Source organism: Punica granatum, chromosome 2 (genome assembly GCF_007655135.1).
Source record: "Punica granatum isolate Tunisia-2019 chromosome 2, ASM765513v2, whole genome shotgun sequence".
NCBI classification, from domain to species: Eukaryota; Viridiplantae; Streptophyta; class Magnoliopsida; order Myrtales; family Lythraceae; genus Punica; species Punica granatum.
The window spans coordinates 1,342,225-1,624,581 of record NC_045128.1 but is presented as its reverse complement, the minus strand read 5'-3'; the positions used below and the strand labels follow the sequence as shown (position 1 = coordinate 1,624,581).

Sequence of the window (282,357 nt, the reverse complement as noted above, 5' to 3'; positions counted from 1 at the left end):
ACGCCGGCCCATATCAGGCAAACAAGCTTAAAAGAAAAACAGTCACGTAGGCCCAATTCAATGAAAGCAGCCGTCCATCAAACTCTTGAACGTGACTATTTCTTATTTATCGGTGTGCGTCTGTGCTCACTACTTACCTTAATCTTGTTAGCCATCAAATTGAGGAACTCGGCAAACTCTATCATTCCATTACCATCTGCATCGACTTCACTGATAATCTCCCGCAACTCTTTTTCTGATGGGCACTTATCCAATGAGCTAATCGCCGTTGCCAGCTCCTCCAGGGAGATGCAACCTCAAACAATGACGAGTATGCATGATAACTTCAAAACCGTAATGCTAGAGCTTGCATGTATATAAGATGCATGTAACTGAAGTTGAATTACGAAAACCCGAACTCTAGGAGTTTACTTACTGTCTCCATCTTTTTCGAATACAGTGAAAGCTTCTTTGAACGCCACAATCTGCTCATCACTAAGCTCTTCAGCCATGGCTTACTTTATGTAGAGTTCTAAGCCTTTGACAAGGATAGATGAAAGACAGAACAAAGAACAGACAGACTCCTCTTAAAATTTAGGGAGGGAGAGAGTGCGTGTCTTCGTTTGTTGAGTTGAGGATAGCTCAAGCTTAGCTCGGCTTATGGAGAAAACCAATGTTACCGTTGGAGTCCGTATTGTTATAGCATTGATGATATATATTTTTTTTTTTTGTGTCTTTAAACTGCCTGATGCGTCCCTCACCCAAAACTTCCTAAGGAGAGATCTATAAAATATGGTGGATTGCAATACAGCGAGTCGTTTTGCTTCTAACATGTGCACTTGACGGCCTAACAAATAGACCATTATGTGGCTGCAACTTTGAGTCCAGTGTAGTCACTCCTCTGCTTCCAGGTTCTAATCTGCGATAACATTTCAGGTTTGTCCTGGTAGGAACAATGTAAGGTCTAGGTTTTTCACCGGTTTTCCTCATGATTCGGCCTGTATTATTTTCTCCACTTCTTTCTTTTGGCTTTCGCTCTAAACTTCACTAAACTTTACTTTCACACGGTTCATGCCCAACCAAAAGGTCTTCGCTCAAATTTGCCTCCCGGAGAATCGGCTCAGCTCAAACCTTCTGGAAGTTCAGGTAGAACAACCTGCAAATATTCACCATCAGCTTTGAAACCTAAATTGATCCCCATACTCTCGTATAAGCCAATTAATTCTGACAAATCAATGCATCTTGGGCCTGAACCTGATACATGCTGGTTCAAGTAATGAGCTCATATACTCCTGCCCCGATCCAGAGCACTTGCTTGTCTTGGTCTCGGGTGCACTTGTATGATGTTCTTTTACCAATTTCAAATGATCCAAAGAATGCGGCTGCTTCCTTTAAATTTTGATCATGTAATTCTTCCCCAGAGACTCCAGATGGCTTTAAATCAGCCTGTTTGGAAACATCATGCGCTTGACTAGAGAGCCGGTCAGCCACGTTGCGGTTCTGATGACCTTGGTGAACACGCCCCACTGGTGACAGGTCAGACAATCCCACGTTTGCAAGGCATTCCACCATCTAACTGGATCAGAAGCTTCTTCTGTTGGATGTCCTCGAACATGTTCTTCTGTCAGGTCTACTTACTCACATCGAGAGTAACTTGATCACAAGCTTGCCTTTACCAATGGGAGTGACCGGTGTCCCTGAGAAAAAAGAATGAGCAATTCACTTCAACTGGATTACTGTTCTACCTTGCCATACTCGATGCATTGACCCGACATCCTTGTCCCTCGAGAAAAGCCTGTCAGTGAGGAGTTGATCTGAGCTCTTCGAGCAAACAATGTCCCTGACAATGATCTCAAGCCATGGAATGATGACGTTAACTTGGAATGAATACTCCAACGACCACCTCTAAAGTTGCTTGTTGTACAAGAAAGTAGTCGTATGGAAAAAAAACCATGATGACCAGGGATATGAAGATTGTTATACTTCGATTGGGCACATAAAAGAATGAGAGTTTACATCCATAAATACTTCAAAGACGAAGCTGGAGATGCTTTCTGTGATTGCTTTCCCTTCCCTTTTCAGTAGCATTAATCAAGACACTTCAATATCATCAAGCAGACATAATCAAGTTGAAGAAGTCATCGTAGTTCACTTGTCCGTCCCCATCTAAGTCAGCCACTTTGATCATCTGCTCTACTTCATCCGTCAGCTTTCTCCCAGACTTATCATCACGTGCTCGACTGAATGGCAAAAAAAACACAAATCCGAATGAAGAGGATGTTCATATAATAACGAAATATCGAAGTTCCGGCATTAATCATGCAAATGCAAAAATCTACTAGTTCAAGTATATAAATTGGCAGTCGCAGGTCCATAACAGAGTAGGACAGTGTATTGCTCAAGAATCCATTTGATATATGCGAAGATCGTTGCTTATGCAATTATTTAGATAGGTGCTAAATACATCCTCCTAGAAAGAGAAAAGATAAAATCGGAACGTTCATTATATGTATATACCTCATAAGCAGAAATAAGTCTATACTGGTCCTTGCAAAAAACTTTGAAGGCCACTTTAAGTTCCTCCTCTCCCTAAGTCTTCTATACATTTGAAACCAAAGCAACCAATTAAGTAAGGTAAACTTGTTAAAATTATTATTCACGGATCAATATCCGGAAACAAATTCTGTCAACCAAACTCTTGCACAGGACTAGTTCTTATCTTAACTTAATGTTGCTAGCCATCAAATTAAGGAACTCAGCGAACTCGATCGTTCCATTACCAAACTTTTGGTCCGCGTTTCTGATACAACCGTGACTGATACTTCCTTACCTTTCAGTCTGATCTCTTATGTAACACCATTAGAAGGTGTTTGGCGGATTACCAGTAACCTTTTTTTGTGGCAATATAGATTTCCTCAAGAAAGATTTCTGTTATGTTTTTGATTTGTCTGATTTTTCAATTTGGGAATTTGTCGGGAGTGGCTTTGTGATCGGCGAGCCTCGTGATGAGGCAATATAAGCTATTCCAATTCAAAACATGAGCTTGATAATCTCATTCAATGAGAGCTATTTCAATGAATTTGAGTTTAAAAAAAAAGCATTTTTCCGATGAATTCATACAGAACTAGGATTTGTGTTCTGTTTGGTTTTCAAATTTGGACTATTTTGATATGATTGCTTTTGTAATTGTGCGGTGATGAATTATATGAAAGAAAAACTCACAAATCAGAATGCAGTCTGCAGTCAGTGAGGACAACTCATGACCTCTGTCCGGTCCGGATGAGCCCCAGCCTGTTGGATGGGGGGTCGCGAGCTTATTAGCAATCCAGCAGTCCCAGAAAGACTATCTGGGTCTAAGGTAGTAAAAATTTCCAACATTCACTCCTTCCGACTCTCCGCTATGTCGTATAGACTGATATTGAGAACCGATGATGAAATTACAAATCATATTTTATTCAAATGTTTCATCGATTACATAAAGAATCCGATAGGCCAATCAAATAAATGTAATTACATGAAGAATCTGATAAATCAATCAAGAAAATGTACCTCTAACTATTCAAAAAATAAATAAAAAAAGAATGTATGCTGCATGGACATGAATGTTGCCGCTTTTTAGTTCTTGGACATGAACTTCTTCCTCAGTACCTTCAGGTAGCTGAATATCGGCGTCTCAGGAACTGGAATGAACTTAACGATGAATCCGATTGGCCAAGATACGGCCCCTATGCTGATGCACACTCCCCACTGGCCCCATGTCAACCTCTCCGTGTCAGCAAACCTCTTGAGGAATTCCACCATCACAGCTTGCAGAACAATAGTGATGAATATGATCCCTACGAATAGCTTATTCCGGTGGATGCCCTCAAACACGTTCTTCTTCTCGAGCTTCCTCGCGTTGAACTCGTTAAACACCTGGCAGAGCACGAACGCGTTGAATATCAAGGTCCGGTTTACCTCGTTGGAGACGTTGAAGATCGACTCGCCCCTGAATTGGAGGGTCAGGAGGACTGCCATTTGGTAGGCTGCTTGGGCTGCTATGTTCCGCCACATGATGTTTGTTATCAGCGGCGCGGTCCGGCCAACTGGTGGCTTCTCCATCAGCTCCCTAGTAGGACGCTCTGTGGCCAGGGCCAGAGCACCCAGAGTATCCATGATCAGGTTCACCCACAGCAGCTGAACCGCGGTCAGTGGGACATCGCCTGAGGAAACCGCTGCGATGAAGTTGACCACGAGGGCAGCTACATTTACGGTGAGCTGGAATTGTATGAACTTCTGGATGTTGTTGTACACGCATCTTCCCCACCTAAGGACCGTTGCCACGGAGCCAAAATTATCATCCAATATGATGATGTCCGAGCTCTCCTTGGCCACCTCAGTGCCTTGAATTCCCATGGAAAGCCCGATGTCGGCTTCTTTCAGTGCTGGCGCATCGTTTGTTCCATCGCCTGTGACCGCCACCACGTGGCCCTTCTGCTTCAAGCATTGCACCATGAGAAGTTTATCGAAAGGGGATGATCTCGCCATCACCCGGATCTTTTCAACCTTCGCTAGCCTCTCCTCCGGGGTATAGTTCCGGAACTCAACCCCTTCTACAACGGCTCCAGTAGACTCATCCTCACCAAGGCTGAGTATCCCGCACTCTGTCGCTATGGCCTTAGCTGTGAAGACATTGTCACCAGTAATCATCTTGATGGTAACTCCAGCTTGGTGGCAAGCCTCAACAGCTCCCTTCACCCCAGGACGGCACGGATCCTTAATTCCAATGAGTCCAAGTAATGTCAATTCATCTTCTTCCAGCCGTGTCTGTGAGGTTTCTTTGTGAGCAAAGGCGATGCACCTTAGGCTCATCGCAGCCATGCCTTGAATGACATTCTCGATCTTCATCATCCCCTCACCATCCAAATCCCTCAAAACTCCTGATGCATCGTAGTAGCTCGAACACATTGCCAGGACCATCTCTGCCGCTCCTTTCCAGTGAATATGAATGGAACCATCGGCGTTGCTTCGCAGCAGGACCCCGCTCCGCTTCTTCTGTGAATTGAATGCCTCAACTTGGAGAATTGTATTTTTCTTCTTCTCCTCTTCCATGTCCATGTTCAGCTCCAGGACTGCCCAGGACAGTATCGCCTTCTCGGTCGGACTGCCTGAGAACTCGAACTCTGATCCAGAAGAAGCCCGAAACACGCTGCCTGTTGTGTTCAAAGCAACTCCTTCCCGGATCGATTCGAGAACCCTTTTAGAAACTGAGGAGGACCCAGTATCAGTGACAGAATCTTCCCCGACCCAGAACTTTGTAACCTTCATCTGGTTCAGAGTGAGGGTGCCGGTTTTATCGGTGCAGATGGTTGTCGCGGACCCCATGGTCTCACAAGCAGAGAGCTTCCTCACCATTGCCTGATCAGACATCATCCTCTTCATAGAATAAGCCAGCGTGAGCGTGACTGCCAATGGTAGGCCTTCTGGGATAGCCACCACGATGATAGTCACTGCTGCTGCGACAATCCCTACCACGGCATTCACTATGTCATCAGCTGTGGAAACTCCTCTTACAAACTCTGGGTTCCCATTTTCGTCTTTCGTAGTTCCTGTGAAATACCGAGCCAAGAGGACAACGAGCACTAGGAAAGCAACCGCAAGGCCAACTTTTCCAATTGACGATGTGAGCTTGTTAAGCCGAACCTGTTGTTATATTTATGAGAATCATCAGTACATATTTTAGCATATCTGGTAATGTAAAATCAAGACCCGTAAATATGGTTGATGATGAAAATAAAATTTTTTCTTTGTTTCCGTTAATTACCTGCAACGGAGTCTGCTCAGTCTCGTCGCGATTGATTGAGCTCATCATCTCGCCCCACATTGTGTTCATCCCCACGGACGTGACAATCATCCTTGCATAGCCATCAGCTACCTTCGTACCCGAGACAAGGAATGGATTTGAGCTCTGGTTAACCTCCACATGATCACTCTCCCCTGTCATGCTCGATTCGTCCACCCGCAACGAATGGCCATCCAAGAACAACCCATCTGCCGGAACCTGATCTCCGATTTTCAAGCAAACTACGTCACCAACAACAATATCAAATATCGAGACCTGCTGGCGCCGAGAATTCCTGATGACCTCGATCTGGATATTGCCGCTGACCCTTGAGAGCTTCTCAAACTGTCTGCTCTGTCTAAAGTTGCTGAGGGAAGATACCGCAATGACAAGAAATACAGCCACGAAGATACTTCCTCCATCGTACCACCTGTTGGAGACGTAACCGAAATATTAGTCTAAAAATTAATAATTGAAGAATAAGGCCGTTTCATGCTGGATATATGATTCAGTATCATCATATTAAGATAATAGCTGCATTCTTTTATTTAGATTAAATAGAGCAGTTCATATATATTACCCGTCGCTGATTCCGTGCTCTTTGATCCCAAATCCGAGGGATAGGGCTGCACAGCCTAGGAGGATTAGTATCGTGAGATCCTTGAACGCTTCCACAACAAAATATAAGAGGCCTTTAGCGGGTGGCTTCTTGTAAGTGTTAGAGCCGAATGCTCTCTGTCTCCGAGAAACATCCTCGGGGTCACTGGAGATTCCGGCAGAAAGATCGGTTTCAAGAGCCGAGGCCACGGCTTCAACCCCACCGAGTTTATGAATCCGGTCAAGGTCTTTTTCCTTCACGAGACTGTTGAGCTCCGCCAGGTCGATGCTGAAGGTGCTGTTAGGGCTGTTGCTGTCTATGATTAGGGCGGTGAAGGAGGGGGATTTAACAGGGACGGCCTTTGAGTGGGGATGTTTGCATTGGACCTGGAAGGCTCTCGAGCAGTAGATCTGCAAAAAAGCCTGTTGCCATTTCGCGCCATACTTGCTCACTGAGCCGGGCATGCTCAGGGAAATATTGAACTGACCATAGTCCAGATCGAGGATTGTTGTCATGCTCGGTAACAAATGGACACAATATTGACTCACTGACAAGGTTCGACAAGAATCGCGAGTGCTTTTAAAGGGTTCTAATACCTCGGAATTGTATGAAAGTTGGCAATATGGAATGTAGAATATGACTCTGCCTCCCAATGGTGCATTATATAAATAGAGAGACGTATAAGCACCAATCGCTTTGAGCCGTGTCCCCATCACTGTCGGTTTGCGCGTGTCTTCATCCGGAAGAATTTCCAAAGGTATATTGAAATTCAATTTTCAGGTGAATCATGAATACAAAATAAAATATATTTAGAAGGAGGAAAAAAAAAAAAAGGAAAGAAATAGAGGCGCGGTTTTTGGAGTTTGACCTGAGGAAGGCAAGAGAGATGCCTTTTGGCGCGTATTCCAACCCAATAATTTGATTGTTTTATGCGGCGGGTTTCCATTGTAAGTTCGAAGTATTTGCCTGGTCCCCGCCGGAAGGGGTGATGAAGAAGTAATGAATTTGGGTAATTTCTCCGACGTCAATTCAATTCGACCCGTGAAGGTTTATCTTTTAGTAGTTCACCCGCGTTGACGAAGAAGAACCATTGCATCGCAAGTAAATCTCTTTTTTTTTCCATTTAATTATCTATATCTAAATCTATATCACGTAAAACGAAACCTACGTTTTGTTGAGTGACTTTTGAATTGACAACCAATAAAAATACAATAAATAGTGGAATGTTATGATGCCACTTCATTATAGATTTCCAGGAGTCTACCTCTTCAACCTACTGTTAACTTACATAAATTTTTTGAATTCTATTTTTATTATTTAAACCAATTTTCGAATATGAAAAAAAATTTGAAAATGTGTAAAGGTTGTTGTATCTATTGAGGAGTAAAATGAGATAAATTACACATCAGAAAAGAAAATAAAATTCATGGGTTAATATATGGCTTGTATTCTACCAATTATTAACTTTAGATTTTAAGTTGATATAGGTTCATGTCCGTATAAACCTATGTAAATTCAATATGAAAGAGAGAGATGTATCATTCAATTCTGCCGAAAAGAAAAGTATCCTCCAACTATCTTTTTTTAGATTTGGTTCAACAAAAAAATAATTCAGATTTGGATTTATTCTTGTCCTTTTTTTTCTCTTTCCTTTCCCACTTCTTTTAGGTGGCATTTGATTCGCCGGAATGGATTTGAGGGGATTAAAATTGAAAAAGCGGAGGAAATTTAAAATGATTAGAATTGAAATTCTCTTATTCAATACTTTTGTTTGGTCGAGTCTCGGAATTAGCACAAAATAGAATCAAATGCAATATAAAAAGACTAAAATGCCCTTTCTATGTAAAAACTGAGTTAATTGGGGAGAGTTGCAATTATCCAATTTTACGGAATTGGAGTGCCTCAAGAGTTTCGATTCCGACCCCATTTGCACCGAGGAACATGGGAATGGGAACCAGTCGGTCCAGAATGGCAATTCTGATTGAGTTGAATCAACACATGCCCTTAGTTCTAAGAAGGGAAAAAGAAACTATTGTCGGCCATTTACACTTCTTCTCAATCTCAAATCTCACCTCTTTACGATTCTAATCATTTTGACCCTCAATTAATCTTCTCGTCATTCATAATCTACATGAAATCAAATAATATCCATAAGATAATTCTCTGTCGTTTGCCAATATGCTATTGCGGAGAAGATTGTTCGATCAATATGAAAAATACATTACAAATGCCAATAAGAAATTTATAGAGAAATAACTTCTTAATTACTTATTGAAAATAGGCATATTTAAAAATATTCAATAATGCAATCATCATGAACAAACATATCTCGGAGCATGAAAGATTGCCAAAAAAAAAGAGCAATTTTCAAATGTTTTAGTTATTTCACATTTTGCTTATTGTACTGAGACAGATTCAATTATCACTTTGATTTTTATCATCTATATATATTTATATATTTATTTAATAATAAGTAAAATTATATTATATTGCTTAGATAGTACGTCCACTAAGGCCATAATAGAAGGACGCTCTGCACCCGGTATGTTCCGGGTCCTAGATCCACCCCAGGACTTAACTTGATGTCCCGTGAGATGCATAGAGAAGAGGAGTTACGTACGTCCAATACAATGTAACACAAATTGTTAATCCTGATAGGTTGTTATGTTGATTAATAGGCTCGAACCGGACCTTTATTCCTCAATCTGTCAGTGAAGAATACAACATTCAAGTGCGAATCTAGCACTTGCAGACGACCCATGGAATCCCAGATTAAGGGGGCAGAAAGGAATCTCGAGGAAGGCGGACACCAGGGTGAACTGAAATTTCGAGGTTGACGAAATAACAAGAAATTTACTAAAAGATATCGACTGTAGTGCGAGTATTTTGCACGACTTTTCTTGACTCGGACTGTTCGATTTCAAAAAAAGTATCGTAAAATTCTCATTTTGGGAAGTTATCGGTGTTTTTACCTGAACGTTGTCGAAGCTGTTTCCGAGAAGACATGGGTCTTCCCAAGGACTAACTGTGTCTCTCATGGGTCTTTACATTGAAGACCGATCGATAGTCAAGTCATTACATTAGACTGCTGGTAGAGTGGTTCAACGCAAGAAAATTCTGCGGTCTCGTCATATCTTAACTAAAGACTACGGTGAAGTCCCTATCGACCCGCATAACCGAAAACTAGAGGAGACTGGTGATTTCCCAACTTATTGGTTCAACCTTTTACACACATTGTCTTTGTGTCAGTTGGTTTCCTTGGAGATCAAGTTTGTATTTTTTGAAGGGATTACCGTAATCGATCAGCGCTTGCCGTATGCTCTTGCTCGGCATTTTCCGTCTTGTTATAGCATCGATTTCTTTTGTTTGTGCTTAAACTGCCTGATGAGTCCCTCACCCAAAACTTCCTAAGGAAATAGATCTATAAAATTTGGTGAACTGAAGTATAGCGAATTGTCGTGCTCCTAACAATTAGACCACTATGTGTCTGCAACTTAGGGTCCAATCTAGTCACTCCTCTGCTTCCGGGTTCCAGTCTACAATAAACGTTCCGGGTTTTTCCGACAATAAAGTCTACAATTTAAAACAACCTGCAAACATTCACAACCAGCTTCAAAAAAAAAAAAAAAAACCCCTGTGACCTAAATTGGATAACATTCTTATCCAATTTCAAATGATCCAAAGAATGCAGCTGCTTTCTTCAATTTCTGATCATGTAGTTCTCCTCTAGAGACTTAGGTTGTGTTTGATAACTCAAATTAAATGCTGAAATTTTAAATTCAGCACTTAATTGAGTTCAATTGTTTGATAACACAAACATAAAAATTGACTTGACTTAATCATCAAGCAAATGGGAACCTCCTTTTTTTTTTTCTACTGAATCGCTTAGCCATCCATATAGTTTTGAAGATTTTCAGCGGTGCCCCTGTATTTTCGGTAATTTGCAAAGTGGTCCATTTTTGGCTCAGACAGAAAGAAAGCTAGAGAGAGAGAGAGAGAGAGAGAGAGAGAGAGAGAGAGTCAGGGGGAGGTGAGTCGGGCGACCAGGGGGAGAAGGGCGGTGGTGGCCTCGATCTCGGCCAGAACCACACGAAATAAGCAATACCTCTCTTCTCTCGCCAAGAGTGAGAGGAGGTAGATCGGAAGGGTTGCCGAAAGAAGAGAGGCGGACACGATTCCGGACGGTGGTGGCCGGAATTGGGGCCACCACCGCCCCTCTCCTTCCTCTATGTTTCATATAATCTAACTTTTTCTTTTTCAATTTTTGCCCAAAAAAAATATTGAGGCAAAAGTGGAAAAAAAAGAAGATGGAAAGTTTTGTAGTCATTATGTAATTAGAATCCCAAATAATATAAAGTTTTCGACATGTATCCAATCAAACAAAATTAACTTAATTGGAAAAGTACTTATTTCATTTAGCACTTAAATTTCAGCACTTAAGTCCAAACAAACACAACCTTAGAGACTTTGGATAGCTGTATATCAGTCTATTTAGAACCGTTATGTACACTCTACGAGAGAGCCAGTTGGCCAAGATGCGGTCCTGAACACAATCCGCAGACCCCACTGCTGCGGGTTAGACGATCCATGTCCGCAAACATCTTTAGGCATTCCATCATCACAAGGAAGAGCTGCTTCTGTTGGATTCCCTCTAACATGTTTTTCTCCCTCATGTAAAAAGACATCTTCTCTTCTTGCTCAAATCCAGAGTCATTAAAAACAAGCTTGCTCATCACCATGTTCGTTCAAATGGGTGTGACCAGCGTCTTCCGTAACAAGTAACCCATTTCCCCGTGGAAAACGAATTGAGTTTTCCCTGCAATTCACTTCCACTGGATTACCGTTCTACCCTTCCATACTCGACCATTGACTTGACATCCCCTGTCCCTCTAGGAAAAGCCCGTCAGTTTGAGAACATGATCAGAGCTCTTCAAGCCAACAGTGTCCCCTGACAATGATCTCAAGCTCTGGAATGACGATGTCAGCTTGGAAATGGAGATACTCTGGACAAACTCTCAAGTTGCTTGTTGTACGGGAAAGTAATCGCAGAAGAAGCCACGATGCCCAGGATATGAAGATTGTTATACTTCCAACTTTCAAACCATCTTTTCTGGGCCTTGTCCTTCTCAATTCTGAAACCAGACAAGGAGGCGCAGACTGAAACGATGAGAGTCTTTACATCCATAAAAGCTTCACAAATGAAGTAGGAGACGCCTCTCCTGACGCTCATATTGAGAGCAAGGACAATTAATGCAATCCCACCAACGGCTTGAAGCAGGAATATATCTTTGTGTTTGACAATCTCACTAGGCAAGCCATATTGATTCCGAAGGCAGCCCCATGCCATCGGTTTACGTCATCAGGCCCAAAAAAAAGGCCAACTCCCACATCTATTTGGATTTGCTGTGGACATTGGTTCGGAGATTGACCAACTGGTTGCTGCAAATAGATCTGCCTAGAAACATGAATTTCTTCTTTGGGACTGCCTTCGGTTCTGCTTTCCAGATCAAATTTCGGAGAGCATTTCATCACAACTGCTGGATAAGATTAGATCTACTCTCATGTTAACAATCATGATTCAAGGAAATTAATCCTATGTTCCCCCACAAAATCTACAACCAGCAACATCAGAATACTCCATTATCAGGAAAATGATATGGGACCAACATCATGAACTGTCCCGCAATATTTCTTTTCGGAAACATAAATATCGAGGACATGGAAATTTCTTGCATAGAAATGAAAGAATGATAACAATCGGTCAGAGACCACCAAAAGAAAAAAGAAATATCTGCTTCTCCTGTTAAGAAAAGATGATCAAGACTCTTTGATGTCATCCAGCGGACATCATCAGCTTGAAGAAGTCATCGTAGTTCACTTGGCCGTCCCCATCTAAGTCTGCCTCTCTGATCATCTGCTCCACTTCTTCATCCGTCAGCTTCTCTCCTAGACTTATCATGACGTTCCTCAACTGCATGGCAGAAAAAAAAAGAAATTATGATGAGAAACAAGGCTCGTATAATATACAACGAAATATGAAAGTTCTGTTATATTAACCAACCGAGTATATAAATTGGCAGTTGCTGGCTGTCATAGAGTAGGGCAGTGAAATGTTTGAGAATCTATTTGATATATGTGAAGATAGTCGATTATGTGATTATCTAAATACACGCTAGCCAACCTAACAAAGAAAATCATGTGGTACCTCACAAGCAGAAATGTATCCATTCTGGTCCTTGTCGAAAACTTTGAAGGCCTCTTTGAGTTCCTCCTCTGCCTCAGTCTCCTATATATACATTCAAAACCAAACCACCAAAATAACAAGAAAAATCTTTATTATTACTCATAGATCGATCCGTTTCCGGAAGCAAATGTTATCCCAAGCAAACTCACGCACATGATGAATTAATTCTTATTTATTTGGTGTGTGTTGTGTATGTACATATATACCTTGATGTTGTTAGCCATCAAATTGAGAAACTCAGCGAACTCTATCGTTCCATTACCATCTGCATCGACTTCGCTGATAATCTCCCGCAGCTCCTTTTCTGATGGGCACTGATCCAATGAGCTAATAACCGTTGCCAGCTCCTCCAGGGAAATGCAACCTGAAACAATTACGAGTTTGCATGGTACATATCTCCAAAAAGGGTAATGCTAGAGCTTGCATATATATAAAGATGCATGCAACTGAAGTTGAATTACGAAAACACAAACTCTAGGAGTTAACTTACCGTCTCCATCTTTGTCGAATAGAGTGAAAGCTTCTTTGAACTCCACAATCTGCTCATCACTCAACTCTTCAGCCATGGCTAACTGTATGTAGAGTTCTAAGCCTTTGACAAGGGCAGATGAAAGACAGAACAAAGAACAGACAAACCTTTCTTAATATTTGTGTGAGAGAGAGAGAGAGAGTGTATGTGTGCGTTGATTTGTTGAGTTGAGGATAGCTCAAGCTTAGCTGGGCTCATGGAGAAAACCAACAATGTACATAATATAATAAATTGTCCCAACACAGTCAAACATCCAAGCTAATGACTAGATTTATTTTGTTTTCCATGCATGTTATTCGCAGAGTAAGCATGACCTAAAGTGACCAATCAACTTCTAACACGATTTTGTTCTCATGCATGCATGTACATCATGTTTGTGTTAATATTGTAAATTAATTATTCTTGAAATATATATATATATATGTGTGTGTGTGTGTGTGTATACATGGTTAACATTCATTGTGTTATTGCAAATACTCCTTTCAACTTTTGGGTCAGGAGCAATGTCCCCTCCAAAATTTATTAAAGTCATACCAATTAGCCTTCCTAATTGATGACCCCTTGTGCGTTGATCTAATTCACTCAAAATGTAGAGCATTGGTTTACTGCAAATACCCCCTTGTGCCTTAATTTAATAAACCTTTTCTAATTGATCGACTGAACTAAACGTGTATTTCACTCATGCATGGACAAATTTTGGGTACGCATCGCATTGTGCATGCGATCAAGACAGATACTAAGAGAGAAATGACTGTTTGGAGATGTCACTATCCATATACAAGTTTAACATGATTATATGAACCCATTGATCAACAATCGGGCAACTAACTAGTCAGGATAAAACTGAAAGTTTCCTTATTGGCAATGACGTCTTAAGATTTCATGCTTTTGGTTTTGGGGTCCATGTGGATACATTAAAAGTTGTGTGCAACATATTCAAAAGGAAGGAATCTCTACTAATCAATTGAGGTAGTAGAAGAAAACTGGAACATTATATGATTAAACTAAGCCAATAGACAGCTGTAAGTTTTTGATGTTAATTGCTAATATATTGGGGGACAAGCCAGAGAGAGTGTTCAAACAAAAACTGATCTAGGAAGTTGTGTTTGCTGCGTTTTTCACGAACATGTTTTCCATAAGACGGCGTGTTCCTTGCATGAATTGTCCCGAGACAAGTCCAGCTTTCATTTCAATTAAGCTAGGGCTTCCATATGTATCCTCTCCATACATTTTTCTTCTTATGAAAATCGTGCGTGATGAATAACAATAAGGCGAAATCTAGTTCACAAACTGCATTTCATGTGAATAAATTTTACTAGTAGAATTTGAAGTACAATATAACCACTTTGTTTAAGAGCAAAATCGATGTACACTTTAATCGATTTTTTTAATTAAAAAAAAGGTTTGCGGATATAACTTTATGGCATGCGAGGTTTCTTGGAGCAAATTTAACAGAGAAACGACATAATATTGTAAATATGCATAGAACTTTAGAAGAAAGTGGGAAAAACGAAATTTGCCCACATGAAAAATGTGGAAAATCCAATTTTATGGAAAGAGTCCTATTCCACTCCAAATTTTTCACGAGACCAGTCCCCCCAACATTCGGGTCCTTTGCCGGCAGTATATCTGGCGGTATCACTGGTGAAGGCACTGGTGAATGCACATCATCGGGCGGCTCCGATGGCAGAAGCTGTGTCCGGCCCCGGTGGTGGTGATGACAGTGACGGAACTTCAGACACCGGAGGGGAGGGTATTGGTGGGCCTAGAGAACCCCAGCCCGGGTGATATGGTGATGGACTCTATCCGGGAAAACCAGGAACTGGATCAGATGGATCATGCACCGCAAAAAAACCATCTCGTCACAAGACTAATTAGTTGCTCTGAAACATCATCGACCGATCATCGTATTCCTTAACAGATTGGCATTAGGAGAGTTCATCGGATTATTGGATGAGACTACAGACACCCGAGCCATCCTCTTCTCTTCTATGAACAGAAGACTGAAAATATTGACATATTATACGACTCGGTTTTTCGAGCTAATAGAAAAAGGCGACCCGCCATTTACATTAAGTAGTGCACCTGCCAAATTTGGCGGTCAGGGACAGCTGTACTGTCTCTCAATTTTCGTTCAAGAAACTTAATAAGAGAAACTACACGTAGTGCAGTATCGCAAATCACCTCCTCATGAGTAAAAACTTCTAGATTCGGTTCGCGCGAGAGAGGATTAACATCTTCGTTTCTTTTTCTTTTTCTTTTGGTATATGGGCCGGAAGAAAAGGCCGAGTTGGGTTGACATGTGGGCTCTACCAACAGCAGCAACGTACTGCACAAATGGAATCCGACATGACTTATTCCAATGATATATTATATATATCCCACACCAATTTTCCATGGAAAAATTGGGGTTCCCGTTTGACCAGAAGTGGACTTCCATGTGTCAACCACCGTGTCCGTCGCCCAGCAGCACCACACTTGACGCTCCTCTTGCCACGGTGCTCTACACGCTCCTCTCTCACGAGGAAAAAGATGGAAAAGAAGAAGAAGAAGAAGAAGAAGATATAATTATATATTATGAAAAAATGCTATGCAAAGGGGAAAAGCAAAAAGAGCCAATAAGAGATTGATGTTTAAATTTGAATATTTTTCGGCTATAGAGGCGGCTAATGAACCCAATACAAAGATAAGAAATTAAATGAAATAAAGGGAAATATAATTTTCATCAATGAGAATTAAACTCAATCCTTCTTAATTTCAAATCGACGTCTTGATCACTACACTAATACCCATTCTTTCACTAAATTTGAATTTTATGCATTCGAATCAGATCATACTTTCATATTCCATATGTATCTTGCCATGGATAGAGGGTGCTTTCCTAATAGAGGTATTTGGTGCGTGATGTAATTAATTACACGGCTATCGGTCGCGGGCATCTTGTACAATTTTATGAGGTATCAATAAAAGAGCACTACTTGGCCCCAAAAAAAAAAGAGCACTACTCGTGGAGCAAAAAGAAAATTCACGACAAAAAACTTGATATATAGTACTATTCGTCAAAAGATTACCAAAATTACACGACTAACAATGCTATACGAAGTAATTATTTCATATACCTTAGCCTACTGTGTCGTCATTATATCAACAATTAAGAATCACGTAAAGATGTTTCATCGTCATTGTAGAAATGGAGCAGTTGATTCGAAACAAGAATTTGCTCCAACTGAGGATGGACAAAAACCAGAACAAGCGCGCGTGAGGTTTGGGGACGGTGGGAAATCGTAAAAACCAGAACAGAGAAATCCCATAAAGACAAATGTGAAGGAAGAAAAGAAAAAGAAAGAGAAAATGGAAAATGGAGGAAGAAAAGCCACAGAAAGAAAGAGGGAAACCAAAAGAGAACCAGCTTTCACTCATCTCTTGCCCCCCCACACTACCAAAGGGGAAACGACTGCTTTTTTTTTTTTTTTTTTTTTTTTTTCCCAAGGGAGCTCTCCATTGAGATTAAGCAGAGAAGAGAAAGAGCCCCTCTCCTTCTCTGTCTCTCCCTCTCTCTCTCTACCCTTCACTTGTACAGAAACAGATCTCTCTTTTATCTGGTGTAAAGTTTCGATCTTTTGTGAGTTCGTCTGCAATGAGTGTTTTGGAGAATTGTGGGTACTCCTCAAAATTTCGGCTTTCGTGATGGGTGTTTGTCCCTGAAATCCCCTTCCCTGTTTCTTGCCTTTCCCTTTTTGGGTTCGAAAATTTGGGATTTTAAGGCTGTCTGGATGATGGAAATGGGAGCTGCTGAGGTCTCTGAAGCCTCCCCGCTGGCGAGGCTGCAGTCGATGGGAGTGTCGGACACACGCGGGAAGCACCGCGTGCAAGCCGAGCTGAAGCGGCTCGAGCAGGAAGCTCGATCCTTGGAGGTTGGTTTATGGTTTTTAGTTACAGTTCTAATCAATTTTGTGCTCTGCTTTGGTTTGTCTTCTTGAGATTACTTGATGCAAAGCTTATTTGGTGATTAGCATGTTGTCTTTCGATGCAATTTCGAGTTCTTTTACTGGAAGAGTATGATCTTTAACCCCGTCTTGGCATATGTTTGATGTTCTGATCGAGAGAGAGCGAGAGGGGGGGAGTCTTAATCATGGTGGCTAAGCTGATTTGCCTCTTTCTTTTCATCGGTGCATTGAGTCATAGCTAACCTGATTAGATCACTGGGTAGGCTGGTACCTGTGCTGTTGCTTCAAAAGTTAAAGGTCGTGTTAGTAGTCACTGATCACCTGGGCCCTTTATCGAATTTGGCCATTCAATATGCAATATGAGATTTGGGAACTGCACGTTTTTCAAGGATTAGTCATGTACGATTGTTATCTAAATTGCCTGACATAGTAACTGGCAAGATGGACTGATCAACTTGAGCAATTAGGGGTAGGTGTCTCTGAGTTGTTCTAGTCTTCAATAACAAGCGTTTACCCTTGATATTTGTAGACTTTTCCATTAAGGTGATACGCTTGTCCTTCCAGAGTCCCCTTTTATCAGCAGATGGAAGGCTTGGACACTCCCATCATAAATGGCCACGTTAAATATCTCGATTTCCCTTGGTTGGTTACTGTTTCTGGTACTTGAGTTGGATTCTTTAGTTGCTAAGTACTAAACATGGCGCATATATTCATGTCCTTTTGAACCGAGGAGAGTTTATTCCCTTGCAACTTGACTTTTGATTAAATAGATAGGCACTCTGGCTTCACGACATTTGTTTTGGGTTGTTATAGATTTTTGTCCATATAATAAATCCATTTGCTACATTAATTTGGCTGGATAACTTAATCCATGTGAGACTATTTAGTATGTCAAGGTAAGCACTATTGCTGGATGATGACAATTTGATTTGATTATGTCTGAACCATTTCCATTTCTTTCTTTCCCTTCTGAGAGGAACTTTGTGTGAGAATATTTGACAGTTTTTGATTGTCTGCATGAAATCTCAATATGGTGATCCATGCATGCTGTGCAAGACAAAATCTGAATGAGGAAGGGGATCTGATACATCTTCCTGTTTCAGAAAACATTGTTCTGTTCAATGTGTATAAATAGATCTCATGGGCCATCTTTGTTGTAACGTTGTGATCTTATATATGGACTCTTGGACGTAGGATCCGCGGATCATGATATATCTCTATTGTAACCAGAAATCAACTCTTTCTGAAACATCATAAAGTTTATAGACAGTTCAATGAAGTGCTGAATTGGTGAACATTACTTAAGTAAGGTCATGTTTGGTGCAAAATAATGGAAACATCTTTGAATCCATTCGATTTCTATTTCGTGCTTTGGTACCAAACATAGCCTAAGCATTTTATTTGTGGTGTTGATTATGCAAAAAAAAAAAAAAAGGTTCCCGAAACAAAGGGCAGATACTTTTTTATGTATCTCTAGCATTTAGGTGCAAGTCTCGAATGTTTATATTCATCAAATGTATTGACTTTCTTCAGCTATTGTTTCAACTACTTTTTTCTTTTACCGACTTGGAAAAATTCTCGATGCTTTTCACGTGTCGACAAGACATTACAACTTAGCTAATTGTTATCTGCAGGAAGAGCTAGATCAACTCGAAAAGATGGATGCGGCCTCAGTCTCATGTAAAGAGTAAGACATTACAACTTGTCTATGTTTATTCATGCGAAATTTCCTATACAATCATCTCATGACTAATTCATTCTCTCTTTAACCATGGTAGAATGCTCAATAACGTTGAAACGATACCAGATCCGCTACTCTCAGCGTAATACTCTCCTTCCCTGACACTCCCACGTTTCTTTTATCAAGAATCTGCAAATGTCCCTGAATTGCGCGGTTCTTTTTCTACAGGACTGTCGGCCCTCTTAATCCGATGTGGGACCGATGGTTTGAGGGCCCACAAGAGGCACAAGGTTGCAGCTGCTTGATAATGTGATAGAGGAGGAGGCCCTTGCTAATTCTGGACAGCCAATACATAAGAAGAGGATTGAACTAACAAGATTATGCTACGACGGAGAAACCCTCTGTGATGGCAATTGTGTAGTGCGACGAATTTTGGAGTGGATTATTATTCGAAATGTTTAATCAATCGCTTGCTTGCTATTTCTTCGAGAGTGACTTTGCAGAACAGCCTCCTCAAAAGAGCATGTATTTCATATAAATATGATCGCACACAAAAGGTACGAAATGAAATGAGAAGATAATATGCAGATTTGACGGATGACTTAACTCCTCATGAGACACAAGTTACATCACGAAATCTTTATCCGTTCCGAAAGTAATACATGAAAGATAAAGGAAAAAGTGTGAGTTTGGCAAAGCAGTAATTTGGTTTTCTCATCCAATCACGAGGGTGCCTTCCCGGTCACACGTTGCGCAATCCACCCAAGACCATTGTATAGCCCTTCTCCTGTTAGGGCACAACAAGCTTGTATGTGCCAGTCATGGTTCTTGATGCTGTGGAGGGAGAGGGCATCGGTGATCTCCGCTGGGGTCATAGCGTCCTTCAAGTCCTGCTTATTTGCATAGACAAGCACTACCGATTGCTGCAGATCATCGTGCCCGAGCAACCTGAATATCTCATCTTTCATTATGGAAATCCTAGCCCGATCAGTGCTGTCTATGACAACAATGATGGCATGTGTTCCCCTATAGTAAGTTGCCCATGATGTCCTCAACCTTTCTTGCCCGCCGAGGTCCCAAACCTGATACAGCAAAGGTGGAGGAATTAGACCAACTATACATTGCCCAGAAAGAATGCTATGAATTAAGCATAACAAACACGAGAGCAACAACAATCACACTCTTGCAGCACCCACATTTTCATAACAACTGCTAGCAGCAAAGGAGGAATATGCTTACTCAGTATCTACGCCTCGTGTGTGGGAAAATATAGCAAAACGGCTAAAGTAAAACGTTTAAGCATGAACCTATACAACAAACCAAATAAACTAATATCTTGTGTATAAAATACTGGAATCACAGAAAACTTGTTCCAATTTTAATTCCGTGGACCAAGATATAAAGCACTCTAGGTAAAAAATTTGCAGTTAACCATGTTATATTTCTGGCCCAAAAAAAAAATGTTATACTTACAGCTGTAGCACTAAAATGCATTTTTCCGAAAGCTACTGCATCGTAATCTGACACAATTGCGCAGATGAAAATATTAAATAGTGCATTCGAGATTTTGACTAAACAGCTATCAGGTGAAAATCTTCCCAAGCTTCATCTAATTAAGAGCATTGTTGTGCAATACAAAATGAAATACAGCGCAAAGCATATATATTTTTACGTTGTATCCCACAAAAATCCTGCATATTGTACATGAGCTGGTGACTGTTTCCAAGCTAAATCCACTTTATGACAAATCTTCCAATATATTAACAAACCAATGCATTCATTACATACAAACACATATATACTCAACAGAAAGCAATTTAGCTCCAGCTGTTGATGCCTCTAAAGGTATTAGGTGATTACTCGTATTGACTGCACTTAAGACTATTGCAGCTAAACGTCTTTATTGAACCACCACCTAATAACTACTCCAACACAACTAATCAACATAACAGAACATGTCACCAGAAGAGAGTTTAATAGGCCGCACCTCGAACCGAATGTTTTTGTACACGACCTCTTCTACGTTGCTGCCGACAGTCGGGTGGGTAGTGACCACCTCCCCGAGATGCAACTTGTAAAGGGTAGTGGTCTTCCCAGCATTATCTAACCCCACAACCACGATCTTGTACTCCTTCGCAGGAAACAGCATGAACCAGAACCTCGATACAAACGCCCCCATCGCTCAATTAAACAATCAGAACGTCCAAACCCTAACAATATACCAACAAGATAACAGGGGAAATTGGTCAAATTGCGAACCGATCAGCAAGAACCCAGCAGAGCAACTAATCTGCTAATCAAATCCTTGAATATGGGTTCACTAAACCGACAAAATCCTAAAACTTAGAATCTTTTTCACCGGAAGAGAGAGAGAGAGAGAGGAGGAACCTGATTGATGCAGGTGACGAAATCACACGAGAACGAGAAGCTGCAACTGGATGATGATTACTCGGCGGGTAGAGATTGCGAGAGAGGATCGTTTCTGTTGGAGCTGGAGCTTCTGCTAATTCGGGCCTTCAGTGATTGAGGATCGATCAAGGGGGGAGAGAGAGATTGTATGGCGTTTCTCTGTGTTTCTTTTTCTTATTGGGGAAGAAGACGGAAGAATAAAGGGAAGCAACAGGAGACGAGTGGTGGGATGAGACCGGATCGTGGACGCCACGTAGGAACTCACCGGGCCCACCTGCAGTCTGACGTGGACCTCCCGGCCTGCCATCCTGTATTCAATTAATTAGTAATACAAACTGAAGCCTTAGCACAGTAACACAAGTTGTCGAAACCTAGTACTCCGTTTGGTTTCAAAGTCGCGATTTAAAATTTTAACTTTAACTTTAACTCAATACACTACACAACAAAATATATTTTTCCAAAGTCAAATTGATGGGCCCCATATATTATTAAATATACAATCACATACACTACCCAATACACTACACAACAAAACTGATGGGGTCCACAGGCCCTATATTTTTTTGTCTTTTTCCATAATCAAAATCAAAGTTACAAATTCAAAATTTTAATTCTGAAATCAAACGCACTGTAGATGTCTTGAGATTTATATGCCATTTATTTCGATTTATTATTTCTTATGTTTGTAATGTGGGAGGGACTCTCCTTAAGATTGGAAAAACAATATATTGTATGGACTGTGTCTATGGTCCTTGGTCTATTGATTTTTCAGAGTTTATACACTAAAAAAAGTTGTCGTGAAATACATTTCAGAAGACTATCCAATGTGACTATTTTATGTTAGTTTGCTGAAGAAGCGACCAATACAAGAATCAGATTAGTTAAATGAATTTTTGTTTTTAGTACATCGAAGAACGAATTTTCGCATGATAAGACACCTTACTTGGAAGTTGAAAGACATGCTGTCTCATTAAAAAGAAAAAATTATTTGATAATTGAAATTTCAACTTCAAACTTTCTATTTTTCTTGGAAGGGAAAAGATCCTACTCGCCATAAAAGCATGAAACACGGGTATAGAAAACTTGATGGGCAACCAAAAAATGGTAAGACTTGGCCAGAGGAAACATGAGAAAATGTTTTTCCGGAAAGGAATTGATTAGGGGTGGGCAGTTAGAAGAAACATATGGAGAAGAGACATCCCACACGAATATCCTTTTATGGGCCCAAATTTAGCATGCTTTATTTTTTTTTTTTCCATTTCAGAAAACCATTTCTCAAGAACCCAAAATCTCTCGCAAAAATCTTGGTTAATAAAAGTCAAACCAAACAATCTAAAAATAAACAACATTTCTACGTCCCAAAATAACACCTCACATTGACACAAATTAGAACCTCCACCGCTTCATGTTCATAAAGATAAATACAAAAGAATCTCATAGTTGAAAGGAAGACATACTTGCGTAAAAAAAAAGGCATACATCAATCGGTGTCATCTCATATCTTTCTTAAGACTAAAAACGAAACATACTTTGGTAATTAAAAATTGGAGAACATATTTTTTAGGTTTCCACGGAAAACATAAAAGTGATAAAACTGAAAACATTTTTCTAAAATAACGTTGGCATACCAAACAGTGACTGGATTCTGTTTTTGTCCGTCAGACATCACTTTGGCACTTTTTCGGGTCGGACGAGACGACATCTCCGAAGCTTACAGCTCTCTCCCTCTCTCTCTCTCTCTCTCTCTGTCTCTCTTCGTGATATCCGCCCGCCTCCAGAAGGCTCCCTCGTTTCGACCTCCATTAAAATCTTCTTCATTTCTTCACTTCACTTCCCCCCACCCCCATCAAGAACAAAGCTCTCCCAATCCCAATTTCCTCCGCCGCCGGAAGCCGCCGACATGTCCCAGTCCCTCCACCTCCTCTCCCGCTCCCCCCACCTCTCCTTCCCCTCCCTCTCCTCCTCCCCCAAGCCATCCCTCTCCGCCTCCCCCCGCCGAATCCCCGCCCCCTCCAGCTACCCCGGCAGCGGCGCCCTCTCCATTAGAGCCTCGATCTCCGACTCCCCCAACCCCCATGTCCTCGTATCCGACAATGGAACCGGATCCGCCAGGGCAGCTCCTGCCGCGGCCGACTCTGCGGCGTCTGCTGCGATCGAGGTCGACGCCGTCACGGAGGCGGAGCTGAAGGAGAACGGGTTCCGGAGCACGAGGCGGACTAAGCTGGTGTGCACCATCGGGCCCACCACTTGCGGGTCGGAGCAGCTGGAGGCGCTGGCCGTCGGGGGGATGAACGTCGCCAGGATCAACATGTGCCACGGGACCCGCGAGTGGCACAAGCGCGTCATCGAGCGCGTGAGGAAGCTGAACGAGGAGAAGGGCTATGCCGTAGCCATCATGATGGACACTGAGGGCAGCGAGATTCACATGGGAGATCTCGGCGGCGCTTCCTCTGTTAAAGCCGAGGTAAAAGCTTTGGCCTTTTGCCCGAAATTTTCTGTCTTTTTGGTTCGGAGAAGTTCATGTATTTCAATTTCTAGCTCAATCCTCGTTTTCCCGCGAACTGCTTTTAGCTGATTAATGGATTTGGGGATTTTGCAAACAGCTCAGGGGATCTTATTAAGAGCAGTTAATAATTCTGTCGATGTATAGAGTTGGAATGTTCTTGTTTCTCGAAAATTGGTAGCATAGTGCAGTATGTGCCTTATCTTATGGAAGTCGAAGTTTTCAACTAGTTTGCTCATTTCGTTCAGGATGGTGAGATATGGACTTTCAGTGTCAGAGCTTTTGATTCGACTCTCCCAGAACGGACCATCAGTGTGAATTATGATGGTTTTGCCGAAGGTAGAAACATAGGAATCTTGTCCTTGGATATACTTTATTTATTCGAGAAAACCTATAACGGTTATTTTGGTCTTGATATTTGTGTTTTTGGGAACGTGTGATGTATCAAAGATGTGAAAGTGGGGGATGACCTCCTGGTAGATGGCGGGATGGTGAGGTTTGAAGTGATCGAGAAGATCGGTCCAGATGTTAAATGCCGCTGTACAGACCCAGGATTGTTGCTTCCACGGGCTAACTTGACTTTCTGGAGGAATGGGAGTCTTGTTCGGGAACGAAATGCTATGCTCCCCACAATTTCTTCTAAGGTTCATTTGCCGTCTCTGCATTACATTCCTTCTTTCTGTGTTTACTGGTTAGCCGTACTAGTCTTCACATACCAGCTCCAGCTGTTCATGATTGGTCTTATCGAGTTCTTGATTTCAAATGAGAATTGAGGTACATGTTCATCTTATGGGAAAACATCGGCATTGGTGGTGAGATTGGGTGGTTGATTACAACGATATGCCTGGAACTTGATAAGCTAAAAGAGAAATTGCTATTGAAAGTATGAGGATGTGTAGGGGTTCTTATTGGAGCTCGGGGTGTTCGGCATGTCGGCAGGCTGTTGCGAGTTTTTCGTAAATACAAAGAATTACTTGCTGAAAGAAAAGGAAAATGTATTAAGATATCCGGATCAATGGTGAGTGAATGAGGTGCCCTCAAGGATTTGTTAATGCGGACTCCAAATATTAATGAAGAATTGTCTATACAGTAAAATTTTTGACGGCACTATCCAATGAGGGCAACAAAAGACTTATTGCCTATGCTCCGTTGTTTTGTTTAGGATTGGTTGGATATCGATTTTGGCATTGCTGAGAAGGTTGATTTTATTGCGATATCTTTCGTCAAGTCCGCTGAAGTCATAAATCATCTCAAAAGTTACATTGCAGCGCGAACTCCTCATGGGTAGGAAAATTAAATCCAAGTTCAGTTCTGTCAGTTAATTATGTTGTGGTACCCAACCTGTAGATTTACATTATAATTGGTTATGCAGAGATATTTCTGTCATAGCAAAGATAGAGAGCATTGACTCGTTGAAGAACTTGGAAGAAATCGTTCAAGCCTCAGATGGAGCAATGGTTGCCCGGGGAGATCTTGGTGCTCAGATTCCACTTGAACAGGTCCCATCCGCTCAACAGAAGATAGTTCAGGTCTGCAGACAGCTGAACAAGCCAGTGATCGTTGCCTCTCAGCTGCTGGAGTCCATGATTGAGTATCCCACTCCGACTAGAGCTGAAGTAGCTGACGTTTCCGAAGCTGTAAGGCAGAGGGCTGATGCTCTGATGCTCTCTGGTGAGTCTGCAATGGGTCAGTACCCGGACAAGGCACTGACAGTGTTGAGGAGCGTCAGTCTGAGGATTGAGAAATGGTGGAGGGAAGAGAAGCGCCATGAGGCTATGGAACTCCCGCCTGTAGGATCTTCTTTCTCAGACAGTATTTCTGAGGAAATTTGCATCTCTGCTGCAAAAATGGGTGAGTCTAGATCTTTTGCACGTTGCTTTATATTGCAGGGGATTTTTTCCAGGGATGTGTGGCAAATTCAGTCTTACTGACATTTTTTGCTCTCAACTTGTTTTGTCCATTACATACTCGGGGTTTTCGCATAACTGCACATTAGGAGGTCGAAAGACATAGATATGCTTCTTCAGTAGCTTATATAAGCTTTTCCATGCATCGATGCAGTTAGGCCAGTTTTGGCAATGAGGAAATGTTTTCTACTCTTCCATTACAAGACTCAGTCCAGCATGTTCCTTTAGTGCAACTCAATTAGTTCTTTTCATTTAAGTTTGAGAAAATTTATAAGTTGGAACATTTTCGAAATTCCGCCAAACCAAGCTAAACAAAACAGGACTAGTTTCCGTGTAACGTTTGAGATGCTAACACAGAAAATCTTTTTCCGGCAGCAAATATTGGTGTTATTTGCTACCATCTTGACTCTTATCAAGGCTATGTTCCGTTCATGTCCTGCACATTATTGATCTTGCTTTTTGGTGCCCCATCCTCTTGAATCTTGCAGCCAATAACCTAGGAGTGGATGCACTGTTTGTCTACACAAATTCAGGCCACATGGCATCTCTCCTGTCTCGGTGCCGACCTGACTGCCCGATCTTCGCCTTCACGACATCTCCCTCAGTAAGGAGACGCCTCAACCTTCAGTGGGGCCTGATCCCATTCCGCCTGAGCTTCTCTGATGACATGGAGAGCAACCTGAACAAGACCTTCTCTCTCCTCAAGGCCAGAGGCATGGTCAAGTCGGGCGACCTCGTGATCGCCGTATCAGATATGTTGCAGTCAATTCAGGTCATGAATGTTCCGTGAGGAAAGACAAGGGCTGCATGGTGTTTCAGGTATCATACATTGGAAATTCACGAGGTTACCTTAATTTATGCAACTTTCGATATTCAATGCCACTGTTCACCAGCTGGGTCATAACAGTGAGAAACTATTCGAGGAGTATGATGTAACATCATGATCGGGTTTGGAGGGACTCGGTGTTTCTACATCTGTGATGTTAGATAGAGGTCGAGGTCTCTGCAAATCCACACCTAAGTGGGAGCTGTACCGGTTTTCTTCTCTCCCCTTCGTTATTATTAGTCCTTTTGTTCAATGCATAATGTAGACCCTTAAACTGAACAATAAATTTTCTGGTTATAACAAAGCGATCGTATTTGCTTCTTTGAAGCTACAATATTTCGCACTATGAACATCGATAACCAAGGAAATGAGTTGTGATGATCATTTATCTATTTTTCAGCCGAACCATACCCAATATGGTTTTGATGCGTTGCAATGATTTATTTGCCTCTTGCAATCTGGATGCGGGATGTCGGTCTTACATTGATAGAGGGTGCATCATGCAATTCTTCCATATATCAGAGGCAATCCTAGGATATGCATGAACATGCCCGAGTCCCGAGCATGCCCAAAATCATCTCTTGTCGATTTGCAATCAAGGTTCTTTTCGGGAAAGATTCAAGAGTGCATTAGCATGAAGGCACAGTCGGATGCGTTACGAGGTAGGCTGAATCGATCACAATCATCTCGATTTCTTCAGAATATGGAGGCCCAGAAAGTCTATGGTAGGGCCCAAGGTTGGGACCTGTCAATTATATTCTGGGCCCACAATGACGTCCAATTTGACAAGTTCAAGTGAGATTATCATCCGAATTTTTGCTCAGTTAAAAAACGAAACATGTGATGTATTAGTGTTCATGGCATTATCAGTACAGCAGCAATGTATGTAGGCCCACTCTTCTCATTAGTGTGGACTGCTTCAGCCCGATAAATTAACCATCCATCATTTCCTTTCATCAGATGGTCATTCATAACAATTTGGTGCCTTACCCTACTAACACGTCCGGGGACCACAACCACTCCACTCCGGTGCACGGTACGAAAATCGAAACTCGAAAGTCCCAACTCTTGAACAGCATGCCTTTCAACATCGTCACTGTAGAACGGATCGTTAGTATGTACGTACTAGAAAAGTATTGACATCGATCTGATTTCCTGTGCAATTCTTACGTATTTTCAAACCGGATCAATCTGCCCGCACGATTGTATTAACCATAACTCTCCTGCACACTTGATTACGAGGAGCTAATTCAGATATAAGTGTCTTGGCCCTCGGGCTTTTCTTATGATTATGTGATTATCGATCGTGCTATTGAAATTGACGGATATGATTAATTTTCTCTTTCTCCTATGAGCTAGATTATCTAGGACCCCACCACACCATTCGCTTATACCCTACCATTTTGAGCACTCCCAAACTTTATGTCCCCATCGACCATCATTTCATGTTCATAAACAAGAACGATGGAACTTTTTGCTGTCGAGGCGCCAACTTTAAAGCTTTTGGCATAATAGATAAGACGAAATAGGTAAAATCCCCTCAAACATGTCGGAGCGCCTTTCAAATGGCCTCTCTCGCACGAATTGCGTCCGCAAAATCAATCCAAAGCATACCGTAAAGTGCAATGTTTGCTTGCCGATGGATTTATATGTCGTTTTAGAAAGGATGCTGCCGGAAACAATTTAAATCGACACAATAAAAATTAACAACCTCTCACCGTATGTTTGTGCGTCAAAATGAGTTTCCTCTCTGAAATACAAGTAACACATTGGGTTAAAAAGTGTACGTACATTTAGGTAAACTACTTGTAATTTCTCAAGTAAATAACTTGATCACAAGGAACTTGCTTTTTTACTTACATAATTTACTTAAACATATATAAAATAAATTACTTGAAATATTTTCATAAATTATGTTACGGGTTAATTGTACCGGTGGTCCAAAAGGTTTCATGAATTTTTCATGTTGGTCCAAAATATTTTTTTGGTAACTTGCTGGTACATTAAATTTTAAAACCGTTTCGATATTGTACATTCCGTCATTTGTGTTTGACGCCGTTTCTACTCAAAACTTTTTAAAATTGCAAAACGACCCAAAATTTTATAATTTTTCAAAATGTACCCTACATTCTCTCTCTCTTCCTTCTCGACTTTCTCTCTCTTCTGCAAGTTCTCTCTCTCTCTTCATCCTCCTTGGTCGCACCGCCGTTGACTCCGACTCCGACTTCGATCTCATTGCGGAGCTCCTCGTCCTAATCATCAGCAGCAGCTCCTTCCTCCACGCTCGTTGCATTGTTCTTCTCCCTCGCCTCCCTCGCTTCACACGAGCCGTTCTCAACAAGCAGCGGATCGAGTTGAATCCTCACCAGGACGAGCTGGCTCGGCGGGGAGAGCTTTGACTGGGGTGAATGGCATCAGAAGTAGTCCAAATCCACCTCGAACACAGTCAAGGTCGAGTCAGCAGCCCTCATCTTGCCCAGCAAGACCTTCTCGCAATCCTCCCCGAAATCGAGGAACCCATCGATCGGGAGCAACTCCCACTCATCAAGATCCATGTTTTCCGGTGCAGAGGTGATCAAGGGTAATGATTAAGCAGTTGGGTCAGCAGGGGAGGGCAAATATAGGGCCGGAAAGGTTGAAACTTGGGGGCAGATCGGGACTTGAACGGGAGAAGAGGAGGAAGAGAGCGAGAGAGAACTTGCAGAAGAGAGAAAAAGTCGAGAAGGAAGAGAGAGAGAATGTGGGGTATATTTTGAAAAATTATAAAACTTTGAGTCGTTTTGCAATTTTAAAAAGTTTGGTGTAGAAACGACGTCAAACACAGATGACGTGATGTACTATATTGAAATGGTTTTGAAACTTAATATACCAATTAGTTACCAAAAAAATATTTTAAATCAACCTAAAACATTCATCAAACCCTTTGGATGATTGGTGCAATTAACCCTTATGTTACGCACAGGCATTGTAACTAAAATGTAATGTAGAATTTTCAATAAATCCTTGATAAAACTAGATTGTTGTTTTATTTCAAGGTAATTAAGCCTTTCAATCTAGTCTTTTTTAGGAAAAATCTCCACTAATCTAGAAAAATTAGCTTTACATGATGAAGAAGATTGCATAATATATTTTAAGAATTTATGAATGAAAAAGGAAACCCCTCAAATGTAGCTTTGGGGAAGATAAAGGAGGACAAATAAAGAATGTATGATTCCTGCGAATTGGGTTTTGCAAGATTAAGATGAAAGGACTAAAGTAATTAATGAAGGTAGGCCCTAATTAATTATGCCATTCTTGAAGTTTGCCCCTTAAAAAACAAAGGGGGAATTCTTAAAGTTTGCGAACTTTGCAAAAGTCGAATTAAAAAAGCAAATCATATATCTCATCTCACCTCATATATATTAAATCAAAAGGCATTCGAGTCACCAAAAGAAAAATTACAATCACCATGTCCCCAAAAAGCTCTCTCAAAAGAGGCAAAGAATGATGAATTTCAAAGAGGAATCAATTACTCATCCTAAGAGACATTATCAAAAGACTATATAAGCTGGCACCGAAATGAAACACCATCCACAGTATCATATATATATATATATATATATATTGCACACGAACCGAGCATGCTGATTCACCTTATATATTGGTTTTAAGTGAAAAGGATATTGGACTGGGATCGGATTGTAATCCTCGCGATTTTGATTGATGCAAGTTCCAAACTCGGTATCGGGTAAAACATTTATTCAAATGAGTACTTTACATAGTATTATTCTCGAAATGGAGCCATAGGACCGGTCAAGACGGAAGAGTAATGAGGATTGGGATATATATTCTGAATTTTAGAATTTTATGAGTAAATGGTCAACTCATCAACATTATTTAAAATTTAAAAAGAAAATGGAATTTCAAGGAAATAGACAAGTAATGGGATATCATATATGAAATTTAGCATAACAAGACATCGTAGAATAAAAGAATAAAAAAATATTTACAAATTCATAGGCCAATGACATGGTACCATCGGTTCACGGTTGATGAAAAATGTCACCATGGTGTGATGGTTTGAAAGTGAAATTCAACAGAATCATAATTAATTATGTATATTTCGTGCTACCAATTTTAGATTTTTTGGTTGGATCAGTAATTATGTTTTGAGGTGAAACTACAAAGTGTTATCGACGAAGTGTTACCGAGATATTGATTGAAACTAACTCCCGCCTATGCGTTGGTTTGTCAATTACTCCCTTTTTTTTTCTTTTTTTTTCTTTTTTTGCGGTAGTATAGGGGGGCAGTGCCCATTACAAGAGTAAAATAACTACGAGTTAACAAGTCAAGGTATCAAAGGCTCAATAATATCGCAAAATATTAGCGGACCAAAACCGAGTGGAGGGCACTGACAAAAGTGAGTCCATATAGGCAACTGGAGTGCATTCCAAGACTAGCCAATTGCTCCCCGCGAATTTTTTTGGATATAAACTCTAATATTCGAGAGTTTAATTAAATTCCGACTAATTCATAATAGTTTTAACACATCGAACAGGTAAGGCACTGCCAAGTAAGCTCACAACAGGACAAAATGTGGTCCGACATGGCATGATCCGAGTCAGCTGCGAGAAGACGTCTCGTCTCCCTCCTATAAAAAGCGCTCCATCCATTTTCACGGATTTCCTGCACAGACAGACTTCACTCTCAAAAGTGGAAACAGAGAATAACTCTGAGCAGAAAATTTATCTTCTTTAAAAAAAAAAAAAGACATCCTAAAGCAGAAGATAAGCCCTTCATTTCCTCGCCGGCGACGGTAATTGGCCAGCGGAACGATAATTCAGGCGAAACTCTGCTCCCTCTGCACACGCAATGTCCGCATCTCTGATCATCGCCGTCACGCCTCCCTCGATAACCCCTAAGCTAAAGCAATCTCCTCTCTCCCTCCCTCACTCTTCCCCTCTCTCTCTCTCTCCCCGTAGATTGCCTATAAAGTTAATTCAATCTTAATTCCCTGAGCAAGTAGAGCAATTTGATGCGAGAATTGCAATCGACGCAACTACATTTGCTTGATTTATGAAGATTTTTGCTTTGATCGGCCGTTGGGAAGAGGAAATGGTCGTGAATCTGTTGGCGAGGAGAGACTGACATGACGTCCACTGTAATTTTCATGCAATTCCGGCTTTGAGTGCTCCATCTCTGCGTGGTCATGGCGTTAAGGAGGGATTGTGTTTTTGCTCGTGCATGCGAGCGGTAGAGCCTGTGGGTTTTGAGGTACAATCCAATCGGCAGTGGTAATGGATTCGAACTGACGGCTAAGTTCTTCGTTAGAAAGTGTGAAGGATCGAGAGAAGAGAGGCGTTTGATCTCCTCTGTCATGCCTCCGATGAAGATCCAGCCGATCGGCTTCGATCCTCGGTCACGGCAAGAGCCATTCCGAGCTAACTCGGCGAAACCTGCTCCGAAGTCGCGGCTCAAGAGGCTCTTCGACCGGCCGTTCCCGAGCGTCCTCAGGATATCATCCGCCGCAGAGAAGCCTGTGGTCGACACGCAGATCAGCACAGACGGTGAAATATTCGAGCCGAGCTCGGTCTGCTTGGCTAAGATGGTCCAGAACTTCATCGAGGACAGCAACGAGAAGCAGTCAGCGGCCAAGTGCGTCCGCAACCGCTGCAATTGCTTCAACGGGAACGGGAACGACAGCTCGGACGACGAGTTCGACGGCTTCGGCGAACCGGCTGGCCTCGGGTCTTCCGGAGATGCCTGCGATGCTCTCAAGGTGAGGAGAGGAGGTGTGGGTCGGTTTGCATTTTTTTTTTTCTGGGTGAAATTTTGTCGTCTGGTTGTTCTGTTCAGATTAAATTTGAAAATCTGAAGGCTCCTCTGAATCGGAGCTTTCCTTTTCCATGGCATTAGGGATTGGTTCCATGTGCAACTGTCGCGGAGAGGAACCTGCTAGCAGACACTGCAACCATCGTCGAGAAAAACAAAAGCCTGAAGAGGAAGGACGATCTGAGGAAGATCGTCACTGAGAGTCTCTCATCCCTCGGCTATGATTCCTCCATCTGCAAATCCAAATGGGACAAATCTTCCTCTTTCCCTGCCGGTACTCCCTCCCTCTCTGTCTCCCTTCTCCATTGTAGAGTTCTTCCAGACTCGACTCAATCAACTGAACTTGCTATTGGTGATGAACTGTTGATTCCCAGGCGAGTACGAGTACATAGACGTGATCGTGCAGGGCGAGCGGTTGCTGATCGACGTCGACTTCCGGTCGGAGTTCGAGATTGCGAGGTCGACGGGGGCATACAGAGCGATCCTCCAGTCGCTGCCGTACATATTCGTTGGCAAAGCCGATCGCCTCTCTCAGATAGTGAGGATCGTGTCGGAGGCGGCGAAGCAGAACTTGAAGAAGAAGGGGATGCACATCCCCCCGTGGAGGAAGGCCGAGTACATGCAGGCCAAATGGCTCTCTTCCTACACCAGAGCCGCCGCCGCCACGGCTTTTGTGGGCGTTTCGGAGCCCCGGTCCGCCGAGACCCGGCCTGGGGAGGACTCGTCGGAGGGTGATGGAGGGGATTTCGAGCTGATTTTCGGGAAGGAGACGCCCACGGTTTCGCCGTCTGAGCCCGGCGACGGCAAGAGGAATTCGCCGGAGTGGGTCGACGTGGCAATTGTGGTGCAGACGTGGCAGCCGCCGGCGGTGAAGCCGAAGGGTGTCGAGAAGGGGGCCAGGGTAGTCCCCGGGTTAGCGTCGCTTCTTCGGGAGAGGCCCTGACAACAAATTTTGCAATATTTGTTTAAAAACTTTCTTTTTTTCCTCCTTTTACCGCGAAGATAATATATCATAATAATATATATAAAAAATTCAAAATAGTGATGTCGATAACTATATGCACATATAATATGAGAAAATGTCGGGAAATTGTAAATTTTCTTTTTATAATCCCTTTTGGCAGTAAATTTTTCATTTCACTCTTACATTTTCGTTCGTGTCCCATTAGCCCATGGATAACATGTTTTAATTCACAAAATCCAAATCCCAACTTTCGGAATCGACTCATTGAGATGGCTTCCTCTTTATAAACCCGACTCACTCGATAATCTACGATGGAGTCAATCAAAGTCATTGGTAAGTATCAGAACTGAACATAATACGTGAAGCCAATCAAAGCCGTAGGTAAGTATTAGAAGTGAACATAATTCACCATAATTAATTGTTTTAATTGTTCAAATTCACTAAGTCTGCCAAATAATGTCCCCTTAATTTAGAGGATTGTAATAGGAGCATCTAGAATATATATATATATACATTATACATATATATTAGTTTATTCAACTCGTGCATTGCGCGGATTTCATGAAAAAAAATTATAAAGTTTAAACATGATAATAATAATTGATTTGAATTTAAAGCCTATATTAGCATGTAAAAAGTTATGCAGTAAATTCAAATTTATAATAAAAGAATATATATTAAATATATGAAGGAATTCATGTAGTAGATACATCATTCAAACTATCAAATTAATTTCTAAGAAAAATTGATCTAAAATTTGAATACTTTTAGATAAGATCGTTAGTTTTATTTTATGAAAGAATAAGAATCTAGAATCTATTAAAACTTTTAAATTTTATTATTTGCTTGTATGTCTTCATTATAACTGATATTCCATGTATTAAATTTTATAAATTTGCACATTTTTGGATAAAATGATCTAGTCACTTGGATTTGAGTTTTACTTAATTAAGCTTTCATGAGATTAGCTGTAATGCCTAAATTTTTTCAAAATTAATTTTAAATTTATACAGGTATACCTAATTACTTATTTCTTAAAATGATGAATATATTTATTTGTTAACGATATGATAATAAGTGATTGAAATATTTTTCATATATTTTTTAATATTTTCTTTATAATATATATAGTATATTACATATGAATTAGTAAGGATTTAGCCAATTTACCATAATATTATTTTGACATTTTATTTTCTATTCATATTTAATGTATTGATTATAACTTTATATATATATATATATATATATAGTTGTTGCCGCAAATTACATAAAAATAAATAAAAATCAGAGCCCCTAGGAATCTCTTCGTGAAATACTGAGTATATTATTGTACAATAAATTTATGGTGGGCAAATGATCTATCTGGGGAAAGAGGACCATCACATTTAGTTTATAATTATTTATATTTTTTTTGTGAAATATTTACTTTAATTTTGATATTGATTTTGATATTATTATTATTATTCATAAAGTTTATTTTGGGCTGCAGAGGAGCAGGTTTCTGAAAAGAGAACAAAGCCAAAGCACTTGTGGCCTTTTCCTCTTTATTAATTGATGAACATTTGGATTTGTTTTCTCCTCTTTTTAGGATGCCTACCTCTTCTCAATTTACAATTTTCAATGTGTCTCTCTAACTACTGACTTGGTCCAATTATACAGATCGATTGACGATGATTCTCTAAGGAGATATATTTATCGCTCTTCTAGAATTCACATAAATCCAATCTTTGCTCGATCAGGTCAACTGACGGGATCAAATTTCTCTAAACACTTTGAGTTTAGATTCGATTCATTAAAACGAGTGTAGATATGAGGATACTTTTACTCATCCACGTTAATTCCTACATGGGCCTCTCAAACTAATAGATCAGTTCATTAGTCAACTCCCAACGTAATTGAAGGTTTAAATTGTAAAGGAAAGGCAAGGCATCCTCTTTACTAGGCTTTTATAAAATTTTCAAGTTTCTAGTTATTAAAGTAAGGTATCACATATATGCTTACCTTGTTATCTAAGAGAGGGGCATATGAAATTTGGTCGTGTTTCGGATTAACTCGTGTGATCTTCTAAGTTCCATGACTTTCTCTACTACATCGAGTAGACTATAAACGGCATCATTCCATATGTTGTTGGTAGATCACGTAGACATCTTCATTCTACTCGTAAATATATATAGATGTGATAGAATAAACACACACACACATACATATATATATATATATATATATATGTGATATAAATGCATAACGTACCTAATGACTTTCGAAAAGCGGGTAAAAGAGAGGTGTCCTGATCCAGATTGATGAAGTGGGTATGGGAATTGGTCTCAAGAAATCTCAAAGGCCAAACGCGAACGTTTGTCATGTGGGGCCTACTCATTTTTTTCCTTGTTCTGATCATATTCGTCCCTTGTGGGGTTGCCTTGATTTAATAATGAGTTCCTCCTTTTCTTGCACAAAGCGAATAATTAAAGCCATTTATTTTAATTTCACGGAAGTTTGAGAGAATGATATAAATTAATATAGTACATTTCATGAAAGCCACCTCTCACCCACTCTTGTCTCTCTCTTGCTTCTCTCTCTAATAATGTGAGTGTGTGAAGTCTTTTGGAGTTTGGGAAAAGAGAAACAATAGTGAAATTGTAGGGGGGAAATGGAACATTAGAGAAAGAGAGAAGTAGACGAGACAATCCAATCTCATTAATTCACATCATTTAGCGTTTATTTTTCTTAAATAAAATTTTATATTCAAATTTTATAAATAAAAAAATTAATTATTTGGAGAATTTCATCTTATAGTGGATCGAGTATATTCAAATTTACATTAGTCGGAGTCTATTGAATTTTTTAATACAAGATGGTAAATATCGAAAGAAAATAGACGATAAGTCTACCATGGTCGTACTGTTGGCATATTCTTGTTTGCTGCATGATTGAGTTAGTCTTCGGAGTGTTAAGATTAGGATTGGTATGGGGACCAAATACATTATAAGTTTTACCTGCATAGTGCAATACGTGATGAATCGATCAACAAATAGCATTGGATACATCTAACCTTGAAAGTTAGTTCTCAACAAAGCATCTAGAAACCGAGTTCCGTATGCATGTGGGCGGTCCAAAACCTAGCTATGTTAAAATCCGAGGAACCTGCCCTCAGGAGTGTCATTTCAGTTATAATGCCGGGGTGTATTGTCCTAAGAACATCGTATAGGACCGCTAGGATGTGCCTGCACGAGCAGGACACACCAAGTTGAATAGCCAGGGAAACAAGGGACCCAAAGATATGTAACATTTGCCATTGCCTTCCTAACTATTCATCTCGGCATGTCCCACAATATCGACTTATTGCACTCCCACACAGTACATCAGAAATAAAGGAACTATTACAAACAAGTATACGGCTGACCATAGTTACATATTGACAGATATTATTATTTACTGATACAGTAAATATTATCAAACGACATGCTTGCTTGTTACATTAATATTGTCCACATTGGGAATTAAGGGCCAATTTTCTGATAAACTGTAAGAGGAACTTATGGTCACACATTGAATACTATAAATTTTCTCTTTATTTTTCCCTTCTATCGAAAAAAAAAAGTCCCTTGAGAAACTCTGGCGAACTCCCCCTGCAATCAAACTGATCGTAATATATATATATATATATATATATAATAATTGGTGATTTATTGATGGGCCTATATGTATCGGTGATGGGGCCTAGCATGAGACCCATTAGGCTAATTAATTAGATTTTCTGTAAGGTTTTGGACAAGAATGGGATGATAGGAAATTCCACGACAGTCCATTTAAAGAACCATTCATGGCTCTTTCGATCGGGTACGATTTGATTAATGCGGGGCGCACTCCCAATGGCCCGATGGTCCCGAGAGGCTTGGATGGATGGTATACATCACATGAAGTTATGACGAGTTTTGGTTGGAGTGGGTGTCCGGACCTGAGGATTTGAGCTCGACTTCACGACAATCAATTCCTAGTACCTATCGATTCCCTAGCTCCTTGAGGCTGACCTTTTTACCCCCTTAATATGGTATACGACTTAATTTGTCACGTCCCATGAACATTCGGGTCTGTCTCTCCCCGTTTGGAATGCTAATATATAATCCACTTCATTCGCTGCTCACCACATTTTCCACATTGAAAATTTCATATTAATTAGCAACTTAGTAAATGAAATTCATATAAATTTGAAAGGATTATTGTGAGTATCCATTCCCTCTAATGACACCAAATTGAAGCAGGACAATAATACATATACATATACATATACATATATATATATATATATATATAATGAAACGCATCCAAGGAATAAACTATTTATATAGATTGTAAATTAGGATTAAGATCAATATAATTATTGTGTATAAATCTCATAAAGTAGTTAAAATATAACTAGGTTCACATGAGTGCTAGCTACCTGCTAAATTATAAATGTGTGGGCGATGGTGGGAAGCTAATTTCCCAACTACCATGAAAGCAGATAGGAGCCCTCTTGAGTTAATTGGTCCGTTAGGCATCCAAATCAGAAGAGCATAAGAAAGCACAAATATAGTTAGTTAATTAATTAATTAATTAACACATAAGTGTATTTAATATTATATGTACACATATATAATAATATTGGTGTAGATCACTAGGAGGGAATATTCATTAGGTGACAATGGTCGGATCCATAAAGATAAAAATATGACTGGAATAAACACATAAAGAAAACATAAGCTTTATCTTAAAGCATTTTTGATTGCCATACTTTGGATTCATCGTCGAACCGTGGTTTTGGCTGATCGAAGCCGGAAAGTATTTATACCATTGGTGGATTTGTATATGCCACCCAGAGGAACTACACCAAATGAAGAGGATCGCAGACTCACACTTCAAAATCACAATTATTTCTTTGCGATTACATTTTAACTAGTGATTGAATTAAATGTCGCGTGGCACTTGAGGATCAAAAGAAAAAATAGATATCCTTTGAGTCGATTGTTGTTGGCAACTGTGTAGGACAAGTTTAAGCTAAAATATAAGCCCAAGTTGATTTCGAGAATACTATTCGAGTCCACTAGTTGATTAGCTGCGATTACATAACTAAAACATTATTTTACCAAATAATTAAACGTCATGTCTCCATCAAAGGAACTATATATCATTTAGGGAAAATTAAAATATCCGCAAGAAATTGCATGATTGTGCTTATTAAAAAGAAAATTGCATGATTGTTAGGGAGACTATTGATCATTTTTTTTTGTACAATATGTTGATCACTTTAGGGTGCCCAATTTAATGAAACTAGGTGCGGGCCAGCGCTAATTAACGAAATTTTATTTAATTGATATTTATGAAGAAATATTTTAATTTATGCGGAGAACTTCTTTTTCTTAAGAAGAATGTTAGAAATATTTATTCATGAATTGATGAAATCTTTTACTTTTTCAAAAAAATATTTAATGTTTATTTGCTATTCTAGAGTTTTTTTTTCCTATTTTTCAGTATAACTATTAAGAATAGTCATAACGTCATTAATGTTATTAAATGTTCTGAGCAGTTGAACAGACTATTAAATATGAGCTGAGATATTCAAAGAAAGGCATCGTGACCTTCCTTGTATCGCTCTCCAGGTTTTACAATTATATTAGGTGTAGCACCATAACTTGCTCGAAGACATGAAAAATTAATGAAATGTAATTTATTAACATTTATGGGGAACTTTTTTATTTATTGAGAGAATTCATTTTTAAAGATTGTTTTAATATTTATTCACGAATGAAGAAATTTTTATTATAATGGATGATATATAATGTTCATGCGCAAATCGATTTCTTTGATCTTAATTTTTAGTGTGAAAGTTAAGAATCATCATCACTTCTTTAATGATATCAAATTCTCCTAACAAAAAAAAAAGACAATTAACTACAAAATGAGATCTTCAAAGGGTAGTATTGCAACGCATGTCAGTTTAAGTCCGTTCCCACTTATAATAATGTAGAATTGTGGCTGAAACCTCAACTTAACGTTAGAGGTATGTTGTATTGAATTATATAGTGCCTATACATGATATGTTTAAGGAAAACAATAAATACAATTAATTACATGATTATAATACGGTATCTATATAAGGAATTCTAGGATTTCAATCGGTATTTCCTCTATTACTCCCCCGCAAGCTTGACGAGGACTCCTCCACGTGAAGCTTGGACCGAATAATAGAAAAGCGTGCAGAAGATAACCCTTTGGTAAGATCGTCAGCAAGCTGATCATCGGAATCGATAAACTGAATATGAAGTTGGCCGCGCATAAAACGTTCTCGAACAAAGTGATAATCTATCTCTATATGCTTTGTTCGGGCATGGAAGACAGGATTCGCCGTTAGATAAATGGCGGAGATATTATCACACCAAAGGGTCGGAGTTTGGTGATGGGAAAAACCCAACTCCTGAAGCAGCAACTGGAGCCAAATTATCTCTGCAGTGGCATTAGCAAGGCTTTTATATTCAGACTCTGTGCTGGAGCGAACCACCGTCCGTTGTTTCTTTGAGCTCCAAGAAATCAGATTAGATCCAAGGAAAATAATGAAGCCACTAACAAACCGCCGATCATCGGGATTCCCGGCCCAGTCAGCATCAGAGTAACCATGAAGCGCTATAATAGATCCCGGTCGAAGATGAAGCCCATAAGTGATAGTACCTTTGAGGTACCGAAGAATCCTCTTTACTACAAGCCAGTGAGTCATAGAGGGATTATGCATGAATTGGCAGACCTGGTTAACAGCATAAGCAATGTCTGGTCTAGTGAGAGACAAATATTGTAGACTGCCAACGACACTGCGGTAGAGGAAGGGATCTTCAAATGGGTGACCATCGTGAAGAGACAGTCGAGAGCCAACAGCAACCGGTGAACTGATGGGCTTGCAATCAGGCATGGATGTCCGAACAAGGATGTCATGAATATACTTGGACTGTGTAAGATAGAGTCCTGTAGAGTCGGACCTGGCTTCTATGCCTAAGAAGAAGTGAAGTGGACCGAGATCTTTCATAGCAAATTCTTTATGCAACGCTGCCAAGATAGACTGAAAAGGAGATCCCGGAGTCCCGGTTAAGATGATGTCATCAACATAAACTAGGAGGAATATAACATAAGTGGAATGCCGGAGGATGAAGAGAGAAGAATCAGCCTTCGAATCACGAGATTCGAGCTTAAAAAGGAAGTTGCTCAGACATTGGAACAATGCACACGGAGCTTGCTTAAGGCCATAAAGAGAGCGTTTGAGACGACATACATGATGTGGCCAAGAGGGGTCAATGAACCCCGGAGGTTGCGACATATAGACTTCTTCGGAAAGGTGCCCGTGAAGAAAGGCGTTCTTCACATCAAGTTGTCGAACAGGCCATTGCAAGGAGATGGCAATGGAAAGAATAGTGCGAATATTGACAGGTTTGATTACTGGACTGAAAGTCTCCTCGTAATCAACATCTTCTCTTTGATTAAAGCCCTTAGCCACCAAGCGTGCTTTATAGCGATCGATCGTTCCATCTGCCTTTTATTTGATCCGATACACCCACTTGCAACCAACGACATTCTGAGTAGAGGACGGTGGAACTAAATCCCAAGTGTTATTTAGAAGCAAGGCTTGATACTCCTCCTGCATGGCAGCTTGCCATTGAGAATACTTGCATGCCTGAGCAAAGGAACGCGGTTCCTGCAAAGTAGAAGAGACAGAGAAGGCTGTAGGATGGCGTGAGATAACAAAGCGTGGAGGAGGCAGAGATCCATCCTTAGCCCTTGTCACCATGCCGTGAGTGTTTTGAGTTGTAGGCAGAACAAGAGGAGCCCGCTCAGTCTCATTTGAATCAGTAGCAGCCAAAGCATCCTCAACAGAGTCAACAAGACCTGTGGATTGAGCAATGACCTCAGGTGCAACATCTGTCAAGGTGTTGGATGTAGATGGAAGGCTATGCAAGACAGCAGGTGGAACAGGAATCTGTGTAGTCTCAAAAGGTACTGAAAAGGTATTACTGATATTGGAGGATAATGTACCAGTAGCAGTAGCAGAGTCCGAGGATAGCCGTCCAAGTTCCACTGAGATAGGTGCACTAGTTCGGAACGGGAAGGATTGCTCATCAAAGACAACCTGAGGAGATATGAAGATACGACCAGTGACAGGATTGAGACATCGATATCCTTGGTAATGTGAGGGATAACCAAGACACAAGGTTAAGAGCGAGGTTCCAACTTGTGACGATTATAAGGACGCAAATAGGGAAAACAAAGACATCTAAATACTCGTAGATGGCCAAAATTAGGCGGGTGACCAAACAAAATTTCATAGGGAGATTTGAACTGCAAGGATTTGGTCGGCAACCGATTGATCAGATAGACAGTTGTTTCAAAGGCATAGTCCCAGTATTTGGAAGGAAGAGAAGAATGAAAGAGAAGAGAAAGGTCCATATCTACTATGTGACAATGTTTACGTTCTGCTGAGGTATATGAGGACACGAAATACGATGAAAAATTCCATTACTTTGTAATTCTGCTTGAAAAGCAGTAGATAAGAATTCTTTGGCACCGTCCGACTGGAAATATTTGATTTTATGTCCATAAAGATTTTATACTTGAAGACGAAAGGCACGAAAAATTTGGAAGACGTCAGACTAAGCTTTCATGATATAAAACCAAGAAAATTTACTATAATCGTCAAGAAAATGAATATAGTAAACATTCCTCATATGAGAAGAGATTGGTGCTGGTCCCCAGATGTCTGTGTGAACAAGTTCAAACAAGGAATTGCTCTTATGCATAGTAGGAGGAAAAGAACAATTTATTAATTTGCCTTGTTGACACGCAGAACAAATCAATCCAACATGATCATTATTTAATTGTAAGGAAAAACCTAGAGCTTGACGGACAATTGGAAAAGACGGGTGACCAAGACGTTGATGCCATAAACTACTTGAGGTAGAAGCAGAGAGAAGGGCCTGAGGATGATTGGTGGGCCTGTCTCTTGAGTGGAAGCAATAGAGTCCATCCTTAACCGGACCTCGCAAAAGCTCCTGGCGGGTTCGTTGATCCTTAACAATGAAACAGTCAGGGTGAAGTTCAAAGAAGCATGTATTATCTCGAGCAAACTTAGAGATAGATATGAGGTTTTTGGATATATTAGGTGCATATAAAATATGGTTTAAGTGTAGAGGACGAGAGGAGAGTTTGATAGTGGAAGAACCAGAGGCAAGTACGGGAAGAGATTTACCATCCCCAACATAAATGTGATCGGAATTCAGTGTCTCATCATGAATGTTTAGGTTGGCAAGGTCAGAGGTGACATGATGAGTAGCACCCGAGTCCATGTACCAGTCGAGGTCATGAATTCCCTGAGAAGAAGCTTCAACAAGATTAGCTTGAACATCAGAAAAGTAACGGAACTGACAAAACGGGGCAATATGACCCGGTCTGTTGCAATTTTAGCATAGAACCGATGAAGAAACTGGGCTGTGAGGAGATGTTAGATTGGATTGGGCTCGAAATGGGCCGGATCGAGAAGGCCCAAAAGGTGTGAAGGCTCCTGGTTGAGAGAAAGTGCCGGGCCGATGGTTTCGAGGATCTCAGGTTGATTCATATCGGGTCGGGTTGAAATTTCGACTCGTACCTCTGCCATATCTTCCCTGTCTTGCAGGAAAATTAGGGTTAGGGCTATGCATTCCCTTTCTCGAGCTCTGAAAGCCAGACGCCCCCCGAGACCCTCCTCGCCCATTCCAGTAGCCACTGGAGAAGGACCCGCCGCCACCGCCGCTGCCAGAGAATCCTGAGCTATAGCCACCGTAGCTGCTACCATCATTCCAGGTTCCTCTGCCGCTGCATTTTCCTTTGTTCTTTCCTTTTTCTCGATCTCCATTCCTCCCTCGACCGTTTGTGTAATTTGCTTCGGTGGGAAGCGGTCCAAGGATGCCAGAAAGAGGAGCTGAGACTGACTGCTCATGTATGGCCGTATAGGAACGGCATTCTTCATGCCCCATGAGAAGTGAGGTGAGCTCGTCGATACCCATGGTTATCATCGTGTCAGATTTGGCTAGGATAAGGGGCTCCCATTCTGGCCCTAGACCAGTGTATATACGTCGGTTAATCTCTGCTGGAGTCTTACGTTTTTCGATTTGGGCGAAATTAAGGACTTTTTGCTTGACTTTATTGATGAGTCGCAACATCGATTGAGAGCCCTTGCGAAGATCACGCCACTGCTGCTCCAGGAGGTCCTCTTGAGCTGTTGTCTGGTTGAGGAAAGCAGTTTCCAGGGAACGCCAAGCTTCGTGGGATGTCTTGGCAGAGAGTATGGTGACGCCGATGTCTTCAGTTACTGCGAGCATGATGCAGGTCAGTGCAAACCTGTCTCTAGACACCCAGTGTTGATGCTCTGGATTTTGCGAGATACTGCCGTCTTGTCCTTTGACAGTTTTGCTGGGTTTTGGTACTTGACCCTCGGCGTAGGAAAGGAGGCCATAGGTCTCTAGTAAAGGACTCATAATACCCTTCCAGAACATGTAGTTCTGACCATTCAGTTTAACTTGAATAGTAGGAATAGAGGAGGGAAGGTTTAGAGAGGAGGGAAGGTTTAGAATTGAGGTAGAGTCAGCCATAATTGGTTTAAAGATCAGAAGAAAGTTGGGAAGAGGGAGAGAGGAGATAGATTGATCAAGAAGTAGGTTGACTGGATCGAGATCGAGTGTATAGATTACTCGATCGTTGGCTCTGATACCATATAATAATGTAGAATTGTGGCTGAAACCTCAACTTAACTTTAGAGGTATGTTGTATTGAATTATATAGTGCCTATACATGATATGTTTAAGGAAAACAATAAATACAATTAATTACATGATTATAATACGGTATCTATATAAGGAATTCTAGGATTTCAATCGGTATTTCCTCTATTACCACTCACACACACAGATCTATATATATACACATGAAACTTGAGCCATTTCATGTGATGTTGGGTAGAGTACGACTCAAATTTCGTATTCTTGCAATTATGATTCATTTTCGTTTATTTTTTATAAATTCATTTTACTAATAATATATTTTATTCAACTTTCGAAGAATAAACGAACGAAAATAATAAATGCGTTCACATTGTTATGTCGTTCTATTAAGCAAATAAATTTATTGATGATGAAGTAAATAATACAATACTAAATGTGTTGCTTAATGATTAAGTAAATAATAATATTATAAAATAATATATTAATATATATGTTTACTTAACAATGAAATAAATAACATTAATATGTATGTTTATTTTTTATAAGTTTTACAACAAATTAATCTTCATAAATTTCTTTGTAATTGATTGGTAGCATACTCGATCAAGTAAGTGATTTTCTCGCGTACTACAAATCCTATTTTATCCCTTATGGGCAAGTGTTTGGATCTATTATGATATCGGGGAGAGAGCGTATTGAATATTGTATTTGTGCGACTGTGATTCGTTTTCGTTTATTTATTAATATATTTTAATCAATGTATTTAAATTATAATATATATTATTTTCAACTTTCGATGAATAAACAAATAAAAGAAATAAATGTCATTCACATTGCTATTTTTGTTTTAATATGCAAATTAAAATTTTTTATTTCACAATATATAAATAATAATTTCCCCCTAAATTTTCTTATAAAAATATGTACATTAGTTAACGAGAAAGTAAATAATAAAAATATAAAATAATATAATGATATATGTGTTTACTTAATTGTGAAGTAAACAATATTAATATATACGTTCTTTTTTCTCAAAATCTTACCGTATAAAATAATATATTATATTCGACTTTCGATGAATAAAGAAATGAAGAAATAAATGAATTCGCATTGTTATTTTGTTTTATTATGAGAATTAATTTTTTATTTTACAATATATAATTAATAATTTTCTCCTAATTTTTTTATATAAATATATATACATTACTTAACTAGGAAATAAATAATAAAATATAAAATAATATAGTAATATATGTATTTACTTAATTGTGAAGTAAAATATATTAATATATATGTTCTTTTTTCTAAAAATGTTACCATTTAAATTAATAAATTTGAATTAATTTCGTCGCATTTACTTAATTTATAGTTAAGTGAAGTATAGATTTTAAATTACAAAGTGGAGTAGAATTTATATTATTTAAAATAAATTTATCTATAAAATGGACTGTTCTATAAATTGGTACTTTAAAATATATCTGAGTTGGATACGTATTTTATCCTACAAAATACACCCGTCAATATGCATGAAATTACTATCATGCAACTAACTATATGTTCATATGTGGGCAGTCCAATATTTTTTTAATATATATAATTTCTACCATTTTACACCTTTATATATAGATCTCATAATCACATGTTCTTCATTTTTTCGTGTTTTATTGTTAAGAGAGTTTCTTTTTTATCCATTATCATTACTATTTTTTTCCTGACAGCACAATTTTCTCTCACATGCCATGAATAACGTTGTTCCTTCTACATAAAGATTTATGGAGAGAATCTCTACAAGTTTGGAATAAACTACGATCGTATACAAGAAAGTCATGCAATTCAAAGAACTATTTCAATATGTCAACATTAAATATTTTACTATCTATAATTAGAGGGTATTGAATATTGATGACCGTGCGTAGCACGCCATCTCCCTGGTGTGTATATATATAAATATATAATTGATTCCTAAAGCAATAAATTATTTATTATTAATGGAATAAAATTATTAAAATTATTTATTGAAAAGGGTTGATTTAATCATGTGAAGCCTCTTTATCAATAGTCAAAATATGACATACTAACAAATACGATCAAAATTAGTGTAGAAACAAATATGTATTTAAAACCAAATTATTATATGAAATTATGGTAATATAGAAAATAAAATTTAAATATTTAAAATCACAATGTTGTAAAATTTTATACTTAAAATATATGTAATCAAATTTGTATGAATATCTAAAAAATTTGTCTCATTTACAAACTATTAAACAAATAAACAATACATACTAATAGAGACCGTTAATTATAGAAATTTATCGATCCATTCAAAATGAATCCAATTTTAATAATTTATTATTGTATGAAATATGAAATTAATCATTGAAAAAATTCTTGAGAAGCAATTTATCTTCCAACAATTAGAATAATTGATATAAAAAGCATATATAAACGTGTTAAAATGAATATATACAACACAAATGATATAATAAATAATAAAAATAATAATTGTTCATACATAAAATTTTTAAAAGAATTATGCTTCTATAAAAAATTATTACATAGCATTATGAATATAAGTTCATTAAGTAACCTAGAAATAAAATTTAAAAATAAGGAAAAGGGCGAAATAAGATTTTATTCCAATTATGAAACTGAATGAATGTGAAAAATCTATTTTAATAATGATCTTATATATATGATGCGTATTTCATTAAAAAAAATATATGATGCGCATTAATTCAGACAACTAGTTTCAAATGATTATTATTATAAAAATAATTACATTTAAATAAATTATTAAAGATTATTGTTTGCAAATTAAAACTAATAATTAAAAATTATAATCATTATATATTATAAGAAAATTGGAGTTTTAAATTGTAAATAATTACAATAAGAAATTATATAGATATATACGAGAACTAACCCTGTGCAAAGTATACGATAGCAAAACTAGTATTCTTTCTGTAAATATACATATATAGCTGAGTTAGAAGCTACATTATTAATATTTCCATAATATGTCCTCTATACTAGTTGCACTGTGTGTATAATCGTTTTGGTATCGGTTTTGTGTCGTTAATTATGCTATCCTTTTCATTTCGATATTTGTTTCGTGTTAATTTTCGAACAATTTAAACCGAAAAGTGATCAAGAGATTCAGTTTCGATTTCATAATGGAGCTAAATGTGCCCCTTTATTAGCTAATCGAATTTCAATTATATTTTATTAAATTCACGAGCCTCTTTTATAACAAAAAAATATATGCACAAATTATCTACATATAGACACCATTCCATATTTTACCACTACTAGTTATATATATATATCTCTCTCTCTCTCTCTCTCTCTCTCTCTCTCTCTCTGTATATATATATATATATATATTAAAGCAAGATCATGGTGGGCCTAGCCAGATAGCTTCAGAACGCTCCGTTTATGAGTGAAATTTTCTCGATTTTTTTTATCTTTTTCTAAAAAGATAAAATTTTGACTTTTTCAAAATATATAGATTTAGATTTGTGGGACTGTTCATTATTTTCTCAATTTTTTGAGTTTTTTTTCTTTTTATTTTAAATTTGTAAAAAAAATAAAATATAGATTTGTGGGACCAGTCGTTATTTTCTTGGATTTTCTTAAATTCTTTTAGAAAACGAATTTTAGTTTTATTTTTAAAATCTAAAGATTCAGATTTTTGAGATTAATTATTATTTTGAGCTTTTTTATAAACTAAATTTAAATTTTTTAAAACATATAGATATAGATTTTTTTTTTGTAGATATGACGATTTGGTTTATATGGTAACAAAATATAACTTAATTTAAATTAATTTTACTTTTCTCTCAATTCAACAATACAATCATTAGTTTTTATCTTTTTCTTAAAATTCTCTCTCATACTTTTCTTATCTATTATTTAAATTATTTTTTAATATTAAATTTTATCAACTATTCAATATCTTTTTCTCAATTTCAGTATTTATTCATCAATTCATCAATACAATAATTACTTTATTTTATTCTACTTCAAATTCTCTCGTGTACTTTTTCCAACTACTTTTGTCTTCATCTCCTCAAATCAAACTTAATTTCGTTACCAAATACAATGATCCATGTGTTATATATTTGTTCTTCAAAAAGCAAATTAGGTCCTTTTTTATATAAATAAAGATATGATGTACTATCTATATATATTTTATTATGTATGATACGCCATAAATAGTTTATGTACCACACTTAAACCGTGACCGATCACTCTAAAAAGTATTGCTACCATTATATTTTTTTAATTTTTTGCATGCACGTAGTTTATTTTAGATACGTCCACAGTTGGATCTTTTCATGTAAGTTTTTCAACTTTTTGTTTTTCTCACACATAAAGTTTTGTAGAATTTTAGGGCTCTTCAATTTTGTCTATGTGGTTTAAGTGTTAAATTTTGATAATGTTGAAGATAAAAATTCCTCATGCCATGGTTGGAACTTTTCTTTTCAATATTTTATGCATAATCTTGACAAAATTGCATTTTTCAAGAGTTATATCGAGTTCTCTTCTTTTATATAATTTTTTCCCTATCTTATTCGTGAAATTAAATTATCGTTATTCTTATATGTATGATAATATACTATTATTGATTGTAAATTACTATTTTTAATTTATAGCACATTTTTTACATAATAAAATTAGCGAAAAACGACCATGTTCAATCCCGTGCACGGACTCTACGACTAGCACTACATAACATGAGAAAAAAATTACTTTTTAATTTCTTTCTCTAGATTTCATCTTCAATTACACTTTATAAAAATAATAAAAGAAATGAATTGAACAGAATGTAATGCAGTGGTGCACGTTTTTACTTAGTAACTAAGAAGTTCCATATTCCATACTCAGTGGACTACCCGTGCTCTTTATTAATTATTAGTATTTTTATTTTATTGTCTTGGGCCAATGTGTCTTTCTTGTAATTCAAAAAATAATAATAATATAAGAAATGCTACTCTGCCTTAATATTTAAACACATATCCCTTACTTAACCAACCCCACAAGAAAAAAGATCGAAGGAAGCATCTTTATGACTATATAATAATATGAGGAGTTGATGTCTTTCATTGGTGTACTGTATTCTAGGTTTGCTGTATATTGACTTGGAGAGAAAGAATACATAGGCAAGTCGTTTTCTCTCATTCTTTGAGGTGAACCATCAGATCATTAGATTCCAACTATAGACGGGCTCGATTTGATGACAATCTCTTATCGATCAATATTTCTCTCTAGCTCAAACCATAAAAACTTCACTAGCTAGTTTAGATAAGTATTTTCTCACCAATATTGCCATCCACTTGAAGTTCGGTTTACAACCGATACGGACAAAGCGGCATCTCGATCTTGGTTTCGGTACAACCCTGACAGTCACTGCAAACCTGCTCCAGAAATGTACATTTCGTGAACATTATTAAAAAAATATGCCTGACCTTTTTCCTATCCTTGACTTGATGACCATGTTACTGATCAATCTTTGTCTCCGGCTCAAACCGTAAACCTCACTAGTTTTAGTAAGTACTTTGTCATCGGTACCATCATCCATGAGAAGTTCGATTTAGAGATCCATCGTCCATGAGATGTACAAAGCAGCATCTCTTGGATTCGTTACAACCACGACAGTCACCGCAAACCTCCTCCACAAATGTTCATTTGTATTATTTCCATCGAAGTGTCTTTATACAGGACTACCATATTAAGTAGGTGGTACTGAGTTGCCTATTGGATTGCTTAATCGGAAAGAGCAGATCTAATAGGGATCCATCAGACCCATGAATAGAAGGGCTGCTGATAACACTGAGATATTGTATCGTGAACAAGGGACTTCAATGTTAAAATGATCAAGATTGTCCATCCTCGTGACTTACGGAGTCGCTTCTGTTATTTTGTTGTCGAAAAGATGAGAAAAACAGAATCGTCTTTATTCATAGTCATCGATCTTCTGTTATTACAATGCGATTCAGCATATAATGGGAAAGAAAGCTACACCCGGAGAGATCGAACAACATGAAAGAAACAGTACAGCCACATCAATGGAGGGTGCAAAAGAACTCGATCAATGTAGCATCTTCAAAACCACCTGCTAATGGTACAACAAAAGCCAAATTCTTCAAAGGCACAAACTAGTGATCCTCAAAATCTTCTGGTTCGAGTTATCATAGCTTTTCCTTGCCATCAGCAGCACGGAGGGAACCGAGCTGAACAGGCGCTTGAGTGCCCACCACCTTGGATGACCCATAGACTGAGAGATCGAAGCCCTCAGCCTTCTCCTTCTCGATCTGCTCCTTTATCCAGAAGTAGGTGAACCTCAGCCCATCCTGCAAATGGAATAAATCAACGAAAAAAGAGAAATCAATGTACAACATCATGAGTGTTGAGTTTCGAAGAGTAATGAGTTTTTGTTCATACCCTCAATTTCATTGAGGGGGCCCATCCAAGCTTCTCCTTGATGAGGGTGTTGTCAGAATTCCGACCACGCACACCTTCTGGACCAGGAATGTGGTGGATAGGAAGGTTCTTGTCCTCAAAGCTCAGGACTATCTCAGCCATCCCGTTCATGCTGACCATCTCATCACTTCCAATATTCACCGGCTCTCTGAAGTCGGATTTTGTCAGTCTGAACAATATAACAGGTTTATCAGGTCAAGGAATCACTGCAAACTCCCTAGAAGATACCAATTGTCAACCGAGTGCTCTTTACATAAATAGTAGCCTTACCTGAGGACACCCTCAACACATTCATCAATGAAAGTGAACGAACGGGTTTGCAGCCCATCGCCCCACATCTCGAACTTATCGGTCGAAGTGATGGCTTTTCTGCAGAAAGCAGCCGGGGCCTTCTCCCTGCCACCTGCAATGGAAGTTATAAGTGGTAAGAGAACTAAAATATACAAGGAGCTGTTAGCCTGTTACCAGTCGTGTAAAAGACATCCTATGATGGACACCTACCCTTCCATGTACCGAAGGGTCCGTAGATGTTGTGGAACCGTCCAATACGGCACTCAATCCCAAAGTCCTTCGTGTAGTGCTTGCACAGCTCCTCAGTCGCGAGCTTCTCCAACCCATAAGCATCTTGAGGCTGTATTGTGTAGGTATAATCAATTATTGCTTTAACAGACAATTCAGAAATACGGATAAAATGGGTTGATAGACTAAAAACACTCCAGTACAAACCTCTGCAGGCCATGCGTCGGACTCCTTCAGGCTAACATTGGTCTCCAACTGCTTGAATTCAGGGTAAATGCAAGCACTTGAAGCATAGAAGAACCTGTTTCCAAGAAGAAAAAAATCATATTAATACCATCCGGCAATAAATATGTATTGCGCATCCATTGAGAAGGCTTAAGCTTCCAAATCAGACCTCTTGACACCATTGATCCTAGCAGCCTCGAGCATGTTGAAGCTGATCATCGTGTTGTTATAGAAGATAACAGAGTGGTTCGACTGAATGAATCCCATGCCTCCCATGTCAGCTGCAAGGTTGAACACGTGGTCGACGCCAGAGGTGACCTTCAGGCAGTTATCCATAACCCTAAGGTCCACGAGGTGGAACTCATGGCAGAACATGTCCTCTGTCATGTGCTCATTCTTCTTCCAGTCCGAGGCAATGATGTAGTGGCCCTCACTCTTGAGTCTACGGGCGATATGGGACCCAATGAAGCCTCCAGCACCAGTGATGGAGATGCGGAGCTTCTCTGAAGGCCAGTAAGGCTCCCTCTCGAGCTGTGCGTAGGTGTACTCACCATAGATGCTCTCACCACCAGCGCTTCCCATTCTACACGTAACTCACATAAGGAAAATGAGCTTTCTATCAACAAAAACAGTACCGAAAAGACCACGAACAGTTATCATTGGTTTTCTGTTGACAGACTGCACGAATAAGGTAATCCGAGAGAGAGAGTTGCTGGTAAAGCCAAAATCTTTCTCAATTCTTTTCTGTTCTTTGTAACTGCCAAACGGAGGTTGTCCACCAGAACAACGAAATGAATATGCTTGAATGAACTTGAACCAACCGACAAATACGAAGAGAGGCAACTCCATTGCAAGAAACTTCTTAAAAAGATATCTTGTGTTGTGGTAAAGACACAGATAAGGGAATTCCAATCGTGGCAACAGAATCGAGAAGGTAACAGTCTTTACGGGACAAATCAATTAATTGGATTGTAACCGACGAAACAACTGGACAAGCAAACAGATTCCAGATGCTTTCGAGAATCCGTTCAGCACAGAATCTGACCACAAATGGCTATTCAACAGTGAAATCAAACAGCAGCTGATTAGCAGAACCATGAAAAGCACCAAATGGACAAACTTTAATCCAAAACACTGACCCTTTGGTCCTGTGAAACAGAGCAACCATTTAGATTGCCAACTCAGACATAATTTAATTAGAAAAACAGGACCAACCCAGCAGGGTTCCTCCGGGCATCACAATCTTATCAAGATTCCATGACAACCCGCAATGTATTACGAACATAGACATGAAGAAGCAGCGAAAAAACACAGCAGAACGAGCTCAAGAACAACAGAACATGGCCACCCAGAACCTCGTTTGGGACAGGGACGAGATTGAGACGTACCTTCTGGGTTTTTGGGACAAGTTTGGATCAGCACACGAGAAAAGGAGAGGAGAGAATCTGTCTTAGCGATGTCTTCTCTTCTCCGCAGACCCGTGAGCCCAGTTCGCTCACTGCTATTTATAGAGTGGCGGACTAGCAGAGATTTCCATCTTTGCTGTGGGGAAAATTGCACATGCACCGCTGTACTTAAGATCATTCCAAAGTGGCCTCTGAACTTATGTCTTTAGCAATCCGGTCCTTTGCACTTCAAGTTTTTGTCCGAGTTGACCCTTATTGATTGGAAAAAATTACAACATTCATACGGCACATAAGTATTTTACAATATCAAATACAGCACATATTCTAAAGTGTCACATGCCGAAGCATTATATATATACGTGTTTCTCTCTCTCTCTCTCTCTCTGTATATTCAAATAGAAAAAGAAATAGAAAAGGGCCAAAGTGTATAATAAGCAAACATTAATTCAAACAATAGATTTTTTTCCCTTTTTGTGTGCAATCTAGTATTGTAAGCCCAACAAGTGACGACCAATTCAGCCCGAGATGTGTCGGTCCACTAAGGATAAAACTATTACAGTCATGAATCTTTTCCATTTAAAAGATCCTAAAATAGAATATTTTTTCTTCGTAACCTACCAGCTAGAGATATATATATTGCCCAAGTTGATGGTATGTTATTTAAGAAGTTAATGCGTTCGCTAATGCCAATTATGAAAGTTCATCATAGTGAAATGTGCTCATTATTGTCACATTTTTAATAATAAATAAAAAAAGAGATTAAAAAGTAGCACATATTTGTTGACGATTTGTTTACCCTTAATCTTATATTGAATTTCAAGTAAGGTTCCTCAGGGGGTAAAGGAGGTATTTGCACCTAGGGTCACAAACTCCTTTTAAATTCTTAATTGATGTATGAAATTGCATAGGGTAACAAATAAACATATAAGCTATCGAGCAATCCGATAAGAATATTCTTTGAAACTTATAAATTCATCTACAGAATGTATCTTACTCAATAACAAAAAGGATAAATATTGAAGACTTCAAACTGGGAGTTGAATCAAATCTTACGCTACGAGTGAACTCAGAGGAGCGAAATATTCGTGGCGATGATTGAATTTCGAGGAAGGTTCCTTACTTGTTGAATCGAGTGCTCAACCTTATTATAGTACACATATCGTACCGATGATCAATGTATAATCGACACGTAATGTATGCATTTGCAAAAGCTATGACAGGTGACCTTGCCCAATGGAAGATGCCAATGAATGATGCTTCGAACATCAACATCATGTGCATGAATGTAGAGAGAGGGGTTTTTTTAACCACTTCTCGGTGATAAGCTTTGAGTGGAATAGCACACGAGATAGAAGATAAGATATATAGAGGACACTTGCATTTTATTAAATTAAATAAGATGCAAGAAACAAAGAATATGAATTAAATGAATGAATATAAGCAAATTCGTGATAAGCAGCCTCCGCTCTCTTCCCCCCTTCGATGGCAGTCCTTTTCTTAAACGCAGCCATGTTAGGTACGGGAGAGCGAAATCATAGATTTTTTAAAATATTTTTTAATTGGAGTGCGAGCAATGAATCTCGAAAACTATAAATGGTTTAAAAAATAGAAAATAACACCGTATATTCATATTTTTTTATAATTGTCTCAGTTTTATCTTATTTCTTTTTTCGGTTATAATAGGAGGCTCATGACCTAGTATAAGGAAATGAAAAGAAAATCTAAATAAATTGACACAAATAATTCCACTGATGAGAATCGAACCTGGAACCTCTAAGTTACCAAGTGAGGGTGTTAGCCACTGCACTACACCCTCTTTTTCAATTTTATCTTATTTTATTAAAAATTTCGGGGCATCTCAAGATTTTCACTTTTGTTACAAATTTGTCATACTGTCAATTTTTTCTGTCCAAAATTGACCAAAAATGCATGTTTTTTCCGGGCCTATGTTACTATAAAAGAAAATGTGCCACATAAAATTTTCAATCAATGAAAAATAAATGGCATAATAGATTTGGAGCAAAAGTCAAATGTTGAGGTGTCTAGAAAATATTTAAAAGATAGAATAAAATTGAGAAAGTATCTATACATTGTGATATATGCTATTATTTACTCTAAAAAGAATTCGCCCTTTAACTTTCGATAAGATGTGGCATAAAAAGAAAGGGTTAATAACAAAAAAAAACAAACAAACGTTTCACATTTTAACAATTCTGACACGACCTTTTTTCCTTAATGAAAAAATAAGTAAACTTTTGATTTAATAACAATTATAGCATGGCGCAAATTTTCCGTTAATTTGAACGGAATTGAAGTTATAGAGGGCACAAAGTTCCCCTGATTCTGGAGGGTGGGGGCCTCAATTTCGGCCACCACCCTTCGATTGAGGTCGCCAGCGCCCTCTCCCCTAATTAGGGTCGACGGCGCCCTCTGTGGCTTCGATTCCGTCAAAATTAAAGGAAAATTTGACGCCGTGTTAAAATTATTATCAAATCGAAAGTTTATGTATTTTTAAGATAAGGAAAAAAGTTCGTGTTATAATTGTTAAAATGTAAAAATTTTATATTTTTTTATTAATCTTAAAAAAATCGACAAGATATATGCTTTTATTTCTCACATGTCGCAGCTTGACTCGGTGGATACAACAAATCTCTCTCTCTTTTTTTTCGTCTTTGATCTTTGGGCAAGTCCTCTTTCCTTTACCCTTTTCTTTTTTTGTTGCATATAGGCTTGTGTAGTGAATATAGGGTCGAAAATGTATGTATGGTATAAATAAATAAATTACTTTTATTTCTTTAATAAATTACTTATGTTGTGTTTGATAATGGAGTAGAGTTTGATTTCATGGAATAAAGAAAAAAAGTAATTGAAATTTTTTTATTAAAATTGAAGAAGAAGATAAAAAAATAATGATTGTATTGTTGAATTGAAATAAAAGTAATTAATAGTTGGGAGAATTTAGTATTAAAAAATTAATTGTAATAGTAGATGAGAAAAATGTATGAGAGAATTTATTATTAAATTGAAAAAAAAATATAAAAAGTAATAATTGTGTCGTTAAATTGATGAAATATAAAGTAAAATTAAGTAAAATTAAATTTAAATTCGTTTCTAAACAGATGATTAATCTCGAACAATTAACTTACATTTTGAGTTATAAGTAAATTGTATGAAAATTTTCAAGTAAATACATGCACCTGAAATGCATGTATCAGAATTTTCTTAAATGACATTATAATCTTAATTTTATTTTCAATTATGCAAGCCAGATAATTTTGTGGTCCCTATACCTATAAAATATATGTATCTTTCATAAGAAAAACCCCATATGCGTCTGACCACTTTTCCCACGTGGGCATCTCCAAGGAATCACCTTAATTTAATTTTCTAATGATAACAATAATAATAATAATAATAATAATAATTATTAATTAATTAATTAATCTCATCTTTCATTTGGCAGATTATTGGTCTAATGGGCCCGGCCCCATGTTACAACTTGGGAACAGAACACGACCACGCCCCCACGTGGGACCAGAGATCATGTGACTGAGAGAGAGAGAAACATAGATTAGATCCGCGAATCAGGTGACAGGGTGTATGATATTCTCTGGTAGATCACTCACAGCCGATAATTTTATGCAAAGATTGTCCCCTACGTGGTCCCTCCCGTGTTGGGAAGGATCATCGGATTTTGTCGTTTTCATCAAGACAAGGAATCTCCCTCAGATTTTCAATTTTTTTTTCCAATTATTTGCCAATGAATATTTAATAACCTGGTAAAAAAGATGATTGGCAGTGGTACATGTGATAGCTGGCTAGGTAGGTGATAAGTTATATTCTGTATATATTTGAAATTTCAAAGTTCGGATAAGAAAAATAACATGTCGGCTTCAATAAGACGAGATCCATGGCTGTTTCCATGCTTAATTTTGCTAATGTTGTTGGGGTTTGTGAGTTACTCTCCTCAGTTCCTTTTCGATTTCTTTTTCTATGATCATTTCATAAGAAAAAAGATAGGATGCTGAGTCTATAAATTATTATTATTATTATTATTATTTTGGTTTCATATGAGGAGACGTCCATCTCATCCAAAAATTATTCTTAATCTAATACTTATAAATTACAAGAAAAGACTTAGACGAATTCATCACGGGTGCTGATAGGATGAAAAGATACGTCAATTTTTGAAGTCTTTCTTCTTCTCTTTTGTATTATAGATATAGATATAAGATTGAGCTAATTAGTAGAACCAAAAAAAAAACAAAAAGATAATGTTAATAATTATATGTTGCATCTTATTCAAGATCTAAGGGATCAAGATGCCATGGACCTACCAATCCCTTTTTTATTTTAATTATTAGCTTGTAGAATGCCATTTTACCACGTGTGTGTGTGTGTGTTTTTTTTAAATATCATTAAAAAAGACCGTCCGTGACCAATAATTCGATCTAGTAATGTATTTGAATTGATCTATCTGACATGCGTGGGCCACAGCCTCCATGGAAAACGAAGCTGAAGCCTGTTATTTTTTTGGGCCTTTTGGAACTGTTCTCAGCCCACGAATTCTAATCCGACGTGAGTAGTTATTGCGAAGATGAAAATCTCTCGTCTGCCGCGTGCAGACTCTACGTCCCTTGTGAAATATCGGGTGATTTCGGCTTCGTGGTTAGGCCGATGAACCCAATTTTTCTATGTCACCAGATTACATCATCTGATGTTGATAATTTTCACCTTTCTCCTCAAATATTTGATGACCCACGAGCAATTCAACCGCCCAAAAGAGAAATTAAAACTTGTCGGGGGGTATGGATTGGGCCAGTCTGGGCAACGCTGACTTAGTCCGAGCCCTGGTTTCGATACATATCGATATCCAAAATGGATTTGTTTGCCCATAATATCGTTACGCAAAATACCGAGAATCTCCCATATACGGTAATATCTAATACTTCTAATATGTAAAGGCATGTATATCCATTTCCTCTATCTACACACATATAGTCCTCCAAAAGCTCGATCATGACTTGGATGTCAGGAGAGGAAAGTTGGTATAACAATCCACGTCGCACCCCTTTTATAGTTTGGTTGGAGCTTCCTCGTGAGGATTGTCATCAACACCTCACTTGTGGATTGAATGCGATCAAAGGCTCATTTTCATGTTTGTAACAAAAACTATAGTTTCAGACAGTTTGACAGATCCATGGGAACGAAGAGAATATATCATTGATCAGACGAGGACATATATTTTGCAGTACTGGCCAATAATTGGAAAAAGGTGGAAATAGATAGGAGAGAATTTGATCTTGCACAGAACTTATTTGTTGAAAGAGGGAGGATTAGGGTTGAAGCAGAAGAAAGAATTAATACGAAGGTGAAATGGACATAAAACCATTAGTCAAAATAAACTATAAAAAGCGAAAATAGTGTATAGCGCAGTGGCACGTGCTTTCGTAAATTATAGGTTCGATACTCAGTGAAATTACACGTGCTCATTTATTAGTTATTAGAATTTTTATCTCATTGTATTACTCTACGGACATCCCTTGTAATCCGAAAAAAAAAATGTAAAGTCTCCTAAAAAATCTCCAACAAAATTGTAAATATTTTTATTTGTAAATTCTCCACAAAATTTTTATCTCATTTCATCAAATTAATGTCGCTATCAATTTTGTGTAGAATATTAATTATTTAAATTTTCAATCATGATAATTTTACAAATCCAATTTTACATGTAATTGATGGCCCATTAAAACATTTAAGTTGCGGAAACGATTTATTATTTTGTAATAGATATAAATTTTAAAATTTAAAGCATCTTCTACAATTTTAAAGCTAGAAATTAAAAATGCTTTTTACAAACTAAAAAATTTTAATCAATCACCTTAATTTTGATTAAAATAATTTATTTAGTTAATTTACTAATTTCATTTACAAAATATATGAACTAATGCTCCTTTAAGTGAAAAAAGTATTGTTTTCATGCTAATAAAGTAGTTAATAGATTACAAAATGTAATATATTTAAAAACTCAATAAGTAATAAAATATATCAGGTGGGCCATGGAGATTATTTAGATGAAGCACCGACACTCCTCATTATAAAATTTTACACTTGGACTGACAACCATTTGCCAATCAATATTTAATATAGGGTAAATTGCACTGGTGATTCAAAAAATTTTATAAATGTTTCAATATGGTATAAATAATTTTTTTTGCTATTTAATGATATAAGATATTTCAAAATTGTTTCAGTATAGTACAAATCGTCATCTCGCCATTAACGCCGTCAAGCCATCCTTTACAAGACTGTAAATTTTGCACCATCATGTAACTTACGTAAAATATTTTGTACTATTAAATTACAACTTCAAAACATTTTGCACCATCATGTAACGTCTCACAAAAACCGGTTTTGCACAATCAGCGTCGACTTGACAGCGTCAATGGCGAGATGACGGTTTGTACTATACCGAAATAACTTTGAAACATTTTGTACCATCAAATAGCAAAAAAAACTTTTTGTACCATATTAAAACATTTGTAAAACTTTTTGGACCATTAGTATAATTTACCCTTTAATATATGAATTTATTGATTTTAACAATAATCATAATTGTCAACAATAATTTTTTTTCTTACGATAAAGCTATCTCATGTGGTCGAATGAGAAGTCGCTCAATGATGAGCTGAGGGTTTGGAAATTCAAGTTGCATTATTTATTTGCTTACAAGTTGTAGATTCTGAAAGTTATATTTATTTGCATTATTTATGTATGCATGATATCTAAGCATTGTTTAGTTTGATTCCACTTTTGTAATTGGCGCACTTCTATTGTTGTGTATATTATTAAAATTTACTATCAATTTCTTGTCGATTTGACCAAAAAAATTTCAACTTGTCAACATTCTTATGATCTTTTTATAGCAGAAAAACTTTTACAATTTCATATTACAAAGATTTTTAATTACAAAATATAATCTAAATAGTCTACTTTCATTTGTTTAATATTTTAGTATTGATTTCTATTTATTTTTATTCTCTTACTCTCTATCCTTTCCACAGAAATCTACAGAAAATCTTATATCAAGCTTCAGTAAGATAATACTTTAATTTAGAGAATATTGGAATTATCTTTTAACATCATTATTATTGTTTCATCTACAACTATGACAATTTTTTCATTAGGTGATATGTCTTATTTGCTATTTTTTAACGATTTATTTAATTTGAAATTTATAGAATGACAATGAGCTATCTACTTAATTTTACCTAAACATTTCAATCCAAATTATTTATGTAGAATAATCCTTGCATAACATGGAATCGGAAACTAATTATTATATATAGATAGATTGACGCACATATAAGTTAAATGCAATTATTATACCTTGAATACAATTTTTTTTTTATTTACAAGAGAGGCCCATGAAACTAATATAAGAAAATAGAAAGCCTAACAAAGAGATACGATTAGTCCGTCTTTAAAAAATCAAACCCAAAACCTTTACGCGAGTTCCTGTGCCACGATATTGCATTCCTTATTGATACACATGAACACTAGCAACCAAAAAGAGACGTGGAATTCAATTTCTTCAAACCCTAATGATATGTTTACTCAGATAAATGATGAATAATCAAGATTTGGTAACATCAAAGGATGCAACCTTTGGCACGTGAACTGGGAATCCGTCGATCTTATCCATCCAAGGGTTCTTCTCTTTGATCGGATTGATGGTCCTTAGCGCCTTCCACACCGCACTATTACACTTAACTCCTGACCCAAAAGCAATCTGCCACATCCGATCGTCTCGTTTGATCCTGCCTTCAGCTTCGAAGTAAGGTAGTTCATACCAAAGGGAACTACTCGATGTGTTCCCGAACATATACGGGGTCATCCTGGAAAGTTTTATGTGCCAGTGGATGAGTTTAAGGTTCTTCTCAAGCTCATCCAAGACCGCCCTCCCACTGGCATGGACACAAAAGTGCTCGAGAGCGAGCTTGAAATTGGGAATATATGGCTTTATCTTCAGATTTTTCTTGCAACTAGCGTTGAGAAGAAGAGGATTTTCTCAGACATCGGGAGGACGAGTGGACCTCGGGTTGTGATGTTCGTCTTCAGGGCTTCTCCAGACATCACCATAAGGTCTTTTGAGAGGGTAACGCCGATCTTCTTGTCCTCATCCTCTTGCTGGAAAAAGCATCGGTAGGATTTGTCATTTGCACCCTTGTGGGTGCCGCACGGTGTGGATGAGCTGGTACTTGGAGCGGCAATGTTCTGAGCACCGGTTCGAGAGGAGGATGGCAGCTCTGCCGATTCTGAAGAGGCAGTTCGTAGAGCATCGACCTGTCCAGTATAGCTGTTGAGGTTGAGATTCTCAACTAGGGCAAAGGAGTTGGGATTTCCCTGTTGATCATTCGTTAAAGCAATATATTAAAAAAAATTAAACACTACAAAAATTTGCTATTCTCTAAGGGAAAGTTCCGTTTGACATCGATTTTCGATGCATTTCAAAGGAACAAATTTTTCCTTGGAAAAATACTCATCCTAAATTTTTATTACGAATTTTTTTGAGAAATTTCTTGCAATTCGTTTAGCATGAACTTTAACCTTCCCTATGGATGACAAATCTCCTTATTAACCCAGCTATATGTTCTTGTTGATCATAAGTGGCATCTTAATGTAAAATGCTTTTCTAAAATTAATTAAAATTTTAATTTGTTATTTTGTAAATATTTTATTCTTTTAATCTTTCTAGAGAATTTTGAAACCGAAGAATTATTTTTATTATTTTTATTTTTTCAAGGAAAATTTCATCGGAAATCTCCTAGGGAAATAATTTTTTTTTCTACCAAAGATAATTTTATTTTCCAGCTAAAAATTTTCTCGAAAAATTCCATTGAAAATTTTCTCAAAAAACTCCGTCAGAAATATCCCTAAAAAATGCCAACTTTTCTTGCAGTGAAAATTAAAACTTATCTTATTGGAGAATATTTCTTTTAAGTATTAATTAGAAAACAAACATTAATACTTGCAGCTACGTTGATGGTTTTCGAACAACCATGATGATGCCTAATCAACAAGTTTGGAATGACACGTGCAAAAACTTGTGCATCAACATATTGAACGGATAACTAAATTATACCAGTAAGAGTTGTTTGGCAAGGTCAATGGAGATTAGCCCAGCGCTGCATCCCATCCCACCAAGGTTGTAGCTTAGGATGTTGCTCCTCAGCTTGTAGTGATTCACAACATTGCGTATAAAGATGGCATCGGGTTGAACAAGCTACAATTCACCACCAAGATCCCGATGTCCTTGGCCTTCACTCTGGTCTTAGAGAGGAGCTCGTCCATGGCCCCGAAAATGAATGTCTCGGCTTCCTTTCCTGGCCTCAGCCATGCACATGTTTGGAGGGTTGCAGTGCAATGACTCGGGAATGTATGTCTCCTACCCCAGACCTGATCGCTCAAGAATCTTCCTCATGAAGTCTAGGTTCTCCTCGGTGAATATGCCTGTAAGCTTGGCACGCCTTAGCATCACCTCTCTCATGCACTTCAAGGCTGCCTCGGGCTTGTAGCACGACGAGAATTCCATGAGTAAACTCTCCTTGGCCGGGTCATGAAGTAAACCGTGGCTAGGAAAACCACTAGGGCCGAGCAAAGTCCAGCCGTCACAAGGTTGAACTGAAGATTGCTTGGGAGGTTGATCATCGAGAGTCAGGGTGGCCAGGTGGACCAAGGCTGCACCCAAAAGTGGCACAAGCAACAGGTACGTGGCGGTCGAGGTCAGGTAGTGGTAACCCAGCTTCCCATACTTGAACCAGACCGACAGGAGGAAGTTCGGGAATTGACTCAGCAAAGAGGGCCCTGCAGGTACCGCATTCCATGCCTTCATTTCCTCAGCCATTTTGAAGAACTACTACGACCGAATCCTGATTCTCCAATTTCTTGCAGTGACAGGACTATCAGACCTAGTTGATACCAATATATAAAGGTCCCTATCTATGGTGGGACTTTTACTACACGGCCCAATCGGTTTTCTCACATTCTCTCTCAAGTGCGGAAGTGTAAGAACCGGACAAACCAAACCCGAAACTGTTGGGGTTTTTTTAGGGGGATTCTCAGGCGCAATCACATTTTTTGTACAATAACTTTTTGAAGTTGGATTGCAATTATTGATGAATAGATAAATAATCTATTGGTCATCTGAAGGTCAATAGACCTTTCCGATTTTTGAAGATGATAGGCTATTTAGACATTTTTATAGTTACAACGAAAGCTCATAAGCCTAGTGCAATTATATAAAATTCTAATAACTAATAAATGGATATGGGTAATCTCATAACAAGAATCAAATCCGATCTCTTGATTAATAGACAAGAGCATGCGCCACCGCTACGCTACACGCTCTTTCTCTGCTATTTAGACCTATTTTACAAGGCTTAGACGGGGAGGAAGTTAACATGTATAAATTAGAGATCAGAGGCGAAGGCTTTAGTAGAGGGAATGAGTAAAGCCACTGGAATTAAAATAGAGATGTTGGAGAAAGAACCGTGGCTTCTATCCTTTGCGGACCAACGTTCACGTCATTCATTTCACTAACACTAGGCATCACGGGAGAACTCGTACTGTTGTTATGAGGTATTATATGTTTGATCAGTTAGTTTTTAAATCATATTTCGAAGTGACTATATATATAATTTTTTTTGTACATATAGAAAAAGGAGGATGAGAAGTCCCTAAATAATCTTTTGATGAAATTACCGACTTGGGCTCAAAACAAGAGTGAGGATTTTTATCCATTTTGGATCAAAAAGTGAATGAGGTTGTTTAGAACTAGCATGCATATAATCCTTCATGTATTTGAATAAACAGATCTTTCCATTCAGGGAGATGTACGTCGTTCGTTTACCTATGACCATATATCAGACGATACGTGTAAAAAATTTTGATCATCTTTAAGGCTGGCATATGTATATATGATAACTAGTAGGGTTGTAGTGGAATGCACGGGAAAACTAATAAATAAAATCATGCACATTATATATGTGATGGAAAATATATATTATTTGCTTCATAATTAAATTATACTTCAATTTAATACAATTATTATAAAACATATGAAAGACATATTTTTCGACCAACTCTTATTATGTCATTATATTGATGCATCTTATCATAATATTGTGAGTTTATTCAAATTCCATAAGTAATAATCTCTATTTAAATACTTTATATATCGGCCTATAAGATTGAATTAAGAACAATTAAATTAAATAATAGTATATTATTATATATATTATGTTGTGTGAAACACGACCGCCCATCGGTCGGCCGCTTCGATAGATAGGAGGATACACATGAGATGTCGGCCCCAAGAATATTTCATGGAGATTAAAATCTACGGTCTCCACATGCTCACTCCAGGCCTTTCATCGTTTTTTATTCCCTTTGGGCCCATAGATGAAGAAGCCCATCTCAGTTTTCCCGCATTATCGTCTTACCCGTAGGGCCCACTTATTAGGCCTCGGCCCACTACTGCAAGATATTAAATGTCAATTTCAGTTTATAAATTTGTGCTTATGTTCATTACCGTGTTATCCGATTATTTTCCATTTTTTATGATATATATTTAAGATATTAATTTATTACTTAGTGTAATCTATATCTATATCTGTATCCATATTATTATAAGGACAGAAAAAAAAAACATTTTCGGTCAACTTTCGCTTTTCGAAAAAATTCCCTTAAATATAATACTAATTAATAATAATCATATGATTAAGAACAGAATTGTAATTTTCTCTCAGTAAATACCCACATTTTCCTATATTCTCTCTTCCACTCTTTCTGTTCCTCACTTCTTTCTCTCCCTTTCTCGTCCTACACGTTCATCCATCCATTTCAATTTTTTTTTGCACTTTTTTGTTTTCAATTTTTATATTTTATATATAATAAAGCTCATATAAAACTTTAAGAATTACAAAAACTCAACTGATGTGCTAAAATTGATATAAAACTTTTAATCTACTGACATGGTAAAGATGAAATTTGTAGTTCAATTTTTGCTAAAGATTTTGTAAATTTGTGAAGATTTACGGGATGCAAATTGAAAATCAAATGTACCGGTTATTTATTGGACGTTCTTTCTATATTATAAAATTCTAAGAATCATAGAAACTCAACCAACATACTAGAATTCATATAAAACTTTTAATCTACTGACATGGTAGAGAAGAAATTCGTAGTTCAATTTGAGATTAATTAGTCAACTTAACTTGATCTATAGCCGATTTATACCGACTTACTTGCATAAAATAAATTCATAAGGAATTAAAATTTTTATTCTCAATTCTCAAATAAAGTGAACACTAAAAATAGTAAGAAGAAGAAAAAGTTCTTCCTTTCGGTCAAAATGTTAGGGTGGTTTTGAGTTGTGTGGCTTGTTTGAGAAGGGGAAATCTAGGAGATAGTGAATTTCATCAATTTTCAACTCAAAAATAAAATTTATCATTTGTTGGTCATATATTTTGCATTATAGTAGGTCAAGCGAAGAGACGACGAAACTTTGTTGAACTTTTTATTTTTCTTTCTTCTTTTTTCTTGAACTTATTTAATTATTTGTCTTTTGATCCATCGCCCTCGTCTAAATCAAGCAGTGGATACCAACAAAGTAGCAATTGAGAAATGTGAACTGGGGCCGAAAACTGGCGCACTATCATATTTGTTTTGTTTCTTTGGTCATTATACAGTTGATGTATTATGGTTGAACGGTGCTGTGAGCCATGTGATGTGTGGGTGCATTCTTGCACTCAATCCCCTACTTATTGCACAAGAATCTATTCATTCACGTTATTCGACACATAGGTGCCCGGTTGATATTGATAGAATTAAATTCATCTACTTGTTAATATTCTCACCTACGACATCTCCTCTTCCTTTTACAGGGCAGGCATATCTTAACCAATTGCAAATGCAATCTTCTAACATCGCCCCTGGCCCTGCTATCATTTTAATGATTCAGTTTGACATATGGACGAAGTGTGTGCTACAATTCCATGACATACTGGGTGCCTGCAGACATCTCGAAATTTCGATTTTAAGTCGGCGTCGTCTTTTTGTCCCAAATAATTCTGAGTTTTGGTGAGACAATCAATCTTACGATTATGTTATAATTAATTTTGTCTTAATTAGAGTGAGATTACACATGGAAATTACAAATCAAGAAGAATTCTCAACAATCTGAGCTAACTGCTTATTGTGGCTTTCCCTTTCCTTTGGCCGACCACCTAACACCAAACAATGACAAGAAAAACATAGTATACAATACACAAGAAATTAACAACTTCAATCGCTCTCGATTGAGTCTGTCGTATTAGCATAATTATATAAGATCGAGTGATGCGTTTATACAATCTCGGGTTGCCATCGAGAAAAATATGAATACAGAAGACAATTCACGAAACGTGCTAAGATTTCCTTGACGAGTCTTACGGTGAACGCTCACATGCTTCATCTCGGGTTAGTTTTATCTTATGTATGGAGGGTTGTGTCATGAAAGTTGGACGTTCCAGTTTTCACTTTCTATGATCATGATGTCTTGTATCCGCCTCTTGTCCCGACCAAACCACGTGAAATGCAATCCGCATTAATGATAGCGTGGACATCAGAAGTCTAAAGGGCACATGTCTCTTAAACACCCTAACTACTGACTCGACATGAAGTTAACCAACAAATATAAATATAACGCCAAGTTTGGTCTTCGGCCCCGTACTATACGTAAAAGCTAAGTAAGATACAATGCATGCCAAGCTAACTTTATTTGGAACATCAAATTTTCAGGAAATTTCTGCATTAACGTATCGGAAAATAGATATAACGTTTGAATCGTTTTGCCTTCAGCTTATTATTCGATTTTCATGCTTACCAAGGCTCTCGAACAGGTCTCCCAATCCGAGTATAATTGCCATGTACTAGTTAGCTAGCCAAGCTCGTGCATATGCTTAGTTAAAAGAATGTGTGTCGAGGAATGTTAAACATGTAATAGAAATAGAGTGACAATGGTAATGCGTAATTCATATTTTTACTAAAATCAAAATTAACACTGCAAACCAAAAGAATGATAATGTGGGACTCAATTTCTTCACACACCTAATTAATTTAATTATTCAATATGTTGAATCAGATAAATTATATGAATGATGATCATTTAGAACCATTGATGGATGCAACATTTGGCACTGGAACTGGGAACCCATCGATCTCATCCATCCAAGGGTTCTTCTCCTTGGCCGGATTGATGGTCCTCAGCGCCTCCCAAACTGCACTGTTACACTTAAATCCAGACCCGAATGCAATCTGCCACGTCCGGTCACCTTTCATAATCCTTCCCTTAGCCTCGGAATAAGCCAGTTCATACCATAGGGAACTGCTCGATGTGTTCCCGAACCTATAGAGGGTCATCCTCGAAGGTTCCATGTGCCAGTCAGTGAGCTCGAGGTTCTTCTCAAGCTCATCCAAAACCGCCCTCCCACCGGCATGGATACAGAAGTGCTCAAATGCGAGCTTGAAATCGGGAATGTAAGGCTTTATCTTCATCTTGAAGACTTTCCTTGCAACTAGCGTCGCAAAAAAGAGGAGTTGCTCGGACATTGGGAGGACTAGCGGCCCCAAGGTCGTGATATTGGTCTTCAGGGCTTCTCCTGCCACTGCCATGAGGTCCTTTGAAAGGGCGACACCAATCCTTTTGGTTTCATCCTCTTGTTGGAAGACGCAGCTGTAGCATTTGTCGTCAGCGCCCTTGTGGGTGCGCACGGTATGGATGAGCTGGTACTTGGAGTGGCGGCGATCTGAGGAGCGGTTCGAGAGAAGAATGGCAGCACCGCCCATTCTGAAGAGGCAATTCGAAACAAGCATCGACCGCTCGTTTCCAAAGTACCAGTTGAGAGTGATGTTCTCCATGCTCACGACAAGGGCATAGGAGTTGGGTTGAACCTGCAGTTAAATTTAAGGTTCATAAGGAATTACATTAACATTTTATAAATTTTTCCAACGTTTCAGGAAATAAACATCAATACTTAATATGTAACTAGTTTGGCCTCCAAAATTTTACTCAAATCAAGGGCATAAGTTTTTCTCGGTAATCAAGGGCACAAGTTAATCAAACCTTTTTAATTTAATGTAAAATAGTAATTACAGTTAAGTTTATCTGCAGACTAAATAGCTTCTTTTTTTTTTGGCGGAAGAAGAGTAAATAGTAAAAAATACAAGATAATTATTTTATATGCTACAGAAAATTAGGATTTTGTCTTAATAGTGAAGTCAAGTACATGTCTTTTTCTTCAATTATATGCTCATAAATGCCAAAGTGATACTCCAACATTAATGTCAAAAAAATTTTGGTAGCTTCCTAATTCATTCAATTTTATTGTAATTTATCTTTTCAATTTTTTTTAAAAAAGTTTCACGTGCATTCTTTTCATTTTGTAAGTATTAAACTTCAAACCTTATGGTTGCAGATAAAGAGTGTACCACAGTAAGACAAAGAGTATACCACAGTCTAATATGGTTTATTTTTTGTCTGACGGTCAATTTAGTTGGGAAGTAGCTAATTAATGCGTAGCTGAAATCGAGCATGATATCATAAATATACTGTGACCAGAACAGTAAGAGGGAATTCAGTTATTAATGGCGTGCCACCTATGTTTATCTTTCTGGTCCGTCCAATCAATTTTCCCAACTGTCTTCAATATCTTCCCAACAATGGAGAGTTAACTTGTTTGGTTTGTAAATGTGAAAATCACAATTTTAATTTAATTTTACTCACAATAAAATAAAATAGCTTATACAAAGTCAATGAATGGATTCCATTGATATAATTTTTTTCACAACAAAACAAAATAACTCATACAAAGTCAAATGATAGACTCCATTTATACCATCCTTTTTCAAAATTAAAATCTAATTTTAAAGTACTACTTTAAAACCAAACGCAATATTAGTTCTCTCATAATGAGTTTGCACCTTTGACATACTGGAAACAACCCGGGCATTCCTCGAATGTACATTTTCCGAACAAGTGGATGGTATTCGAACAACCATGATCATGCTTAATTGAACAAATCTGAAATGATGTACATGCATAATTGACTAGTTTAACGATCTTGTTTTTTAAAAAAGTAAACTTATTAATTACCTGTAAAAGCTGTTTCGCAAGATCGATGGAGATAAGCCCAGCGCTGCATCCCATCCCGCCGAGGTTGTAGCTGAGAATGTTGCCTCTGAGCTTGTAGTGATTTACGATCATGGCGGAAAGTGATGGCGTCGGGTTGAACAGGCTACAGTTCACCACCAAGATCCCTATGTCCTTGGCCTTGACTCCGGTCTTAGCGAGGAGCTGGTCAATTGCCCCGAACATGACCACCTCGGCCTCCTTCCTGGCCTCGGCCATGCACGGGTTAGGTGGGACACGAAGCACCGCCTCGGGGAGGTAGGTGTCCTGCCCCAGCCCCGACCGCTCAACGATCTTCCTCTGGAACCCTAGGTTGTGCTCGGTGAACGTGCCGGTGAGCTCGGACCGCTCCATGAACATCTCCCTCGTGCACTTCCTGGCTGGCTCGGGCTTGTAGCACGAGAAGTCCACGAGGTAAACAGTCCTCGGCCGGGTCATGAAGTAAACCGTGGCTAGGAACACCATCAGGGCCGAGCAAAGCACCACGGTCACGAGGTTGAACCGGAGGTTGTTCCACAGGTTGATCAAGTCGTCCAAGGTCAGGGTCGACAGGTGGGCCGAGGCTACCCCGAGAAGCGGCACGAGCAGTAGGTACATGGCGTTTGAGATGAGGTAGTGGTAGCCCAGCTTCACATACTTGAGCCGGACCGAGAGGAGGAAGTTCGGGAGCTTGTTCTTGCCATCGCGTCTTTCGGGCCGGGATCGACCAACTGAAATGGACCCTGCAGATTCCTCATTCCGTGCCACCTTCTTCTCCTCGGCCATGACGAAACGGGCCGTGCTACTTCCCCGATAATTGTAGCTAGGACTGTGAGAGACCAGGCTAGCTAGCTAATACAAGTAAATGAATGTCTCCGGTGGGGCTATTTTACTATGAGCGCCAATCGGTTGCTCACACTGACTCAAGCGTAGAGCATGTGAGAACCGAACTAACCGAACTGACAGAATCCAATTTCTGTGACTGGTTATTTACACCTCCTTACAAGGCTGAAATCATGGGGGGGGGTGTTAATATATATATATATATATATATATATATAAAGAAGAGGTAAAACGTGAGAGTTTAATTCGTAATATGGGAGATGAAGAAGGAAAAGTCAATTAGGAATTTAAAGGGTGTGGTGAAGAGAGGAAAGACAGGGAGAGTTGGCGGATACAACTACCCCCCAACGAACATTTATTGAATTTCCTCATGAGCTAGCCGTTCGATCCCGGGGCATTGAATTCGTTCTTCTCGCCAACCTGCAGGAATAGTTGTACACATAAAGCTTGATTACGTACGTGTATATATATATATATATACACTAGTGAATCTACACATGCATTGCATGTGAAAAGTTTCTCGATGGTAAGACGTAATACTTATAAAATGCTAGAAAACATATAAAAAAAATTAAATTTCATTTGAAAAATATATAATTAATTGATAATCTTATTGGTTGGTTTAAAGATATCAAATCAATAAATATTAATTACTTAATATCATATTTATAATTTTTATTTATATAAAACATAATTGACATTATCAAAAATTATAAATAATTAATTCAATTTTTTTAAGTAAAATTAAGTCTATTTATCTTAAAAAAATTAAGCCTAATATAAGAAGTGAAAGTATAATCTTTTAATATTGCACAATACCAAAATATATATATATATATATTGGATATTTGAAGTAGTTAATCAAAATAAAAGAAAAAAAATTCAAGTCTAATGTTTAATAAAAAAGAAATTGTAATAAATATTCAATTAAGTATATTAGTAATTTAATATTCTTGTTGTATTACACATATAATAAATTTTAAAATAAGCAGAAAAAAAGCAATAAATTAATTAATATAAAAAAAAGTAAGCAAAAAGCATGGTTAAAATCATTATAATTAAGAGCATAAGAAGTGAACACTTTTTTTTAAAAAAAAAGAGAAAAGCAAAATAACAAAAAAGGATCGTCTAATTGCTTATAATTCTAATTCTTTGTAAAAAGAATTATCTCGATAGCAATGAATATTTTCTTTTGCATGTAAATCACATATTTTAATTTTTGCTAAATATTCATTCGGGGTAAGTACAAAAAAAGATAAAAACATTCGAATTATTTTCTCTTTCTGACCAAAACATTTATTTTGTATAAACAGGATGTCACATTTGTTAATATTCAAAACGGGCCTTTTTAGTATTTAGAATATTTTCAAGTTTCAAAAGTTAGACCTAAAATCTATAAATTGTAAAAAATTAGAATAATTATATACTTACACATAGATAGCAAATTTACGGGATCAAAGAATGAAAGAAAAAGGCAGATCCAGCCAGTGGTGGTTCGTCGAAGGGCACCACGCAGTAACCACCTATGCAGTAACCACCTATTGTTCTCTGTGCAGAGGCACTCGCCTGTTCGCCTCCTTCCCCCCAAATTTTGATTCTTTAAATAAATTAATATATATCATGATTCAAATTTTTTTGAAATTACTGTTATTCATTTTCTCTAAATCAGAAAATTTAAGTTATTATTACTCCTTCAAGGATCTCGCGAACTTGAGGTAGTGGTGGCGAGGGGTGACCTTCACTGTCCCCCTCTCTCCCGATTTGTTTTCTTATTTTAAAAGAATTTTGAATTAGTTTATCATATCCAAATTTTAGAAATAGAACAAATTTAATTGAAAATAATGGAAAATAGAAAATTTAACAGAAAGCATAAAATTAGCCTCATATTATACAATTTTGAAAGTTCGAGCTTAGATTTCTTAGACCTTTCAATTTTGGCTACACATAGAAAAGCAGGCAAAATACATGCTTTCTTCTGAAATTTATACTTTCTTTTCATAAAATTCTTTAATTATGTTATATTACTCTGTGCAAATAATATGGAGAAATAAGCAAAATTTTATTAAATATATCACAACAATATAATTAAACTTCATTGAACTGAAATTAGAATGTCAATTCAATGGAGAGCTCAGAGTTTCAAAATTTAGCTTATATGACATTTCTTTTCGCTTGCTTTCCAACTTATGTATATATGTTGGTTACCTATTCTGGGATCACAATGGGAATGAGTTATTTGGATCCACTAGGTTACATCATATGCATATAAAATTATTCATGTGACTCAATTTGCCATACCGCGTATTTATAACTCTGGCGTGTGAGAATTGAATAAGTAGATTCATCTTTCATGCAAGAGATGTGTTGTTGACCAACAACCATAAATATGAGAGGGTGCGTGTCAAAATGTTGAGTTTTTAAATATATGCATGTACACATATGGATAAATACATGTAGGTCAACTGTATTGTTTGCACTTTGAATACCAAAGATAACAGAATATATCTTCTACTCCACCATGGACGGATGAACAAACCAACATTGTGAAGCAAATCAAGTTTCAAATTAAAACTCTGCCTTGTTTACACTTGGCAGACCCATCTGCAAAAAAGATTGTTGAAACAGACGCCTCTGAAGAAGAATACGGAAGAATCTTGAAACAATCCAAAAATGGACATGAACAGGTTGTTCAGTTCACATCAAAACATTGGAACCCAACCCAGAAGAATTACTCAACCATAAAAAAAGAAATTCTTTCTGTGGTTCTTTGCATTTCTAAATTTCAATCTGATCTTTTAAATCAAAGGTTTTTACTTCGGATTGATTGTAAATCTGCAAAGGAGGTTCTTCAAAAAGATGTTCAAAACATTGCATCAAAACAGATTTTTGCCCGATGGCAAGCTATCTTGAGTGTATTTGATTTTGACATCGAATTCATAAAAGGTGAGACTAACAGTCTCCCTGATTTCCTGACAAGAAAATTCCTGCAGGTACCACCATGAGCATGAGGACTCGTTCCTCTAAAAAAGAGGCCTCGGCCTCAAAACAAATGGCTCCCAACCAGTCGATAAAAACAAAAGAGGAGAAATCCTCAAAACAAGTGGCTTCTAGCCAACCCTCCATTGGTCAGATCACTGTTGATAGCCAGATTAAAACCTATCGACAGACTTTCCAACAGGAGATCGATAAGCAGGGCTGCATGCAAACCCTGCAAGGTAAAATTCCTAAACCCAAAAAGGAGACTCAAACTCTTGAAAAACAGAGTTCTTCTCCTCATAATCTCGATAATGATACGGTAGTCCAGCAATGGATTACAGTATTAAAAGATAAACCAGAACTAGCACAAGCGCTATCTGGGATATCTCCTCCTCTGCTGGAGACTGGTAAGGGAGAGAGCTCTAGGCAAATTGTCAAAAGAGCAGAAAAAGTCTCACAACATTTTTCGATAAGGAAACCAGCTCTTCAAAAACAGCTCCATGGTTTCCAAAATCATTATTTCAAACTGTTTTGATTATGGAAGAAGGTTTTTACCATGAAAATCCATTCTTCGCAGCATCAAAATTGTTTCCCGAAAACTGGTATTTCCAGCCAATGGATATTTCAAAAACCCGGGAATACTATGAGAAAATTTTGAGTGATACAGGTTCAGTTGAGTTTAAACACCACCTTGCCCCTAGCTCCTCAAACACCATATCCCACTCTACAGCCAAAATCCTTAGAGTGATCCACCCGAGAGAATGGAATGAGGGAAAACCATACCAAATCCATAAATTCCAAGCCAGATTCTCGTCCGATCTCCCCCATAATGCCATGTATTCCTACTGGGATTACCAGCAAGCCTGGTACAATGCATTTTTGTACCAAAACCATGAGTTCAGACACACCTGGCTAATCTTTTCCATTCCAAGTCACCAGCCATATTCCCCTTTTGGTTTGCCCACTGGTGGTCTATCTGGGGTCCAATTTCAGACATACTGCCTCCCATAATTCATGAAGCATACATCATGTTTGCTTTCAGATTCAAACCTCAAGGGAATCAAACCATTATATATTCTTTAAACAATTCCACGTCCTCTGATTGGCACGTCAACACTTCAAACCAAGCCTATGATATGGAATTCACAATGGAGGCACATTGGAATCAGATCAAATTGACATGCGGTGATCTCACCCAAAAGGAAAAAAGAACGATATAAAACCTAAATAATACGTTCAATCAAATGAATGATGAACAGTCATTTGAAAACATTGATGGATGGAAACTAGGGAGTGTGCGGGTCCAGATACCTTTTTTTTTACGATACTTGGACTCTGTTATGTAGGAGACACGTTTCAAGATTTTAGAACCGAACCCTACCATGTTGGAATCTGGAATTGGAATCTACTCAGAACCTGAATTATACTACAGGTTCCAGGTACCTTATTGGAACCTGTAATTTATTTTTTCTCTTCAAGTACAATAAACAAAATAAATAACTAAAATTGAAAAGACCTCATTCACAATTATATAAAACAAATAAATGTCAACATAGATTAATCGGATCACATCCATTCACAAAACTAAATGATTATGTAGCTCTTTTAGGATTATATAATAAACAAAGCAAATATGCAACTAAAAGATTATGTAACTATTTAACAAAAAAAAAAGAATGATATAGTTCTTCTTATTAGAAAAAGCAAATAAGCTCTCCTTAGGATTTTGTAGCTTATAGAGAATTATGTAAATATAAATTATTATTTTTTTGAAAAAATATAGGTCCCGGGTATTAGTTCCGTGGGTATCTTGTATGTTGGAATCCGAACTGGAACCTATTTTCACTTGTTTCTTAAATTACTACCCGGATCCTACCCTATTTTTAATTGGAGTTACCTGAACCCTACCCTAATGGGTAGTTTCCAACCGGTTCTGGGTATACCTGGTATCCATGCACACCCCTAATATAAACCTGTGGGACATGAATTATATTGGGAATCCATCAATTTCATCCATCAAGGGTTCTTTTTCTGGGCCGAATTGATGGTCCCTAGTGCCTTCCACACCGCACTGTTACACTTAAATCCTGATCCGAACGCAATCTGCCACACCCCGTCACCTCTCTTGATCCTGCCCTTAGCCTAGGAGAAGGACAGTTCGTACCAACGAGAACTGCTGGATATGTTCCCGAACCTATAAAGGGTCATCCTGGAAGGTTCCATGTGTCTGTCAGTCAGTTCAAGGTTCTTCTCAGTCTCGTCCAAGACTGCCCTCCCACCAGCATGGATACAAAAGTGCTCGAACGCAAGCTTGAAATCAGGAATGTATGGCTTTTTCTTCATCTTGAAGACTTTCCTTGCAACCAACGTCACAAAGAAGAGGAGTTGCTCGGACACTGGGAGGACTAGCGACCCCAAGGTCGTGATGTTGGTCTTCAGAGCTTCTGCTGCCACCGCCATGAGATCTCTTGAGAAGGCAATGCCGATCTTCTTGGTCTCATCCTCTTGTTGGAAAACGCATCTATAGGATTTGTCATCAACGCCCTTGTGGGTACGCAAGGTGTGGATTAGTTGGTATTTCGAGCAGCAGGGATCGGTTTGAGAGGAGGATGGCAGCCCCGTCTACTCTGAAGAGGCAGTTCGATACAAGCATCGATTGCTCGTTTCCACTGTAGGCGATTGATGTTCTCCATGCTCACAACTAGGGCATAGGAGTTGGGATTAACCTGTTGAGATTATAAGAATTGATCGAGGGACCAAATTGAAATATTATTTTTCTTTCGGTGAGTATATTGAAATATTATTAAATCCAAACTTATTCTGTTGGATAGTTTTTTTTTTCAATTATATTAATTAGGAAACAAATATTAATACTTCTAGCTGCTCTTTTTTCGGTTCAAAGGAAGCTCATGAGACTAAAAAACGGATGTGTAAAAAGAAGATAAAGAAACACGAAAAATTTCACTAATGAGATGAAACTAAAAAGAGTATATATAAGGAAAAAAAAAAGGTAAAAAAATACAAAAAATTTCACTAATGAAAATCGAAAAAAAAAAAAAAAAAAACTTCTTCGACTCAGATCGAGGTCACTGCACCTAACCCATTTATCCATACTTGTAGCTAGCCACTTTATTTGGGTGGAAATACTTGTAGCTACTTTGACATACAAACCCATTTTTTTTTCCCGGTGAAATGATATATACACTTCTACACAAAGAAAAGGCATATATAGTAATTAATCAGTCGTTAATAAACCTGAGGAAGCCTTACGATCTCATCTAAAAGAAGTATATAGCAATTGAGGGGAAAAAAATTAAAAAAGAGTTAAGCGCAGTGGAGCACGTTCTTGTCTGATAACCAAGAGGTTTCAAGTTTGATACTAGTAGGAAGTCCGTGGGATTTCTTTGTTACCCAAAAAAATTAAAGAAAAAAGGGGTTTAATTTAATAGTTCATATTCTCGCTTTCGGACTAAAAGATTTCGAGTTTAATTATCACCGGTAATAATTAGGACTTTGTCTACCTCTTTATTTCTTGTTTTCGTATCTCATTATTAATTTATGGACCTTTTTAGGAAATGAAAAGGCGAAATCAATGTACACTTTCCAAACAAGTGGATGGTTTGGGAACAACCATGATGAAAGTTTGAAATGATGCATGTGCATGCACGTGTAATTCTACTAAGTATCGAACTTGCAATCTTAACGTTAACAGGCGAGAGCGTGCGTCATTACACTACAACATCTTCTGATAGCACTTTTTTTTTTTTAAATGTTATTTTGATAAGTTTTTGTAAAATGTTAATATTATGAATACGAATAAGCACATTACCAGTAAAAGTTGTTTGGCAAGGTCAATGGAGATCAGCCCTGCGCTGCATCCCATCCCACCGAGGTTGTAGCTCAGGATGTTGCTCCTGAGTTTGTACTGATTTACAATCATCGAGGATAAAGATGGCGTCGGGCTGAACGTGTCCTGCTGAACGTGCAAGAATTCATCACCAAGATTCCGATGTCCTTGGCCTTGACTCCAGTCTCGCAAGAAGCTCATCGATGGCCTCGAGCACGACTGCCTCGGCTTCCATCCTGGCATCGGCCATGCACGGGCTAGGTGAGATGCGGAGCAATGACTCAGGAACATATGTTTCCTGCCCCAGACCTGACCGCTCAAGAACCTTCCTCGTGAATTCTAGGTTTTCCAGAGTGTATAGGCCACAAAGCTTGAACCCCTCCATGATTGTCTCCCTCGTGCACTTCCTGGCTGGCTTGGGCTTGGGCTTGGAGCACGAGAAGTCCACGAGGTAAACAGTCTCTTGGCCAGGTCATGAAGTAAGCCGTGACTAGGAACACCATGAGGGCCAAGCAAAGCACCACGGTCACGAGGTTGAACCGGAGGTTTTCCCACAGGTTGATCAAGTCGTCCAAGGTCAGGGTCGACAGGTGGGCCGAGGCTACCCCGAGAAGCGGCACGAGCAGTAGGTACATGGCGTTTGAGATGTGGTAGTGGTAGCCCAGCTTCACATACTTGAGACGGACCGAGAGGAGGAAGTTCGGGAGCTTGTTCTTGCTGTCAGCTATTTTGGGCTGGGATTGACTTACCGAAACGGACCCTGCAGATACCGCATCCCGTGCCTTCTGTTCCTCGGTCATTTCAAAAACGCTAAATACAACTGAACCTTGTCACATCTAGTTGATACAAATAAATAAATGTCTATATATGGTGGGACTTTTAGCACACACGCCAATCGGCTGCTCAGAATGTCTCAAGCGAGGAGCATATGTGAGAACTGAACCTTACTAAACCCGAAAAAGTTGAGTTTCTGAAGATGATAGCTATGCTAATTAGACCTCTTTGCAAGGTAGAAATGTGGAGGGAGATGACATGTAGAAGATGACAGAGACAAAAAGGCTTTGGTGGAGGGAATGGACGGAAGTCATTAGAATTTAAAAAGGATAATAGAGAGGGAAACGGAGCATTCAATTTTTTGCAACTAGGAAAATTGTATATAAAGTTTGATCGATGTTCACTTAATTCATCCACACACACTATAAGCACGAGGTATTATCTGTTTCAGTTAGCTTTCAGATTACAATCCGAAATCACTACATAAATATGTACTTTTGTTTGTGTGTGTATATATATATATATATATATATATATATAAATAACATAGAGAGAGAAAAAGAGAAGTCACTACATAATCTTTTGGTGAAAAAGCCGATTTCAGAATTGCAACGTGAATGAGGTTTCTGTAGAACAATCAGCTGGTTATTTGCATGCAAAATTGCTCATTTAATTAAAGTTGCCATCCCGCTTGTTTATAACTGTGGCCTTGTGGGAGTTGAATTAGTTTTATGGACCAATGACCATATATCAGAGGGTAGGGGTACATGTCGAAATTTGAACATTTCCGAGGTTTGCATATGTATTGATAAAATATACATGTAGGGAGCTACCAAATCCATGCAGCTAGCAAACTGCATTCCTTGTAGATTGATTTTATTTATGACATAGGAACTCGAAATTAAAAATAAAAAAAATGCATTTTGTTGATCGTAAATTTGTAATTCAAGTCAATGCCTGAATGCGTATTAATTAATTTTCATCAATAACCTGAAAACATTTCGTAATCTCTCTTTTGAAAAAGGATACACGAAGGCCAACTCATGTATTTAGTGTCCGTGAAGACAAAGGAACAGTTCCTTCTTCTTTGAACAATGTAATTAATCCTTGGTACTGCCAGATAAGGGAAAATGTGATCAGAAGCCGAGTGTAAGTAGCATACGTAGCATGTGTTTTAATCACTAGCATATCATGAACAATACTCGTCCAGATGCGACAAGTAAGTGAAATATATGAGAAACGTTGATACCGAATCTCAAATTTATTATGATGCTAAGTTTGATATTCAATAACCTTCGGCAATTTTGATTTATGATCTTGCTTGCCCAGTAGCCCTCAAAATTGCCAAAGCAATTGTGATTCACGTTTCCTTCTTTCATACTATTTAACATATTAATAGTAAGAGCTCAGATAGATTTTGACTCCTCTGCGGCTGAATCATGTCCGGCTTTCCGTTGCACATGTATGTCTACTTAAAATGCATTTTCCCCCAGTTGGTAACCCGATGAATTAAAATGCGTAATTATCTGCCTTACACTGGTTTCCTGGTCGCGTTACCAACTGCCCTCTCCTCTTTTCCGAAACCTCGCATTCTTAAGTAAACATAGCCGCTAGTACAAAACACGAAAACTGATAACTGGAACATAGATATCAACCGAAGTTTGAAAAGGGAACAGAACCGCGTTAATTTATCCTATGAAACTCAGAGACGGACGGACCCAGCGAAAGGACAGGGTCCCCCTTTCGTACGACCCGAAACCGGTCCAGCGCTAATGAGCAGTTGACCTAGCTGGGCAAGAGCTGGATTGTTACTATTAATAACCCGTGTGCAGAGAGACAAGTTCACCAAGTTGCTGGCCAGGCCCAAGTTGCAGGTCCGGGATCATTCACAACCGTTAATTGATATGTGGATTCGACGTGGGGGACCCATAACATCTACTACTGATACTCACTGGGATTTACATTGCTATTCGATCGAATAGTCAATGGCCTCCAGCCTTTAATCGACCGGTCAACTTTGTCCTCCCAATAGAAACAGATGAGGAAAGACTATCCGTTCAAAAGCCATTTGAGCCATGTTTTCAGGGAACTATCAGTGTGAACGACCATATATTGTATGTAGCATCGTTTACGGATGGGACACAAGAAGGTCCGCATCTGATCGGGACTTTTACGGAACAATGATGGATTGACAGATGCAGAGAATGAAATTGGCACGAATCTATTGGTAGTACAAGGTTTAAGTTCATTGTGAAGAAACCTTAACCATATTCTCCATAAAATCTTCCACAGGCACCACCATGTCCACACTTCTGTGCATTAATTTTGTTGGTGGGAAGTGAAGCAGTTCGGAGTTTCTGATGCGATCCCAGGACGAGAACAGAAGAGCTCATGAACCCAACTCGATTATATGTTCTCCTATCATTCCGGAACCACCAATCAAGCGATCCAAGGCGGGACACCAATGACCCAAAACCTCAGTCTATGAAATGTTACCATTTATTTACCATGGTTGGCATCAAAATATTCGTAGCAGTCATGTATTCTTTCTAGGAATGGAAACATATAGATGACTCCATAGACTTGTCGCGAATTGCTTAGAAGCGTTTCAGCACCCCATGCCATTTCAAGGAGTAAAACACAAGCTATCTATTGCTTTGTACTAGATCATCTGAGTGAAGTACAAACGGAACGTACAGTATAAAAAGGTTCCCATTCACTTACATTCCGGAATTTCTCTTACGAGCCATCTCTCGGGCCATCTCCCTCAGTTCTTCCGGTGATGGAGGCCTCTCAGCCTTAGGGGGGTACACGATATAAGATTTCTGCAGGATGAAGGAAAGCATCAATCAAATCTTAACAAGCACCAAAAAAACACAAACGAGACTTCCCTTTTTTTCTTTTTCTTTTTTTTGTCTAACCTTTTCATCCTACCTAGGGCATGATCAATATAATAACCGTGCAGGACCATCAAAACCTTGTGTTCGGACCAATTAAACAATGATGAGAAAGCCATAATGCAATTCCTAGAGATCATGCATCTTACAAGAAGAACTGGAAGGTTACATCAAAAAAAAAAAAAAAAGAAGAGGAAAAGCATGAAAATTTATTGAACAAGCCTAATATATGCCAACACGATACCGACTTGGATCACCATCCCAAAATCTAATGCAAAAGTTGCAGTTCCATTTATCAACTACACTTTCCAACTACTCTGGAATTCTGAACATAATCCGACATTCTACCGACAACCTTGATCTCACAATTACAAGTTCCTGAGCAGATCAAGTTCACAAAGGACTGAACATTTCAGCTCATTTCTATGCATTTACTCAAGTCAACGCGACCTAATATACGTAACGTAAAGGCAGGTGATGACATGGAGAACGATTGCAATCTGCAATATGCTAAGACGACCCGAATCGCCACCCCTGAAAGCCATAGTGATAGCTGCAATTCCGAACACAATTCGAGATTCTGTGACAATCACATAATTACCGGTTCTCCAAACAGAACAATTCAGTTCAACTCTATGTCCTCACGGAGTTAAAAGCAAAAATCAATTTGGGCAAGAACTAAACCAATTCCAACGCAATCAAAAAGTTTCTCCTTTGGAGCATCACACAGCTCAAAAACTCAAAGAGTGTTTAGCTTTCTGGCGTAATTAAGCAGAACAATAGTAGAAGGAAGGGGAGAGAGAGAGTGAGTACATTGCCCATTAATTTCTGGAGGTTCTTGGAGTTGTTGGCGAAGACATACATGAGGACGACAGGAACGGTGACGTACAGCCCGAACTTGGCGATCTCCAGAACCCCCTTCGAAGTTCCCACCGACGACATCTTCCCAAAGCCCTAGACTTAGACCAGATCAGATCGGAAAATCCCGTCTCCCCTCCGCCGTTCAAGCTAAAACTCTCTCTCTAAAGATCAGAGAGGGAGGCGGAGAAGAGAGAGAGAGAGAGAGAGAGGAGGGTGACGTGGGGGAGTTTCCAACGTAGACTGAAATGGGCTGGGCCTTGCCCACAAACTTGTATGGGCTTCTGCCTCCATCTCACCAAAATTGGGCTAGGCCCATTAGAAAAATCGGGTCGGTTATTATCTTTCTGGGTGACGAGTGACAAGGGAGAAAGAACAGCTTATGAATTACTATACCAAACATGACCGAGTACACGGATGAAGGAATTGTCGGAAAACCCAAGACTGAGATCGGACTTCAGATGGCAAAATCATGTAGTGGGCCGCCTTAATTCGGAGGTCATCATTCTAAAACTGTATCGTAAGATACCCGTTTTAATCTTAATTATAAGCTCATAAGTGTATATCGGGGGAACAGAAAGGAATCACCTATGTATAATATGGCCACCATTTGTGTAGCGACTACATTTGATTTCGTTTTCGTTCCCTCTTATCAAACACAAGTACTATTATAGGGAATTAAACAGCTTATCGACATATATATATATATATATATATATATATATATACACCATATATTTTTATATATGACAAATTTCTTCAATTTTTAATATTTTAAAAATGTCATTATATTATTGTGACTTTTAACCGCATATTTTCACTATATAAATATATATAAACCGACTCTTTCTATTCATTGCTCATTTTCAATACTTTATTGCTATGCATCTCTCAATCAAGTTAGCGTTCGTCACATGTATGTTTGTTCTATTACTATTTCATAATGATTTATAGTTTCAAAATTTCATTGCACCATATATTCGTTTTCAATATCTGTAGTTCTAACAGGTTCATACATTTTTTGTTTCATCGCTATGAATCAAGTGGTTATTTTTAAAATTTCTTGTTTTCCCAATTTTTTTCCAAAAAGTACTCGTATCCTTCGTAAATTTCTACGATTTTTTTTCATACATTTTACTTCCACACTTTTGGTGTGCTTTGTTAGTATGACTTTTTCTCACTCACTTTCAATTCTCTATTCATCGCTCATTCTCAACATTCGTTGCCTCACATGTTTGATCATATATTGCCTCAGCCGAGTTAAACTTTATACATTTCTTCTAAACTACAACCATTTCCAAAATATTTATCCAACTTTTTTTTCCTTTTTTTTCCATTGGTAAATTGATAATATTATTATTCTACCATTTACTCAAATAATACAAAGACTACTAAACATCACATCTTTTCAATAGTATGGCATATTTTCATTCGTTTTAATAAAAAAAAAGTAACTTTTACGTATTCTTTTTCATGGCCTTTCGACTTTAAGGCACCATTTAATACTTATTCACAACTACATAATATGTTCTTTTTCATAATTATTTCACGCTGACAAATGAATCAAACGTGAAATAACTTTTCCATTCAACGATCACGTTTCCTCTCTCCCATTTTCCATGTACATTTGTATTTTTTTATTTTCTCTTTCGATTTTTAATTACTTTTCCTTTTAATTATTCTTATTCTTTGACTTTACTGATCGTTGGAAAAAAAAATTCCGTATTTTCTTTCTTCGACCATAATCCTTTTTTTTTTAGTTTCAAAAATCAACTTATACCTACTCTTTCTTATGACCTTTCGATTTCAACTTACCATTTCATACTTTTTTACTGTAATAATTACCTAACATGTTCTTTTTCCATAATTATTAACTGTGACGAACATATCAAATATGAAATAACGTCTCTATTCAACACTCACAGTTCCTCTCTCATGTCTCCTATTACATTTGTATTGATGGATTTTCAAAATTTATTTTAAGAATTTTTAAATTTGTTTATAGATGGATATTTTTTGATGAGTTATTGACATATATCTTGTGATGAAAAATTTTATATTTTTGACAAATTTTTCAAAATTTATATTAATTTATTTTAAAAAATTATTTAGGACATTATGTCATCGATAATTTGTTTTTAAATTTCCAATCAAATTTTTTATGGGATTCTATGGACACAAAAAGGGTGTAGTTGGGAGAATAACAAAGAAAGAAAGAGAATAAAGAGTTTCACAGAAAAAGATACCATATCATTAATTTTTTTTTGTATTTAATTATGTTTTCTCTTATCTTAAGTTTCTTCTATTCTCCCTATTCTTATTCTCTTCTCTCTTTTTCTTTGTCCATAGACATCAACTACCGTTTTATCCATTGTCACAGTAGTGCCTGCCACCATCACTTGCAAACAATTTTGAATAAGCTTAAAGTTCTCATACTATCAACGTCCTCCTTCATGAGTTCTAAGTACATTTTTGTTCCTGTTCCTCAAGGGTACGTTTGTAGAAAGGGAGAAACAAGTTGCTTCCAATATAAATTTAATGTCGATTATCAATACAATTTATCAGTTTACAACTGAAATTAAATTTACTCTTGTACCTTAGGTGGGATCTAAAATGTATTGTTTGTTTTTAAATTTTATTTATTAAGTATAAATTATAATATATAATATGAATTACTAAAATAAATTTATATATACATAAATTGGGGTATGATCAATATCCTTCCAATTTTCTTTCTTTAAAATTTAAATCCAGCCCTTAAGGTCGATCGATTTGGGTCGGATTTTTCTGAATTTTCGAGTTGTGAGTGTCATTGCAAGAGTATACGTGAAAATAATAGTTCTATTAATTATTTTATAAACTTTTATTAAAAATTTAAATTCATTTCTCTATTTTTTTCTATAGGATATTCTATTGAAATGAAAGATTAAGTCAGAAAAATATATCAATTGGAAAAATTTTGTTTAAATAAATTATTTTTAAATTGCATTAATTTCATTTTTTCAAATCATTTCCAATATTTTAATTGTACTTATAAAATTTTGATTATTCATAAACTAGATTTTGCACCAGAGCTATGAGCAGTGTAAAAAAAGAATAACATAGCTTAAAACGTCTCCTCTGTATTTTTATCATTATATACCATGTGTAATTCTACATACTTGAGCTATTATTAAAAAAATTAAGACATTATGATGATAATTTAAAAAATAATTTTTTTTTAGTGAAAGAAAAGAAAAATAACTTAGTTGAGATAGAGATGGAGTGAGGGTTGAAGAAAAATAAGTAAAAGGTAGAGTGGAAGATTACCATATGTGAATTTAAGAAGAAGCGAGATAAGACATATGAGTTTAAAATTCGAGCAGTTTTATAGTTTTATTCTCGCCTTCAGTTTTACTTTTCTTCAATAGAGTAAAAATAATGGGGATAATTTCGTAAAATTGTATAAAAATCAATACATATATTTAGACATAGGGATTCATCATTAGTATGTTAATTTGGTATGTACATTTTTATGTTACATATATGTAAATACTATTATTAATATATATACACATATATGTTTCCATTGAATTTAATATTATTTATTTATTTTATTATAAAAACTAAATGAAATATTTTTTATGAATATTATTAGTTTCCTTAAATAATTTTTATTTTAAAATTTAATATTTAGATACCCATGGAGTCCACTTGGTAGATTTTCATGTGTCATGTCTACAATGTTAGTGTCATGATAAAAAAAAATCCGTTAAAATTGACAGAAAAGTGAAGGTACGCTAAATGTTATAAAAAAACTCATAATTTGTAATTTCTTCAATTAGAAAGTTGGTATAAAAGGATAAATTTTTACTTTTTTTTTCATCAACCCTAATAGATATTATTAATTATTATTTTTTTATTTTATTATAAATTAAAGTAAGAACATATTTTTTTACTAAAAATGATCACAAATCCATTCAAAAATATATACTATTAATTTACTTATAATTTATATTTTTTAAAAGTGTTTTCTTATATATTTTGTTATTCGAGTATTATGTATTTTAACATTATCAAAGAAGGTTTCATGTGGAATGTGGGGGTAAATTCACTAGTGCATATATAAATATATATGTATAGACAATGTGATGTTGACTGCAAATCTAAATAGACTCTTTGAGGTGATCCAACATGGCAATTTGGATCTTTTGTTGGTGTCTTTTCATTGGCCCGCATGCTCACCGTCCTCCAATCATTGAAATCAAAATAATCAGGCCTATGAAAATTTAGAATATTATTATAAAGTTACAAAATTAAATAAAAATATAAAATAAAATGCCAAGTTGTTGATTCGGAGAGAGATTTTCACAGCAGCTGCAATTTTCTAAATGCATGACACTGACGCGCCAGTTAGCTCCAAATACAACTGTTCGTTCCCACCGCCTCACAATAATAAGTAATACCCTACCACGTTTATACTTGCATGGACTGATGCATGCATATACTAGTACGGAGATTAAATTGTCTAATCTTTCACTGCTGTTTTGAACCAAGCTATATATATATATATATATATATATATATATATCTAAGCATAGATAATTGGCCACTTGCGGATAGTTAATTTAGAATCATCGAGATTCGAGGCCGGGCGATTTGTCATTGTGTTAGGATTATTTGACTGCTAAATTCATCTCTAGTCACCGATCTTGAACGCTATCATATAGTTCAGGATGAATAACAGTTACCCTGATTTGTTTTCCTTTTTAGGGTGAATTAGGGGGCGTAGCCTAGTTGCATAGTTACTCTGATTTTAGTCATGTCACATAGATCAAATTGTCTTATTTACATATATATATACTAGTATGATGGCTTGTGTTACGGACGGTCATTAATGATATTATTATGAAAAATTTTTATTGTGGCATTTAAGCTAATATAGGATAGTTAACGGGAAAAAATTATGTAAGATTACTCATTTTAGACAATTAATGTTTTGTAGTTTGTGAAAATTAAATTGAAGCAATGAATGAAGTTAGTAATCATTCTCTTTGAATAATGTCAGAGTTAACATGTGCTTGATAAGCAGCAAAAAACAACACAGTTTGTAGTTTATGGAAAATAATTTGAAATTTATATATTACTTAACTTTCAACTAAGTAAATGTGACAAAATCAATTAAAGCTTATTATTACTTATATAAAAAATATAAAAAAAAATAGAGGTATGAGTAGTATAGAATCCGTATGTACCCATACTACCATAAATCCTAAAGAATATGTTATAACAGATCCAAACATTTGCCCAGAAAGGGTAGACTGTGGTACGTAGTACGAGAGAAAATCACATGCTTGATCGAGTACGTTATCAATCAATCACTCGCTTAAGCAACGTATTTATTGTTGTACTTTATAATTTTATTATATACTTTATCGTTAATAATTTATTTACCTAATATGACGAAATTACAATGTGAACGCACTTATTATTTTCGTTCGTTTATTTATTGAAAGTCAAATATGATATATTATAAGTAAAATGAATTTACAAAAAATATAATAAAAAATAAACGAAAACAAATCACAGTCGTGAAAATACGAAATTCGAATCGTACTCTCCCCACCGTACTCCGAAAATAGTCAAATTTGTATATCATATATATATATATATATATATCATGAAATTTGATCCATCTTAAATAATGCTTGTTATTGGGCACACTAGGTACAGGCCTGTGTGGTACTCAAGTATATGAGAAGTAGACTCACCATACTAGGTACAGGCATGTGTTATACTATAATTAATTTCATGATTAGAAGTAGACTCACCATACTACGCAGATTACACACATCATTTAATTTATCAAAAAACCTTTTGATGTTAATCTCAGTTTTGACAAAAAAAAAATTTAATTCTTCGAGCAAACGAAAAGCAGATCAAGCATCAGATGCGGATTTCAAAAAAAGGGGGTCATGCCGCAATTTTAATTTTCCAGCTTTTATATATTATATTATGATAATTACCAAATGTAATCTAATTGAGTGTGGGACCAGACAAAATGGAGATCGAGAAAAAGAGATGATATTTGGTAGGTGCTTTATCACCGGACTTGATTCAAAGTGAATGATGTTTCCTCGTGTTTTTGCTTAGAATTGAATTAAAAATTGAAATCGGGACAGATAATATTCTCTTTTTTTATATATATAATTATCTCCTATGTTCTTACAGAAGTGACAAGATGTGCATCAACTGTACAGGATCCCGATCCAAAAGATATGACCATTTCATCTCCCAAAAGTCATCAAAACTCAAAAGCCATAAAGTAGGAGGGAAAAAAAAAAAGCAAAGGAAAAGAAATGAAAAAGAAGTTGAGGAAGCTCACTTTTTTAATTGACTAATTAGTTATGTGTTAGGTGATCCAACCAAGCGACCAAGAGTCATCTTTTGTCCGTGTAACATTAGTTAAAATTAAATACCTATGTGTAGCAAACCTCATCAAAATAACTAGAAACGGTTCCATACTGCTTATCGAGAAATTACTAGTCTATATAATCACTCGATTTCATTCTCGAACTGAATAATTTCTCATCATGCATTTCCAGATCATATCAAACCACAAAATTGCTCAAGATTGAGATGTATACAACACTCTGGGATCAATTGTCGTTTCGAAGGGGGGGAAAAAATTATAGCACCTTAAAAGCCGTTTCACATGTAATAATCACATAAAATAAATGGACATATATTCATAAAAAAATTATACTGATTAATTCATTATACGCTTCTAACTATTGTATTAAGAATATACATTTTCTTTTTTACATCATTGCGTTCTCAGTATATTAGCAGAGATTAACATTGGGATTTCGATATATCATGATCACAAAGTACTTTTAATACGTTTTGAATTTCTACACTGCAAGTAAAGTCTATTCACTAGAAAGAGATTTTGCCAAATTTGTCCCATGAGATAATGTAAATCTATTAATTGTAGTAAAAGAGTGATGGTGACCTGTTTTAGGAAACTTGGGGTTGAAATGTATAATTTCATCTCTACAAACAGAGAGCATACCATTTTTTTTGTTTTTGTTTTTTGGGTAATAAGCAATACCAGAAGTTAATTAGCTGTAATATTGGCTGAGGGCACTGAAGTTTCGAGGAGGCACGTAATTTCTTACGAGGCTCCTCAGTTTGACCCAAAATCAAGTTGCAAATAATTTTCAGAGAAGTTATAATAATTAAGGGAAAAAAAGGAAGAAAATGAGAAGGACTGGACACATGAAAAATGTGTACGTTTGGATGTTGTAACGTAAGTTGGTGCTGGCCAGTTAACACCTTTTGGCATAGTGCTTATTGACAAAAAAAAGAAAGAAAGAAAGAAAGAACAACTGGGGACAACCTTGTTGAACAGTAAAAGAAATAAAAATTAGAAAGAACATGACAACATCCCATGATTCCCGCTTATTTAATTGTGGACATGGTCGACCAACTTTGTCGATCCGGAGAGAAATCTCAAATTAATGATCGAACTGTACAACCATGTCATCGGATATTCTATGTACATGTCCATTCTACAATTTGAAACTTTCAAAAATATCTTATCGACTTATACTTGATCCTCATCATCTTCGGAGAATATTTTAGATAATTAACTCCTTTTGATTATATATATATATATATATATTAAAAAAAGAACTACCGAGACGGTAAAATTAAAATTTTTCCTACCGAAAAAAATTTAAAATCTTTCCGTTCCGAAATTTCCTCTATCTTCGTTTCCGTTCCAAATTTGGCATCATAATCACCAATAGTTATAGTTTATCTTCTTCTTTTTTTTTCCGTTTAATTTGGCGGCAAGGATCGTTTTGTAATTATAGATTTTGGCATCACTGTCTTAATGGACTATATGTTGGCGGTAGCTTTCAATGTCTGTCTTTTCTACAATATTGCAATATATAATTATATAATAATGATTTGCCTATCAGTATGTGTCCTCAATTAATAATGATTTGCAATTTTTGATCCTGGGAATTAAAAAATATTGCTGATATTGCAAAAACAGAGGGCTTGCACGACGATGAAGGAAAATGAAAATCTCAAATGTACATAGCAAAATATACCTCCCAAATGCTAGAAACTTCTCAAATGAAAGTAAAATGAGTGGTCTCGTTAATTTTTGTTAACCGTAATCTCATCAATACATGCAAGCTATAGCCATTTGAAAAATTATTATCCTTTTCGGCGTGTTACATTATGAAAAAAGTTTACGAAATTTACATTCCAACATTTCCTTCTTCTTTTTTTCCCCCTAAACGAGGAAGCAAAGCTGATCTGAAATTCGGCCGGTGGAGAGACAAGACTGATGATCTGGTGATAGAACAAAATGGCAGATTCCATAAATTCAAATTGAAGTAATTACTCGAATATTCTAAAATTAGTGAGTGATTTCACTTTAATTGGGAAACAAATTAGTTTTGGGAAAAAAAACGTAAAAACAAAAAACAAAAAGGATTAGTACGATGAGTCAAAGCTGCGCAAGCAAGCAACCAACGCGCATATTTTCCTTTTATTCTGCACCCCCTAGAAGACAACTAGACGACAAAACAGCCATTTTTTTGTAGGGGCAATCTGGGAATTTCGAGTTTGCGAGCTTTGATATATAAAGCATTCCCCTCTCAACATTTGCACAGATGTGATCAACATGTCCGGCAGGAGCAGCCCTAGGCAACTGTAGTTTTCCACCGGCGCCGCCGCTGCCCTCCTATATGGAGGCCGCCTCTGCCCCACCACCACCACCTCTGCCTCCACCTGCCGCCGCCATCATCAGTACCACCACACTGATGGGCAAGTACCGGCTGGGCCGCCTCCTCGGGCGGGGGAGCTTTGCCAAGGTCTACCGGGCGACTTCCTTAGCGGACGGCTCCGATGTGGCGATAAAGATCATTGACAAGACGAAGCCGATTACGAAAGTGATGGAGCCTCACATCATGAGGGAGGTGGCCGTGATGAAGAGGCTCCGGTCCCACCCCAACATCCTCGAGATCCACGAGGTGATGGCCACGAAGACGAGGATCTTCCTGGTGATGGAGCTCGCATCGGGCGGCGAGCTCTACTCGAAGATCCGCCGCCGCGGGCGGCTCCCTGAGGGTCTCGCCCGCCGCTACTTCCAGCAGCTCGTGGGTGCCCTTCGGTTCTGTCACGAGAATGGGGTGGCACACAGGGACATAAAGCCACAGAACCTGCTCCTCGATCAATCGGGTGCTCTAAAAGTCTCAGACTTTGGCCTCTCCGCCCTGCCTGAGCAGTTGACGAACGACGGGCTGCTCCACACCGCGTGCGGGACTCCCTCGTACACAGCCCCTGAGGTTCTCGAGCGGAAGGGATATGACGGGCCCAAGGCCGATGCCTGGTCCTGCGGGGTCATCTTGTTTCTGCTGCTCGCCGGATACCTCCCCTTTGAAGACTCGAACCTCGCGGCCCTTTACAAGAAGACTAATGCGCGGGATTATCATTTCCCGGAATGGTTTTCGAAGCCAGCTAAGACTTTGACTTACCGGCTCCTCGATCCAAACCCGAACACAAGGATGAGCCTGGAAGCTCTTGTTGGGACAGCCTGGTTCAAGAGATCGCTCAGCCCATCGAATCCTCAATGCAGAATTCCGAGTTGTCCTCCCTCGCCATTAGGTTCATTCCAGAAACAATGCGAGTTTGATGCTGTGTCAACCATGAACGCTTTCGATATCATTTCCCTTTCATCAGGGCTCGATCTCTCAGGTCTTTTCGAGACGACAAACCAAAAGCTTGGCAAGAGATTCACGTCAAGCGCTACTTTCGAGGCTATATCAGAGAAGATGAAGGAGATTGGAGGAAAATTAGGATACAGCGTAGAGAAAGGGAAGGGCGGCAGCATCGGTCTGGGGAAGGGGACGGTGTCACTCATGGTGGAGGTGGCAGAGATCACGGAGTCGCTCTTCATGGTGGAAGTGAAGGTGGTTGGTGGCAGCGAGGCCAATTTCGAGGAGGCTCACTGGGGAGGGTGGAAGGATGGGCTTCACGAGATCGTCCTGTCATGGCACAACGATGTGGCTTGAAGTTGAAGGCAACTAATTGCTAGATATCCGCTCTTATATATCAAGGGGGGGTGATGGCGGCGGCGGCGGCGGCGGCGGCGGCGGCGGCAGCAGCAGTGGCAGCGGTGGGCGGCAGTGGTGGATGTGGCCATCGAAGGCAGCCAGTGCCGGTAGCAGTGGTGGTGCTGGGAAAATTGATAAGTAGGACTAATTCTGGATGAAACAAACCTATCATCTTCCCTTGTACATGACAGTTTTATTTTTATTAATTTTGGTCAATGAATTGATGAAATTATTTGTACCTAATATTAGTTCAATCAATAACAGTTTGTATATCTCTCAATGCACATCCTCGCAACATGTTCAATCAGGTCCTTCAATATTCTCGGTGAATTCACATCATCAGGATGCACAAGCAAGTTACGGACCCTGATTGCTAGCTTCAAACACGCATGTTCACCAAGAGTTCCATGAGAGGTCAAACCCACAGACCGAGTTAACTTACGTTAATTATGGAACTTTCTGCTCCTTTAATTCGTTAAGTCGCGATGATTATTCTTCAGACGACATGAAATTATTTCCAGCATTCTTGGATCTTCTAATGATGGGGATCTCGGGCACTGGAGGATTCACCATAGAGAAGGATGTTTACGCCGCTACCTGATCAGGTGCAGTATTTCTTGAACCACACACCGACATTGAGGAAGCTCTCGAAATCAGAGTGAGGACTGCAAGAAAGTAGATATTACACAGGATCAGAGTCGGATTAGGTAATCTCGAATATATGAGCAAAAAAGTTCCGAAATAAACAAGTGAAGTCGTACTTCTTGATGCTGTGAACATCATTAGGGAACACAATGATTTTACAGTCGACGCCGTTTTCCTTCAATGCTCGAGCATACTGATGCTCATTTGCAAGAGAGTAAACTCATCAGTTTGATAACCGAGGTAAGATAATTTGCAAAGCAAAGGAAAAGAACCTTACCTGTAGTCCATTGGTAGCTGGAACTCGAAGATCCTGAGCTCCGAGGAGGAAGAGAGTCGGTGTCTTGACCTGCAAAGACCGAGACAATGAAAGTTTGTTACGTCAGTTCCTTAACTCTGGACTTCAACGTAATGACATTACTTCATTTATTTATTTATTTTTTGGCGAATAGCGGCATCACCTTGGAGATGTGAGAAATCGGAGACTTGCTGTGGAAAAGAGACAGGTGCTCCATAGAAGGGGCTTCAGTGTAATTATCCTTCCATGCCGAGCCATATGATATCACATAGCACCAATCCGGGATGTCAGTAGTGCCGATCATTAGTGCGAGGTTACATACTGGATTCCTTGCTGCTGCAGCAGCAAATCTATCGGGGGCCTGCAGCATATTAAGATCTTCCCGTCGTATCTCTCTTTATTTCCATAAATTTTTGTTTTTAATAATTCTTCATAAGAATCTTCAATTTAGCTACCTGGCCAATCAGATGGGTGGTTAAGAATCCACCATGGGAAATGCCAATAACAGCCATCTTAGACGGGCTGGCAAGTCCCAAGTCAATCACATGATCTATGGCCACGATTACATCGTTCACATCCTATGAACAAGAAACACAATGTCCACAGTTAGAGCGTAGAATCTGCTGATTGAAGTTGGAAGACAAGGATGATGAACAGCAGGCACCTGAGAACCGACTTTCCCTGGAAGAGATTGCAATGCTTCCTCACCAAATCCTAATGAACCCCTGCCATTAAGCAATACAGAATCCATCATGATTAAGGTTTGGTTTCTCGAGCCAAAAAACAAAATATTTTGGTTTGGTACAGATAATGAAAAGGGGCAGGAGCCTCCGAAGAACCACAAAGATCCCATCTGTCCTATCAACTAAATGGACATTACTGCGATTCTACCTGTAGTTTACGATCAGCAAGTTAAATCCAAGTGAAGAAAGGAAAGCTGACGTCTTCGTAAAGCTCGTCACAGAGACGGAATGTGGACCCCCATGAAGGATTACTATCAAAGGATTGGAGGCCTTTGAAGACACAAAAATAGCTTCGTAAGGTTGGGAGGAACCTGACAGTTGATAATCATACGCAATGATCATTTAAATACCCGAGCACAACAATAGGACTTCAATCATTTTCTAAAGAATGGTTAGAACCCAAGACAAGGACAGAGTAAGATTGTTCAAGAAAATCCTATTTTTCTCATTCGCAAATGATTTCTAAAATGACCCGTTTCTTGGTCTCCTATAAACGCGTAGATCTCACCTTTTGTTTTACAATCAGAAACATCCTTAACTGGTATCTTCACGATGCTGCACTGAAGAGTTGAAAGTGACTTCTCAACCTGCCCAAAAATTTCAAACAAATGAATAAGAAAGCCAGCAAAATCCTCCAAAGGCATCAAGATGTGCATAAACCAACCGTTTCAGAGCATTTGGAGATCGGACTCGGAATATCCAACCAATTCCAGGAATCTCTTCCGATTGATTTCTGGACAAGATGCCCGTACTTGATTTGGGGAACATCTACTGGACTGCTAGACACTGTCAGCAAGGAAAAGGAAAATAAAAAACGTTAGAAAATACAAATGAACGCTAATTTTCTGACCAGATCATACGGCAAAATGAAATCATTAAATCACCAGCAAGGATATTGTCCCCATCCAGTGCAAGAAAACTCCACGATGAGATTGAGTCGGTCGGGCTGACACGGGACACAGTCCCACTACCCAGAAATAGAGATGCTGCTTATCAATTAGAAGATCGAAAGTATACATATAACCAGTATTTAAGAACAACATATATATATATATATATATATATACATACAAATGTGATTTAGTTACCTTAGCACATTGATTGCAAGTATCACATCAACGCTGTGCCATGTGGACATTAAGATCATAGTCCGACCATCAGAAAGCCATGGATGAGTAAGAAGATCTATGCAGTACAGCCCAGGAAAGGATCCTTCCTCTGAGTTCATGATAACAGGAATCTACACTAGAGAAACATAGATTATGACAAAGTGATAAAACTCAGGTTGAGAATGAAGGATTGAAGAGCTATATGAGAGCGTGGGATAGGATCAGAGTAAGTTGAACAGACAACGGATTGAATAAAAGAGAACTACCACACAAAAAATTGTCGCAGATGACTTCAATTTCACATCTCTGGGCCAATCTAATCTATAGAGCGAATTGGTCGCCCAGTGAACCCCAGAATCTGCAGCACTCTTGCAAGATATGAACACAAGGTACTTCCCATCGGGACTGTAAAGTATGCAAGAAGTTAGAATTTCACTTATGAACGTGACAACTAAGCACGGCCTGTTAACATAATCGTGTATTGATATGCATGTGAGTAGGAGAAAAGGACAAAATACCTAAATCGAGGATAGAACGAACTGCTTATGCTTGAAGTCAGGTTATATATGGGGAAATCTTCATCCCTGGCATATCATTCAAAGACCCCATGACTGATATTCGCATCGCAGAATAGTGAAGCAGGGCAAAAGAAAGTAACAAAGCAATAACAAATCGAGTACTCACTTGAATTCGACTTCATTAGTTTCACAAGAGAAAGGGGACTTGACTGAGTATAGTGAACAAGGCCTAGCCTGGTAGTACTTCATACCGAGCTTTCTTCTATTGGCAGGCCACCCAACATAAACCAGATACTCAACTCCTTCTGCTTTTGGGGCCCACACAACTTGGCCAGCACTTAAGGATTTCGAAATCCTTTTAACATCTCGTACCTCACCACTGAAAGAAAGAGAGGAAGTCAAGTAAAAATCTCCTACTTCTGAAGCTCTTTACAGATTATTGAACTAACTTTAGATTTTTCGTTATCCGACCTTTCAAGGTTAATCACAAAGATCCCAGGTTTCCTTTTCCCCGCATAGGTTTCACCCCAATCATCTTCAAACTCCCCCTGACCTTTCCAGCTGCTGCAGTCCTTCTCATTTGACCCACCTTTACTATATCCGGAGCTAGTGAATATGGGCTTCATGGCAGCCGGTACTTCAGCTACATAGGCAATATTAGTCTCTTCTGAGTTCCAAGAGATGCCCTCAAACCTGCAATTGAGATATTTTTAGCTCAAATAAGTGTGTCCAACTTGAAAATATGTCAAAGGATCTAATCGATCAATTTACTTAAAATCCATCTTTCAAGTTTGAGATTAGTTGATTTGCCTTATGCATAATCTCTTTTGGAAGGGCATCTAAATTCATACGGGTCCAGCATACCACGGACAAACGCTTAAACCAACCTAGTAACTAAATATCCCACACTCGATGAGCATATATGACTAAATTCGATTAGATTACCATCCATCAGTGTACACAGAACCATGGACAGATTGGGGGATTTGGAACTCCTTCTCAAGTTGACCCTGCCCCCAGATTTCCAATTTCGTGGGGGAATTGTTCTCAGGATTTCGAACCACAAGAAGCTTCAAACCCGAGGGTGAAGGAACGATCGTGGAAACCCCAGTCATCTCTACGGGAAACAGGGACCAATGGAAGGTCACAGAAGCAGTATTCCCTTTTGAAATATGAGCAGATACAATGAACTTCCTCATCTTGTCCGTGAGGAGATTCGGTTGGCTAACCAGAAACATTCCCTGTGATCCTGCTATGAACACAGAGTGATAAGACAATAAACTCAGTTTTCATCGACAAACGACAATTGAAATGGAAATGTCGTCTCAGGGAAGGAGACATACCATTCTCAGACTTGACTGTCCAAGCCTTATCAATGTCACAGATGTTGATGAAGTCTTGAAGCAGCTTAGACTGGGAAACGTATTCGTCTTCCATCGCCATGTCTACACCGAGAGGTGTGTCCATAGCAAACGAAACTGACAGTTCTCTATTAAAATTTTAAAGAACAGTGACAGTCAACATGAAAGGCATCAGATGCTAAAGAACCAGCACAAAGAATTCGATTGAACAGAAAATGAGAACATAGGATTATAACCCAAAAACAAACACGTATGTATAAGCGTATATCAATATGCGAAGAGATTATAACGCCCATTGGAGCTTGTAATCCATGAGAACCTATCCAACTGATTCCCAATACAAGAAGGGTAAACAGTAACCCAAGCACTGGCTACTGAAGAAGAACAGAGCAGATTGATTGAAGCATTAAGAAGCAAACTTTCGAATAAACTTAAGGAATGGCCCATTAGCGAGAACAGGCAGAGGAAGCTGACAGCTGAAAGGATTGACGAGCAGAGCGTAAACTAGCAGTAGAAGTACAGAACAGAACTGTAAGCTCACCACCGGAGTCAGCTGGCAGAGTCAACGGGCGAGAGAGTGGCTGCTGTTACAGTGAAATGCTTCTATGGGAATAATACATTGGAGGAGGAGAGGGTCAATCAATGGGTGTCCATCCGGTTCAACCCAAACCGAACCAAACCACGGCGTCGCAGTTTGGTTCGGTATAAAACCAGAAGGATAGACAGCCATTGGGAGGGAACAATAGAAAGGCGGGAGTTGATGAATTCGACTATCGTCATCAAATTGTGTCGGACATTCAGCCGATTTTGTTTGGCTCTGCTCTGTTTTTGGGTGCCTGAGGGACGGTTTGCTAAGGATTTCAACTTGAACCGAAACTACTCTAAATTTTCGAAATAGAAAGTTTGCAAAGCACAACTGAAATAGTAAATTATCCAAAAAAATCATTATAACCTGGTAAACTGCAATCGATATGAAACCAAATTTCATCGGTATCCTTGGACAAAAGATTTTCCAAAACCGTGGATCCCGATTTTTTGTTAGTATTCCACACCCTATGCTACGGCTTGTTATGCGAAATATGAAATCATTCTTGAATTAAGACTCGTGAAAAAAAAAAGAAAGGAAAATGTCACGACATATGAAGCCTGACCAATTTTTGGAACTTTTTTATAGTTGAATCATTCAACTTCATTGATCAAATATAAATTTACATGAAATAATCGCAGACCCAACTGCAAGGAACAAACAAGAGAAGCATATCCTAAGATCTTTAAACCCTCGGGAGCTCGAACTTAAACCGTTTACTGCGGCTTTTCATGTACAGTATTTCTTGAACCACACTCCTATGTTGAGAAAGCTCTCGAAATCAGATTGTGGTCTGCAAGAAAGCAGAATGGCATCGGTTCAGGGTTGAATAATATTGTCTCGAGCAAGTAACAAGAGAGTTTAGAAAGAATTGAACAAAAACTCACTTGTCGATGCTGTGAACGTCGCTCGGGAACACAATGATCTTGCAATCAACGCCCCTTTCCTTCAATGCCCGAGCATACTGCCACACATTTCAAACGGTAAGCCCCTCTGTTATATAATGAAAATAAGATGTACGTTTTCTAAGCAAAGAGAATCTCACTTGTAGTCCATTGGACACTGGAACACGCAGATCCTGAGCTCCTAGTAGGAAAAGAGTCGGTGTTTTCACCTGCAAAGATTGAACCATCGAGAAGTGTTATATCTAAAAGGTTTCCTCAGTTCAATACTCTGTTCTTCTAGAGGTTGGCAAAGAAAACATAACCGGGACCAAACCAATAAATCTGGTTTGGTTAGGTTCAATTTTTCAGGAAATACCCATTTCAGTTCAGCCTCGGTCCTTGACAAAAAACTAAACAGCACTGTGCTTATGGGTCAGCGATATATCCCCAAAAACAAATCACCAGAACCTTGTTCTATACAGAGTCTAAGGGCCATATAACCAGAACCAAACTGAATAAAACCAGAGCCCAGACGTACAAAGCTGTTTCTTTTCACTTTGCTATTGAGGTAAATTAGATTCCAGTTTTTGGACTGGATGAGAAATCCAGTTTTATCGTCAGTTCAATCCAAAAGATGTAGAAACCAACAATGTCCTACCTATCACCTGTATAATCCGAGTAACAGCATTACCTTGGAGATGTGTGAAATGGGAGACTTGCTGTGGAAGAGAGACAGGTGCTCCGCAGAAGGAGCTTCCGTATAGTTTTCCTTCCAAGAGGGTCCACAGGATTCCACATAGCACCAATCAGGGATATCGGTGGTACCAGTCATCAGTGCAAGGTTACAGACAGGATTTCGTGCAGCAGCAGCAGCAAATCGATCAGGGGCCTGCAGCATTTAAGATTTCACTTATCATTTCTTCTTCAATAGACCTTAGCAGATTAGATATAGTTGGCTTTGGACAGCTGTTCACATTTTTCTCAATCCTTTTTATTTCTTTAAAATTTAAAAAAAAAAAAAGAGGAAAAAGAATGGTTTGAACAGCATATTGCTGAAAAATTTTATTTGTAAACATGCCTTGTAGTGTTTCCCCCCCTTTTTTTTTTAATTGAAGGCTACAAAAAACTGGAAGACCTCTCAACAGCCATTAGACACTTCGTATAACCTAATAATATCAACAGGCAATCCTTTTCATCCTTCTATTTTCTTAGAATGACATGAATCAAATGAACCAACAATTGACCCCAGAGAATGAATAAATGAATGATAAATGGATAGATGAATGAATGAATAAATAGTACGCAGAAACTTGGTAACCGACTCTGAATATTTTCCTTAATCTATGATGTGTTTCGATATAAATCATTTACCTGGCCAATCAAATGGGTGGTTAAGAATCCACCATGGGAACCACCGAGAACAGCTATCTTAGATGGGTTTGTCAGTCCGGAGTGAATCAGATGATCTATGGCAGCGATTACATCATTCACATCCTAGAAGCAAGAAAAATGATATCCTCTGTTAGATTGTGGAACTGATAGGCGAAGTTAGATGATGAGAAAGATGAACAACAGGCACCTGTGAACCAATTCTGCCAAGAAGAGATTGCAATGCTTCCTCACCAAAGCCTAACGAACCTCTGCAATTAAGCCATGATGTCAAAATAAGCTCAATCGAGTATAAAATATTTCACAGGGGAAAGAAACTAAATGAAAAATTGAGGTTTTGTTCTGCGAACAAAAGAACAGGAGCTGTCAAAAAACCAGAACTCGTCTTTGCCATCAAGTGAATAGACATCGTTATGATCCTACCTGTAGTTCACAATTAGCAAGTTGAACCCTAGGGAAGAGAGGAACGCCGATGACTTTGTAAAGCTTGCTAATGAGACAGAATGTGGGCCTCCATGAAGGATTACTATCAAGGGATTAGTTGCTTCTGAAGACACGAAAATAGCTTCATATGGTTTGGTAGCACCTGACAGTGGTCAATCACACTCAAATGATGTGAGTACCCAACTCCTGTCAATATTATAATTATTAACCTGCGGAACTTCAAATATTAAACAGCTCAAACCAACAACTTTCTCATCTCCATTTTTTTTTTTTAAATGATCTGGTTCTTTGCTAAGAGCTACATCAGCCAACTTTTCTTTTTCTTTTGATAGGCAACATCCGAGCTAAATGCACTTGCAGCCTTAATCAATAAGAGGCAAAAAAGCCTATATCTTACCTTTGGTTCTACAGTCAGAAACATCCTTCACTGGAATTTTCATGATATTGAATTGAAGAGTTGAGAGGGACTTTTTCACCTGCCAAGAGAATTCGATGCAACATGAAAATTACGATCCTCGGATTTAAGAAAACAGCAAAGTGCATGTACTGACCTTCTCGGAGCATTTGAAGATAGGGCTGGAAATATCCCACCATCTCCAGGAATCACCTCCTATAGAATTCTCAATAAGAAGACCGTAATTGATCTGGGGAACATCTACTGGACTGCTAGTCACTGCCAGCAAAAACGAACAATATCTTGGAAACCCGTATCTTATCCTCCAACTAGATTATATTGGCAAAATGAAAACACTAATCACCAGCAAGGATATTGTCCCTGTCCAACGCAAGAATACTCCATGAAGAGTTTGACTTAACTGGGCTCACACGTGATACATTCCCACTGTGCAGAAACAAACACTTTATTGAAAGATTTAAAAAGAATAAAATAAAAGTATAATGTCTTAGAAACTTCACAACAGAAGTTCGATAGGAAGGATATCTAGCTACCTCAACACATCGACTGTGAGTATCACTTCAATACTGCCCCATATGGAAGTCAACACCATTGTGCGACCATCAGAAAGCCATGGATTCTTAAGAAGGCTTAAGCAGTATAGACCGGGAAAGGATCCTTCTTCTGAATTCATGATAATGGGAATCTGCACAAAAGATATTGATGTAGTTACAGGAGTTGAAGCTTGATTGAATGAAGTGACAGATTTAATCTCAAGGAAAAACTCTCACTAGACGATTTGCGTCGGAAAATTAAGGGTTCAAGGACCACAACAGAACGGCATATGACACATGCTTGCATGCATGTGGGGTAGGAAGCTCACCACATCGTAAAGTGTCTCTGAAGAATTCAACTTTCCATCAATGAGCCAATGTATTCTATGAAGTGAATTTGTCGCCGAGTGAGCCCCAGAATCCACTGAGCTCTTACAAGATAAGAACAGAAGATACTTTCCGTCGGGACTGACAAGTAAGCAAACAATTAGAATTTCACTTACAAATGTAAAATTTAACTCAATGTGAATTGAAACCGTGCACATAATGCACATTCACGAGTACCATTTACTTTTGGGACCTTGGACAAGTTTTCTACCCAAAACTTATATAATTCATTCACTAGTAAATATATATATATATATATATATATCATTAGAGGCGCCAAGAAGTTGCAGAAAATAGCACATATCAAAACTTTATTTCTATCATGCCATAAAAAACCAGATGATATATACTTTGACGGACACAAATCATATATATTTGAAAAGCATAAGAAGAGAAAGTACCTAAACCGTGGATGGCAGGCACTGCTTATGCTTGGAGTCAGGTTACACAAAGGAAAATCTTCGGCCACGTTGTTTCTGGCAAATCATCAAAAGTCTAATCACCCACATATTCCCACTTATTGCTATGAAAGGGACAAGCTTAAAGTACTTACTTAGATTCAACTTCATTAGCTTCACAATGGAAAGGGGACCTGCCTGAGTATAATGCACAAGGCCTATTGTAGCAGTACTTTATACCAAGTTTTCTTTTATCGGCTGACCACCCAACAAAAACCAAATATTGATGAATTCCTTCTATTTCTGGGGCCCACACAACTTGGCCAACACTTAAAGACTTCGAAATCCCTCCAAGAGTTCGCACTTCGCCACTGAATGTTAGAAAGAAGTCCAAATAAATGATTTTACTCTATTGCTGAAGCTCTTTTGTATTATCGAACTAATCATCAAAGTTTGCAATGTAGACTACTTAACCTTTCGAGGTTAATGACAAAGATCCCAGGTTGTCTTTTTCCCGCGTAGGTTTCACCCCATTCCTCTTCAAACTCCCCCTGACCTTTCCAGCTGCTGCAGTCCTTTTCATTTGAGCCACCTTTCTTATACCCATTACTATTGAAGGTGGGCTTTGGGGGAGCAGGCACTTCAGCAACATAGGCAATAAGATTCTCTTCTGAGTTCCAAGATATACCCTCAAACCTAATCAGTTAAAATGCTTTTAGTCCTAATTAATGTTACATGGCAATGCACCAAATGAACCGCTTCAACTATAAAGAATTTTATTGAGCACAAAGTTGCAACAGCAGCAGCAGCAGTAATAATATTAGCATTGACAGTGTCAGAAATCAGTTTGCCCCCGCAAAGATATCATTCACTGTAAATGATAATAGACATGTAACACAAACAAATATGTTCCATTCGTGTGTGAATGATGTCTTAAGAGACCTCGCAAATAATCATACAATTTGAAGACTAATTTCTTTTCTATAAGAAGTGCACCACCATTTCATTCTTTATATACACCGCAAACTTTAATAAGTGATACTGATGGAAAGCATCAACTAATCTGAACATAGACACAATTCCAGAATTCCACAAGCAACCAAGAAATAAATATCCACTGCTCAATGGATATATATGATTAGATGATCAGATTACCATCCATCAGTGTAGACAGAACCATGAACAGACTGGGCGATTTGGAACTCATTTTCAAGCTGGCAGTGACTCCAGATCTCAAATTGCGTGGGACATTCATTATCGGCGTTTCGAACCACGAGGAGCTTTGAACCCGAGGGAGAAGGAACAATTGTGGATACACCTGTCATCTCCACAGGAAAAGGGGACCACTGAAACGTTGGGGCTTCAGTACGCTCTTTCGAAATATGAGCAGATATGATAAATTTCTTCCTCTTGTTTGCAAGAAGATTCGGTTGGCTGACTGAAAACATTCCCATCGATCCTTTTCCTAACACAAGTTGACAACATACCGAGGTCGATTTCCAGTAATTAACGGGGATCAACACGGGAACTAGTACATAAAAATAAGAAGCCGCAACCATACCATTTTCAGATTTGAAAGTCCAAGCCCGTTCGATATTGCATATGCTAACGAAGTCCTGAAGCAATTTCGACTGAGCAGCATATTCTTCTTCCATTGCCATGTCCACACCAAAAGGTGCCTCCTTTGGATAACCAGCCCCGTGAGAATCCATAGAAAATGAAACCAGCAGCCTTCTACTGCAGCCAACACCAAATGACAGTAAACATAATCAGATGATCAATGGCTAAATTTCTAAAATGGCACCGACCTTTAAAAACAAAACCAGTGGTGTTCCGGTGAAAGATGTTTATCGAGCTTAATATCATTACTAAAAGAACGTCATTGCTCCTCAAAAGCTCAAACAAACAGGAAGGCAGAGGACACAATTCATGAACTGCCACTGATCGCAAAGAACTAAAGAAGAACAATTCAAGGCAGATTGAAGCATGCAGACGCCAAAGAACAAACTTGAGAATGACCCAATTATAAAAACATGGAAAGGAAGCAGACCAGGTAAGAGATTGACGGTTGAAGCAGTAGAGCACAGTACTGTTAGCTCACAAGTCGGATAGAGGGAGAGAAAGATTACTGTGGGGAGAGAGAAATGCGTCGAGGGTGAGGAGGAAATATAAAACGGAAGGAGACAGGTCGAATTTGGAATTGGAGCGGGTTCTTCACGCAGCCATTGGAGAAGGTGGAGCTGCTGCAGAAGTGGTGGAGCAGTGTCGCCATCTTTGGTCATGGATTCCTTCGCCATTTTTGTTCAGCTCAGCCAGCGGCAGCTACATTCTGCTAATTGGGCCTCACTGGGACGGGCCCATGAAGATAAAATTATTGGATAAGAGCCCAATTTTTCTCCTCCGTCCAATGCCTTCGGTGAATTTGCAGAAACGCCCCCATTGACAAGCATCTTTCGAAAAGAACCCCCAGTGGTAATACATTTTTTTGTAGTAAATCTCCGTGGTGATTTTCCATCGAAACGCTTGGAAACTAGCAGGGGTGGAGCCAATATTTTTATCCAGGGGGGGCAAACTTATACTTTTGAGACAAAATTTTAAAAATTTAAAGTTCTAGGGGGGCAAAGTACTAATTTTACATTAAAAAAACACATATTTTTAGAATAAAATTTAAAAATTTCAAAGTTCAGGGGGGCAATTGCCCCCCTGCTCCTTCATTGGCTCCGCCCCTGGAAACTAGTCGAGTTTGCCACGATTCAACACCCCCCAGCACAAGTAGATCCATGGATGATTCTCTCGAGCAAAGTTTAAAAATTCAGATTGAATGGGGTGGCAGAAAGTATTGAAACAGACAAAACATATTAACAAAGAAGATGAAACTAGAAAATAGAGATCATTTCTTCTTTTTTAACTGTAGTTTCTTTAATAAAGTTGGAGATATGGTATTATAGGAATCTGGTATTCAAAGGGATGTTGGAGGATGGAATGAACAGCTCAATAGGGCAATTCGTTGTCTTAAGGGCAAATTAAGCCGAGTCATTCTTCTTAGACTAGTCTGAAATGCTTTAATTTTATTTTACATGGAAGGCGTGAAATATTAAGATCCATGGGAGTGGGTGAGAGTCATATTGAGAAAATATGGGGATTCATTCATTGCAAATTTTGCTTGGTATTCAAGGTCTCCACAAGAAGAAGATATCCAATTTTTTTATTTTGTTAGATTTTCGAAGTAGTGTTGGTTGTAAAAATATTGAGTTGTATAAGCCCAATATATTATCGGATTTTGTACATATCATTAAATATTAATGTAGAACCGCATTGAGCTTGTCCAAAAAAAAATTTATTGAACTTCTTATCACACGGAGTATATAATGTGAAATCTGATTCAAATTTATGTTAGACTTGTGTGAGAATGCAGACTCGTATTTCTATTACATGCCATGGGGGTATCAGGAAAATTAAATTTTAGGGGAAATTTTATAAATGATAATAGTTGAGGTGATGTTTGGCAATAAAACTGCACCAGGCGACGGGAAACGGACTGCGTTAACTTTAAGCCTCTGTTTTACACACGTGGCTTGTTTCCATTGGACTTTCTTCCAGGTAAAATGACCACCCTGTGACATGAACGTGATCCTGAGCAAGGCGGGTTCTAAAAGCTCAACCGTTGCCTGGTCGGCTCAAGCGGATAAAGTGAACGGAAGATGGCGGTCTCTGTTCTCTCTGCAAGTTCAGTCCCAAAGCTCTGCTCCAATGCAAAACCAGTTGACATCAGGTCTGGGATCTTAAACTCGAGTACCCGAACACGGGTCTTCTTCTTCCAACCGCACGAGGAGGTTTTGAGCTGTAGGAGCCGGAGAAGAGACTCTACCAGATTGAACATGGGACTGTCTGAGATCGAGCCCGACCTCAACGAGGACCCAAGAGACCGTTGGGCCACCAACAGTGTTCACCCCGTAAGTCGTATGTAATGAATGTGTGAGCATGAGTTCATTGAAATTTATCGAATTTGAATTGAAGAGTTGCGGTGATGTGCTGCTCTTTTGATGGATTTTTCATGCGGGGATGTGTTACTTGCAGGATGATTTCGATTATGGGAAGTATGATGGGCACCATACGTACTACGAAGGAGAAGAAGAGAAAGGTTAGCTTCGACATGTAGGAAAGAAATGAAATCGGAATAGGATAGTTCAAACTCGTCACAAATAAGATGTTCAGCAAAAATCCGCCGCTGCCTTTGCTTATTCCGGTGGAAAGGACTGATGCTGCTAGATGGATCAATTCGGAGAACTACATCTGATGCCACCTTTTGGTGTCGGGAAATGGATTTATCGGTGCTGTGATCCTAACTGGTTCGTTTGATTCAGGAACCTTCTGGGGAGCAATTGCAGATGATATCAAGGCAGTCGAGGCCCCGACCGGTTTTCAAGGTAAGAATATAAAGTACATGACGTCCTACTACCTTAATTTCATTCTGCGATTAGAGGTTATCTGCAAATTGTGACTCACTCCCGACCGCAGGGATTATTTCGTGGCTCTTCCTTCCAGCAGTTGCTGTGGCAATGTACTTCAATGCTCCGGTAAGTAAACTCAATCCTCGAGCTCAAGCAAAATCGCTCTGGTGCTTTGTTCAGCTTACAGCTTAGACGATGAGCTTTCTCCTCTTGCATGCAGACGGAGTACTTGTACATCGGAGCAGCTTTATTTACGGTGGTCTTCTGCATAATCGAGATGGACAAGCCCGACAAGCCCCATAACTTCGAGCCTCAAATATACAACATGGAACCGGGGGCTCGGGACAAGCTCATAGCCGACTACAACACCATGGATATCTGGGATTTCAACGAGAAGTACGGAGACCTATGGGACTTCACGGTGAAAAAGGATGATATAACCAAGAGATAGCTTCTCTATGAGACATGAGCCATATATTACCTTCATCATTCAAACCCTTTTCTTGCTTGTTTAGTAAATATTTATACTCCGAATAATGAAAAGATAACTGTTCGAGAAAGCTGCATGAGTTGATAAGAGCCGGTCCAGTAATTCGACTCGACCGGAAACGAAAAGGTTTGATTCAGGTGGATCTGAACTGAATCAAGTGCCTCAAGCAAAGGTTCACCTGGTCATTTTCCTGACTTACCACCGAGACAAATGCTATCACCATCAGTATTCACATTTTCAGGATCGAGATGTGGCCACAAAGGGATGTTAATTGAAAAAATGAGCACAACATTCTTTTCTTCTGTAAATATGTAAATGGTGTCGCGTTAAAAAGGCACTTTCCAGGGAAACAAATAAATAGCCATCTCTGTTATCACTTTAATGACCACACTAGTAGCTTTTGCTGCAACACTTTCGCACATACAAAATACATCTTCGTGAATCTACAACGAATAAAACAATATAACTGTACTTTAAGTACAATGACAACGAAGAGGAATCGAGACACCTGGTGGTTTCCTCTTCTCCCGAATCATCGCCTCTCTGATCAATGGAACCTTCTGATGGACCTTTCTCCATATGTGGTTCACTGCACCATCAGGTGGGATTGGTCCAATACCACCCCAATGACCATTATCGTATTCGAAAACTTCCTGAATCTCAGCAATCTTCTTACGGAACTGATCCTTCTGCTTGTCCGAGAAACTCCTGAGATGGCTCAATAGCCACTTGGGTTTCAAAGCATCGGAAAAAGAAATAAAGACAGAGAATTCCGAGTAGTCCAACATCCCTTCGAATGGAAGTTCGATGTTGTCACTCACGATAACGGGTATACAGAGGCTCTCAATGGCATCAAAGAGTCGGCATGAAGTAGGGGTGTCCCCAGCTGGGTGTAAGCAGAATTCAGACGTTCTCATTCCTTTGATCGACTGTTCTCTCCCAGTGGCATTTGGGAAGCCTTCTTCCATGACAACGCCGGGCTCATTCGCCAACAGGTCCCACAGTTTTTCTCGAATAACACCTCCCTGCAGAAATAGTAAATCCTTATGCATCACATTCTATGACATAGTATTGGTCAATATATATATATATATGAACTCTCTTTTTGAGGATAAAATTTTCACGTAGATAAAACTGTGAAACATGTGCAGTGACAATGAGGGAAAAGAGAACCAGAACAGACACTGCATAGTTTAAAGAAGCAATTCTATAATATGCAGATTTCCATATCAAGAACTTCAACATCAACAGAAATTTCAAATGCATGCTCGTTTTGCCTCTACCAAATTAGCCTGCGAAACCCTACAAATAATTTTATGACATCTCTTTAGGTCTAGTTGCTCACCCGATGTCGATGTTTAGCCCCTTTAAAATAGAGAAGGGTCTGGCGTCTCTGATTTTTGGATGGATGTAGTCTGGGGAGCAAATAAGTGTAAGGTACAATAACATCCTTGAGGAGCGAAACTTGAGTGTGCTGTATCATGTCTGATGAGTTTCCATTCAAAGACTTTGAGTCGAGCCTAAACCATCCACCAAAATCTACAACCAAGAGAACAGCTGGGGCTATCTCCTCCCTTACATGCCACATTGCAACTGGATCTGCAAGATTATGGTTCAAGATACTTAAACATGGCTTGAGAAGCTAAATTTTACAACCAAATCTTCTAATGCATAACTTACTATTGATAATCCACATGAATTACTTGGAAGGTAAGGGCGTAAATAGTTTTGTTTGGAAAGCATATTTACGTCATTGCCAATATTTTCAAGTACGTTTTTTAAATTACTGAAAGACAAACTTATTCTCAAGGAATAGCACACAAAGTGTGGATCTAATATAAGAAACCTAGATAACAACTCCTGCCAGTTGATGGAGCAATTTTTATGTAAAAAAATTCACTCTTCAAAGCAAAATCACGCTGAATATCAAATATAACAAAATAGGAGGGAATTCTGACAATAAAATTATGCAAACTCAAAAACTATGGAAATTCACAACAGGACTAGGCTCATCAACCAAAGAGATAAAACATACCAGTGAGAACAAAGACGTGATCTCGTCCACCAGACTTCTTCCATGCCTCAGAATTTCTCACTAAATCAAGTACCTCTCTCTGCCTCTTGTAATCCTCATTGCCCTCCTTCTTCCTGAACTTCACTTTGTCCTTCCCCAACTGCATCTCTGCACTCAGTGTTGCAAAGAAAGGCACGAAAATAACATCTGCCTCCTCTGCCGTGAAAACCCTTTTCGCAAAAGAATTTGTCCTCAATTCTTGAGGTGTCATCAAATCACCCAATATCCAATACTCAGCACTGTACTGCTTGACCAAAGGGCTCTCGGGGTACGGCGGGAACTTGGTGGGTTTGGGCGAATTCATCTTCCCAAATCCATGGTCTGGATCACTGGCAGCACGTGAATCGACATAAGATGATGACCAGTACTCTTCGAGGAGGCCATAGTTAAGGGACCTCGGCAGTTCAGCGAGGTAGACTCTGATAAACTCGTTGGGTTCCTTAGAGGTGCTTCGGGAAAGAAGGGGAGAAGGATGGGATTGAGGAGGGGACTTCAGGAAGAAAAGAATGGTTACGGTAAAGACTAGCAAAGTGAAAGTGAGAAATGCGGAGTGAACTGAGCAAAGTTTTGGTAGGGTGGAAGGAACAATGGAGGAGTTAGGGTTCTTCAGAGGCATTCCTTGTTCCTCTTCAGCAAAATCTTCTCTTTCGGATCTTCCTATGCTCACTTCATGCTAACCGGGCAGTGAAGAACTCAGAATTCAAACCCAGCAAGAGCAAGAGGCCAAAACGAATGATTGAATTCAAGAAAAGGGAAAAAAAATCACTTCTTGGATCAACTGATGCCCACAATATCATCAATCATTCCTCGGAGAGAAGCCAAAATCGTTGCTTTCCTTCGGTTCTCAGGATATAGCGCATTGTAAAAGATGCCACATACGAGCAGATGAACCAGAAGTAAGCGTTCAATTGACAAGGCCAATCGATCCGTACCCGAAGCACAGCTGCAGCTCAACTTCGGCGGCAGCGAGCTGCGGCGGCCGCTGGAGACTGCGGAGGGGGGGAATTGCCGAGTATCAGCATGTCGCGAAGCATTGCAGAGAATCGGACATGAACGAGAATGACGTCGAGAGATTGACGAAGGTGAAGTTTGACAGTGCGAATGTGATCTGATCTCTCATTCTCTCCGACTGTCCCCGTTCTGATTTAGGAAAAATAACAATTTGCCCCCCTAAAAAGCCACGTCCGAGCCATTTTGCACCACCAAGTTTGTATAATTACAATTATTTACCCAATATTTTTTATTTTGCATCATTTCGACCCTTGAGTACTGATAAGTGATATCACATGGTGTATCAACCCGTGCACTATGAAGTTATAACTTCAGTCTTACTTTGGCTAGAGAGAATTATTATTTCCTTTTTTCTTTTCCCAGGAAACTCGTGAGTAAAACAATGACAGTATTGCACTTATATTACAATTTTTTGTTGATTGCGACCCGCTAGAAGAAGAATGTTTGATTTGTGATTATAATCGTATAACTTATAATAAAGATCGAATGGGCATTGTAACTGTCGAGAACTATGATATGTCTCACCATGTTACCTATTATCATCGTCCCTCTTACAAATTAAGCCAGCTAGTTTTTCAGCAATATGTAACCATTCGAAAAAGCTAATAACGTGCCATTTGTCCCGTAAATGGTACTGAAATATGAAACGTGAAAAGTCTCCATTCTGATATTTTAAGATAAGTTCTTTTAGTCTCTTCTCTTCTAGGTTTACACCATTTGATATTCTGGAGTTTAATGAGCTCCAATTAATTCAGATTCGAGTCGAGTCATCCAAATTGGGGTAAATCTCTCCCAATTATGAATTCTCCATTTACAAAATTCGAATCCAAACTTACTTGAAGGGAAAAAGGTACCGAAGTACCTAAACTAATCCATGCCGGTTAAGTTGTTTCATTTTATGTTGTATGTAGCAGTCATCTTATTATCGTCGGACCTGAGAATTGATTAACGGATCAGCTATAGCGAAGACATTAATTTTGGGAAATTGATGAGAAGATAAAACTATATTTTCTTTTGCTTTTTCAGTGCTCAGTGTTCGCCAACAATCTGAATGACTAATCCAATTTCAAGACCTATTGCAGGTCGAAGTTCTCTTGATCGTGAAGTTTTTTAATTTACACATAAGATTTGAATTCAAGACCTTATTTAAGGAAAACAAACGTCTAAATCATCAAAATCGACCTACGTTTGGTTTATATATATTCTTCGAGTTCCAATCTTAAATGTCAAGCAAGCATCGGGCCGCATCACCGATTTGAGATCGGGTGATTTCCTAATCCGATAGTCGGTGGAGGAAAACAATATGATTACTGGCTGGCTGATTGTATATTAGAGGGTTCACATGCTGCATAGGTGCAATCAACCATCCATCCTTCTTCTTCTTCTTCATCATCATCATCATCATAGACCTCACTTCAGCTCCTTCAGGTTAGCTTTTCCTAGTGTATACATATTTATGGACGAATAGATGGATTCTTTTTTTCTAGTATTTTGAATGTTACCTCGGATTATCGGTAAAAATATATAAATTCCTGCAATTTGACACATAAAAATTCGACTCTTCCACCCTTGGTCAAACTATTAATTAATTAATTAGGAGGAAGTGGTCTTAGTGCAGTGGACAAAACACCAACTCTAGATCAATAAGTCTTGTGTTCAAACTCACCAGTTGAAACGTATGTGTCCATATATTTCGTTTAATTTCCTAGGGCCTCCCTTATATAACAAAAAAAACTATTAGCTAATTAGGTCATATTTGGTAAATATGAATAGAAAGGAACAGAATGGAATCAATCATGCAAACTGTACCACCTTATATGGTTGATTCTATTTCATTCCATGCATCGTTCCCAAACATGCACTTATGACTTATATGAGAGAAGGCTTGGGAATGAATAGATTATACGAAATTCAAGAACAGCCTTCTCGATCGCATCTCTTTTACTTATAAAAGAGGAGGTGGTCTTGCAATTTTCATGAGTTTTCATATGATCCACTTCGAACCTCCATTTCAAGTTTAAGTTGGGCTAAAAGGTCTGTCCGAGTCCGATGTAGACAAATATAATGTTTATTCTCATTCCTAACTCATTCGACTTCATTATTTAAAAAAGGCCTCTACCATTCCGTCAGCTCCTTGAACTTTTCGAAAAATATTTTTCGGATCCCAAAACTGGTCAAAAAAATTTGCTCTAGTCCTTTTCAAATAAACTGTAGGTTAAGTCAGGTTGATCTTAAAAAAAAATGTCATTGTGTAATTTCATTATAGTATTGGTCATAAATAAAGACATAAAGAAAAACTCAATCACTTAAAAATATGTATAAATTTGCTAAAAATTACTCATATAAAATAACATAATTTGTATTATAAATAACTTCATATAGTAATATGGCTACTTATAAGTGATTCGAGTTAAAATCTTGAAACTAGAGTAAATTGAATTGTAATTTATACTGGGGCCACCAATAACTTATTTTAGTTAATTATATGACAAATATATAAAATTATGAAAACCCTAAAATAGTTAATTGTCTGTTCATTTAAAACAGACAACAGTATTATCCTTGCAGCAATACAAAAATTATATCGTAGATTAAAAAGTGATTTTCTTGACACGCCTATAGGTATTAGATACGGAATGATTTTCTTGGTTTCTGCAAGTTAATTAATGGTTGATGTAACATAGCTCTTCTTTTTTAATCTCACCCTATATTCTTTTTTTGTTATTATTACGTGGAGTTTATTCTCCTCGAACCCTTGAACACCCCTCAAGTCCATAAATTCTTATAACTTCATGTGCAAGCACATGTTTGAATGGCCTCACCAAGTGCTACTCTTGCAAGGGGGATTTGAATTTACCATCATGTGAACTATTCATAAAGTGTACGCACGTCCTAACTACTTACGCTAATTTTTGTGGGTTAATCTCACCCTATATTCATTTTGGTGATATTGTGAATGTCACTTGCTCATAATTTGAAAAGGAGTATCGTGTAATGTTTTGAGATGTCCATTGTGGTGACATTTTCTGTTGATTATGCGATTTGCTCTGTTGTTAAGGGAATGGGAGAGAGGGAGATTCTTTGATACAAGTACTTTTTGAGCTGAAAATGCTATGTTTGTCAGAATCATACTTTTCCCTTTTAATCTGTCATACTTTTGCATGGAGTTGATGAACATGAAAGCAAGGCAAAGCCTCTCTCATGCTTCTTGGTACAAACCTATTTAATTCAGCATGTTTTCTTATGCAATTCTAGCAAGAGTCATGCCCCGCCATCATGCTAGCAACTGAAAAATTCATGATTTCCGTATAACTTCGGGTGCGCATGTAATGTTCAATCAGACTAATTCCATTTCAAAATGGATGTCTATGTATGTATGTACTTCAGATCACTTGCAAGGCAATGGACACCAAGAACGTGCAAGTGATGGATGATTTCGGTAATCCACAAGCTGTCCCCTCGATCATGGGCGTCCAAGGCGTGCTGTCCTCACCCTCTCTGCCTTTGTCCTCCATGACGCCGACTTCTGGCGCCTGGCCCACATACACTCTTCCGACAGGGTCGCCGGGTCGATGGCCATCCTCGAAGGGTTACTTCCAATTGCAATCACACCAAGCCCCTCAACTTGCAGAATATCCATGTAGGTAATAACGGTCGGGAGTTTGCCCAAGTGTAGCCCCATAGACAAGACTAATTAGTCTTCCTTTTTCTTGTCGAGTCAGGTGTTCGGAGTGTTCGGAGTGCTTAATGAGATGGTCAAGACCGCGTTGGAGATGACCGAGTGCATCGTGGACTTTGAGCAAGACAGCAGGGATGTTCCCCAACTGCTCACGGTCATTGATATATCCGTAGGTGTTTAATTAATTATCATAGTATTGTAACGACGATCCTCGATCGTCTGCTCCCACTGGGATTATCCTGCCCTTTTACTTAGCTTTTCATTTCCTTGGTCTAATAAATAAAAATAAAGACGTGGCAGAAATGAATTAAACTGTTTTCTCATCGTATTCATCGGGCAGTGGACCTACATGTAAGATACAAAAGCCTTAAAAATTCAACATTTTGGCACGCAGCCTCTGTTATATGGTTAATTGGTCAAGAGTACACCCCTTGCATTGAAAAGAAAAAAAAATGATCTATTTATTAAAGCCCCACACTGACAAAGTTTAACCGCGGGTTGGCAACTTTAATAATTAGATGAACGATCGTGCATCCAATAGCCTAAGCGTTCTACAAATACCTCATGTTCCAAACCCTTCTATTCAAAAAAATTGTGTATTGATGACTTCTCTGCCCTCTTTTATATGTGGATACGGGATTATGCGTTATGACTTTGGATTGTCATAAGTGTAATCTCGTCATTGTGTACTCAAACTCGAAAAATCACAAATAATTAACAGACTGATCACCGTACTAAGAGCCATATGAGACATCTATATCACAGGGGGTTGTCGATTTAAAAACGTTGGAAGGTGGATGCTTTGATATGGGGACCGTGGCAATATATTATTTTCTGCCTAGCTAACTAATTCCTTGCGGTTCATGGTCACCGTAACGACACAACCTGCAACACGAGACAATAGGAAATTAAACATGGTCCTGTATCCTGATGCAGACATATATTTAATATAGCATTTTATTATATTTATATTTGAAAATTCGTCAGTATTTCAAGTGAAATTGATAAATATAATAATCTTTTACTCTCTACGAAACTATTTAACTCTGTGTGTGTGTGGGGTGGGGGGGGGGGGGGGGGGGGGGGGGGGGGGGGGGGGGGGGGGGTGTGTGGATTGATGGGGGAAACAAAGATAAAGATAAAGGTTTGCGATATGTCAAAAGAACCCTCTCTACCTTTTCATAATTACAGTTTGGAAATCTTTAATCACAGGTTTGCTGAATAAAACATGTATCAGCTGGTATTTGATTATCAAGTGCAATATTCTTTTGATCTGTCCTCTATAAATTAAGTGAAATATCGCACATAGAGTCGATCAGCTGAAATGTTCCGTCCTCTATGAACTTAATTGATTTGCTTGTGTGCGGTAAGGGGAGAGGGGTTGTCACTGAACACTTTTGGGACCAATGCATTTATAAGTACAAGGACATGATTAATCGCATAGAGGCTGAATTATTGATGGGTCAAATTTCGGTTGGTTTGATAGCTAGCCAAATTATCCAAAAGAAGGAAACGTGAATCACAGTTGCTTTGGCAATTAAGGGCCAATGGGCAAGCAAACTATTTAGTTACAGATTGCTCTTCATTTTACTTCGACCCCATTCACGTTTCGCTTTGGCAATTAATTAAGGGCAACTGGGCAAAGAATCAAAGTAGCCAAATCGACTATGATTCACATACCAGTTTGGTCAATTCATTGGTCCCTGAATCCGGGAAAAGAAGTCGATATTGAAGTGATGAAGTCATGACATGTTCCGTCAAGCATCTATCTTATGCAGGCAGAGGTCAGTTGATCAATTTTGTTCTTTTTAGCATAGAAAATTATTGGTGCTTGTACTTCATATTGCCTAAAAGAGCTATTAGACTTGTGCACCAAAAGCGTAGAGAATTTTTCTGGAAGGGACTTGAACAACATACCAGGGGAGGCAAAGTCAAGTGGAAGTTAGTATGTCTTCTCAAAAGTGAGGGTGGGCTTGGCATAAAAGATCTAGCTATTTAGAACAATGTTTGTGTCCTTAAAAATATGTGGTCTATTCTTGTTAAGGCCGGATCCATTTGGATTACTTGGGTGCGTAGATATCTATTACGAAGAAGAAACTTATGGTCATTGAAAGTTCCTAGTGATTGTTCATGGAATTGGGAAAAATTGCTAGAACTAAGACCTATGCTCTTGTCTTATGTCAATTGTCGAAGTGGTTCAGGTGCAAATGAATATTTTTTATTTGAACCCTAGCTGCCTGTAGGACCTTTGATTAAGTACTGTGAAAGGAGAACTGAGTGTTTTCCAAGTATAGGACAACATGCCACAGTTAGTGTAGTGTTGTCTGATAGTAGTTGGGTTGGGCCAAGAAGTGCAGATACCCATGTTACCTCCATTCAAGCTTTGGCTGCTCAAGTGAAACTTGTTGCGCGCAAGATTATCAGAATCGCGATTCTACCTAAAATCGGTTGAGCGTCGTAAAATCGTGAATCGTAACATTCTACCTGTAATTAAAAAAGCAGCATATATATATATATGTATCATACTTTCCTCAGCAGAAAAAATCAATCATTGTTCATTCAAATGAAAGCCACAAACCAACAATAAGTCATAAAAGTATAAGACATCGTTATGAATTATCGAAATTTAAGGTTCAAATCATAACTCAAACTCCCAAAATAAAAAGTTAACAACATAAGTCCCATGAAATTGCATTTTGTACATTTTAGATGATACACAAAAGTCTGACATTACAAGAGAAACTTATTTCCGAAATTAATTATTCATCCCACGGATTGTTCATCACACAAGCCAAACATGTTCCATTATTGCTTCAACATTTCTCGTGCAGCGAAGGATCAGAGATGACTTGGGACTCTAATTCAGGCCTTAGATACTGACCCAGCAACTCATCTTACTGTTCATACCGAGCAGTCATGCGGAACCCCCACTTGTCCTCTAAGCTGTCTGCAGAGTTTAAGGTCCATGAGAAAGATGGAGTGCACGAGCATCGGGCGGAGAAGTTGCTTGACCCATAGAAGTGCCTGAAATCATGATCAGAATGCTGTGGCTTCCCATCACCTGTTGGGCTCAGGACCAATGGATTGGGCCAGTTGGCTTGCTTTTGCCCGACTGTGGGCTGAACCTAGAATTGCAGCATCGGCCCAATTCTGCGATTTCGCGATTCTTGGCCCGATTCGCAACCGATCCTACCTTCCCGATTCTTCATGTGGAATCGAAATCGGTGCCCCCCATTCGAATAATAGAATCGTAGAATCGATTCTACGATTCGAATCGTGATTCTGACAACCATTATTGCACAAGATGTTGTGGTTTGGACACCTCACGAATCTGGACAATACTTTGCTTCCAACGCTTAGGACTGCCTTAGGCCAAGAGGACACAAAGTGGAATGGGCAGGAGCAATTTGGTTTGATGGGCATACGCCTAGATCATCTTTCTTTAGTTGATTATGTGTGCTCGATAGATTAAGCACTAAGGACGGATTGGTGAAGTGAAAAGTTGATGTTGCAACTACAAAGTATGAGTTTTGCAGTAGTTATTTGGAGTCTCGCGATCACCTATTCTTTACCCGCCCCGTTACACAAGCAATGTGGAGAAGTCTACTAGCTCGAATTGGAGTATAGAAACCTCACCTCGATTGGCATTCAAAGTTGCAATGGATGTCAGCCATCAAAGGCAAGCAACTTGACACAATATATTTGAACCTTCTCTGGACGCATTATATATATTGGATACGACGTGAATGAAATGCAAGAATCTACAAGAAGATTGCCATATGTCTATTTCAACTTTCGTAAAACAAGTTGTTGTTCAGGGTGAAAGAGCGAGTTTTGGTTCTTCCTAACATTTCTTCGAAGCTTGTACATTCTGTCTATGCTAAATCTTTAGCTAACTGAATGTAGGTAGGGGAGAGTGAGTTATACTGTATTCCTTTGGGGATGTGTTGTTGTTTGTTTGATGGACTGCTTGGGTGAGTGGTCTCAATATTGTAAATATTTTTGGTATTAAATGAAGTTTTACCACTTACCAAAAAAAAAAAAAAGCTTTACCGATCAATTCTTTCGCAGTACCCTCAAAGCGGGCTTGGAGCCATGCAATAATCGAATTTGTATACTACAGGGTAATTCTTTGATCCAAATGGATGTCAGAGGAGAGCCTAATGGACATGGAAGCAATGCGAGGGAACATGTCCTCCGACAGCGATTCCGGATCTTGAGCGTAGTCTATCTCTGAGAGTCGAGTCCAGGGGCAGCTATATATTTCTGCACATGTAGGATGAATTTCGCAGTTGTTTTGAAGGCTAGACATAGGTAGAAGCCTTCCCAGAATAAGAAGACAAGGCCAAGGGCTGAGACAACGTTTCTGGGCAAAAGGATATGGCAAATTGTCAAGGGTGGTCACAGCTTGCTGATATCTTTTGCTAGCTAAGTATGTTTTTGGCTATACAAGGAGCCATATAACACTCTCTAATCCGAATGTCGATAATCGGGGAAGTACATCGATATCTTGCTTATATGACTCGATGTGTTTTGGCCAGAAAGAAAAAGATAGATATTTTGTATAGGGATGGCCGTCTTCCTTTTCCCCATTGAAAAGAAATGTTAGCCTTCAACCCAAAGAAAGGAAAAAAAAAAAAATCTGTCGACGCTTTGTCAATAGTCGCCATGTCATTTACCTTCTTTGGTAGCTAATCTAATTTGGCACATCTGTAGACATTGTGATATTGAGTTCACTTGATATTTATAAAAAACCAGATACAGTCACACTCATTATACATAATATATATACAAATATTATTGGGGACTCAACCTTCTACTGTCTTGAGATATTGGAAGGACCACCATATCTCATCTTGATAAATAATTATATATATATATATATATTTGAAAACAAAGTGAGAATCGAATTCTTATGTCGTCACATCATTAAAAATAAAAAAAATTGAGCTCTCTCAAGTTGCTACATCATTAATTTACATTAAGAAAATTATTGTATTCTTATAAATGAAGAAAAAAATTTATACTAAGGAAATTTTTATATTCTTATTAAGGAAATTTAATTAATTAATTATGTAGTAAATATATAAATTTTATATAAAAGGCACAATCAAATACATATAAGGGAATAAAATATGACATAAGACATGTAGAAATATATACAATTAAACAAAATATGTAATAGAATATATAGATTATACAAATACGTCTCTCAATATTTAGAGTATGATATAAAATAGCTCAATAAGGGTATTGCAATAATTTTCATTGCTATATATATAATATAAAAAATAATATAGTTGCGCTTCAATTAAATATATATAGATTATAATGGTTGGTATATATAGATTAAATATATCATATATATAATTGTTATTTTTGACAAATTTAACTTTTGTATTTATATATAGTCCTCTGCCAAGTCGAATATCGGTTAAAGGAGAACAATACTTTATATATAATTTCAGATCTCTTTTTTTTTTCCTTTCTTCTCCAAATTGTTCTTTTTCATTGTTGATATTTTGACTCATAGAAAGAATTTTTTAATTGCAAATTTCAAACTAATTGCTATGATATTTTGATTGTTTTAATAATCTTCCTCGAAATTTTCTTTTTTTCTGGATTGAACTTTGATTTGCTGAATAAACTTTATTCCGGATTGATCGTTTCGATATTTATCGTTTTGACATGATCTTTATTCAAGGTACATTATGGACATCGATTCTGTAACGGTAAGACTTTTTTTATTTATATACATTGAATATTTATTATTATTATTTCATAATTTAATAAAAAATCTTTTCTCCATTAATTTTTAGTAGTTTTATTTATTCTTATTCTCTAGCTACAGTATGCAGGAAGGCCTCAGAAGTTCCCGGTTTATGGGCAAATAAGAATTAACGAAAAGCGTCAGCATCTTCGAACAGCAGAATCCATTGTAGGGCTCACGAGCTAGGACGCCTTTAAGCATCCACCATGGATGCTCTAATATGTAGATACATTTACGAAAACCCTGCAATTTAACAGAGTGATCATTTCAACAGCAAATTTTCAAGTAGACAAGCAGTAACCATCAAATTTCACTGCACTTGCTACACATTGGACCTTCTTCCTTGGGTAAACCTGCAGATTTAACCCAACAAACCGTGAAACCAAAAGAAAACAACCCGTGTCCCTGATCGTTCTTGCCCACTGCTCCCTCCATGTACCATGTCCTCCTCATACCTTTTCACGCAAATTAACAGTCTGCAGCTGTGAGATGAACAGTACCAACTCCGAATCAAGAGGGAAATAGTCATACACTTGAACTGGATGTTCAACCGAAAACAGAGAAACATGACCAAGTTCTTTTATCTAACCTTAGAAAGAAAAGAATAAAAATAAGAAGAGCCCAATACTTTCAATTTCAAAGCATTAACACCCAAAATATTTAATGTACAGAATGCTAAGGAATCCATACACAGACCAAAAGGAAGCAACTCTATGCTCTTCTGATCATCTATAGTGTCCTCTCATTGAAAATGTTGGCCACAAATTCATGTAGTTCACGTTTCCATCGAATAGCCCCATCGAGGAGAAACTTTATGGAACCGAAGTATTATTATTATTATCATTATTATAGGAAAATAACAAAAGGAAACGCTAAGTGCAAAATTGATATTGATAATCGCACGAATCTTTCATTACTAAGTCCACTATCAAGTTGTAATTAATATTTTTGGATTATATTTTGTATAATATTTGTTGTTTTAAAATTTAACTTATAGTCTTTTCTTTTCCAAGCCTAAATGAGCCAAACTCAAGCCTAAACCCGACTCGCGCTCGATCTCAAGTCTGAGCCGAGCTTGACCTCGACTTTTTTACTGAACTTGGCTCATTGACCAAGCTTTATAAGAGCTGAGCCCAAGTCTTTGATTTGTCTGATGAGCCGAGTTCAAACTCGGACTTTTAAGCTCTATCAAGTTCAAGCCCAAGCTTGAGCCTAAGAAAAGTTTAACAAGTCCAAGCTTGAACCTTGTATATTTGGGCTCGACTCGACTCGTTTACACCCCTAGGCGATAGCCATCGGCCTGGAATCGAGGGGCGGTGGCCCCTGTGTCTCCATTTTTTTTTTTTAACGCATTGAAAGGTGACTGCTTCAACTGACAATTGCCGGTCACCCAACTAGAGGCCAAATTGGTATCAGTCTGACATGAGGCCATGCTAAGAGACAGAAAGGGCCGTATGAGACATCTACATCGCGAGGGTTTTGATCCGGACCATATAGCAAGATATTATCTGCCGAATTAAGTTCCTTGTGGTTCTTATGGTTGCCGTAACAGCACGATCTGCAAAAACGAGACATGAGATCATGCTAGACTCTCCGCAAATAATTCAGGAGCGTATCATTGCATAATAGAGAAGATGCGCCATGAAAAATGTACGTGCACACACACACATATATATATCGAAGAGAGCATAAAATTAGCCATTAACATTCCCTTGCCAATGGTCTCAGCAGAAATATATCACGTCTGTTTATAAGTGAGTGATGGAAAAGGCAGAAAGGGCCATATGAGACATCTACATCACGGGGGTTTTCGATCCGGACATGCTGTGTGAGGTGGATCAGTTGATGGGGACCATATAGCAGGACATTATCTGCCGAATTAAGTTCTTTGTGGTTCTTATGGCTGCCGTTACAGCACGATCTGCAAAAACGAGATGAGATGAAAACATGTATCGTCCTGAACTATATGTACCGTAGCTCCATAGGTACATATACCAGCTGTATAACGTAACGTCTTATCATATTTAAATACGACTATTCCTGACATGAATTAGTTCAAACGGTTTGGTGTTTATTTCCCTTGAATAAGGTCTCGAATTCGAGTCTTGTTTCGCTACGAAAAAATAGCTGTCCGTGTGAGGATATAGAATCACCTATACTCATCCCAAAGCCCACCATGCTCCTCGCGGAGCTCTTTTCGGCGGACGATCCTCACATTGATTTTTTGGATTTCGAACCCGTGACCTGCAGGGCTTTTCCGGGCTCTAATACCATTTTGCCAGGAAAAGCAATAAAGAATTTATGTTGTGAGAGTTTTATCCAATTCGTGGACCGATCCTGCTCGAATTGGGTTAGTCGGAACCCGATGAGCTTCTAGATATCATGATACATATCGAAAAAAATACGACTATGTTTCAGTATTTCATGAGAAATGAATTATTAAATTATTTTTAAAAAAAACTCTATTTAACTCTTTATTATTTAAAAAGATTATAAGAAAAATATAGTGCAGAAAGAAGGTCGGGGAAGTCAAAGCACTCTCCACCTTTTCATGATTACAGACTGTTTGTGTATGTAATCAAAGTTTTGTTGAATGAAATAAACATGTGGCAGGTATGCAATTATCATGTGCGCTATTCTTTTTAATCACTCGTGTCTTGCAAATGGATATATATGTATATACACACAACTTGTTCATATGATATTCGTGCTGCATTGTCGAGGTGGCCAGCTATAATGAAGTCCGTTCGATCCGGAATTTACGTGTCAAAATTAACTATCCAACGGCCAACTTCCTTCCTCAACAACTCTTGTAATGTTGCCTGGTAGGTGGATTTTCTCTTTCTATTTTCGCCGAGGAGTTTGAGCTATAATTAGCTTTCCCTCCGTAATAATAAATAATTAATAAGAGTGTTTAGCGTGCTGATCATGCCCAATTTTCTCGTTGTTAATGAAACTTGTATGTGCTCAGAACTCGGACTTCTGAATCATTTCAAGATTTTATAATTGGGCACTCATCCATTTGATATTCACAATCTTTTTTAACTAATAATGGGAATCCGGCAAGTACATGGAATTATTTTATTTTATTTTTTGTTTGATATTAATGTATATTTTTTAATTTGTATATACGAGGATCCATCTGTCTGATCCCGAGAAAATTAATTTGTTTTATGAGTAACATGACGGTTTTCCATTCTTTTATATATATATATATATATATATATATATATAGGTGTGATTAGCCACAGTTCAATTATCATCAAACCGCATAACTATAATTATAGTTGTCCTTGAAAATTAAAACTTAGTATTAGTTTAACTAATAGAATAGACCGATTTCAACGGGGGACCTCACTGCGACACTCACTTTTAACTAATATGAAGAGATTCGAGATTCGACTATCATTACCCTGTAATCCTTTATTTTGTGTTTTCCTACCATTCATGAGGCAACCGGCTCGGAGTCATAGTCCAGTACAAGATCGTGTGATTTACGGATACGTTCAGGTATTTGCGGCATCACATATAATTAGCATGTATGTAACGATGTTTATATATTGTCCCAACTCCCAAGCGCTACTGAAACAGAACAACGTTAATTTCAGGGTGCGTACGTACGCATACGATGAACGACGGAGCCGAGGGAGTGTCGAAGTGTCCAAGCCTTTGGTCCCCCCTGCAGCGCACTGTCTCCCTCGCGATCTATCTTCCCCAAAACCCAACAGCCAGAGAATGAGAAAAGCTGTCGCATTTTCTATCCCCATCCATTCTTCTTCTTCTTCTTCTTCTTCTTCTTCATCACTTTGTGTGATGCAACAAAACTCTGCTTGACTTCCACAGAAAGAGCGAGGGAGGGAGGGAGAGAGAGAGAGAGAGATAGAGATGTTGCTGGGTCAGCTGCAGAGCTGCCAGCAGTTGATTTTGCCACCTCGAGTTCCGACCCTTACCCGCCATTCTTCTTCTTCTTCGCCTAACGGGTAATCCTGATTGAATTCCTTACTCTCTTTTAGCGCTTCTCCTTTATGTTCGATGAAATGCTTCATTTGTTGTTGATTCATTTTGGTTTCTTTCCTGGCTTTTCCTGCATTTAAAAATCTCTTGCTTATGAGTATTGGAGGCGAGTGAGCTAAATACTCGTAAATGCTGGTGCTTGTGTAAAATTTCTGACGAAAAATTTGATGACTTTTTTTTTATTTTACCGAGTTTATTAATTGATGCAATTTTCTTGTCTGAGGCTGTCTCAAACTTGTAAGGATGACTGACGAAGTTTTCAGTCTTTTCTGTTCCACCTTTTTATGCTTCCTTCGGAAATTGTTCACAACTTATGTACGATTCATCGAAAAGATTGAAACTTTACAGGAGATACATCCGATTCCGATGTTTTTGGACCAATCCTGCAATCCGAGCATGCAACAATCCTGCGGGTGACAGGGCAGGTATATTCCCCAGCTTGCTAAGACTGAGAAATGGTGAATTGCAGTGCTTATAGGAAAACTCTATGAAATAGTACTCTCAAAGTGATCTCTTCAAGTTCCTGAAGTTCCATGGTCTAGTTCTACTTGTATTTCTCTTCTGTAGAGAGCTTATACAATAAAACTGTGTCAGCGGCTCTAGGTTGGTCAAGATCGAGAAATGAATAAGCCAACATTGTATTAAGCGAATCGTTATGAAAGTTACTAATGTTTATCAAGGTCCTCCGTAGTAATGTTTTGTGATAGGTGTGCTTTGTCTTCTAAATGCTTAAGTTACCGTATCTACTTCCTTGTTGACTTAATGCTGATTTGATCTACTCTCAGAGAAATGGGAGGGCAGCTCTGAGAGAACAGAGCAGCTATGCTCTAGAAGATGTGACAGTAACTCGGACAGTTTGGGTGCAAAACTTCTGAACACTGGCCAGAATAGGAATCTTCAGGTGAGTGTAAAAGGACTTCAGTAGTGAACTGAAACCTGCAAGATGGATACCACAATACGTCATAATGAGATAATACTTCTTACAAAAGGAGAGAGGGGGGGGGGGGGGGGGGGGGGGGGGGGGGGGGGGGGGGGGGGGTGGGGGGGGTGTGGTTGGGGAGGGGCGGGGAGGGGGGGGAATCCTTAAAAACAGTGTGAATTTGTGATGATTTCTTGTCATCTAAGGCTTTACAATAACCCATTCATATGCAGGGCCACAGCATCAAGTTCGTGACGAGTCCTGTGATGTTATATGCCTTTCTCAGGATGGTCCAGTCGAATCCTGCTAACACACTGATAAAGATAATTCAACATTTGGTACCTCGTGTGGTTCAGAATTTAGGGGCAGCAACAATACCGTTCGCCTGCATGTCTAATTCCTTAAATAAACCAAAACCGCTCAATTTGGATGTATCTTTGCCTTCACTCCAAGATATTCAGTGGAACTTCGCACGGCTTATCTATTTATTCAACATCCAACTCGAGAGAAACATTGCCACGTAGGTGAAGTTTGTGATTGTTTTCATCCTATAATATGTTCATCCAGAAATCATCAATTCTCGTTGTTTGGAAGTCCGCTGTAAATGCTACAAAACGAGTCTCTATCTTTCTGCATATATTACAAGTTTCAATATTAGTTCCACCTCTCCCCAGTTTTGGTTATGCCATACCTATGGCATTTACATCTTTCAAATTTATTACTTGAATAACTGAAGTGTTTACAGTAAATGCTTTCAGGTTCCTCATAGTGCTCCTTGCAGCATGCTTCTCGTTTGTTCTCATCGGTGGTTTTCTATTCTTTAAGTTCCGGTAAGATACTTGACTTTCTTAATTGTTGTTTTATGAATTCTGTGCTTCTATGAAAGTGGAAATATTGCAGTTGAAAACTACAGCCAAATGTAATAATGGGTTTGGGTTCTAATTATCTTGCATTTCGATTAACAGGGGAAGTAAAGACTCACTTGAGGATTGCTTTTGGGAGGCATGGGCATGTCTGTGTTCTTCCTCCTCTCATTTAAGAGTGAGATGACATATTTGCTTTTGTCCTGCAAGTTTTTGGAAGATTTTCTGAGGAGTTCTTTTTGTTTTTGGGACCACCTTCTGAGGATTTCTGATGAAATGCAGCAAAGAACACGTGTTGAAAGGGTCATCGGCTTCACACTTGCTATATGGGGAATACTGTTTTATTCTCGCCTTCTTAGCACTATGACTGAGCAATTCAGGGTAATCTCCTCAAACCTTAAAATAATGAATAGTAACTGTAGGATTGTTTGGTTGATTCACATACATTTCTGTTTACATAGAACAATGTGCAAAAGATAAGAGAAGGGGCACAAATCCAAGTCCTAGAGTCGGATCATATAATAGTCTGCGGAGTAAACAGTCATCTTGGCTTCATCCTAAAGCAGCTGAATAAGTACCACGAGTTTGCTGTACGCTTAGGCACTGCCAAAGCTAGGTAAATTCCTTTCTACTCAGGTTCTTTATCATTTTAATGATTGGCTTCAAATGATTTTGTTACAAATCATTTTGCAGGAGGCAGAGGATTCTTCTTATGTCTGACCTTCCGAGGAAGCAGATGGATAAGATTGCTGATAATATTGCAAAGGATCTCAGCCACATTGATGTCCTTACTAAGAGGTTCGAGTCATTCAGTTATTTAGATGTACTCTCTCTCACACTTATTCACAAAAGCTCTTGATTCCACCATGTTACTAACAAAATTCTTGTTAGATAGTTATGGTTTCCAATTTTGCTTTTCTTCTTCTAACATTTCCAGGGATTATCAAGATTGCACTCTTTAGCATCTTGTCTTATTTTCTTCTTACATGCAGTTGCAGTCTTAGCTTAACGAAATCATTCGAAAGAGCTGCAGCAAACAGGGCAAGAGCCATAATAATATTGCCAGCACAGGGAGAGCGGTGAGAGCTTAATTGCAAATTACGAACTGCATTATAATCCCTTGATAAATAACAAAAATCTATTAATCTGTTCCTCTATTTTCATGGAGTTTGGATTCTTGATGATAGGTATGAAGTTGATACAGATGCATTCTTATCAGTTCTAGCTCTTCAACCGATTCCAAAGATGGAATCGGTGCCCACTATTGTGGAGGTGCTGTGACGGAAATTCCTTTAAGTTCTATTCTGGTCTTCTTCAATTAACTGAAATTAACTGTACATATTTGTTGTCCATATTGTTCGATTGAACTCCTTTATCTTTAATATGTGCAGGTCTCAAATTCCAATACTTGTGACCTTTTGAAGTCAATCTCAGGGTTGAAGGTTGAGCCTGTGGAAAGTGTTGCGTCAAAGTTATTCGTCCAGTGCTCTCGACAAAAGGGGCTCATAAAGATCTACAGGCACTTGCTGAATTACCAAAGTACATAAAAAATCTCCTTCAACATGTCTATGTATATATTTCAAGGGTTTCTATTTTTCCCTAACTCTTTCCTGGATCAGTTAAGTTTTAGGATTCAATTCAAATTGATATGCGCCGGACATGAAAAGAAAAAAAATATTCTGGTCCCCGGAACTTGCATGTTTTGTTTGATGATTATGAAGTTTATCTATGATAGCTGACTCTGAAAGAAAGTTCATTCTGGTTAAAATAAATTTAACACTAAAAAGATTTAAACCACATGAGATGTGCTTTCTCGGAATAAGCAAAGGCCTCCTTTACCTTTCTGAGATTCTTTGTTTCTCTGAACTGAGATTATCGTTACACTGACTATGTTAGGCATATACTCGTTGCAGAAAATGTATTTAATCTTTGCAGTTTTCCCAATCTGACTGGTATAAAGTATCGGCAATTAAGACGAGGATTTCAAGAGGTTATCTCAACTACCCAAGTGTTATATAATTCAAATGAGTACTTCTGGCTATTTAATTAATTCCTATTTGTTTTCTGTTGGCTATTTATTTGTTGCAGGCTGTTGTATGTGGTCTCTATAGGAATGGGAAGATACAATTTCACCCAAGTGACCACGAGATTCTCCGGCATGATGACAAAGTAAGTTCTGATAACTTGACTCTGCATAGCATTAATTTTCTCTAAGTATCGATGGACCAGTGTTTTTAGCACCATATTCTTTGTTTCTAGATGCAATTATTTTTGGAATAATCTTTCTCACTTTCTGAGCTGCAGGTTTTGTTCATTGCACCCATTCATGGGAAAAGGAAGCTGCCAATCGCATCCCCAAATACCATCAAAGAAGGAAGCAATTCCTTTTGGGTTCTTGACTCTCTTGAAGAAAATAATGAGAAGCCAACTGCCGCGGATTTAAGAAAGATGCGACTTGAAAATATAGTCAAGCGATCGAAAAAAAGGGGCTCAAAGGTAGATCTTTCCATTAGAATTTATTTCGTTAGAATATAGTAATAAGCTCTACATTTCAGCCATATCAGCAGGTTATAGTAGGTTACATTTTTTTTTTCCCCCTTCACAGTGGGGAGGTGTCTGCATCTTTTTTTTTTTTGGGTGAAATGTGTCTACATCTTTATCAAACTAAAGAAGGGTGTTTGCTTCCATCTTCTCTTTAGCTTCTTGACTGTTTGAACTTCTACCAACACAGGCATCTGATTGGAACTCGGGACCAAAAGAATGGGTACTTTTGCTTGGTTGGCGCTCTGATGTTCCAGAAATGATTGCAGAATATGACAATTATCTTGGACCGGGTAGTGTAGTGGTATGCTGCAGTGTTCTTAAATATCTTCTCGCTACATCTACTCTCTAGTTCGACAAATTTTTACTAGCTTGCAGGCTTTTTCTTGTGTTTCTATATTGATCATATAATACGAATCTACGAGGTTTTAGTGGTACTTAATAGACCAGATTTCACCGTTGGCAGGAGATACTATCGGATGTTCCTATAGATGAGAGGAGCAAGGCAAGCAACCTTTCTGTGCAGGGAAAACTTAAGAATGTTAGGGTTTCCCACAGGGTATGTAATCCTCTTTTGGTTCATTCAGTTGAAAGGTCTTCTCATTTCACCTCTTACCTTAACTTCTAATTATTTTACAACCAGATAGGGAATCCAATGAACTACGATATCTTGAAGGAAACTATAGCAGAGATAAAGAGCTCTTTCAAGAATAAGGAAGATGTTCCCCTGTCAATCGCTGTAATTCCTGACAGAGAATGGCTTCTTGGAGGTGAACATGCACATACATCTTTGGTTTTTGCACGATGCTCTAGTTTTTCGTATATTTTGTTTATTTTTCCAATCAGGGTTAGCTGTGTTCTCTGTTTTCAGATCCATCGAGGGCAGACAAGCATTCTGCATATTCTCTTCTCCTTGCTGAGAGCATTTGTAACCGACTCGGAGTGAAGGTATTCTTGTATTTTGTATAGAACATTTCCAACCAGTTTCAGTGTATTGAAGTTTATTTTAGAAATTAAAAGATGGCATAACAACAAGTTATTCGTTGCAGGCACAAAATCTAGTTGCAGAGATAGTAGACTCAAAACTGGGCAAGCAAGTAAGTCTTCTGCACATTTATGTTGAGGTGATCTGGTTGATCATGTTTTTTCGTACGATAATTGTCTTGACAGTGTTGACTGGTGCAGATTACAAGAATCAAACCATCCCTCACTTACATAGCAGCAGAGGAAGTAATGAGCCTTGTGACGGCTCAAGGTAGAGTATTTATCAGCATTTCTTTCATTTGGGGGGGAAGAAAAAAAAGAATGATTCTTACCAAGTAGTTTTATCACAGTTGCTGAGAATAGCGAGCTAAATGGAGTTTGGAAGGACATTCTCGATGCAGAGGGTGACGAAATATATTTGAAGGTAAATGCTTCTTTTTGGATATAAATCTAGTCCGATTGTATGCAATACCATGTGTTGTCTCAGAAGGAATTGCATTACAGCCTTTGATTATCTGAATCAAAAAGTGCCTCTTGTTCTGATAGCTGAGAAACTTTCGAATTGTCTGCATAAATCTTTATCTTGCTCTGCATCTTGTTGATAGGATATTAGCCTCTACATGAAGAAGGGGGAGAACCCATCATTCTATGAGCTTTCCGAAAGGGCATACCTGAGACGAGAAGTCGCAATCGGTTATGTGAAAAACAACCAGAAGGTATGGTTTCTATGTCCTGTAAACCTAATCACGGCCATTGATTTCTAGGAGTTCCATCTTTTAGCTGTGATTCACTGTTATGATTGATCTGTTTTGTTGAATCTCTCGCGTAAAACTACCTATGTTGGAACTCTTAACTGGTTTCAAACTTTTTGGTTGCAGTTCATTAACCCCATTCCAAAGGCGGAGCCTCTGTCCCTAGAAATGACGGATTCATTAATTGTAATATCAGAACTCGAAGGAGAACAACCGATCATCGTGTAAATTGTAGCCTCAATCGATTTATTCTACGTACATTCTTCTCCTTGTCTGTCTCTTTTCTGTTCTTTTGAGCAATGCAGTGGGCTATGGCTGCATTCTTTTACAGAGCAGCCATGCCACATTTCTGTCATTGATAAGATATAAAACACTACGCCGCGGTTTGTCCGTTCTCTCGGAGAGAACTGCCAACTTCCGGTTCTGGCAAATAATGTACTCGCATCATTTTGAGATGTGCATGGAGTTTGCCATGCTAGTTATCCAATAGCAGTGTAGCTTTTTCTTGATACGTGGACAGACTCTCAATTTGTCGACGGTTCATTGATTCTAATTCTATCACTTCAAAAAAAAGACTGTAGGAACAATCATGGTTTTTTATTTTTCCCGAACCCTCAAACAGTCATATAAATTCATTTCTCCCAATGTGCTCATATTACTTGGTAAACATTTTCTATTCCATCGTATTATAAAAACTTTCGGCTCTGTCGACTCCGAAAGGCAATTCTTTACCTTGATCCTCTGTAATTGGAAAACCGAGAAAGATGGTTTCTCTTACGTATGGAGATTTCTATACGCCAATGTGTCAATGTTCAAAACAAAGAAGATACATTACATGTTAGTGCTTGGATAGGACATGATAAAAAGTAAAATTGGGTGCAACTGTAGAAGGTGAAAAGGATTGAGGGCCAATTTGTAATTTTCTACTTATCAAGTCCTGCGGACGTAATAAAAGAAGAAATTAAATTAAAGAAGGCGATAAGACCGGAGCTCCGGCGAGTCCTTAGCATGTTTGAAGCTGAGAGACCAGCGACGGAACGGCCTGGCTGGATTTTGTCTACTAAACCTCTTCCCTCCGAGACATCGACCCAGAGAAGGAGAGAGATGGCATTGATCCATTTCTTCCTCCTATTCCTTTCCGTATTCCCTACTAGCCTTGCGGATGGAGTCACGCCTGAGGAAGCAAGGGAGCTCCGGGACGAGGTAATTGGTCTGGTGCTTCGGAATTGATTTGAGTGGTCCGTCAAAATTCATCAGCCGTATTCATCGAGTGATTAGTGTATATGCCAATCGAGAATGTTCAGTTTCATCGGTACTGCGCTGTGCATTGGTGCTTACCCGTGGAATTTCTTCGGAAAAAGATTCAATTTCTGATGAAGGAACTACCATGAGCTAAAAAAGTTCTTATATTTTCGTTTTTTCGTGGAGTGCAACTCCAAACAATATACTGCTTAATGCATTTGGGAGCTGAAAACCCAATCGCACAGTAATGTGCTTGGACAGTTGATTGTTCTACGAAAAGTGCCACTCAGCTCTCACACTCTGCGAATTCGGTGTGATGGGAGAGACTTCAGTTCGTTGCAATTATGATTTGAAGTAGGAATTGCATATCTATGTAATTGTAATCAGTGGGAAAAACTGTTGTTCAATAAGATTACATGGCACGTTGGATATGTATTGTTTTGAGTCAGGTCACAATAAGAGTGAGATTATTGGTTTGCACTTCATGAAGTGCACTAACCATTCTTGGGTTGGTTATGTTCATCAACCCTTTGAGTTTGCGTATGCATTGTTTTGACTATCAGCTATACTATGTCTCTCATTTTTAGCTTAATGCATATCTTGTAGGTTCGTGAAATGTTCTACCATGCTTTTGATGGATACATGGAGCATGCTTTTCCTCATGATGAATTAAGGCCTATGTCGTGCACAGGAGAGGACACACTTGGTAGTTACGCTTTGACTCTGGTAAGGGCGAAGTTCTTTTTATCCTTTTTGTTCTTGTCTATCATAGTTCATCAATTTTTTAAGTGAGCATCATTTTTTATCAACTTAGATCGACTCTTTGGACACATTGGCTTTACTTGGCGATCGTGAACATTTTGCTGCTTCCGTTGAATGGATTGGTAAAAATCTGCACTTTGATATAGTGAGTATTACCTTTTCTTTGTGTTGTAAATGCAAAAGAGTTCTGAATGTCTATTTTGGAACTTCCTATACTTGTATCTCGAAACCATATTTTAGAAGTTGATAAAACTATCCTGTTGGTTATTGAGAACTTATGTGTAGAACTAAAATGTGGTGCCTCGTGTGTCTGGCATGCAGAACAAGACAGTGTCTGTATTTGAGACAACAATCAGAATCCTTGGAGGTTTGCTGTCTGCACATCTGATTGCAAGTGATTATGCCACGGTATAACTGTGTTTGACCTCTGCATTTTCCTAGCATGTTCTTTCATCTCAACATTGCTTATAAAGGCCATTTTTTGATGCATGATTTTTTTTTTTAACTATTCTACTCTTTTACCTTCATAGGTTCTAATATCCAATTCTGCTTATGAAGTTGTAGGTGTGACTAGGTGCAGAACTTAGTTTTTGCGTCTTCACTCCTTCCCTTGTTCCATCTCCAAATTATAGATGCAAATACACACACACACACTCAATCATGCACACCGAATATACTGTTTTTGTTCGTAAACAGAGGCTTGCTTTTCGTGTCAGAGTGTTAAAAGCCTCACAATTTTACCTTTGATTCGCTTTTCTTAATTAGTTAACATATAGGTTTTTATTGTAAAGAATTTCAGGAAAGTTAGGAACAATGAAGCAAATTTAGGAGAATATCTCCTGCTATAATGTTTTCATTGCTGCTCTTTTATTGCGCCATGAATTGGAGATTGACATCATGATGTGTTTGTTATTCCTAGGGTATGAGAATACCTACCTATGATGATCAGTTACTTCATTTGGCTGAGGATCTTGCACGAAGACTGCTGCCCGCATTTGAAACACCTACAGGTACAAGCTATTGAATGATCTTCTTGTTCTGTAAGTCAATAGTTGTAGGATGATAAAAAGCTTGTCTTTTTTTCACCCTATGTTCATTTTGGTAATATTGTGAATATTACTGTGCTCGAACTGCAAAATTTTACCTAGATTTTTCTCATTATTTGAAAAGGAGAATCATGTTGAAATGTCCATTGCGGTGATATTTTCTGTTGATTATGCAATTTGCTTATTGGTAAGGGAGTGAGAGGAGGAGATTTTTGATATATGTAGATGTGCTCTCTCACTTTTTAAGCTGAAAATGCTATGTTGTCAGAACTGTACATTTTTTTTTTCCTTTGATGAATATCAAAGCCACTTTATGATGGACAACTCCTTATACATATGTATGTATATATATATATATATATGTATGTATGTATGGGAAACTCCTTTTTTTTATTATTTTAACTTTTATCTAATGTATAATATGATGATTCTTTTACAGGAATTCCTTTTGGATCTGTGAACCTTTTGCATGGGGTTGATGAACATGAAAGCAAGGCAAAGCCTCTCTTGTGCTAAGTACAAATCTATTTATATCAGCACGACTCTTCTGCAATTCTGGCTTGCTTCTTTCTTCTTCTTTTTTTTTTTATGTAGAAAGAGTCATGCTCTGCCTTTTCTGTTTTCCTTTGGAGGAATGGGGACTCATATTGAGTACCTTGCCACTTTTATGCCATGTTCTAACTTTAAACTATGCTGTATCTTTTAATGCGTGGAGAGAATGGGCTGTCTTTTCTTATCTGATTTTTTGATGTGGAATACTAGTCAAATAACAGCTCTCAATTTTCAGATCACATCAACAGCTGGTGGTGGGACATTGACCTTGGAGTTTGGGATTCTGAGCCGCTTGACAAATGATCCAAGTAATTATTTTCTTATGTTCTGATTGAACCTGGGGAAATGCAGTTCCTATTTGGACGGCCCATATGTTGAACCTGTGGTGTTATTAGCTTTTAGAGATATAGTTTATGCAAATTCCTCTTGCTTTTTTGATTCTCATGGTATGAATGTCATGAATTGGTAGTTTTTGAGCAAGTGACGAAGAATGCTGTCCATGGGCTGTGGGCACGCCGATCAAGGCTTAATTTAGTTGGTGCTCATATTAATGTATTTACTGGTGAATGGACTCAGAAGGTAATGCTTATCATTATTGTATTGCATAACGACTTGTACAAGTAGTAGCAAGTTTTACAAAGCATTTTATGATGTTATAAAGGATCAAGTTTGGACATCGAAAGTGGAAGTTTTCCAATAAGTTATCTGTAGTGTACACATGTGCTTTCTTTTGTTAAAGAATAAAAGAAATTACACTAATAGTTTCTTTTAGTTAATTGCTGCAGTACTTAAAAGCATATTAATGTCTTCTCAAGCAAGGTTCATGTCTCATCTAGCTTACCATAAAATTTTCTTTCTCTTGATGCTTTGCAGGATGCGGGAATAGGGACGAGCATTGACTCATTTTATGAGTATCTCTTGAAGGTTAGTTTACATCTATTGAATGGTGAAATTAAGTGGTCAGTTTAAGTCACCAGTATGGTAACTGATTATCCAAGGATCAGGATCAATTCAAACGGTGGGCAAGCAATGATTGATGGACCTGCAAGTAATGTCAATTTAATTGATCATAGAAGATGTCATGTACTTATTAGTAATCTGTCTTTTAAAATATGTCTGCACCAATAAAATGCTCTTTTCCTCAATACCTTTTCTTCCAACTTGGGAATCATTGAAGTTACACGTGGATCATGTGCCATCTCTGTCAATTTACTGGTAGGTTTTAGTGGATGTGCTTCGGTTTTTTCCCCCCTTGCTGTTTTTTATTTATTCTGCTTGCTTATTTGTTTAGAGCAATCATTTCAGGCCTATCTTTTATTCGGAGAGGAAGAGTATCTGTACATCTTTCGAGAAGCTTATGCTGCTGCCATGCACTATCTCTTCAATGATCCTTGGTAAAGAAAAGCCCGTGGCTATAATGTGCCACTATGTAAATATACGTTCCTTTCCCCTTTCTTCGTTCTGTTTATTTTCAAGTATTGCATATTAAAGTATACAGAGACAGAGATGACCTGTTCAACACTTGTAGGTATGTGGAGGTAAACATGGATTCTGCTGCCATAGTCTGGCCATTGTTTAATAGTTTGCAGGCTTTCTGGCCCGGCCTTCAGGTAAGATGTAATCTGTATTACTTTGACATCTTAGTACCTCTGCATCATGAAATGACTTGTAATTCTGAGTTCTGAAATACCACTTGTTGACTGGTTTATATACGAATGCGTGGTAATATATTTATTACCTAACACTAAGGAAAACATTTCTTCGTATGTTTTGAAGGTCCTGGCAGGGGATCTGGATCCTGCCATTCGAACTCAAGCTGCCTTCTTCAGCGTCTGGAAAAAATACGGGTTTACCCCTGAGGGTTTTAACCTTGCCACTCTCAATGTTCAGGTATGAAAATATTCAATTTGTATTATTTTATTAGCATTAGTGCCTCTTGCAATTAATCAACATCCACGAACCAAACTGCATCAATCAAGTTGTCTAGTTTTGCCTTTAGATTTGCACTAGTCTTTCTTTGCATTGTTTTTTTTCCCAACCTCTCCTGTATTTATGTAGTTTATTGCACATCTTTTTCCAACGACAATTTATGTATGCTTGGGTTTTCAGCATGGGCAAAGGAGTTACCCACTGCGTCCCGAGCTAATCGAGAGTACGTATTGGCTCTACAAGGCTACTCGAGATCCCAGGTGCTCAACTTTAAATGCAACTGAGATATTTGTTTGGCGATCATTTACTCTCTTGGGATCTGAATTTTCAGTACCTACTCTATTCAAACTGGAGCTCAAGTGTCTCTTTCTAGGTATCTCGATGCTGGACGAGACATGGTTGCTAGCTTGCAGTATGGGGCCCGCTGCCCTTGTGGGTACTGCCACATCTCGGATGTCGAGACTCACAATCAAGAAGATCACATGGAGAGCTTCTTCCTAGCAGAAACTGTAAAATACCAAATTGCATGGGATACCATCCTTTCATAGAATGATTTCATTTTCAGATCATTCTTGTACTTAAATCTTCAATTCATTAGGTAAAATATTTGTGGCTTCTGTTCGATTTGGCCGCTGGTCCTGATAACCTCATTGAAAATGGTCCATACAAGTAAGTTTGACTTAGATTTTGCATTTCTGCAAATTCAGCAATAGCAAATTTGATTCTATAGTCACATAGTCCTTATTTCTTTTCTATTTTTTTTCCATTTTCTTTTTTCGTGAATCTTCTCGAGTATAGGTACATATTCAGCACTGAAGGACATTTGTTGCCGATGACCCCACAAATATCCCTGGCACGAGAACACTGCTCATATTTGGGGGCTTACTGCAGAAGTGATGACTTCAGATGGGAATCCCGTAAATCTGGCATTTCTCCTCATACTGAGCGAAGTAATGGGACTTATAAATTCTACAGAGCGCAGCCGCTCATAAATTACCCCTCTGGGATATCTTCGCATGATTCTTCACCCGTTTCAGGGATTAAGGTCAGTCTTTGGTTACTTGTCTCGTCATATTCTGAACTGAAATGGACATTGAACTGGCAGAATTATGGTTTCAAAGCAAGAATTGCCCAGTTAAGTAGGTTTGGGTTCATGTATGTTTTCCCTGGGGACTGGCCCGAGCAGTAGTCAAGTCCTAGTATGAACAACCTGACGGTCTGGTTGGATTTCTAGAATGGGGATTCGTAAGAGCGTGAAAGCAGCACGTGCCTCCTACTTTTGTTTGTGCCTTGCTTTGTGCTTCTACTGTCATTCGATTTTGATAAAGCTTTTATTATATCGAGCAGGGCCTTTGCCCAGGACTAACACAAGGGCAGAGATTCGGCTTGTCATATTTTTCTGATTCAACTGAAGAAGCAGAGTACTCAGGCAAGGGAGAAGCTAATCCGGACCTGAGCCATTCTACAGTGGTGGTTTTGAGACACGATACTGAAGATAATGAACCATCTGTCGATCCCTCTGTCCTGGAATCAAGTGATAAACAACCAGACAGCTATTTGCCCCAAAGATGACGAAAGATCAGTCAGTGACAGTCGGTGGAAATATTCATCCAGTGGCCCAATAGGGGGACCAAATGCAACCTCTGGAGTTGGCTCCGAGATGCTAACTCGGATGAGGTCGGATGGACCAGGGGATTGTTGCTTAGGATTTTCCGTGCTTTATAGAGAGATTCAGGCAACATGGATATTAGTCTCGACGGGGCGAGGGACGACGGAAGATACGGCCCGTGAACGTGTTTCTTGGCCATCTTGCCCTCGTTAGTTATATGTGCCTGTCTGGATATTAAAGATTTTTCGCTGTATTATTTTCGATTATTTATGAAATAGTATTATATTGTTGTCTTTGGAGAAGGTCTTCTGTGGGGGTAGGATCACATGAAGCTTTGATCATTAGGACAGCTCAAGCGATCGCCTCAGCCATATATTTGTTTCCAATATCTATTTTTCCTTATTTCTCGTCTGTTTGAAAAATAATGAATGATCAACTAATTCAATTATTAGGGTCTGCCCAAGCCATCGGTCTAACATACTAGATGAACAACGTGTCCGATTATCTATCTGCATGTGACGGGTCGAGTGCACATTAACGAACTGTCGACACATGGAGTGCAATGTACGATCATCGCCCCCTAATCAGATATCAATATATACACACACATATATATAAAACAAGGGATTTACTTGTATCTTGTGTAGCTATGTGGTCGAATTATAGTCTCTCTTGGGAAATCACATTGTCGTTTTAATTATACAAATATTATATTTACTTTAATTATGTAAATATTAAAGATATCACCTTTCTTATTAAGAGAAATGAATATTTCGTTATTAGTCTTACAAGGAAAGCAGTGAAAGAATTTCTTAAATTATAAAAATTGAAGCAACAAAAATATATTAATAACATTCTTTTGATAGTATACATAACCGTCCAAAATACCACCTTTATATATATGAAATATATAATAGAATTTAATGATGACACACAATCTTGCATTATAGAAATACATATATATTTTGATACGATGAAATATGCATTGTAATTTTTATTTAGCAGCTATATATATACATATGTATATAGTTGCTTGATATATTATATGAACGTGTATACATATAGTTGAAGACATATATTGCACATACAAAGTTAATAGAATATATTGAAGCTATATAAATAGACGCCGTTTACAAGGAACCTTTACCATCATATCTCTGTTTGTAAAGACATGTTGGTTTTTGCAGACTTTATAGGTACATTGTGTTGCATATGCATTCACTATCAATACCGATCAATTTGATTGTTTCAAAAATGTTTTCATTAGGTTTTCTCTTTATTTACTTTATTATGATATTTTCGTAAAAAATATATATATGTGCATATGTGTATTATTTTCTTTTGGTTGATATATATTTGTTCACATATTTTCCTTAAATTTCATCTTTTCACACATTTATATGAGAATTTTTTATTTTCTTTTGATTTATATATTTGCTCACATATTTTAATTCAATTCTATTCTTTTCACATATGTCTCATATTTCACTTTTTTTAATGAGTTTTTAATTCGTGTATATATTCATAGCATTTTTCTGTACCAAAATAATTAAGAGATTATTTAACTAGTACTTAATGAATTCCTTTCTTATTTCCTAAAAGATCACGAAAGTAATTTCCAAACACAACTTGTGAGACATCGAAAGACATATCCCATTATTTACTGGACAAATTAGATGGCTTTCCTTCTCAGCAAGGAGCCGAAAATCTCTTGACCCAAAAAAAAAAAGGAGCCGAATGACTTTGTCAATTAAAAATTGCTCCAAAAGAAGAATTGCAATGTCCCAGAAATCTTTTATTGGCTCCATAACTAAATTTTCTCTATTTTCGGGTCAAATAAAATTTTCTTTGTGTTCTTCTTTCACTAGTTCAGGGAACTTGTCTAGTCATCATGATCAGTCGCGCTAGCTAGCAATGTACGAATTCAACCATTTCTTGACCTAAAAAGACGCCCGGAGGAGAAGCGGAAGAATTCAACGATTTCAGCATAAAAGAAGGGATTTTGGCAATCGATCGAGTTCAGGATTCACCACATACAGGTTAATGAGGTTTATAGCGAGGAACTCGGAGACGTGGAAATGTACTCGACGTAGCAAGTGAAGAAAATATACTTTGGTTAATATAGCTTGGGACTCCGAGATGAGGAAGAGTACTTTTATCGGTAAACCTTTTCTGTCGATGGACGACGAGGAAGAGTAATTTATGTATTAAGAGATGAAAAAGCTTTACATAGTTAAAAATAATCATCGACCGGAGAGATTCCCATGTATTTTAATTGCTGAACAAAGAAATGTAAAATTGTGGCTCGTAATTAATTTTCGGTATATGCATGGACAAGTATGTATCCTGGTATTAATTAAAAAAAAAAACCAACTAAGAAAATCAAACTTTACAAACGATCCTTAATTTTTCCTAGATCCGTATCATAACTGGATTACAATTAATGTAAGGATTAACAATCCCTAGTATGAAACAACAGCTGCTTTTACAAGAGGCTGAGACCACCTTAAGGTCAAGCTCTTGTCCAATGAAGATGTCTCACCACATGGATCTTATTGCTTCAAACTTATGAGTAGAGCTTCCTTGACGAGAGGAACTTCCTGAAGATTTAGTTGTACGTTCCTTGCCAAGCGAGAACGCAGCAAAGCCACTAGATCTGGAGAGCTCAGAGATCTATAGTATACGGCATGTGGTCACGAGTTACTGGGTAATGTGATCTCAAGGACGTTAACATATGGCGAATTTTGTGTCGAATTCAAGCACAATCCTCCATTACAAATTACCCCATTATCGTTTCAAATAGCCACTTAAACCCGCCTTCATGGAATTCGGCAACAGTCATGAACTTTTGTCTTCCATTTTCGGTTTTTCATTTTCTTTTGGTTTTAATTGGTTCACAGTCCACAAGTCAGGCCTCTAGCTTCTGATCCTTTCATGATTCTCAGTCTCTTGCAAGAAGGTATGAACATTCTGCAATGGATAAAACCCTTATGAGTAATTGTATACTATATATGTACATATATCTGTTTTATCGTACAAATATATGAATCTGAATATGTGCTGGTGAAGGAACTTACTCCCAAGGAACATCTCCAACAAGCATCCAATCACCATCTTTGTCTTCATAAGTTGGTGCATATTCTGATCCTTTATATCCTTCCCTCTCCGAGTACTTGCCTGTATCGATAAATATAACTCAGTATATCGACTTTGGCTATGTCGGAGTTTATCAAGTTAGAAAAACCTCATATTTTCATGAATAAATGGGATGTATGTATGCATACCTATGGTGATCTTGAACATGTTCTCCAGAGCCTCGAGGAGCTGTTGGTATCCTTCGTATATGTTTAGATCCATCTTCCTCAGGTAAGGGGCTCCATCCATGCTTACTTTCACGTAAACTCCGGCCTTGGCCTCAGCCTCTTCCTTCTTCTGATGCAGGCTGTTCTTCCGGTACGATCTAATCGGTGGCCACCCGACTATCTGCGCCCTGAATTATCAAAATTTGGTTAGAATACATCAATGAGAATGCAACCATAGAAATATACATATTCCATGCACTATGTAACTTGTAAAACAAATATATAAGGTGCAACTTACTTGGAAGGAGGAGGAGCCGAGCATTCGAGGCGGTCATCATTATTCGATGAGCTTCCCTCAGTGGACTCATCCAAGGGTCTCTTCTTGCTCCTTGAAGTGATCTCCTTCTTCGATGTTCCGGGCAGCCCTAGCCTGAGCTCAGTGGCCTCCAGGTCGATATTCTTCTCATACATAGCATTCATTTCGCTCACTAGCTTGAAGTCTTTCTTCTTGTTTCAAGTCCTCAAAGAACTCTTACTTATTTGCTTGATTTTGGAGAGGAGAGGATATCAATGAGTTGGGCTTTCCAAGTCTGTGTGGTTCTTTATATATAAGGATGTGTTATTTATGTGATAATAGAAACAAATGTTAGTGTGATATTCTTTTTGATAATAAAATTAATTAATGGTGATTTTTAAATCAACTTAATACAAGAAAAAGAAAATAATTAATAGGAAATGGGGGATGAGTTAGTGGACAAAGCAAAGGAAAGGGATGGGGTGTCGGTAGCAATGGCAGCAGCTTTGAGGCAACTGTGCCCTTACTTTGGGGGGACAAGAATTGGACAAACCCTCTTAAATATGTTAAATATGTTGAGAAAAATAAGGAAAAATATTGATGGAATAAATAAAGCAAAGGCTTATTTTATTTCATGTCTTGTTATTTTTATTTATGTTTTCTCCAGGAAATTATATTAAATGGCTTTTATTCGATTTGAAGATTCAGTAGGAACCAGTCAAGATGCAGTTTTAGGGTCCTGTGGAAGGGAAATCAGGAACACCCACTATTGCCATTATCATTTAATTAGGAGTCTGTCCAATTGATTTCATGATTATATCATATTTTACATATACATAACATATATATTATAAGATTAAATTAGTAAAAATTATCTTTTATTTACATAAGCATGTGGCACAAGCCATATACCGATACCTCATTCATTTGAATGATCGTATATATTCATCGAAAGTTTTATATAAATGCATATTAAAATGAGAATATGTAATACTTGTTTCATTAAACATGCTCAATTACTGAATTAACAATGAAAATATTCTTTTATAATAACACAAACTTATAAAAGTACCGGCCATTTGATCTCCTTAATCAGTTCCCGTTATTCGAGATATTCGCGTATCATCTGGTAGGATATACACGAATCAGTTATTATCGAACAGAAGAATAATGAGATGCAAAGCATCAACATGTGAGATTAGGTCCATACAAGAGTGTCGGGTAAGGGCAAGGGCACACAGCATGTGGGGGACTGGAGCATCAAAACTGGTTGGGGTTCTTCTTGAATTGTGGGCTACATTGCATGTGGAGAAATTGGAAATCTCGCACTGTCCAGCAATTTTAATTGATTCTTTGTCTATTTACATATATCTTTTATGAATTTAACTAATCATTTATTTATATATTTCCCTTGTCTCCATCGAAGGAATCTGTTTGTTCATAGAATCTGCCCCACTCTCAATATGTAGTGATTTTTTTTACGAAATTAATTGCCAAGCAATGAACGAATTTTATCTATAATGCAATAAGTTCAAAATCCATTGAATACATACTTTGTGACCAGATGTTGACGGCCAAATGAGAATCAATTACTTGACGACCGCCGAAAACAAGCCTCATATTCAATTTAAAATTAAATAAAAATGTTAGTATTCCGGCCTTGGATTCTACACTTCAATGAACATTACCATATGAAAAGATTTGGAGGGATTCAACTTCAAGAATGAGAGAGAAAGGCTTCATGTGTTTTGACTAGATTCCAAAAGATTTGACCATTGATGAGAGATTAATTAGTGGTTAATCACTTTATTAAGAGAGATTATTCGGTGATCCTATCTTGAGGAAACACCAATTAAATTGTAAAAAACTAAATAATAAGTGTTAATCACTCGATTAATTATGATAAGTTTTCTTAATTGAAACAATTTTATTAATTCTACCTCACCATATCATTATTTTTGTACTTTATTAAGGAGAGCAAAGACAGCATCATTTACTTAGAAACATGCATGGAGTGGTTGGACTTTGTGGCTTGGTCTTGCCCAATTCGGGAAACGAGGAAAATCTTTTCCTTTTTCTTTTTGGGTGTAGAAATTCCTTTTTAATCATACCAGTGTCATCATCTTGTTTGTATGAATATATATATATATATATGTATGTATGTATCTAATTTCCATATGAATAATTCCCATTCCAAAAAATCATACAGATAATGAGAAAATTACATAATTAATCAGAATAACAAACGACATTGAGTTCTTTGATATGCAAGGGATGATTTTCATTACATTTCGGATGAAATTTCTTTAGTGAAGACTGTCCAACTTGGTCTCTTTTTCTCGTTTTTCTTCTATGATAACAAAAAAAAAACAATTATTATTATTACTATTAGTTTGGGTGAATATCATTACTATTATTTCGATTGCAGCTGGTTTCCCATGTTACTAAATGCACAAAATTATATAGACTTGTGCACGTATTAATTGAAAGTTTTGCAAATAAATAGTAATATTAGCTTCTTCTCTGTAACCCCCAAAAGGGGAAAAAAGAAGAAGCCTTCTTCTTTAAGCAATTGTTAACTTGGAAAGTTCACAACCATTGGGCATGGCATGAATCTACTTCACGGTTTATATGTTCCATGTATGTAGACCTAATATCTTATCTATCATGCATGTTCCCCATTTTCTTGGTAGGGTGATATATATATATATATGCATACATTACATGTATGTGAGTATATTTTCTCTACCGTGGGATTGATGATGTGAATGATCTCAAATAATGTCCCTTGACAGCTTTAAGGGGTCCATTTTCCTGCATGCAAGTCCCCGGCCGTGTGCACGAATAAAGGTATCCTATTATTGCACCAATTCGTCGGCCGAATAGCATGTTAGCTAGCTAGAAAAAATTGTCGAGAGATGATGCACGCGCATGTGTATGAGCATGAAAACAATAATGTCGGAGCAGGAATATCGCACTAAACATATTGTGTGAGGTCCCATGAAACATATGAAGCGAAAAAAGTAAAAGTTTAATATCAGTTACATAACAAACGCGAGTATTTGAGTGTAATATTATCTTGTACGGCTTGTGAAAAAGCACGACCAAATTGGTGATTATGCATGGCGTCCCTTTGGAGCCTACTTTGAACGTCTGTCGGGCACCTCCACATATGAACAGCGAGAAAATAATTTTCACATCTTCCTTTTTCATAAGAGTAAAGGTTTTAATGATATCATGGTCCCCCACAAGCCAAACAAAAATGAGTAGTTTCACCCGAAAATGACGAGCATTTGTGTATTCAACATTATACGACTCTTGCATTGAATCCCCAGAGCATCATGTATATAATATTATACACGGCTTATCTGAATTTACATCAAAGTTGCACATCCTTGTCCTTATGATCTTACATGCAGGCTGATGAACTACTCAAATGGATAAGATTGAACTCTATCCACAAGTTTTCGTGTGACAGTCTTGAAACTTAACCTTCTAAAATTTATTGAATGTTTACAATATGTTCAAGTAAACCTAAATCTAGTGACAATGGAAATTCTTCAAAGCATTTTCGGAAAACACATCTCAAAAGTTCATTTACTCATCGTATATCTATCTATACCTATAAGCTAAAGGAAAGTTTCAAGCGAAATTCGTTTACTTGACATGCGTCATTAGCTTACTGGTAAGTTCAATTTTATTTTTTTAATTTCCCCACACATTATTTTCCTTTTTCATATAAGTCCTTATTCTAACTTTCCCACAAATATTAATTTTTTTTTCAAAAGCTCCTATAATTCTATCAACATACCAAAATAATCTATATATATAATATTTTGCTGAGCAAATATATTATAGTTTTGTGTAAGCATGATTTATATTAATTTAAATGTTCTATATTTTCGTATTTTCTTGAAGTTAATTAATTTAGTAAAATATTTTTAATTCATCTAACGTCATTTAATACTTCAATACTATAATAGAGTGTTTACAAGCATGTATATATATGGTGATTTAAATTATACGAAAGAAAATTGTGGAGATTATGTTATGAATAAGTCATATATAGTATCTTTAAAAAAGTTAAAATAGTATTAAATTTAATATAATTCGAATAGGTTTGAGTCAAACAAAAAAAAATTAAATGATACAAAGACTTGGGGTAATAACCCCGAAAATGTCGCTTAACAATAAGTGGTCAAGGTCATTAGGATAAATATTAAGAATATGGATGCTTAAAGAAAAAAAAATCAAATAATTAACGTCGTGTAAATCAATATGCACAGGAGTTTGTTTCATGATAAACATGCTGACCATTCTCGAACCGACCAATCCTGAATCCTCGAGATCAGCTGCCGAGAAATGATCCACTCATCCATGAATCTACGTAGTGAGAGGGTCAACTTATTTTGGCTTGAGCAACTTTTGAACATTGACCGAAACCTAAACCGACAGTGATTGATTGGTTTAAATGGGACACTTCTTTCAGACAAACGCGTCACCGTAAGAGTGGCGGTAACTGGCGATGGGAGGCATCATAGGTTTGTACACGTGTGGGCTCTTTTTATGGTCCAGATGGGGGTCCCAGCAAGGCACAGACCACACGAGACTCTGATTGGGCCTACTCAATAGAAATCCTAGGGCACATAGAAGCTTCTGATGAGGCCCCCAAGTTATTGCTGCCCATAATTTCTCATCCATCCGGTGCTTCTATTCTATTAATTCCGCAGTAGATCATGACCGTTGATCGATAAGTATGACATTGCAGTCGGTCCATATATATGCGTGTGGTAATCAGTTGAGCCACATCTAGGCAATATTGACCATGGAATCATGGCTAAGGTGGTGATAGTTAGTATGCGGGACCCTATGAAACTACAAGAAGTTGGACCTCAGTCCGAATATGTCCCTCTTCCGGGGACAACTTTCTTTATTGGGTAACGACCCTCATTGGACAGCCATCATTTTCTATTTATAAATATATCACGCCCTACCTGTACGTCCAATACCCATTTATTTGTGAAAGCATTTCGGTGGTCTATTACGTACATTGACAATGGAAAACCTCTAGGCAGCGGTATCGTACAATATCGATGCAAGGATGGTTCATAGGTCAAGTAAGTCGGAGCTATAAGACGTGTATGGCACTTTCACCCGGTCGAATGCTACTAATGATGCCAGGCTTTGCTCCTAATTAAATCACATGCCTTAGGTAAATCATCATCAACATAGAAAAAATGCATGAAATTGAGTCAAATGGGCTAAATCCAGTAAGGACCCGAGGCTCTCTAATGGGCTAATCTACCAATATTCGAATCCACTTTGGGCCACAAAATCTTTGAAGTCTCGTGCTGGCCCTCCAAGAAGCTCGATCTCGGGGAAGAGTCGCGTTCGCGGTTCCGGAGGGTGCACCCACAAGATTCAGCATTTGAATGTTGCAGTCTGATAAACGGGAGCCCTACAAATCCTAGTCGATGTATTGGTGGATATAATATGACTAGTGGTTTCAATTTATTCGATATTTGGTTTAGGAAAGCGAAACTGATGATAAAATTGAAGCAGATGTCATTATCTAAAACCAGCACGTTGATCTCATAATATATATCTTAGATTAAAAGAAAAAATATAGAATTATGAAATCAACTAGTGTTCTTTCTTTGTTGCACAGATTTGTATCATACAATTGTTTATCATTTATTGTTTTAATTATTTACATTTTGAGATATCAATTTTTTATTAAGGACAATAATACTTTTTAATTATTTAATCAAGTTTCATACGATAATTTTCAATAAAATTTGATTAAATGATTGGTTGAAAATTAGCGCAACTTTAATAGCTCAACAATAATTTTGCAACTTATCATTTTATTTAATGTATATTATATAATTAACTTAATTAATGATGAAATTTATCACATTACTTAGTTTAGAGATTACAATACAAACCTCTTTTCGTGCTTTTGTAAATATAGTCTTTATAAAAAATCTTATTTTGAATGATATTTTTTATTTTTATATGACTCTTACTTCAATAGTTAATTTTAATTTTATTAGTAATTATTTAATAAAGTTAAGCTAATTTTGAACAGTTAAGTAATTAATTTTGTAAGTAATGACGTGATTCATTTAACAAAATTAACCTAACTTATCTCAAATAGTATTTTTACTATAATATATAGAGATCTAAGTATATGGAAACTATAATTAAAATATATTTTTGTTATTATATAAGTAATCTCGATTCATATTGCACTTCGGAGCTTTTTTGAATAACAAATCAAGTATAATTGCTAAAGTAATAATAGCATATAAATTTCGTCATTTAATTCTCCAAGTCTTATAATAACATAAGAAACTTTAGAAAGAATTAATTGATATATAATGTAAATCGACGATTTTAACTTTATTATATGTAATCCTATTAATTTCTTGTAATAATAGGCAATCTTATTATTTATATATATATATATATATATGACTAGGATTAATTAGTAAAATAAATGGCAATTGAGTGAGGGCGGGTATGATGAAGATGGGTCAGTCTACAGATTAATTAATTAATTAATTATAATTAATCATGCAGACAAGCAACCCAAGAAATGAGAGGCATCTGTTCACTGCCTCATCTTCTTCCAACATATGGAATATTTACTATTGAAGCACTGAAAGATTCCACCTCTCATATTTCTTTGCCGTAGGACCCACATTGATCACATTACTGTATACTAATCTTGTCATTTGTGCGTATGTATTCATGAAATATCAAATAATTATCAATCTTTTCTTTCCCCACTCTGAAATCAATTGAGTGAACAGTATAAGATCCATATATGATTGTTTGCCAGAAAATTAACTGTTGTGCCATATTAGTATGACAAAGGATCCAAATATGATCATATATATATATGATCCATATTATATAATATCGATCAACCATTGTGCCATACTTCTTGTGCTAATTCGCATCAGCCTAACATTAATTCTCTCTTTATTTATTGGTTTTTTCTGTAAATAGCGCTATGTCTCGATGCATATATATTTTGTTAACGCAAAGTCAACCATTTTTTTCATCAAATTCGACCAACATAACATATTTAGTATTCACATTTTTTTCATCAGATTCTATGTACATATATTTTGCAATATATGTCCGACGCACCGTTACTTCAATGTAGATAAAGCAGCGAACTTATCCAAAAACAAAGGGGGAGTCATCTCGGTTGAGAGTGATCGATCGATTGGGGATGTGATCACTGCAAAAAAAAAAAAAGTCACGTAGTCTTTTGATTGGATCGTCATCTCCTTTTCTATATATTAAATGAAATTTCTCAGGGAAGAAGAAGATGTGGTCACATGAGGATCTCATCTTTTATATCTGAGATATACAAGAAGATGAAGAAGAAGAAGAAGCTTATGATAATAAATTAGAAAGGAACAGGCCATGCATGATTGGAGGGGATGTGGACTGGACAAGGGCACAGCTAGGGTTAGGGATGTTTCCCTCTCATCAAAGATGTGACCTGTCTCTTCGTCGCTACCATATCATTCGAAAGTCATTATTTAAATTATTTTCCAACATATACATACATATATATATATATTATACACATGTATTTCGTCTTGATCTTTTGCCAATCCTACCCAAACAATTACCAGAGAAGATACATATCTAGTATTTTAATTTATTTGATCAGTTCCATTTACCACATATCATCTGCAACGTGGAGCACATAACTATGTATCATCCTACGATATTCTTAAGGATTTCGAATATATGCATGCTCTCTCTCTCTCTCTCTATATATATACGTAATTTATTTATTGCACAGTGTACAGCATATCATAAAGTTTATGGTATTAATATACTGGATAGTCGATTGAGGTTTATGCATCCATCGATGGATGTAGGCATTCGTGATATTTCGAGAGACTACATACAAATGTTTACACATGCAAAATGTGAATTCCGAAAAGATTCCTTGATTGGAAAAGTAGATTATTGTGATTAGCGAGAGAATTTATTGGATCTAGTGTGCATCTCAAAATGTGTGGCCAGCTATAGTTACCTAGCTAATAGAGAGATCCGATCCCTTTGCAGTGGCAGTAGATGAAGGAGATTTAATGAGAAAACGACTCTTAAAAATTGAGAAGAGAATAATTGTCATTTTGTTGCAGCCGACGTCTCAATTTAAAGCGTAAATCAATCGACAATTATATATATATATATATATTCATGGACAACTTTGTCCATAATTGCTCATTTAAGATAGAAAAAGCTCTTGTTAGCGATGTATACCTTTATAATCATATAGACGCATGCAGTACATGTATTTTAATTGACTTCAATAATCTCAGACTGTTTGAGTCATGTACGTCGACCGGTGGTACATGCACCGCATGACAACTCATTCGAAGAGAATTTTAGTTTCTTTGCCATGATAAACGAATTTGGAACATTTCATGCGTACCACAAGGATTAATTTGCATTTCGAAGGATAAACTAAGCACCATACCAATCTAGGTTGACTTGTATGGTGCTATATAGTTTAATCCATGTTTGGAAACATAGCTTTATATCATAGCTCGCTATTCTGAATAAACTAGCAGTTATAGATAGAGACAAAATGATCGATGGGAGAACTCGCTCTGGAGAAATCTCTTATATTCTCTGTAATAATTCAGAAGAATCTAGCAATTATCTCTTCTTCCTATGCTCTTTTGCTAAGTTGATGTGAAAGCAAGCTGTTATTCTTCTTGAAATTGACCAAGAAACTGGTGAGTGGCATTTTGAGTTACAACAGATCATTGCCTGAAAGGTAAAGCTCTTCACAAGATAGTTGCTAAGTGGAAGGCTAGGAATGAAAAACTTCATCGAGTCTTCACACCTTGGCCTTATCGAACTCTTTTGAGGAAAAAAGTGAAGCGAAGTTTCGTTGTATGGGAATCCCAAATATCGACGGGAGGATCTCGCTGACACTCAAAAGAAAATACTTATTCAACCAAAAAAAAAAGGAAAATACATTGTCATTGGGATATCGTATAGTTTCTATATAAGCTCTTTTTGAATTATTAGATTGTTTTCTTGTGGTGTTCTTTGGAGGTTGTTTATGGGATACTTAGTTAACATTTACTGTAATTGTTAACAAATCTCTGAGTTGCGTTTATTTTCAATAAAAGAACCGTTACCTTAATTTACCCGAAAAAGAAGAAAGAAAAAGAGCGGTTACCTTACCTAGCAGAAAAAAGTTATCCCGCAAGTAGAAAGGAAATTAATCATGCATTAGGCATATGATCAGATGGCTTGTGTACTCGTTATCTGAATCTTTATTATATCCTTGAGTCCAAGTAATCTAGCTTTTTTTTTTTGCCCTCTCTTTTAACTTTTGGATAAAAGGCGAGGCGGCAGCCAACATTATTACATCTAACTTTACACAACATTAATTATATCTAACTTTTTAAAAAGAATATTTTCTTCTTTTTAATTCCTTTTCTTTTATGAAAATGTACTCGATCCATCTAATAGATAAAAATTTCTCCAACATTTTGGTCCCATTCCCATGCAGGCGCACGTGTGAGGAAGCTTAGAGGAAATGAAAAAACTGGAGACAACGAAAGGTCACCTCCAGCTATGTATATCCACCTCAATTAATTCATCATACCTACATCAATAATACTTGAATTCCACAATTTATATAATTTTCCATATTTTATAATATTCACAATATATATATATAATATATATGGCTATAACACGTATGATAAAAGAAATATTGATATCCAACGAAAAATAGAAATATTAATAACTGTCAGTAAATAGTTTGAAAATGCAGTGTGTTTTCATTGGATAAAAGAAAAAGGAACAAATAACATGCATATAAATAGGCATACAAATTATGCTACATTTTTTTATCTAGATAAAAGAAAAAGCAATTTCCTTTGTTATTATCAATATTTCAATAAGTGCCAAAACGTGAATGGATCTCTCTAACTTTCAACATTACATAAGAGGACATAAGAGGGAGAGGGGGGAAGAGAGAGAGAGAAACAAGCAAAGGAAAAGCGATACTTCACCAAACAAAGGTTTCCTAAGAAAACTGCTATTCCTCTAGCCTCTGTCTCACCACATCTGCTAGAGTTTCTGATGGAAGGCCGGACGACGACTGTCAACATGCTCGCTGGAGCTGAGCTGACCCTCAGCTTGCCTGGTGGAGATCATGGAGCCGAGGTCGAAGTCGTACGAGCCAGCGGAAAGAGAGGGTTTTCCGTGACTGAAGTGGACCTCAAACTCGACCTCAAGGCAAAGGAGTCACCACATATGGATCCATGTAACTACACCCAGGAGAAGATGAAATCGGATCCTGCAAAGCCACCAGCCAAGTAAGTCGTTTGGTTTCGAACAATTAGGTGCAGGTTCTCTTATCGTTTCTTCTTAATTTTGTTAGGTTTCTTAGCTAGACATACATTTCCACTAATGGTAAAGGACGTAACCGATATCTTTTAGGGTTATAACATCATTAGGGGCCAAGGCTGTCCTCCTTTTTTGAGTTTCCCTTTCTTTTTTTTCGAGACTATTGTACAGTAATTATTTATATTCAGCTCCTGGCTAAGAGAGGCAACATAGATCTCCGATCTTTAGTTCTAGATCCGGTGAAATGCAAATCAGTGGAGAGGAGAACGAAGATTTGTTCCCTGCTTGTTCATAACTAATGATCCAACCTGAAAAAACTTTGATCGCAGGGCTCAGGTTGTCGGTTGGCCACCAGTGCGGTCATACAGAAAGAATATTGTGGCTCATAACAACAAGAGCAGTGCTAGTGAGGAGGCCGGTGAGAAGGGAATCATGAGCAGTACCGGAGGCGTGGCAAGTGCAGCGTTCGTGAAGGTTTCCATGGATGGAGCGCCTTACCTCCGTAAGGTTGACTTGAAGATGTACAAGAGCTACAAGCAGCTGTCTGATGCCCTAGGGAAGATGTTTGGTTCTTTTACTACAGGTAACTAGTTAGGTTGATACAGACACAATCTCTCAATATTTATCGTTGTTTTCTTTTTTGGTGAATAGTATTTATCGTTTTTAATAGTACAGCTGCTGTGGCATCGATTAATGAAATCTAAGCAATAAGATTACAACGTGTGATTTCGTATCTAGACTACAGCGATAAGAAGACTAGAAATTGATCAAGAGGGATCAAACCCTAACCCCACAATCAGTGGAATCAACTCCCTGAAACCTTGCCTACTGAATATGTAACTATATATATTAAGCTCAAAGCAATTAGTAATTTAATTATATTTTGCTTGTGGTTAATTATAATAATTAAAGTTGTACGTAATTGTTGTATGTACGCAGGGAATTATGGAGCTCATCAAGGGATGATAGACTTCATGAATGAGAACAAGCTAAGGGATCTTTTGAGCGGCTCCGACTATGTTCCCACATATGAAGACAAGGACGGGGATTGGATGTTGGTCGGCGACGTTCCTTGGGAGTAAGCCTATATATACTCTCTGTTTTTTTTTTTAGGCCAAACCATTCAGACATATACTTATTAACTATCAAATCAAATATATATCATTAATTAATTAATTGCATAACTTTCTCTCAAGACATTTGATGCTATATCCGCGATGACATTTTCATTATAATCAAACACAAGTCAATATGATAAAAGGATTATTTGACCAACCTATATATCATTAAATTCTTGTTGTTGCAGGATGTTTGTTGATTCGTGCAAGCGCCTGCGAATTATGAAAGGTTCCGAAGCTATTGGTCTTGGTATGTGCATACCATTATTTCTTAACACATTCACTTATCTAGTTTGGACAAATAAATAGTGTATATATATAAATACTTATTATCTTTCACCCTTAACTATCAAAAACTTAATTAATTATAAAGTGATGAAAGTGAAATTGATTATAATTTTAATAATTCAGCTCCAAGGGCGATGGAGAAATGTAAGAGCAGAAGCTGAGATGAGCCTTTTGTCGGTTGAGAGACTTGCAGCATATGATCACATGTAGCTAAGGTTAATTAAGGATAAAAGAGATCGATGATGTCATGTGGCGTTATGCCTTTTGATCAGTGTATCTTCATATATTAAAATTTCCACTGTTTCTTTTTCTTTTTATAATGTTTTTTCAGCTTTTACATTGCTTGTGTTTGTACATATATAATATATGGTTGTTGCGATATTTGTAGTGGGACATAAGCAAACGTACGTAACTCCAGTTCCTTGCGCTGTTGTTTGGCTTGCTTGTTGAATCGGTAAAAACTTCAACGTGTGTGTGTTCTGCTTCTTTTGTTATGTTTAAAATATGAATTATATATAGTATGTTCGTGCGAATTTCTTACTAGTAAGATAATCGTAATTGTACTTGCTAGAGTGCATTATTCTAGTCATCTTAAATATTTATCAAACTGAATGATTTTTTAGGCGTATAAAAGGTATAAAGAGTTATGGTCAGTCATCACATAGTTATTTTCAAGGACGTAGAACTTAGAAAATATAAGACAGAGCACACGAAAGAAAACTGATATTTTTATACTTAATTTTTGAATTGTACCGATTAGTTATCTTTGGTACATATAATATGTATTATATATGTGGAGTTAATTAATTTTTATCGTGGCATGATCATTTTTGGCTAATGGAGGAGCCATTAAATCATATCCCATCATCTCTCCATCTCTGGTGGGAGGGGAGCTAGGGAACAAGGCCATGTGCATGCAAGTTGATAATGAGGGAATATAGTTCATGCATGCCCGTTATTGTGTACTGATTTATTATAAAATGTTTATATATACGATACATATATATATTTATATTGCATTTCAAGGGAAGTAACCAATTAATACGTGACAGATGAATGTAGAGTGAGCTTGGAACACATGCATGTGTTTATGTGATCGAATTTCATGGGATCACTCGAATCTCTCGAGTCAATAATTCAAATCAATGGTGGGATCTGCATGCACTTCCTTTTCCAAGACCATACGTAACATACATATGTGTGTGTGTGTGTGTGTATCTTGCCGTATCTTGCTCGACAACAAATCAATATTTAGTACTCAGATCTCACAGTTCAGATTGTTATTCGAGGATGGAAAAAGAACTCCAATGTGTTTATTGTTACGTCAGTGGGCTTTCACAATGATTGACGATTGACCACATCTAGTTACTGGACTATATATATATATATATATATGTCGTAAATATTTGCTCTAATTGCAGTTGTGATAGAGTCCGCATGCTCGACTCATCATGCATCATGCATTATTGAGGACTATTGAATAATTATTTCGGCGATTTACGACTTCTCTCATTAAAGAAGGATACAAACATAAAATTATTTGCATGCGTTTACGATCGATGTGTGTTGTGAATATATATATTCTAGAAAACATGCGGGCAGTTTCAAACTGGGCTGGGACAAAGTTTCAACTGGGCTGAGGATTTTGTCATGAGCTAATATATTTGGCCCAATGCAGAAAGGCCAGCAAGTGGCGAATTATGAATGGGCCTTTTTGCATCTCGGCCCATGCGGTGGGTCCTCTTTCGCATGTCGTCCCGTGCTTTTAATTAGCGACGAAATCGAAGGTCACACGGGCTTCGTCTACACACAATCTACATCCCACTTTATTATTAGAAGATTCACGACCCAAGAAACGTCTCCGAGTAGAATCTAAATCGAGACTTTGGTTTGGGAGCGTTGTTGCTTTGCGGAAAAGTACTAAAATAGTTTTTTTTTTTTTATGAAATAGCAACCTTGCATTCATAAAGCCCATAATTACAAGACATAGTAAGCACACAGGCTTACAGAAGCATAAAACACAACATACGCGTATACATAATACTAGAAATTAAGCCCGTGCATTACACGGATTATATGAAGAGAATTATATGATAGAGAATTATATTAAATATTATAATTTGTATGATTATTTACTTTTAATGTTTAGTAATATCAATTGGGTATCGAATGGATTATTATTTAATGAGCTAGGTATGTTTATAAAAAAATATTGCATAAAAAAGGGGGTAAGAGGGATCAGTACAGATCATTATTTCGTACTGTTTATAACATATAAAACTGGTCTCGGTACTCAATGAGTCAAGCATCTTCAAGAGAAGCTCGATTACAAAAGAAGTATGAACGATGATGAGTAAATATTTGTTTAAAACCAACCTTATCTCAGTTTTAATTTTAAAATTTTAAAATTTTTTTGTGCAGCGATTAATGATCTTGTTTGGTGGGCACAATTTTTTTCTTGTATGAGTTATCTATATTTAGAAAGAATGTCAAATAAAGAAAAGGTTAGAACTATGTACAAATTATAAGAGAACTGTTGAAATGAATTAAAGGTAATTAAGCTATGGCTATCCAATAAACACTTCACTTGCACAATCTTCTTAGCGGATCTTGTGTATTTCTCATCGTCCTCTGGTACATAAACTATTGTCTAAGCTCTTTGACTTCTGGTATATCCAAGTTCAAATATATCTTGATTGACCAAGAAGTAGAAATGGACAAAGTATCTGCAATTACTTATAAATGCTTTCGATTAAATGTAATGAAAATATTTAAAGCTTATGATTGATAACGGTATTGATATTTTATAGTCTTACAATGAAACTCCCAAACTCTCGTTGATGAAAAGATAGCTACATTAACCTATGAGATATTATTATGCTTTTTGTTCCTCAAAGAGTGCGACATAATCATCCTAGATTGTGATGTTCACTTTGTTTCCCCTGCAATAACCAATTGATATAACTATTCTAAATAAAATAATGTGCAAATATATGATTGGCAAATTTAATTAATATCAAGTTCAATCATTTCACCTTGCGTCTTGTAATTGGACGCTTATCATATCTACCGTGTCCTCATCAGTCGTTCTTTGTTCGATTGGATTCATTGAAATGACAACACCGATAACATCTGAAAAATGAAGAGAAAAATGTTGAGATTAGACTTTATTGAATAAATAAAATTTCTAATGCAAATTATTCTTTACATATTTAAGCATGTGTTAATTGGAGATTACTTGTTAACAGATCGTTCCTCCATCAAGACTGCAGCCTTTAAAAGAGAACGAATTCAAAAATATGGTCAGGAATACCACTATCATCATATTCAATTTCCTTCATCATATTTGTCGCATAAAAATACAACCTGAAATCGTTCTTTTCCACCACAACTTTTCTTTGTTATTTGTCATAGAAAAAACTTCTATAAAATAAAATTTTCCTTCACAAAGAACATTCTTAAACCTGTAAGAAATATTTTTCCAGATTGTTGCATGAATGTAGTTTCCCTACAAAAGAAAGAAACAATTAGATTTAGATAAGAAATTTCAAAATTATTATAACATAATAAAATTGGCAAATTTAAACCTTTTCATCAATAAGGACCATATTGTTGGTGCTCAATAGCTCTTTTCTTCCAAGTATATTCAAGCTATCCCATAACCTTGAGAGACGCACTTTGATTTTCCAGTCATCTCTAGTTGAAGTTATATCACTGAGCAACGCATATTGCTTATCATCAGAGGATGCTTTCCTCCTGCAGATATAATATATTAAACAAATTAATAATGAAATTAGGTCGACAAAATCATCAAGTGGCAGCAAACTCGGATGTAAAAGGAATTTGATACCAATGGAAAAATTCAAAACATGGAGCTTTCACCCACTTGTTGAAGTACTTCATCGTGGACGACAGTTTTTCAAAATGAAAGATTCTCAGATTGAAGTGACTGTGGAAGAGTGATTTTGGAAATTGTTTATATTGAAGATGAATACACACTTCGAATTCTAGGACCCATAAATCCAGCAACAATAAATTGGAGATAAATTCACAGCAGTAATACTAATCCAATGAAGTGGAACAATCAGAAGTAAAAAAGTTTACTTACTATGAAGTTAATATGCTCTTTAAAGTGGGATTGATGAGAAGGAATTGAGGAACGAATCGTCGATTGCTGAGAAGAAGCTAAAAAATCGTCGCCAACATCTCCTGCACTGGACGTAACAATCAGAAGTAAAAGAATTTACTTACTATGAAATTAATATGCTCTTTAAAGTGGGATTGATGAGAAGAAGTTTGAGGAATGAATCGTTGATTTGTGAGAAGAAGCTAAATACGTCGCTGACTACTCCGGCAGTGAATGTTTTAGAGTTATGGGCGATTCGATGTTGATCTATTTTTGTTTAGTGGCTTCAGCAGTGGGATTTGGCATAAATTGGGCTTGACCTTGGGCTTTTTCTAGTTGGGCTTCTTTATTTTAATATCTTTTGTTCTTTCCGGGAATGACTACTAATGACAGAACATTATTGGGCTTGAACTTGGGAATTGTTTTAGTCGACTTGCTTCATAGTTATTGTTTTCATATGTTTTGTTCTTTCCGTGAATGATTGATGAGAGAGTATTTATTGCTTTGGGAGTGAATTTTACATATATATACCCCTAAGGACAACACAAAAAACACAATATATATATATATAACGGAAAGACTAAAACGTCTCAACCATGATTCAGATGAAAAATATTGGCATACAAGAGAGTCATACTATTGCGGATTGCGAATTTACATGGGACATTCACCTACTATAGAATGTCAACATCCACGAAGAGCATAAAGCCGATTTTTTCATGACGCTGTCACTGGAACACAAGACCCGGACTTACCACTCCGATGGCCCCAAAGACAACACAAAAAAATACGAACCAATTCCTCCAAGGACAACACAAAAAACACAATATACATATAACAAAAAGACTAAAACCGCTCAACCACGATCGGATGACAAATATTGGCATACAATAGAGTAATACGATTGCGGGCTGCGAATTCTCATGGGACATTCACCTAATATAGAATGTCAATATCCACGAAGAGCATAAATTCGATTTTTTCATGACACTATCACTAGAATACAGGACCCAGGCTTACCACTTCGATGCCGTCAAGGAGCGTCCTTGAATTTATTTATTTATTTTTCATTACTTTTCCCTTTTTCTTCAATTTTTTAACTACAAAATTCAATTTTTAATACTAAATTTTCATAAATATTTATTACTTTTTCCACAATTCAACAACACAATCATAACACAATAATTATTTTCTCTCAATTATTTATTACTTTTTCACACTTTTTTCTCATAATTCAACAACACAATTATTACAAACCAATTAAAACTAAAACTCAACTCAACTCAACTCAACTCTAAAACCAATCATATTCTAAAAGTCTTTGGCATACACAATAACATATAAGATTTTTTTTCCACGAAAATAGAAGATACTTTGTTACAGGTCTTGTCAAAATAAACTCGTCCTAATGAGTATATCGTGATAAAATAACGTTTAGTCATAATACCTTATTACTTATAGTCATAAATTTATTTTCGCGATGAAAACATTATATAATATGTGTCACGATATATGAAAATATGTATATACATATATGTTAGTTATTATGAGAATATTTGATCTGTGACGCTCACACAATCTTGAAGATATGTGATACATATAAATATATATGTATCTACATACATATTAAGTATATGCATTATGATATTTTATTTAGTGTAATTTAACAGTTGGTCAAGTAGCTTCAGAGTAGAGGCATTCGGGTTGGGGAATCAATTGTAGCTAAAGATGCCAATGTTCAATGTTCTTGCACATTGTAGGGGAATGTCGACTCAGAAATCTAAGGGCAGCATATCGATATATGGTTCCCAATCTTGGAGTGCTCAATTTCCGGGAACAACTCATGGAGACAACTCTGAAGAATGAATTACAGGGTGATTGATACATTACAAGTTTTTCTTGTTCGGATACACATCAATATATTTGCTATTTACGTGGTTTGGGTTACACATACCTGTCATTAAATCCTGAAATTTGAGGATTTTAGGGGGCACTTTTCATAGCTTGATTCATGTGTCTTATCTCCAGATTCTTATTACTTAATGATTTATACATGGATCGGATGAGCTCGTTGGCTCTTGCAGACAACATGGTAGAGATTGAGGTTCAATAGCTCTCAATATGGCATCAGTCTTCTTGTTCGATTCCTTCAAACATGACTGAATTGATCCTTTATCATTCGAAATTGGACGCGTGGTGATACATGATGATTGCTGAAACGAACATGCACTACCCGAGTCTTCTTCAGGAGATCTAATCACCTCGGATGAAATCCCGCTGCGGCCCTTCGCTTGTCTTTCTTATACCCAGATTGCATGCATTTCCCAACATCCATATAGCTCGACATCCATGTATTTCCAATATTATATCTCGAGATTTCACCATCTTTTATATTATCGGATCGAGTTCCCACAATATCCATATATAGTTCTAATACTTCCCTGAGATGTCACATCTCTTTTATTATCGGTCCTATATCAGTACAGTTTGATTGGTTCGATCTATCGTCTGAATAATATCCGACAGAGACCAGGGAAAACGTAAAATACTTTGCTTAGCCCCATCTCAAAAGATGCTATCATGTGTTGTGCATTGACGATATATATCTTCCCATTAATTGTCATCCTCTCCGGAGAGGGGAACGGGAAATACAGTTTAGGCCATATATCCTTTGCTTGGTAAATCCAGCCAAGCATCTTTGTTTGGCCTCATCTCAAAAGATACTATCATATGTTGTGCATTGACGATATATATCTTCCCATTGACTGTCATCCTCTCCGGAGAAGGGGAACGAGAAATACAGTTTATGACATATATCCATTGCTTGGTAAATCCAGCCAAGTATCTTTGCTTGGCCCCATCTCAAAAGATGCTATCATGTGTTGTGCATTGACGATATATATCTTCCCATTGACTGTCATCCTCTCCAGAGAGGGGAATGAGAAACACAGTTTAGGACATATATCCTTTGCTTGGTAAATCCGGTCAAGTATCTTTGCTTGGCCCCATCTCAAAAGATGCTATCATGTGTTGTGCATTGACCATATATCATTTGATTTGTGACGCTCACACAATCTTGAAGATATGTGTATACATATAAATATATATGTATCTACATACATATTAAGTATATGCATTATGAGACTTTATTTAGTGTAATTTAATATTCTTATCACAATATACATATTAAGTATGTATATACATGCATATTAACTATTTATATACGTATACTTTCGCTATTATGGAAATATTTGGTTTTCGGCGCTCACACAATATAAAAGATATATGTATACATATAAATATATATGTATCTACATACATATTAAGTATGTCCATTATGAGACTTTATTTAGTGCAATTTAACATTTTTATCACAATAAAATTTCTTTTGTAGCAATAGAATTTGTCACTACATGCAAAATTTCTTGTAGTGATATGGATTGATGTTTGAGGTATGGCACAAACAAAACTGTTCCCTACTCACCGATTGACCTATAAGAGAAAATCCCATCATTTGCCAAAGTCATGCCGTAATTGAAGATCCTTTTATGGACAACGAATCCTACTTAAAAGACGCTGGAGAAAATCACGTAAAGGAAATTCCGCTAAATCTCCAAGCACTTTTAATTTGCTTTAAAAATCACGTTTAATTCTCAGAGTTCTTGGCTTTATCCTAGCCAATGATAGTATCGTATTATTCGTGTATTCAAGAACGATTCTTCTTAGAAAGCCACTTGAGCATATGTCCACTCTGATCAAAACTTAAATAATTAATTTCTATTAAAAGTTATTGAAATATAATAAAGGAGTAATTTTCGTGACAATATATATGGCATGCAATAAAATAAAACGGCACTTTCTTCAAGTACGTATCCTTGTGGGGCTACTATACTTTGCAGCTTGTTTTTGTCGACTAATTGGAAAAAGGCAATCGAATTTTTTACATTATCTAGTAAAATTCAACTGGGGCAAGGGCGATTTATAATTTTGAACACTAAAAAAAAAGGCAACGAATATGCATATTTATGACAAGATTAGATTTTATTGCATTTTATTATTATATTTTTATTGAATTGACTGTTGAAAAGATTTATTTTTGTTTCGTGCAAAAACTTCTCGATTTGAATAAAAGGATTCAAAAGATGGTTTATTCGGGGCCGGAGTGGGAATCATATATTATCGTATCCTACCAATAAAGATTGGTTCAAACAGTTCGATACTTGCTTTTCTTAAGTAAAATCTTGAGTTCGAGTCCTGTGAATAAAGAAAATCCTTGATTGAAAGAGTTTTACTCCTTAGTAAGCTGACTTTTTTGGAACTGGATTAGTCAGGTGTTGGGCTCCTGGATATCAGGATACACACCGAAAAAAAATTATCCTATCATATTTCTTAATAATATTATTAGGTAACAGATTTGCCGTAGTGCATGTAAATATATATATATACACATATATTTTTTTCTGAATCATAGTGCATGCAAATATAAAGAGAACAATACTAATAAACTAAATAATAATCATGGGGATTCTCCCGATTTCAGGGGGTGGGGGGCTCGATTCCGATCGCCAGCCACCCGATTGGGGTCGTCGGCGCCCTTCTCTCAATTGGGGTCGCCGGCGCCCTTCTCCCGATTGGGGTCGTGGACACCTTTTGCAGCCTTAATTCCGTCCAAATTAACGTAAAATTTGACGCCGTGCTATAGCTGTTATTAAATCAAAAGTTCGTGCATTTTTATGTTAAGGAAAAAATTTGTACTAAAATTATTAAAACGTAAAAATTTTGTACTTTTTTTATTACCATAAAATATAGTTTCCTAGTCATGATCAGTTGTAAGGTGAAAATTTTTATTGATCTTTTGCTGAGTTTCCTTTCATTTTTTTTAAATAAAAAAGTTTCCATTTTGAAAATAATTCCCAAGCTAGTCCTTCCCATAAATTATTTCCCCATCTAGACTTCAAATTGCCACATGGCTACCACCACATTGCCATATCTTACGTGACATCCACGTCAACAATTCAAAAATTACCATATCACCCCTAAACTATGAGGTTGGGAAAACTTTTACCTCATAAACTGTTTATGGGGAACAATTACATTGCCCCTTCAAAAAACTATCCCTAGGGAAAAAGGTTCCCCTCTCGTTACTAGTTCCATTCAAATTAACAACAAACATAAAAAGTAAAAATAATAAAGCAAAAAAGAAAAGAAAATTAAAGAAAAAAATTTTAAAGCGCTGTCGTCATGGTTTTTAGAATCATGATTCGAGTCGTAGAATCGTACAATTCTACGAGTCAAGGGAGACCAATCGATTCCGATTGCACCTGGTGGATCGGAGAAGTAGAATCGGATTAGAATCGAGAGTTGAATCGTTCAATCGTGGAATTGTGCGACTCACCTGATTCTACAAAGTGCTGCCACTGCCAGCCCAAACATGGCCCAAGCCTAGCCAAGCAGCCCAAGCCAAGCCCATTTACTTTGTCGGTCCATCAAGCAGCCCAAGCCCACCCGATTTTTTTTTAATTCCCTTCTTCTCGACTTTACCCTTACAGAGAACAGGGGTCAGACTTCAGAGACTCAGATCGAAGAACTGAGCTTTCTTTGGCGTTCTTCTCCGAATCTCCGACGCCTCCTTCTCCGCCCCGCCTCAATCTACAGCTCGAGGTCGCTCCCCATCCCGGTCTCGGTCTTCGCTTCTCCGATTGAAGCCTCCGCCTCCGCCTCAATCTCAGCTTGAGCTTGCTCCCCCCTCCCGGTCTCCGTCTCCACTTCTCCGATTAAAGCCTCCTCCTCCTCCTCCGCCTCAATCTCAGCTCGAGCTCGCTCTCCCTCCTGGTCTCCATCTCCACTTGTCTCAGCTCGAGCTTTGCTTTCTTGGAGCTCTCTCTCGGTCTCGGTCAATTTTTAAGTGAGGTTTTGACTCTTTGAGCTCTCTTTGCCCGATGAATCGGAAAAATTTTTTTGGTTGTTGATGTTGGCTCTGAGTGTTACTGTTGCCGCTGAATAGCTTGTGGAATTTGATGGAAGATAAGTGATGGTTGCTGAATAGCTTGTTGATTTGTTGTTTATGGTCTTTATTTGAATGAAGAAGGATTGATTTTTTTGCTTAGGAAAGTATGCTACATATATTATTTTTTAATTACAGGTAGAATCTTACGATTCACGATTTTACGACCCTCGGCCGATTCTATCTAGAATCGCGATTCTGACAACCTCGGCTGTCGTGGCTTAGAAACCCATGTCCTCTAACCATCACTAGCCATCGCCCCTACGACGTCGCCTGTAGATTTTGACACCATCAATGACCTTGTCCTTGGTAGTATTGGCTGAGTTGAGCCGAACGGTGCGAGGGTTCATGTTCATACATCTCTGTATCATTTTTGTCATTGTTATTTATATTTTTAAACATGAATTATCTTATACAAATAATAATAATTTTCAACTTTTAATTTTAACATAAATAATAGTCTCCAATTATTTTTAATAAAACTTATTATAATAATAATTTTTATTCAATTAATATGAATCACATTTTAAAATTAACTGGCACTTTAAATTTATCATATATATTAAGTTTTGTAAATAGAATATTAATTTTTATTTTTTAAACATTGTTTATAACATCCTTATCTTTATATTTATTATTAATTTTTATCAGTCAATAGCATTATGTAATAAATTTTTTCTTTTATAGGATTATGATAATTTTAGAAATACCCAATATCATCAAATTATTTTGTAGCATTTATATCAATTGGTGTGTTATATATGTTCATTATTAACACACACACACACATATATATATCCTTTCTGATAACAATTATTTTGATTCTTAGAACATATATTTGCTCTTTAACACAATAAAATATGTTGAAAATTAATTTGAAGTTTCATTCAATAATCAATTAATAAACTTAGACTAATTTTGAATAGTTCGATAAATATTTTTCAACTAGTGGTCTCAATGCATTGTATATTTATATAATCGATCAATGTATAATATGCATACTTTTATAGATATTCAAACAAAATTGGTTACGTACTTTTTAAATACAAAATTTAATAGCATTCTTATTTCAAATATATAAATTTTGTTTTTTATATTACAAAATTTTACCTTCTAATAAAATATGCTCGAAATTAATTTGAAGTTTTATTCTATAATTTAATAAAATTAGACTAATTTTCAATGGTCCTATAAATATTTTTCCACTAATGGTCTCGATGCATTACACATGTATCTAATACTTGTATAATATACATATTTTTAAATATTCACACAAAACTGGTTACGTATTTTATAAATACAAATTTGATGACAATATTTATTTTTTTATTACCGTGGTTTCATATATTGCAATAATTTCGCCCTTATAATAATAGAAATTGGGTTAATATCTAATTAAATAATTAATTTTTAGTATACTTAATTGTCACTTAATTTTTGAATTGGGCCTTTTCTAATAAGGTAAGAAGATATTATGTTTTCATAATGGGGTTTGATTTGATTAAATCAATTCTCTTAAGTTTTTAATATTATATATATATATATATATATTTATTAATGAGAGAGCATTTACTACAACTTACAATAGGATACAATTTTATTGATATAATGTTCAACTCTTTTTTTAAAAAACAATTATTGATTTTTATAATCAAATTTCACTGGCACCGTCCAATGCCATGAGCTCCAATTTGTTGTTGCAATGTGATCCCGTCGAAAGGAAATCCTTTCCTTACCTTCTCTCGCTCTCCTCTCCGATTCAGAAACCCTAAAAAGGAAGACTTTTGTCCCCTCAATTTGGTTCGGGGAAGTCGAGAAAGTGGTGGTTCTTGGGGGATATGGTTAGATATGGGCCGGGACGGGAGCGTGGTGCCGGCGGAGCCGCCACAGCAAGCGGCGGCGGCGGCGGCCTCGAAGAAGAAGACGCAGTCGTCTAGGAGCTGGATCCTTCTCGACAGTAATGGTCAAGGCACCGTCCTCGACGTCGACAAGTACGCGATCATGCACCGCGTGCAAATCCATGCGCGCGATCTTCGTATCCTCGACCCCCTCCTCTCCTATCCCTCCACCATCCTCGGCCGAGAGCGAGCCATCGTCCTCAACCTTGAGGTCTGTAGCTATGCTCAGAATTTGGCTCCCATCCTTTTCATTTCAATTTTGTCTGGTATTTGATTTTTTGCCTGGTTTTGCATGAGCAGCACATCAAGGCGATTATTACTGCTGAAGAGGTTAGTCGGCACTTCGTTCTGGTCAATGAAAGCTTCGAACTTATCTGAATTCTGTTTGCTGATTGGTTCTTCATGTTTTACAATAATGAAGTTTCCATGTTTCCCCTGTTTCCTCCCTGTTGTGGACTGCATTAGCAAAAAGTCGGAAACTTTTCTATGGACTCGATTGTGCTGTATGTGCATTATCATAAGTTAAGCAGGATCGTTTGTGTTTTTTTTCCGTGTTCATATTCCCTGGTAAGAAATTTGTTAGGTTCAAGGTGGTATTGGTAATTTCACTCCGGTAATCACAGCATACCAAGTTTGGACTTCAAGTTCTCTGCTTGTGGGTGATGTCGCTTCTTGGGTTTTAATTGGCACATAGGTTTTACTTCGGGATCCATTAGATGAAAATGTTATACCTGTGGTTGAGGAGCTCCAAAGGCGATTACCTCTAGCTAGTGCCGTTCCTGCAAAGGATTATCCCGGTGGACCAAATGACGAAGTGGGTGAAGAAGATGGTAGGAGCGAATGGCATGTTGCTTTAGTGATCTTGTCAATTATCATGATGAAGCATGTTTATATGACTTATTCTGAAATCTGTGATTTTGTTGATTGGGTGATACTGGTTGTGTCATGCAGAATCTCCATTTGAATTTCGTGCCCTTGAGGTTGCTTTGGAAGCCATATGTAGCTTCCTCGCTGCTCGTACAACCGAATTGGAGACTGCTGCTTATCCTGCCTTGGACGAGCTCACCTCGAAGGTGAATTTTCTGTCCATCTGGTGCTGAATCTTTGCTAGGTACTTGTTATATGGATGGGATGTGGGACTCCATCACTGTCTTCTAATTATGGATGCAACATGATCTTCTCAAGGACATAGCATTCTAGTTCTCAGCTGTTGAGTTTGAGGCCTGGAATTTTCTTCTTTGCTATACTGATTGGAAGAAAGTAACATACTCATCTCTTGAGCGACCTGTCAATGATCTCAGCATGCTCCGCATTGTTTATGTCTGAAATGACCGAGTTTGTTCTTTTTCTCTCCTTTTAATTTCATGTTATTGTGTGTTTTCCCTTATGTAGATAAGCAGTCGTAACTTGGATAGGGTTCGTAAATTGAAGAGTGCCATGACAAGACTAACTGGAAGAGTCCAAAAGGTATTTATTCATCCTGCTTTTTGGGGGCAAAAGGCTCTTATTTGATTGCTGATTGATAGGTGCATAAACCAATGATACAGATAGTTTCTATTAAATGTACATTCATCATTCAGCATGATTCCTTGGTTTTTATTTGAAGAAATATGCTAATGCCTAACGGCCATTAAGTTTTATTCCTGTGCTGGAGTGGAATGAGATGTATCATTCTAATTGCGATCAAATTTACCGTGTGATGAGTTGCGCGTTTATTTTTCGTAATTCATAAGTTTTACTTGATTTATTTTGATCAATTTGGCGACCATCATTTAGGCACTGTACAAACATGGATATGCTTCTGCTTATTGTTTAAGTTCAGTTTGGCTGTGAATGGTCTCAACATGTGTTGTGGGCTTCATACCATGGTTATTGATTTTATCTCTAAATGAATTATTATTGTCTCATCATCCACCATCCTCATTACATAGGACTCTAAAAGAAAGAACTTCATTCATTAAGATGTGAAAAACTGGCATCTTTTATTGTGTGCATCAATAACTTTAGGTGAGAGATGAGCTTGAGCAACTATTGGATGATGACGATGATATGGCCGATCTATATTTGTCGAGAAAGTTGGCTGGTGCATCCTCTCCTCTAAGTGGTTCAGGTGCACCCAATTGGTATCCTGCCTCCCCCACCATAGGCTCAAAAATTTCCCGAGCTAGTAGGGCCAGTTTAACTATTCGGGGAGACGAAAATGATGTTGAGGAGCTTGAGATGTTACTTGAGGTCTGGACCTTATCTACCCTTTAGCTTTTTTGTCCTGTGTTATTCCATAGTATCCTCACTTGCCTTGATCTGTATCAGGCTTATTTTATGCAGATAGATGGCACATTGAACAAATTAACTACGGTATGTCTATTTCGGACCTCGTTATGTTTACAATTAGGCACTTCTCTTGTTGAATATCAAGACGTGTATGAATAAACTCACCTTTTTCAGCTCCGAGAGTATATCGATGACACAGAGGATTACATTAATATCCAGGTAACTACTTGGAAACTTGAATTTGAATTTCTCCAGCTTTCATCTTGCAAGTGAATGTCATCTGAATGCTGTGAAATGTTGCTTGCTTTGTTCTTGTAGCTCGACAATCACCGTAATCAGCTCATTCAGGTTTGTGCCAGCTGTTTTCTTCAAAGATTACGATTTAAGATTCATCCACTTATCATAATTTAAATTCTCAAAAACGCTTCTGCAGCTTGAGCTCTTCCTTAGCTCGGGAACTGTATGCCTATCCATATATTCTTTGGTGGCTGCAATTTTCGGGATGAACATCCCTTACTCGTGGAATGAGGACCATCCTTACATGTTTAAATGGGTAAGCACATCGTTAAAACTCGCCATAGTATACGCTCCCCATTATAACTTAAAAAAACTACTCAATACCTCTTTGCTATGTAAAACGCACAGGTGGTCATAGTCGCAGGAGCGTTTTGCGCGTTTTTATTCCTGGTCATTGTTTCTTATGCTCGTCACAAGGGCCTTGTCGGGTCGTGAATCTGAAGATCATTCGGGTCGGGCAATCAATTGTAGCTAAAGATGCCCATGTTCGAAGTTCTCAAAACTGGATGCCAATGTTCGAAGTTCTCAAAACTGGGGGGGGGGGGGGGGGGGGGGAATTCTTCTTGCACATTGTAGGGGAATGTCAACTCAGAAATCTAAGGGCGGCATATTGATACATGGTTCCCAAAGCAACTTATGGAGACAACTGTGAAGAATGAATTACAGGGTGATTGATACATTACAGGTTTTTCTTGTTCGGATACACATAAATATATATGCTATTTATGTGGTTCGGGTTACTCATACCTGTCATTAAATCCTGAAATTTGAGGTTTTAGGGGGGCACTGTTTCGTAGCTTGATTCATATGTGTCCTTTCTCCAGTTTCTTATTACTTAATGATGTTTACATGGATCGGATGAGCTCGTTGGCTCTTGCAGACAACATGCTAGAGATTGAATAGGATTTACGGGCGGAATCAATGTTCGGTAATAACTTGTAACAACCGTAGTGTCACAACATAGAACAATCCTAAAAACAACCCACAAACACAAGACTTGACAACAGACGTCACGTACGTCAAGTCCTCGGAAAATAATGCCAAATGCGAAATACCTTCCCGAGGCGATCCTTGATCGATTCACACCTTGTACCCATTTTGTTTGTTTTAGAATAGGATTTGCATGCCAAGATACCACGGTTAATAATCGGTTAATTCACGTAAATTCGGCAATAACAAAACCCCATTGTTTGTTTATTTATGCCCGTTTTGTTACATTCTTGCACTTGTTTGTTATGCGGATCGAGTCCGATCCTTTAGGATACGATCCATAAGGGGGTCCAATGCCCCAACCATAGATCACGGGGTCCAACCCCCTAACACTGAGCGCGCATCTTAATTTCAATTCCAGTCTTTTCCAATCACACGGTGAGCACGAGTGGAATAATAACCGAACGCGAACCGACCGGGATTCAGTTGTTGTAATTTGTATTTTATTTATTTGAGAAGACAATGTAAGGATTTTATGTTATACATTTATTCATGTAAGAATCTTGGTCGGAGAGTGGACGGTCGGAGTGTTCCTTCGAATTTACGGTGTCAAAACGCGTAAGATGAGTGGAACTTAATTAAGCGGTAATTAAATTAAAATGGCAAGCCTAGACAAGTTAGAGTACCGATAGGGCGTGCGAGATATAGGCTCGCATATAACAGAACCCCCGAATTCGGAACCTCGAGTTTCGCAGACCATATGCCTTAGCAATTAGGTGTATCCCGTACCTCTAAACCCGGGTAACTTGCCGGCCGTCGACTTTCGAGTTGTAAAATGGCAAGTGGCGACTCCTTCTCACGTGCGTCCGTCGCGCGTCCCCGGGAAGGTGGACACTCCCAAGCCGCGTTGCATTTAGGCGCGCACATGCGTGCCTCGACGAGACAAAATTCGGGTGCGCACACTAGCACCAAGGGCCCAGAGGCCCTATCAGTCACAACGCTGAGGGGGTTTGGGGCCTTCGACGTGAGATTGAAGCACCGAGACTACGTGAAGAACCTCAACGAGTTGGTGAAGCAACTGCTGGTGCTAACTGCGGACCTTGTCGAGCTCCAACGCTACACCATGAAGTATCCGGAGAAAGAGGTCCCTGAACTTGGTGCGGCATATGACCGTATCCCGGTATGGATCTGCCTGACCATCATTGCAATCGTCTTGGTGTCTGCCAAGTTCTCTAGCTTCACCGACTTCGAAGAACGGTGAGCCTACATGATAAGGAGAATTCCTATGATTTTTTTTTTTCCATATTTTAAGACTTATCATTATCTTTCACACTGATTTTTTCAGGCATTGGACGTGGGAATTATCCCAACTTTCAAATAAAGTTACCAATATAGCCAGTCAAGTTAAGCAGCTTGTTATCAAATGCCAGACACAGATCGGTTGGCCACTTGTTCAATCATTATGATTTCATTCCCTAACTGATTGTATCATCGCCAGTCCTAATGTTTTCTATTTTTATTCCTTGGGTTGCTACGATCGATTTGTTTAGAGGAGAGCAAACTGAACAAGAAGTTTGAGAAAAACATCAAATACCCTTACGACATTGTCCAGCTCCTCATGACATTGTTCAAGCCTTTCAAACCGGAAGACCCTTCACTCCTTTCTGGTTCCACAAAGGGATCGGTTCGTTCTCTGAGGCTCTTTTTCTTGACCTGAAGATCATTACTAATCTTCACTCTTTTGATGCGTGAACACTTCAAATTAGGCACTGTAATGTAACGCATAGAATAAACATGCATGATATTGGATCTTCATGTACATGCAAAACCTGAGCTTTTAGAGTTAGTGCCAAAGCATTGCAGAAGATGTATGAATACTAATTGGTTATATGCTGGAAGCAGGTCACATTTGGATACTTCAGGAGGAAGAACGTGTACCTGTTGATATCGAGCTGGAAGATCCCCGAGACCGACTTGAAGGCGCTCTTGAACATATACCATGACCATAAATTCCAACAGAAGCAACCGACAGAGGACGGGAATATTATAATTGAGGGCACAACTACTCCTCCACCCGAGAAAGCCCACGACATCTTATGGGTCCCAGCCTTGGATTGGCCATCGTCTCACACCGGGGACGTGGACGAACTGAGGGCGCACATGCCATGGATTGTGGCGAAGAATGCCTCGGTTGTGCACCAGTTTGCGCTCAGATACTTCAGGGAGCATTGGCATTTCAGCAGAGAGCCGATACTGGTGTTCCTGAACCATGCGGGTTGGGTGGAGTGCCTGAATGCAATGCTGATGATCCACCTGTGGGGCATAGGCTCGTTCCCTTTCACGGAGCAGGAGATCCCGTGCCTCCTAGGAAGCAAGACCAAGGCTTGGATTGAGATGGTCATCGTTCCCATCATCCCTGAACTGCCTAACTGGATGAGTACGTACACGCGCATTGTGGAAACCATGAAACGAGAACACACGACCTTAATACATGTGTAATCACTTGCCGATAAGAGTAGTTCATATTATAATTATAAGCACCGCCTCCCAATTCTAATGTACGCCATATAATGCCGGTTAAAGATGACAAGTACATCCTATTCTATGAAGGACAGCAAAATACGGTAAGCCTGCAGCCGGAGATCAAGGAGAGGATCGCAGATGCAATCGGAACCTCCTTCACCACGGTTGGCCTAGATTCGCTGGAGTTGGTCAACCAGTTCCTGGCACGCCTCGAGAGCAGACTGTACGTGAAGATGCAGACCTTGCCGCTCCTCCACGATGGATCTGTCTCCGACCCAATGGGCGACCCGGAGGTCCATCAGATGTTACAGACCTTCACCGCCCATGGGAGGGGTGGGTTCGCTATCCTCACCTGGGGATATGAGGTCCTCACCGTGGCTCTATTTACCACGGCCTGGAAGGCGCAAGGGGAGCACGGCAAGTGGCTCCAGACTGTGTCCAAGCAGACCTCGACCGTGCACTCAGACTTCGAAAAAATCTTCATCTAGCGCTGCGAGGAGATTGACAAACCGAATGGTTGCCGGCTCTACTATGGCCCGACCTTGGACGGACAGACTCCCGGCTACTTGCACTGTCCGTTTTGTTAACTGCTTCTATATGGTTGGTTTGAAATCAAATGAATAAGAGCCAGAGCTTGAGCTTGCTAGCTCGGTTCATTGTTTTCTTTCTTCTCCCCGTCTTTCCTCGTCTTCATTACATATTTTATGCTTATATACAATTATACTAGGTAATTAATGACCCGTGCACTGCACGGGTTTATATTTATATATCTCTATACCATTTTTATCATAATAATTTAATTATTTTAACATGAATTTTTTTATACAAAATTATAATAATTTTCAATTTCAAAATTTTAATATTCAAATAATAATCTTCCATAATTTTTAATAAAATTTATTATAATAGTAATTTCTATTTCAATTATATGCATCATATATATTTTTAAGTTAACTGTTAATATAAATTTATCATATATATTGAGTTTTGTAATTATAATATTAACTTGTTTTCTAAAATATTGTTTATATAAACTTGTTATAAATTTTTTTTATAGGATCAAGATATTTTTAGAAATTCTGTATATCATCAATTTTTTTGTAGTCTTTATATCATTTGGTGTTCTATACATACATATATATATATATATATTCATTTTTAACACACATATATATTTTTTTGTTATAATAATTATTCTGATTTTTGAAAAATTTATTTACTTTTTAACACAATAGAATATGCTCAAAATTAATTTGAAGTTTCATTTGATAATCAATTAATAAAATTAGTCTAATTATTTCAATGGTTCGACGAATATTTTTCCACTAATGGTCTCGATACAATTTATATTTATCTAATAATTGTATAGTAACATATTTTTACAGATACTCGCATAAAATTGATTACGTATTCTTTAAATACAAAATTTGATGACATACTGATTTCAAATTTTTATTTTTATTTTTATTTTTTCATATTATCATAATTTCATATATTATAATAATTTTACCCTTATAATAGAAATTAGGTTAATATCTAATTAAATAATTATTTGTTAGTATTCTTAATTGTCACTTATTTTTTAAATCGGGTCTTTTCTAATAAGTCAAGAAGATATTGAGTTTTCATAATTGAGCTTGACTTGATTAAATTAATTCTCTTAATTTTTAATATATTATTTTAATAACTTTTCTCTATTAATGCGAGCATTTATTATAATAGGATATAATCTTACTTATATATATGGATACTCTAATCCTTATAATGAAGCATAGTATCCAGAAGCTCTATTGACCCCCAACTAATTCAATCGATTGAGTCGACTATGGTGAGACTTTAACCCATGGCCCTTTGTTAACTTTTTTGTGATATTAATAAAAATCAAGAGTAATTGAGGAACCCAATTAGTTTGTGATATTACCACTTGTTACATATAAGAATTTCTCCTATTAAACTCAGTTTTCTGCCGAGTCATACTTTTGGGGTTATTTGAATCCCACTTATTCTGGGCCATCCTCAAAACATCCCGAGACACACCGAACTTATCTGGGCCTTATTGGGCTCCTCTCCAAAGGGCATTGCTTTTCCTAGCCCAATCAATCTCTCATGGAGAAGGAAAAAGAGCTTGGAGATTTTTTATTTTTTATTTTTTAACAATTGAATACAAAATTTTTCAAAATGATGCAATGACCGTGTCTCGCGAATTTGATACTGAAGCCGAACGTCGTTCAAATAATACAATAAAAAATTATTTTTAAAGATCTTAATTAAAATAAAATAAACAAAAACCTCTCTCTCCCTTCTCCTCTCTCCTGTTCTCTGCCCACCGGAGCTTCTCGACTGGCGGCAACTCTTGTCGGATTGCCTCACCAGAGCCATCGTCGGAGCCTTCTCCTCTCCGCTCCACAGATCCGAGCCCTCTCTTTCTCCCTTCTTCTTCTCACTCTTCCGTCCCTTTTATTTTTTAATCATCTCGACTGGATCTGGGTGGGAGAGCGCCCCGCCGGCGACCCCACCCCCGTCGCGTCGTGATCTCGTCGGAGCTCTCTCCGGACCTCTTGTCGCGTCTTCCTGCCTCGGTGCCTCCTCAGATCTTCATCGGAGCTCTCTATTCTCTCCTCTTCACTCTAACATCCGATTTTTTCTGATTTTTCGATTTTTTCTTTTTGTTGCTTTGCTGCCTCTTGGTTCCTCCATCTTAGTGGTTTTAGTTTGTTCTGCTCTGTTCTTGCACAAAATGCTGTGCAAATTTGCCGCGTGACTCTCCGATGATAGGAGAGAGACGAGAGAAACAGAGATGAAGAGAGAGAGAGAAGAAAGACAGAGACGGAGAAGGGCGGGTGCTACGTCAGGTGGGGTTGCCGGCGGGTGCTCCGTCGGGTGGGGTTGCCGGCGGGTGCTCCCAACCCCTTTGCCTTCTGTTGGCGTTTGCATGTTAAGGGAGAGAGGGAAGAGAGAGAGGAGTGAGATGAGAGATACAAGAGAGATGATTTCCTTTTAAAATTTACTTTTATTTTTTCTAATATTTATATGATTTTTATAATTAATTATGGTCCGTTTGACTTTTGAATGAAATTAATTTTTACTCCGTTTAATTTTTTTTAATTCAATTATACAATTATTTTTTAAATTTTTTTTAAATTTTTTAATATTAAATTCTCTTAAATTTTTTTTTCACAATTCAACATCATCATCATCTGTACTTTTTTTACCTTCTTCCTCAACCACAATATACAATTCCACTTATTTTTTCACCAACATACTTATTTATCTTTTACCAATTTTAATGAAAATTTAAGAATTGAATTTTTATTTAATTAGTTGCCATGTCAGGCACTCATAGGACACATCAGATGCTACGTTAGTAACAGCTGACGGCGTCAATGGACAGTTAATATAATGTAATTGATTACAATGTTTTAAAATTTTTTGTAATACAAAAAAAATGTTTCGTACCATCCTAATTTTATACCCTATGAAAAAATATAGTATATTGCTCCCACTTAATTTTAAAATTTAACCTGCAAAAAGAATTTACTATCTCAAAGTCCAATGCCGATCGGAGTCAGGATATTGCTCTTGGCTGTATCGTTTATATTGTCTTTGTATTTCATAGTTTTTTTTTTTGAAGTACTGGAAATATGTGAAGGAAATAACATTAGTAAAAGTAAAAATAATAAAATTTTAAAAAAATTATGATGGTTTGATATTGTTTGCTGGATTTTTTTTTTAATGAAGTAAAGACTTAGCCTTTTTCAAATTGTTATGGAGAATGGACACGATCCAAAGAGGGATCAAATGGCAGCTGAAATTTGGAAGGGCACAAATGACAAAATATATAATTAAAGAAAAAGAAGTTTCAAAAATAAAAAAGGTCAGGAAAAAGGAAGAGAGGAGGCAAAAGACTAAAGAGGATGGCGAGGAAAAGTGGACGTGCATGAAACATCACTTAATAAATTTTCTTGAGAAGTAACAGAAACCGCTCATCCAAGTATCACACTATCAAAAAGCATTAGCTATAGTTGAATTGGACAACTTAACCCAACGCTTTTTGCAATGGGATTTGGGGACTAACCGATCTTCAAACGAATAGCTTCTATCGCTCTCAATTTGAACCAAAAGCTGCAGTTCTAGCTCGCTACATACGTAAATATTTAGAGTTTTTTAAGTTTTTCGGACCATCCGCTATGAATTTGTGATTTTCTATTATTATTATTTTTTTAATTGTGTGACACATCAAAGAGTCAACTTTTCAGTTGACTTAAATGAAATCTCGGGCCAAGCATATCGAAATTGGTCCAACAGTCTATAGAGAACAAAGGTCCCTCTTTATGTGCTTCACTATAAGTTCCCATTTTTTCGTACCACCGTATATCTGCCTTATTGAAGATTTTTTTTAATCTTTTTTTCCTTTCTAGAATTTTTAAAAGTATTGATGATGTTCGGATAAAAAAGATAGATGATGCTTGGATAAAAAAGATAAAAGTTTTCTCATTTATTTTCTTTTTATTGAATTTTCATAAGTTTATACGGATTTGAGCCCATATTCATTTATAAGTTCAAATTAATAAGTGGTGATACTCAAGTCTCATATAAACCAATAGTTATTTTTTCATATTTTCCACGTGGGATTTATAATTCCCAACACTTGTTCTCACGTGCAACGTGTGGTCTATTTCTTCTTGTACGTTGTCACGTGCCCTTAAACATCCGCTCTCGACAGTTAACTTCGAGTCGGACTTATCTTCCGTGTTCGGGCGAGGAGGGACCAGCCACGAGGTGCTCTTTTTGGCTATTCTCTAACATACTGGGTTTGGTGTGGTGCAGGTGCATGCGCATACCTGCGTGGGTGCGCATAAACGTGATCTGGGCTCTGATACCATATTGATATTTCGTTGGGCTTATATGGACCTGAACCCATACTTAAAAACTCAAACTTATAAATGTTGATACACAAACCTCATATAAATTTATAATTATTATTTCATTTTTTAAACGAGGGATTATAATTCTTGACAGCTCCCAAGTTTGACTTTGCAGGTGCGGCCATCGTGGGTTGGCTGTCGGGAGGGCCGCTTATTGGCAGAGAAAGGGCCACAACACCGGTGGCGGTGCATCCGGGGCCCCACCCACGATCCGGTTCTCAATAAAACCGGATATGCAAGATTAAACCGATAAACCCAAAAAATCGGCCGATTTTTAAGCAAAATCCATTTGAATCCGCCAGTTTAATGGGTTCTGTGGCTTTGCTTTTTGTGTTTGAAAATGTTCAAAATTAAAATGTTTGGGGCAACAATCGAACTCCTAACCTTCCACTACCCGCCATTAATGTACCACTCACTAACCACATAAGCCATGCTTCTTGTTTGGTCTATGTACTTGACTTTAAAAGCTTTATAGTCATTAGATAATTATGTTAAACATCAATTTTTTTTAATGATATAAATAAAATTTTAATTTTAATTAAACTTGCGGTCCAATCTATCGAACTCCCGGTTGAACCCGTAAACCCATGAATCCATGTTTCTTCCGATTCAACGTCCGATCCAGTTCTGATAACACCGTATCCCGTACACATAAATTAAAGTCAATTGATAATAAATAAATAAGTCAAACAAGCTACAGTAGATCTGACAAGCTTCACAGGGCCAGCTCCCTCGCTATGAAGTTGCATGAATTTATACAGGAGAAGAACTTATATAAATGTGACATAGATTTTAAATCTATGTAATTATTTTTTAAAAAATAAAAAATAAAAAATTAGATTTTAAATCAGAAATAAATTTCAACTTTTTGTTATTTTTGAGTGTGTTACATAATAACTCAGGTAAGTATTTCTCATTTATATAGAGACAACATTTGGGGCAGATCTGTTTCCTGTGATGCCTTTGGATTCTGCTGGATCTTTCATATCTACATATGCATATATATATATATATATATATCAAACAAACCTCACGGTCAAGCTGAACTGGTCAAAAAAAAGAATTTCTCTCATTCAGTACGCCGAGAACATTTCGTAGCTGCATTGCCTGAAATAGATCATACTAATTCTTCACGCATGTCTGCCTGTAGCTTCTTATTAGTTCGAGCATCTAACTTGGGTCTTGGAGTCGAGACTCCATGCCGGGATTGTGACTCTGACGACTTTTTCTCTGGACTTGATATCGGGAAGGTTTTACCTTTAAAACGAGCCAAATTACATCCATTGGAGTCCCTTTTTTTTTAATGGTCGCAAGAGAGATTCGGGAGTCTAATATAAATTAAATATAAATTCTTATAACTAAAAGAAAGACACGAGCAGTCTCACCATAAATATTAAATCTGAAATTTCATGATTATCAGGTGAAGATATGTACTACTATGTTATACCTACTTTCATATCCCGCACTTCACTTAAACCATAGAGTAAAAAAAAAAAATTTCTGGGGGGTTGGGCCACACTTCTCTTAGGCTTGCCTAACGGCACTCGGCCCATGGGCTCACTATCATTCTCTCCAATATCCCTCAAATGAAGCCCACGGTATACATAAGCCCAAGGCACGGGCCTAAGAGGCCCAACTCTGGTCGGCCCAGTGGTTAATTACTGAATTCCCGGAGGAAGGAAATAATTGAATTTTTGGATTAAATTTTTTTCCCATTAAATCTTTCGCCTCTGGAAGAAACTACTTAGAAGTATTTTCCGTGCAATTGATTGCTTCCATTAAGGATTCTTGCTGTCCCTCCCTTGTTCTTGTTCTTGCGCCTGAAGATTGAGCTTTATTGCTGGTGAGCGAGTCTCTGTCTCTTGCAAGATCAAATTTTTGCTGTCCGATGGAGCTTTCCCTCTGTTTTCTCTCATGCCCATGAGCAAGAATCGTGCTCCCATGTCGTTGGTATACTTAATCGTTGCGATTGAACTGGGGTTCGATCCATATAGTGGTGTACAAACTTGCTGAACCGCCTACTGATCGGATAATGTTGAATTTTGTTATTCGCCCGTTGTGCTGCTGGTGATAGTTTTATTAATTGAGCTGTGATTCAGCAGCCAACATGGATTCTCAAGTAATGAATTGCTTGTTTGTTGGCTTGTTTTTTGCAATCCTTGTTGCTTCTTTGGGTTGACAGTGGTCTTCTCGGAGTTTAATTTGGTACTTTTATCAATGGCCTCCATCCCACCCAATATGCGGACTCATTTGGTACTTTTATCAATGGCCTCCATCCCACCCAATATGCGGACTTCCGATGGCAACGCCAATGCCGGCCGGCGACCAACTCCGGAAATGTCAGCTCCTCAGCGGACGAGAAATCTCAATCTGGGATCTCTCAAACCGAAAGCTGACCGGAGCGGGAAGATCGTATATGCGAACTCTGAGATATCTAAGCGGTTCGCCATCGGTTTAGATAAAGACAGGCAGGTCCCAGCTTCGGTTGTTCTGGAGCTGATTCTGGTGGATCATGTTGAGCAGATCAAAGGAGAAAAGCCACTAGCACTAGTCAGGAGTAATGCAGGAAATGGTTAGTAAAAGCATATAATTTGGTACACTGATGGTGATGATATTTCTCTTACTTTTTGAGATAGCTTCGGTCAGATTATCAGTTGATGTTCGATTTTTAATTGTTCATTTTGTTTGCTTGGTGGAAGATGGTGGAATGAATCGGGATAATCTATAGGAGCACTGGGTTGACATAGCTGAAAGAGTTTGGCTTGACCTGGTTTCCTCGTTTGAGATTGTGAAGAGCAGTAGGGAGGGGCACTTGTGGGGGTGTGGGGGGGGGGGGGGGGGGGGGGGGGGGGGGGGGGGGGGGGGGGGGGGGGGGGGGGGGGGGGCGGGGGGAAGGGGGACAAAACCAACCCTCGTTGCCAAAGTTGGAACGATTCTCTTGCACGGGTGAGTGGTCTGATCATTTCGTGCAAAGAATTCAGTGGCTGTTACTGGTTCTCTTGGGTAACTAGAAATGTTCTTCGATTGACCAGTCTATCGGCAATCTAATTTTGTTTCACAGTGAAAAATGATACATTTAGCTGCATTCCATTAAATTTAAAATATTCAGTCGGTACAGAAGTGTATGACATGTCATGGAACTGTAGGCACAGAAACAGTTTGATCTGGGAAGACCAAGGAAGAGGTTTGCTGACAGAATCCTTTCTGAGATGGTTCAAGAGGACTTTCTACACGAATGTTCCGGGGCTCTTACATGGAGAATGTCGTGGATGATATTGCCCCAAAGCTTGGGGTTGAGTTTGAGCAGATAAAGGATCTGTACAATGTGAAGGTACTTATGCTGAAAAACTTATTTAGCTTGGTCATAAGTTAATGTTTGTCGTAGTTATGTGTTCTGCCTATTCATTTGGTTTTTTCTCCTGCAGTTGTCTGATATATCTCGACCCATTGCAACTATCTCGTGCAAATGTACAGTATTAAAGGAAGAGCAAAGGCTCCAACTCTATAAAGCAATTTAATCTACTCTTCCATGCAGCTTTGGCAATTAACTCGAGTCTCAGGTTCTCTTTTTACCCGGGGCACCTCTTGAGGGTTCTCAAAATCACGCCATAACTTTCTCCTGCTCCGGTTCGCCACATGGTTGCTGATATCTCATGCCTCAGCAAGTATCTCGATCTAAGGCTGATGCTATCTACCAAGACAATCATAACAGCTCTGAGTGTAAGTTGAGCTAAAGCCATGAGTAGTTCGCAATTGCTTTGATTCATTGGGTCATTGTTATTATCCATGGTAGCCTTTGTACAGCTCTTTCCCACAGTCCTAACTGACTTGCACTATATGCCCAGGAAGACGAGACAGTTGGAATTGGAGAATTGATCGGTTCAGCTGTTTTAGATCCCAACGTGAAGGGAGGGCTGAGATGGCCTTTGGGGAAAGCTTCTTCTGGGGATAGATTCCAAGTAATTGGAGTTTGGCACACAAATTCTAGAGCTTATGCGAGCCCCGCGTTCAGGTTAAAGGTTCGAAATGCCGATCGATTCGATTTCAAAACTTCAGCTGGGGAAGCCACGGGGGGAGGTCTCCCTAAAGCTGAAAGGACTAGCTTCAGAATTACTGGTATGTCTCTCTTCGGACGAATCACTGGTATGATCAGTTAAACATCATTTCACTTCCTGATGTTCATGTCCCATGACTTTTCTCTTTCTCAGGGATCGGAGCTTGACCTTGAAATGATCTATGATATGCTTATTGATACAGTAAAGCTACTATGGGAGTTTTTTCTTGCACTCGGACAGGTTCTTGCTTTAAATATGCTGCCCGAGATCAATCGATGGATGTTGTAAATGCTATAATCCCAGTCAGTGCTTCAACACTTAATAGAATAAAGCTTCTGTTTCCTTATTCTTGTCGATTCCTATAAAGCTTCCTTTTATATATCCGGCCTGCTCTGTTGCAACATGGGGAAAGCATATTGCTAGTTCATTACGAACAAGTTTAAAACATGTTCATAGTGTTTTTTACGAACCATAAGTTCCATACCGAGACACACAGAGGAGCTGACATCAGTCTAAATCCTCCACACTAGGAATACAATAGAGAACCCGCAGAGCTGAGGCTCTTTTATTTATAATTTCCATAACTACTCGGGACTCTTATTAATTTCTAAATCCTCCACACTAGGATCCCCGTGGCAGCACTCGAAGTTGACGATGCCCTTCATCATCCGAGAGCAGTTTGGACACTTGACATTCTCCGGGGTGTATCCGACCATGTTGGGAATGGAAATGTGGTGGCATCGCGGCTGCTTGAATATCTCGTTGTGGTGCTCCACCACCACAGAATCAAATGTATTCCCAGCCAGGCGCACCTGTTGGTAAACAGATTCGAGTTTCCTGTTACCTGAGCCATGCTCGAATTCCTATTCAAGAATCATCTCGATATGTGAGAGTGTGCAATATGTACCTGCTCCTTCCATGAGTCATATTGGGCGAGGACCTTGTAGACTAACACGAGGGAGCTGTTGAGCACGACACGGGACCCTCGGGACAGTACGGCAAATCCACCGTCCTTGAAGCTGGTATACAGCTTGAGGATGTCCTGCATGAGCGAGTCGTGGATATCAGCCTTGGTCTGGAGCTGTAAGAGCATGCAGCTCTCAAGCCGGGTCCCGAAGAGTTGCGCCTTCTCGAGATTAAATGCCTCTATCGAGACACCATCATCTTTTATCTTCTTGACGTTGTCCTCAAGTTCCTTCGTGTCCTCGCCTCCATACAGCAAGATATACTTCTTCGCTTTGATCTGACAATCACATATAATTGATTTTTAGGCGGTAGTTTGGAAGATTCCGGGCTAGACCAGATTTGAAAATGATAAGAAAGCTCCTGCAAATCTGGTTTACAAGCAAGAACTTGCCACTCGATGAGGAACTTTCCTACTTACCGCTTCACTTATTTTTGGGAAGAAAAGATCAGTTACGAGTAGCTCGAACCAGTTGATGTCGCGCCAGAGGGTCTTCCCCATGGATTCGGTGAAGGGGAAGGCATCCCAGCCCCATAGGTGGATCAGATACATCGCATTCGGGTTCACAACCAGGCCCTGTTGGTCAAGAACCACCACGATGCTCTCCTGCCGGAAGTGCCACTTCTCCTTGATGATCCTGATCGCGATTTTGTTGATAAGGTTGGGGCTCAGGGCCGAGTACCAGGGCATTTTGGCTTGGAGGGTCTTGAACTGGGAAGGAACCTCCTCTGCCACCGGCTCGTGCACCACTGGGACCCACAAGATCTCGTACTGGCTTCCCTTAAATTTGGGCTCATTGTAAATATTTATGAGGGTTGAGTGGTCGTCGCTCGAGAGCTTCAGGTCTGTGATCAGCAGCAGCACGTTCTTCCTCCTCAAAGACTCCACCTTGTCCAGTTAATTCACCAAACCAAGAATTGTAAATACACGAGAACTCTCACCGGTCGGAAACAATTCCGCTGTCAAGTGTCATCTTACCGTGACCTTCTTGGATCCTAAAGAAAGTGGCCGAGGGTTGTCTTTGATGTAGAAAAACGACTTGATCAGCTCCACATTGACCGTCGGGGCATTAAAAAGGCGCTGCAGCCTTTGGTACTCTCTTATTTCCTCTGCAAATCAACGGAAACTCATCAGATTCTCGAACATGCATAATCATAAGATAGTACCTACAGTGCCGGGGCACAGTGTGCACAGGCTCACCCTTTTTTTCCTTGAAGCATTCGTAGTCTAGCTTAATGGCTTTGTGGATCTCTTTCACTTTCCGAGGGAAGGTGGGTAGGTCCCTTCCCTTGTAGCTGAAGATGTACATATGAAAACGAGGATTCAGTCAGTTTTGCAATCGTTACTCCATACCGAAGTTAATGACAGCGTCGGGAAACTGCTATACATACTGATCAACTGCGCTGATGAGAGCAGTGAACTGAACCGAGCACACAAGGACCGTCACAATAATCTGATAAACTCTCACAGAAATATCAATGACCCTGGACAGCTCGGGAACGTCCTTGCTTTCATGTTCGAAGTCCACGATGCACTCGGTCATATCCAATGTGGTCTTGACCATCTCATTAAGCACTCCGAATACCTGCATGGAAAAAAGCAAAAGGAATCCTATTATTAATTAGTCTTGTCCATGAGGCTAAACTTGAGCAAACTCACAACCGTTATTACCGACCTGGATCTTCTGCTGGTCGAGGGGCTTGGTGATTGCAGGTAACCCCTTGAGGATGGCCATCGACTCGGTGACCCTGTCGAAAGTGTGGACATGGGCCAGGCGCCAAAAGTCGGCATAGTGGAGGGCGAAGGCGGAGAGGGTGAGGACCGCCTTGGAAACCCATGAGTAAGGGGATAGCTCATGGAATACTGACTTCATCGTCTCTCGCACTTTCTCCGTGTCCAATGCCTTGCAAGTGATCTAAGGACGTACATACACGTCCCACTCGATGGAATCAGTCCAATTGAACATTAGATGCGTACCCGAAGTTACGGAAATCATCCTGAATTTTAGTAACTAGCAAATGGTTATATGTATACTCAAAGTTATACATATAGATATTATATGTACCTCACAGCCAATTTCACTGATAGTGGATAAAGGAGGTTTGAAACCATCCTTTGGCGGCTTCAGCACCGTGCTTCCAGTTGATGCCCCTGCAGCTGGGCTTCCCTGCAATAATTATTTTATTGTAATTATATTATTTTATTATTATTTCTAAAGCTTTTAATAATAATAATAATATAATTTTTTTAACTTGGTGACAAACATTTTTTTGATATATGTATATACATGTATATTTGATGAATAAGTTGGTCACAAGCATGCATGATGTTTTTTTTGTTTTATATGCGTTTTGTATGTACTTTGTTAGGGTTGACGACGCTATCGACGATCCCTGTGGAGCCACGGAGTGTGTTCTCAGCAAGAACAAACAGGGACTGGACATCCATGACCGCGGACTCATCAGGGGCATGGGTGTGGAGGAGTTCCTTCATGAACCACTCATCATCGAAGGCTCGGAGCAGACCGGTAAGCATGCTCTGGTCGATCTGCTTCACGGGCTGCTCCGCCATTATGAACACCTGCGCTGTTAAGAGAAAGCTTTTAGAGATTGATTATCAAAGGCGAGTTCTGTGCCTTAGATGGAGATTGGGCTGTGCAATTTATAGAAGTGAGGGGTTAATTGTCACGTGGGAATTAGCTCTTTGAATCGATATCGTACGGAGGGCTTTTTTTTTTTCCTCCTTTTTTCTTTTCAGCATCGTCCATGTGTGCTAAGAATATAGAATAATAGCTGAGAGAGAGTTGAGAAAACGTAAAATACTTTGCTTGGCCCCATCTCAAAACATGCTATCATGTGTTGTGCATTGACGATATATCTCTTCTCATTAACTATCACTCTCTCCGGAGAGCGGGAACGAGAAACACAATTTAGGGCATATATCCTTTGCTTGCTAAATCCAGCTGAGTATCTTACCTACCTATGAACACATACGTCAATCACACAAAGCACGGTCACTGTCATGTCCGTCCCATACAAAACCTGCAGCTAGCACAATGTACGTGTTGGTGCCCGACCCGCTTTATTCATTCCCAACCTTTATGAATGTATTGAACTAGACGTTTTTGATAACCCCGGATTCGCTACCTTACGTATATATCGTCTAGCCGTTTTCTGCTTATTCCCGTAAAGGATCAAAACCTTGTCGCGTCACGTATAGCCTTCCTCAGTTGAATGCATTCTTCCCATGGACGTAACAAGGGATATTCATTACACATATATACATATATTTGAGGGTTTCGAAACTCACGAGAAGCACATCGACGTATTATTCTGACAGAAAATAATCATCAGAATAATGTCTAACAGAGAGTAGGAGAGCCCCGTTTGGATTCAAAGACAATTGATTTTAACTTTAACTTTAACTTTAACTCAACACACTACACACCAAAAATACACATTTCCCAATTCAAAAATTTTAACTTTAACTTTAACTCAACACACTACATAACAAAAACACACGTTTCCCAAGTCAAATTTATAATCACATCTCATTTGTCCTTTTCCACAATCAAAATCAAAATAACTTTAACTCTGAATCCAAACGGCCCCTTTTGCTTGGCCCCATCTCAAAAGATGTTATCATGTGTTGTGCATTGACTATATATATCTTCCCATTGACTGTCATCCTCTCCGGGGAGGAGGAACGAGAAACACAATTTAGAGCATTTATCCTTTGCTTGCTAAATCCAGCCAAATATCTTACCTACCTATGAACGCATACGTCAATCACACAAAGCGCGGTCACTGTCATGTCTGTCCCATACAAAACTTGCAGCTAGCACAATATACGGGCCGGTGCCCAACCCGCTTTATTCATTCCCAACCTTTATGAATGTATTGAACTAGACGTTTCTGATAACCCTAGATTCGCTACCTTACGTATATATCGTCTAGCCGTTTTCTGCTTATTCCCGTAAAGGATGAAAACCTTGTCGCGTCGCATATAGCCTTCCTCAGTTGAATGCATTCTTCCCATGGACATAACAAGGGACATTCATTACACATATATACATATATTTGAGGGTTTCGAAACTCACTAGAAGCACATTGACGTATTATTCTAACAGAGAGTACTCATCAGAATAATATCTGACAGAGAGTAGGGAAAACCGAGAACACTTTGCTTGGCCCCATCTCAAAAGATGCTATCATGTGTTGTGCATTGACTATATATATCTTCCCATTGACTGTCATCCTCTCCGAAGAGGGAGGAACGAGAAACACAGTTTAGAGCATTTATCCTTTGCTTGCTAAATCCAGCCAAGTATCTTACCTACCTATGAACGCATATGTCAATCACACAAAGCGTGGTCACTGTCATGTCCGTCCCATACAAAACCTGCAGCTAGCACAATATACGGGCCGATGCCCAACCCGCTTTATTCATTCCCAACCTTTATGAATGTATTGAACTAGACGTTTCTGATAACCCTAGATTCGCTACCTTACGTATATATTGTCTAGCCGTTTTCTACTTATTCCCGTAAAGGATCAAAACCTTGTTGCGCCGCCTATAGCCTTCCTCAGTTGAATGTGTTCTTCCCATGGACATAACAAGGGACATTCATTACACATACATACATATATTTAAGGGTTTCAAAACTCACTAGAAGTACATCGATATATTATTTTGACAGAGAGTAGGGAAAACCCAAAACAGTTTGCTTGGCCCCGTCTCAAAATATGCTATCATGTGTTGTGCATTGACGATATATATTTTCCCATTGACTGTCATACTCTCCGGAGAGGGGGAACGAGAAACACTTTATCCTTTGCTTGGTAAATCCTGCCAGGTATCTTACCTACCTAGGAGCACATAAGTCAATCACACAAAGCGCGGTCACCGCCATGTCTGTCCCACACAAAAATTGCAGCTAGCACAATGTACGTGCCAGAGCCCGACCTACTTTATTCATTCCCAACCTTTATGAATGTATTAAACTAGACGTTTCTGATAACCCCGGATTCGCTACCTTACGTATATATCGTCTAGCCGGTTTTTGCTTATTCCCGTAAATGATCAAAACCTTGTCGATTCGCGTCCAGCCTTCTTCAGTTGAATGCGTCTTCCCATGGACATAACAAGGGACATTCATTATCCCGTAAATGATCAAAACCTTGTCGATTCGCGTCCAGCCTTCTTCAGTTGAATGCGTCTTCCCATGGACATAACAAGGGACATTCATTATACATATATAAATATATTGCAAGGCTTTGAAACTCATTAGAAGCACATCAAGGTAGGGCTTAACTAACGCCTCAATATGGGATTATAGACTGAAGATATCACACCGTCTCATAGGAAAAAGAAAAAAAGCTATGAATGTATATACATGTCAATGCATGATTCCACTCGTTTTTATCAATAAAGCTTATACGCGTCTCTTTGTGGATTCTGAATGCAACGGGACCATATGAGTCCCTTGGAGTTGGACAGTTCCTTTATTCGACGTCATGAATTCGAGTATTGTGAACGGAAAAAATCCATACTGGGAGAGATTTATTTTTTAATTTGTTGACCGGACTCGAATTGAATTAGTCAAAACTCTTTGAATTTTTGATAGCGATGATTAAAAAAAAAAAAAGAGTGTCATGTGAAACAATGCCATAGTCTAATTTATTATTTATTTCTTGAACACTCCCTGCAAATGTAGTACGGAATTTTTTCCAAAGTGCATGCATGAGCTAGAATAAATTAATTAAATAGGAACGTACGAGTACGTAACATACATTACGGTGCGATGTGAAAATTTGAAATTTTTGACAATCTGTTTGGAAAAATTAATCAACCTTATTAGAAGATCGCGATTTATTATTGTAGTTAATTAACACCTTCCCGGAGAGATTATCAGGATCAAAACGATATACTCTTGTATGAATATAAACATATACATTTATAGAGAGAGAGAGAGAGAGAGACTGACATGTCAAAAAAAGAGGGAGATGAGTGTAGAGTGTCCGATCTTTTGGTCCATCTTATCCCACCATTAATCTTCTTTTCCATTGTCCATATGGATCAATCCACACTTGCCTAACTGCTTTTTGACGCGTCCACTTGTCTCGGCACGTGTTCCCTTTTCTCTTCCACTTCTACCTATTATTTCCTCATTTTCAATATTTTCCCACAAAGTTCTATTTTTCTTCCCCCTTTTTATCCCCTTCATTTGATTTCTTTTCAATGCTTCACATCAATTTCAAAATTAATATATAGCTATGTATATAATTAACCAAAATATATGACACCTTGCAAAAGTGAAGCTGAATATCATTTTGATACTTACGTGTATAATTATTTTTGACAAAATCATATACAACGCAACTTTTTTTTATATACAAATAGTGGTGAATGAAAGAAAGAAAGAAGTGAGTGTTATTAGTGTGTTCAAATATTTTTTATCGATATGGTTTTAATCAAATTTATCAATTCTTTCTTCCACCTTTTCTTTTATTTTAATAAATGAAATGGGTTAATTTCATTCAAGTGTTCATGTATGTTTCTTCTCGTTTTCCACTTCTACCAATTCTTTCCTCATTTTCAATATTTTCCCACAAAGTACTATTTTCCCCCTTTTTATCCCCTTCATTTGATTTTTCTTTTCAATCCTTCACAAGAATTTCAAAATTAATATATCGCTATGTATATAATTAACCAAAATATACCACACCTTGCAAAAGTGGAGCCGCATATCATTTTGATACTCATGTGCATAACTATTTTTCACAATGTCGTATACAGCGCAATTTTTGTTATATAAAAATAGTGGTGAATGAAAGAAAGACGAGGGTGTTATTGGTGTGTTGGAATATATTTCATTGAGATGGTTTTAACTGAATTTATCTTTCTTTCCTATACCTTCTCTTTTATTTTATAGCAAAAAATTAATAGATAAAATGGGTTAATTTCATTTAAGTATTCATATATTTTAAACTAATAGTATCAAACTAAAATTTGTTTATACGGATTAATATGGTGCCTATTTAGGCGCTAACAAAAACTTTATAATATAGTGTTGTAATTCGAGAAGTAACCATATAAGCATGCATATAAATAATATACTTACTACAAATAATATATTTGAGACTAGAATATCAATTATAATATTGTAATAATACTACTACATAATAATATAGTTTTGGTTGGTTCAAGTGATTTGACGTTGGTCCTAATTTATCCATGAATATGTGTTTAAAATAGCAGTTCATTTGTTATTATATTTTGACCATATACTCAAGAAATAAAGTACAAATTTCACTCTTAATTATCCATCTATAATTCTCATTATACACATAAGGAAGGAGCTCCATATGAATGAGTAGACTGTCTGGACCTGCAACATTGTGCGGGTGTTAACCTAGTAATAATAAACATTCGATTTTTTTTATAGGTAAATAACATTCTAAATGGATTCTGATCCTTATGGGGGTATGTTTGTCTTCAAATGTGACTTTTAACTCTTGATTTATTTCAACATCTTAAAGTGTTATTGCAAGATTTCATGTGGTAATTGTTTGTAATGTTGTTAAAAGCTACATTTTTCAATTTGCATCCTAATGTTCGGCAGCCCAATGGGCCCAACTAATTTAGTTCGAGCGGAGTCAACCCACTAGCCTAATAACAACCGACTTACTACATTTGGAGTCTTTGCCCATAGTAATCTTATTTTGGAAATTATTTCTCATTATAATCTTCATCAAAATCTATTTCCCAAAATAGTTATATGCGCTATCTTTCATTTGTTTCAAAAGGCCCTGAAGCTTTTTCATTGTTTTGTTTCGAGTCCTGTTCGAAAATTGATATGGTTTAATTTGGATTTGAGGTTATAAATTCAAATCGTAATCACTTTACAAGGAAAAATCGAATAAAATATAACCAGTTCTTTTTCTTTTTTCTTTTTTAATTTGGTTAGCCAATTTTTTTGTTAACAATATATATTAAACCTTAGATAAAATAAAGGGGTTTGGCCCGTTTGGGTCAATTACGCAATTGATATGATCAAACAATAAAGTAAAACCAAATTTAGAGGATATTAGTATTAGTGGTGTTTTATTTTTCAATTTGTTGATTTATTTTGCTTATTTTAATTTTTTTAGAAAATTACTTTTAATTAAAGCGGTTCAATCCGGTGAACCGTGATAAATCGGATTGAATACAGTGAATCATTAATGGAATTGCTTTTTGGTTAAAAAACTTATTGAATTAGAATCAGTTAAGGTTTTTAATTAGGCTTCTAAGGGGAAATTTTTGTTGGTGGTATGCAACCTTTTATGAATGTAATAGTTTGGTAAAAGGCCTTTTTCTTTTAGGAAAAATTGAGTACACAACATATGTTGCAATCAACTACACTCACTCACTAATCAAAATTAACTTACTAAAGAAAAGCTAAAATAACTCATATAATATGTTTACTGAAATAAGTAAAATAACTCCAAAAATTAAAAAATGAGAATCACTATAGCAATATATACTAAAATCAATTTTAATTTATGATACGACTCACAATTGCGTCCGATCAAGCCAAATCTATTTATTTTATCTGAGGTTTAATATATATTTTCTAAAAAAAAATTGACTGACCAAACCCAAAAAAAAAAAAGAAAACAAAGTTATATTTGATTCGATTTTTGCTTGTAAAATGATTACGATTTGGATTTATAACCTCAAATCCAAATTGGACCATTTCAATTTTCAAACAGGACTTGAAATAAAACAATGAAAAAGTTTTAGTGCCTTTTGAAACAAATGAAAGATAGAGCATATGGCTTGCGGAAATAGATTTTGAGGAAGATTATAATGGGAAATAATTTCAAAAATAAGATTATTATGAGCAAAGACTCCTACATTTGAATACCTTTCTATTTTAATCCCCTTTTTTTTTGTACATTTTCATCCAATAACTTTCCTTACATTACCATTTTAGCCTTTTCCTTTTTTTTTATTCATTTTCGCCTTGAAATTTTTATTAGTTTTCTGTTTTCATCCTTTAATCAAATTTTCTATTAAGAAAATGGTTAGTTTTGATCCACGATTTTTTAAACTTTTTTAATTGTATCCTAATTCTCTCTATTGATTCTCTCAAAATTGATACTCTCCTTCTTTTCTTTTTCTTTTTTTTTTTTTGGAATCATGTTTTCGGTGTGAAACATGTTACTCTTTAGTTCTATTGAGTTCAATATTCCCATGAAAAAATGTATGATGTCATGACTTTTTTGCAACAAATAAATTATTTTAAAAAATTATAATATTTGAAAGGGAAAAAAAAAGTCTGACTCCAAAGCACAAGTAATGTATCCCACCTTCTCTCATTGCAAAGAGAGAAATTTAAGAGAGATTCAATTGGTTGGGGCGTAAAATCAGCCATGATCGGTCCAGCGATGTCGTTGGGAAACCTCACTCAGGGCAACGGTAATCACCACAACCCTCGTCATCACGATTATTTTCAAATCTATTGCTCTTTTTCTTTGAATCGGGCAAGAGTGACAGACATTGCCGGAGGTGAGCTCCCGAACTCGCATTAATGGATTGTGGCCGCAGGTGTACACCATGAGATGGAGGTATGCTGAGGGTCATGAAAATAAAAATATATACTATTGGAGTTTCTATAGTGACTTTAAGTCCGTCAATTGTGTCATTAGATCACTGAACACCTTATGGCAACTCCACTAGCCGCTTTGCAGTTAGCTGCCCAAGGGATATATCTAGGCTACATATCTCTCACTATAGTTAGCGGCATCAAAATGTTTACCAAGATAAAATATCCACTTAATTTGCAAGAGGATGGAAAATTGAACTCTCGGAATTACTATAATATAATGCAGGAGTTTGAAACTCACTAAACATACCTAATGATTAAAGTCAAGTCAAATTTAAATAACGATAGGTCGCAATTAACATATAGACTGAGCATGTACAGTGATCTTATTGAAAAACTAAGAAATATAAATTATATATCATGGCAAATGTATTTTGGCCCGAGAAAATTTGTCTCCCTCCTCAACTCCACCACTATAAATAAGCCCCAGCCAACCCGGTGAACACTACAAGCTTACCAACATAAAACATATCAAGATCATTTAGTATCCTCTTCCTTTGAGTCCCTCGCATTCTCTGTTATTTTTGTTTTATGGCCACCGAGATGTCTATCCAAAAGCCAGAGCGTAGCAAGCAGGCTGACCAGAGCATGCTCATGAACTTGCTTGGCATGTTTGATGATGAAAAGTTCGTGAAGGAAATGCTCGACGCCCATGCCCCTGATGAAGGGGAAAGCGATGTTCAATCCCTCTTTGTTCTCGTTGAGAACACTCCCAAGGGGGCCACTGGGATTGTCGACTGTGTTGTCAATCCAAAGGTAAAGCATCCCACATAAATAGTAATTATCGGGCTCAACTGCGAAACAATGTAAATGGAAGAGGGAAATTGATGCGGCAGAAAACAGGCAAATTTATGTTATAATTTCGTTTAAGCTTATTTAAGCGTTGTAAGCCCTAGGGTTAAAGACAGTAGTTTTTTTGGTTGAATAAAATTTTGAGAGAATATTTTCTCTATTTTCCCAAATTCGGCATTTATTGAATCAACGAATTTGATGTCATTTCCTGGCATTTGTAGAATCAACAGGTTATAGAAGATTGTTTTCTGACATTCGTGCGCGAATCAACAGATTACAATTGTTTCTTAGTTTCGCTGCATCAATTGGTATCAAAGCCGCGTTCGCTCTTGGATCAACGATGCCGCCCCGAAGAATGGCTAATCAATGTCGTGCTGCGGAGGAGGACGAATTAGATCAGAGGATCGAAGACACATCATATTGGCTAAGAGGTGTACGGAATTTTATGTACGAAAAATTAAGAGAAAGAGTTCGTAAAGAGAAGAAGGCATTCAAGTGGCAAGTGAAAAAGCAGCAAAAGCGTATTAATCTCTCTATTCGTGAAGATCAAGATGATAGTTCGGACGGTAACGATTCGAGGGTGAATTTTTTCCATCCAGGGATAATGATGCGGCAAAAAATGGGCAAGTTTATGTTATTTGGGGGTTTTTGCAATTTTATGTTATTTGAGCATTCTTTACAATTTTTAGGGAATAGTTTATTTTACGGAATAGTTTATTTCTCTCGTTATAATTTCATTTAAGCATATTTAAGCGTTATAAGCCCTTAGCACTAAAGACAATTATTTTTTGGTTGAATAAAATTTCGAGAGAATATTTTCTCTATTTTTTGAAATTCGGCATCAATTGAATCAACGAATTTGATACTTATTCCCCGATATTCGTAGAATCAACAAGTTATAGAAGATTGTTATCTGACATTCGTGCGTGAATCAACCGATTACAATTGTTTCTTAGTTTCGCTGCATCAGAAATAATAGGCGCCACCTGCGTCGACGTTATAACACTTCCAAATTATGAAAACGTGTAGCCATAAGTATGGATCTGCAAGCTTGGTTCAAAATAACCGAAAGCCGAAAATTATGATATTTTATACACATTTATAGTTTGATGGTCATCACATAATTGTAGACTGATGAATGTGCTTTACCCACAAATCAAGATACTTAACAAGTGACATGTGTTGAAGTATATAACAGTTTTGAGATTTTTTTTTGGATGAATAATAATTTTGAGAATTATATGCATATATACAATCTCTTGGGGTAATTTTAATTTGCAGGGAAGTATATAGGCACCAGCAACTGGATCAGTGAAATATAAGTCCGTTACGGACGGATCTAATCTTCCATTAGAGGCTATAAGCGAACTTACTTGTCAGGTATATATTGATTACTTTGGCCAACTTTTCTAATTTGAGTCTTTTCCTCATTTTATATTTTCTGGTGAGACCATGACATGTTTTCAGTATATATTGAATAAGACTAATCCTCATTCAGAAGTCGGCCTAATATTTTGGTTATGTTGCGGTTAATCTATCTACAGCTAACATGCATAGCCCTCGACACAAAAAATGTGCAACAAACAATGGTGTCTCTGTTCCAAGAACTAGCGGGCTACTCCTGGGTGACGAAGGCTGTGGTGACCCTCTCCTCCCTGGCCATCTACTAGGCCGACTTCTGGTGGCTCGCTCAGGTCCAACCATCGGACCAACCTGGGCAGTCAATCGCCATCCTCAAGGGCTTATATGCGATAACCAATCTGATCGACCAAACAAAAATCCAGGTAATAAAAGATATAGTTCGGCATATTCTCTAAAGGAGTCTTATTGTACCGGATTATAGCATATGTTTATTCAATATAGCTCATTGGCAGGTATTTGGGGTGCTCAACGACATCATCAAGACTGAGCTGGACATGACTGGGTGCATAGTTGAGTTCGAACAAGAGAGCAAGGACGTGCCCGAGCTGTCCACAACCATTGATATCTCAACCAGTGTCACTGAGATCATCATCTCCATCCTTGCTCGCTCCATTCAGTTTACTTCCCTCACTAGCATGGTCGATGAGTACATTAATCGTAAAACACTCATACAACGCTGTTGATATCTCCATTCATTGTATGAAAACACTGATGAAAACTTTACTATGGTGTCAGATGGAAAGGAAAGGATCTGCTGCTTGCATTTGCTCGCAAGGTGAACATGATACACCACACCATCAAGAGGCAGCTCGAAGATTTCAGGCAAAAAAAGGGTGAGCCATGCGATTCCTTCAATTGAATCTAGCTCCAAATACTAACGAAGAATGGAATGAGTGGAATACTGATGGATCTGATGAAGGAAAGATTGGTTAACGATACAGAGGAGATAAAAGAGTACCTGAGGTTGCTGAGGCTTTTCAATGCCCCAACGGAGAATGTGGAGCTCATCAAGGCAATTGTCTATATAAAAGGTGACCCTCAGCCGCTTTACATAGGCTCTAAGAAGACGACGGTATGGGCTCTCTTTCACATATACGCTACATGTCAATCCTAGCTAATTACCATTATATCATTAAATTTGATCAATGTTTTGCCGTTTGGGGTCAAACAGGTTAAGATTGATTGAGGTTCTGCGAAGGAAGAACGTGTTGTTGCTCATCTCAGACCTGAAGCTTGCCTCCTCTGACCTGTCGATCCTGGTGAACGTGTACAACGAGTGTAAGTTCCAGGAGAGCCAATACGACATCATGTGGGTCCCCATTGTCGACCAGGCCGAATTTAGTGAGGACATGCTGAACCAGTTCGAGAACCTGCAGTCCCAAATGCCTTGGTGCTCAGAGCACTATCCCACGCTCATCAACAAGGTTGCAATAAAGATCACCAAGAAGAAGTGGCACTTCAGGCAGGAGGCAATCACGGTGGTTCTAGGCCCACAGGGTAATTAAGTTCGAGTGCCAGAATACAATGAACATGATCCGCCTGTGGGGGTTCCAGGCTTTTCCATTCACTGAGTCCCTGGTCACGACAATCTGGAGTCCCCTATGGTATTTATATGCGTGCACGATATAACCAACGTTGATTATGTTATTTTCGAAAGATCAAATCGGTGAAGTTGATATCCTTATATGCAAGCAAGGACACGAAGCAAGTGCAGGAGCTGGAGGGGAGCATAAAGAAGATGACAGACGACTCTGGGACTTAGATCTTCGCCTACACTGTCATTAATGTCTCGCTATTATGGACCTGGCTCGAGAGTTGCTTGTTCTCGATGATGCAAGCAAAGATAGACATCTTTGACTCGCTCATGCAGGATATCCTCAAGCTCTACAGAAGCTTCTAAAAGGAAGGCGGATTTGCCCTCTTCACCGAGGGCTCCCAGGTCGTGATTAACGCAACGTTGATGGCCGTCTTCAAGGTCGTCTCCCATTATGATGCCTGGAAGAAGCAGGTGCACCTCAACGGCCAGAGATTTGAGGCTGCGCTAATTAAGGATCAATACAATAAGATCGTGACCCCTGTGATGTGCCACTACTTCTACTTCTCTAACATGGTCGGATACATCCCCGGGATCATCAAGTGCCCTGTTTGCCCGCACATCATGCGGAACATGGTCATGTGCGAGTGTTGCCATGGAGTCCACCGAGAAATGTGTGTTGTATGGAGAATAAATGTGGTCGAAGGATGCCTTGTGAGTTGCGAGAGTCGTTGTTATGGAAATTATCTCGGTTCATCAGCATTTTCTATGGTGATATATGAATATGAATAAGAGCCGGAGCTTGCTAGCTCGCGGAGCTTTGCTGCTAATCTCGAGTTATAAAGTAGATTTCATAGACTTAATAGATAAATGAATGAGAAAAGGTCCTACAAGTATATCCCTGGCGAAACTCAGACCCAAGACCTCTTGATTTCTGTAGCTACTCTCATCTCCCTTCCTATGACTTTGATGATTTGGGCCCAATTCATTTGGGCCCGTATGTCAACGCCCGCAGATATTCCAAAATCATTTGGGCCTCAACTGGGCTATACTAGAAAAGGATTTCTTTTTTTTGGCCCAATTAATATCTTCAGGCAGGCTTAGGGGCTCGATTGTACGTGTATAATTGCTGGAGTGAAAGAATGCAGCTTCCGGTTCCTAAAGGCTGAAGGAATATGAATATTTCACCCTTATAAAGTAGGCATAACCAGTTCATATATTACATAAACTATTATCTAAATCAATGAAGGATCCTCATTATCATTCGAGAAAAAAAATCAAGAAATATGCTGTAGAACTTTTTCTACATTAATTGTCCATTCCTTTAAGACAATTTTATTCTAGGCTGATTATGTGTCGGAGTACTTGGTGAGAATCGAACTCTTCATAAGTGTATGCTAATTTATACATATCTACAAAAATTTAGATTTACTTACTCAGGACTAACGGAAGCTAAAAGGAGTTTGACATGAGATAAATGAATTTTATTAGCCCCGCACGGGGTTTGTATCCCTCTATCTATGTATTCATACATATTGAAAAAAGAAATTAAAAATTAATTCATTGGTAGGTAATTTTTTCATCCACTAGTTTTACCCTTTCTTCTCATCAATTATTGAATATATGTGAGAGGGGAACCTATCAGATATATCGGTCCCAATGGGCAACCAGTTGTAGTCCCTCTGTTCGAGACCCACAATCAAATGTTAATTAATCTCCGCTAGGAAAAATTGTGAGAGATATCGCTTCCACAATTTCAAGAAATCGAATATTAAAAGTTATTCTCATTCCAAGCAGATGCGCTTACTGAATCTCGAACTTATATTCTTTTCCTTACGGGACTAAGGGCTGAGAGCAACCAACATTTTGCCGATAATTAAATGTTAGATTTAACCGTTTGGAGGAATCATATATATTTTTCTTTTTCCATGCTAAGAGGAATGAGATTTAAGTTCCTATGCGAGAGAGATGAGAACTGAAAAAATGGCTATCCTCTTAGGAGGGGAAGAATAAAAAAAAATATTCAATGACTATTATATAGTAAAATGTCTCTGTAAAAATCAATCGACAATCGACACATGTGAGTGTGAAGAAAGAAATTTTATTAATTATAAATACATTTTCTAAACATGCTGATTTTTAGTTAAATTTTATACGATCATGTGAATATATAATAGAATTTTATACAATCACGTAAATATATAATACTTCCTAAATATTTTCTCGAAAAAATCCCATGGTCCTATATCACCATGAGGAACTAATGAATGTATGCCACAAGAAGAAAGGAATATCGAAGAATCTATATTTATAGCTATATAAAATATTAAAGTCGAGGGAACGCGTTTACTAATGCCAATTAAGATGAAAGAGTTCTTCTTGTATGACATTTCGTATGACCACCAAAATAATTTAATAAGTGGCAATGTGTCCTTGTGCCATCTCACTCTCCGAAACCAACGACGTGAAAGGTGTAAAGACATATCATCATGATAGATATTTATAAAAATAATAATTATAATTATAGATGAAAGTACTGGGCATAGGAAGTTCTCGTTGATCTGATCTTGGATAAGCGATGGGATCATTGGGTTTTCTTTGCCGTCCCACAATCATTTTTTTTTCTTTTTGGTAATTCAATTGATTTTACTGTTACCACTGATCCCCCGATGGTGGATTCAAGACCCGCAAATCAGTGGATGCAGTCAATCTTATGCTATAGTCTTAATAATTTATCAGATAATGTCTGATTTTCTTTTTACATTCTAAAGAACACTTATAAATAAAATGATAATTAATAATTTTAGGTATCATTAAAATGGGAAATAAAAAAAAATTCTGTTTAAGATTTCACATTTCAAAATGTTTGTGTATCAATAATCGTATCAAAGCATACGCTCTCTAAAAATAAGTAATTAAATAATTATTCATTTATAAATCTCTCTTAAGTTTTCAACATGTTCTTCCCATAAAATTGGAGAAAAAACCATCAATGCATAGTGACAATAAACACAAAAAAGAAACTAAGAATAATATTCAAAGAGAAGAAGTGGGTCATATTATATTTTACATCACACTTGTTTAGAGAATTTCATAAGAAAGTTAATCAAATTAAAGAACTATTTATAAATTTTAACACAGTTGATTTTCCAAGAATTGTGTGGGTTCAATTGACCCCAGGAGGTTCAATGTAGATCTGTTTCAGCATACGCCTCCAGTTTGTCCTGCAAGAGCTCATGCTGATATAATATTCCATTTCAGTGTCATTTTTAACATAGTTTCCGTCAGTTTATATTTTCCAATTCTAGATATTAACGGATTTCTCATTTACATATTTAAAAATTATTAAAATAAAAAAAATCATCCGTTTGAATAAATCTAACACGCGCTATATGCGATGGCCTGACGTGTAGTTATCTTTAACATCTCTCTCTCATCTACTCACTGCCGCATATTTTCCTCCTCTACGAAAAATCTTGATGTGCTATTTTCACAAAGTTGCCATTGGATTCTCATTGGTTGTGGACTTGTCGACATTGTTGCGAGGATAAAGATAATTATTGATACTATTCGTGTCCCTTAATTAAATATTTATTATTTATATTTTAATATATTAAACTCACGAGCTTCCTTTATAAGAAAAAAAAAAGATAATTATTGGTGATCTCCTATATGTTTCACTTTCATATGTTAGATTCAATTTTATACACGATCGGTGCATTTTGTCACTATAATAAAATTGTGATTATATGAGCAATTTTTCTAATAGAATCGAGAAGAAATAAAATTTAAGAAAATTTAAAAATAATAAAAAATGTTTGATGAGAAAGTTCTATCTGAAATTTCCTCAAATAATTAAAAAATACAAACTCTTTTTTTCAGACAAAATTTTCAGAATTCCATTGGAAATAATTAAAGGAATATTTTTTTAAGAAAATTTCTGTATATATAAGAACAAATTATATTCATTTAAAATTATTATATATTTTTTAAAAATACAATGCATAAAGCAAATAACAATCGTTTATATTGTCAAGTTGGAGTTAAAAAGGAAATATATGATCTTAGGTTCAAATCTCAACAATTGCGCATGTTTTTGTATTAATTTTTTAGGGAAAATTCTATCGAAAGTTTGAAAAGAAATGAAAATTTTTAGGGAATATCCTTCATAAAACCATCGGAAAAAAACAAATTCTTTAATAAGGTGGTATGAAAAAATGGGAACTTATAGTGAAGCACTTCAAGAGGGACTCTTGTTCTCTTTAGACTATTGGACCAACTTCGATATGCTTGGCCCGAGAATCCATTCAAGTGATTTGAAAAATTGACATTTTGATGTGTCACAAATTTTAAAAAAAAGAATAGAAAATCACAAATTCATAGGCGAAAGATCCCCGAAAAGATAAATAAATAAAAACTTTGTATATTTATATATGCATCAAGTTAGAACTGCAACTTTTGGTTCAAATTGAAAGTGATAGAAGCTCTTCGAATGAAGATCAGTTCATCCCCAATTCCCATTCCAAGAGGAGTTGGGTTAAGTTTTCCAATTCAATTATAGCTAATGCTTTTTGATAGTGTGATCTTGGATGAGCGGTTTCCCATTGCTAGTTTTCTCTAGAAAATTTATGTAAGTGATGTTTCATGCACGTCGACTTTTCCTCGCCATCCTTCTTAGTCTTTTGCCTTTTCTCTTCCTTTTTCCTGACCATTTTTACTTTTGAAACTTCTTTTTCTTTAATAAACTTTAATTATATATTTTGTCATTTGTGCCCTTCCACATTTCAGTTGCCATTTGATCCCTCTTTGGATCATGTCCATTCTCCATAACGATTTGAAAAAGGCTATGTCTTTACTTCATTAAAAAAAATCCAGCAAACAATATCAAACCATCATAATTTTTTTAATTTGTCATTTTTACTTTTACTAATGTCATTTCCCTGACATATTTGTAGTACTTGAAAAAAAACTACGAAATACAACGAAGGTATAAACGATATAGCCAAGAGCAACACCCAGACTCCAATCAGCATTGGACTTTGAGATATTAAATTCTTTTTGCAGGTTAAATTTTAAAATTAAGTGGGAGCAATATACTATATTCCCCACAGAGTATAATGTTAGGATGGTACAAAAGCTTTTTCAAATGTATAGAGTTTGGTACAAATTTTTTTTTGTAATAATTGAGTACAAAAAGTTTAAAATATTACAATCAATTACATTATGTCAATTGTCTATTAACGCCATCATCCGTTTCTAACTTGTCATCTGATGTGTTTTATGAGTGCCTGACACGACAACTAATTTTATAAAAATTCAGTTCTTAAATTTTAATTAATTATAAAAATCATATAAATATTAAAGAAAAAACAGTAAATTTAAAGAAAAATCATCTCTCTCATCTCCCTCCTATCTCTCTTCTCTGTCTCCCTTCATATGCAAACGGCAACAGAAGGCAAAGGCGCGGGGAGCACCCCGCCGGCAACCCCACCCGACGGAGCCCCCACCGGCAACCCCACCTGACGTTGTACCGGTCCTTTTCCTTCTCCGCCTCTCTTCTGTCTCTCTTCATCTCTGTTTCTCTCGTCTCTCTCTCATCTCTCTCTGTTTCTCTCCTATCATCGGAGAGTCACGCGGCAAATTTGCACAGCATTCTGTGCAAGAACAGAACATAACAAACTAAAACCACTGAGATGGAGGAACCAAGGGTCAGTAAAGCAACAAAAAAAAATCGGATGTTAGAGTGAAGAGGAGAGAATAGAGAGCTTCGATGAAGATCTGAGGAGGCACCGAGGCAAGACGACGCGACCGGGTGGGGTTGCCGGCGGGGGGCGCTCCCACCCAGATCCAGTCGAGATGATTTAAAAAGAAAAAAAGAAGAAAAATACGGACGGAAGGGTGAGAAGGAGGAGGGAGAAAGAGAGGCTCGGGTCTGTGGAGCGGAGAGGGGAAGGCTCCGACGACGGCTCCTGTGAGGCAATTCGACGAGAGTTGCCGCCGGTCGAGAAACTCCGGTGGGTAGAGAGCAGGAGAGAGGAGAAGTGAGAGAGAGGTTTTTTATTTATTTTATTTTAATTAAAATCTTTAAAAATAATTTTTTATTGTATTGTCTGAACCACATTGAATTTTTTATAACACCTCGTCTACCACATCACAGACCACTAAGGGCACGTTTGGTTCGCAGGATTAGAATAGACAGGGAATAGAATAGACTGAGATTAGAATAGACAGGGAATAGAATGAAAATTCTGATGAAATTTTTGTGTTTGGTTGGAGGGAATAGACAGGGAATAGAATTATAATTCTGATGTTTGGTTGGGTTGAATAAGGAATAGAAAGAACATGAATATGATAAAAAGACAGAAATACCCTTCATATAAATATAATGGGTTTTATAAGATAAATAGATAACTTTAATGGCAATTTCTATAATTAATAAAATATAAAATTTTAAAAAATATAAAGAAAGGTAATTCTAAAAATTAAAAAATTAAATTAAATTACTAAAAATTGTGTTTATTAATAAAATTAATTATTTTAATAATGTAATAAGCATAATTATCTATTTTTATAATAAAAAAAATATAAACATAGTTTATATATCCATTATTAGAATGTCGAAACACCAGTTTACATATCGTCCTCCAACTTGCAGACCTCACTATATAGACGATTAATTTATTATCCACGTAATACCCGATTTAAAATGAACTTTTCTGCTGTCTTAACCAAAATAGATGATGTCTTTACCCATTTATGGGATTTCCACCACAGCTCTAGCCTCCTTTGTCCAAGCTAGCTCTCGAGGTGGACCATTGTTCGAGGATGTTGAAGGCAATGGTAGGAATAGATATATATAAAATATGATTAGGCCAAATATGTTACATTGACGGCGATCATTTGACATTAAACTCTATAAAAAATAACTTACATGACCTTCTGTGGTACTTTGTAATGGTGATCAGATAAACACACACACATGGAAATTATTAAAAAAACTAACATATGTCTCCAAATAAATATCGAGGAATATAATTAATGCATGTCTTGACATAGAAGCGAAACTTATTGCCTACCCGTGGCCTAAATGCTGTTGGTTTTCATTTTTGCGTTGTATGTCAATCCAAAGCCAAATGGGAACAGAGGATCGTATAAGGCAGCACCGGGATCCATCGGCAATTGGTCAAGCCTCTTGAACCATGAGACAGGTAATCGTCCCATAAAGTCATAATCTCCAAAAACTACATCAGTGATTCCATTTCCTTCAGTCTGAGGCAACCAAGCAGCAACCAAAGCATCAATCTTCTCAAGCATCTCTGGCTTTAATTCTATAGGTCTCCCAGTAATCAAAGCAAGAAGTGTTGGTACTCTATCAGCAACTGAACATATCATATCAGCTAGATCAGAAGGGATAACAAGTTCGGTCTTCGAGCTGATATATTCTGCATATGGAGTTTCACCAACAGCCACAATGGCGAATGCAAAATCATGAGCTGATAATGTGTCCACTAATGGGCATTGCTCAAATATGACTTCTGATTCAGGTCCAACTGTTTGTTTAATCGCATCAAGAATGGTGGTCCCTATATAACAGAAACCAAAACAAATTCCACTGATTACGCCACAAAAACTAAACTAGAGAGACAAATTTCGAAACTAAGCTTCGACAGCCACTGCAGAACCTACAATTGTAAGATTGCAGCAGAAATGAAAGACGCAATTACGTGCATACCAATTGTTGTCCTGCCACTGTCTCCAATCCAGCGTACAGTCCAGGCCCCACATTGATAACCAAGATCATCTGCGTGCGTTCCAGCGACAAGAATTTTCCTGGCATTCTTGTCTAATGGAAGTAAAGGCTTTTCTGGGTCCTTCCCATTCTTCAACAGGACCAAGGACTTCCTCACTGCCTCCCTCGATATCTCTCTATGCAGCTGCAGATCATTTTATCACACCAAACATAAATCAGATTGGACCATGTCGGATTTCATGTGGTCCACAGATCAAAAAAGTGGATATCCCCCAATCTTAAAGGACTAGGTCATGGGAAGAATCTATCTGAGGAAAGACCAACAAGCTATGTGACATTTTCTGCAGGTTTACCTTGCAGCCTACAAGATCTAGCAATGACCTGTCAATTTATTTGTTATACTCAGCAATTATTGTGCTAATATTGTTGGGTTAAAAATAAAAACATAGCAGTAGGGGGACCATAACATATTAACAATTAGGAATCTATCTATCGAACAAAGTAACTGAGGAACAAACTGCAAAGTGTCTGTCTCACTCATTAATCAATTTCTTTGTTATACTCAGCAATTATTGAGCTAATATTGTTTACTTAAAAATGAAAACATAGCAGCATTTTTTTTCTTTTTCTTGGCATTATCGTTCCTATTGTTGTCAATCTCTTTCAAGCCGTGCAAGTAGCTAGCTCACGAAGATGTACATTATAATCATCAGATGACTGTTTGAAAACTGCAGTAGTCGATACTTATCATGAGAAAGACCAACCCGGGCTTTATGAGAACTGCCCCACAGAAATTGCCGAACTTGAGAATGGTTTGGTGAGAAGTTTCTGGTGGAGACGATTAAAGGGTGAAGATTACTGATCTTCTAGGAGGGTTATTGAGCTCGGGCAACATGGAGTGAAGCCGTGATTCAATCAATAGCTTCTCAAATCAAGATCGATTTCGGGACTTGATCAAACTAATCACAATCTAAATATTCGTGCAGACTAGCTTCTCCCTATGTATCTCTACTATGGTATTTCCGGAAAATTTGTGGTGTCCACTACTAACTATCAGAATGAAGGTACCAGTATATCAAATCAAAAATTGATTGCGCGACTTTATGAACAAGCAGCTGTATTGGGCTAGCAAAAAATCGAAGAATCCTTTCGGCCAGAGCGAAACGAAGCAGACTTACCTGAGCAGGGACGTCCGCCCAGTTTCCGCTTCTCCTTCCACTTTCTGACCGGCAATGGAGCAGCGGAGATCAACCCTTCCTCGAATATCCTCTACCAGACGACCGAATCGAAGCCCAAATCGCGTCGGAGGGGATGCGAAATGGACGAGTTTAGCTCTGCTAGGGTTTCTAATTTCCGACTGAAAGGAAATGTCGAGGAAGCAAGGTATTTTATAGGATGGCATGCGTTGTAATTACTTGACGAAGGCGACGGTATTTTGGTCTTTTTGCTTCCTAATCCGCACCCGGCTCAGCTAATCCGGACTATGCTGGGAGGCTTAGCTAATCCTGTCCTAATCCGCATATACAAGTCCGGTCGGAATTTTTATTCCGGAATCCAGCGAACCAAACGCCGGATTGTCTATTCCGTACGGAATACCTAATCCTTGTCTGATCTCATCCGGCGAACCAAACATGCCCTAAGGGCGTTAGTGCCTAATTTACGGAATCAAATTAACGAAACGCAGCTGATTATGATATTTTGAAAAATTTTATACTCAATTATTAAAAAAAAAAAAAGATTTTATATCAAAACGTAACATTTCAAAAGGGTTTTGTACCCCAAACCTCCTTCCCCCCCCGTAAGAGATTGATTGGGCCAGGGAAAAGCAATGCCCTCCAAAAGGTAGCCCAATTAGGCCCAGATGAGTTCGGTGTGTCTCGGGATGTTTTGAGTGTGGCCCGGGATAAGAAATATATATATCTTTTCAAATTTGATTAATTAGAATTAGTTTTTTTTCATTTTCCGATTCTACAAATGTTTAATTATACTCTTAAAACCGTAATTGGATTGTTTAGTTCAAAAAGGATATTGAAATACTTGTTAAAAACTTCTCAAGTATGTAATTACTTACAAAAATTAACTACAATTGTAAGGATTTTTGGAATGTTCAATAACCATTACATGTTTTTTATCAATATTTATTACACTTAGAAATAAAATGATATTATGAGAATTGATTTTTTTTCGATGTTAATCCCGGTATTCGGAAACTCAATTGGGCCCCTACTGATCCAATCAAGCCCAATCAGCGAATGACGAACCGCTTGAACCAACCCACGTTGGTTAAGAAAGTTGATTTCTTTAGAAGTTCGTAAAACGAATAGAATAAATTTAGTTTTCATTTTTATTAAATTTACTTAAAATTGAAACAAATATCTTCTACGGTAAATAAATCACTCATAGAATAAATTCTATGAGTGATTTACTTTTTCAGTAAGTTATGAGTGATTTATTTTTATATAAAATATATATATATCCAAATATTTTTTACGGTATCGATATTGAAAATTAAGATTTTTTTAGAAACTAAAAATTTTAATTATTACCTTAATTTTAATCAAATTAATGTGGTTCATGCTTTTACTAATTTTATCTATAAAATTTATAAATTAATACTTTTTAAATAAATGAAATTGTTTCTTATGTATATATGATAAATTTAACAATTTTATTTATTGCTATTTTGACAATTATGTAAGAGTTAATTCCATAACTATAAATTAATATTTTTAAAGACACTTTATAATAAATATATACAAATTTCTACTATAATAAGTAACAGCGCGCAACGCGAGAGTGAAATGGCTAGTTATAACTTACCTATTGGTAAACTATAATAGGTTTACGACAACCTAATTTTGCCATGTGTCACGTGTCCCTTGTTTTTTCATTTCTTAACTTCTTCTCCAATTTTTTTGTTTCTATTTTCAGAATTTTTTCAGAATCTTTTAAAGGTTCTATTTTTGTTCGATTATAATATTTTCCTGTTTTAGACATTCCTCAATTACTTTTTTTCCCTCCATCTTCGGTCTTCCATCTATACACTCAGGTAAAGTCCACTCACTATGTGTTTTGGCAATTCTGCAACACCTCATAGTTTGGAGCTCTTATGTTACTTGTACAAGTTTTAATTATATATAAAATTTTGTAAACCCACTTATGAATATATCTACGAATCATACTTTAAGTCGGAATTTAAAGTTGAAATTTATGTTACTTGTATTGGATCTATATGGATCATGCTTTAAGTCGAAATTTCTTCCGTGACTGATTATTTAGATCAAGGAACATATCCCATTTATGTATACCGTGACATAATTTTAAAAGTTGAACAAAAATTATAATTCCCAACTATTAGCCAAAAAAAAAAAACGTTTTGAATCGCGGTATAGTCACAAATGACTTATTTAGTATAACGCAAGCGAGCGTTTGTTTCTATGTAAAGTTCGAACTTTACATAGTATACATCGTTTGATTGTAGAGATTATAAAAGTTAATCATTGTAATCAATTATTCGTGTTAGAACTTTATAGCCAAGGTTGGTAAAAAAAATTTATTCAAAATATGTTGAATTGTTAGATTATAACGGAGATTACAGTCATGAAACCCATAATCATGTCTATACAAATAATTAATATATTATATTATCACACACATTCCCTATAATCTAATACAATTTACTGAATACAAAAATCTCACATTTCAACTTTTAACCCAGAAAAAAAAATTATATAATTAAACTTTCCCTCCAATTTTCATATTCTATGTATCTAATAATATACTCGAACCGAGGAGAAACTTTAAAGTGGGAAAAATAATAAAAGGAAATACATATTTTTCACAATATAGATGTCATGGCCAATACTTTTTCGGGATTTTTATATTGTGCATTATCTATGGAATCACAAACTCCACGAGTGACTCACACAATCATGTCCAGAAACATCTCCACATTTAACCATAAAATTAACACCGTTAGTTCTTGGTGGCTTTCTTGTTATTCAATTAAATAAGGAAATAATGTTAATTAACTTCTAGGGCGTTCGTTTCTATGTAAAGTTCGAATTTTACATTGTAAAAGTTTGAACTTTACATAGTATTTACAAGGTTTGTTTGTAGAGGATGTAAAAGTTAATCATTATAATCATTTATTCGAGTTAAAACTTTACAGCGGTGGTCGGTAAATACTTTGCATTCAAAACAAGTGAAATTGTTAAATCAACAATCATCTCTATAAAAATAAATCATATATTATATTATCACTTATCTTCTCCGTAATCTAATATAGTTTACCAAGTATAATAATATCATAGTTAAATTTTATCTCTAATCTTCACATTTCCTGTAATCTGACATTGCTCCAACCATTTGCCCAAAATTACTAGCTAGATATTATCCCATATTCTTCCCCGGAAAAAAGGAAGAGAGAAAAATCTCGCAGTATTCATTAGCTTGTTAATATAGGAATTCTAAAAAATATGAATTTTACTCGGCAACACGATTTGGCCTACATTTAAAGTAGAGATTATTCTTCCCTACGCTTGAATCTCAAGGATTCATGCTCAATATTATGCAAATTAAATTAGTTAAACCAATGGCACATCATTTTGTTCCCGAAAAGCAAAAGATTTTTACCCAATTTGATCAAATTAATTTCTAACATGCAGTTTCGATGAGAAATTTTTCGTTGAACTTGTTGGAGAAATCTAATATAATAGGACGTTAATCATAAATGAGATGACATTTTTTATGATCAAATTTCCAGAAGTAATATCCTATGCAATTATCAAATTGAATAATATCAATACCTTCTCTAACATGAACGTTGAACGAATGAGGCTTGAATTATATGATGAACGGCAGAACATTGAATGTGAATGCTTAGGATTTAAGTATAAGGAACAATAAATCTCACCTAGTAAATGTAGGCTCAATCTTATTACTCAGTAAAATGCACATACTACTTCTTCTAGATACAACTATCTATATTAAGAAATTAATGAATAATGTGGAATAAAATTAGCTACTTACTTTTGAAAGTTAAAATGAATTGTATTATTTAAATGGCATTAATAAAGAAAGAAACTAGAATTTAACATGTTAATTCTTGAGTTAAATAGAGACATGGGGCATGAATTCTATGAACTGCTCGTGGAGTTTGCGATTCCATATAAAAATTCAAAACATTTTTGGGTGGACATGTCATTTATGTTTCTCTTTTCTTTTTCACATATTGATTGGAAATTTGAGGTGAATACTAAGCCCAATTTTATCAATTACGTTGGTCCTTACACATCAATAAAAATTACTTGTCTGAAAAGATTCAAACTTAAGTTTTGTGGAAATTTCAGTGGATATCTAAAAGAATTTGTTGTTGGTGTTATTTATTTTTTTCTCGGGAATCAATGAATGTCCACTGAGAATAAAAATGGATACATGGTAAAATGATCAAGAGTGAGGTTACAGACACAGAAAAATATAGCATTTTCACCAGAATTACTGTAAGGGAAAAATACATGTGACAAACGTAGATCAGGCAAGCACATGTAGTGTTTGTGTTATTCATTATTGACTGCTTATATATACTATTACATATTAAACAGAGAGAATTTCTTGGTGGGGCTGTTCCTTTGGATTATAGGAGGCGATTGTTGTTATCTTCGTTTACTCTTTTAGAGGATTTTGTTATTCTGCATTCTATTAATAAAATTTGCTCTTCTTATTAAAGGGGAAAAAAAAAGCACAATCTCCTACTGTACTCTTTTCTTTTTTTTTCCTTTTTCTTGGGGTGCTGAAATCACCTTGTGCACTATTCTGGCCCATGGAAAACCGAATTCCATTCACCGAAAAAACAAATCCAATTTCAGATCATTGTCCGTCGTGGCACCAATTGAGCAAGGCTCCCTCGAAAAATCCCACGTGGGATTCCCGGCCGGCTTTTGTTTCTTTTGCCAGGCAGGCAAAATGATGAGTTCCATGTTTTGGCTTACACGCACGTCAACTTGTCATCAACAATAAATTCAAGATCGCTCTCTATTTCGTATTATTCATAAAAAAATAAAAAGACCCCTCTCTACTCCTTTAAAAAAAAAGTGACAAATTATATGTTTTGAAAGAAAAAAGAAAGATAAAATTGTACGTAGTGATCCATCGGTTAAACTCGTTGAATTAATCAAAAGGGACTATAGGGCAATGTATCAGTAACAAGTAACCCAAAAACTTTAAATTGAATACTCAGTAAAATTACATATTCTTTTTATTCGCTATTAAAATTTATATTTTATTGTATTATGTTCATAAACCTTTTTGTAATAGAAAAAAAACTCATTAAAATAAAATAAATTCACTATATTTTCACCCAAAAAAAAATTCACTATATAGAATGGTTCAAGAAATTACGGGGACCATCTTAGCTATAGCTATATATATATATATATAAGTTAAATTGAGAGAGAAAATAAGGAAATATATAATTCAAGGGATATGTTATATCTCTGCAATATGAACCATTGTATTTAACAAAATATAATCTCTAATATTTCTCCTTAAGATGAACTTGTAGAACATGCAGAAACAAGCCATTCTATATCTTGCCGGGAAAGCGGTCATAACCAGCTCCATATTCCGTCAGCAATACGCCCACAACCCCATTTTATATCCAATGGGACAGTCATTTTACATTACACTGAGAAACCAGTATCACCTCGTTTTCTGTCTCGCCGGGAAAGCAGCACTTGAATAACTTCAAGATGTTCACTTTGACAAATTCTATATATTAGAAATAGGGAAAAGAGAACACTAATGGTATATATTAATGTTCGTGCCAGTCAGTAGAACGAACTCGCAAGCGTAAAACTAGTGTATGAATAAAACGATTCAGAAAATAATGGTGACCATTTTAACTCCGTATAGGTTAATTGGCGAGAGAAAATAAGAAATAGGAAATTCAAGATATATGTTAAATCACGCCTGCTGGATTTCAATAATCAATGATGATAATAATAATAATAATAACGTTTCATAATAGTACCTTATCTGGCTTTACTCCTTTTATATAAACCCACGTGCACGAAAGTTGAGATAATGAGAGGAATATGAGCCTCACATTTCTTGTCGCTTTTTCGCGACAAAATCAATTCAATTGTCCCTTTCACAAACTTATCTCAAGACTTTCGTGACATGGTGACCATTTTTTTTTTCCTTTTTTTCCCATGGTAGTCGGTTACGCGGCTACCTTGCAACAACGGGTTTGGTTTTTATTAACTTCGATGATTAATATTCGCTTGAATAGCTACGAAATATTTTAATGAATTTGGAATTCCTTCATCACAAGTCTGCAACTAAAATTAATTCATCTAAAAATGCATTCTCCCTATACTGCACTGCTCTTCGTGATTACGGTTCGACAACTTTTTTCTCTCTCTGTTTTTTTTTCTCCCAATAATCGAAGTCCACACATTGGTTGACATATCTATCATTTAATTATGGTAATTCTTAATTTGCCCTAATTTCAGGGAACAGCATCACTTACCCCCTAGAAACTATCAGTAGGTTCACTTGTCTTCATCTTTGATTTTTTCTGAAGCCGATCCTATGCGTTATCCCCACTGGATATTGACGAAAGAGATAGTATAAACTATAATCGCATATGACGCTATTAGCTGTCTTTGTCTTTCTCTTACGAGCTAGTTGGCATACAATATTTATAATATGTACATATACACATGAATAAAATGGGCAAAAACAGCAAATTTACACCGTCCATTTGGCCTTCGTTATATGGACCTCTGTCTCAACCACTCACTGGAAAAAGAGAAGATTATCGTGTTCCTTCTCGCGAGTAATTTTATTATCTAATAAAGTCAATAGGGTTAGTTTGATGATTGAAGGATATGATTTCTTTGGAAGAGTTTTAGATCCGAGTCAGTCTGAAAATCATACATGAGAATGTTCTTTATTGGATCACATGCACAACTTATTGTCGGACTGACATGTCTTATAAGTTGCACAGTATTCACTTGAACCATTGGATTAGACGGGCGAGCCCGGACATCCTTGTTAAAAAATTATTATCTAACAATAACTAGCCATTCGGATAGAGTCTAGTGTATAATATAGCCATTCCTGTAAAAACTTGGATTTTGGGAATTTAAATTTGAAACAATTGGCCTGACTAAAGAGTGTTGTATAACATTAATTATAGTGGACCAGGAAAGTTTCACTCGAATTTGATCAAACTTGGTTGATATTTCACTTAGTAAAACGTAGGTGACATTGCTATATATCCAAAGATAAGGTTGCTACGTGACTTACCTCCTTCGAGGCCATTGGATTATTGAGTTAAATGGATTTTATGGCCAAGCATCGAAATTGATACCATAAAGTGTACAGAACTTTTATCCCATTTTTCATAGATAATGAGCATATCCAATGTTTATGCATGTGATATGCTACGACTCAACAGATACAATTATCTTGATGCATAATGAGGTAGGGACAAAAAGATAAAGTTTTTTTTTTAAAAAAAGAAAGATAAAGCTGTGAAAGTAACAATTTTTGCATATATATATAAAGAGAAAGACGTTAATTAGAAAAGATAATAATTTCTATCGAATAATTGGTGTTGGGTGGTGATCGTTCTTCTTGCTAGACGTTCTATCACTCATGTGGACCATCATCATTCTTCGGCCTTTACTTTTCCACCGATAATAATTATCGTAAGCCATGCATTCACATCAATCATCAATAAATATCACATACGTACATATTATGTACAAATAGTTACGTACGCATGAAAGTACACGTGAAGATCATTTAATTTGTTGCGTAACATAACAATGTTAGAAAAGAGAAAAAGAAAAATAAAAGTTATAAATATTGATGTGTAGATGTTATAGATGAATGGATTATGAATTGTGTAAGTTTTTTTTTTTCCTGGAAAGTGTTAAATCCTTCATTAATGCTAAATATTTACAAAAACAACACCCCTCCAGTAGTCCAAACAGATCGACAGTATTGAATTAAAGTTCTTAGTATTACGTAGTTTTATTTGGTACTTCGTGGGCGTGCGGGGTAACTGCACAATAGATATGGTATCGCAGCCTATAGCGTGCTTATAAGTGACTACAAACTGTATAGCATGTAAATAATGAATCACCATGCATGAAACTCTCTTATTACTTGTTTGGGTCGTGGGCTGGGGAGGATTTATGAAGGAATGAATTACAAAAGATTAATATATACAAGCTTTTCTGGTTCACGGATGAGAAGGATTATGAAGGGTGGATTATGGAGGATTATTATATAAATTAGAGTGAAAGCCAGTTTCAGTATTCTTTTTTTCTTTTTTTGCATTTTGTTACTAAAATTGTGGAAGCATTTCCCGAAAAAATAAATTGTGAACGTAAACAAGTGATGTGGGATGACAAGTCCATGTACATGAAAAATAGACTTGACAGGTGGGGTATTCAACCTCCAGTAATGGAGCGTGTATTTTGCGGAAAAAGAGATCGAGACCAGAGAAAAGTGAAAACTATTACAGACTGGTTTATTGAAGCGGATTGGATCTGCTCTTTGAAAAGTAAAAACTTGATATTGTTGTCTTGAAATTTATGTGGTTCCATTATACATATATCATGAGTGGATATAGAGGAATGCTTTCTTTCAACAAGAAAGGTAGGATCTTATATATACTCTTAATCGCATTATTTAGATGGTAAGATAGCCTTGTTTGGATTCAAATTTTTTTTTTAACTCAACTCTACTACACTTTATTTATTTTTAATTTAACAACTCAATTATTACTTTTCTCTTTTTCTTCAATTTTTTTAACTATTCAATTCAATTTTTAATACTAAATTCTCTCAACTATTTATTACTTTTTTCATAATTTAATAACATTATCATTACTTTCTCTCAATTATTCATTACTTTTTCTATATATCAACAACACAATCATTACTTTCTCTCAACTATCCATTACTTTTTCACATTTTTTTTTCATAATTCAACAACACAATCATTATAAACCAATTAAAATCAAAATTCAACTCAATTCAATTTAAAAAAAATTAAATTTTGATTTTAAAAAATAGTGGTATAAATGGGACCCACCATATGACTTTGTATGAGTTATTTTGTTTTGTTGTGGAAAAATGGTGATATAAATGGGACCCACCCTTTGATTTTGTATAAATTATTTTGTTTTGTTGTTGGTAGAATTAAATTAAAGTAAAATTTTAAAATCCTATTTTGAAACCAAACAACCCAAATTCCCAACTTAGAAACACAAGATTGCTGGGTCTTTTTGTACTGATCAAGCTTTGGGTATTGTATGGGCTTTTTTTATTTTTCCTTTCCGGTCTGAATCTTGATATTTAGAAGTCTAATTGGACTCTGACTAATCCAGTCGAGCCGAGTTTGCCCACTAAGAGATAAAGCTCCCCCAATATGGATTTTTTACATTCACAAAGGCACAAATCCGAGATCTTATTTAAGCGAAATAAGTATCAAACCGCTTGAATTAACTCATTTGATTGTATGGGCTTTGTTTTGTTTAAAGAAAATTTTCTTAGTTTGTAAGTTTTCTATATATTAAGTGAGTAGTTTGACCATTGTAATTAATTTTCGAGGTCATAAATGAAAATACGTTCTGCTTATAAAAATAAAATAAAATTCATGTACATGTCGTCCCACTTTTGCATAGAAGTTGGTGGGAAATTTTATGGACTTCCTTGGCGGGACGATAGAATATATAAAAACAAAAATAAGAATGGAGACATATGCGCCGCATAAGATATGAGATCTTTTTGGGGATGACCTTTCGTCTGATCATCAGTGGCATGAGTATGTGAGATCCGTTCTTCATGATTATAGGAAAATTCATGATTTCATATAATTAAGTCGGGGCACTGACATGAGAGTACAAAGAATCCAAGGTGTTCGTATGGAAAGAGAAAACAGATCAATCGTAACACACACACGGAGAATAATCAATGAGAATTCATCACCGTTTACAGAAAATAGTTGGTGGATGATTAATATAGCTACTTGGAGTCCAGCGAAGAAGAATGGATTCCCTTGAAATCGAATAATAGTCTAGGTTACTTTGTGTTTAAGCTAGTCGGTAGCCCACGTATTCCCCGGGTCAATTTTTAATGGTAAGAGAAAGAAATCGTAGAGGCATATGAGTAAAAATTTTGGGAATCGAAAAGAATTAGTGGAGTTTGAGAAAAAGAATATAATTTAATGAGAGGGCATTACGAAATATCTACGTGTCCACTCCTCCTGACACAAAAATGTTTACGTGGCAACTCTTCCTAGTATGAATGGAAGATTCTTGTGAAAGTAGTATAAATTATATAACATATGGATAAATGGATATAGATTCTCGTCTTTCATGCGGTGCATGTTGGGGATTTGTACATGAAAACAGATGGTTCGGAGACGATGACGGAACCGAATTTGGATTCAGAGAAGGCCAACTTTGGAGACGATGTCGATCACGAACTCGAAGTCGAGGATTATGAGAAACACGATCTTCGATCAACGATCGCTTCGAGACATAGATCAACGCTTTTCGAAAAGAGTTATTTGCCCCTACACAAAGTTACTATTCGGTTTCTGGCGAGTCTTTTCTAGGATACAACAAAGACTTTGTGTGTTCTACGATTAGTAAACTAATACAACACCCTAACTCTCTCACTCAATATTTTGGAATTATTTTGATTAATCGACCATATTGACTTTTGGCACGAAACCTTCTATTTATATGTGTTCAATAGGCACCATAGTATATGATACAGGGACAGATCCGTCAACTTAGTATATGATATAAGAGAATGCGCAAAAATATATAAATAATCTGTATGTCTCGATCGGTAAATATTAAACCTAAATCTAAGGCTTTGTTTGGGAATAGATTTGAGTTTAACTTCATTTTATTTTAATTATGAATAATTATATTTATTTAAAGTTGTAATAGCTATGTTGATGAATTATGGAAAAAAAAATAGAGTAATAAATAGTTGAGAGAAAATAATGATTGTATTTGTTGAATTGTAAAAAAAAAAAAATGAATAGTTGAGAGAATTTAGTATTAAAAATTGAATTTAATGAAAATTAAGATTAAAAAATCAAAAAAATGAGAAAAATTAATAATTGTATTATTGAATTGAAAATAAGTAAAGTTAAATAAAATAGAGTAAAAAAATTATTTTATTCTTAAATAAAGCCTCAATATCTTGGGCCGAAAACACTATACTAGGTGTAAGTATGGAATCTCATTTAAAAGAAAAAAAATAAAGAAAAATGAAGACAAATGAAAGCTTACACGTCTGTTATTCAAATGTCCACCGAGAATATATCGGTCCCCTTTTTAGAATATCATCCCTTTTTTATATTAAACTCCCGATCATCCTCTATAATCGAGAAAAAAAAATTCATTTCATTCATGATAAGAGAGGAGGTCAAAAACGTAATTTCAATGGCAGAGATATTTTGGCATGAGGATATTTGTCTCCCTCCTCGACTCAACCGCTATAAATGAAGCCCAGCCAGCCCGATGAACACTTCAAGGCTTACCAACGTTAAGCAAATCAAGATCATAAGCGTACTCTCCTTCCTTTAAGTTACCTTGTGTTCTCTGATCAGTCTAGTTTCATGGCTAGCATCGTTACCCATTTCTTTGGGAAGCCGACGGAGCGCAGCAAGCAGGTCGACCAGAGCATGCTCACGAGCTTGCTCAACATGTTCGAAGACGAGAAGTTTGCGAAGGAAATGCTCGACACCCACGCCCCCAATGAAGGGGACATCGATGCTCAGTCCCTCTTCATTCTCGTCGAGAACACTCTCAAGGGCGCCACTGGGATTGTCGATGGCGTTGTCAATCCCAAGGTATAGAAAAGAAAGACATATTTATATATATAATAATTAAAAGGTGTCACCAAAGGTTTTGGAGCTATATAGGGCCCAACGTAAATACACTCTGTTCTAAAAGTATCAAATCCGGAATATTTGACTATGCCTATGGATATCTTTTCTATGCAAGAAAAAGAGAAGGCTGTAAAAAATGAACTTTTTTATTGGGTCATATGACATAATACATGATATACTTATTACATACAAAACTTTCTCATTTGACTAATGAGCTAAATTACTAGCGGGACGATGGTGGCAGATTTAGTGATGACATATGTTGTTGAAAGAATAATTTTGAGGATTTATACATCATATTAATAATTTCAGTGTGTAACTAATAATAATTATTATTATTATTTTAGTTATTGATCCAACCGAAGAAAAAAAGAATAATTTTGAGGATTTATATATCATATTAAATGCAGTGCGTGACTTTCCTTTTTTTTTTTTTGGGGAGTGGGGTAGGGAAGTGGGTCAGCACCAGCAAGTGGAGTGGAGTATAAGTCTGCAAAGGACGGATTAAATCCGCCCGTGGAGGCTATTAGCGAAGTGACTTGTCAGGTATGTTCTTAATTTAATTTAATTCCTACTATGCATGTTCGGGCTGCGGCCCGTAATTGACCCAAAAAAGAAAATAATAATACCATCCATGGACTGGATCTACGGTAGTTTTCCATAAAACGCAAATTTGAGGAAACAAGGACAGTAATCTACGGTAGCTTTCTTCTTCACCCCCCCCCCCCCCCCCCCCCCCCCCCCCCCAAAGAAAGGAAAAGGAAAAGGAAACAAAGAAAAACGGACAGTTATCTTTTCCTTACTTCGTGAAAAGGACAATAATTTGAGAACATTACTCCTCATTATAGAACACGTTTACTTAGGGAAAAAGAGTGTGGAGCGTTGAAGAGCATGTTTTAAATTGATAATAGAAATATGTCAAGTCCGATTCTCGTTCGATTCGCATTCTGAGACTACTTATATTCATTTGTTAGTTATATATTATAATTTTTATTTTATTATACTAAATTTATGAATTTCTTTTCTAATTAATCTAAAATAAATACATGTTGATGTATCTAATATATATATATATATATATATTTGTCTTGAGTATAACGTTCGCTTACTAAATAATAATTATGACTTTAATAGGTTTTTTTTTTTGGGGTGGTATCTGACTTTAATAGGTTTACCTATTAATAAGAGCAATAAGTCTTATTTATGAGTTAGTTGATAGGTGCTTTTTTTTTTTCAATCCGGGGTGTTCGGACTTTACCCGACTAATCTCTCGGGCTCCGTGAACCTCTGACGGCACACGGAGCGGGTAATTACATGAAATGCGCTTCGGTGGTCTCAAAAGGATTCGAATTCGAGTTTTGGTATAAATTTAAATGGATATTAATCACTAAGTCAAACCCTTAAAGTTGTTGATAGGTGCTATTGACTGTACGTGAGTGACTGACTTTTTTTTGTTGTAGACGCTAACCTCTGATGAATTTTTCATCTAAAAAATTGCTCCTTATATTATTGTCCTATTTTTTACTTTCCACGCGTCTACTCTTACATGTAGCCACTCAGAAAATTTTGAATAATTTCACATCATAATGATTTGGTGGGAAAAAATCAATAAAATTATTACAATTAAAAAGATTTATCACAATTAATCGAGTAATTATCACTTATTATTTAATTTATTGTAATTTAATTGATTTTTCCTCATGTCATGTGGTGAAGTAGGATCACCTAATAATCTCGCTGGAGCCACTAATCACAGAGAATGTACATACTTACCTTATTTACTAGGGTCTAAGACTAGCGCAATGCCTGATCAATTCTTTAAACGAATGTCGTCAAATATAGCAAGCCAATGCAAGTTCTTTCTGAAATGGAGAACTCGCTTTCCAAAAACCCATCTATCTACAACATTAGAGAGTAGAAAAGTAGGCAAAGAAGGCGTGTCAAAAAAAAAATTCACCGATTTCTTTTTGGTTTATAATAGTAGTTTGTAAAGTATAATTGAAACTAAAGATAAAACTATTTATATGTAATATTTATGAACTTTCAATTGATAGTATATAATCTAAATTTTTAAATGATTGTTCTAATTAATATTTTATAGGTATAAAGGCTAATATTTATCATGTTAATTTTAATATAAATTTTTAATATTTCTAATTAAAAAATTATGATCATAATATAATATGTTTTAAGTGACATTGATATGAGATGGACGAATTTTTCTTGTAATAAGGGTTTAATATTCATTAAAAACGTCTCGCAGTTACATTCGAGTTAATATCTAAGCAAGAATTAGTCTTAGTGAATAGATAAGTGTAACTTTATGTTTCACAAAAAATAAGGACATTTATAATGTTACAAATAAAAAGAGACCACTTAAATTAGTGATAAATGAAAATAGACTTCTTATGAACATGGGTTGGTTTTAAGGGTGTGGACATCTCTTACCGTATGGTAAGGTCTCGGTCAAATACAAGTTTTATGATTGGAGAAAATTCACGCTCCAAAAAATTTTATCCTTTACTGGCACAAATTAGATTAGTTGGACATGTTAAACTTTCGAATACCATATGGTGCACATCGAAAAAATTGTATAATAAAAAAAATTAAAAAATTAAAAAATATTTTAAAATGGGTAGCTGAAATGCAATATTTTTATATTTTTCTCTTTTAGTGCATTTGGCCATCTAATTCATCTTATGAGGGATTAGAAAGATTTTGAAAAAAAAAATCTCAATTGTAACCATGGGGATTTGATCTTGAGCATTTTTGTTGATTTTTAAAGCTCCAACCAACCAAGCTGAGGAACTCTACAATTTCAATTAATTTTATTTGACATGATAAAAAGTGCGGAGCAAAAAAAAAAAGAGGTAATGACACATGGCAACTCAATATAGATTAATTGGACCTGTTTAACTTCCGAATACCATGTGGTGCACATCGGAAAAAATGTATAAACAAACAATATAAAAATATTTAAAAATATTTTTAAAAGGGGAGCTGAAATGCAATATTTTATGTTTTGATCTTTTAGTGCATTTAACCATCTAATTCATCTTATGAGGATTAGTAAGATTTTGAAAAAAAGAAAAAAAAAAGCCTCAATTGTAACTATGGGGACTTGATCTTGGGCAAGTTTTAATGCATTAAAAGATATTACATCACATTGTATATATTGACGTCTTTCAATATTTAATTGTAAATTTGCTGAAATATTTTCTTCCCATTTCATTAATTGCTATATTACCTTAAGTTAATGAATGGTAATTATTGCCATTAACCTTACAGCTTACATGCAAAGCACTTGACACCAAAAATGTGCGAGAGACTATGGCGTCTCTACTTCATGAGCTATCGGGCTACTCTTGGGTGTCCAAGGCTGTGCTGACCCTCTCCTCCCTGGCCATCTACTATGCCGACTTCTGGCGGCTTGCTCGGGTCGAACCCTCGGACAAGCTCGGGGAGTCAGTCGCCATACTCAGGGGGTTACCTGCAATCACCAAACCGGCTGACCAGACAAAGATCCAGGTATCAAAGATGAATATAGTTCACGAATTTATTCCACTTGTGGTCCGGTCCCTTGTTACTGAGATGCCCAATTCCTTTCTCATTGAACCGGACTGCATTAAACAATTATTTAGTTCTTCTGAACCTTCCTGGACATCGAAATTTATGGATATCCAATACACTCGTACCTTGCTTATTGGCAGGTGTTTGGGGTGCTTAATGACATGATCAAGACCATACTGGACATGACCGGGTGCATAGTTGAGTTCGAACAGGAAAGCAAGGATGTGCCCGAGCTATCCACGGCCATCGATATCTCCACCAGTGTCACCCAGATCATCATCTCGATCCTTGCTTGCTCCATTCAGTTCACTACCCTCATCAGTTCTGTGGTGGATGAGTACGTTAATAATTTCTTTTTCTTCATATACCCCAACTGGCTAGGTGTCGCATGAGGTTTACTATATGAAAACAACTGATGAATGCTTTCTTTATGGTTTAAGGTCGAAGGGGAAGGATCTGCCTGCATTTGCTCGCAAGGTGAATGTGGTCCATCACACAATCAAGAGACAGCTCGAAGACTTCAAACAAAAAAAGGGTGAGCCACGCGGTTCCTTCGATTATATCTGGGTCTAATCGGCAATCAATTTCACATAAGAACAAGTCAAATGAAATAATCGGACGCTAACGGGATCTGATGGAGGAAAGGTTGCTTGACGATACAGAGGAAATTAGAGAGCACCAAAGGCTGCAGAGGCTTTTTAAGGCCCCTACGGACAATGTTGAGCTCATTAAGGCGATCTTTTACACAAAAGATGACCCTCAGCCACTTTATCTCGGCTCTAAGAAGTCTACAGTACGTCATTTGCTAATTTCTTTTTCCGATTTACCTGTCCAATTGTAATATGCTATAGGGAGCAGGTGACGGTAAATGTGTCATTGACACGATATATTGTCCTTCAAATACAAAACAGGAGAAGATTGACTCCCTGCGAAGGAAGAACGTGTTGCTGCTCATTTCAGACCTGAAATTCAGCTCCTACGACCTGTCGATCTTGGTGAACATATACAAGGAATCCGAGTTCCATGAGAGCCGGTATGACATCCTGTGGGTGCCCATAGTGGACCAGGAGACTGAGGACATGCCGAACCAGTTCGAGAACTTGCAGTCCCAGATGCCATGGTACACGGTGCACTACCCCACCCTGATCAACAAGGTTGCGATTAAGGTCATCAAGGAGAAATGGCACTTCCGGCAGGAGACAATGGTGGTGGTATTGGACCCACAAGGTAAGGTTGTGTGCTCGAATGCGATCAACATGATCCGAATGTGGGGCTTCAAAGCATTTCCTTTCACCGACTCCGTGCTCTCAACAATCTGGAAGCAACGTGATGTCAGCTGGTTCGAGCTGCTAGTGAATGACTCGGTCATTCCAAAGATAGAGGAAGCGGTAGGCATACATACAATGATCTCCATTTACATCCTCGGTCATAACATTGGATGTGTCTAGCAAAAACTCTCTCACTTTTCTAACTGTCAATCGATTATATGTTGGCTGTGATTTTGAAAACAGATCAAATCGGATAAATTGATATTCCTGTATGCAAGTGAGGACACGAAGCAAGTGCACGAGATGGAGGAGAGCATAAAGAAAATGACTGACGACTCGGGAACACCGATCTTCGCGTACAATGTCACTAAAATCACACTGTTCTGGACGAGGCTGGAGAGCTGCATGTTCTCGATGATGCAAGCGAAGATAGATGTCCTCGACTCACTCATGCAGGACATCCTCAAGCTCTACACCAACTTCAAGAAGGAAGGCGGATTCGCTCTCTTCACCAAGGGCACGCGGGTCGTGATCAACAGTCCACTGACCTCTGCCTCCAAGGTCGTGTCGCAGTATGATGCTTGGAAGAAGCAGGTGAACCAGAGTGGCAAGACATTGGAGGTTGTGTTCAGAGAGTACCACGACAGGGTCGTGACTCCTGAGACGTGCCACCACTTCTACATCCCCAACATGGTCGGGCACATGCCAGAGAACGTCAAGTGTCCGGTTTGCCCACGCATCATGAGGAACATTGTCAAGTTCGAATGTTGCCATGGAGCCCATTGAGAAATATATGCTGGCGTGTCTCGTTTAAATGTTGTTATGTTTGTGCTGCAGCGAGGAGAAGAGAAATGAGTGTGTGGAGAGATGACGACCTATAACATATCTATGTTTGGCCTTTTGGCTGAAACTATATGTATGCACCTTTCATGTTGAATAAAATGTTTGGGTGATGACAATAGAGAAATATGGACATTATATGCATGATACATATATGTGTTGTGTATCTATCAAGTTCATTACATCGACCTTGTCCAACTATATATATGAACAGGATCCCTTATTGATGATTGTTGCTATATATATGCACACTTCGACTGATGTGGCCGGATCTGCGGTCCCAAATACCATCGATTCACTGATCAATGATGTCGTTGCTTTCCTGTATTGCTCCACTACTCTCCTACGCCCTTGATGTATTACATCTGTACTCTCGTAAACCGTTGATCTACATGGCTTTAATTTTTAATGAAATCTCAATTGTTTTAACGCCAGCCCGGCAATTAAATTGTGATTCAGGACGTCCTGATTTGACAGTCGACAAGCTGTGATTAAAAAGTTTCGAGAAAAATCTACATTTGTGTATATATGCACCGAGTCGATATAAGGGGACCTTGGCTTAGGTCATTCGAGGAGAGCTGCTGAGAAGTGACCATGAGTTGGGCAGGCCACGGCATGGGCATCCATAGACCGTGTGGTCCATTAACTTTTCAGTCTGCAAGCAACGGCAAATATCCTTTCTTCTTGTTCCGCATATTGTTTCCTTAATCGATGATTCAAATCTTGCATGTCAAATTAATGAGATCGTTGAAAAAGTGTTATTACAGCTAAAGTTGTAAGCAATGGCTTCATCTATCCAACAATCCAGTTGAACATAAATGAAATCTTGAATTGCATATAGAAAGAAAACGAAACCACTTCTATTCTCGGAGTTGAGGTATATGAAGAAGTAGCCCAACTAAAACCATCAACGAATCTCATCAATGTCGTAACATGAATAATCAAATTAGATCGAAAATAAGTTGAAATATATAGAGGCTAATGTCACTGCATATTATATTCAGTTAATCACAAGGCTCCTCCAGTTAATGGGTCTTGTTATGTTTTTTTTGGGGATTTTTTTTTTGTTACAAAAGACGCCCAAACCTATTACAATGAAATAGAAATTTTAAATAACTAATAAATGAGCACGATAGTCTTACTAGGCATTAAACTTGCGATATCTAAATTAACAAGTGAGGGCGTGCGCCACTACGCTATATTTCTTTTTATGGAAAGGGAAAGAAGGTTGCCTTAGTCCTTAACCTTCAGCATTTCTGCCATTCTGGTCCTAAACTTTTTTTTTTTTGCTATTCTTATCATCAACCTTCCGCGTTTTTGCCACTTTGACTCCACGGTTACATTTTTCGTTCAATTTGCTGATGTGACAATTAAAAAATATATTTTGTAATTTTACAATAAAATAAAAATAAAAAATCGGATGATGAATACGAATTTTTTAAAAAAAAAGAAGAAGAAGAAGGGGAAGAATCAGAAGAGAGGGATGGGGCTACCACCGCCAACCGCCTACACCCAATGATGGTTGCCGGCGACCAGGGAGAAATCCGAGGGTTGAGCCCCCCGCCCCCCGGGATTTCTCCCGATTTGAGAGAAATCGGGTGTGCTTGGGGGTTGGGGACATGTCCGCCGGCCACCCACTCCTCGAGGTAGTCCCCGGTGAGTTTCGACTTTGTTGGGACCATCGTCGGGGAATGGGCGGCCGGCGGGTGTGCCCACCCCCTGATATCTCCCGATTTAAGAGTGGTTCTCCTATATCGGGAGAAATCAAGGGGTAAGGGCTGCCACTGCTGGCCACCCACCCCTGACAGTGGTCGCCGACAATTTTCGACTTTGCCAATAACCCCCATTGGGGGTGGGTGGCCAATGGTGGCAAGCCTCAGCCTTCACTCCAGATTCTGCCGCCTCTTCTCCTTTTTTATTTTTTAAAATTCGTTTTGATTTTTTGTTTTGATTTTAATTTAAAATTTCAAAGATTATTTTTTAATTGTCACATTAGCAAAGTTAATGGAAAATGTAACCATAGGATCAAAGTGGCAAAAAATGTAAAAGATTGAGAATAATAATAACAAAAAGAAAAGGTTTATGACCAAAATAGCTAAAATGTTAAAGGTTGAAGATCAAAAATTGCCTTTCTCCCTATGCAAAATTATTCTTTTAACACATTAATTTTGAGCATTTTCCTGATTTAGTTCACCTGTTATTTTTCTATTTGTTTTCATTCATTAGCTTTGCTTATTGTTTTAGCCCTTTTCGTTTTTATTTTTTTTGTTTCGTCATGTATCTTTGGTTGCATTTCTCCTTTCTTTCATTAATCAGAGTTTGTTTGATTTTGCAATCAAATTTTTAAAATTTTAACTTTAACTTTAATTCTACTCACTATATAACAAAAATCAATACTTTTTTATTTTTTTAATCATTCAATTTAATTTTTAATGTTAAATTCTATCAACTATCCATTACTTTTTTCAAAATTCAACAACACGATCATTACTTTCTCTCAACTATTCAATATTTTTTTACATTTTTCTCATAATTCAACAACACAATTATTACAACCAAATTAAAATCAAAACTCAACTATACTTAACTCTAAAATCAAACACACCAAATTTTCTATTAAGGAAGAGGTTAAGTTTTCTTCCCCAACTTTTGTAACTTTTTTTATTATATCTTATTCCGTTCTCTTTTTTTTTCGGCAATCCTTTTATCGGGATTAAACATTTTGTTTTTTAGCCTTATTGTGCTTATTTCTCCCATAAAAATGTAATATTTTGTTTTTACAATTTAAAAAACTAAAATAATTAAAAAAGGGGAGGGAGACTACAGAGAAAGAAAGTGGACCATGGTAAGCTAGCGTCAGACACCAATGCTTTAGTGAGGTGATCGATGCTGTTGTGCTATGTCCCATTTCTCCTTTTGCAGAGAGAGAGAGAGAGAGAAGAGAGATCAAAACATTAGAGACTAAAATCGACCCCTACTGATTAGGTGATATCGTCGGGGACCTCATTTGATAAAGGGGGTGGTGGTTGCCATATTTGTTGGTAGATCTATGGCTCTCTCTCTTTGGGTTAGGCCAGTGAGCATATATGGTGGTCACTGGTTTCGAGTCTCGCTGCCCGTTCTCTTTAATTAGTACATTTAATTTAAAATTTTAATTTTAATTTCATTAATATGCAGAAAGTGGGACATAATAAGATACTATCAGCCGTTGGGATCGCAGCCCTCTCTTTCCCTTCAGCTTTCATCATATCTTTTTTTTTTAATAGTTGGTTCATTTTAAATAATTTTTTATTTATTAAAATCTCAAATTAGCATTTATAATCGAAAGGCTAAAGAAGAATGCTAAGACAAATATAACGTGTAATATGAAGACCGTAATTAAAAGAAAATAGAGATTTAGGATTAAATATAAAAAGTGATTAAAGTGAAGAACCAAAACATACACTTTTCTCTGATAGAAAACTGAATAAAAGGATGAAAATAAAATAAGTAATTACAGTACAGGTATAGGATAAAAATAAAGAAGGAGAAAGAAAATGGGCTAAAATAGAGAAATAAGTAAAGTTACTAGATGAGATCGAGCAAAAAGAAAAAAATGGGAAAGTGGACTAAAACAAAAAAAGCACAGAGATAGTGGGTTAAAAGTACAGGGGTCAGTTTGACAATGGAATTAAATTTCGAAATTTCATTTCATTCTCATTGAAATAGGTAAAAGATAAATAAGTATGTTGGTGAAAATGTATTTATATATATATATATAAATGTGGTTGTAATAATGGAATTAAGAAATAAAATAAAAAAATAATGATTTTATTATTGAATTGTGAAAAAATAATGAACTGTTGAGAAAATTTGATATTAAAAAATTGAATTAAATAGTAGTTAAGATAAAAAAAATTGAAGAAAAAAGAGGAAAATTAATAATTGTATTGTTAAATTAAAGAAAAAGTAAAATGAAGTGGTATTTTTCACTCTAAAATCAAATGGACCCTAAATTTTTCAGTTAATTTTTCAAGAGCATGTTAGATGATTGGAGTTCAACTATCATTTAATTTTTTTTCTTTTTCTGTAGCATACCGCTCAATATCTACTCTCATGTGATGTTATAAGATTTTTTACTCTTTACCTACGCTTATTGCCCCCTGTACTTTAATTTCTCCTATTATCGTAATGCAAGGGGCTAGTCACCAGCGAGATGGATTGTGCTAAATGTTTATTGGACAGGGAAATTCTGCAAATTGCAATCACTATAAAGATATTATTCATTAAAAAAAAATGCGACCAAAACTCTTAACAATAATTAAATCATACAAAATGGGGATTTCCTAGATATGAAAACCCCAACAATGTCATCAAAATGAAGAGCCTGAATATATACCCTTTACAATAATAACGTTAATTAATGGTACCTAATCAACCATTCAAATCTTAACCGCAAAATCTTATCATGTGAAAACATTGTGTTCATTATCACTTTGCAGCAATTCCCTGTGGAAATGTGAACCCATGAATCAAGGACTAGCCTCCTTTCCCACATGTTTCTTGTTTTGCCTCCAATACGAAAAATCACGTAAAAGAGGAACTTCAATAGGAAAAAATAATTTCACAAACAGTGAGGCACGTGCTGTCAAGGTGAATTATCCCGTTAGTGACAGGCATATTTCATCAGGAATTGGGAATATAAAGAATCGAAATGCACTAAAAGCATGATCAGAATAAATCGATATCCAAGTGAAAATTAATATCAATACATGAGTTCGGAATACTTCGTATTTGAATAAAAATTAATTTCATGATATAAGTGTCATATGGGCAACATTCCACTGTTTCTTTTTCTCCCCTTCCGACGGACATTTCACTCACAAGTCACATGTCATTCTTTGCTTTTGCATAGAGGTTAACCGTATCCTCATCTCTTTGAGGTCGCAGGCCCGACATGGTCAATCACGTAGGTCCTTATACATTTCGATAGTAATTACTTTTCATGATTTTTCCATAAGATTAAAGTTCGAGTTTTAAGGAGACAAAGCATACTCGGTTGATATTCAAGAGAATTTCTTGACCAATGTGCATTGTTTCAGATAAATACGGCACATCTTTTCCTAAGTAAAGTCTGGTATTTAAATTTTGTGAATAAAAAATTTACAATTGAAAAAGTTTTATTACTCGATTCAAGCCTGAATTATAATGATGACGTATTAGATTTTTGGATGGTAGACGTAAAAAGAAAAAAGAAGAAGAAGAAGAAGAAGAAGAAGAAGAAGAATCTTGTTGGTATTGTTCGTAATTTAAATTTCAAAGATCGGGACATCCTGCAGTATTTGCCCTTGTGTTTTTTTTTTTTGTCCTTTTTGGTAGACGAAGGGGACCGAAGCTCGATCAAATATCAAACTGCCTTTTTTTTTTCCATTCTTAATTATATACCTTGAGAAAGTAATCCTAGAGTGAAAATAGTCCTCCCGTGCAGCTATATTTTATAAACCTCAAGCTCTAAAAAATCGATGATTTGTATTCAGATTTACAGTTCTAATTACTTAATCGAAATTATTTTCTTGAAAATAGATAAGGTGCTTCAACAGCACTATCTTTTTTCTAAAAAATAAAAAATAAAAATATCACCATATATCCCATAATTTTAGAGTTTTCTCAATTTTATCCAAAACTTTAAAAATTACCAAAAAATGCCTAATATTTGTATCATGTTCCATATCTATCCCGCTATTACTATTTCCATTGAATATTGTAGACTAAACAATAAAACGACGATACATGTACCTTGGGAGGCAATCGATATCGAGCTACATTAGACGCTCGTCAATTTTCTGTGGAAATAATCACGACGGGATAGATATGAAACATGATATAAATATTGGGCATTTTTTGTTAATTTTTAAACTATAAAATAATTTTTTTAAAAAAAAACTCAAAATCATGAAATATATGGTGTTATTTTCCAAAAAAGAAAAGCTTTATGTTGAAATTTTTTCTTTTATGAAAATCTTTCAATATATGCACTTCAATTATAATATTAAAGTCGATACCCAAGGCATGCCACTCCACCCAAATTAACAAATTGAGGTTTAGCTGCACGTTGGTTGACTCTTTAATCTAATTTAACAAACTTTTACTATATTTTGTTTGTCCCAGTGATGAACTTTTTTCTCAAATAAGTTATATTCAATAAACATTTTTTATTTGTCCATATTATTTGCATATAGTGATGTATAATTATGATATTTTGAAAAATTAAAAATTTTCCTTGTAATTAGAAACATCTCAAAATATGTTATTCTTTTTCAAACTTAAAATTCAAAATAAAACATAAAATAGGAAAAATTCATTTTTTTAGGTTATAATGGAGACACGTGAGGTTAGTACAATGAAATAAAAATCATAATAACTAATAAAAGGGGCACGGTAATCTCATTAGATATCGAAGCTGGAATCTCTTGATTACCAAATAAGGGTGTGTGCCACTGCGTTATTCCTCCTAAATATAGAAAAATTCATCTTAAACATAATTCTTCTACTCACTATAGTTTTTTTTTCCGTCACGCTACTCTTCAGGTGCAAGTCTAGATGTTATAAGGTTAGTATTTCTGTATACACACGTTATTCATACACTACTAAACCATGCGTTTGTTTGCTATCACTACTTCCAACTTTTTTACTGTCACCCAGGCTTTGGTGTTTATTATGACTACTCCATATAGAATATTTAGCTAAATTTGACACACATTATTTCTATTTATATTATTTATTTGGATAAATTGCACTAGTGGTCTAAAAAGTTTATAAATGTTTCAATATGATACAAAAAGTTTTTTTTGCTACTTGATGGTACAAAATGTTTCAAAATTATTTCAGGAAAGGACAAACCGTTATATTGTCATTGACGCCGTCAAGCCGTCCTTTACAAGATTATAAATTTTGCACCATCATGTAACTTACGTAAAACATTGTGTACTATTAAGTTATAACTTCAAAACATATTGCACCATCATGTAACGTCCCACAAAAATCGATTTTGCACCATCAGCTTCGGCTTGACGACGTCAATGGCGAGATGACGGTTTGTACTATATTAAAACAATTTTGAAATATTTTGTACCATCAAGTAGCAAAAAAAATTTTTTGTACTATATTGAAATATTTATAAAATTTTTTGGACCATCAGTGTAATTTATTCTATCTATTTATATGCCATATGTATTAATATACTCCGTCTTAAAATTTGACAAAAAAATCTTGTGGAAAGCGTGAATATCATCTATTAATTATCTAAACTAGGAAACCATTTAATGAAAAAGAGAAACTTGCAAAAAAAATATTAGTAATAATTTATGGAGTAAAAGACGCTAATCTCCCTTGATGTTTTGCTAAAAGACACTTCACCCATTGATCATTATTGACTTAGCAACACAATTTTCTCTAGGTATTCAACCTCTAAACTTTTCACTTTTCATCCCGACTCTTTTTTACTTTTATTTTTTCTTACCCTCAAAATTATGTGTGTCCACTCTGATTTCGACATTTGAGTTTTTAATAAATCTATTAATATGGAGATTCTGAATGATCTAGAGTGCTGGCTGGCCATTTGCAAGGCCTCACTAGGGATGGGCATGGGATGATCGGCACAATTTTCAAAAAATATTATAGTCGTTTTAAATTTTTTGGACAAGGATTTTGCAAACCATATTTGACAACAGTTTTGGAATCGAAACAAAATTCCAAAAGAATTGGTAAACCGATAATCGAACTGAACTGATTAAAAAAATTATAAAGCATAATTTAAAATGATAGACTCCAAATATTATCGCAATTCACTAGTTCATAAATAGTCCACAGAATAAAAAAATAAATATATAAAGAATGAAATCTCACTATAGTAGAAGAATCAATGAGTTTTTATATTTTTCCTTTTCAATTAAAATTTCTAATTTGAATATTTAATATAAAATATTAATATCTAAACATTTATACAAATTTATAAATTCAGTACAGAATTGGTTAACCTCAATTTTTTATTTAGGAAACCGTTCCATAACCATTATTTTTTTAATGTTTCATTTTTAAATTGAAAAGAACCAAAATAATTGGTTTCGGAAAAAAAAAGTCGATACGAGATTTTAAAAAAAAATGTTAAAAAAGATAAAGTCATCAATTCTTTTTTGCTATGGTGCGATCTTTTTCCGTTTTTGCGAACTATTCATGAATTTAGAGTCATTGTTAAATTGCAAAAACTTTTTGGAGTTCATAATTTTAAATTTTGATTTTAAATTTTCTTAATCGGTTCAGGTTGGTTAGCAGAATTGGGTCACCAACTTGTTTCGGATTCGTTTCCCGCCTAATATGCTTTTCAGTTATAGTTTGCAAAATTATTGTCCAAAATTTTGAGACGATTATAGTTCATATTGAAAATCTTACCAAACCATGTCGTGCCCACCCCCCAGTAGTAGGCCATACAAACGGCCAACTCTAGATCGTTGAGAGCCTTCATATTATTAGATTTGTCAAAAACTCAAATGGCGAAATCAAAGTGGGCACGCGTAACTTTGAGGATAAGAATAAACAAAAGAAAAAAGAAGCAGGATGAAAAGTGAAAATTTTAGAGGTTGGGGACCTAAAGAAAATTATGTTATTAAGTCAATAGTAGTCAATGGAGTGAAGTGATTTTCGTCAAGAATGGGATAAAGTGTCTTTTTATCCTAAATTATATATAAGAGAAAGTGTCTTCCAGAATATTGTCTAGACCTTAGATCATCATCATTCATATGAGTGCTCTCCGGAATCCATGTTGAAAAAGTGTCTTTTTGAATTTTAGTTTACAATTATCCATTCATATAATAAAATTTACATAATATAATTCTTAAAAATTAAATAGAAATATATTTAGTAAACAAATTCGCGACGGTGAAGGCCTTGTTTGAATTATAAGTTTAAAAATTTTAATTTTGACTTTAATTTTAACTCAACACACTACACAATTAAAATACACATTTCTCAAGTAAAAAATTTTAACTTTAACTTTAACTCAACATACTACACAACAAAAATACATATTTTCCAAGTCAATTTTATACTTTCATCTCATTTATTCTTTTCCACTATCAAAATTAAAATTATTTTAATTTTGAAATCAAACGTTAACGATATAGTCTGTCACAACTTATTTCTGAACCGCGAACCTTTCTTCATTTTTTTAAACTCATCCATCGTCTTCTTCTGACTTGTCATGAAAGCAGCAGATTCCCCACTTTTGTCAGACGTTCGTTGTCAGTCCCTTATCACCTTTGTCTCCGATCAATAAATGTCTGTAAGAACTGCGAGCGTGTTGTCACCGTCAAAAATCTCCAGATTTTACCTCTACCGTACGTCCCGAATCCCGATTGGTTACGTGGAGGGCGATTGATCTGGTTCACACTTTCAGCTCACTCGAGGAATGCAAACCATTTTTTATTTCATATATTGATCTTTAATTAACAATTGGATGAAGGCACCAATTATTGAGGAATTAGTCCCCCTTATGATGTGACTGTTCATCTTGACATGGAGTAAGGAACCCATCTTGCATCTCCTCTGATATCTCAACTCTAATTATATATGTATATGTGTTCTGTGTATCACTAAATACCGAAATTGTCTCTAAATAATTGATGGCGGGGTTGCAAAGTTAGATTTTAAACATAAAAAAAAAAACAATATACAATAATTAAATTCATAATCAGTTATATCTAAGTCATTATGAATAGTTTTATCAATGGTTTCACTTATACAATATACTAATTATCACATAAATTTTAATGATACCATAAACAAAAAAAAATTGATCAAAATTTCTTTTCGGCACGCGGTACCCCATTTGTTATTAGAGAAGAATAATTGAAAAAGTTATTCACATATCACAATCATCAAGGAGAAAATAAAAAATTGCAAAAAGACGCATTAGAGGATACAGTTCCGAAGAAAAAGACAGTTTTGTTTTTATACTTTTTACTATTTTCATCCTAAACCTTTTTTTTGGTCATTCACACCCTCAATCTTTAGTTTTTTTTTACCATTAAAATCCTATAGTCCATCTATCAAAAAACACGTCTCTTGTACAAAAAATAATTTTAATTTTTTTTGAAAAATCGAAAACTAAAATTAAATTGGAAAACAAATCACGGGTTCTTTTTTGACAATTTTTTGTATCTTAAAGAATTTTGGAAAAGATTTTAAAAAAATTTTGACAAAAAATCTATGTTTTGACAAAATAGTGTACGAGAGGACTAAAGTGGCAAAAAATTCGAAAAGCTAAGGATAAGAATGACAAAAAGGAAAAGTTTAGGGCAACAACAAAATCATCAAAAACTTGAGAACTAAAAGTGTATTTTTCCCTATAAGTATGCGGATGAATGGGGACAAAAGTAAGTCAGCGTTCGCATGAACGTAATTTTTTTTTACTTAGTAAATCAATGAATGTCCATTGATGACAAAAATGAATACATGACAAAATATTCAATAAAAGATTACAACAATAGAAAAACACAGCAGGTTTGCTAGATCACTGCAGAGGAAAAAATACAAAGTGATAATGCGGAGATAGTTGCAGAAACCTTTCCAGTTGCTATATATTTGTTCCCAATCTTTTACAACTAAATTCGATATGGACCCGGTTGATGCTGGGGAGCAAAGCCAGATACAATCCATACAGAAGTGCTACAATGTGAAACGGAAAAGCAGAGACAAGAAAGGGTCTTGAACAGTCACTCGGCGCAAGAACTCTTTGCAGATTATAATAAATTGCCCAATCTCGAGACAATCAAACCAGAGTAGCAAGCGTGATCAAGTATTCAATTAATTAAGTAAACAACTATCAGATGCCCTAAAGATTATTTAAAAGAACACTCCATGTTGAGTTACATACACGATTTGAGGCTAACTTTACATGTTCCGTGAACTAGTAGGGTTTTATGTGAATTAATTGGATTAAATTCAGACACTCTCATTATAAAAAAGAAAAAAATTGATGAGAAAAAAGTTAAAATACTTTATTTTACATTAATGTGTTCGAGCTGAACTTTTCCCTTTTCAATACTCAACCTAACTCAATTATATTATTTATCAAATTCAATAATACGATTATTACTTTTTTATCTTTTTTTAATTCAATAAAAATTTTTCTCATATATTTTATTTTAATAATTTTTAATATTAATTTTTTAATAATAAATTTCACTTCTATTTTCATATATATACATACATACATACATATCAATTTTTTAATAATAAATTTATCGTATATTTTCATATATATATCAATATATTTGTCAACATTTATCATCATTATAGAAAATCAAGTTGAGTTAGATATTCAACTAAAAAACAAAATACAAGCTAAGTGATTCACAGATCACAGCATCGAGAAGAAAATAAGAAATTACAATACAATGGAAAGATTAGATCATTAGAGGTAATGGTGGCATTAATTCGAATGGGGACAAAAGTTAAAACCACACTACCTACCACCTCACTCATTAAGTACTATATTATTGGAAGTTGTCACGTTGTTTTCAAGGTCTATTTCAGTTAAAGAAGCCTTTTAATCTTCTACAGTATCGACCTAAATACGGGCGCACGTTATAAAATGGCGAATGGAATTGTAACATCTAACAGACAAGAGCAACAACTACGAAGAATAAGGATAATTACTTTTTTTCCCCAGATCTCCCAAAAAATAGGTAGGAGTCGTTTTCACGTAGACACTTATTTGAAGTCGGAGAAATTTTTGTTTCACACTATGTAAACCCTAAGGATTCATCAAAAAAAAAAAACTATGTAACCCTAAGGGGATGATCAGAACTAGAGGACTCGCGTTTCCAGTGCCGTACGTGTGTGTACAAAAATCAATTATGCCATATGTGGGAGTCATATGTAGACAATTTTAAGGGAGTAAATAATGCAAAATGCAATTATTTTTTGTAATACCCGTAGTCCGATCTCATTCAGGCCAAACACTTCACAATGCAGAGCCATATTAGGTAGGCATGAACTTATCAAAAATATTAGATAGGCGTGAACGGAAAGAAAAAGAATGACATCAATTAACCAAATTTTCTGCCATGACCGTTATTGCATCTGCTAGACAAGTTGGACATTAGCCAATATTGGCTTTGTCTTAATGAAACTAGGATTCATACACATGCTTAATTAGGAACCGGGATAAGTTCTTATCTATATGAAATATCTATTTTAGGCTCACCCAAATCCGAGTATCTTTTTCAAAATCCTGAAAAACTCTCTTTACTCTCGACCCAATCGACTAAACATATGAATTTTCACTGCTCGTAGCTAATTGAGCTAACTTAGCCCCGGAAGTGAAGTCTTATGGAAGGGCAAGAGTACTGAGCTAGTTCTTGCTATGGCCCATGAAATAATGAGCATCGGACATGTGTTTATCAAATCCACATACTCTTTTGCTCTTAATCTCTAATCATGCAAAGGCAAAGAAGGATACACGACTCATAATATTCATTAGGGAAAAATTAGAAGGAACTCGCGACTCTTAACTCTGTCAAATTGATGGAAATCCATATTAATTATGTACGTACATGATATATGTTCTTGAGGCGCTCGATTAGCTCCCATCACAGATATTGCTCTTGGCTTCTATTCGGGTCTTGCCGAATACGATGGCTAATTATTATTATATATTCATTCTATTTCGATGATAGCATAAGAAAAATTGTCTACACCGTAAAATTTTCTCACTACAAAGAACATTTTCCTGTAGAACTGGTTTTTCATCTCATTAATTGTTTTTTTCCTCTGAAAAGGAAAATACCTCTGAAAAGGAAAATACAGCGAGGATAAAAGAAAAAGAACTCCAAAACAAAAGAATCCTATGCCGGCCAGAAGGATCAGTGTCCCGACCATCGATGCCCGCGCTCGCTCGTGAAACGCGTGGAGCGGAATTATTGTACCCTTAATTAGCTTCAATGAGGGTCCAGACAAGAAAAGTAAATGCATGCATGATTATACTGTGATCAGGATACGGGCCAAAGAAGAAGAAAATTAAACAACGCAAACACAAAATACAGAGATTAGAAAAAAATACGCATAATATCATGGTGTGTTTAGATTTAGAAATTTTTTTTAACTCAACTCAATTCCACTTATTTTCAATTTAACAACACAATTATTACTTTTCTCATTTTTAAAATTTTTTAACTATTCAATTCAATTTTTAATATAAATTCTCTTAACTATTTATTACTTTTTTTTACTATTTAACAACACAATCATTACTGAATTATTAATTTATTTCAACTATTCATTACTTTTTCACACTTTTTCTCATATTTTAACAATACAATCATTACAAACCAATTAAAACCAAAATTCAACTCAACTTAACTCTAATACCAAACATATTTTAATATTTCAATTTTAATATTTTGTATTTTGTATTGTTCATCACAAGTAGTAAAAATACAATTCTTAAATTAAAATACTAAATGCTTAAACTTAAGCCTCAAGTTTATCATCCTAACTCCTTATTATGTTACAATTTCCCTAAGAAAATATATTTCCTTTCAAAAGGCAGCTTAAACCATTAGTAATTTCTAGAGGAAAGATCAACTAGTGTCGCCTAACAAGTTAGCCAATTTAGCAGCAAAATATATCACACGGTAAGCGCGTTGCACCAACACTTCTTAGCCAGGGTCTTCTTCATGTCTTCAACCAGCACTGATAAGCTTTTGGATCGCGGTTATATATGTAAACACGTAAATCAATAACTTCCCACATACAAGGAATGGAATGATATTTTATTCTTCTGCTTCATTTCTTTATATGCTATCATTCTTTAAAGTTAGAAAAATCATTTCACTTGAAGCTCCTTTAACTTAAATGGAATACTTTTTCTTAGAAAAAGAACAACTAAAAACTTACCCATTTCATTATTTCCCCTAAATTTTGTATATATAATCATTATTTTCTTCTAATTCCTAATGTTGAAACCATATTTATATAATATATAATATTTTTGGTAAATCAATTCATTTACTTAAATAAGCTCTTCATATTCTCAAGTTCAACTTAAAAATCTATGTTTCTCACTAACACAATAACATTAATTTCACTATTTGAAATGTATTATACATTCCTTATCGTTTCATTTATGCATATCAAACGAGACATAAGAGCTTTTCCAAATTGCGAGAGGAGTAGAATTATGAAGAATAATTAATAAGTTTATTTAATAATCCTCCATAAACCATCCTTTAATTCTTCTCCGCCCTTACTATTCAAACAACGTATACAGATATATATATATATATATATATATATATACTTATGTACATATATGATATATAAAGACATCCATTTTCCGGGGCTACTGATCGTACAGACAAAATACAGGGACCTTCAGTCATCAATCTTTAACCTTTAACCATTTTGGTCTTAAATCTTTTTCTATTATCATTCATATTCTAAATTTTTTATTTTATTTCATTTTAATCCTATAAAGAAAAATCGAAGGGGAGGGGATCGGGGCCGCCAATCGGCAACCCCGAACCCTCCACCGAGGGCACTGCCCACAGAGAACGTCGGAGACCTCGGTGGAAGGGTTGGGGTCGCCGATTGGCGGCCCCGACCCCGAATCGACCGGGGACTTCGGGTTGAAATCCCCGATCGATTCGGGGTCAGGGCTGCCAATCGGCAACCCCGACTCCTCCACCGAGGTCGCTGGCACCCTTGGTGGAGGGGTCGGGGTCGCCGATTGGTGGCCCCGACCCCCTCCCCTTCGATCTTTTTTTATATGACTAAAATGAAATAAAATGAAAAGTTGAGGATATGATTGATAAAAAAAGATTTAGGGTTATCAAAATGATTAAACTGTTAAAGATTGAGGACTGAAAATGAAAAAAAAAACATCGTAACCCCTATGTTTAACGGAATAAACCACATGGGGACTAATTGTCTCAAATAAAAGAACATAATACGATTTGTCCCGACCCCAAACTATAATGAGAGTTTTTATCTTTTTTTTTTCCTTTCTAGTAAATGTGGTACTGGTAATAAAAGAAAGAGTAATTCGCTTGTATTTCAAACTTAGATCAGTTTCGACTTATACCTCTTTAATTTAATATATTATATTAGACAATTTTATACTACTCAGAAGATCACAGTAAAAACCAAAGACATAATTCAATATATGTGGAATAGATTTTTTTCATAATAAATAAAGATTGAATATATTAATATGGGATAACAATATATAGTCAACAGGACTTATTCAAAGAACCCCATATTCACCCATAGCCTTTCCCTTTCACTTAATTTTGTTATCAAAGATGATATCGATTTTTGCATTATTAATCAACGATATCTAATTGACTTGATATAAACATATGTGTACATATATGCACATCTATACGTTTATAAAGTCATTAGGGAAAGAACACAGACCAAATGATTAGTCATGGAATAATGAAATTATGTAATGAGTATGTTTGCTAGAATATATGCAATTACATATGCAAAGCACATATAGTAGAAGGGAGTACATAACTTAATCATGATTCGTGATACTGAGCACTTGGGCTCTGAACGTGTTCACGTTCTACCATGACACCAATTATGTGATCATATATGTGCGATGAATAAATAAAGTTATAAGGTCCACCGTATATGAGAAAATATTTTATATAACGACAATGTGACAACTGAGATGCATTCGATATTAACAATTAGTAGTTGAGTTGAGCGTTGATTGCGCTAGCAATTGTCCTGGTAGGGACGATGATGTGAAGCGGGATCAAAATTGTGAAGCCCATGATATGACATAATAAATTTGGTCGCAATATTAATTTGATGCATGCGAATAATGAAGCTGGTACGAGAGGTCTAAATTATAGGACTGCCCTATTGGCCCATTTTCATGTGCTTGTTCCATCAAAGAATGACTTTTTACTTTCTTTTTTTAATGAATCCATCAAAGAATGACTAATTGCAAAACAAAAAGTAATCTTGATCAGCACATTTATTTCTTTCAATTCGGTTGTGATATAACATCACCGTTGAAAAAGAAATCTTATATTATTATATGATGTGATACAATCGACAAATTATATTATAAATAAGTGAAATTTACTTGTTAGTGCATGAATTTAAAAATTTATGATAGTATGTGTTTTCAACCGTACGAAAAAGTTCAAATTACTTTCTTTGTTTTTTTTCTTCTTCTTGCAATTGCTTGGTCTGCTAATCATGAATCGTTTAAATATTGACAATCGATGTAGGAACACGGTAAGTTATTGAAACTGAATTCTGGAAATTACACAGGTATATATGATGATTTCCGGGCTTGGGAGGAAGAAATAAATTGATGCAATTTTAATAGGGAAACTGACATTGTTTGACAAATGAATTTTTTCTTTTAACTTTATCTACTCACTCTATTTTAATTATAAATAATTATATTTATTTCGAGTTGTAATGATTGTATTGTTAAATTATAGGAAAAAATAAAAAAAAGTGATGAATAATTGAGAGAAAATAATGATTGTATTGTCAAATTGTAGAAAAAAATGAATAGTTAAAATAATTTAATATTAAAAATTGAATTGAATAGTAGTTAAAATAAAAAAATAATAATAATAATTTTGAATTGAAAATAAATGAAATTAAAGTGAAATATAATTTAAAAAATTTCATTTGCCAAATATTACTGAAGTGTTGGGATTTTATACTCACTAGAACACCGAAATTCAAGAGAAATAAAAAAAGGAACTTTATCCTATACTCTTAGCACACACGGACGATGCTGAAGATAAAAAAGGGCCACAAAAAAAAAAGGTCCTCCAAAGAGCTAATTCCCACGTGACAATTAACCCTCACTTCTATAAATTGAACAGCCCAATCTCCACCTCAAGGCACAGAACTCTCCTTTGATAATCACTCTCTAAAAGCTCTCTCTTAATCCTTCCCACTCTCGTGTGCCTTTCGTTCATCATCCAAAATGGCCAGCAAGATCTTAGCGCAGGTGTTCGGAATGGCGGATCGGCCCGTGAAGCAGATCGACCAGAGCATGCTTACCGGTCTGCTCGGAGCCTTCGATGATGAACGGTTCATGAAGGAACTCCTCCACACCCATGCCCCTGATGAGTCCGCGGACATCAATGTCCAGTCCCTGTTTGTCCTTGCTGAGAACACACTCCGTGGCTCCACAGGGATCGTCGATAGCTTCGTCAACCCTAACAAAGTACATACCAAACGCATATAAACATAAAACATCATGCATGTTTGTGACCAACTTATTCATCATATATATTTTATATATACATATATCAAAAAAATGTTTGTCAACCAAGTTAAAAAAATTATGTTATTATTATTATTATTATTATTATTATTATTATTATTAAAAGCTTTAGAAATAATAGAAAATAATATAATTACAAAACAATAATTATTGCAGGGAAGCCCAGCTGCAGGGGCATCAACTGGAGGCACGGTGCTGAAGCCCCCAAAGGATGGTTTCAACCCTCCTTTATCCACCATCAGTGAAATTGGCTGTGAGGTACATATAATATCTATACATGTAACTTTTGAGTATATATATATAACCATATAACCATTTGCTAGTGACTAAAATTCTGGATGATTTCCGTGTAACTTTGGGATACGCATGTAATGTTTGATTGGACTGACTCCATCGAATGGGATGTGTATGTACGTACTTAGATCACTTGCAAGGCATTGGACACCAAGAACGTGCGAGAGACGATGATTTCGGTATTCCACGAGCTGTCCCCTTACTCATGGGTGTCCAAGGCGGTCCTCACCCTCTCCGCCTTCGCCCTCCACTATGCCGACTTCTGGCGCCTGGCCCATGTCCACACTTCCGACAGGGTTGCCGAGTCGATGGCCATCCTCAAGGGGTTACCTGCAATCACCAAGCCCCACGACCAGCAGAAGATCCAGGTCGGTAATAACGGTCGTGAGTTTTTGCTCATGTTTAGCCTCATGGACAAAGACTAATTTATAGGATTCCTTTTGCTTTTTCCATGCAGGTATTCGGAGTGCTTAATGAGATGGTCAAGACCACATTGGATATGACCGAGTGCATCGTGGACTTCGAGCATGAAAGCAAGGACGTTCCCGAGCTGTCCACGGTCATTGATATTTCCGCGAGCGTTTATCAGATTATTGTGACGGTCCTTGCGTGCTCGGTTCAGTTCACTGCTCTCATCAGCGCAATTGATGAGTATGTATAACAGTTTCCCGACGCTGTCATTAACTTCGGTAAGGAGTAACGATTGCAAAACTGACTTAATCCTCGTTTTAATATGTACATCTTCAGCTACAAGGGAAGGGACCTGCCCACCTTCGCTCGGAAAGTGAATGTGATCCACCACACCATTAAGCGGCACTACGAACACTTCAAGCAAAAAAAGGGTGAGCCTGTGCGGCCGTGCCCCGGCACTGTAGGCACTAGCTTATGATTATGCATGTTCGAGAATCTGATGAGCTTTCGTCGATTTGCAGAGGAAATAAGAGAGTACCAAAGGCTGCAGCGCCTTTTTAACGCGCCGACGGACAATGTGGAGCTGATCAAGTCGTTTTTCTACATCAAAGACAACCCTCAGCCACTTTTTTTAGGATCCAAGAAGGTCACGGTAAGTATTGACACTTGACGGCGGAGTTGTTTCCTACCAGTGACAGTTTCTCGTGTATTTACAATTCTTGGTTTGGTGAATTAACAGGACAAGGTGGAGTCTCTGAGGAGGAAGAAAGTGCTGCTGCTGATCACCGACCTGAAGCTCTCGAGCCACGACATCTCAACCCTCGTGAAGATTTACAATGAGCGCAAATTTCAGGAAAGCCGGTACGAGATCTTGTGGGTCCCAGTGGTGGACGAGCCGGTGGCAGAGGAGGTTCTCTCCCAGTTCAAGACCCTCCAAGCCCAGATGCCCTGGTACTCGGCCCTGAGCCCCAACCTTATCAACAAAATAGCGATCAGGATCATCAAGGAGAAGTGGCACTTCCGGCAGGAGAGCATCGTGGTGGTGATGGACCAGCAGGGCCGGGTTGAGAACCCGAATGCAATGAATCTGATCCGCCTATGGGGCTGGGATGCCTTCCCCTTCACCGAATCCGTGGGGCTCACCCTCTGGAGCAGGCGCGACGTCAACTGGTTCGAGCTACTCGTAACTGATTTTATCTTCCCAAAAATAAGCGAAGCGGTAAGCAGGAAAGTTCCTCGTCGAGTGGCAAGTTCTTGCTTATAAACCAGATTTGCAGGAGCTTTCTTATCATTTTCAAATCTGGTGGTCCAGGCAAGAATCTTCCAAACTACCGCCTAAAAATCAATTATATATGATTGTCAGATCAAAGCGGAGAAGTACATCTTGCTGTATGGAGGTGAGGACACGAAGGCCGTCCAGGAACTTGAGGACAACATCAAGAAGATAATCGATGATGGCGTCTCGATAGTAGCATTTAATGTCGGGAAGGCGCAGCTCTTCTGGACCCGGCTCGAGAGCTGCATGCTTTCGAAGCTCCAGACCAAGGGTGATATCCACGACTCGCTCATGCAGGACATCCTCAAGCTGTATACCAGCTTCAAGAAGGACGGTGGATTTGCCGTCTTGTCCCGGGGGTCCCGTGTCGTGCTTAACAGCTCCCTCTTGTTCGTCTCCAGGGTGCTCGTCCAATATGACTCATGGAAGAAGCAGGTACATATTGCACTCTTGACATATCGAGATGATTTTTGAATAGGAATTCGAGCATGGCTCAGGTAAACAGGAAACTCGAATCTGTTTTGCAACAGGTGGGCCAGGCTGGGAAGACATTTGATTCTGCGGTGGTGGAGTACCACAACAAGATATTCGTGCTGCCGCGATGCCACCACTTTTACATTCCCAACATGGTCGGATACATCCCGGAGGATGTCAAGTGTCCAATCTGCCCTCGGATGATGAAGAACATCGTCAAGTTCGAGTGCTGCCACGGGGCTCATTAGGTCTAAGAATGGAACTTCCTACTTAACAGTCTTAAGTAGTTATGGAAATTATAAATAAGAGCCTCAGCTCTGCGGGTTCTCTATTGTATTCCTAGTGTGGAGGATTTAGACCGATGTCAGGTCCTCTGTTGTGTCTGTGTGGATCTTATGGTTTATAAAAAACACTATGAACATGTTTTAAACTTTGTTCGTAATGAACTAGCAATATGCTTTCCCCATGTTGCAACAGAGAAGGCCGGATATATAAAAGGAAGCTTTATGAATCCCGTAAGAAAATGAAAAACAAGGAATCGACAAGAATAGGGAAACAGATGCTTTATTCTATAAGTTTTGAAGCACCAACTAGGATTTATAGCATTTACGACATCCATCGATTGATCTTGGGCAAGCATATTTACAGCAAGAACCTGTCCCAGTGCAAGAAAAGCTCCCATAGTAGCTTTACTGTATCAATAAGCATATCATAGATCATTTCAAGGTCGAGCTCCAATCCCTGAGAAAGAGAAAAGTCATGGGACATGAACATCAGGAGGTGAAATGATGTTTAACTGATCATACCAGTGATTTGTCCGAAGAGAGACATACCAGTAATTCGGAAGCCAGTCCTTTCAGCTTCAGGGAGACCTCCCCGGTGGCTTCCCCAGTTGAAGTTTTGAAATCGAATCGATCGGCATTTCGAACCTTTAACCTGAACATGGGGCTTGCATAAGCTCTAGAAATTGTGTGCCAAACTCCAATTACTCGGAATCTATCCCCAGAAGAAGCTTTCCCCAAAGGCCATCTTAGCCCTCCCTTCACGTTGGGATCCAAAACAGCTGAACCGATCAATTCTCCAATTCCAACCGTCTCGTCTTCCTGGGCATATAGTGCATCAGTTAGGACTGAGAGAAAGAGCTGTACAAGGGCTACCGTGGATAATAACAATGACCAATGAATTAATTTGCGAACTACTCATGGCTTTAGCTCAACTTACACTCAGAGCTGTTATGATTGTCTTGGTAGATAGCATCAGCCTTAGATCGAGACACTTGCTGAGGCATGAGATATCAGCAACCATGTGGCGAACCGGGTTCATTTCGATCTGCAGGAGAAAGTTATGGCGTGATTTTGAGAACCCTCAAGAGGTGCCCTGGGTAAAAAGAGAACCTGAGACTCGAGTTAATTGCCAAAGCCGCATGGAAGAGTAGATTAAATTGCCTTATAGAGTTGGAGCCTTTGCTCTTCCTTTAATACTCTACATTTGCACGAGATAGTTACATTGGGTCGAGATATATCGGACAACTGCAGGAGAAAAAACCAAATGAACAGGCAGAACATATAACTACCACAAACATTAATTTATGACCAAGCTAAATAAGTTTTTCAGCATAAGTACCTTCACATTGTACAGATCCTTTATCTGCTCAAACTCGACTCCGAGCTTTGGGGCAATATCATTCACAACATTCTCCATGTAAGAGCCCGGAACGTTTGTGTAGAAAGTCCTCTTGAACTGTCTCAGAAAGGATTCTGTCAGCAAACCTCTTCCTTGGTCTTCCGAGATCGAACTGTTTCTGTGCCTACAGTTCCATGACATGTCATACACTTCTGTACCGACTGAATATTTTAAATTTAATGGAATGCAGCTAAATGTATCATTTTTCACCGTGAAACGAAATTAGATTGCCAATAGACTGGTCAATCGAAGAACATTTCTATTTACACAAGAGATGCAGTAGCAGCCACTGAATTCTTTGCACAAAATGATCAGAACACTCACCTGTGAAAGAGAATCGTTCCAACTTTGGCAACGAGGGTTGGTTTTGTCCCCCCCAAGTGCTGCCCCTCCCTACTGCTCTTCACAATCTCAAATGAAGAAACCAGGTCAGGCAAAACTCTCTCAGCTATGTCAACCCAGGGCTCCTCTAGATTATCCCGATTCATTCCACCATCTTCCACCAAGCAAACAAAATGAACAATTAAAAATCGTACATCGACTGATAATCTCACCGAAGCTATCTCAAAAAGTGAGAGAAATATCATCACCATCAGTGTACCAAAGTATATGCTTTTACTAACCATTTCCTGCATTACTCTTGACTAGTGCTAGTGGCTTCTCTCCTTTGATCTGCTCAACATGATCCACCGGAATCGGCTCCAGAGCAACCGAAGCTGGGACCCGCCCGTCTTTATCTAAACCGATGGCGAACCACTTAGATACCGCAGAGTTCGCATAAACTATCTTCCCGCTCCGGTCAGCATTCGGTTTGAGAGATCCCAGATCGAGATTTCTCGTCCGCCGAGGAGCTGGCATTTCCGGAGTTGGTCGCCGGCCGGCGTTGGCGTTGCCATCGGAAGTCCGCATATGGGGCGGGACGTAGGCCATTGATACAAGTACCAAACTAAACTCCGAGAAGACCACTGTCAACCCAAAGAAGCAACAAGGATTGTAAGAAACAAGCCAACAGACAAGCAATTCATTACTAGAGAATCCATGTTGGCTGCTGAATCACAGCTCAATTAATAAAACTATCACCAGCAGCACAACGGGCGAATAACAAAATTCAACATTATCCGATCAGTAGGCGGTTCAGCAAGTTTGTACACCACTATATGGATCGAACCCCAGTTCAATCGCAACGATTAAGTATACCAACGACATGGGAGCACGATTCTTGCTCATGGGCATGAGAGAAAACAGAGGGAAAGCTCCATCGGACAGCAAAAATTTGATCTTGCAAGAAACAGAGACTCGCTCACCAGCAATAAAGCTCAATCTTCAGGCGCAAGAACAAGAACAAGGGAGGGACAGCAAAACCCTGCTTCCTAGTCTTTTCACATACATGTGCCCTGTAGGGAAGCAATCAATTGCATAGAAAATACTTCCAAGTAGTTTCTTCCAGAGTCAAAAGATTTAATGGGAAAAAAATTTTAATCCAAAAATTCAATTATTTCCTTTCTCCGGGAATTCAGTAATTAATCACTGGGGCGACCGGAGTTGGGCCTCTTGGACCCATACATTGGGCTTATGATACAGTGGGCTTCATTTGATGGATATTGGAGAGAATGATAGTAAGCCCATGGGCCGAATGCCGTTAGGCAAGCCTAAGAGAAGTGTGGCCCAACCCCCAGAACTTTTTTTTTGCTTTTACTCTATGGTTTAAGTGAAGTGCGGGATGTGAAAAAGGGTGCAACATATCAAGAAGTTTCAGATTCGATACTTATGATGGGACTACTTGTGCTCCTCTTTTTGCTACAAGAATTTTTATTTTATTTATATTAGGATTATGAGTTTCTCTTGCCACCAAAAAAAAATGAGAGATTCCAATGAAACTAATCTGTCTTATTTTAAAGGTAAAAGCTTCCTGAGATCAAGTCCTAGAGAAAAAGTCGTCGGAGCCACAATCCTGGTGTGGAGTCTCGACTCCAAGGCCCAAGTTAGGTGCTCGAACTAATAAGATGCTACAGGCAGACATGCGTGGAGAACTTGTATGATCTATTTCATGCTATGCAACTATACTGATTGAGAGAAATTCTTGTTTTTGACCAGTTCAGCTTGACCGTGAGATTTGTTTGATAATATATATATATATATATATATATATATATGTAGATATGAAAGATCCAGCAGAATCCAGAGGCATCACATGAAACAGATCTGCCCCAAATGTTGTCTCCATATAAATGAGAAATACTTTACTTGAGTGATTATGTAACACACCCAAAAATAACAAAAAGTTAAAATTTATTTTCTTCTATATTTCTTTTTTAAAAAATAATTGCATAGATTTGAAATGTTTTTCTCCTATATAAATTCATGCAACTTCATAGCGAGGGAGCTGTCCCTGTGAAGCTTGTCAGATCTACTGTAGATTGTTTGACTTGTTTATTTATTATAAATTGATTTTATTTTATGTAATGTATGGGGGAAGCATTATTGTTTAGTGTGTGCGGATCGTGGGTGGGGCCCCGGACGCCCCGCCACCGGTGCAGTGGCGCTCTCTCCGCCAATGAGCGGCCCCTCCCGACAGCAAACCCACGACGGCCGTACCTGCAAAGTCAAACTTGAGAGCGTTTCACTCCACGAGGAAAGAGGAGGAGGAAGAGAGTCTCAGTCTTTGAATCTTGTCTTGGAGTCTGTGGTCAATTTTTTTTAATATAATAATGTAATTTTTGTTGAAGTTTCTCGAGGAATAAATATACGTTTTTTTCTTTACCTGAATTTGCCGATGAACATTGACTTACTGAGGAAGAGAAGACAAATTGGGTTTTTGTCTCGTTTCAGTTTTCTTTGGCAGAAATCCAATTTCTAAGGTTGGTAACTGATTCTTTGAAAAAATTGGCACCATCCCATCCTACCATCTCAACATCACCTGATCAAAACCGATCGTAGTGACAATGGTACAAGAAGGACCATCCTCAAGATCACAAAAAGAAAGGACGAGTCGTTTGTATACACTTTGCTAGGATTACTCTATCGTGCACATGCGATGAGAAGTCATTGTAAAGTCAATTCACATGAATAATTCGACGTTACTCTTCATTTGATCATATGGGATAAACATTTTCATATAATTGTAGACTGAGAATTGAAATCAAAAGAAATATATATTTGTCATTGTATTACGCTTCCTAATTAAGTACCCTTTCTTTTCTTCTATGCCCTCAAATTCCATGGGTGAATCATAACAGGTCGTTCTCACCTAAACCTCCCACTCACAATTACTGACTATCAACAGAAATGCACTTTCTCTTCACCCTTTCCCTAACCTAATCAATGTAGGCCATGGAAAACCCTTTCAGAATGGTAAATTCTTAGGACCAGTCATCGAATATTCAGTTGGCTATTTAAATGCAAAACATTTACTATTATTATACAAGAATTTTGATTTTTATACATAAGAGTAAATGTTTTATACTTTGAGTGACCGAATTTTCAGTTAACTGAATTCACGTATCGTCGTTTTAGTAAATGTAGCTACAGCCTCGTCTCCCAAGCATTGTCCTTTTTTTGCTCAAAATATAAATACTTAATTAATTAATAACTTGTTTATTTATTTACGTATTTAATTATTTATGAGGGACTTTGCCACAGAGGAGGCGACAGAACAAAAGAGATGAAAGAAAGAAACCGATTGGTTTGCTATAATGCATTAATTTTGGTCCGACAATGTTGAAAAAGACCAGAAACCTTTTCGCCCTTTTCACATCTTATATACTATTGTCAGCATTCTTGCCCTTTTCCTTTACCTTATTTTGTTTGTTTTAGTCCCTAATCTCTATCAGGACGATGCAATGTCGTGCACACCTTGGGCACAATCACATCTCTAGCTTTAAGATGGCATGAGCATGTAATTAATATTTATCACTTGATCTCAAGTTTGGGTCTTCCCTCTGAAATTTTGGGCGGTATGTGTGCGGTACCATCATCTCTTGGACAGCGAAGCATGGAAAACGTATGAAAAGTTTACAAGATCTGTATCAAGTGAAAGCAAGATGAGAGAGTGTGTTTCTACCAAGGTTCCAGTCTCATACTAGTGCATATAGTTACCAATACCACATTGCTTATTAGATTCATCGTGTTTCTTCATGAAAAAAAATGTTAAAAATTATGAGAAATAAATTCATGAGGGGAAGATGCATTCATTGTTATCTACCTATATGTTTGTAAACAGTAATCCCTGGAAAAAGAAAAGGGCGGGCCTACTTTAATCAATAGCTTAACTAAGTATTAAAGGTAATTATCACGACATAATTTAATGGTAAATTATTTTTCAGTGGCAAACTTTATTAGTGGTACGAGCATTTAAAACTCACTCTCAACATTTCGTGATCAAAACCAAGCTAATTCCTAGACAAAATTAGTATCAACAATAAATTTTGAATGTCAGTGACCTCACCCTAAAAAAAAAAAATGATATTAGAGGTGAAAGGAAATGGGAAACAGAAGAAGAGAAACAGCAATCTCTCGTTCTCCGTATATTGTCTATGTTTTATGTTTTGTACGGGTTTGCTGAGGAAAGTAAAGGGCTCTGTGTCATATATTAATAGTGTGCATCGGCCACAGCAGTCCAGTCCCCACCAGCTTTCCCTGTTGCCTAAAAACCCTCTCTCTCTCTCTCTCCTCATCTCTCGCCCACATAATATATTAGACAGAGCACAGACAAAGCAAAAGAGAGATCAGTTCAAGAACTCATCAAAAGTTGCTATCTCTCTCTGGGTCGGGTCTGGTCTGGTCTGGAGTGAGAGAGAGAGAGAGAGGGTGTTCTTTTATGGGGAAATCCCCAGGGCCAGGGTGTGTTTTGATCTGATCAGTTCTTCTTCATCTTCATCTTCATCTTCATCTTCATCTTCATCTTCTTCTCTCCTAAATAGAACAGAAAGGGACCTCTCGTTTTCCCCTTTTTAACCCTTTTCAGTTTCATCCCTTCCCTCCCTTTTGCCCCCACCATTACCCTCCAAAAAAAGAGCCACTCCCACTTCACCACCAGCCACCCATACCATGGATGTGAGTACCGTACCACTCATCCCTCTCTGTTCTGTTATATGCTCTCTTTTCCTCTGTTCTTGCATTGGCCTGATGATAATGCTTTCCTTGGTTGGTGCTGAAGATCTGTTTGGTTTGGTTTTGTTTGGATTGGATTGGTTCAGGAGGAATACTACCTGTATAACGGTGGTTTCGCGAAGAACCGGAGCGGGCAGATACCGGCGTTCGGGGACTGGGACTACGCCAACGACCTCCCCATTACTCAGTACTTCGAGTGCGCCAGGCAGGCCGGTCTCATCCGCTACAGTTCTTCCTCCGGCGAGTGCGACGTTCCCCGCCCCACCACCAACACCCCCGCCGACCTCTATGCTCCTCCTCCTCCTCCTCCTCGGAAGGTAATATATTAATTAAATTAAATGAATTTGTTTTGTTTTCCATATATATATATATATTTCAGTTTTCCATTTTCTGCTCTCTTTAATTTGTCCAATCGGTCTAGATTAGATTTGCTATGATGTTAGGAATTAGGTAGCTATATATATTTCAGTTTTCCATTTTCTGCTCTCTTTAATTTGTTCAATTGGTCTCGATTATATTTGCTACGATGTTAGCAATTGGGTAGCTATATATATATATATATATTAGATTCAATAGCTGTCCCAGCTCTGACTTCCTATGAGGTCATGAAACCATATCTATAGGCACTGTTTCTGTTTTATCATTTATGTTTTTAGTTATGAGAATTTCCCCCGAAAAAAAAAAACGTTTTCACTTTTCCTTTTCTCCTTTTCCCTTTTTGCTAATAAATGACTTTTCGTTGCTATAGTAATATGGAACATCCTATCCTAATAATTTCGTTGTTTTTTAAATATATAATGGATTTAATGTGGACATGAAACGAGCATGCTCTAGACTTAAATTGAACGTCATCTCACTGAAAATTTTATGTTGATCCCATCTCCCTGGAGAAGAAATGAGTTCATGTTGACAATAAATGTTTACATTGTCACACTTTTGTTGGCACAATGGAAATACTGATATATATCGATCCGTTGCTCTAATGTTATAATGGTATTGAAGTCATATTCTGACTGAGATGGTTCGATACGGACTATTAGCTGGCTAGTGACTTTTCAAGAAAATTTTGTGATTCGCGGCCATGAAATGAAAAAAAAAATTGATTACATGTGGATTAATTCCCGACACACATGGGGTTCTGACAATTATGACGATTCATCATTTCATTTGTGAAAATGATGATGAATTGACAATTGTGGGTGGGTGAATCACACAAGCAAAAGCTTCCTTCCTTTCCTCTCGTCCGTTCCTCCCTCGGGTATGAAAACTGAACTTTTTGATGTCGCCTTGTCTTTCAGCGCCGATTTTGCAAGTACTCCCTTTATTTTCGCGCTTTGAATTTTTGCTCCGTAGGTACATAGTTTTTGATTGTTTGCTCCGTAGGTACGTAGTTTGCTTTGAAACCGTGTTTACTTTTGATCCGGTTTGTTTCGGGTTCTTTTTTATTCGTATTCGATTAATTTGATCATTCTCTGCATGGAGTGAGGACAACCAATCGTGTTTGAATACCTTATAGAGAGGTCAGAGGAGCCCATGCAGTGGGCGGGCGGGAAGGAAAAAGAACATAAAGATAAGGGCAAATTTGCCAAAGGAGATATAGTTAAGGGGAGTTTTGTGCAATTAATTAATTAATTAATGATTTTCCTTCCAATTGCGTGTAGACAAGGGCGAGGGAAAAGCGATGCCCGAATGTCAAGGAGCAGAAGAAGGCGGGCAGAATTTGCGACGTGACGCAACCGCCAACCAGGCCCCGCCACGTGGCCACACGCCATGCCCCTGCTTCACGCCACAATGTCGATGGTAAGCTCCACCGGAACGACGCCGTCTCGTATCCCCGGCCTCGTCTCGCCGGCGCGAAACCCAAACCCCCCAAGGCAGTCGATGAGGACCTCTACAAGATACCCCCCGAGCTCCTCCACTCCTCCAACCGGGTACGTTCTTCGTCTCCAAAACCTACCTACCGATACCGGAAATGGCATAACAGTCGTGCGTCTTTAATGTCAGCGACCACCTTACTTATACTCAGCAAAATGACGCAAACAATAACGTTGTTTTTTCTTTATTTCCTGCCTGACGATGTTCCTTGGTTTCTGTTTAATGTCATGCAGAAGAAGAGGCTTGGGTTCATATCGAGGTGTCTCGTACCTGCCTGCTCCGCCTGAAGCTAAAGACGCACCCCCACGATCTATTGAACTTGGCCAAACAGAAATGCTACGTATAAATAGAAATTAATTACTTAGCTAGAGTATATTAGAATTATTTATATATATATATATATATATATAGTATATGCAAACCGCCTTTTGTGAGCTGCATGAAACTTGGTACGTACATAGAAGTTTAATTAAAGATAGCTATGTTCTTGTCTGTACCCTCGCTTTCGAATTTCATAGTATTATCATCTTGTAGGGTAGGGTTGAACGATCAACGATGATTATCAGTAAATTAACTCAATGATATTTTTGTTTTCTTTCTTTTCTAATGATTTTTCTTCCATTCAATTTTTTGTTGCCTTATAGATCATTAATTTTGGACATTGTCAAAGAATGAAAAATATCTTCGACCTAGCTAGCTACTAGTGATCTTGCATGCACTGGGCGATGGAAATCTCTACGGCCGACAAAACAGTCACTTCTCTCGGGACCAGGCAGTTAGATTTTTCACATGAAGATCATGAGCTAGTATATCATGGTTCACACTCAAAAACTGATCAGGACTAGGGCGGTAAATCTGCACTTGTTCAATTTTATATCGAATATTAGCTCGAATGCTACAAACATATAGATCCCGTGCAGACACCATATTATAAATAAAACAAGTCCGAGTTATTAGGGATGTTCATGGGCAGGATTTGGGATGGCCGGATCCTTCTCAAATCCAAACCCATGAGAAAGAGCCATCTCCAAACCCTTCCCAAATCCATTAAGAATCTAGAGAAAAATTCTCAAATCCTTCCCACCAAATTAATGGGGTTTTCACCGGAAAACCATCTTTTTACCCATTAATACACTCTTAAACATTAACTTGAATAGCAGCGACGATAAAACAAACAAATAATCACATGAGTTTCATAAATAAAAATATCGGTTGAATTATCACTCTCGAAAAAATTTTATCACTTCGAGTTTCTCCAGCACAATCCATAACAAGTTAGAATAATTCACTTAATTGATTCAAACATACAAAACTTCTTAATCATCCACAAGATCCACATCTTAATCAACATCTTCTGACGCATCGAAAACACCATAAATTCCACTACAAATGAATGGGTTGTTTTAGCGATTTTCACCTTTATTAAAAGGTTATTTTGTAAAATTAATCAATCAAATTGGGGTATTTAAGTAATTATAACCTTAATGGGTTTGAGACGGGTTTTGATGCAAAATACTGAACCCTTCCCAAACCCTCTAGGGTTTTAACGGAAATTTTCTAAACCCTTTCCGCGACCCAACTGACAAAACCCCTTAACAACCTATTAGGATTTATGAAGGGTCAAAATCTATTTACAGAAATCTATGAATATCCCTATGAGATATAGGTTCTTGATGTTTCCAAAAGACGGGAACCTGTTATTAGGTACAAGATATGATCATCCAGTCGTATAAGTGTTTAATAGGTCACCCCTACCTTCTACGTACAACTCGAACGGGGCAGGCTTGGACATAGAGGATGGTCCTATATATAGAAGAGGATAGGGCTTGAATTATGGCCCAACCTAAGAATAAATAGAGCCGAGATCGGAAAGACCAAAAGCCTGTCCAATGCAATGTCTATGTACACATATGCGTATTGACATCATATTCATATGCAAGAAGGTGAATACGTTTGTTACAAAACTTATTTATGGTCCTGACGTCCATCTTGACGTGAATTACACATAGAAGAGGATAGGGCCTGAATTATGGCCCAACCAAAGTATTAACAGAATCGAGATCGGAAAGATCAAGAGCGTGGTCCAATGCAATGTCTATGTGCATATATGCGTATTGACATCATATTCATATGTAAGAAGGTGATTATGTATATTCGGCTTTGTAACAAAACTTATGTATGATCCTCTCACGTCCATCTCGAGATCCTTTTCTGTGTGGTTAAATAATTGAAGAATATGATTTATACCTAATGGCGCCACGACAATTAACTTTCTATAGATTAAATATACACGAAGTAGTAAATAAATAAATAAGTAAAATTTTGACCAAGCTAGTTGATGTTGCTTGTAAACACAAGTTTCTAGGGTGGACCAGGCAGGAACCAGAGGGAGGAGTAGTCTTTTTGAAACATATATTTATATATATCAGCACAAGTGGAGAAAATTGAGAGGCTTAGTGGTAAAATATGTATTTATTATCTGAATATTTCTTCCGTATAGATAGGGACAACATCTCAGACACATATTTGCTTTCGTTCCCCAAATTCTTTTGATTTTCTTGGGGGTTCGATGGTCTATTTTATGTCATATGCCGCGGGTCGTAAGGCATGCATGTGACGATCTTTTCCAAAATATACAAATATATATATATATATATATATATATATATATATGGATCTAGGCATCCATGTCAAAATCAGCTATACGTGATTTATATTATCTATGAAAAGTTATAAAAGTATAGAGATATTTTTGAAATAATAAAATTGAAGAAATACTCCGTACTTTTATATATAATATATATATATATATAAATATAGTTATATATATTTATGTATTATCGATACGGGAGGGTGCAATTATGGGGTTAAGGCACAAAAAGATCATTTTATTTTGAACTAATCTTATTAAACTATACATTAGGGGAATGTACACATCACATGTATAGATAAAAAATTTTAACCTGCCCTCTTAGGCATACAATAAATTGCACAGCATAGTATGTGTATCAATTTGATAAAAAATTGGTTAATCTTGTTATAATTTAGAAAATTCAATTGATTGATTTTATTTTACAATCTTCCCTTAGGGCCAGGGTTTAGAGTAAAAGTTGGAGTTTATTAAATGCAAACACTGTTAAACTTTGATGAAAAAAAAAACTATTAGGAGGTCTGATGCAGTAACATAAACTCTTACTTAAGATTCAAGAAATTGAAAGTTGAACACGTCATTAAAACTACATATATTTTTTATTTAAATTATTTATTTTTTTTATATTAAGCGTGTCAGCCTTCTCTTTACATTAAACAGAGAAAGAAGTATTTTTATATCAATTACTTTTTCCTCCATTGATCTTATGTGTCTTTGCCCTCTTCCCTTTAGGCGAATGGTCTTCTCTGTGATAAAGTTACTAATATCTTTTTCGTAGACTAGAAAGAGTTGAAAATTCAACCTCGGAGGCTTCTGATTTGAAACTAGACACTTGGCATTGTGGGAGTTTATAACAATTTAGTATAAATAATAATAAAAGTGAGATGTAATAAAAATAATAAATTTTGTAATTTTGTATAAAGTTCTAGTAACCGGAAATATCAAAATTTTGAAATGTGACTTTTTCACTGCTAATGTAATCGGCCTACTGTTATGACGTGCATGACTTGTCAGGGGAAAGAATAGGAGTTATAGCGCCGTCATTGATTCGATTGATCCTTTGCGTGAACATCTCCTCTTCTTTGTATCTTTTCTCGCTGAAGTCTGAAAATGGATGTAACACACCTTTTACATATATTCACAATATTCTTTCATATAGTTGAGAGTTAACCCATGCATTTATAAGAGGTTGAATTTCACAATCTATCATATCGAATTTTTGAATTGCAGATTGATCCAATTACTTATAGATCTAACAAAATTTTACACATATTTCAAAATAACTAATAAAAATAATGAGAAAATAATTCAAACATAAATTAATATGTTTGGTCCTTGGACCTTTTAAATGAAATAAGATTAAAAAGGTAAACTCTTGGAATTCTATGATGATGTGACACCATAAACTTTCACCATTTGTCGCATTTTCATTGGTTAATAATTGACAACTCACTATCCTCTGTATAACACCAACATCTTTATTACCCTAATCTTTATATATTTTGTATATAGATTTTTCACATGCTTCTTGGTCGAATGAATGATATTTAGTTTATTTTTCGGTGGATATAAAGTTTAATTTTATGTACATATATAGTTCATTTAGCAAGGTTACATACACCATGCATTTTTAACACGTGAATCTATTATTTTCTTGGCCAAACAAGGTAAGTAGTTTTTCTTCGATGAGATCATGGAGGGAATAATTTGGTACTTAAACTAATGAACCAATCCACCGAAAAAAAAGAAACTAATGAACAAAATTAAAACCACAAGTCACATACCATTTTTTTCCTTTTCGTTTATCAATTGGTCTTGTAGTAGTTGTAGAATGTTTCAGCCAGATAATCAGTTTTAATTAAACTCTACGCAATATTGGAAGACACCTGCAGCTGAAAAAATCTGTATTTGGTCAATGCCACTAATCTATAAATAGGCTTGTGATATGTGCTCAATCCCTCAAACCCAAAGGTACTCCCTCACATTTTCTCCGATATAACTGAGTCATATACAATGAAGCTCTTTGTAGCCCTACTCTTGTGTGCTTTGGCGATCTCGAGCAGCTTTGCCTTTGATCCTAGTCCACTTCAGGACATTTGTGTGGCTGTAGATGAGCCCAAAAATGCTGGTATTTACATATCTATATCTATATCTTTATTTTTATTTTATGTGTGATCTATATATATATATATATATATATATAATACATGTACGTGACTTTCATTCTGTCACGTAAATCCTATATGCATGCAAACACTAAACAAAGCTTCCTTCCTCTTATTAGAGGTTGCCCATGGGGAAAATAATTCACATGGATGCATCTTTTGTATACATATCATTAGATATATATGTTCTAATTGCCATATATTTATGCAGTGTTTGTAAACGGGAAATTTTGCAAGAACCCGAACCTTACAGTTGCTGACGATTTCCTCTTCCGAGGGATCAACATTCCTCGGGATACCAACAACAACGTCGGGTCCATTGTGACCACTGTTGCCGTTGACCAGCTCCCGGGTCTAAACACTCTAGGGATCTCTTTGGCTCGGATCGACTATGCCCGTCATGGCTTGAACCCACCCCACATCCACCCACGTGCAACTGAGGTCATCATGTGCGTTGAGGGCGAGCTCTATGTTGGGTTCGTCTTATCAAACCAGCTTGGAAACAGGCTTATCACCCAAGTCCTGAAGCCTGGAGACGTGTTTGTCTTCCCATTCGCGATGATTCACTTCCAGCTCAACATTGGCAAGACCGCCGCAGTTGCAATCTCAAGCTTGAGCAGCCAAAACCCCGGTGTCATAACAGTTGCTAATGCTGTGTTCGGATCTAAGCCACCGATTAAAGAAGATGTCTTGACCAAGGCATTCCAGGTGGACAAGAAAGTTATAGACGATCTCCAATCTCAGTTTTGGTACGACAACCACCATTAAAACCAAATGAGAGAGTGAAAGAGGATAGTTTATATCCATCAAATAAAACCCGAACGTGGGAATTAAAACATATTCGGTATGTTGGTGTATTTCTAATTTCTAAATAAAATTAATGGTGTGTTTCGTCGATATTAATGTTTCTTGTTATTATGAAATGCTACCTTTCTAATCAGTAGTACGAAGATCCTCTCTCTCACTCTCACACACACACACGGATAATGTGATACTCTCCAACATCACCACTGCAATTATTAATCACATGGCAATGGTCATGAGTGTATTCAGCCGCAATCTTCAGTATGCTCAACTTTAAAATGATTTTTTTTCTTTTGTTATAAGTGAGGCCTATAAATTTATTACAACAAAATAAAAATTTTAATATCTAATAAAAAAAATGGGTAGATTCACAACGAGTATCAAACTTAAAACTTCTTGGTTACCAGCAAAAGCGTACGCCATTATGCTACACCCTCTTTGAGAATGATAAAAGTTTTTTTTATTGCCGTTGCATATTCAAGATCTGATCAGCACTTAACCATATATAGCATGTTGGATTTGTTTAGAAAATTTTCGGTCTGGATCTAATTAATAATAAGATGATAATATTTGATTTATATTTGGCCGTGTATAGTTTATTTCTAATAATCTTCAGATAATTACTCCAACAATTGAAAAAAATAAAAGCGAAAATTGAACCAACCCCCTCATATGTATCCATATTATGATCAAGAGTAGGTGAAAACATTCGGTTTTGTAACAGAACATGAGAGTAAGAATTAATTGGAGATCCTATATATATATATATCTATGGGGTTAAACAAAAGAAATTTATGGTTAGCTTTATGTACCTAAAAATGCCACGACGAATGCCTTCCATGGATTAATATACACGAAATAAAAATAAAATGATGATAAACTTTTGACCTAGTTGATGTTGCTAGTAAGGATAAGCTTTCAAAGGTGGACCAGGAACCAGAGTATGAAGTCTCGTGCGTTGGATTGGAGTAGGGCTAACCTAATGGACTTTAATTAGGTGAGGGTAATGTTCAGAAATCTATACAAATGGTCAACTAATACTCATAGCTCAATCTCACCCATGAAAATATAATAATTTCATACTAGCGGCTAAAAATTTGTTGGTTTAACTCCGTATATTAACATTTTCTTTTCCATCAGTAAAGATTTCTATCGGTGTATGTATCATTTATTTTGTAGTGATGTCATCACCAAAAATTAAAAGGTTATAGATTTGATTTTCGCCAATAGAATTAACTATGTCGAACATGTTTCTATTTTCTTGCTTTGTACTCATGGATCTTCTTTGTAAATCGAAAAAAACAGATAGAACTACTATTTTTTTAATTTATAAAGAAAAATATATTAAACTGTATAATCCCTTCATGTTATGTGCTTGTGCTATTCCATGGGGTGCATGATATCTTACCTATAATTTCTTTGTAGTTGTATAAAGCTACTTATCTCTCTCTCTCTCGTAGATTGGAATAAGAGTTGAGTTTTCAACCTCGGAAGCTTCGAATTAAGGATATGTAATTTATTTTTCGGGCGTATATAAAGTGTATGAATATATATATAGTTCATTGATCAGCACAAAAAAAAAAAGTTCAATTAGACTAGGCTCTATACACCTTGCATTTTTCTATCACAGTACGTGAATTTCTTATGTTCTTGGCCATATAAAATAAGTTATTTCTTTTAAAGAGCTGTGCTACTGCGGTGCTTACTCTCACCAAAAATCAAGAGATCCAAAATTTGATTTTCGTCAATAGAATTATTAGTGCCAATTATTTAGCTTTTTATTTTAATTTTACTAAACTCATGGACCTTTCTCATTCGCAAAAAGAAAAAAGAGTATTTTCTTCGTGAGATCATGGAGATAATAATCAAGTACTTAAACTAATGACCAAATTAAATCCACACGTAACATATAATATGGATTTTCTTTTTGTCTTATGAATTGGTCTTGTAGTAGTTGTAGAATGATTCGTCCAGATTATCAGTTATTACTTAATCAAACTTTATATAATATATTGGGAGACCAGGTAAACAAGTGACCTTAAATCCACCTGAGGCACCTGCAGCTGGGAAAATCTATGTATATGGTCGATGCCTCTTATCTATAAATAGGCTTGTGATATGTACTCAGTCCCTCAAACCCAAAGGTCCTCGATCACGTTTTCTCCGATAGAACTAAGTCCTACTTTGATATATACAATGAAGCTCTTTGTAGCCATACTCGTGTATTCTTTGGCAATGTCAAGCAGCTTTGCATTTGATCCTAGTCCACTTCAGGACATTTGTGTGGCTGTAGATGAGCCCAAAAATGCTGGTATTTACACATCTATATCTATATATTTCATTCCGTCACGTACATCCTAGCTATATGCATGCAAACACTAAACAAAGCTTCCTTCCACTTATTCGATGTTACCCACAATTCACATGGATGCATCTTTTGTATACATATCATCAGATAAATATGTTCTAATTGCCATCTTTTTTCTTTTTGCAGTATTTGTGAACGGGAAATTCTGCAAGAACCCGAACCTTACAGTTGCTGATGATTTCCTCTTCCAAGGGATCAACATTCCCCGGGATACCAACAACAACGTTGGGTCCTTTGTGACTACTGTTGCTGTTGACCAGCTCCCGGGTCTTAACACTCTAGGGATCTCTTTGGCCCGCATTGACTATGCCCCTTACGGCGGCCTGAACCCACCTCACATCCACCCTCGTGCAACTGAGGTCATCATGTGCGTAGAGGGCGAGCTCTATGTTGGGTTCGTCTTGTCAAACCAGCTCGGAAACAGGCTCGTCACCAAAGTCCTGAAGCCTGGAGATGTGTTCGTCTTCCCATTCGCGATGATTCACTTCCAACTCAACATAGGGAAGACCGCCGCAGTCGCAATCTCAAGCTTGAGCAGCCAGAATCCTGGTGTCATAACGGTTGCTAATGCCGTGTTCGGATCTAAGCCACCGATTAACCCGGATGTCTTGACCAAGGCTTTCCAGGTGGACAAGAAAGTTATAGATAATCTCCAATCTCAATTTTGGTACAACAACAACAGTTAAAACCAAATAAGGGAGTGAAAGAGGATAGTTTATATCCATCGAATAAAACCGAGGCATGGGAGTTTGTTTCCTTTGTTCATGGTTAAAATATATTCGATATGTGTTCGTATGAGGTGGAACCGTTCTATGTTTCTTATAATTAAATGTTCGTATACTAAGGTGGAAACGTGGTATGTCTTTCTAAATAAAATTAATGATATGTTTCATCGATGCTGTTTCTTGTTATTATGAGATGCTTCCTTATTGGAAACTTGGTCTCTCTCTCTCTCTCTCTCTCACGCGAAGAATGTGATTTGCGTAACTCAAGAGTGAATTCTAATTGAGCTTTCCAACATGATCACTACTCTTTCATTAATCAAAGTGACCTTTTCTTAATAGAATCAATGTTATAAACATCGCATGGCAATGGTGTCATGAGAGATTAATTATTTGCAATCTATGTATAATGTGCTCCGCGTTTGATGGGAATTGTATTATTATAAATTTGATGCGAAAGATAATAGAAGATAGTAATTACTTATCGGGGAAAAAAGAGAGTGAAAGATGATGCAAGTAATTACCATGCTCCTCTTGTCTGAATATTTCCTCCGCTGACCCAAACTGTGGTGCCTGGAATATATTTGTGGAACTTGTACTTCGTGATCCTCGACCATGTCCTTTCATAATGTTTTGGTGCCAACCCATCTCATCCAAAGGGAACAAAAGAGGACACTGTAAAGGATCATAACATCCATAATAATGCTTCATTCTATGCCGTTGTCTGGAGCGTGCGTGAACAAAAATATTGCGCTCATGTGGGATGTTCGGATTGTTGCCTTCTACCCATATAGCTGCAACTTGATCTTCTATATGGCTATTATAGACACGTTGATCAAGGCTTGCATCACTCCGTATACGCAATGCACAGATATCTAATGGCAAGCCCTCCAATCTACGCAAAACTCTGGCATATGGGTTGGCTGCTACGATAGACATCAACTTTTCGACAATGGAATGACATAGGCCTGCTTCTTTCATGATGGCCAATCTATTATGGACTTCATTGTCAGTATCAAAGAAATAAAGTTGAAAGAAGCATGGACCTTGCTCAGAAAACACCAGCGACGGTATATTTTGATAAGTTTGCCCCTGAGCTCGAAAGGCTTAAACACCTTTCCTTGAGCCAATTCCTGGTCTAGTTTGACTCCAAAAGAAGTAAACGAAAAATGCTATTGTATGCTCTTATATGCCTTCGAAATTCTGCAGATTCGTCGGACTCCGAAGTGAATAAAATATAGAGAACATCCGGAACTTGTGGTAAAGCTAATGTTACCTGCCCTTTGCCACAACAAAAGAACGGAGTCTCGTACTGAAATTTTTTAGCAGAGCAATGCTCACAGAACGTCGGTCCGTGCATTGTATACGATGGAGAATAAAAAGAAGGAACTCTTGGCTGACCTGGAACATGAAAAAAATGGTGTAATAAGAAATAAAGCTATACACTAATTTATTGGAGCATAGGATTTTTAAAATGCAAGCTCATTTGTCTAGTATATAAAGATATACTATCATTTTAGTGAATAGTGCTATCATTTTCTTTAAACAATATTCCGGTAATGGGAAAAGTTCCACGGAAAGTAACGATTTTAATGAAAGGCAAAGCAAACCATATACTAAGATCAAATTTGGTAGGCCCTAAACTTTATAAGTTTTCATGGCTAAGCTAACGTAAAGGCACTTTATAGCAATTTATATTTAGCATGAGTTAAAAAGATAAAAGTCTTTGAAGTTCCAGTATAAAATTGTCCAGAAGAATGCACAAATATTTTCTTCCTAAATTCTTAAAAGTAAAGAATCATAAGATAATAACTATTAAGTCAACAATTATGGCATAGTTAAAAAAAAAAAAAGATAGCTCAGTGCTAATCTTTTATGCATTGTTGTTTTAAATGCGAGGTAATTAGCAAGGCCTGTCGAAACCCTCAAAATAAAATCTGTTTTCCCAAAACTTGTAGTGAGAAAAGGGTGAGAGTCGAGTCGAAAACCCAAAGAAGGCTAATGAATTTTCTAAACCAATGAGCTAGCAAAAGTAACGAATGGGGAATTTTAATAATTAAGAAACTAAATTGCAGCAAAAACAATTTAAAAGTGCAAGGGAGGGCGAGTAATCAATAACGGGAAGCCGTATGACTTGAGTTCGAAAACCACCTAGTGTTTGGTTGATCATTGATGTATCAGAATGTAAATTTCAGCAGCTAAGAGTCGAGTTCCCGCGACCGCAAGGAATTAACTAGCATCTAAATTCTAACTAGTCAAAACACCGTCTAACTAGTAAGTTCATCAACTAGTTAACAAGGTATAGACCGATTCCCTAATTAATTAAGCAACGGCTTTAAGCATAAGGATGTCTTAACCTGAACGATTAATCGATTCGTCAATTAATTGACTCGTCCAATCATTCTCTAACCAATTAGGGCAGAAACTACCGTTCGTTCCTAATTAGTCTTGCTTCGAATCGATTTCTACAAACGCCGTAGTAGTCGTCGATAAGCTAACTTACAAATATCATATTCACGACCATGAGAGAATACTTGTAACGATGACATCCAAGAATGAATAAGTGCTGAAATCGAAATATTAAAACCTGCTCCTCATAACCAAACCGTGAAGTTTCCGTTCTCAAGTCAAACGAAACGAATTAGCCACACATGGCTATGCGGGAATCCATGAAAACTGACAATCGTTGGAGGAACACTCAGCAGCCGCTCGCCTCTTTTCCAAGTTTCTCTTCCCAAAAACTAAAAAACCCTAAACCTAGATGATCCTTAGATTTATATATCTCTCTCAAAGCTAGGAAACAATAATGAACATATCTTTAAAGATTTCCTAAAAACTCGCATTGTAACTGAAAGGAAATTCTTGGATTTGCAAATAAATCGGGGATTGATTTTGAACTCCCTCTCGATAGATTGTGCACATGGTGCACCACTAACCATAAATCTTTGTATCATTGTAAGTTCCATCTTGATACTTCAATGACCTCCAATTCATCCCGAACATGCATCGAATTGCCTCCAACTCTTTTCTCACACAAGTTTTCCTAGAAACCGTCATCCAAGCATCAGATACCATAAAAACAACATAAAATCAAGTGTAAATTGTACCCATTTCATGGACAAATCCTCCCTTATTAGTAACCCCAGGAGTATACTGAACAATTCAAAGGGATATTTTTTTATATTGTTCTACTAAGTCTACGAAGCTAACATAAAAGGACACTCGAGACCAAGCTCATTTTTCAAAAACACCACCGTGTACATATAAAAAAACTCAGCCTTTCACTATTCTAATTTGGGATTCACTGTGTAAGCTGCAATATCATAAGGTGGTCATTGCATAGGAATCTAAGATGCTAGATAGACACTAAAAACCAACATCATGCTCTCGGTCAAAGTTTTAAATTTGTTTGCAAATAATCTTTCTACATGTTGATTCCTTCTCTGGCTGATTTTTTTTTTATTTGTTTCAGTTCTACACAGTTGAAGCATTTGATCAGTTCATATAAAAAGGCAAGATGCAGCATCTTAACATAAGGCATCTCTAAATGGCTATTGGAGGGGGGAAAAACTTCAATATTCAATGGATAACAGACATGCATACGCATAACAAAGTAGGCACAACTGGATGAACTCAGAGATACATGCAATCTACATCCAAAGGGTGAGGTACAAATAAAAATATGGGTAGACATTATATAGAGGTAGAAAAATTGGATAATGCCTTCTACTCTGTTGTAGTAAGAAGCGTGGAGAAACAAATAAGAATATTTGTCTCCATTTCACAGTGGACTGAGTTCTGCAATGTATTTGCTCTCTTACTTTCTCTGCTTGCAAGAACGACTCTTATCTTGCCCTCCTTTTGTCCAGCTAACATTCTTGAATAATAGTTGTTGGACCAAGAGCGCTTCAAGCTCTATTATCCAAAGATATAGAACATAATAAGTTGAACCATTTAATTAAGTGCCTATTACTCTATAGGAAGATATGTCAGCTAACCTCCATCCGCGATAGCACGGACCTACGAATGCGAATGTGTAGCACAAGCAGGTAATTGCAGAGCTGGGCATATTTTAGCAAGAGTAATCTAAGGGCATTAAAGATCATAAATACAGGATGATATATATAGGTATATCTTGTATAGCATGCATTAATAATTGCCGAGCACATGGAGATTAACTCAATAACATAAGTTAAAACTTGCTTTGTGCATCAGAGACCAAGGCAGTGGCGATGAAGGCATGACAGGACGGCAAAAATCACAGTGGAGGAAAGGAGCCCAATCGGGTTCAGTAAGGCACTTACAAGAGGAGGCATGGACTGGGAGGACAGCGGAAGTTCTCTTTTGGGGCCCTTTGAAGGGTGGAACAGTGAAGCCGCGGGAAAGGAGGGGAGCACGTATCCCTATTGGGGGTCCTCTGAAACAGTGAAAACGTTGGACGGATCGGAGGGCCTATTCGGTAAATGCAGCAGCGTTTTTAATCAACGGGAAGGTTTTGAATGGGCAAGGAGGAGGCAGGGGAAGGGAGGGAAAACATAAAGCGCCAAAGCAAAAGTGTGGTTTCTTTTGCTCTGTTACTTTGCTCTGTTAAAGGGGTGAAGGTGCGTGGGAGTTCTAATTCAAACGGCACTTCTTGTTATTATTTGGAGGAAGCACCTGTGGGAAAAAGGCATCTAATCGAAATATGTGCTACCGCCAAGGGCACTATGGGAATAAAAAAGTGGAGAAATAATAGGAAGGGCATTATGGGAATAAATAAAAATTAAAAAATAATACAGTGAGCTCCACACTTTTATAAAAATGATAAATTATAGATTATAGATTTAATATTTAATATTTCTCTTTCATTATAATATGATTTAAATCTCTTTTATAACTAAAATAAAAAATAGTGCTTGATTTAGATTGTCCGTGTTTACCATCCATTTCTGATAATCTTCAGATAATTACTCCAAGAAATGCCAAAAAAAAAAAAAAGAGTAGGTGAAGACATTAATGCAATATCTATATACACATTCGCAGCCACATCATGCGCGAGAATAGGTGAAAACATTCGGTTTTGTAACAAAACATGAGTAAGGATAAATTGGAGATCCTATATATTATGGGGTTAAACAGTAGCAAATTATGGTTAGTTTTATGCAGCCAATAATGCCACGATGAATGCCTTCCATGGATTAATATTCACGAAATAAAAATAAAATGAGCAAATTTAGACCTAGTTGATGTTGCTAGTAAGGATACGTTTTCAAAGGTGGACCAGGAACCGGAGTAAGAAGTCTCGTGCGTTGAATTGAAACGTTTTTATATTAGCACAGATGGTACAAAATGATAGGGTTTGGGTGGTAAAATATATATCAAATCAATGGGTTTGGTTTAGGTTATTTGACATGTATTCTCGGTAAAATATATATCAAATCAACGGAATAAATAAAATCAATGATTGTGAAAGCTTTATCTATAGTCGACCGGCTTATTTCTAACTTAAATTAATCGGGGTCCATTATATATAGGGTATTTACTTAAAATGGCTCATGGTTCGCCCGTTTTGTCAAATCTATCATATGTTTTTTTTTGTCAAATCTATCCCATGATTTACTTTTTGCATCAAATCTATCCCGGCGTTATCTTTTCCGTCGACATCTAACGGCCGTGCTGACGTGGCGCTTACATGGCAAGTGTGGCCCACTATCTCTCCACGTGCCACGTCAGCACGGCTGTTAGATGTCGACGGAAAAGATAACGCCGGGATAGATTTGATGCAAAAAGTAAACCATGTGATAGATTTGACAAAAAAACATATGATAGATTTGACAAAACGGACAAATCATGAGTCATTTTAGGTAAAAATTTCTTTTATATATATATATATTGCTTAACAAGATAACAATGGTCCTTCATTCATCCACAGGCAAAAACAGATATATGGAAAATGTACTCATATAGAAATTATAAGAGTAGAATATATCGATTCACCTCCTAGGGCAAAGTATAAAGGAAGATACATGTAAAACATACATCAGGAAAAAAGGTTACAATTTCTAGCTAGCCATCCAAAAACCAATGATCCTCATTAACTACCTTTTGCTACAATTCATCATGGATTTCAATTAATTCAATTCGAGTTGGGTTGACCTACTAATGAATGAACTCTTTCACCATTCATAAGAGATTTCAATCCGAAATCTTATTTAAGGAAAATAAACAGCGAACTATTGGAATCAACCACCATTGGTATATAATTTGGAGTTCTAATAGGTGGAAGCTTCATGCATGAAAAAATAAACTTCGGATTGTTGCAACAAGTTTGTAACTTATAAGTTAGAATGGATGAGTGCTAGCCCGTAGTGCCTTCGGTGTGCAAATACATGCGTGAATTTTCGTATCAATAGTATATTTTTGTAACAATGCATATGTTTTTTCAGCTGACACTACATCAATGCATATTAGTCCCTCCCAAATCATAACAAAATGTATATGTGTCATTTGCGTATTATTTATATATGGGCGTGTGCGAAGTGGAAGGTACAATAGGATAACTTTATTTTCTTATATATTAATCTACATCTATACTAATATATCGGATCTCACTTTTATATTTAATTTTACCCTCATAAAATATATATTCTGAACCAATAAAAGTGTTGGCTGAGTGGTAAGCAGCTCACCTCCGTAAGGAGGATAATACAAGTTCGAACCCCGGGAAGCGCACTTGTTAGGAGGAAGAATAACCTTCAATGCTCGATATCTCGACTGAATTAGTCAGACTCCATTGGCCTTCTGGATACCAGGGTACACACCGAAAAAATATATATTCTGAACCGAGTTAAAAATGAAAAATAAGAAAAGGGATCGACTATTTAAATTGTTTCTTTCTCTCTCTTCTTTAACTTCCTTAAAACTTACTCCAAAAATCACAATTTGGATAATTTTATTTCTTAGCAGACTAACTCAATTTGAATATGGATTAACCGGACCTATTGACCTTTTTGAATATCATGTAATGCATACCAAAAAAAGAAATTCCAAAATACTTCTCCTTAATAATTAATTAAGTTGCAAAACAGCCCCCACATTCTTTTATTTATTTATCTAATTTATTTTAGCTATTCACTAAAAATCACCACTTATTTAAACTTTTAGTAAATTACTGACAGAGAAAGTAAGATCACATATTTCAATGCAAATTGCACATATTTGGAAGTAATTAAAATATTTAAAACTTAAAACTAAAGTACACAAATTTGAAACAACTTTACTTAGCTTTTTAGTAAAATACTCAACTGTTACTTACAATAATTAGTAATTTACTTGATGTTATGGTGCAAGTAATTTTATTGATTACACCACAGAATTCCTCTGTTAATTGAAGTATTTAAATAAATAAAAATGAAGGAATAATGGAGTCCAATTTATTTAACCTGTGTTTGCACACATGAATTTTTAGAAATTGTTTATAACATTTGCAATTTTCCAAGGGAGGGCCCCGGTTTGTTTGGCAGGCAAGAGAGAGCGAGTGGGAGTGTAAAGAGGATAAAAATGAAGGGGGTGGGTTAGTAGTTATTTGTTACAATTCGTAATTGTGATGTACAGACCCCGGCTGCATGAAATTAATAAATGTTTTGATACTTTGTCCGCACCCTTAAATTTGCAATGTCTCATTTAGAAGGTGAGGGGTCAACGATGATTAATTATCAATTTTTATTAATTGGATATCATTTTATCCCCTATTATTTCTGTTATTAATTATGCATCTCCTTAAAAATAGTACTAGTATTATCATCATGGTTGATCCAAACCGCTTAAGAAAAGTCTCCGGTTCAAATATCATGAATGGAGAAATTCCATGCTAAAAGAATTTTACCCATTAATGAACTGATCCGGCTCGATCTTGAATTAGTTGGACTCATCGGGCTTCTAAATAGTGGTGCATGCAAAAATAAAATAAAATAAAATAAAAACTGTAATGATATTTTATCGATACTTTACATGTTTTTGGGTAATGAATCTTTCTCCGAGCAAATTAATTATAACAAATAAAAATCTACAAAAACTAAAAAAGAAAAACAAATCGCTTTGATCGTTTGCTCATCGTGTATATATGTGGACTATTTGTTTATTCATCGAATTTGTTGTTTTTTCTTGTAAACTGATGAGTTCTGAAACTTTAAGATCGTCGGAGAGTGGTCGGAGTGGTGGAATTTGCCTGTACTCCAGTGAGGGAATCAAAGCTTCCAGTGAGAGAATTTCCTTAGAGAAAGTCCGAATATAGAAATGAATTCATTATCTATTTCGGCTTTACTAATTCCACTCATGGACATTTAGGCTAGGCCGAACTTATCGGTCTTTCGGGCTGTATGAAAGCTATGTGGGCCTTTGTTGGTTGATTGGGCTGAACCCTTCATTCCACAGGTACAGTCGAGGCCCAACTCTTTTATCTGTTAATATATGTCCATATCATTTACTTTTAAACATGTTTAGTTTTATCTATATATGTACCTCATGCTGCGACAATTACTCTTTCAAATTAATAATATAAAGAAGGTGTCAAGATATATGAGAGGTTTGGCTGGTAAAATATGTATATGTTTTCTCCCGGAATCACAAGAGTAGTGTCTCCCACAATTTTACTCACCGAAAAAAAAAATGTATGTTTCCAACTAAAGTTTCCGATGGAGAGTCAACATCGAGATACGTATTACTTTTGTATGCAATTTCTTGTTTTTTTATTCAATTTTTGATGGAGTGGATATATCGTCTATTCCACATCTAACGTCTCGGGTCATGAGGTAAGTCATGATATCATTTCCACATATATAATTTGGAGTTTTAATTAATATAAACATAGGTGCATTTAAGAAATCAACTTGGAATAAATTAATAACGATCCTTAACTTGGGAAAGGGAAGAGGGAAAATTTATGGAAAATGTTCGACGACCAAGTGAATAGTGAGACACCCTTTCTGCTCTTCTTGTAAGTAGTAGGACCACGACATACTTATCGAAAAATCTAATAGGATTCATTGTACTAGCCCTTGATCATCTTTTGTATCTGAAAAAAAAAATTCTAGTTTATATTGCGTCGCAAACTATCACTCTCCGTATGTGTACATACGTAGGTGGGATCGTACGTGTGGTCCCATCTTGTATCAACGTGGTAAAAGAGATGAATGCAGATGATACATGTATCTGTATTTTCTTCGATAATAATAAACACGTCCGCATAGATATATATATATATATATATCAGTCCACTCCATAAATACATGCAATTACATGAGTTGTATGATGCTATATATGTAATATATGTTATAAATACAGAGGAGCCGATCTTCTCTGTGTTGACCCTCTTTTGTTTATCTTCAACTCCCTACAATTTCTTAGTGTTTTTTCTCTTTTCGGGGGACTACAATTTCTTAACTAGTAGTTGAAATGCAAATTCTAAGGCGTACTCCCGTTTTTCCTTTCTGGAAGAACGGAAAAAGGTTGGGTTTTAATTGGTCTTATATAGTTGTTGTAGAATGTTTCGTACTCACGATTAAGAAGATAATTTGAAATGGGACGGTCAATTATTTATATATGTGCATTAGAAGAATAGGTAAACAATTGTGCTAAATTAATCTGGATTTGGTCAATCCCTCTTATCTATAAATAAGCTTGCTATGTCGTCTCAATCCTTCATACCCAAATATAACTAAGTCCAACTTAATCACACATAATGAAGCTCTTTGTGATCCTCTTCGCGTGTGCTTTGGCAATCTCAAGTAGCTTTGCCTATGATCCCAGTCCCCTCCAGGATATTTGTGTAGCTATAGCTGAGCCCAAAAATGCTGGTAATTTACATATAAACCCATCTATGTTCTCACTTATATCTTTTTCCGTATATCTATGTCTAATTAATGCATACATATTAACATATTAAGCTTCCACTCATAACTGAAAGAACATTACAAATTCATTTGGGGCTTATTAAAGCTTGAGCATGCGTTTTCTGTACATATAATATAATTAGTTATGTTGTTCTAACATTTTTTTTTCCTTGCAGTGTTTGTGAATGGGAAATTCTGCAAGAACCCAAATCTTACGGTTGCTGATGATTTCCTCTACCAAGGGCTCAACATGCCCGGGGATACCAATAACAAGCTTGGGTCAAAAGTGACCCCTGTCACCGTTGATCAGATCCCAGGGCTCAACACTCTAGGGATCTCTGCAGCACGTATCGATTTCGCCCCATACGGCCTGAACCCACCGCACACCCACCCTCGTGGAACTGAGTTCCTCATAGTCGTCGAGGGCGAGCTCTATGTTGGGTTCGTCTTGTCTAACCAACTAGGAAACAGGCTCATCACCAAAGTCTTGAAGCCTGGAGACGTGTTTGTGTTCCCAATTGGGATGATTCACTTCCAGCTCAACGTGGGAAAGAGCAATGCTGTTGCATTTGCGGGCTTGAGCAGCCAGAACCCTGGAGTCATAACAATTGCCAATGCCGTGTTCGGAGCTAAGCCATCGATTAACCCGGATGTCTTGACCAAGGCATTCCAGGTGGATAAGAAAGCTATAGATTATCTACAATCCCAGTTCTGGTACGACAACAACTGAAACCAAAGGATGGAGTGAAAGAGCATAACTACGATATATCCATCAAATAAAACCAATCGAGCGTGGGCGTTTGTTTCCTTCACTCATGGTTAATATATATTTTATTTATGTTCGTGCGTGGTGGAAAGATTTGGTATGTCTTCCAAAATAAAGATGATGCGTTCAATGTCTAGTGTTAATTGTGTTTGTTATTCTTATGAAATTGGAGATTCTACCGCGGTTGGTACCGAAAAACAATTATCACGGTTGTTTTATTCTTGACCGTCGGATTCAATGACATACAATCATGACCGTATAAATGTCCTGTACTTTTTTATTTTAAGATTCACCCATTATATTTTGTACAATTATCCGTGGTTGTTTTTGGATGCCAACCGTTATGAAATACTTTCTTTTTCATCACTATGCTCCAATTACTCTCCCTCACACACACAAAATTCACAAATAATTTCGATTAGCAGCAATGCGTCAAGACTCAGCTCTAACTTAATTCTCCAACTTTACTGCTCTTTCGAGGATTCCTCATAGATTTTTATTTCTTTTTTAGTGATTTAATGTTATTCAAACAACAATATGGCAATGGTCCCAATGAAGGAACTCACTTGCAATCATTGCATGTTTGACATTCCAAAATGATAAGTTTTTATAGCTTTCCCGACAATATTCAACGTCCGAGCTTATCGATATATAGCATGGAAATTTTTGGACCTAACCTGACTACAGAAAAGCAAAAAATACTCTTATCTTGAACAAAAATCATTCTTAACCAGTAAACTAATTAATATTACCCGTAATTTTACTGAAAAGTATTCAAGTGCTTTTTTTACCAGAAAAAAGAAAAAAAACAGCTTTGTTTTTTCCTTAAAAAAACTTTTATTTACTATATTGATTCTGGGGGTTTATAGTCCATGTCTAGCTAAAAATCTTCAGATAACTCTACGAAACAATGCGTAAAAAGAATGAAAATTAATTGAACACCCTTGCTTTCTCTCTCTATATATATATATTAACAGGGACCATCCCATAATTATTGAATAGAGGGGAGGAAGGCTCTTTGAGGAGATGAATAAGTTTTGTTGTATTTTTCAGTAGGATTTGTTAGATTTTCCATACCATACATACCATACAAAACCAATATGAGTCATTAGATCTCCCCTTATTCAATATGAACCGTCCATTGTACATACTTTTTTTAAAGTATTTTCATTATTCTTTCGTATTTTCCTCCTATAATCTTTCACCAGTGTTACAAATTTATCAATAATAGTCCTCCACATACAAGTATTAACCAGTCAAAGACCAGTAATCTATTGACAGATCCCCTTGCTCATAAAAAAATTTAATTCGATAATCATCACCATCTCGAAAAGTATCAATGATATGAACATAAGAATTTATAAGAAATTCCTACAAAGAAAAATCAATAATCATTGTCCAATGAATATTTGATACCTAAACTGCCATTCTCTTTCTCTGCTTATTTTCTTAGGAATACTGTACTCATCAACTAAATTATCCTAATTATACTCACCTGATGGCGAAGGAAGCCACAGTCGGAGACATCTAGTTCGCATTTTCTCGCAACGACCTCACCTTCAGCTTACTCATCGAGTTCTATCTCTCCCAGATTGAATCCCTCAACTCTCTCCTCCAATGCGTTGTACTCATCAACTGGATTATCCTTATTATACTCACCTGATGGTCAAGGAAGCCACAATCGGAGACATCCAGCTCGCGTCATCCCGCAATGACCGCACCTCCTGCCGGCTCGCCTAGTTCTACTTCCCTCAAATTGAATCCCCCAATTCCCTCCTCCAATTGATCGTGGAGATCTTAGAGGTTTTATTTTATAACCGATTCAATGATGCTTTATCGAACCCTATGGTTTTATTTGCTAACCGGTTTGGTTCAATATTACAAGAGGTTCAATATTCCACGTCATCAGGCCGGATTTATGATGGCAGTGAACATTGACGAAAAGAATTGTGGATGAAAATAACATTTTATGTAATATCAGAAGGAGATCGTAAGTTTTGCAGGATGTTTTTGAAATTTTGAAACTTATAAAAATGGACGGTTGATAATAGATTGAGGATGATATAAGAGCCAAAACTAATTTTGTGTGGTATGGAAAAAGTTAAAATAGGCACCGTCGAATTTGGCATTTTTATATATCTAGTTTTTCTTCTTTTCCAAGATTTTTTTTTTGGATTTTTCACACCATACAACACTAATTTGGGCCCTCGTATCCCTCTCAATCTAATATGGACAGATCATTTTTAGAGGTTATAAAATTTTAAAAATAACCTTGAAAAATCACATTTTGGTCCCTTTATTATATAAAATGTGATTTTCGCCAATGACTCTTTTCTTCAGCGTTCGATCCCTTAAGAAATCTGATCTAATGACGCGGATTCATGTTACTGCGCCATGTGTAATATTGAACCAAACTGGTTAAGGTTCAATAAAACGATTTCGATTGAATCATCGAATTGGCTTAGATAATAAAGCCGGTTAGAGCCACCATCTCAATGAACGTCCGTCATCGTCGCACCGCCGGGGTCAGGTGGATGCATGACGACCTATGGCTGCCGAATGGAATGTCGATTGGCGTCTCTGAGGTTTCACCGCCGTTGAATGACGACTGAGCTCAAACCTCTCATCGCGACGTCAGCACGTGAGGTCGACCTCCCTCGGAGGTCCGAATTTTTTTTGTCTCCGGTGACAAAAAAACCTAAAATCAAGCAGATTCTTTTTCGAAAAGAAAATCAAAAAAGATATGTTAGCTTAATTACCTTATTTGATATAATACTTGACCAAAAGAATTTCCTTAAATCAAGCGTATTTATTTAAGAAACAATCTCAGAATAGATATCATAGCATGACTATATATTCTCACAAGAAATAAATTTAGAAACGACCAAAAATTGTAATTGTAGAAATAAAATTAAGGTAACATTATCTGTATTGACAGATTGTGGCATTTGATCGAACCATAAGCAACCCCAGACTGTTATTGTTAAAGTCGCCATTAATATGATGATGATTTCTAACTAAGAAAAAGAAAAGCAAGACGACCACTATTTTAAAAAATTGTTTCGAGACCTACAGTCTCTGGCATTCTTGCATTTTTTCGCAAACAAATAGTTAAACAAAATTTGTGAACCAGTTCGGTTAGGGGTACAGTTCAATTAATGCAGTCGGCTTGAAGGGTGGTTTATGGTTAATGATAGGGCACTTCCTCGTTGGACCACGCATAAAGGCTAATTTGTAATAATGGTGAATGTTTGCGGGAGGAAAATAAGAAAATAAAAAATAAAAATACATAAAAAAAATTATGTACAATGGACGGTCCATATTAAATCAGAGGGGATGTAAGGACTCATATTAGTTTTGTACAGTATGAAAAATCTAAATATCCCTACCGAAGAAGTACCAATTTTTCTTTCATAAAATATTGTTAGCACCCCATTTTGGTCCACCAGCTACAGCAAAGTCTTGAACTAATTAGGCCATAATATGAGTTCCAGCAAAAAATAATCAGACAAAGTCGGTTTACTATTCAAGATAAGATCGATAGGGTTGACCAGGCGACTCAAGAAATATGATGACCAAGGAAGGTTTCAGTGCCTCCCAAAAGGTTTACGAAAGGATGACAGATCTTGTCCAGACAAGCAGTATAATGCACAAACATGCAAACATGCAATTGAATCAATTAGTGTTGCGTCGGTTACCCGTACTGGGCAAAACCGGTTCCCAAGCTCCCAGTGCATTAAGTCATGATAAACCAATATCAGGCTTGTCGGCATCGCCCTTCTGCACATATCAACATTACCTTGTCCTTTGTGTTACAAAATTTGAATGTGCAATTGATTGGGATCCAGACTCCTCCAACATCCCTTAAATCCATGCGGGACCCACGGCCACTTTTCCATTTTTATTTGCAAACCAGGTCCATTCTCTTTCTTTATTTGCAATCTAACATTTTTCTTATTATTTTGCAAACTAGCACGTTACTTTTATTTATTTACAAAACTAGCACCACCTTTTCATTATTCACAAATTGGCCCCAATCTTTTGTTTTTCATAAAACTAGCCCCATTCTTTATTTCATTTGCAAAATTAGTCTCATTCTTTCCTAATCTAGCACATTCCATCCATATTTCTCTTAAACTCACATCCAAGTCTTTTCTTTCCTATTTTATTTTACATTTGGTCACTTTTTCTCCTTTTATTTCCCATTAACTTTTCTTCCATTTTTGATCTTATTCTTCCATCTTGAATCCCACTTCCAAATCCAATTTTCTTCTTGCTTCTTTCTCTTTATGGCTGAATCCTTTTTGCATCAATTATATTCCTCTCTTGCATTTTCCTTCCAATTATGTTTCTTCCTTCATATGGCCGAATTTCACTCATTCATTGTAGTCTTGCATGGCCAAATCTTTCCTCCTTTAACCGGTCTCCAAACTCATTCAATCCTTTGCCATTCTAAGAATCATTCCAAGCTCATTCCATCAATCAAGCTTCCTCATTAATTTCGGCAAAAACATGGCTGCATTCATTTCCTTTGACCGGCCATTCATGACACTTTATGCCATTTAATCATTTTTCTAGTTTGCTCTTTGATTGGCAAAAATTCCTCCTTTAATAAAATCATTCATTTTGCAGCAAAGAAAGCAAGAATTCGGCCAAAAAGGGGCAGCTGCAAGGGAGAAAAGAAAGAAAGAAATTTCATTAATGACTTTCCTCATTGTGTGACAATTTCTAAACTCGCATTCACCTTCCAAGTTCACACTCCCTCAAGCATTTACTCTCTTAATTTCAGCAGAAAAACACATTCAAAAGAAGCCAAGAATTCGGCTAAGTTCAGCTGAAAAAGAAAAAAAAAAGAAGGAAGTTCGTGAAGGTTTTCCTGGTTTTACACAATTTTCCTATCTAAGCCTCTCCTCCTTGTCTTGCCCGAAAATCACATTCATCTCTCCATTAATTCTTGAGAGGATTCGGTCAGCAGGAGGATGAGGAACACGGCTAGGTTCATAGCAGAAAGGAAGAAAGGAAGTTTGTAGAAAATTTCCCGGTTTTTGCGAAACTTTATTATCCAAGCCTCACCTTCCTCTTTGCACATGACATTAATTCATTTCTCCCATTCATTTTTTATCAGAGATTTAGGAAGATTTCGGTCAGCATGGTGAGCTGAATAGGGGCCAGGTTCAGCTGAAAAAGAAAAAAGGAAGTTCGTGGGAATTTGCCCGATTTTTTGGCACAACTTTCCGATCTAAAACCTTCCTTCTCCTCTTACCCATCACCCTCATTGATTCAGAATTCATTCAGCAATTTTCGAAAGGGAGGGAGTGAGCAGAGAACAGAGAGAATTCGGAGGAAAAGAGGGCTGTAGAGGAGAGAACAAAAAAAAAAACCGTTATTGTCAAAAAACGTTGTTTTTCGGGCAAAACATCCATCTACCCTCACCCAAACTTCGAAAAAATACATACCCCACCTATTTTCGACCTTTTCAATCCATTGGTGACATCCATTTAGCCATTTGGAGTCCCTAGCCACCCGCTCCAGAGCTGAACGGAAACGAGCTCTTTGTAGATTTTAAGGTTTCCTTGCGTTCTTCGACCCCTAGGACTAAGGCGAGTCGTACGATTCTTCCTTGACGGGTCTCTAACGATCCTCACTCTCCCCGTGACACGAAGGTCACGATCCGAGAGCCGTTCTACTGTGCAAACTACCCGAATTTTTTTATTTTTCTTTGTCTCTCTTTAAGGTTTCACAGTTTTTTCCTTGTTGATTTGGGTCAGCTAGGGTACTCACCTCTTGAGCACCATCCACAGCCACTTCCGTGGATCTCTTAACAACCTTGAACAAACCGTACTTGATCGGAGGAGACACCCCTCCTTTTCCTCACAGTCTCACCTCACCTGAGCTCCAAGGAATGCTTACTCGGATCATTATTGTACCTGAGCATCCAGCAGATCACCTCACACTTTCCCCGACTCATTTTCATCCTTAAGGCATAGGTATGACATCCACTAAACCCTTAGAGGAGTTAGGTCTTTTAATTTTCGAGTATTGTGGGGTGATAAGGCGGTCCCATATCGATTTCCATGCATGTTTTGGTATGAACCGATGCCCCTTTTTATCGATTTCGTTAAATCCCATATTGTTATGCATGCTTGAATGTTTTGTTTGAAATTCCGAGATTATGTGGATACTGATTTCGCATTTGTTTGTTATTGTCGTGTTGTCGATTCAATACTCGCATGAATTGTGATGATGAGAAATATGTGTCTTGGATGAAAATAACATGAATCGGTCTAATCATTAAACCCGACTTTTAAAAAAATGAGGCATGTGAAAAGAAATCGATATGAATACGAATTTGAATATTTTCAAATAATCGGATTTAGAATTGATTGTTTGAAATGAGAATGAGCCCACAGGAATTAACCTCATGCTCATTCGGCTATTAAAGATAAAATCGACTAAACAAACCAAGACCGGTTTAATTAATCACTTGGACTTAAAATCGACGAATTAATTTTATTGTGATCATTTTGCCCATATTCTTGTGCTTGGAATGATGAATGTGTCTTTGATTAAAACCTCACATGAATTGGTTTAATCACGTAAAGTGGATTAAAAATTTTGATTTAACCTCAAGACAGTCGGAAATTAGAGTTTATCGGGCGATCCACCAATGGCCATTCCGATGGCTCAAAACCCGTAAATTAAAGCATTCGGCAAGTTTTAATTAACTTAAAATTCCACACACGGGGTAATCGGGATGTTAAATTTGGCTAAATTAAATCACTTGACTCTTTTAAATGAATTGCACGAACCAATTAATAATCAGTAATCGCATTGACAGTTCAAGAACTGTTAGTCATTTTCTTTTTAAATTCACAATTTCAAAAGCATTGAGATATGTGCCACGTAATCTTGATTTTTCATACACACACATATTTTTCGGTTTAAGGGCATGACTACCGGTTCTTGTCTTGTCGTCACTCTAGTATAGGTTTGTGTTTAGAACGAGTTAAAATAAGGAAAAACAGATTAATCTCAAACTCGGCTTAAATCAAACATGTGCAAATATTCAAGTAGAGGGTTAGGTTTCGGGTTTTAGGTGAAAATACTCTTAATTTGTAAAAGTCATATTGTCATGATACAGAATAATGTAAAAACAATCCACACATTCGAGACTTGATTACAGACATTGTGTTTTGTCAGGTTCACTAAAATAAAGCCGAATTCTACAGGCCCTCTTTAACACTCTTTTTGTTTATTTTAAGGTAGGATTTGTATGCCAAGATATCCCGGTTAATAATCAGTTAATTCACATAAATTCGGCTATAACAAAAACTCATAGTTTGTTTATTTGAGCTTGCTTGTTACATTTTTGCACTTGTTTGTTATGCGAGTCGAGCCTGATCCTTTATGACACGATTCACACAGGGTCCAACGCTCCTAACCGTCGATCACGGGGTCCAATGGCCCCATACACCAAGTGCGCATTTAATTGAATTTTCGATCTTTTCCAAAACCATACGGTGAGCATGAGTGGAATAATGGCCGAACGCGAACCGACTGTGATTCAGTCATTGTAATTTGTCTTTTATTTATTGGAGAGAACAATGTAAGGGTTTATATTGTATATTTATTCATGTAATAATCCTGATTGGAGAGTGGATGGTTCGAGTGTTTCTTCGAATTTACGGTGTCAAAACGGGCGAGACAAGTGCAACCCTAAATCATGCGGTAAATAAATAAAATGGCAAGCCTAGCAAGCTAGAGTACCGAAAGGGCGTGTGGGATATAGGCCCACACGTAATAGAACCCTCGAATTTGTAATTTTCGGTTCCGTACAGACCATTGCCTTAACATACTAGGTGTATCTCATACCCCTAGACCCGGGCAACTCACCAGCCGTCGACCTTCGGGTCGTAAACAGGTAATGGCGACACCTTCTCACGTGCGTCCGTTGCGCGTCCCTGGGAAGGTGGACACTCCCAACCGAGTTGCATTAGGCGCACGCATGCGTGCCCTGACGAGACGAAATTCGGGTGCGCACAAACACTATAACACAAATGCCCTACAAGGATAGAAATTAGAAGCATTAATATCTAGCTTCTAAATCTCCAATTTTTAGAAACAAATAACATATTTGTCTATTTATATGGTATTTTTTTCTTTATAAATCTTTAAATTCGGGAACAAATAAAAATGTGCCATGTATAAAGTATAATTAATTTAAAAAGTGCCTTTTATTGACTTCAATTAAAATTACTGAAATAATATGGTAATGTTTGAGCAATAGAGACTAATTTATACGACTTTAAAATGTTTAAATATATAAAGAAAACTAACATAGATTTGCTCAATTGAGCTTCAAACTTTTGTTTGTAAAGATAAAAGTTTTTCAAGTTAAGAATAAAGGAGCGGATATTTTGTTATCGTTATTTTATTCATTTTCAATTTTTCACTTTCTAGTCATTTGTTTTTATAAGAAACTTATCTCTTATATATATATATATATATATATTTCATTTGGCCTTCTCCTCAATGAAAGTATTTTCTGTTACCATGCTAATTTACATATTCTTGTCAACTCCTTTTCCTCCTCACAATATCTCTCTTGTCCTTCTCTAATTAAATTCGAAGACCACAAGAAATTTCGATCTTTCCACTGGAAGAGCAAATTATTTTAAAAACTCTAGAGGAAATTTTCCCGTAGAATTTTAAATGGAAGTCTATCAATTTTTTCTATAAAAAATTCTCACCAATTATTATGTTGGGATAGATATATTTTTTCGTTAGATTAATTTAAAACATAAAACTTATAAATATAAAGTAATAATGTTTTATTTAGAATCTAAAAATTATGGAAAATGTTGGACGACGAAGTGATTAGTGAGACACCCTTTCTGCTCTTCTTGTAACTAATAGGACCACGACATACTTATCGAAAAATCTAATAGGATTCATTGTACTAACCCTTGAGCATATTTTGTATCTGAAAAAAAAAAATTCTAGTTTATATTACGTCGCATACTATCACTTTCCATAGGTGTACATACGTAGGTGGGATCGTACGTGTGGTCCCATACTGTATCAAAGTGGTAAAAGAGATGAATGCAGATGATACATGTATCTGAATTTTCTTCGATAATAATAAACACGTCCGCATATATATATATATATATATATATATCAGTCCGCTCCATAAATACATGCAATTACATGAATTGTATGATGCTATATATGAAATATATATTATAAATACAGAGGAGCCGATCTTCTCTGTGTTGACCCTCTTTTTTTTTTATCTTCAATTCCCTGCAGTTTCTTAGTGTTTTTTTTTTCCTTTTCGGTGGACTACAATTTCTTAATTAGTAGTTAAAATGCAAATTCTAAGGCGTACTCCCGTTTTTCCTTTCTGGAAGAACGGAAAAAGGTTGGGTTTTAATTGGTCTTATATAGTTGTTGTAGAATGTTTCGTACTCACGATTAAGAAGATAATTTGAAATGGGACGGTCAATTATTTATATATGTGCATTAGAAGACTAGGTAAACAATTGTGCTAAATTAATCTGGATTTGGTCAATCCCTCTTATCTATAAATAAGCTTGCTATGTCGTCTCAATCCTTCATACCCAAATATAACTAAGTCCAACTTAATCACACATAATGAAGCTCTTTGTGATCCTCTTCGCGTGTGCTTTGGCAATCTCAAGTAGCTTTGCCTATGATCCCAGTCCCCTCCAGGATATTTGTGTAGCTATAGCTGAGCCCAAAAATGCTGGTAATTTACATATAAACCCATCTATGTTCTCACTTATATCTTTTTCCGTATATCTATGTCTAATTAATGCATACATATTAACATATTAAGCTTCCACTCATAACTGAAAGAACATTACAAATTCATTTGGGGCTTATTAAAGCTTGAGCATGCGTTTTCTGTACATATAATATAATTAGTTATGTTGTTCTAACATTTTTTTTTCCTTGCAATGTTTGTGAATGGGAAATTCTGCAAGAACCCAAATCTTACGGTTGCTGATGATTTCCTCTACCAAGGGCTCAACATGCCCGGGGATACCAATAACAAGCTTGGGTCAAAAGTGACCCCTGTCACCGTTGATCAGATCCCAGGGCTCAACACTCTAGGGATCTCTGCAGCACGTATCGATTTCGCCCCTTACGGCCTGAACCCACCGCACACCCACCCTCGTGGAACTGAGTTCCTCATAGTCGTCGAGGGCGAGCTCTATGTTGGGTTCGTCTTGTCTAACCAACTAGGAAACAGGCTCATCACCAAAGTCTTGAAGCCTGGAGACGTGTTTGTGTTCCCAATTGGGATGATTCACTTCCAGCTCAACGTGGGAAAGAGCAATGCTGTTGCATTTGCGGGCTTGAGCAGCCAGAACCCTGGAGTCATAACAATTGCCAATGCCGTGTTCGGAGCTAAGCCACCGATTAACCCGGATGTCTTGACCAAGGCATTCCAGGTGGATAAGAAAGCTATAGATTATCTACAATCCCAGTTCTGGTACGACAACAACTGAAACCAAAGGATGGAGTGAAAGAGCATAACTACGATATATCCATCAAATAAAACCAATCGAGCGTGGGCGTTTGTTTCCTTCACTGATGGTTAATATATATTTTATTTATGTTCGTGCGTGGTGGAAAGATTTGGTATGTCTTCCAAAATAAAGATGATGCTTTCAATGTCTAGTGTTAATTGTGTTTGTTGTTCTTATGAAATTGGAGATTCTACCGTGGTTGGTACCGAAAAACAATTATCACGGTTGTTTTATTCTTGACCGTCGGATTCAATGACATACAATCATGACCGTATAAATGTCCTGTACTTTTTTATTTTAAGATTCACCCATTATATTTTGTACAATTATCCGTGGTTGTTTTTGGATGCCAACCGTTATGAAATACTTTCTTTTTCATCACTATGCTCCAATTACTCTCCCTCACACACACAAAATTCACAAATAATTTCGATTAGCAGCAATGCGTCAAGACTCAGCTCTAATTTAATTCTCCAACTTTACTGCACTTTGAGGATTCCTCATAGATTTTTATTTCTTCAGCGTTCGATCCCTTAAGAAATTTGGTCTAATAACGCGGATTCATGTTACTGCGCCATGTGTAATATTGAACCAAACCGGTTAAGGTTCAATAAAACGATTTCGATTGAATCATCGAATTGGCTTAGATAATAAAGCCGGTTAGAGCCACCATCTCAATGAACGTCCGTCATCGTCGCACCGCCGGGGTCAGGTGGATGCATGACGACCTATGGTTGCCGAATGGAATGTCGACTGGCGTCTCTGAGGTTTCACCACCGTCGAATGAAGACTGAGCTCAAACCTCTCATCGCGACGTCAGCACGTGAGGTCGACCTCCCTCGGAGGTCCGAATTTTTTTTGTCTCCGGTGACAAAAAAACCTAAAATCAAGCAGATTCTTTTTCAAAAAGAAAATCAGAAAAGATATGTTAGCGTAATTACCTTATTTGATATAATACGTGACCAAAAGAATTTCCTTAAATCAAGCGTATTTGTTTAAGAAACAATCTCAGAATAGATATCATAGCATGACTATATATTCTCACAAGAAATAAATTTAGAAACGACCAAAAATTGTAATTGTAGAAATAAAATTAAGGTGACATTATCTGTATTGACAGATTGTGGCATTTGATCGAACCATAAGCAACCCAAGACTGTAATTGTTAAAGTCGCCATTAATATGATGATGATTTCTAACTAAGAAAAAGAAAAGCAAGACGACCACTATTTTTAAAAATTGTTTCGAGACCTACAGTCTCTGGCATGCTTGCATTTTTTCGCAAACAAATAGTTAAACAAAATTTGTGAACCGGTTCGGTTAGAGGTACAGTTCAATTAATGCAGTCGGCTTGAAGGGCGGTTTATGGTTAATGATAGGGCACTTCCTCATTGGACCACGCATAAAGGCTAATTTGTGATAATGATGAATGTTTGCGGGAGGAAAATAAGAAAGTAAAAAATAAAAATACCTAAAAAAAATTATGTACAATGGACGGTCCATATTAAATGAGAGGGGATGTAGGGAATCATATTAGTTTTGTACAGTATGAAAAATCTAAAAATCCCTACCGAAGAAGTACCAATTTTTCTTTCATAAAACACTATAACACAAATGCACTACAAAGATAGAAATTAGAGGCATTAATATCTAGCTTCTAAACCTCCAATTTTTAGAAACAAATAACATATTTGTCCATTTATATGGTATTTTTTCTTTATAAATCTTTAAATTCGGGAACAAATAAAAATGTGCCATGTATAAAGTATAATTAATTTAAAAAGTGCCTTTTATTGACTTCAATTAAAATTAGTGAAATAATATGGCAATGTTTGAGCAATAGAGACTAATTTATACGACTTTAAAATGTTTAAATATATAAAGAAAACTAACATAGATTTGCTCAATTGAGCTTCAAACTTTTGTTTTTAAAAATAAAAGTTTTTCAAGTTAAGAATAAAGGAGCGGATATTTTGTTATCGTGATTTTATTCATTTTCAATTTTTCACTTTCTAGTCATTTGTTTTTATAAGAAATTTATCTCTTATATATATATTTCATTTGGCTTTCTCCTCAATGAAAGTATTTTCAGTTACCATGGTAATTTACATATTCTTGTCAACTCCTTTTCCTCCTCACAATATCTCTCTTGTCCTTCTCTAATTTAATTCGAAGACCACAAGAAATTTCGATCTTTCCACTGGAAGAGCAAATTATTTTAAAAACTCTAGAGGAAATTTTCCCGTAGAATTTTAAATGGAAGTCTATCAATTTTTTCTATAAAAAATTCTCACCAATTATTATGTTGGGATAGATATATTTTTTCGTTAGATTAATTTAAAACATAAAACTTATAAATATAAAGTAATAATGTTTTATTTAGAATCTAAAAATTATGGAAAATGTTGGACGACGAGGTGATTAGTGAGACACCCTTTCTGCTCTTCTTGTAACTAATAGGACCACGACATACTTATCGAAAAATCTAATAGGATTCATTGTACTAACCCTTGAGCATATTTTGTATCTGAAAAAAAAAAAATTCTAGTTTATATTACGTCGCATACTATCACTTTCCATTGGTGTACATACGTAGGTGGGATCGTACGTGTGGTCCCATATTGTATCAAAGTGGTAAAAGAGATGAATGCAGATGATACATGTATCTGAATTTTCTTCGATAATAATAAACACGTCCGCATATATATATATATATCAGTCCGCTCCATAAATACAAGCAATTACATGAATTGTATGATGCTATATATGAAATATATATTATAAATACAGAGGAGCCGATCTTCTCTGTGTTGACCCTCTTTTTTTTATCTTCAACTCCCTGCAGTTTCTTAGTGTTTTTTTTTCCTTTTCGGTGGACTACAATTTCTTAATTAGTAGTTAAAATGCAAATTCTAAGGCGTACTCCCGTTTTTCCTTTCTGGAAGAACGGAAAAAGGTTGGGTTTTAATTGGTCTTATATAGTTGTTGTAGAATGTTTCGTACTCACGATTAAGAAGATAATTGGAAATGGGACGGTCAATTATTTATATATGTGCATTAGAAGACTAGGTAAACAATTGTGCTAAATTAATCTGGATTTGGTCAATCCCTCTTATCTATAAATAAGCTTGCTATGTCGTCTCAATCCTTCATACCCAAATATAACTAAGTCCAACTTAATCACACATAATGAAGCTCTTTGTGATCCTCTTCGTGTGTGCTTTGGCATTCTCAAGTAGCTTTGCCTATGATCCCAGTCCCCTCCAGGATATTTGTGTAGCTATAGCTGAGCCCAAAAATGCTGGTAATTACATATAAACCCATCTATGTTCTCACTTATATCTTTTTCCGTTTATCTATGTCTAATTAATGCATACATATTAACATATTAAGCTTCCACTCATAACTGAAAGAACATTACAAATTCAGTTGGGGCTTATTAAAGCTTGAGCATGCGTTTTCTGTACATATAATATAATTAGTTATGTTGTTCTAACATTTTTTTTTCCTTGCAGTGTTTGTGAATGGGAAATTCTGCAAGAACCCCAATCTTACGGTTGCTGATGATTTCCTCTACCAAGGGCTCAACATGCCCGGGGATACCAATAACAAGCTTGGGTCAAAAGTGACCCCTGTCACCGTTGATCAGATCCCAGGGCTCAACACTCTAGGGATCTCTGCAGCACGTATCGATTTCGCCCCTTACGGCCTGAACCCACCGCACACCCACCCTCGTGGAACTGAGTTCCTCATAGTCGTCGAGGGCGAGCTCTATGTTGGGTTCGTCTTGTCTAACCAACTAGGAAACAGGCTCATCACCAAAGTCTTGAAGCCTGGAGACGTGTTTGTGTTCCCAATTGGGATGATTCACTTCCAGCTCAACGTGGGAAAGAGCAATGCTGTTGCATTTGCGGGCTTGAGCAGCCAGAACCCTGGAGTCATAACAATTGCCAATGCCGTGTTCGGAGCTAAGCCACCGATTAACCCGGATGTCTTGACCAAGGCATTCCAGGTGGATAAGAAAGCTATAGATTATCTACAATCCCAGTTCTGGTACGACAACAACTGAAACCAAAGGATGGAGTGAAAGAGCATAACTACGATATATCCATCAAATAAAACCAATCGAGCGTGGGCGTTTGTTTCCTTCACTCATGGTTAATATATATTTTATTTATGTTCGTGCGTGGTGGAAAGATTTGGTATGTCTTCCAAAATAAAGATGATGCTTTCAATGTCTAGTGTTAATTGTGTTTGTTGTTCTTATGAAATTGGAGATTCTCCCGCGGTTGGTACCGAAAAACAATTATCACGGTTGTTTTATTCTTGACCGTCGGATTCAATGACATACAATCATGACCGTATAAATGTCCTGTACTTTTTTATTTTAAGATGCACCCATTATATTTTGTACAATTATCCGTGGTTGTTTTTGGATGCCAACCGTTATGAAATACTTTCTTTTTCATCACTATGCTCCAATTACTCTCCCTCACACACACAAAATTCACAAATAATTTCGATTAGCAGCAATGCGTCAAGACTCAGCTCTAACTTAATTCTCCAACTTTACTGCTCTTTCGAGGATTCCTCATAGATTTTTATTTCTTTTTTAGTGATTTAATGTTATTCAAACAACAATATGGCAATGGTCCCAATGAAGGAACTCACTTGCAATCATTGCATGTTTGACATTCCAAAATGATAAGTTTTTATAGCTTTCCCGACAATATTCAACGTCCGAGCTTATCGATATATAGCATGGAAATTTTTGGACCTAACCTGACTACAGAAAAGCAAAAAATACTCTTATCTTGAACAAAAATCATTCTTAACCAGTAAACTAATTAATATTACCCGTAATTTTACTGAAAAGTATTCAAGTGCTTTTTTTACCTGAAAAAAGAAAAAAAACAGCTTTGTTTTTTACTTAAAAAAACTTTTATTTACTATATTGATTCTGGGGGGTTTATAGTCCATGTCTAGCTAAAAATCTTCAGATAACTCTACGAAACAATGCGTAAAAAGAATGAAAATTAATTGAACACCCTTGCTTTCTCTCTCTATATATATATTAACAGTGACCATCCCATAATTATTGAATAGAGGGCAGGATGGCTCTTTGAGGAGATGAATAAGTTTTGTTGTATTTTTCAGTAGGATTTTTTAGGCCCTGTTTGGTTACTAAGTTAAAATCACCATGATTTTAACTTTAACTTTAACTCTACACTACACAACAAAACACACATTTGAAAAGTCAAACTGGTGAGGCCCATATCTTATTCAAACACACAATCTCATTATACACA

General features: G+C 37.1%; 33 protein-coding genes, 1 long non-coding RNA gene and 2 pseudogenes across 48 annotated transcripts in view; 19 read left to right on the top strand and 17 right to left on the bottom strand.

Moving 5' to 3' along the window:
• LOC116195548 (calmodulin-like) overlaps window positions 1-491 on the bottom strand; it is an 832-nt gene extending 341 nt beyond the window's left edge. The window contains exons 1-2 of the mRNA XM_031524800.1: window positions 416-491; window positions 138-295 (exon numbers count right to left, since the gene is read on the bottom strand). Coding sequence (XP_031380660.1) covers window positions 138-295; window positions 416-491 — 234 coding nt within the window. The remainder of the gene's footprint in view (window positions 1-137; window positions 296-415) is intronic.
• Window positions 492-3,408: 2,917 nt separating this feature from the next.
• LOC116195544 (putative calcium-transporting ATPase 13, plasma membrane-type) lies at window positions 3,409-7,049 on the bottom strand. The gene is made up of 3 exons (XM_031524796.1): window positions 6,381-7,049; window positions 5,783-6,230; window positions 3,409-5,661 (listed from the first exon to the last, which is right to left on the bottom strand). The coding sequence occupies exons 1-3, from the start codon at window positions 6,911-6,913 to the stop codon at window positions 3,595-3,597; spliced, it is 3,048 nt and encodes a 1,015-aa protein (XP_031380656.1). The 5' UTR covers window positions 6,914-7,049; the 3' UTR covers window positions 3,409-3,594.
• A 3,753-nt stretch (window positions 7,050-10,802) lies between these two features.
• On the bottom strand, window positions 10,803-13,338 carry LOC116195546 (calmodulin-like protein 11). The gene is made up of 4 exons (XM_031524798.1): window positions 13,133-13,338; window positions 12,849-13,006; window positions 12,604-12,684; window positions 10,803-12,369 (listed from the first exon to the last, which is right to left on the bottom strand). Exons 1-4 carry the CDS (start codon window positions 13,206-13,208, stop codon window positions 12,232-12,234), a joined length of 453 nt encoding a protein of 150 aa, XP_031380658.1. The 5' UTR covers window positions 13,209-13,338; the 3' UTR covers window positions 10,803-12,231.
• Window positions 13,339-16,601: 3,263 nt separating this feature from the next.
• On the top strand, window positions 16,602-19,290 carry LOC116195547 (guanine nucleotide-binding protein subunit gamma 2). Its single transcript, XM_031524799.1, has 4 exons — window positions 16,602-17,085; window positions 18,753-18,805; window positions 18,897-18,941; window positions 19,028-19,290. Exons 1-4 carry the CDS (start codon window positions 16,945-16,947, stop codon window positions 19,110-19,112), a joined length of 324 nt encoding a protein of 107 aa, XP_031380659.1. The 5' UTR covers window positions 16,602-16,944; the 3' UTR covers window positions 19,113-19,290.
• A 19-nt stretch (window positions 19,291-19,309) lies between these two features.
• Window positions 19,310-21,400, bottom strand: LOC116195545 (ADP-ribosylation factor-like protein 5). Its single transcript, XM_031524797.1, has 3 exons — window positions 21,188-21,400; window positions 20,787-21,009; window positions 19,310-19,881 (listed from the first exon to the last, which is right to left on the bottom strand). Exons 2-3 carry the CDS (start codon window positions 20,976-20,978, stop codon window positions 19,522-19,524), a joined length of 552 nt encoding a protein of 183 aa, XP_031380657.1. The 5' UTR covers window positions 20,979-21,009; window positions 21,188-21,400; the 3' UTR covers window positions 19,310-19,521.
• Window positions 21,401-22,889: 1,489 nt separating this feature from the next.
• LOC116196147 (pyruvate kinase isozyme A, chloroplastic) lies at window positions 22,890-26,790 on the top strand. The gene is made up of 6 exons (XM_031525728.1): window positions 22,890-23,672; window positions 23,960-24,050; window positions 24,162-24,355; window positions 24,874-24,995; window positions 25,084-25,562; window positions 26,107-26,790. Exons 1-6 carry the CDS (start codon window positions 23,109-23,111, stop codon window positions 26,406-26,408), a joined length of 1,752 nt encoding a protein of 583 aa, XP_031381588.1. The 5' UTR covers window positions 22,890-23,108; the 3' UTR covers window positions 26,409-26,790.
• Window positions 26,791-31,070: 4,280 nt separating this feature from the next.
• LOC116197848 lies at window positions 31,071-33,401 on the top strand. Its single transcript, XM_031528102.1, has 3 exons — window positions 31,071-32,202; window positions 32,340-32,529; window positions 32,630-33,401. Exons 1-3 carry the CDS (start codon window positions 31,801-31,803, stop codon window positions 33,196-33,198), a joined length of 1,161 nt encoding a protein of 386 aa, XP_031383962.1. The 5' UTR covers window positions 31,071-31,800; the 3' UTR covers window positions 33,199-33,401.
• A 16,532-nt stretch (window positions 33,402-49,933) lies between these two features.
• On the bottom strand, window positions 49,934-52,769 carry LOC116197065 (GDP-mannose 3,5-epimerase 2). Its single transcript, XM_031527079.1, has 7 exons — window positions 52,613-52,769; window positions 51,394-51,807; window positions 51,207-51,300; window positions 50,982-51,111; window positions 50,751-50,883; window positions 50,442-50,649; window positions 49,934-50,350 (listed from the first exon to the last, which is right to left on the bottom strand). Exons 2-7 carry the CDS (start codon window positions 51,804-51,806, stop codon window positions 50,189-50,191), a joined length of 1,140 nt encoding a protein of 379 aa, XP_031382939.1. The 5' UTR covers window position 51,807; window positions 52,613-52,769; the 3' UTR covers window positions 49,934-50,188.
• Window positions 52,770-60,229: 7,460 nt separating this feature from the next.
• Window positions 60,230-62,537, bottom strand: LOC116196717 (annotated as a pseudogene).
• A 4,148-nt stretch (window positions 62,538-66,685) lies between these two features.
• LOC116197021 (3-ketoacyl-CoA synthase 11-like) lies at window positions 66,686-69,941 on the bottom strand. The gene is made up of 2 exons (XM_031527017.1): window positions 68,826-69,941; window positions 66,686-67,624 (listed from the first exon to the last, which is right to left on the bottom strand). The coding sequence occupies exons 1-2, from the start codon at window positions 69,624-69,626 to the stop codon at window positions 66,836-66,838; spliced, it is 1,590 nt and encodes a 529-aa protein (XP_031382877.1). The 5' UTR covers window positions 69,627-69,941; the 3' UTR covers window positions 66,686-66,835.
• A 4,705-nt stretch (window positions 69,942-74,646) lies between these two features.
• LOC116198067 lies at window positions 74,647-76,904 on the bottom strand (annotated as a pseudogene).
• Window positions 76,905-79,745: 2,841 nt separating this feature from the next.
• LOC116198070 lies at window positions 79,746-81,231 on the bottom strand. The gene is made up of 2 exons (XM_031528382.1): window positions 80,991-81,231; window positions 79,746-80,105 (listed from the first exon to the last, which is right to left on the bottom strand). Exons 1-2 carry the CDS (start codon window positions 81,117-81,119, stop codon window positions 80,001-80,003), a joined length of 234 nt encoding a protein of 77 aa, XP_031384242.1. The 5' UTR covers window positions 81,120-81,231; the 3' UTR covers window positions 79,746-80,000.
• An 8,463-nt stretch (window positions 81,232-89,694) lies between these two features.
• Window positions 89,695-91,393, top strand: LOC116195441 (CBL-interacting serine/threonine-protein kinase 4-like). The gene has a single exon (XM_031524636.1). It carries the CDS (start codon window positions 89,783-89,785, stop codon window positions 91,106-91,108), a length of 1,326 nt encoding a protein of 441 aa, XP_031380496.1. The 5' UTR covers window positions 89,695-89,782; the 3' UTR covers window positions 91,109-91,393.
• Window positions 91,394-91,395: 2 nt separating this feature from the next.
• Window positions 91,396-96,519, bottom strand: LOC116195440 (acylamino-acid-releasing enzyme-like). Of its 4 annotated transcripts, none has more exons than XM_031524635.1 (18): window positions 96,363-96,519; window positions 95,804-95,949; window positions 95,406-95,712; window positions 94,932-95,153; window positions 94,627-94,839; window positions 94,461-94,526; window positions 94,212-94,347; window positions 93,922-94,073; window positions 93,718-93,800; window positions 93,498-93,619; window positions 93,342-93,420; window positions 92,982-93,144; window positions 92,755-92,815; window positions 92,546-92,668; window positions 92,254-92,451; window positions 92,073-92,141; window positions 91,912-91,988; window positions 91,396-91,815 (listed from the first exon to the last, which is right to left on the bottom strand). In XM_031524635.1, the coding sequence occupies exons 2-18, from the start codon at window positions 95,925-95,927 to the stop codon at window positions 91,752-91,754; spliced, it is 2,259 nt and encodes a 752-aa protein (XP_031380495.1). In that variant the 5' UTR covers window positions 95,928-95,949; window positions 96,363-96,519; the 3' UTR covers window positions 91,396-91,751. The 4 variants fall into 4 exon arrangements, with proteins under 4 accessions (XP_031380495.1, XP_031380492.1, XP_031380494.1 ...); XM_031524632.1 differs by having other exon boundaries at window positions 94,209-94,347; window positions 96,363-96,518; XM_031524634.1 differs by having other exon boundaries at window positions 94,209-94,347; window positions 95,406-95,709; window positions 96,363-96,518.
• Window positions 96,520-96,940: 421 nt separating this feature from the next.
• LOC116195439 (acylamino-acid-releasing enzyme-like) lies at window positions 96,941-103,148 on the bottom strand. Of its 4 annotated transcripts, none has more exons than XM_031524628.1 (18): window positions 102,987-103,148; window positions 102,419-102,594; window positions 102,013-102,322; window positions 101,332-101,553; window positions 101,013-101,228; window positions 100,861-100,935; window positions 100,402-100,540; window positions 100,073-100,224; window positions 99,883-99,965; window positions 99,676-99,797; window positions 99,522-99,600; window positions 99,104-99,266; window positions 98,871-98,931; window positions 98,663-98,785; window positions 97,983-98,180; window positions 97,453-97,521; window positions 97,295-97,371; window positions 96,941-97,200 (listed from the first exon to the last, which is right to left on the bottom strand). In XM_031524628.1, exons 1-18 carry the CDS (start codon window positions 103,127-103,129, stop codon window positions 97,137-97,139), a joined length of 2,472 nt encoding a protein of 823 aa, XP_031380488.1. In that variant the 5' UTR covers window positions 103,130-103,148; the 3' UTR covers window positions 96,941-97,136. The 4 variants fall into 4 exon arrangements, with proteins under 4 accessions (XP_031380488.1, XP_031380489.1, XP_031380490.1 ...); XM_031524629.1 differs by having other exon boundaries at window positions 102,419-102,591; XM_031524630.1 differs by having other exon boundaries at window positions 102,908-103,129.
• A 1,379-nt stretch (window positions 103,149-104,527) lies between these two features.
• On the top strand, window positions 104,528-105,868 carry LOC116196542 (photosynthetic NDH subunit of subcomplex B 5, chloroplastic). The gene is made up of 5 exons (XM_031526316.1): window positions 104,528-104,810; window positions 104,935-104,998; window positions 105,222-105,284; window positions 105,376-105,434; window positions 105,529-105,868. The coding sequence occupies exons 1-5, from the start codon at window positions 104,559-104,561 to the stop codon at window positions 105,757-105,759; spliced, it is 669 nt and encodes a 222-aa protein (XP_031382176.1). The 5' UTR covers window positions 104,528-104,558; the 3' UTR covers window positions 105,760-105,868.
• Window positions 105,869-106,102: 234 nt separating this feature from the next.
• Window positions 106,103-108,990, bottom strand: LOC116196541 (probable arabinosyltransferase ARAD2). The gene is made up of 3 exons (XM_031526315.1): window positions 107,834-108,990; window positions 107,144-107,397; window positions 106,103-106,823 (listed from the first exon to the last, which is right to left on the bottom strand). The coding sequence occupies exons 1-3, from the start codon at window positions 108,486-108,488 to the stop codon at window positions 106,272-106,274; spliced, it is 1,461 nt and encodes a 486-aa protein (XP_031382175.1). The 5' UTR covers window positions 108,489-108,990; the 3' UTR covers window positions 106,103-106,271.
• Window positions 108,991-121,926: 12,936 nt separating this feature from the next.
• On the top strand, window positions 121,927-128,916 carry LOC116197187 (putative ion channel POLLUX-like 2). 2 transcript variants are annotated; one of them, XM_031527238.1, is made up of 24 exons: window positions 121,927-122,312; window positions 122,695-122,771; window positions 123,132-123,247; window positions 123,499-123,785; window positions 124,024-124,095; window positions 124,231-124,306; window positions 124,411-124,509; window positions 124,590-124,744; window positions 124,822-124,926; window positions 125,121-125,207; window positions 125,316-125,400; window positions 125,520-125,667; window positions 126,042-126,118; window positions 126,217-126,297; window positions 126,433-126,624; window positions 126,860-126,973; window positions 127,136-127,228; window positions 127,313-127,439; window positions 127,541-127,617; window positions 127,719-127,766; window positions 127,855-127,924; window positions 128,004-128,077; window positions 128,259-128,369; window positions 128,532-128,916. In XM_031527238.1, exons 1-24 carry the CDS (start codon window positions 122,218-122,220, stop codon window positions 128,631-128,633), a joined length of 2,568 nt encoding a protein of 855 aa, XP_031383098.1. In that variant the 5' UTR covers window positions 121,927-122,217; the 3' UTR covers window positions 128,634-128,916. The 2 variants fall into 2 exon arrangements, 1 of the variants encoding a protein (XP_031383098.1); XR_004155001.1 differs by lacking the exons at window positions 128,259-128,369; window positions 128,532-128,916 and having other exon boundaries at window positions 127,840-127,924; window positions 128,004-128,034.
• A 482-nt stretch (window positions 128,917-129,398) lies between these two features.
• Window positions 129,399-135,947, top strand: LOC116196914 (alpha-mannosidase I MNS4). Of its 2 annotated transcripts, XM_031526859.1 has the most exons (17): window positions 129,399-129,608; window positions 130,254-130,373; window positions 130,462-130,554; window positions 130,731-130,817; window positions 131,329-131,419; window positions 131,895-131,950; window positions 132,243-132,315; window positions 132,477-132,586; window positions 132,881-132,931; window positions 133,313-133,401; window positions 133,536-133,617; window positions 133,784-133,897; window positions 134,117-134,196; window positions 134,310-134,445; window positions 134,535-134,605; window positions 134,735-134,981; window positions 135,284-135,947. In XM_031526859.1, the coding sequence occupies exons 1-17, from the start codon at window positions 129,414-129,416 to the stop codon at window positions 135,506-135,508; spliced, it is 1,920 nt and encodes a 639-aa protein (XP_031382719.1). In that variant the 5' UTR covers window positions 129,399-129,413; the 3' UTR covers window positions 135,509-135,947. The 2 variants fall into 2 exon arrangements, with proteins under 2 accessions (XP_031382719.1, XP_031382720.1); XM_031526860.1 differs by lacking the exon at window positions 130,462-130,554.
• Window positions 135,948-137,836: 1,889 nt separating this feature from the next.
• LOC116194724 (auxin-induced protein 22D-like) lies at window positions 137,837-139,442 on the bottom strand. The gene is made up of 4 exons (XM_031523610.1): window positions 139,146-139,442; window positions 138,830-139,035; window positions 138,623-138,722; window positions 137,837-138,515 (listed from the first exon to the last, which is right to left on the bottom strand). The coding sequence occupies exons 1-4, from the start codon at window positions 139,325-139,327 to the stop codon at window positions 138,440-138,442; spliced, it is 564 nt and encodes a 187-aa protein (XP_031379470.1). The 5' UTR covers window positions 139,328-139,442; the 3' UTR covers window positions 137,837-138,439.
• A 9,710-nt stretch (window positions 139,443-149,152) lies between these two features.
• Window positions 149,153-151,444, top strand: LOC116194173 (auxin-responsive protein IAA14-like). Its single transcript, XM_031522925.1, has 5 exons — window positions 149,153-149,521; window positions 149,882-150,135; window positions 150,492-150,630; window positions 150,859-150,920; window positions 151,082-151,444. The coding sequence occupies exons 1-5, from the start codon at window positions 149,286-149,288 to the stop codon at window positions 151,117-151,119; spliced, it is 729 nt and encodes a 242-aa protein (XP_031378785.1). The 5' UTR covers window positions 149,153-149,285; the 3' UTR covers window positions 151,120-151,444.
• A 2,247-nt stretch (window positions 151,445-153,691) lies between these two features.
• LOC116195030 lies at window positions 153,692-155,321 on the bottom strand. The gene is made up of 6 exons (XR_004154566.1): window positions 155,067-155,321; window positions 154,546-154,714; window positions 154,423-154,466; window positions 154,197-154,231; window positions 153,994-154,090; window positions 153,692-153,900 (listed from the first exon to the last, which is right to left on the bottom strand). It is a non-coding gene; the product is annotated as an uncharacterized LOC116195030 (long non-coding RNA).
• A 7,420-nt stretch (window positions 155,322-162,741) lies between these two features.
• Window positions 162,742-166,356, top strand: LOC116197499 (magnesium transporter MRS2-I). 2 transcript variants are annotated; one of them, XM_031527664.1, is made up of 11 exons: window positions 162,742-163,197; window positions 163,287-163,316; window positions 163,681-163,816; window positions 163,938-164,059; window positions 164,379-164,453; window positions 164,994-165,218; window positions 165,312-165,341; window positions 165,432-165,476; window positions 165,576-165,605; window positions 165,691-165,810; window positions 165,903-166,356. In XM_031527664.1, exons 1-11 carry the CDS (start codon window positions 162,937-162,939, stop codon window positions 165,987-165,989), a joined length of 1,161 nt encoding a protein of 386 aa, XP_031383524.1. In that variant the 5' UTR covers window positions 162,742-162,936; the 3' UTR covers window positions 165,990-166,356. The 2 variants fall into 2 exon arrangements, with proteins under 2 accessions (XP_031383524.1, XP_031383523.1); XM_031527663.1 differs by having other exon boundaries at window positions 162,743-163,197; window positions 165,297-165,341.
• A 1,251-nt stretch (window positions 166,357-167,607) lies between these two features.
• Window positions 167,608-169,495, top strand: LOC116196710 (protein SIEVE ELEMENT OCCLUSION B-like). Its single transcript, XM_031526570.1, has 5 exons — window positions 167,608-167,741; window positions 167,830-167,924; window positions 168,035-168,168; window positions 168,387-168,921; window positions 169,095-169,495. Exons 1-5 carry the CDS (start codon window positions 167,608-167,610, stop codon window positions 169,493-169,495), a joined length of 1,299 nt encoding a protein of 432 aa, XP_031382430.1.
• Window positions 169,496-175,618: 6,123 nt separating this feature from the next.
• LOC116196985 lies at window positions 175,619-178,333 on the top strand. 6 transcript variants are annotated; one of them, XM_031526964.1, is made up of 6 exons: window positions 175,659-175,775; window positions 176,277-176,504; window positions 177,079-177,263; window positions 177,358-177,652; window positions 177,778-178,048; window positions 178,141-178,333. In XM_031526964.1, the coding sequence occupies exons 4-6, from the start codon at window positions 177,569-177,571 to the stop codon at window positions 178,152-178,154; spliced, it is 369 nt and encodes a 122-aa protein (XP_031382824.1). In that variant the 5' UTR covers window positions 175,659-175,775; window positions 176,277-176,504; window positions 177,079-177,263; window positions 177,358-177,568; the 3' UTR covers window positions 178,155-178,333. The 6 variants fall into 6 exon arrangements, with proteins under 6 accessions (XP_031382821.1, XP_031382825.1, XP_031382824.1 ...); XM_031526965.1 differs by lacking the exon at window positions 176,277-176,504 and having other exon boundaries at window positions 175,633-175,775; XM_031526963.1 differs by having other exon boundaries at window positions 175,680-176,504.
• Window positions 178,334-178,390: 57 nt separating this feature from the next.
• Window positions 178,391-181,593, bottom strand: LOC116196984 (protein SIEVE ELEMENT OCCLUSION B-like). Its single transcript, XM_031526960.1, has 9 exons — window positions 181,313-181,593; window positions 181,017-181,118; window positions 180,627-180,866; window positions 180,343-180,536; window positions 180,152-180,246; window positions 179,930-180,060; window positions 179,372-179,839; window positions 178,895-179,230; window positions 178,391-178,799 (listed from the first exon to the last, which is right to left on the bottom strand). Exons 1-9 carry the CDS (start codon window positions 181,520-181,522, stop codon window positions 178,572-178,574), a joined length of 2,004 nt encoding a protein of 667 aa, XP_031382820.1. The 5' UTR covers window positions 181,523-181,593; the 3' UTR covers window positions 178,391-178,571.
• Window positions 181,594-199,191: 17,598 nt separating this feature from the next.
• On the bottom strand, window positions 199,192-201,348 carry LOC116198065 (periplasmic beta-glucosidase-like; the record flags this gene model as incomplete). Its single annotated transcript, XM_031528381.1, has 3 exons — window positions 199,192-199,934; window positions 200,084-200,285; window positions 201,280-201,348. Coding segments are annotated over 3 exons (771 nt in total), but the record flags the coding sequence as incomplete, so codon positions are not given.
• An 11,317-nt stretch (window positions 201,349-212,665) lies between these two features.
• LOC116196849 (protein SIEVE ELEMENT OCCLUSION B-like) lies at window positions 212,666-218,865 on the top strand. Its single transcript, XM_031526764.1, has 8 exons — window positions 212,666-212,995; window positions 213,485-213,580; window positions 216,323-216,562; window positions 216,745-216,941; window positions 217,045-217,139; window positions 217,267-217,397; window positions 217,516-217,992; window positions 218,116-218,865. Exons 1-8 carry the CDS (start codon window positions 212,762-212,764, stop codon window positions 218,656-218,658), a joined length of 2,013 nt encoding a protein of 670 aa, XP_031382624.1. The 5' UTR covers window positions 212,666-212,761; the 3' UTR covers window positions 218,659-218,865.
• Window positions 218,866-235,623: 16,758 nt separating this feature from the next.
• LOC116196272 (protein SIEVE ELEMENT OCCLUSION B-like) lies at window positions 235,624-238,944 on the top strand. The gene is made up of 9 exons (XM_031525916.1): window positions 235,624-235,963; window positions 236,180-236,281; window positions 236,446-236,685; window positions 236,775-236,968; window positions 237,065-237,159; window positions 237,250-237,380; window positions 237,468-237,947; window positions 238,092-238,439; window positions 238,535-238,944. The coding sequence occupies exons 1-9, from the start codon at window positions 235,721-235,723 to the stop codon at window positions 238,724-238,726; spliced, it is 2,025 nt and encodes a 674-aa protein (XP_031381776.1). The 5' UTR covers window positions 235,624-235,720; the 3' UTR covers window positions 238,727-238,944.
• A 26-nt stretch (window positions 238,945-238,970) lies between these two features.
• On the bottom strand, window positions 238,971-241,459 carry LOC116196273. Its single transcript, XM_031525917.1, has 8 exons — window positions 241,359-241,459; window positions 240,785-241,126; window positions 240,486-240,657; window positions 240,102-240,285; window positions 239,924-240,007; window positions 239,700-239,807; window positions 239,312-239,581; window positions 238,971-239,219 (listed from the first exon to the last, which is right to left on the bottom strand). The coding sequence occupies exons 2-8, from the start codon at window positions 241,089-241,091 to the stop codon at window positions 239,121-239,123; spliced, it is 1,224 nt and encodes a 407-aa protein (XP_031381777.1). The 5' UTR covers window positions 241,092-241,126; window positions 241,359-241,459; the 3' UTR covers window positions 238,971-239,120.
• Window positions 241,460-244,776: 3,317 nt separating this feature from the next.
• LOC116197584 lies at window positions 244,777-247,727 on the top strand. Its single transcript, XM_031527761.1, has 4 exons — window positions 244,777-245,213; window positions 245,357-245,587; window positions 246,932-247,201; window positions 247,379-247,727. The coding sequence occupies exons 1-4, from the start codon at window positions 245,208-245,210 to the stop codon at window positions 247,430-247,432; spliced, it is 561 nt and encodes a 186-aa protein (XP_031383621.1). The 5' UTR covers window positions 244,777-245,207; the 3' UTR covers window positions 247,433-247,727.
• A 4,033-nt stretch (window positions 247,728-251,760) lies between these two features.
• Window positions 251,761-252,917, top strand: LOC116197583 (germin-like protein subfamily 1 member 13). The gene is made up of 2 exons (XM_031527760.1): window positions 251,761-251,923; window positions 252,172-252,917. The coding sequence occupies exons 1-2, from the start codon at window positions 251,809-251,811 to the stop codon at window positions 252,726-252,728; spliced, it is 672 nt and encodes a 223-aa protein (XP_031383620.1). The 5' UTR covers window positions 251,761-251,808; the 3' UTR covers window positions 252,729-252,917.
• A 1,966-nt stretch (window positions 252,918-254,883) lies between these two features.
• Window positions 254,884-256,043, top strand: LOC116197582 (germin-like protein subfamily 1 member 13). Its single transcript, XM_031527758.1, has 2 exons — window positions 254,884-255,075; window positions 255,259-256,043. Exons 1-2 carry the CDS (start codon window positions 254,961-254,963, stop codon window positions 255,816-255,818), a joined length of 675 nt encoding a protein of 224 aa, XP_031383618.1. The 5' UTR covers window positions 254,884-254,960; the 3' UTR covers window positions 255,819-256,043.
• Window positions 256,044-265,526: 9,483 nt separating this feature from the next.
• Window positions 265,527-266,752, top strand: LOC116194817 (germin-like protein subfamily 1 member 13). The gene is made up of 2 exons (XM_031523715.1): window positions 265,527-265,687; window positions 265,900-266,752. The coding sequence occupies exons 1-2, from the start codon at window positions 265,573-265,575 to the stop codon at window positions 266,451-266,453; spliced, it is 669 nt and encodes a 222-aa protein (XP_031379575.1). The 5' UTR covers window positions 265,527-265,572; the 3' UTR covers window positions 266,454-266,752.
• Window positions 266,753-276,108: 9,356 nt separating this feature from the next.
• Window positions 276,109-277,343, top strand: LOC116194880 (germin-like protein subfamily 1 member 13). The gene is made up of 2 exons (XM_031523786.1): window positions 276,109-276,261; window positions 276,474-277,343. Exons 1-2 carry the CDS (start codon window positions 276,147-276,149, stop codon window positions 277,025-277,027), a joined length of 669 nt encoding a protein of 222 aa, XP_031379646.1. The 5' UTR covers window positions 276,109-276,146; the 3' UTR covers window positions 277,028-277,343.
• Window positions 277,344-280,203: 2,860 nt separating this feature from the next.
• Window positions 280,204-281,412, top strand: LOC116194879 (germin-like protein subfamily 1 member 13). Its single transcript, XM_031523785.1, has 2 exons — window positions 280,204-280,352; window positions 280,564-281,412. The coding sequence occupies exons 1-2, from the start codon at window positions 280,238-280,240 to the stop codon at window positions 281,115-281,117; spliced, it is 669 nt and encodes a 222-aa protein (XP_031379645.1). The 5' UTR covers window positions 280,204-280,237; the 3' UTR covers window positions 281,118-281,412.
• Window positions 281,413-282,357: the final 945 nt, after the last annotated feature.

Coding starts and splice junctions, on each gene's coding strand:
- LOC116195544 (XM_031524796.1), bottom strand. CDS start 6,913: ATGACAACAATCCTCGATCTGGACTATGGTCAGTTCAATATTTCCCTG. Junction 6,231..6,380: donor GAGCACGGAATCAGCGACGG/GTAATATATATG, acceptor CGTCTCCAACAG/GTGGTACGATGGAGGAAGTA. Junction 5,662..5,782: donor CTGAGCAGACTCCGTTGCAG/GTAATTAACGGA, acceptor ATATAACAACAG/GTTCGGCTTAACAAGCTCAC.
- LOC116195546 (XM_031524798.1), bottom strand. CDS start 13,208: ATGGCTGAAGAGTTGAGTGATGAGCAGATTGTGGAGTTCAAAGAAGCT. Junction 13,007..13,132: donor ATTCGACAAAGATGGAGACG/GTAAGTTAACTC, acceptor TAATTGTTTCAG/GTTGCATTTCCCTGGAGGAG. Junction 12,370..12,603: donor GATACATTTCTGCTTGTGAG/GTACCACATGAT, acceptor TCTGCCATGCAG/TTGAGGAACGTCATGATAAG.
- LOC116195547 (XM_031524799.1), top strand. CDS start 16,945: ATGATGGAAATGGGAGCTGCTGAGGTCTCTGAAGCCTCCCCGCTGGCG. Junction 18,806..18,896: donor GCCTCAGTCTCATGTAAAGA/GTAAGACATTAC, acceptor TAACCATGGTAG/AATGCTCAATAACGTTGAAA. Junction 18,942..19,027: donor CCAGATCCGCTACTCTCAGC/GTAATACTCTCC, acceptor CTTTTTCTACAG/GACTGTCGGCCCTCTTAATC.
- LOC116195545 (XM_031524797.1), bottom strand. CDS start 20,978: ATGGGGGCGTTTGTATCGAGGTTCTGGTTCATGCTGTTTCCTGCGAAG. Junction 19,882..20,786: donor ACAAAAACATTCGGTTCGAG/GTGCGGCCTATT, acceptor TTGCTGTATCAG/GTTTGGGACCTCGGCGGGCA.
- LOC116196147 (XM_031525728.1), top strand. CDS start 23,109: ATGTCCCAGTCCCTCCACCTCCTCTCCCGCTCCCCCCACCTCTCCTTC. Junction 24,996..25,083: donor GCAGCGCGAACTCCTCATGG/GTAGGAAAATTA, acceptor TTGGTTATGCAG/AGATATTTCTGTCATAGCAA. Junction 25,563..26,106: donor CATCTCTGCTGCAAAAATGG/GTGAGTCTAGAT, acceptor TGAATCTTGCAG/CCAATAACCTAGGAGTGGAT.
- LOC116197848 (XM_031528102.1), top strand. CDS start 31,801: ATGCCTCCGATGAAGATCCAGCCGATCGGCTTCGATCCTCGGTCACGG. Junction 32,203..32,339: donor ATGCCTGCGATGCTCTCAAG/GTGAGGAGAGGA, acceptor CCATGGCATTAG/GGATTGGTTCCATGTGCAAC. Junction 32,530..32,629: donor ATCTTCCTCTTTCCCTGCCG/GTACTCCCTCCC, acceptor GTTGATTCCCAG/GCGAGTACGAGTACATAGAC.
- LOC116197065 (XM_031527079.1), bottom strand. CDS start 51,806: ATGGGAAGCGCTGGTGGTGAGAGCATCTATGGTGAGTACACCTACGCA. Junction 51,301..51,393: donor AGGATCAATGGTGTCAAGAG/GTCTGATTTGGA, acceptor TCTTGGAAACAG/GTTCTTCTATGCTTCAAGTG. Junction 50,650..50,750: donor TGTGTTGAGGGTGTCCTCAG/GTAAGGCTACTA, acceptor TATATTGTTCAG/ACTGACAAAATCCGACTTCA.
- LOC116197021 (XM_031527017.1), bottom strand. CDS start 69,626: ATGGCCGAGGAGAAGAAGGTGGCACGGAATGAGGAATCTGCAGGGTCC. Junction 67,625..68,825: donor TTGCGAAACAGCTTTTACAG/GTAATTAATAAG, acceptor ATTTAACTGCAG/GTTCAACCCAACTCCTATGC.
- LOC116198070 (XM_031528382.1), bottom strand. CDS start 81,119: ATGTCGTCGGTGGGAACTTCGAAGGGGGTTCTGGAGATCGCCAAGTTC. Junction 80,106..80,990: donor TCCAGAAATTAATGGGCAAT/GTACTCACTCTC, acceptor TTCATCCTGCAG/AAATCTTATATCGTGTACCC.
- LOC116195441 (XM_031524636.1), top strand. CDS start 89,783: ATGGAGGCCGCCTCTGCCCCACCACCACCACCTCTGCCTCCACCTGCC.
- LOC116195440 (XM_031524632.1), bottom strand. CDS start 95,927: ATGGACACACCTCTCGGTGTAGACATGGCGATGGAAGACGAATACGTT. Junction 94,527..94,626: donor ACTAATGAAGTCGAATTCAA/GTGAGTACTCGA, acceptor ATGATATGCCAG/GGATGAAGATTTCCCCATAT. Junction 93,421..93,497: donor TCTCCAAATGCTCTGAAACG/GTTGGTTTATGC, acceptor ATTTTTGGGCAG/GTTGAGAAGTCACTTTCAAC.
- LOC116195439 (XM_031524628.1), bottom strand. CDS start 103,129: ATGGCGACACTGCTCCACCACTTCTGCAGCAGCTCCACCTTCTCCAAT. Junction 101,229..101,331: donor TTTGTCATTAACCTCGAAAG/GTTAAGTAGTCT, acceptor TCTAACATTCAG/TGGCGAAGTGCGAACTCTTG. Junction 98,181..98,662: donor CCACCCATTTGATTGGCCAG/GTAAATGATTTA, acceptor TAAATGCTGCAG/GCCCCTGATCGATTTGCTGC.
- LOC116196542 (XM_031526316.1), top strand. CDS start 104,559: ATGGCGGTCTCTGTTCTCTCTGCAAGTTCAGTCCCAAAGCTCTGCTCC. Junction 104,811..104,934: donor CCACCAACAGTGTTCACCCC/GTAAGTCGTATG, acceptor TGTTACTTGCAG/GATGATTTCGATTATGGGAA. Junction 105,435..105,528: donor CAATGTACTTCAATGCTCCG/GTAAGTAAACTC, acceptor TCTTGCATGCAG/ACGGAGTACTTGTACATCGG.
- LOC116196541 (XM_031526315.1), bottom strand. CDS start 108,488: ATGCCTCTGAAGAACCCTAACTCCTCCATTGTTCCTTCCACCCTACCA. Junction 107,398..107,833: donor TCACGTCTTTGTTCTCACTG/GTATGTTTTATC, acceptor ATAATCTTGCAG/ATCCAGTTGCAATGTGGCAT. Junction 106,824..107,143: donor GGGCTAAACATCGACATCGG/GTGAGCAACTAG, acceptor CTATTTCTGCAG/GGAGGTGTTATTCGAGAAAA.
- LOC116197187 (XM_031527238.1), top strand. CDS start 122,218: ATGTTGCTGGGTCAGCTGCAGAGCTGCCAGCAGTTGATTTTGCCACCT. Junction 124,307..124,410: donor CTTCCTCCTCTCATTTAAGA/GTGAGATGACAT, acceptor GATGAAATGCAG/CAAAGAACACGTGTTGAAAG. Junction 127,618..127,718: donor GTAACCGACTCGGAGTGAAG/GTATTCTTGTAT, acceptor TATTCGTTGCAG/GCACAAAATCTAGTTGCAGA.
- LOC116196914 (XM_031526859.1), top strand. CDS start 129,414: ATGTTTGAAGCTGAGAGACCAGCGACGGAACGGCCTGGCTGGATTTTG. Junction 130,374..130,461: donor GTAGTTACGCTTTGACTCTG/GTAAGGGCGAAG, acceptor TTATCAACTTAG/ATCGACTCTTTGGACACATT. Junction 132,587..132,880: donor CTGGTGAATGGACTCAGAAG/GTAATGCTTATC, acceptor GATGCTTTGCAG/GATGCGGGAATAGGGACGAG.
- LOC116194724 (XM_031523610.1), bottom strand. CDS start 139,327: ATGAATGCTATGTATGAGAAGAATATCGACCTGGAGGCCACTGAGCTC. Junction 139,036..139,145: donor TCGGCTCCTCCTCCTTCCAA/GTAAGTTGCACC, acceptor TTGATAATTCAG/GGCGCAGATAGTCGGGTGGC. Junction 138,723..138,829: donor CATGTTCAAGATCACCATAG/GTATGCATACAT, acceptor TTATCGATACAG/GCAAGTACTCGGAGAGGGAA.
- LOC116194173 (XM_031522925.1), top strand. CDS start 149,286: ATGGAAGGCCGGACGACGACTGTCAACATGCTCGCTGGAGCTGAGCTG. Junction 149,522..149,881: donor CCTGCAAAGCCACCAGCCAA/GTAAGTCGTTTG, acceptor CTTTGATCGCAG/GGCTCAGGTTGTCGGTTGGC. Junction 150,921..151,081: donor TTCCGAAGCTATTGGTCTTG/GTATGTGCATAC, acceptor TTAATAATTCAG/CTCCAAGGGCGATGGAGAAA.
- LOC116197499 (XM_031527663.1), top strand. CDS start 162,937: ATGGGCCGGGACGGGAGCGTGGTGCCGGCGGAGCCGCCACAGCAAGCG. Junction 164,060..164,378: donor TGGACGAGCTCACCTCGAAG/GTGAATTTTCTG, acceptor TCCCTTATGTAG/ATAAGCAGTCGTAACTTGGA. Junction 165,811..165,902: donor ATCCTTACATGTTTAAATGG/GTAAGCACATCG, acceptor TAAAACGCACAG/GTGGTCATAGTCGCAGGAGC.
- LOC116196710 (XM_031526570.1), top strand. CDS start 167,608: ATGAAGTATCCGGAGAAAGAGGTCCCTGAACTTGGTGCGGCATATGAC. Junction 167,742..167,829: donor TTCACCGACTTCGAAGAACG/GTGAGCCTACAT, acceptor TGATTTTTTCAG/GCATTGGACGTGGGAATTAT. Junction 168,922..169,094: donor TGAACTGCCTAACTGGATGA/GTACGTACACGC, acceptor TATTCTATGAAG/GACAGCAAAATACGGTAAGC.
- LOC116196985 (XM_031526961.1), top strand. CDS start 176,150: ATGGCCTCCATCCCACCCAATATGCGGACTCATTTGGTACTTTTATCA. Junction 176,505..176,631: donor CAGGAGTAATGCAGGAAATG/GTTAGTAAAAGC, acceptor GCTTGGTGGAAG/ATGGTGGAATGAATCGGGAT.
- LOC116196984 (XM_031526960.1), bottom strand. CDS start 181,522: ATGGCGGAGCAGCCCGTGAAGCAGATCGACCAGAGCATGCTTACCGGT. Junction 181,119..181,312: donor GCGTCGTCAACCCTAACAAA/GTACATACAAAA, acceptor TAATTATTGCAG/GGAAGCCCAGCTGCAGGGGC. Junction 179,231..179,371: donor TCCCAAAAATAAGTGAAGCG/GTAAGTAGGAAA, acceptor TGTGATTGTCAG/ATCAAAGCGAAGAAGTATAT.
- LOC116196849 (XM_031526764.1), top strand. CDS start 212,762: ATGGCTAGCATCGTTACCCATTTCTTTGGGAAGCCGACGGAGCGCAGC. Junction 216,563..216,744: donor CTGACCAGACAAAGATCCAG/GTATCAAAGATG, acceptor GCTTATTGGCAG/GTGTTTGGGGTGCTTAATGA. Junction 217,398..217,515: donor TCGGCTCTAAGAAGTCTACA/GTACGTCATTTG, acceptor AATACAAAACAG/GAGAAGATTGACTCCCTGCG.
- LOC116196272 (XM_031525916.1), top strand. CDS start 235,721: ATGGCCAGCAAGATCTTAGCGCAGGTGTTCGGAATGGCGGATCGGCCC. Junction 235,964..236,179: donor GCTTCGTCAACCCTAACAAA/GTACATACCAAA, acceptor TAATTATTGCAG/GGAAGCCCAGCTGCAGGGGC. Junction 236,282..236,445: donor TCAGTGAAATTGGCTGTGAG/GTACATATAATA, acceptor GTACGTACTTAG/ATCACTTGCAAGGCATTGGA.
- LOC116196273 (XM_031525917.1), bottom strand. CDS start 241,091: ATGGCCTACGTCCCGCCCCATATGCGGACTTCCGATGGCAACGCCAAC. Junction 240,658..240,784: donor CAAGAGTAATGCAGGAAATG/GTTAGTAAAAGC, acceptor GCTTGGTGGAAG/ATGGTGGAATGAATCGGGAT. Junction 240,286..240,485: donor GGAACGATTCTCTTTCACAG/GTGAGTGTTCTG, acceptor ATGGAACTGTAG/GCACAGAAACAGTTCGATCT.
- LOC116197584 (XM_031527761.1), top strand. Junction 245,588..246,931: donor CTCCTCCTCCTCCTCGGAAG/GTAATATATTAA, acceptor AATTGCGTGTAG/ACAAGGGCGAGGGAAAAGCG. Junction 247,202..247,378: donor TCCTCCACTCCTCCAACCGG/GTACGTTCTTCG, acceptor AATGTCATGCAG/AAGAAGAGGCTTGGGTTCAT.
- LOC116197583 (XM_031527760.1), top strand. CDS start 251,809: ATGAAGCTCTTTGTAGCCCTACTCTTGTGTGCTTTGGCGATCTCGAGC. Junction 251,924..252,171: donor AGATGAGCCCAAAAATGCTG/GTATTTACATAT, acceptor ATATTTATGCAG/TGTTTGTAAACGGGAAATTT.
- LOC116197582 (XM_031527758.1), top strand. CDS start 254,961: ATGAAGCTCTTTGTAGCCATACTCGTGTATTCTTTGGCAATGTCAAGC. Junction 255,076..255,258: donor AGATGAGCCCAAAAATGCTG/GTATTTACACAT, acceptor TTCTTTTTGCAG/TATTTGTGAACGGGAAATTC.
- LOC116194817 (XM_031523715.1), top strand. CDS start 265,573: ATGAAGCTCTTTGTGATCCTCTTCGCGTGTGCTTTGGCAATCTCAAGT. Junction 265,688..265,899: donor AGCTGAGCCCAAAAATGCTG/GTAATTTACATA, acceptor TTTTCCTTGCAG/TGTTTGTGAATGGGAAATTC.
- LOC116194880 (XM_031523786.1), top strand. CDS start 276,147: ATGAAGCTCTTTGTGATCCTCTTCGCGTGTGCTTTGGCAATCTCAAGT. Junction 276,262..276,473: donor AGCTGAGCCCAAAAATGCTG/GTAATTTACATA, acceptor TTTTCCTTGCAA/TGTTTGTGAATGGGAAATTC.
- LOC116194879 (XM_031523785.1), top strand. CDS start 280,238: ATGAAGCTCTTTGTGATCCTCTTCGTGTGTGCTTTGGCATTCTCAAGT. Junction 280,353..280,563: donor AGCTGAGCCCAAAAATGCTG/GTAATTACATAT, acceptor TTTTCCTTGCAG/TGTTTGTGAATGGGAAATTC.